This window comes from Desmodus rotundus, chromosome 13 (assembly GCF_022682495.2).
Source record: "Desmodus rotundus isolate HL8 chromosome 13, HLdesRot8A.1, whole genome shotgun sequence".
NCBI classification, from domain to species: Eukaryota; Metazoa; Chordata; class Mammalia; order Chiroptera; family Phyllostomidae; genus Desmodus; species Desmodus rotundus.
Window position 1 is genome coordinate 199,653 of NC_071399.1, and position 277,546 is coordinate 477,198.

Below are 277,546 nucleotides of genomic sequence, written 5' to 3' on the forward strand. Positions count from 1 at the left end.
TGGCCGTCAGCTCGGGAGCAGCGAGTGGTCCCACAAAGTGGCCCTCTGGCTCCAGAGCCGCACCGCGTCCTTCCCCTCCTGGGCCCAGGTTGCTGTGGTGACGGCCCAGCCTCAGGAGCACCCACGGCCACCGCCCCGCACTCCACTCCCGTCCACTTCCTTCCATCTGCCGCCGCCCTTTCATTTTCTATATTTGTTGTCCCCTCGCGGGGAAGGGAGCATCGCTGGGCTGAGTCACAGGGAGCGGCTGCCTCACGGGCTTCTCCTGCTTGGCTCCACGGAACCGCCCTCGCGGGGCCCTGCTCCCCATCCCCATCCCCAGGACTGCCAGGCTGACCAGAGGGCACCCAGGCCTCCCCCAGGGATGCCTCCCGGCCTGGGGACCAGGGCCATGGAGTGTCAGGACCGAAGCTGCCCATCACTGCCATGGAATTCTTGGGGCAGGACTGGTGAGTAGCCGCAGCGGGTTCCCTTCCCACCGGGTGTGTGGTCCCCCGCAGTTCCTCATCCTGTGGCCACCGGGGCTTGGCCACACTGTGGTCCTCGCTGGAGGGGAGGCCCAGTGGCCTTGCAGTAAATGACCCTCTGTCTGGGTTTCACCGGGTGGTCCCCAGACTCATCTTTTGTGCAGACAAGCTCTGTCTAAAATTTGGGTCGTAATTAGTTCTTGGAAGTAATCGTGGTCCATTGCTTTCCTCTGGTTTCTATGTTGTAGATTTTCCTAAATTTGGTTGGGAGCCACGGAAGGAGCGCGAGACAGGCGCGGTGCCTGCATGCCGGCCTCCGAGGGGCTTTCCCGCGGCCCAGTGGGGGATGCATGTCAAGGTGGCACAGACTCTTTGTGGCTCCCGTGGCCTCGCTGTCACTCAGAGCCCACTGAGTCACTGAGCCCCGGGGGCCGCCCTGGCCTCCCGCACTGGTCTCTGTGCCGGAGCTGAGTGAACAGCCAGGGCTGTGCTTACCAGAGACTGGGTTCCGCACCCTGCTGCCAACCTCTCTGCCCCCCTCGGATCTGAGGGTCTCCTCCCTGCACGGGGCTCAGTGGGCTCCGCTTTGCACAGACAGCAGTGAGGGCTTTGCAAAGCTCAGTTCCATCAAGCAGGGTCCCCTGGGCTCCCGTTGCGGGATTCCCGGGAGGGTGAGGTTTGGAGGTTACTTTTCCTGAAGGAGATTTGCACCTCTTCTAGAAGAGTGCATTACGTAGATTCTCTAATAAAACACTGTGCCCCTCACCCGCCTTCTGTTCAATAACAGCGCTGAATCCATGTGGAACTCCACCCTGTCCCCCTGCCCACCCCGCTGCCCCGCACCACACCTTACCTCTGAGCCTGCACTGTGGACGTTGCCTCTAGTCCTCACCCAGGAAAGGGACTGTCGTCCTGAGTATTGGTTATTTTCGATGTGTCTGCTTTTCTTTGTGGGTTTGCTGTGCTTGTCACGGAGCCGGGTGAGGGTCGCTGCACCCGTGTTCCCTGTGAGGGCCGGCACCACTCAGGGGGGGAGCTGCGTGTTCGAACCCTTCAGACTTCAACTGGGGGAGCCTTCGCTGTGCAAAGTCATGGCGCGTCTTGTGTTGATATTCTTTTACTGAGTTGTGTCTGTGGTGTGGGGGTCCGTCTGTGTGGGGCCCAAGGATGCTGGCCTCAGCGAGGTCAGGTGGAACGTGGATTTCCACCTGGAGCGTGGCACACGCGTGCCACTTGACCCCTCTCAGGTGGCGTTTCCCTGTTTGTAATTGCGGGTGATGTTGAGGGATGGTTCTGGTCAGCAAAGGGACACAGCGCATGGATGGTGAGGGGCGGCTGCCGATGCGTCCTAAGAGGTCAGTAAATATTAGTGACCAGCTGCTCTATCAGCTGGATCCCCTGGGAAAGGATATCAGTACAACGGCCTTTCAGGGCAAATGAATAATGATAAACAACAAATGCCCAGAACTCACTTGGAAGACTTTGAAAGGGAAGGCTCCAGGGGGTGTAGGCTGTGGTGCCCAGTGGGGCTGAGTCTCAGCAGCAGCGGCAGCACCCTCTGGAGCTTCCCTGTGGAGCCGCAGCAAAACTCTCACCTTTCAGCGGATCCTCTGGGTCAACTGCCTTGGAGTAGGACCCCCACGTGGGGAACTCTGGCCCGGTGACCTGGAACACAGCAGAAAGGAGACAGTTTTCTCAGAGAGTGACAGCTCACTTCTGTAAGCCTTCATCTGTTGATCTCAGCTTTGTATTATTCTAACTTACAGGGAAGCTTCCATGAAGTCGGGGAAGAAGCAGAGTAAATCTGGGCTAACAGTCATTCAAAATTTCGATGAGGGAGGGACATTCAAGGGGAAATGGAGTCTGAGTGATTTGGATGAAGCTCACACTCCAGTTCTGTGGGGGTTGTCAGACCCCCAGAGCCAGAGGCTCAACCCCACACCCTTCAAGGCCTGGGTTCTCCTGTCAGAACTAAACTGTGTGTCCACTGGCCGTGGGGGCCACCGGCAGTGTCCTCTGTGTGTTCCAGGAAACCCAGGGGACGCTGCGAAGACCCCACAGCGGCACGTGGCTGCACCGGCAGGGGTGCTGTGCCTGCCCATCCCTGAGTCATTAATGCTGCTCTGCCTGGGGACAGTTTTCTCTGTGGTCAGAATAGTAAGCCATTGAGGTAATGCATAAGAATAATGGTAGTTATAGGATCTTATATTCATGGACCATTTTTCCAGCAGGACCTCCAAGACCTTCTATGCATTATTTTAATCCATGCATTGTGTGCTCCAGTTTGCACAGCACAAGGTAGCTGCGTTCATTCCACCACAGGCTCATGTCGTGTCAGCTTGTGACTCAAGACTCCCTGACGGGTGACCGCGGGCTTCCTTCTTCGTAGAAGCTGCATGTGAGACTCCGGCGTGTGCTGCCCACGGGCCTGTCCTCCCCTGCCCTGCTGACTCCCGCAGCTCACCCGCTGTTCCCCTCTGAGCTGTGGAGGGCTTCGGAAATCTCCCGAGTGCATGCCCACTCCTGTTTCAACAGTGGAGAGTGGACACCATGCCCCTTGTCCACGCGGACGTCCTTCCCCGGGCCGGGATGTGCGGCGGGCGGACACGGGCCTAGGGAGAAGCCCCGGGACATGTGTGCTGTGTGAGCCTCTCAGCAGCTCGCGGCCCTCGCCCAGCACAGGACACGGTGTTTCACTTGTGAGCTGATTTTGCTTCAGAAATTATATGTTGCGGGAAGCACAGTGGTAAAAAGCATTGTTTAAATGCTCTCAACATTTTTCTTTTGGTTATTTCTCAGCTTTGGTTAATAAAGAAGTTTGATTTCCAAAACTACTTATAGAAATGTAAAGACCATCCAAGAAAACAATTGACATTACCTGATCTTTTCTGTGCTAAAGAGCTTACAAATGCAAACCCTGTGTGAAGATATGGAAGCATTTGAGACACCCTTCAACTGAGATTAACTATTGCAATTAATTTCACAGGGCTCAAGGCCCTCTTAACTGAAGTGTGGCCGAAGCACCGTGTTCAGGGTAAGAAGGGCGGCAGACCAGGGAAGGTGGCGGGTCGCAGAGGAGTGGGAGGACAGGGGAAGGCACTCACGTGAGGCGCCGTGTGGGCTGAGCACTTGAACAACAGGTTAGAAATCCAGTTACCTGGTGGAGCCACACAGAACGCCGCAGCATTGGTTGAAAGGCCCCTGTCGTTGTTGCTATGGGAACCACAATCTCATTTCTTGACATATGTTTGTTGGAATTTTCTGCAGTAAAAATTATTTAACCCGACTTTTGTGCTATAATTTTGTTTTCTTGTTTAAAACAAAAAGTTGAATCCATTTTGGAGATAAAGCCACTATCCTTCCAAAGATGGAAGAGCACTGGGTTCAGCTCCTCCGGATTCCACAATCAACTTCCAAAAGCTGGTGGTAGCTCCGTAGGCTTCTAGCTCGAATTATTCTTTTAAACCTCGCAAGGCTCCAGACTGTGTCTGGAATTGATGACAAATAATAACTACTCTCTGTGTCACCAGACTGTCGCTCATTTGTAAACACCTAGCATGTTGTAATATTAAGATATTTCGTGTGAACAAATATTTTCAGGTTAACCAAACTCAATTATTAGTCAGTCTCTCTGCACCATTTCATTTTAATGTTTAATAAGATATTTAAGCTCTTGACAAAATAGCCAAGAAACCAATTTGGGTCAGGTTATTGTTACATTGGTAACGGCCCCGCTGCGGGGGATCCTCACCAGGACAAGGGCAGCTGGGGGCGGGACACGCGGCAGACTGTGGCCCCTCCCCCCGCCCCGCCCCGGCACCCCCCCTGCACTGCTGCTGGGTGAGCCCCTGTCCGGGACTCGAGATCTCTGATAATGTTCCCTCATTTGTCCTGGGACAGTCTTCTGTCTTCATAATGTTAATGTGATCCTGTGATATTGTGTACGGGGGGGGGGGGGGGATACTTAATATCACTTAGGACTTTTGTGAGTTTAAAAAGCTGGGTGCCTAAGACAGGTAGTTTCTTGACATTTTGAATATGTAAGGCAGCTTGTTTTATGACTTTATCGTATTACAGCAGTTTTTAGGCTGTTAGTAGGCAGAATTTAACAGTAAATTCGAAGAAGAGCTAATTGACTTTATTAAACGACTCGTGTGGCCCGTCATCCTGCCAGCGGAGATGCTCCCAGGGAAGAGCAAGATGGAAGGCTTGTATAGGAAGGACGCGGGACAGGAAGTCTGCGCAACCGAAAGATGAACTCTCATTGCAGGAAAATAAGAGTCCGGTGACGGTGACTTCTCATTGGCTGAGCTGCAGTACGCCCATTGGCTGGGCTTGTTGCTGGGCTTGGGGAAAAGCTTCGGTCCTACTGCGGGCGGGGCATGGACTCCGCGCACTGGGGCCGAGAGCGCCGCCTGCAGGCCGCCCACGTGCGGATGCCCACGTCAGGATTGTGGGTACTTTACCGGTGTTCGCGGAGCTGAGACGCCCCCTCTGAGGTGCGTCACAGGTTTGCATGGGGAGCACGATACGAGAGAGTTTTAATGACGTTAATTTTGTGGTATTAAGTTTCTTATGTGTTTTTTTTCAAAGTAGATTGCTCTGTGAAGGTGTTTGAGTTATGCTCCTACACCTTTTTTCTCTCCCGTTCCCCCCGCCGGCTCCGTGAGCCTGGCACATTGCCCGGAGAGATCGGGGTGTCGGGGCAGGACAGCCCCGCAGGGAGAACGGGGTGTCGGGGGGGGGGGCAGGACAGCCCAGCTGCTGCCCCTGTGGGTGGCATGATGACGGCAGTGAGCGGGTAAAAATCACTTTTGGTTCCCAGTTTCCTGCTTCCAGCGCGGGTGGAAGATGATATAATGGAGCTGACATCTAATCAATACAGCGCCTTTTGATGGTCCGTCCTCAGCGATTTCTGAGGGGCTTCCAGGAACCGGGGGTCGTTGCCGTGCAGGGCGCTGCGTCCTCACCGCCTCCTTAATGGGACCCGGCTTCCCGGGGCTGCGGGCTATGAAACGAGGCGTGGAGGCTGAACGGTTTTCCTCACCGAAAAGCAGTATTTATCCAGCAGGACGTTAATGAATTGGAAAAAATCTCTATCTCATTAAGAGATACATGTCCAATTAAATTTTAATGTTTATATTTAATACTCATTCATCAAGAGGTCTAATGCATTTATAGTTGAGCCGATTGTGCACCTCCAAGAGCAATGATAGTTGAGTCAGGGGAAATATTTTCATCGTTTAGAATCTGTATGTCACAGAAAATTAAAGGGATACACTTCGGTCGTAAACACGTGCATGTGCGTGAGCGAGTGGAGGCGGAGAGAGGAGTCTGTTAAACCTGAGCCCGTTGCCAGCGGGTTATGCCTCTGTGGAGGGTAAGAGTCCAGGGACAGGAGCGAACGCTGTCCTCCTGGGCCAGCGAGGCCGGAGGAAGGAGCGGGAAGGTGGGGCCTCTTGCCTGCAGCTGAGGCCTCTGGGGAAACAGGGCTCCGCCCGCGCCCGCCAGGCCCCGCCCACCCGCCTCCTCGCCCGCTCGGACCAGGCCGGTGCGGGAGGCGCTGCGCCGGGACCGCGGCCGGCGTCTCCCTGTGGGCTCGTGGTCTCCGGGGGTGTCCTCCCAGCAGCCCAGGGGGGCAGGCAGGCGTCTCCCCACGTTGCTGCTTGTGATTTCAGGTCAGTCTCCTGCAACGAACGGGCCTGGAGTGTCGCCTCGGCAGGCTGGGCCGACACCGCGGTCCGGCCCGCGCCCTCCGAGCCCCGCCACTCGTGCGGCAAGGCCCCGCGTGCGCTGCTCGGTGTCAGTCAGTTCTCATCGCGTCTGGACGGAATGACCAGGAAGGGGAGGTAGCGTGGGATGTACAAGCTGCGGCGGTTTTTGAAGCTTTTTCTTGCACCCACGTCCACGTGAAGACGGTCAGACGGGCTGATCCCCCACGTGGGCACCGCGCAGGGAAAGAGACACACCGGACCCTTCTCGGAGTCTGGCCGGTGTGGCGCACAGGCCTGCCTCGCGCCCTGAGGCGGGTGCGCGTGGCCTCGAGCGCCAGGGCCGGAGGGTGGGGCGGGGAGCACTCCTGTCATCGGCTGACTTCGAGGGGATGGTGCACGACTTGAACTTTGAAAAAATCGAATGGTTTTGAAAGGTCATGGAACTCACGTTAGTTTTTTTTAACACGGTCTCCGCGAGGCCAGCCAGGAACGGGACTGGGTCCCACCTGCTTCCCTCCTCCTGGGCATGAAAGGCAGTCACACCAGCCAGACGGGGAAGCCTTAGCATCCCCCACATCTTGAATCGAACCCTGGGCTTTCCCCGCGACAGCTCTTGCTGTTTTTCTGCAGAGAAACGGGGTTTCGGAGGTGCTGGGGGTCAGTCTTCGAGTGGCCTGGCCACTGGCAGCGGGGCCTTCGCCGTTGCTCTGGGAGGTTCGCGCTGTCCCAGGTGCCGAAGGCAGCTCCTGCTGACGTTTCCATCATGTGCAGCAGACAGGGCTGTTCACAGACACCCACAGCTTTGATGAAGTCAGTGTCCTGTGTCGGCTGCAGTTTCTCCCGAGAAGAAGGCACGCAGTGCCGAGCGGTCAGGGCAGGGCTGGGTGCCGAGCAAAGGCACGGGGGAGGCAGCTTTCAGTCGCAGTTTCTTTAAGTGTAGCTGAACGCTGGTAAGAATGAAATGCCCTGGAAGTCCCTTCTTTGCTCCCTGTGATGGCAGGCTCTGTCCTGCCAGCTCCAAAGGTTCATTTGTCTTTGAGACTTTTTCCGCCAGGTGTTCGCTGTGTTTTCAGCGAGGCTTTTCCCCGAGAGGTGCCTCTGGGCCTCAGATGACGTGCGGGTCACTCCTGTCCCCCAGAAGGGCTGCAGACTCCAGGCTCTGAGCTGTCACGCTGGCTGGGTAGATGGACACTTCTGCCTCCATTCACCCTCTGGCGAGGTGACATCTTGCTGTGCTTCCGCCTCAGCTTGTCTGTTTTCCCCCTGCTGAGTTTGGAGAGTTCTTTATGGATTCCGGGCAAATGACGCCTTGACGGACGAGTGATTGCAAATGCGCCCCCGTCTGCGGTTTGCCCTTCGCTCCCCCCACGGTCGCCCTTGCAGAGGCCGACTTCAGTGGCAGGCAGACGCCGGCATCTGAGATCATGCTCATTCTTTTCTCGGTGACGTTCTGTTCGGGATTTTAGACGTCCCCCAAAGTGGGCTATGTCACCTTGGTTGGCGGACACTCTGTGAGTTGAGTCCAGTGTGAGTTGCAGCCTTTGGGAGGCGTGGTGCTGGGTGCAGATGTGAGTGGGACCCAGGACCGGCCTGCAGGAGTGGCCATGGAAAGGGTCCTGGGTGTCTCTCTGAATGGCTGGTGTCCCCATGAGTTTGTATCGCGATTGCAAACCTCGGGCCAGAGGCCAGTCTCCTTGTCCCACCCCAGAGATTCTGTTTTCTCGTGTGGAAAATGGGGAGGTGCCAGCTGCCTCCTGAGGACCCAGGCGAAGATCAGATAACTTCCCGAATGGGGTCAGGTCGGGCAGGGTGTCCTGGAGGCCAGGAAACTGCAGGTGTGTGACGCAGGGGGAGGGTGGAGGATTAAGTCAGAGTGATAAACCGGGGAACATGAGCCACTTGGACGTGTCCCCATTCTATGGCCCTCCTGTTCCCCACAGTGTCACCGGCAGAAGGCACTCTATACAGGAGCGGAACGCACAGGCGCCTGCGTGGACGCCCAGTAGTCCAGCTACTTCATGGCTGAATGCGGAATCTCCAGACCTCTGAGTTCTTGGCCTCCCGAGAGGTCGCTGGGACCCTGGTGCTTCTGTGCATTTACATGGATAAATCCATGTGTATAAACTGGATTTGCCTGCAAGCAGCCCTTCACAGGTTTCTGACATTAACAAGGGCAGGCGGGACATGCTGTTCTCCAACTAGTGTTTCCACGCACTTGCCAACCAGAGCTATCTTAATGTACTTTGTAAAAACCTACTTCATTCCTTTCTAACTCACCATTTTTAATTGGCAATAATTTCAGACTGAGGGCATTTTAAGAGAAGAATAGTAGCAAGAACACCCAGGTTCACCCCTCAAGGCTTTGTCCCGCTCAGGTCCCGCCCAGTCCCACCCGTGCGTCCTCTCCGTCGGCATGCGGTTTACTTTTCCTGAGCTGCGACGCTAAGTTGCACAGGTCGTCACACTTTCCCAGCATTCTTCAGTGTTTCCCTGAGAATGTGGACACTTACTTCACAGTCACCGCGCGGGCATCACCTGCAGACTGAACATCAACACAATGTGTTTACCACCCAGGTGTCAGTTCCCGTGGTTGGCCCGGAACGTCTTTCACGAATTTTTTCCCTTTCATGGGCGGCAGCAGTTTAGGGTCCGGTGTGGCCCCGAGTTACTGCATCCTGCAGTCCCCTCGAAACAAAAGCTTCGAGCTTTTGTTTCTGTAACGTATTTTGGTGTGGATACATGGTGCGGTCCAGCCCTGCCTATCTCCACGATAACACTGTTGCAACTGTGAGCCTGGCAGGCCCGTCTGTCTGAGTGGGTGCAGCTGCAGCCGCGAGGAGCGGTCAAGTCCGCGGACACGCGTGTGTGTGTCAGACAGATGCCGCGTGTTCGGACTCAGATGGCTGCAGTGTTTCATGTTTCCATGTTGCTGTTAGAATCCGAGTTGACCGCGAGGTTGAACATTCTTATGTCATTTTATCGAATACCAGTGCTTACCTGACGACGAGGTGTTATTTCTGAAATTGCCTTTTCCTGTTATTTTCCCATTTTTAAACTTGTGCTTTTCTAGTCCTTTTCGTAGCGAAGGATTGCCAAATGGCTGTCAACGGATACCCTTGGATTTTCCAAGTAGATAACTTGTCAGTCAGTGCTAATTTTGTTTCCCTTTCCTTTTTATTCCTATTTTTTGTCTTGTAGCATGACTTAGGATCACTAGCATGGTGTTAAGTACTGAAATACCGTGAACGTCCCTGTTTTATTTTATTTTTTGGCATTGTATTATACGGATATTTTATTTTATTTAAACGATTTTTTATTGTCAACACTGTTGCAGATGTCCCCCACTCCCCCGTCCCCCTCCTTGTTTTATTTTTGACTCTAATAAAAATGAGCTATCGCAGCATGGGTGTTTGCTGCAGATCCAAGGCAAATAAAATTCTATAAATGAAACAAATTTCCCTTCAATCTAAAAAAAATCAGGAATGGTGTTGACATTGATTAAATAGTTACTCAGCACCTGTAAGAATAAGTTTCTCCTCATTCCTTAAAACCTTTTGAACAAAATAATAGATATTCTGATGCGGAACTGTTTTTCAGTCCCGAGTTTCTGTTGTCTGCGTACGCTGCTCGATTCGGTCTGCTGATGCTGTGTCAAGGATGTCTGCATTTTCATCGATTCGGTGGAGTGTGCTCCACTCCCGTGGTTCACGTTTTCCCACCAGAATCACCCTCCACAACAGGACCCGGCCCCGCTGTCCTGCTGTGTGGAGACGCCCCGACTTTTAGTCCCAGACGACTATCCACTGTCATCTTGGGTCCACGAGACAGGACCCCACTTTGCTCACCAACCCCCCTTTTCTTAGCCACTGGCTCCCCTGTGGCTCCTTCATCCTTCCTCATTTTCCTCTCACGGTGCCTGTCTTCTAAGGAGTGTCTTTGTTAACAGCTGCGAGTGGGAAAGCTTTTAGACTCCTTGGGTGACTAAAAATATGAATATTCCCACATAAAATCTAATTTTACCGAGCGCTGGAACCTCAGCTCCCAATCATTTTCCCGCAGAACCACTCAGTGTAGATAATGGAGGGTCTCGTTCCCACCTGACGGTTGTTCCTTCGGGGACCGGCCTCGTCCCCCCCACGTGCCCATGTCTCAGGGTGGAGTGGGGGGCTGGCTTCTCTCATTGATGCCCCTTGGTCCTCCCTGGGCCCCCCCAAGTTCACACTGCTTTTTCCCTTTAATTTTGGGGATTCTTCTTCTGTTAGTTCTGTCTTCCTCCCTTGATTCCCTCTGGTTTTCCTTCTCAGAGTCCCGTCAGAAAGCCGCCAGACGCCTGCCTGCCCTGGATGTCCCTGTTTGCCAAATCCCTGCATTGCGTGCGGTCCTCTCACAGCGCCCTCTAGGTCTGGCGGCTCCCTGCCTCGCTCTCAGCGTGGCCCCGCTCACCCCCGGGAACCTGCGCTTGGCTCCCAAGGCTGCCGGTTAGGTCCTTCTCGTGGCCGTGAGGGCAACAGGGAGGGCACTTCCAGGACGGCCTCAGGGTGACGTGGCGGAGTCTCTCCCTTCGGTGGAGCACGACTTCCTCAAGAGCAGGAGGACTTCTGGTCACCTGTCCGTCTCTGCGAGACCCCGGCCCGATGGGGGTGTGGTTTCTACTGACCGGCATTTGTCCCTAGTAGTTGCAGTGACTTTAAATCGGCGGCATCGGTGGTGTGCTGCTGGCCTGCCACGAGGGGACGGCTGGCTGCGTCCGTCTTGAGCGCCGTTTGCTGAGGGGACCCTCCCTGTGCTGCCTCCCCATCCGGGGCCGGTGGTTTAGTTTGGGGGCAAATTCTGAGTGCATGTTCCAATTCACCATCTGATGACAGTGTTCTTGTCACTCGTGGTGATTGCTCCGTCACCCACATGGGGCCACTGTCCCCGAGGACCCCAGGGTGAGGGTCCCGGGAGCCACCGGTCGCTTCCTCTCACTCAGTGCGTGTGTGTGAAAACCCCTCATTTAACGCTTGCGATGGGTTCATCGCCGTGGAGCCCTGGCCAGCCGCAGCTGCCTCCCAGCAAAGCTGCGCTCACGTGTGTTTTCTCCGTGAGGCACGTCACTGCCCTGAGGAGCGCAGCCGGCACCAGGCCATCTGCAATGTCAAAGTCGCTGACCACAGCACGAACGTGGGCAAACTGCCGCGAACAGGACACGGAAAGTCACTGCTGCCACACCCCCAATGTCACCTCCTTCTCTCGTGCACTGGTGTTGAGAATCACTTCCCTGCAGCGAAAGGGACAGACATTAAATATTCAGTGAGTTCGGGCAGTCACACAGACACAGCAGAGGAGGTCCTGCCAGCCCTGAGTTCCCTCTGGACCCCTGCCTGGGAAGTCTCCTCGGTGACTGGTCCTCCAGTGTCACTCTGTTCCGTGTGTCGTCAGCGAGGAGGCGGGTGACAAAAGGAAGGGTGGGTGTGTTCTGTCTCCTGTGATTTCCTGGCTGTGGACCTTTGAGGAAGCAAACGTGGGTCAGGAGCCACGCTTTGCCCAGAAAGCTCTAACCTGAGGTTGTGTGAAGGTATCATGTTGCTTATTTCGTCCTTATGCCTCAAGATACTGGACACTTTCGTATCACATTTTCACTCTGAGGCAGCTCAAGCCATTGGGAAGGGCACTGCTTGTCCCGCGGGAACCCAGGTCACCCCATGTCCCCATCAGTGCTCCGGTTGCTTCCTTTCTTCACAGTGCGAGGGTTTGCCCCGCAGGAAACGCGGTGGTTGAGTCGTCTTTTCCCTTCATGATGCCTCTCCTGAGAACGTCCTGGCCGTGTCTCAGCCACGGGGACGGGAGGAAGGACAGCTGGCCTCCCTGTCTTCCTCCTGTCCCCCCACACTTGGCGGGGGGGCGGCCCCAGTTCCGGGAAGCTGTGTGGATCGGCACTTACAAAGCTGGGTCACAGTCTTTGCTGGGGACACGTCATCGCAGCTGCGATGCTCTCTCTACATCAGCTGCTGACACCACATTTTTGTGTCCTAGTAGACTCCCACCTTCTCCAGCGAGCTTCTGGCCAGAGGACGCTCTGACCCTGGCCCTTGTGAAGCTGGGAGCTGCCAGCACTGGGGCCGGCTGGGTGCTTCACCTGGGAAGGGGACTGTGGCAGCCAGTGGGTCTGGGGACAGGGTCCCTCCCTCCCCACGGAGAGCATCAGGAGCTGCCTAGGGGGCTCACCCAGCGTGGATCCGGGCGTGTCTGTGGAGGACGGGGCAGGGTCCCCCTCCCAGTGGGGCACCGGCCGTGTGCACTCGACACATGGCCAACCCTGGGTCTTGCACAGCACTGCGGTGATTTCTCTTTGAGAGAAATAACTCATTGACACAGTAACAACACCTGCACCCAACCCCGAGCTGCGCAGGGCCTTTCAAATCCAATCAGGATTTCTCCTTGTGTTTCCTGAGCAGCGCCAACCACATCGCATGGCCCACGGCCACGGGTTACTATGGAAACACCTGTAATCAAAGTGCCGGAGCGGCTTACACTCGACCGTGTGCATGTCAGGTGCTTTCTCCCCATTCAAACCTGCGCCCACTGATCTTTGGACTTGATTTTATGCCCGACTTCGGGCCTGTGGTTTTGCTGCTAAGGAAGTACCTGGCATCAGGAACTTGCCGAGAGTGAGTGTGCCCATTCTCTCTCACGGGGCCATGCAGTCTGCGTGTCTGAGTGTCTGCGTGTGAGTGTGGACGCCCCTGCACTTTGGGCCCTCAGTTCCCTTCTCCTGCAGCAGGGGCCTGTCTAGTTTAGAGCGGTTTCTTGGTGCTGTCTCGCTGGGGAAAAGGTGTAGGGCCCCAGATAAAACTCCTTCTCTTCGGTGTGCGTTAGTGCACGTCTCACCGCATGCGTCGACCTGACTGGAGTCAGTGGGACATTGCGCTGTTTTCACGTGAGTCTCTGCTCCGGGTGGAGTGACCGTGTGGCTGTCTGCCGACAGCCGGCGCCCCAGCAGAGGGCAGAAGTACCACGGTCCCCGTGTGCACATGGGCCGTGTTTTGTTCTGTGACTGACATTGCGGGGAGGGATGTTCTGTTGTCCACCCCACTCGCCAGAAGGGGTGGTGTGTCCCGCGGGTGGTGGGCTGTGGACGGGAGCTCTTGGCCTGGGGGCTGCCTGAAGCCGCCCCCCTGTGCCGGGACCCGGATGCCTGTGTTTGTGATCTGAGACTGGCCCTCTCATCCCCCCAGTTTCGGTGAGTCTTACAACACTCAGTAGTCTCACGTTCAAAATGCACGCTGTCCCCAAGGGCTGTTTATTATCTTTTTAGTCACTAATGACGATGTTGAACCAAATGCAGAGTAACGTACGAGGTGCATGCCATTGCAGGTTGCAGGCTCACGGTGACACAGAGATTGGGAACCAGTTTGGATGCGAGGCTGTAAGTGCCGAATGCGGGTAACTGGATTTCTCACGCAGCTCTCTGTGATCTTCCTTATGTCACACGCCACATCCCAATCTTCCAAACCTTTGCTCGCAGAACCTGTTTGCTCCTATTTTCAACACCACAGTCCACTCTGAAACGCTGTAATGAGTTTCCTCGTCCAGTGTGTTGCTGATGACCTCTGTCACTGAGGGCGTGACCACGGGCAGTTTCTGAGCAGCACTGGCAGCAGGCTGTCTCACCACGTGAGTGCGGCCCCCCTCAGCTCCCGCCCGAACCGTCTCCAGGGCTCGGGGACGCAGTCCTGTTACTTAGGGACACGCGTTTAGACGCAGAGCAAACCCTGACAGGGATCTTCAGTCCACAGCGGCATCTGGACATGGCTGCCAGACGGGGCCACCCTGTCCACCACGTGTGCACAGGGGGCGGGGTGGACTCGGAGCCCTGGGCTTGGACGGCGGCCGATGGGCGGTGTGGGGTCGCCACCCACACTCGCGCCTCCGCTTTGGGGATGAAGATGTTGACTCTGGTCGGAGTGGCCACATCGCCACCACCTCCCGCCCCCACACCCCAGGCAGCCTGGGGACGTCGGAGGAAGCCAGCGCCACTGTGGGCCGTGGCTTTGTGTTCCCGGACCGAACTCGAGCCTTTGAAAGTGCGGGAGGGTCTGAGAGGGTGACGCTTCCCCTCTTCTGTGGCAGCTTCTGAAGTCACACGCTCTCCCCGAAAAGGACAAAATGTCTCTGGGGGTCTGGCAGCCCTCCTGCCCTCGTGGGGTACAGTCGATTAGGGGGCACCGCAGCGACAGGGCACAGGTGGAGAGGTGGGGCTCAGCCGGGTGCCTGGCACCACCAAGCTGCGGGGTCGAGCCGGCCCGAGGCTCTGGCTCTGCATCCGCACCTGCCAGGGGTCCCCTTCACCACTCAGCGAGTCTGAGCTGGTTCATCGCTGCCACCAGACTCCACATGGCCGAGGGGTCGAGTTCTGAGAGAACATGGGCTCGCGGTGCCACCAGACCCCCACCAACCCTGCATTAGTTACGGTTCCGCAACAAAACCGTTCGAGCCATCAGAGTACGAGTCCACACCTGTGTCTGCATCGCCCGGAGCCAGGGGGCCTGGCTGTGAGGGGCTGGCCCTCGCGTGGGGATGCAAGTCTGAAACCTGCCGAGAGGCTGGAGGCCACGCTGGAGCCAAGCCGTCTCACTTCGCCGTGATAGGCCGCATGGTGACATGTACGCTTATCCCGTGAGTTGTCAAACGTGGACAACTGCCCGTGAAGGACGGTGGACGTGATCCCCCGTCTCACTCCCGCCTGGCCCACGAGCTGTGCCACCATCGCCGGCTCTGGAGAAGGTGGCTGCTTGGTCGCGGGACCGTCAGGTGGGAGAGGCAGGGCAGTGCCGTTGGGGAGGGCGGCTCGCACGTTGGTTTCTTGTCTGCGAGTGCAATGCCTGTGTCGTCTCAGTGGAGTCTGTGATGGCAGAGTCGTGTGTGACAGAGGAGGCAGTGGTCATGGAGCAGGTGTTGCCCAGGAATCGGACAAATCCACCCCGCATCCTCGTGCCTGGTGCTGCAGCGGCGCCGTGAGACTCCGGCGTTGGCAAAGACTGGGCAGCAGGTGGTCCATCGGAGGACACGCGTGAACCCACGAACTCATTCCCTGGGAAACCAGGCTGAAGGGATGACCGTTGGCCTTGGGGGCTGGGAAAACTGAACTTAAATGAACAGTGAATGAGCTTTGTGCCTGTGGTAAAGTTGCTATTCGAGACACAGTGAGGGACCCTCACTGTGCGTCGGCAGACACAGTCACGCCCGGAAGCTGCACCAGACGGTATCGCTGCCTGCATGCAGGGCTCACGGTCACACGAGCAGTGCTCACGGGAGCCGGGAAGGAAAGCATCGATTTGGACATATACCTAGTGTTAAACCCGCCTCACTTGTTCAAAGATGCTGCGGCGAAGGCGGCATGTGGCTGACAAAGAAAGAGAATGTTCAAACCCTGTGGAGCCAAGAAACAGGTCCTAGTGAGGAATTTAGAATTGGCCTCCAAAGGGGCCAGTCGAACGATGGGACAGGCAGTTGACACAGACACACTAACCAAGACTCACAGTAGAAGACCCTTGAACTCCAGGAGCACAGTGAGAGACTTTTTTCACCAGAGGCACATCCAGAAGTTTGGTAATATGTGACATGCCAATCGGCAACACGTTTGGCGGCCTTCGGGGCCGAGGATGTGCGTGCCCCGCGACCCAGTAACCCCAGTCTTGGACCCCTGTCTGCGGAGCCGCTGGGGGGCGTGCAGAACGTGCGCAGAGCTGCTGGCCGTTGAGAAAACAGAAAAGCCCAGATGCCCGACGGGGGGACTTGCAGGGCCAATGTTGGGTGTTCAAGGCGGAGTTCTGTCCGAGAGGGAGAGGTCTGTCTGTCTGTCTGGCCATGATGTCGACACCCCGTTTGGAGGGATGGCCACACAGCTGTGTGCTCGCCGGTCACTGGAAACCATGCCCGCTTTCCAGTTTGTGGATTATTTTAGAATCCACGTTGCCAACCGTGCTGGTGCGAACGGAACCAGGCGATCTCCTTACTTCCTAGGAAGCAGTTGGAAAGTACGCAGATGGCGCTTAGTGACAGAGGATCACACCGGTGCTCGGTCAGAGACTGCGGTGACAAAGCAAGATGGCAGAACGTGCAGCGCAGTGAGCCCCACTTCCGACCTCCATGAGCATCGGCGTGGCCCGGCCGCGGCTCAGGGGCACGGGAAGGGCAGCATAGTTTTCTGTGTGATGCTGCAGACAAGTCCGTGCGAAAACCTCATGTTCCCTCTCATCTCCCTCGTCCTGGGGGTCACGGCGACTTCTGGCACTCACATGCCACGAACAAAAGGGCAGCGGGTTTTAGAATTTTTCGAAGTGTCCGACGACCACCTATTTTTCTTTTAAAGCCACATTCAGTTTTCTCCAGGCTCAGCCTTGATCGATCGTTAATTCCTGGAACTGCCCTTCTGTGTCTTGGGCTCTCTGCCTGGTCCTTTGCAGAGCTGGTCTCTGCACGAAGTGTTCGTGCCAAATTACATGCGGAGTCACAGCCTTGATTGAAGGGCGGTTTCGCTGTTTTTACTGGATTGCACACTTTGAAGTTGGGGCCCCTATTTTGAGGTCTTTTCCATGGCAAGTGCAGTGTTACCTGTTAGGTCCAGACCCTGGGGCACATCGCCGCTCTCAGTGGATTTAACCGTTGCCCAGGGTCATGTTATCGATGCTCATTTATGTTTTCCCCTGAGGGAGGTTGTTGACCCTTTTTAAAAATCATCTTGTCCTTCCCTGGCTGGGGTGGCTCAGTGGATTGAGCGTGGGCCTGCAAACCAAACGGTCGCAGGTTTGATTCCCAGTCAGGGCACGTGCCTGAGTTGCACGCTGGTCCCCAGCAGGGGGCGTGTGAGAGGCAACCACATATTGGTGGTTCTCTCCCTCCTCCTTCCCTTCCCCTCTCTCTAAAAATAAATAAAGTCTTAAAAAAATAAAATCATCTTTTCCCCATTTCTGTTTGTTCCCCGTCCTAGGCCTTCCCATGGTCTGAGGCTCGGCCGTAGCTGCCCACATCCCAGTGGCCACCAGTGACCGCCCTCGGCCCGCGCCCTCTGCCAGCATGGGGACCGCTCAGGTAGGCTGTCATCTCCCTCTCCCTTCGCTGGGCGCACGGTCACTGTGCTGGGGCAGCTGGTGGCTGCAGTGGGAAGCACCGTGGCGAGCACTCGGGGTGGCTTCCGTGGGTGGAGGGGTCACCTGTTTGCAGTTGTGACTCAGGTTGTGGGGCCGGGACCCCGAGAACTGGGGGTGAGTGGCCCAGGTGGTGGCTGCTGCCCAGGCTGCGGGGACTGCAGTCCCTCTAGCGTCTCCCACGCTGTTCCTGGGGGGCCTGGGCTGTGTGCTGGTGTGCGAGGCCTGTCTCCCGGTCCTGGTGAGACGTGGCGTCTCACCCCTCCTGCTCCTGGGAGCCCCACTTTGAAACGTCTACTTGAGTCAGTCCTGGGGCATCAGCACGGGAACCAGGGACTCACGTGCGGGGTGCAGATGGCGGGTGGGGAAGCGTGGCTTCTCGGTGCTTCCCGGGTTCTCGTTCTGTCTGCAGGGGCTGTTCCCTCAGTTCGCCTTCTGTTCAACCCTCGACGAAGGCTGTGTCTTTATGGAATTATTCATCTTTCTTGTAGCATTTAGCAGTTAACCTTCTCCACGCATGTGCACGCTGTCTTCATGGCTACTCAGTGCATTATGGGTTTAACGGCCAAAAGTTTTCTAAGCGCTTAAATACTGATTTAAAAAGTGTTCGGCCATTAACAAACATTTAATTTAATTCACTGTTTTCACATAGTAGGTTTTCTTAGACTGCGTGTTCTGAAGTTATTGACAACACAGGCAAAAACACCACAGCAGTTACAACCCTGGTAAAGCCTGCTATTATAAGATGTTGTGAAACGTTACACTTTTAATTACACGTTTAAAGAATGAAGGGGGGACAGAAATCGGTTTCCAGTTGTGAGCATGTGAAACAGAGTTTGTTGCTGTGTCATTAGTCCTTAATTATTGTATCATTTTCCCTACGGACAACTGTGAACCGGCTTCCGTCCCACCCTGTAACCTCTTTCTTCCTCTAAGTTTTCCCGTTTTATAAGTTGTTAAAATTTTGGAGTTTACTCCCCTGCGACTTTCCCAGCATTCGGGTTTCAGGGACAGTGCGTGCCTCGCGGGACTCGGGGGTTGGTGCTCTGTCCGGTTCGGCCACTTCCTTTGTTCTTTTGACCGCGCGGTTCAGGTGAAGACCACTGCTGCTCAGCCGGGTCCCTTCTGGAAAGTGAGGCTCTCGGATCTGTGTCACCGGGGCCTCAGGCCCGTTCTCATGCGGTTTTAGCGTTTTGGAGAGTCGGCGTGACATCCAGGAATGCGGCCTTCCTTTGGAGAGGCTTGCACACCCTGTGTCTCTGTGGCACCGTGACCTGCTGTTGTTGACAATGTGCGTGTTCCTTTAAAACCGTCCTTGGTGAACAGGAGGGCTGTTTAGAGGTCTGTCTCCTTGGAGATGGGACCAGCTCTTCTTTTAGGAGATTTGGCCAACTTGTCATTTTGGAATAAACGTTCCTGTGACAACTGGCACCTGCTAGACTGCTGAGTGTGCGTGGCCACCGCGACCTGGCCCTCGGGGTTCAGCTTCCTTGGGCTCTGCTTGTCACACCCAAACTTCTGGTCACTTTTCTGCTTTTGAAGATAAAATAAAAAACATAATTACACTTTCTGAACACATTAGTGCTTCCCAGAAGCAACAAAATCTTCCCACACGCCTGTTGTTTCTGTGTGTAAAAACCAATAACAAGTAGTTACCTAGTTATATTTTTTCTTAGCATTTCAGTTGTATTTTTCTAAAGACACTTTGTATTAATTCTTCTCTCCTTTTAGAAAATAGTGGTTTCTTTGTCTCTCTGGGCAGCACCTGTTTGCATTGATCTTGTTCCCAATTAGGGAAATCCTCTGGGTGCCCCGCAAGCCCCTCACTCTGCCCCCCAGAGCTGGTCTCTGCCGCGCGTCGTCGGTGTCATTCTCACGGGCGTCTTCATCACACGTGGCCTGTTTGTGCGTCCGTGAACACAAGGTTGAGTTGTTTGCAGGCGTGTGCTAGGGAGGTTTACTCATCTGCACATGTTTAGCCCTGCCTGCTGACATCCGGCCTCGTGGATGGTGGCTCAGTCTACCCTTCCCCGGCAGTGGCGGGGTAGGTGGCTTCTGGAGTTTTCAGTAAGAAGGGGCGCTGGGCCGGGGGGACCAGCCTGTGTGTCTCCTTGGTTACGGACACTGTTCTTCTGTTACACATGGTTCTCTGCTGCGCTTTCCCCCGCCCGACGAGCGCTGCAGGCTTCCTTTGCAGCGAAAGCAAATTCTGAGTCCGTTTGTGCCCAGAGAGCTGGAGTGCACAGTCATCAGAGCACATGCTTCCTCTTGGTCAGTGGAAGCTGACAGCCAGTCACTGCTGATTGTTAAAACAAAGCCACAGCCCAGGCCTCGGCCTTTGAAGGAGCCAGGAGGTGTGTCCGTCCCCAGGCTGGGGCTGCGTGGAGCTGCCCTGAAGGAGCATCACGAGGGGAACAACAGCCCCCCTGTCTCTGTGATGTTTGTACAGACGTGCGCCCGCGCCCCGATGGCTCAGAGGCCCGGGGTTGCGTAGGAGAAGGTTGCCATCCAGGCCGCGCCCTCTGGACACAGGCCCCGGGAGGCCCGCAGGTGGCCTGTTGGAGGGTGGAGGGGGCACAGAGGCACCAGTGCAGAGTGCGGGCGTGGTCCCTTCCGGGCCGGAGGGAGAGGAGGAAGATGTCCAGGCTGACAGACAAGCAACACTCCCACCCTGGAAGTGGAACTCTAGGTCCTGTTTTCATTCTGTTACACACTTGACCATTTCACGTCCACGGCACTGTCGCCTCGTGAAAATTCTCTCTCCGCCTGGGCCTGGTGGGTCAGGTGGTTGGAGTGCCGTCCTGATACCCCGAAAGGTTGCTGGTTTGATCCCCAGTTGGGGTGCGTCTGGGAGGCAACGGGCTGATGTCTGTCTTTCACATCCATGTTTTTTTCTCCCCCGCCCCCCTCTCTAAAATCAACACACATATCCTCAAGCAAGGATTAAAAAGAAAAATCTCTCTCTAGCTTCTACATTACCTGAATTCCCCCTGTCTGTGGCTGCTTCTGTGTTAATTTACCCTGAATGTGGATATTTTTCTCCCAGAGACTCCAGGCTGTGCCCGCGTTTGGGACCTTGGTCACCACCCTGTTCACACAATTCCTGTAGGTCTGTCTGCCACCCGCAGGAGAGCAGGCATCTGCCCCTCCATCCACGTCCCTTCCTGATGGGCCTGGCCAGCCTTTCCCGCAGCTCAGTCCTCACGTCACACCCCCACTGCCCTGCTCTGCTTGTCTGCTGCCATTGGCCCCACCAGGCCCCCGCCAGCCCCCACCAGCCCACAGCGTCTCCTGGCTGTTTCCTTCCCCCGAGACTCTGGAGCCTGGCATGTTGCTCTCTGCTGTTCTTCCTGAAAAACTGTCACTCATGCTGCACCAAGGTGACCTCTGGGGGCTGTCCCACCCGCCAGGCATGGCACACTTCCCTGGGGGGCGTTTCCTCCCTCCCTCTCCTGGGTCTGGGCCCCTGTTTGGGGGTCTGCCGGCTCAGGGTGTCTGTATCACCGTCCAGTGCTCAGGGATGAATGGCGTGGCAGAGAGCACTGCGTCCCAGTCAGGGGCACTGTTTGGGGTGACTGAGACCTGCGTGGCATGAAAAAGTTCAGGAGAGGCTTTGTGTAAGGTCAGTGGGGGAAGAGGTGTGCACTTTCAGACGACAGAGGGAGGAAGGGTCACTGGTTTCAGGGTCATTGGAGGTCTGAAAGGCCAGGCCCCGGGGCCACCCTGTGTCCAGCTGCTGTCCTCTGGGTATCCAGCCACAGGCGACCCTCAGGGAAGGAAGCACATGAGCAGGAGTCTCCACTGTCACCCGATGCCGGCAGGTGGGGGCCGTGGGGACAGAAGCCTTATCTGAGGGGGCTGCATGTGACTCCCATGTCCGAGCAGGAGAGCCGATTGGGGGCACCTCATGGGTTGTGGGGGTTGGGAGGGAGGGTGCTCAGGTAGAGGAGCAGCATTCAGAGGGAATTCTGGCACTCACATGCTCACACGCTCACACTCACTTGCTCACACTCACACTCTGTGTCTCTGGAGAACCCTAACATTTTCTCCCTTCAGTAGAAAGGAGGGCGATCTGGAAGAATTCTTTTTGCCTTTCAGCCGTGCTTGAGATCTGCCTCAGCTGCATCTGGTCTGGGCTCTCCCATGGTCTCGCCCCGCAGAGGCATTTCATTAGATTTAATCAGCTCCCTGGAGCCGCTGCGTGCCCTGTCTGCAGTGGGGAGTGGAGTGGCCCTGGGTCCTGGGCGGGGACGTCTAGCCTCGGGGTCCCCTCGGGAGGGGACGCTGCCCTTCCACAGTCCAGTTTGTGCAGAGTGCAAGATCTGAGTGTGCGATTCATGGTTTTGCACGTGGACATCCAGTGGCCCCAGCACTGTGTGTTGAAGGGACTGCCCTTTCCCCAAGGGGGAGCCTTTGCTCCATGGCTGTGGACCCTGTTTATGTGGTACATTTCCGGGGTGCCCAATCTGCTCACTGATCTCTCCGGCTGCTCTCTCACCGGCTCCGCCCTGCCTCCAAGGCCGTGGTTGAGGTCGGCGCCTCTGCCTCATCTATAACTGCTGGTGCTGGGGCCCTCTGTGCACATTTTGTTCTCAGTGACCCGGCAGGGTTCCAGCTCTCCGCCCAGGGCAGCTGCTCCTGGGGTGGCCGGACATGCCTTTTGAGTAAAGGGGTCAGGACTGTGAGTCCGCAGACACGCCTATACTGTAACGAGAAAGCTGTAAAAACGTCTAGGAGAGACGCTTTCATTCCAAATGGCTGTCTTGCTCATTTTAAATATTCTTGGCACATTTTAGCTCTGCCTCCTCATAGTTGTAAAAACCGTCCTGCTGACGTGCCATACATTATCTTATGAGTCAATTTTAATTCCGTTTAATTTATACACGCCCTCACTAGGAAAAGGGAAGTGATTTGAAGAGGCTTCAACAAAGAGCAGAGTCAGCACTTGGCCCCTACCTGCCCTGCTGCTCAGTCCCCTCCAACGGCCCCCCACCCCGTCCCCTCACCACCACCGCCCCCCCAGCCCCCTGCATGCTCCGCTCCGCCTGTCCTGAGTTGGGATAAGTCAACAGCCAACAGTTACACCATGGGGAGTTTATAGGCTTCGGCCTCTTTCGTGTCACTTGTCGTTAATTGCTTTTTCAAAAAATAAGCCCGGTGAGTCCTCAGCATCTTTGCCACGTCGTTTCTCACTCTGCTCCGTAGGGTCGGCCCCAGGACTTCCGCTCTGGCGACACAGCTCTCCTGGCTGCCCACCCTTCGCCCATTGGCCAGCAGCCCAGGTGCGGCTGGGACCCTGCCAGCTGTCCCGAGCACCGCCGCTCCCCAGAAGGTCCCCTACTGCAGCCTCTGGGTGTCTTCTTGGTGACAGTACCTGTCTTGGTGACAGTACCAGAAAGCAGGAGGGTGGGCCCTCCTGGGAGGCTCGGGTTCTGGTCTGTGCTCGTCTGACGGACTTTTCTCTCCCTGGTGGCCCGTGCTGGGGGTCGTGGCTTTTCTCAGAACGTCCACAGCGCCGCTCCTGGGCTTTTCAGCCTCTGGTGCCCCGTCCTTCGATCTCGTCAGAAGCCCTCCTCTGAGCCTGACTTTTCACAGGAGCGCGTGGCAGGCTGGTCGTCAGGCCCGGGTGGTGCTGGCTGCTCGGTGGCCAGTGGGAGCGGAAGTCCTGCCCCTCAGACGCTGGACTCCGTGTTCCCTTCTGTTTGTGGGTCCCCCACTGGTCACCAGGAATAACCCAGGGTGGCCAAGTACTGTTAACTCTCCCCCACCTTCCCCCACCCCCTGTACCTGACTCTGTTTTTAATCTGCTTCCTGGGATATTTCCTTGAATTCACTTTCAAGTCTTTATTCTTTTAAATTTTGTTCCCCTGTTTGTCATTTCCCAAAGCTTTCTTACTTTGTGAATTTTCCTTTTATAACCAAAACTTCCTCTTCTTGAGCTGTGGATAAAACATTGGCTCTTTCCGAAATAGTGTCATCATTCCAAAAGGTTTTCCTTTCCTATCAGGTGACTGTTTTCTCTGCTTTCCTCCTCCTTTCTGTTTGGGTGTCTCTCAGTGTGGGGGTCCCTCTGACGGTGGCCATCCCAGCTGTAAATCTCCACTAAATGAGGGACATTAAAGACGTACAGGCAGTTTCTGTGGGGAGTGGATGGGGTTTCGGGATGGAGTCCATCCCACGGGGTTGAGTGGGGAGGCCCCTTCAGTGGGCGAGGTTTTCTCCCAGCCGTGTTTATTTTTCACAGACGAGGACCTGCTCCGGCTTGGGGGGTGGGGTGGGGCAGGGGGAGGCCAGCTCTCCCATTCTGGAAGGAACTGGGAGTCGGTCAGAGGCAGCACTGGTTGGCATGCAGCTGGTTGGTGTGCAGGTTTTACTGTTGCCCCATCCATCCTCCTCCCCACCCCACCACGGACCCCGACCCAGAGCTCATCTCTGGATCCGCATTGTCTAGTCTCCTCTTTGCTTCTCCGCTGCGTGGAGGTGGCTGGGCTGCCCAGGGGCAGGGGGCCCTGGTGTTGCAGCCGCCACCTCACTCCCACCACTGGGGGAGCTGGGCTTCAACGCCTGAGCCTGCTGGTGCTGAGGGGCCTCGCGTGGACGCACTCCTGAGACGGAGCCCAGTGTCCGGCCCTACTGAGAAAGCCCCGTGTCGGCAGCTTGTCCTCAAAAACAGGGTGAAGTCGCGTTCGCACGTGCTGGCGCGTGCTGTTCTCTGCATGTGCGGAGTCTTGCCGTAGCCGCTCTGCTGACTTTAATCACGGGTGACGGACAGCATGACTGAAGGACGGGTGAGTTGGGTGTGTCGCTGTGTTTCCCTGAGGTGTGACTGTACCCCGTGTTCTCGTGGTGTCTCCCAGCTAAGTGGCCTCGGCGTCATGGGGGCTTGGCGGAAATGCAGGTTCTGGGGCGGGAGGGTGTGTGGTATGAGTTTAAGGCACAAGCAGGACTTTACTGCAGCTCAACTGAGGTGCAGCTGACGCATAGGACACCGCACTTCAAGTGTGCGGCTTGGTGACTGTGGAGATGTGCCGGCACCCAGGAGGCCGTCACCACCGTCGTGGCAACAACCTCATCTGTCCCTGCCCAGGTCCCTCGGGTCCCCCCTCTGTGGTGAGGACAGTCCACCGGAGAGCCACCCTCTCACTCAGTGTGCGCCCCGTGCTGCCGGCTGCCGGCAGGGGGAGGTCAGCAGTGTCCAGAGCTCGAGTGCCAGCCAGACTCACGACCCATGTAGCGGAGCAAGCGGGAGGCGCGTCGAAGACTGAGTCAGTTGCTAGGCTGAAATTTGTGGACATGAGTTCTGGCCCCAGCAGGCGCCTGCTCTCTTAATTACCTTAATTACCCCACACGAGCGGGCAGGGGGAGGGCACCACACTAGCGTGGAACGTGTGGTGTCCAGGAACAAACCCTGTGGTCACCTGGGCGTGCATGTGGCGATGGACGTATACAGGTGAGGGGCGTGCCCGTGGTCATGTGGCCGAGCGTGCTGGCCGACTCCGAGTGTCGGTTGGGCGGACCCTGTGGTGCTCAGGCACGCCGCTGCCAGTTCCTCCAGGTTAGCTGCTCCCAGAGAACCAGCAGGCCCAGGGGACCGAGCTCGGAAGTACCCGTGGGCAGGAGGGATGAATTTGCTCTCCTCAGCTGCCTGCCGTGAACCTCCCTCTAGGGGAGGTAAGCGTGTGGGAGCCCCGCCCGGCTACCTTTCCTGTGGCCGTCACTGGGAGGGACCTCTGGAGGTCAGGTATGCGTGCAGTGCTGAGCACAAACGGACGTCTGTCTGTCCTCTGGAAGTTGGCGGTGAGTTCTGATAGACTGAGCCTGGCAGGACCCTTGCAGTATCCTGTCTGGGTCCCATGGGAGGAGTCTGGCACACTCACAGAGGACTCACAGTGGTGGCGGGGGACCGCAGGTGGGGCAGCGTCTGGGGCTGGAGTTGGGGGGTCACCAGGTCAGCGTCGGTCCCCCGGGACTAAGAGGAGCTGCACCTGGGAGCGTCGGGGCTCAGTTACCCCATAAGCTGGCGCCCATGTTAGTGGGATTCAGCTGTGTCCTCCCTGACACAGCGGAGCCACGAGGTACCCCCAGGCAGGGCTGGCCCCTCAGGGGTCAAGGGATGAGTAGAGCCCCCAGGACCTGGGGGACAGTCCTGAGGTCCCATAAAAGGTGAGTGTCCCCTGGGTGAGGATTGCTGAGTCTGAAGGAGCCCATGTTTCTACTCAGGTCTGGTCTAGGCGGTTCTGTACTTAGTCAAGAACCTCAGATTTGGAGGGTTCTGTGGCCGGGAGATTTGGTGGGAAGGAGGGCCCTGGGTTGAGCTGCCTGGGGCTCGCAGGGTGAGCTGCCTGTAGGGTGACGGGATGCAGGGTGGCAGGAGCCAGGGCTGTGACTGTCTGAGTGTGTGACGGCCCTGCTGGACGTCCAGGGCTGGGGCTGGTGACAGGCAGCCATGGCTCCACCCCTGGGTCTCTGACAGGTGGACAGAGAGGCATGAACTGTGTGCCCAGACTTGGTCTCGGTCCTGGCACTGTGCTCCTTGTCACAGCACGTGGTGGGCAGTCGGTCCCCAACTCTCCCATAGCGTTCGCCGTGCCCCCAGTGAAGGGGCTGCTCCATGCGAGAAAGGACCGTCTGTTGAGCATCTGAGTTTGCACTCTGCTCCGGGTTTCCTGGGCTTGGGTTTGAGGTCCCTTCACTTTGTCTCTTGGAGCCGTTCGGTGGTGACCAGTGACTGGTGGTGACACTGTCTTGCTTGCAGATGACAGTTGGGCGAGAATCACCCCTTCCCCACAGAGAGGTACGTGGAGGAGGGACACCTCCTTCATTAGCACCTGCTGCTCCCACAGCTGGACACAGGCGGAGCACGGCTGTTTGTGCAAAACGCCACGATCAGTAACAACAGGCACGCCCACATCTCGTGCACTCTCAGCAGTGAGCCCACGGTTGCCGCACTGTCTTCAGAAGCTGTCACAGACGCCCGTGGGCCCGTTTGTGGGGGCGTCCCGCCATGCTCGCCCACGAGGCTCCGGAGTGACCAGGGCACGGCTCACGTGCCATCAGCTGTGCGCCAGTCAACCGCACGTGGTGGGAGATGCGCGTCACCGGAGTTTTCGGTTCTGTGTCAGACCGCCAGCCCGTCCTGGGCTTGTGGACTTGGTGCCGTTAGCGATGCCTGTCTGTGCCTGGGCATAACCGCCTGTGTTTTGTGTTGGAACAGGTCCTGCCCGGCATCCTGCAGAAGCACTGCTGTATCTCCCCCGACAGGAACACAGGTAAGCGCACCCTCCCTCCCCACGTGGGGGTGCAGGGGTGGCGTCCGTGAGAAAACGGGAGCTGTGGTTGTGTGGCGCGGGCGTCTCGGGTTTTCTGGTGGTGGTTTTGTGCAGGTTATGTGCTCCCTGGAACGAGGCTTGTTCGACGGTGAGTTATGGGCTGAGCTCAGAGCCCTGAGTTCATTGGACCAAGGACGTTGATTCACATGGGACACTGATTGTCTTACAAGGTCGAACACGTTAGTTCCAAAGCTGTTTTTTTGTTGTTGTGGATTATACTAATTTATCAAGGAAAAAGCGACTTTATTGACCAGCCCGGAACGCACTCGGCATCTGTTGTCCCCCGAGGCTTCCCCTGCGGTCAGGGCAGGGACGCCAATGTCACATCACAAACCCTCAGGGTCTCGGTAAGACTCGGGGACGTCCTGAGCTGGGGGCCGTGCTGGCGGCATGTGTCACCACAGGCCACCGTGTGCGCTGGAGGCTGGCAGTGTTGCGCTGCGGTTTCTACCGCGTTCAGGGAAGCTGGGTGGAGGGGATGAAAGTAAAAAAACAACATGGACAAGCACGGAACTTTGTTTTAAAGTTAAGAAACCAGCAAAGAGAACCTGTCTGGTGCCTGCCACCTGTGGGTCAGCGTCTTCCTTCCCCTCCTGGGTAGGGCTGCTAATTTAATGCACTTTCACCCAAGAAATAGCGAGTTCCGGGGAGGAGCTGGAGCACATGTCTCCTTCTGCAAAGGGCATTCCGGGAACCGGGGGGGTCTGGTTGGGGTCAGACGGAGGGGACTGGCTCCCTACAGGTGTCCCCAGCTGTCTGGAGATGAGGCGTCACGGGCTCTCCTGCAACAATTGGAATGAATCGGTTGGGGTTTTCACCACTTTCGCCGTCAGCACCTTTGCTGCGAGACCGGCTGGCGTGGTGGTGGTTTGTGCTGTGCGGAGTGTGGAGGGCTTGCGGGAGGTAACTTATGGAGACAGGACATCAGGAACCTAGTCTTTTTTTAAAAGCTCATAGAACTGTTCCTTCACCTGGTTTTCTCTCAGCTGTGACTTTCAGCATATTCGCTGTGGGCGGGAAGTTCGTTTAGAGCGTGGTTACTGTTTCTGAACCTCCGTCTACTTTCTGAGAGTTTTGATTAGTGGTGGAAAGACACGAACAGCTCGCCTCTGTTCAGAAGGCGAGTAAACAAAGGTCTCCGCAAACCCTGCCCACCAGCACCGGCAGGCAGAGTGCGGTTTCCAGAGAGTGAGCTTCCCAGATTGGTTGGCGTCTTTCCGCGGAGTCGTTACTCCGAGCCTGCGAAGCACCAAAAATAATGACAAAGCTAATCAAACGTTACGCACTGTTCTCTGGGACTCTGAGTGGAGTTTAAGTGTTGAAATGAGTTCTTCTCTATTTTTAGACAGTTTCTTTTATAAGAAGTTTCAAGTTAATAAGGGAAATATTGACAAACCGAGATGTTTTATTTGCTTTTCATAAGAATCCAGGCACTCACCTTCTGGAACCAGGAGCGCTGCCTCCACTGAGGCTCGACTGTCGGGAACATCACCTGCTCTTTCCTGGTGGTGACTTCGGGGAAGGGCACGCAGAGCTGGGGTGGACTGTGTGGCGACGTCACAGGTCGCTGTTTCTCCTGGGAAAGCCCCGCGCTGGGCAGGTGACGCGTGTCTGCCGTGGAGGAGGAACATGGCCTGGGAGCAGTGCACGCAGACATGGCACACACGTGTGAACGCACACACGTGCACTGCCTCTCAGCTCTGACACACTTGTTCTTGGCCCCGAGCGCTCTCCCTGTTCTCGCTGGATGTGGGGCCTGCACATGCCTCTGGCTGTCCCCTCCCTGGAGGGCCGCTGAGGAGCCGCAGGTGGGTGAGCAGGGCCATGGGGACCCCGTGCGGGAGGACTTGCAGCGGGGACATGCAGACGGGCATCGAGGTCTCTGGCGAATCCAGCACCAGCCTCCTTGGGCGGCAGCTTAGACGACGTCCTGGTCCCCCCTGCCCCACACCCATCCCCTCAAGAGGCTCCTCGACAGGCCAGGGTGCCTGGTCTCCATGGAGACTGGCTCCGTGGCGTCTGAACCGGCTGCAGCCAGTCCGGGTTGGGACCTGCAGACACTGTGCGCCTGCAGCCCTGAACGGGGATTGCGCCGCGTGGTTCGGAAACCTCTAGGGCAGTGGCTGCGTCGCAAACACTGTATTATGACTGGCTCTTTTCTGCACTGCAGGTAGCCTTAAGGTTCTTTAGGTGTTGTTTTCCTCTAAGCCACAGAGATCCCTCTGATGGTTTTCCTCTGTTAAGTCGTTGGGTGGGGACCTGGAATCGTGGGTATAAAATGCCACACAGCACAAGTGACATGTCCCGAGATCCGCATGCATTTCTGCATCACCAGTGCTAGCTAGCACGTCTGAGCAACCTCCCATAGACAATGTTACTTCCTGACAATGGGAGGCTGAGCCCTGGGGAAGCGGGGAGCAGCTCAGCCTCGGTGGCCCGCCGGCCAGTCCTGATTACTGGTGGCATTGCTTCAGAAATGTCTTGTTGTGGGAGAATGAAGCTGAGGCAAGTGAGCTTAATAAACTCTCGTATGTCAGCTGCACCATGGCTGGGGTTCCGAGTCCACGCTGCTTTTCTCCCAGCGTCTGTCTCCCGTCTGTTGGGGAACAGCCGTTCCGCCGCTCAGGGTAGGTAGAAGTTCCGGGCAGGAGCTGAGTGTGCAGTGGTGCCGCGGGACACACGCACCTGTACAAACTCTGAGGACTGTGAAATAATGAGCCCGTGAGCAGGTGAAGTGTGTGGCGGCGTTGGGTTTTTTGAGGTAGGCTGTACTTCTCCTCGGCAGTGAAAGCGAAGTAATTGTGAAGTAATTTGTACGTGAAAATGAGGGTAGAAAGATTCTACGTATTTCCCCATATGTCCTGTGGGGCTCACTTCTGCACGTTTGCAGATACAAAACAAGAGTCACTGCGTTCCTGTGAACTTCCAACTATCTTGGGTTCTGACCGGTGGCAGAGGCTTTCTGAGCCCGGGGACAGAGGCCGGTGGAGGGCCCCATGGGCGGTGTTTGCCGGCCGCTGTGTGTGGCTCGGGCGCTCCCACTGGCCTCGTCTCGGCTCCCACGTACACATCAGTGGCGTTCACTTTGGGGGCCAGGGGGCCGTGGTCTGGGGTTGGTCATCTCCATGGTGGCAGGTCATTCCCAGGCCAACCCTATACACATGTCATTCAATTCTGTGTACAGGATTCGAACGGAGTGTTTGCAACAGGGTGCTCAGGCTTAAAACACCTACAGAGGTTCAGCAAATACTTTGTTGTGTGTGGCTGTCGGGAATGAGGTTTGGGATCCTGCAGGGGGCTTGAGCTACTTGTGCACCGACAGCTCAGCAGGCAGAGCTGTCGAGCATGGACCTGCTGGGGCGACTTCCACGCCGAGTTCAAAATGGCCACGGCACCAGCGTAGAGAGAGCGGGCGGCTGCACTGGGCAGTCCCAGCCCCAAGTCCCTTTCGAGCTTTTAACCTCACGAGGAGCAAGCACAGGAAAGTCAACGAAGACGGTTGCTCTTCTCACCACAGAGCTGCCTACAGGAGAAATGGCTCCCAGGAACCGGGGATAAAGTTTGGCCGTGGGGGCGCATGTGGAAGTGAAGCCACTGCACTGATTTCACACCGAACTTGCCTGTGATTCTGGAAGACACAGCGGCATTACCTAGTGTTAATTTAAATTCCGACAGTGAGCGGACTGGCCTGCGGAGTGTCCCAGTGAACTTGGGCCACTCTTGAGACACGCTGTGAGGCAGAGTGGGAGGAGGAGGAGGACCCTGAGGTGCACGGAATGTCCATGGCACGCAGCTGCTACACATTCTGCTGCGACTGAAACGCAGGTTTCCCTCCAAGTCAGCGCGAGCTGGTGAGCGACCCCACACCAGCCCCTGGCTGTGCGGTGTGCCTTCCTGTCAGACGGGAGATCCCCACGGAGCAGCCAGCAGCAGGGCGCCGAGGCTGCCCGCCAGCGTGGGCAAGGGTGCTGCGTTGCGGCGAAGGTGTTCAGTTATGTAGAAAACACGCTCACAGTGCCAGGTGTGCTGCATTTTAGCGCACCACAGTCACGGTGAGGTGTCAGTTCTCCGAGGGACCCAGGTACGCCGAGGCAGTTTCTTTTACCCAGATACTGAAATTGTAATTTTCTTTCTTTCCAAAAGAATCGAGGTTGTGCAAACAGGATGCCGTATGTCAGGACTGATAAACTAAGAATAAAAGGCAGCGCTGAGCAAAGGAGGCAGAGAGAGCGAAGCCTTGAGCCCCCACGGCGCTTTGTCCCGCGCCCAGGGTTTCAGCGGCCAGGGCTGCCAGGGCCGCAGGGAGTGAGCAGGCTGCACCGCTTGCTCCTTGCCGCCCTCTCCCCGTCTGTCAGCCGGAGAGAGAAAAGCAGCCCTCGAGTCCTGCACAGGCTTCGTTAGGAAACCAATCAAGCTGTGTAATTACTGCCAGGAAATCACTGCCCAGATGGGAGGTTCTGGGTCAATAGTTTTAAGGCTGAAACCGCATGGTCCCCTGTGGCTCATTCGTGACCCTAGGGGCCACCTCCAGCCTGGGTGGCCCCTGGGCCAAGTGACAACACATGACCCCATTGGGAAGGGACACCACTGCGGAGAGTGGCTTCTGCCGGAGGGAGGCGATGCACGCTTGCTGAGGTTCATGGCCTCCTGCCAGTTGAACAGGGCCGCTCAGCAGTTCTGTGGCTCAAGGCCGAACGTTCTAGAAGCTTCTCTATGGGGAGGCTTCCCGGCCCAACCAGCATTGATGTTCTGGATTCATTCCCATGCCGGCTCTGCTCCAGTCCAGTGCCGACGGAGACCTCAGCAAACACGCTGCCCTGTGAGCTCCGGTGTGTGAACTGCCTGGGGTCCGCAGGGGTCATTGGTTTTAGGGGGCCTTCCGGACGGGCCTGGACGGGGCTTTGAATGGAGCCCCAGGGTTCATCTAGGGTTCAGTGTTCCTGGGGAGGGAGAGGCGGGTGGCGCCAGGCGTGGGGCAGAGCTGTCCCCACCGGGTGTCCCCGCCGGGACGCTGGGCAGGGCCAGCAGACGGGCTGCCCCCCGAGCCCAGGCAGCACCACCGAGCAAGTAGGTGGAGGGTCCTTTCCCTGGAAACAGGCGTGAGCTGGCCGGCTAACCAGGCCCCTCCTCTGTGCGTCCTTGCCAGTAGTTCCCCGGGAGCCAGTGCAGCCCAGCTGGACGCGGAGATGCCAGGCCTGGCCCTCCCATGGCGGCTGCTTGGCCGGCTCAGGTGCTCATTCCTGGCACAGCCTTCTCGGACTTGGGGTCAGTGCCGGAGCACCTGCAGGACAGGCCCGCCAACGCCCCCTTCTGGCCAAACCTGTGGCTGCAGATGCTGGGTCTCCTGAAATGTTGCCTGGCTTTGCCGGAGTAAGTCAGCACGTCTGAGGAGAACACAGGGTTCTGGTGCTCACACCGTGTGCAGGACGATGGACGACTGTGCGGGAGTTCTTTCTGTTTTATTTCTTGGCTGAAAGATGGAATTTAAAAATGGCGATAGTGGGGGGAGGGGTGGCCCCTGCGTGTGCTGCGTTGCAGTGCTGGTGGCAGGCGACTCTGTGCGAACCCCCGGGCTCCACCGCCCACTCCTGCACCACAGCCTCGGTCCCAGTGAAACAGAGACACCAAGCCTTAGAGGTGCGCAGCCAGGTAAACGACCGTGGCATGCTGCGTGCGACTTCCTCGGTAGCCTGTGTGCTGTGGGGTTTACCCCACAGTAGGAGAGAGGAGGGACTGGTGGATCCGCAGCAACGTCTGTCAGGTGGGGCGGGGTCCCCTGGGCTGCTGGCCACCCTGGGCTCTGCGGGTCTCAGCCGCACCAGGCATCCTGCTCCGTCCATGTCCCAGCCCTCAGAACGTCCCCAGACTCTGTCACATGTCCCCGTGCCTAGAGGGTGCAGAGAGGGACAAGACCGAGTGGGGACAGCGGGGTGCTCAGGGACTCGCCGAGGCCACGTGGGCGGGTCAGTGTGCTTTTCTGGGCCCCTACTCATCAGTCATTCCCTTGCGTGTCGGACACCTTCCCAGGCATGGCCGGGCTTGTCCTAGTAGGGAAGTCACAGCACGTAGGGACCATGTGAGGTTCCTGGTACCAGCAGCTGCGTGTGGGCCTGAGCCCTTTTCCCAGTGGCCACAGGCGGGTCACTCAGGAGGCTCTGTCCTTGCCTAGTGTGGTGTCAGCAGAGGCGGGCCCTGCAGGAAGGGCTGAGCAGCAGTGCCACCTGGTGGGCATGGGCAGCCGAGCAGCAGGAGGCTCTGCCTGGGGGCGGGGGAGTGCCACTCCAGCCACCCTCCCTCCCCTGCACCTCCCTTCCCCAGGGAGGGTGTCACTGCTTTTAGGACAAGTCGTGGGTAGGTAGTGCCTTTCTGTTTCCGAGTGTAAGCACACGTCTGGCGCTTCGGATATTTACTGCCCTCCAGACCTTCGTCCCAGTCAGTACCAGTGGTCTCCAGTGACCCCGGGGTGGCGGGGTGCCCCCACTGTCCACAGCGGCACCTGCATTGCGTGCACGTGGCGTGCTTACGTTCTTGCAGACGTGTGCATCTTAAACCACCTGGATGTTATGAGAAAATTGAAAGAAGAAGTTCACCTCAACATCCTGGCCTTGTGATTGCAGATACTTGTTCATCCAAATGTTTTTGTTTATCCTGGTGGCGGAGAGGGCAGATTCTCCTGGGAAGGAAAGTGTCCTGGAAGCCGATGGGACTCAGTGGAGAAACTTGGGTACTCGGTCACCACGATGGGTGGTAGTGTCTGCGAGCTGCATCTTCTCCAGAACCTCTGCTCCTGCAGCACGAAGACGCGGCGGTCAGAGACTCTGTGGTCGCAATGGCGGAAACCTAAATGTGAGCGCTGACATGGTCTCTCAGGTTAACCCGGAGAAAGCAGTCCCCGAACTGCTGATGTTTCAGCCATGGCCCCACGCATGTCCCCCTGACAGCTCACTAGTTTATAATCTGCAGACAGCTTTTTCATAGGCGATTTTGTTCCTGATCCTGAGGGGTTAGTCTGAGGAGTGAAAGCATTGCATTGCGGCTGGCTACATTGTTGCTAGATGGACAGTAGATGCAGGGCAGGAGGCAGAAGCGGAGGCGGCGCTGTGACGGGTGGGGGCAGAGGCCTGCAGCAGAGGGGCGCTGAGTGCGGTTGCCTCATAAACCCGCCAAACAAAACACAACGTGAAAACGAGATTCTCAGGAGGCAGGAGAGTCACTTGGAAAAAGAACTGTTGCCGAAGTGAGCAGCGCAGGTACTTTTGTTAAAGAAGTGTTGACAAGTTTCGGTGAGAGGCTCTGGCAGCGCAGCATCTCGGGCAGGCTGCGTGGACCGGGAGTGAAAGCAGCTGAGCTGTCACCCCTGTCTTCCCTCCTCACGTCAGCTCCCTTCGCCTGTGGACATTGCGTGTGTTGCTTTTGTGTGTGTGCAGAACTCCCATGCAGGTGGGTGACAGGGCTGTAAAGCTTTTCACGTCAGGTGTCCCAGGTGACTGCCCTAACACACTGCACACAGGGGCTGCTCTTACCATTCTCATTGGAACTTTCCACAAGAAGCTGTATTCAGACGGGAACACCTGCGGTTGGAGACCCAGTACCATTCTCCCCGCCCCACCCCCGTCTTTAAATCTTGGCTGATTTCAAACTGTCCAGGTTCCCAAAGACCTCTCATTCATTCATCTGATGTTACCAAGGAAGCCTGCAGACAGAAGTCATCTTGTTTTGAGGGAGAGGAGACCAGTTACATTTATACAGGATTTTAAATAACATTTTCTAAAATGAAATTATAGTCAAGTTCGATGTATCTCTGGGAACAAAACATCCTGCAAAGGCAGAACTTGGTCAATGGCCTGGGGGTTGGCGATTTGTCTGGGAAAACTAGTTACGATGATTCCGTCTGGCCTTATTTATCATTCTTTATAGGTTTTTGGGGGGTGTGTGTGTATGTTTTGCTCTGCTTTCTCACTGGGCTTCATTGTCTGTCTGGTTTGTGGCCTGTTGGGCCTTGTGAGCCGGGCTTCGAGGGGCATGTTCAGCACTGAGCTGGTTCCCCGGACCCTCTGACAGACTCTTTCCATGTCTCAGGGTTTTGACCAGAATGTTTGAGGGCTTTCCTCTCAAACGATGCTCTTGGTGGAGTGAAAACATGCAGAGAAGATGCTGTTTGGGGCCATGCGGCTGGACGGAGGGCTGGCTGGGCCTTGGGTGTCCAGGGCACCCCGGGGTGGGCACCACAGTGTGGGACGGGTGGGGTGGGCCCGAGAACCCAGCCTTCAGGCTCATGGTCGCGTGACCTGAGTTTCATATCAGCTGCTCAGTCCCTTAGTGCTGGGGTTTCCCAGCTGCCACCTTAAATGCTGCAGCAAACGCAACTCCTCCTGTGGAGGGGAAATCACAGCTGCGACCCTCCCCCAGACACCCAGAGACAGAGGCACGTTCCGTCCCAGCAGCCTCAGAGTCCAGGGGCCTAGAGGGACAGGCGCACCGTGGCTCACTCTCAGTCACGCACCGTCACTTTACAAACAGGGGAACCTGTGCCCAGAAGGAGGAGGCGTTTAACATTGGGAGAAAATACCTGGAGAAATCAGTCAGTTTCCGATTTTGTTTCCTTGTTCCCATCGTATGTTTTTATGGCCTTTCTCGGAGCCTTCCTGTTCTTCCAGGTCCTCTCTGCCCCCCTCCCGGCGGGGCTGGAGGGGCCGTGCTGGGCACAGGGAGACGCCCGTGTTCCCGATGTGTTTTCTGAGGGGCCGGGGACGCTGGCGGTGCGTCTGCAGACCTGCAGGGCTCTCGTAGGAGGTGCGTCCCCACCACCCGCCCCACTTGTGCCTCGAGGTGTCAAATCTTGGTGCCACGCAGCAAGCAGCAGCCTGCCCGCTGGCCGCCCTGGCCGCCTCGTGGTGACCACTTCACAGACTCTTGTCCAATGGTTGGCGTGTGTGGTTGCCCTGGAAACGCAGCCTGCAGACAGCCAGGACAAAGCCCTGTCCGTGCAGGTGTTTGGCCTCTGCTCTGTCCCCATCAGGTCACCCTCAGCGTCTCTGCTCGGCCTTGGACGTTGGTCCGTGTTCCCGACAAGCCCCTGCTTCTTCTGCAGACTCTGTGCTGATTCTCTCGGTTTCACTGTGATGACTCTGGGCTGCTTCCGGCATCTGGTAAGGGAAGAGTGAGCAGGTCTTCGCCATGTCTGAGGCGCTCAAGCGCCACTCGCCCGCGGTTCTGCGTGTTCCTGCGTGTTCAATGCACCGTACACGCAGTGCATGCCGGAGGAGCGGACACCCGGCCAGGCCGCCCGGAGGGCCGTCAGAGCACCGTGGTCCCCAAAGGGAAGCTGGAACCACAGGTGTTCTCATGTGAGCGGCAGGGCCCCTGCCACTGAGGGCGAGAACCTCTGCAGGGGTTGCTCTGTCCAGAAGGGGGCGCGCTGCGCCTTGAGGGGCTCCTCGCGGACTCAGGCAGGGGCTCACTTTTGTATGGCTTTTACACAAAGTATATTTTCTGTCCCTCAGTGTTCTCACCTACGTGTGCCCTTTGGTATTCAGACTAACAAGTAGGTACCAAATCACCTTCAAATGCACCCTCAGATGCAAAATTTTATAGCTGTGCGTACTTGACAATAATACAGATTCTAGCCTCAGGGATGCTGCGAAACCTGGAAACGTCCGTACCCACACCGCGCAGCCCTGCGAGTCTGCCAGAAAAGTGCAGTTTCTCATTCTTTCCTCCGAAGCTTTGGCCGGCACTCAGCCTGAAGTTCTTTTGTTACCTGCCTAACTTAGCTTCCTCCGCTATTCATTTCACGTGAAGGATGAGAAATGTGATTTCTTCTTAATTTAAGATTTTTTTGGCAATGCAATAGATCGCCGAGAAATGCCTTTCACTGGGGCGGTGAACACACAATAGATGTACAGGTGGTGTATTATAGGATGGTGGACCTGAAACCTGGACGATTTTGTTAGCCAATGTCTCCCCAATAAGTTTAGTGAAAGAAAGAAGTTCCGTACAGATCAGTCTGTTTTCAGCCCGGACCCAGCTTGACGCTTTGCAGCTCGCCAACACCACGCCTCCAGCTGCCCTCCGGGGGCCACTCCCACCCCTCCCCACCGCACCCTCAGGCTCCGCCCCCTCATTCTCGCTGGGGTGTGCACCCCCCAGGGCCTGGCGGGTCGACCTAGCGTCAGCCCCACCCTCCTGGGTGCTAGGCTGGATTTCTGGGCTCCCAGGGACCCACGGGAGGGGCAGAGCTTTCTCAAGGCACTGATGTCACCGTCCCTCCCCTGCGTATCTCAGGCTTGTCCCCTGGAGCCGCCCCTGGAGCTGCCCCTGGAGCTTGTGTGTCTCTGAGCATGGAAACGCCCACCACCCTGTGGGTCCCACCTCTGCGTGGTCTCCCCTTGCCGCCTCTCCTCTGCTGGGCATCCTGTTACCGCCTGCAGGGCCCTCTGTTCACACCCTGACCCCAGTCATTGCGACAGTTGCTGCCAGAATAGATATTTTATTTTAATCCTCACTGGAGGGTGTGCTACTGGTTTGAGAGAGGGGGTGGGGGAGGAAGAGAGGGAGAGAAGCATTGGCTGGTTGCCTCCTGTACCTACCCCAACCGGGGATGGCGCTCCAACCCACTGGCCCGCCTGGTCAGGGCTCTCCCCTTTATTAATCACCTTCCTTGTGGAAGTTCCGGAAACCTGCTCCTCGAGTCTGTAACCAGGCCCTCGTCTGCCTCTCAGGATGTTTATACTTTCACGAAGCTGTAGCCGAGGCAGCGATTCTCTGAACGTGGGGCGTCGGATGCCAGGTCAGACAGCTGATCGGCCCTCTTCCATGTTTGCTTTGGCCAAGGGCCTCCCTGGCGCCTCAGCTGACCCGACACTCCCGTTGGCTGTGTGGGTCCCAGGGCCCGGACCCCCAGCTCTGACGCCGAGCCCATCTGGCGCCGCTCCCCTGCTGTGATGTGACGCTGGAACGGATGTGTGGTGAGTGAGGGCCGCCGTGCCTGCCTCTCACACCGATGCAGAGCGGCACCCTGGCACCAGGCATGGCGGACGGTTCGCAGGAGGCCAGCATCCTCGACTGGCACCACTACTGAGCCAGCATGTCCCCAGCCGATGTTATGGCAGATGTTTGGAAGGCAATTTTCAGCTAAGCCTCCCTGTGGTGACTTTTAATAGTGGTGATTCTCAGGAAGCTCCCTAAAAGACTGAGCTCCTTGCGGACACGGCCCTGTGACACCTCTCGGAGTCGAACCCTGTGGGTGTCTCAGCGCACAGCCCTGCACGTGGCTTTCCGTGGGTGCGCCCCTGCCTTTGAAGGCGCATCTGCACCCCTGGGAGGACTCTCACTGTTCTGTTTTAGTTTCCAAAGTAGTGCTGAAGCTCTGAAAGTTGCAGAGGCTCATGAGCTGGGTAGCAAGCAGTCTGTCTGTATTTCTCTGGGGCATGTACAAATCTCAGTCTACCCCCGGGCTCCGTGGAGGGTGTCTGTGGTTCAGAACCCGGCAGGACCAACGTGAGGCGCTGGGAGTCTTGGGCTCAGCATGATCTGGGTGTGGAAGGTGATGGTGTAAACACTTGTTTGAGGTTAAAAATAACTGTGCAGAGCAGGCGAACGGCTCCACTCTGCATGGCATCCCCTTTTCCTGGGCAGCCCACGACAATGGCACCTGCCATGGGTCTCAGACAGTGCCGTGACCTCGTGTAGGTTTCCTTGGCCCCCTTGCATCCTCCTAGCTGCCTCCCTGTCTCCCAGGTGAGCATCCAGCTGCACGGGCCGGGCCATGGTGGAGGCTGCTGAGCTAACGAAGGCAAGACCGGGACCAGTCCCTTGGCAGTCGGGCCCCAGTGCTGCTGATCTGTTGCTGCATTTGTACAAAGACAGAGCTACACAAATGTGCTGTTCAGCTGGTTTTCAAAGGACATTTTCAGTCCTCTGCGTGGCCCTGTGACCTCCCGCCGTAGTTAAGGGAAGGAAGTCTTTCTGAAATAGTCACAGTGAACATGTTTAACTGAACCCATGCTGAGAAAATTAGCTGCAAAGAACGAGGAATGTGCTGCTAATAAGAGTCAGATGTGAAACGGACAGCAGGCTTTCGTGCGGCAACCCTTCCGTGAGAGGTTGTTCCTCGTTGCTCACAGAGTCCCTGTGCCCACGGCCCCGAGGGACCCGCAGGCCGGTGGCTGGTGGTGTGTGTGCTGTGTCTCCCAGACACACGGTCAGCAGAGTGTCCAGCTGTGAACCCAGCAGTGGCCACCAAGCCCGAGTCCAGCAACTGGTGGGAGTCCCCTGATTTCTAAGGGAGTTGCCACATCTGAAGGGGACAAGGAAGACACTGAGACAAAAGTGAGATGTCGGGAATGACGCAGGGTGCCGACTGCACGTGCCAGGAGACAAGGGCGAGTCAGCCGTGTGGCAGGGTGGGCCCGTCCTTACACAGGGCATGCGTGTGCCGTGTCTGCACTGCACGTCTGCGGAGCTAGAGCGCACGCGTTGACACGCTGTCACCATGTCAGGTGCTGAGATGGGGCCTGGGTGCCAGCTTGAGACCCGCGTGCTCTGGCTCTCGGATGCGTGTCCCGGCTCGGAACATGGCCGTGGGGTGGGCAGATCCTGTGTCTGGGCTGGTCCCTCCATCCCTGCTTCATCAGACCAGCCAGTCCTTTCCCCTTTCCTGGAGCAGCCTCCTGGAGAGGGACAGCGGCCACGGGGCCATCACCAGAGCAAATGGCACCCCCATCTCAGGCCATGGTGACGTCACCGTGGCCAGGCGTCTGTGGCCGCTGGTGCTGACCGAGCTCATCGGGTGGGTGTCTTGGGGTCCCGGTGCCGCCTCTGCTGCTGGTTCCGTGATCATGGGGGGGGGAGACTTGCCTGAGGCTCCACGGGGTCACCAGGCAGGTGGCCTCAGGCGGGATGGCCCAGGGTCGTTTGCACACTTGTGAGCTGTGTGTGCTGTTGAGTGTATCATGCGTGCACCTTTGTATCGGGTGGTTCCAGAGCAGTGAGCATGGGAGCTGTGTGGCTGGGGGCCTTTGACAGATGCTGGTGGGCGGGGTTATAGACAATTATGGTGGATAAGTTTTTCCCTCTAAGTGCTCGTGGGCCCAGTTCCAGGGAGTTCTGCTCATCTTGCCCACGGGCCCCAGGGTGCCCCTGCTGGGCCAGGGAGCACCAGATGCCACCACTGGCCACTCCCTACCCTTAGGAGCTGAAACCAGGAAATGCCTGCCGCCTCTGAGATATTTTCCTGTTCACTTTCCCGGAGCCTCCGCTAGACGCCCAATTGGAAATCAAGTGGCAGAATGAGAGAATTCCTAAATACCACTTTATAGGCAATAAATGAACATTGAGACGGCAGTAATTCTGCAGCAGTAACCCTGTTAGGGGTTTGCTAATCTGGAAAAATTAAAAGCCCTCTCTGGTTAGCAGCTGAATCTTGCGGCGCCCTTCCCTGGGGTTCTGTTTCGGAAGGAGCATGTGAAGCCAGGGCCTCGGAACAGGGAGCAGAGCTGCAGCAAGATCGACATGGGTGCGTGGGGGGCGGGGACAGTGGTGTGACTCAGCCCTGCTTCTGTTCCGTGGAGCCGCAGGGGTCCTCGGCCAGAAACCCCTATGGTGTCGGGGACTCGCCTTGCTCCCACATCACATGGTGTCACATATGTGCATGTTTCTCAGGCACTGTCCCTCGGAGTGGGACGTGGTTCTCTCCTGCTTACATCAGGTTCTTACACCTCGAAGGGCCCTAGCCTGGGCGCAGTCTGGGGTTTTTCAGAAATTCTGTTTCAGTCCTGATTTTCCCATTTATGGAATGGAAACAGCAGCATCTGCGTGAGCAGATGCCCTGCAGGGCTCAGTTTGGGTGGGGCCTCTAGGACGTGATGCACTTGGGAAGGACCATCAGCTTGGTTGGGGCGCCTCGTGTGAATTTGGGGCCGTCCCCTGGGCTGTGGAACGCGACGCTGGCTGGCAGCCGAGCCAAGGTCGGCCCTGACGACATGGCATTTGCCCCTGATTCCAGGATCGGCTTTTCTTCCCAGGGCGAATTCTCCTTCCCATAATGGGCAGCATCCCCTGGGCTGACGTGCAGGGTTGCACAAGGCCACAGGGTGTTTTCATGAGTAAAACACGTCAGCCTGACCAAACGCCTGCTGCCGTTCCTCCGTGTTGGTGATGTCTCAGGGCCTGGGGACAGTGCAGGACTAGCCTCCCATCTCTCTGGGGGGTACCTGACCCAGCCCCTTGAGGTGGTTACCTTTTGGTAAAGCTGCAATGAGACACGTCACTGTAGGCGCCTTCCACCTTGGGGACGTGAAACAGGGTCCATGTTGGCCCTTTGCTTACCCGGTGTTTCTAAGGAGGGCGGGTGGGGTGTCTTCCTGTCCTCAAGCTCATCCTGTCAGAAGCCACCTTGTCATTGTCATTCTGGGCAGCAGGGTCCCGTCCGACTCAGCTTCTGGGTTCTGCCACCAGGAGCTCGGGCTGCTGGGTGGAGGGATCTCAGTGAGGACTGTGCTCACGTGTTCCTGCCCCCTCCCCACCTGCATCCCTGGGCTCGTGCTCCTGGGGTGAGGGATCTTTGCTGCAGGTGCAGCCTCGGGGAAATGAGGAAGAAGAAGCTGTTCTCTGGATGATCATCTGCTGCAGCGTCTGGGTGGCCCCTAGGTGGAGCTGTCCACCTCCTGGCTGAGCCTGTGGGCCCAGAGTGGCAAGCAGTTTCTGTGGCCATGGGCTCCTGGACTGGACACAGTGAGACGGCAGACCGGCCGCCGCGTGCCCATGCTGACTTGCTGTGGGGAGCCCCGTGTCCCCCACACAGACCAGCTGGTCCCCTCCCCTTTCCTGGAGGAGCCTCTTGCCCACTCTGGTGTGACTGCCTGGTCAGGCCACTCCTCTGGCCAGGGGCGCGGGTCTGGCCCTGCTCCCCAGCAGGGTGTCCTGGACTGCAGAGTCCCTCTGCATTGCGAAGAAGCCTGGGGCAGGGAACCTAAACTGCTTCCGATGGAGAGTCGGTGTCTGTCAGGTTCCTTAAGGATTTGGGAAGACTCCCTAGGACCCGGGATGGCTCAGGATTAACCTCTGACCTCGGGTCCCTGTCAAATTGCTCATTGTCGCGTAAAAGTGAACCTTAGAGGAATCCTGTTTTGCGGGGGAAATGGCAGAGGGGACAGCCAGGGGAATCATGGGACACTTGCCAGGAGGACCCAGGTCAGGTCGAGGGGATTCGGGATGCCCTGGGTTCCTTGGGATGCTGGGGTTGCAGGGAGCACAGGCCCCACCTGCCTCTCCTGTCCCACGTCCCTCTGGGGCCTTGAATGCCGCCTGAGGACACGCTTTGTGTCCAGATCTTAGCACTGGCACTGACACCAGTCTCTCCTTGTCACCCACCAAGCAGGAAACACGATTTCGTCCGTTGCTTCCCTGACTAGAACGTCCATTTGTGGGACAGTTCTTCTCTGTTTTGTTCCCTTTTCTGTGTCTGTGGGAAGCATTTGCTGATGGGAGGGGTGTGGGGGCCCCGTCTGTGGAGGATGGGATGGTCTCTCCCACCTGCCACCACGTCTGCATGGGGTGGGGGGGCGGCGCCTGGGCCCCCATTAGTGTCTCCAGTGAACGGGTATGAGGAAAACCCTGAGTTGGCGAGAGAATGTGAGGAATTTGGTGTTCAGTTTTACTGATGACTTTTCTATTCAAAATAACAAAAAGCAGCCAGCAACGTGAAAGCTGTCCCGTTACCAGCAGATTCGTGCAGAGGAGATGGAGCCAGGCACCTACTAGCAGAAACCTGGGCTCTGAGGCAGTGTGGGTTTAATCACCCTTGTTTCCCGACGGGTCTCCTTTGTTCTGCCTTCCACGCGGCCGCGAAGTGGGAGGATGGAATGTGAGCACCGCAGATGTCGGCTTCGCTGGTTTCCGGCAAGAGCGTCAGACGTGGTTCCTGACGCTGCCCGCCGCCTCACCCGTAGGCTGCAAGTCTTCTCTTGACCTGACCTCCCCACCCAGTTCCCAGGCCGCGGCGCCCACGTGACTCAGCAGCTGTGGTCATGCCTGCACTGCATCTCTGAGCGCCAGCGCGTGCTGGGAGGGCACCCTGGGCTTTCTCAATCCATCAGTCACGTGCCTGCTGCTCCTCGGGAGCCGGGAGCCCACAAGCCACAGCGACGGCCCGGCCCTGCGAGGGCTCAGCTCCACCCACTGCACCCCCGTGCAGCCTGCAGCAGCGTCTCAGACGCAGTGGGTGCGACCCTCTCTCCCCTCTGTGAACACCTGGGCTGTGGGTGTGGGCTGGGAGGCTTGTTCAATTTTCTGCTGAGTTTGCAGTTCCCCTGAGACCCCATTATCGTCCACCAGGCCCGGCCGGCCGCTCAGTGACTTGTCTGCAGCTTGTGCTCAGGAGGCGCAGGCAGGTCGAGAGGCCCCATGTGTCTCCACTTCTTTGCTTCATTAAAGCGACGTGTAAGTTTTTGAGAAAGCCGCACCAGGGTATCACTCACACACCAGAAGTCTTCCCTCCCCGGGGCCCCGCCTCTCGGCCGTGTTGAGCCGGCTCTCGAGTGGCACTCAGGGACACGTGGCTGCCGCTTCTCTGGACGCCAGGCTCTTTCATGCTCAGACGTGAAGTGACCGGATGCCACAGGCCTGCGCAGAGGCATCGGTGTAATTTCGAAGTGTAAGCTTTGATTTTCCTAATTTGTACCCTTCCGTGCGAGGCGGCACGGAAGACGGATTAAGACGAACAATGGCGGGCTTCGCCCCTTTCACCTGTACAGGCGGGTTTGCAGTGCGGTTTTATCCCACCACGGCGTCGGCTGGAGAGGCAAGTGGCCTGACTTTCTGCAGGGATCACAGTCATCTAGCTGGCCTCCTGCTGAGACTTAATCCTGGGCTGAGACTGGCCACCCTCCTCCTGCAGGTCCCGACCCTCCCTCGGCTCCGGGACTGACTCAGCTCCGAAGGGGGAACAGTCTCCACAGAGAGCTAGTGAAGTGTTTGTTTCCTTTGACATCTGAAGGTGGGTGAGCGGGGGCGTGGAGTGCAGACCCATGTACGGTCTCGTTGGCACACCAGTGGGGGGCCTGTTGCTCTCACTCTGCCCATCAAGGTGCCCCTGGGGGCCTGAGGGAGTACTGGGCTCCCCCGACACGCACTCTGCAAAGTCAGGGCGGTGTGCCTTGGGGGCTTGGCTCTGGGGCACCAGCATTGGGCACTGAGCTCCGGTCTCATGGTGAAGCCACCAGCACCCCCTGGGATGGCTGTGGTCCTTGTCCCCACACACTCTCAGGGCCGTGGGTCATCCAGTGTGACCCCCGGGCCCCTCTACTGCCCAGGACACTCTCTCTGCCTTCTCTTCCTTCTCTCCCCAAATACTGAGGAGTTTTTCCATTAGGTGCCTGGTCAGGTACCTAACGCTATGGGGACATTCAGTTCAGTGGCCCCAGAGACTCCCGGGGAGAGGAGACACCTGCTTACAGGTGATTTTAGTGCACAGAAGCGCTGCGTGCACACACAGCGGGCAGAGCCTGCTGTGAGGCTTCCGCGAGGGAACGGGGGAAGGAAGCAGAGTGATCCTTCCAGTGACTGCTACATCCGGGTTCGAGAAGCACACACGTGTGACACACGTGTTTCAGAGGCTGTGAGGGCCAGCACCCCAAACACTCTGCAGGGGATTGAACACAGGAACAGCTGCTGTGGTGAAGGAGGCCCTCCTCACGTGTCCTGGGATGTGACGCAGCGGTGACGGTCTCCCAGCACACGGCAGCGTTGCCAGGGCTTGGGGACTGGTGAGCTCTATTTTAGGCAAAAAGATGAGTTCATTAAGGTCTTTAGCTTCAACTCCTGGCAAGTGGATTTCTGTTTTCTGTTTTCAGCAGTCAGGACAGAGACTGAGGAGCATCCAAATTTGGGGGGGGTCTCCCCTCTCTGAGTGCGGATGTGATGCAGGACCAGGTTTCCGTGTGTGGCACACTGGGGGCCCCTCTGGTTCAGTGCTCTGCTCAGGTGGTCTGTTTTCCCTGAAATGCCGCACTTGCCCCTCGGGTCCCGTATGCTCGGGGCGACAGTCCCGTTAGCAGACGCTTCCTGTGGGAAACCTGAAGCCGGGGCCTCCCTCTCTCAACGCCGGGTTCCTCCTGCAACACCAGACACCGCCCCCCAGGCTGCTCCCCTGCAGCGGCCGCCGTCCAGCTGCACATACACCAGACCTCTGCACAGCTCCTCGCAGGGACGTCTCCAGTCTCACAGTCTTCCTACTCCAAGGACTTGGGCATAATCGTCCACCTTATGGTCTCGTAACTCAAGCAGGAGGCAACAGAGCCTGCTTGAGCACAGCGAGCAGTCAGCAGGCAGACCGACTGCGGGGTGGTCTCAGTGTTGGGGGACAGGACTGTGGGGCGGTCTCAGTGTTGGGGGGCTGGGTCGTGGGGTGGTCTCGGCATTGGGGGACAGGATCATGGGGTGGTATCGGCATTGGGGGACAGGACTGTGGGGCGGTCTCAGTGTTGGGGGACAGGACCGTGGGGTGGTCTCGGTATTGGGGGGCTGGGTTGTGGAGTGGTCTTGGCATTGGGGAACAGGACTGTGGGGCGGTCTCAGTGTTGGGGGGCTGAGTCGTGGGGTGGTCTCGGCATCGGGGGATAGGACAGTGGGGTGGTCTCGGCATTGGGGGACAGGACTTTGGGGCGGTCTCCATGTTGGGGGACAGGACCGTGGGGTGGTCTCAGTGTTGGGGGGCTGGGTTGTGAGGTGGTCTTGGCATCGGGGGACAGGACCGTGGGGTGGTCTCAGCATTGGGGGGCTGGGTCGTGGGGTGGTCTCGGTGTTGGGAGACAGGGCTGTGGGGTGGTCTTGGCGTGGGGGGCAGGGTCGAGGTGTGACTGTAGGAGCAGCAGGGCGTGGAGACGCTATGTCTCTGTCTCCCAGGTGGGACTGTTCCCCACCAAGCCTGCAGCTCTGGGCATGTGGTTCCCTGAGGCTGTTGGAACGCAACATCGGAGGGCTTTAAAATTACGTTCGTGTTTCAGGAAAACCTACCACACTATTTCTGGTCAGGGCTTTAGGTTAAACGACCTCAGCTGGATGTCCTACCTGTGGCCTGGCCACATGGGCCGGCCGCCTGGCGACCCCGTGGTGTCTGTCGAGAGTGTGCGGGACCTCTGGTCGTTCTGCGTCCCGATTCTATTCTTCCCAGTGTCCCGTGCCTGGGGGGACAGCTGGGTCCTGGGGGCCTGGTCCCTCTGTTCTGTGTGCCTCAGCGTTCTCTCTCTGGTCTCACGTCTTTTTCTAGTGTAGTTTTGGTTTTAATTGCAGGCTTTTCCAGTGTTTTGGATGTTTAATAAGGAGTTGTCTTTCCTCTCGTGTTTGCCACGGAGCCCGGGACGAGCTTGCGCTGTTCCCTCAGCCAGCGCAGTGGGACCCCGTCTCGGGGCCCTGTGTGCGGTGAGTGTGACCCCAGGTGCCAGGTCCTGGGACAGCAGCAGACTCCTGCTGAGCGTGGGGCATCAGGCGGCCTCACATCTGGAGTCCGACAGATGGGGCGTGAATTGGACCAGCCCAGCGGCAGCTCTGGAGGCGACTGCATTTCGATGGGCCTCCGTCCACTTAGTCGTGGATTGGAAACCCCCCCGACCGTGGCCTCCAACTGGCTGTGGTGCATGCTGTATTTTGCCATGTATGATGCATGCTGTATTTTGCCATATATGATGCATACTTTTTTTGCCCAAGTTTTTGAGGGAAAAGTAAGGGTGTGCCTTATACGTGGGTGTAATGATTACCCACCATGGGTGTAATAACCCTGTGTATAATGCACAAAAACATGGTGCGCGTTACACATGGCAAGACACGGTACATGCAGTTACGCCGTGAAATCCTCGTAGCGCCCGGTGCGTCGCTCAGTGAGCACGGTCCCCTGAGGCCGGTCGGGCTGTCAGGACTAACAGGGACCAGGCACCCGGGGACGCCCCTCGCGGTGCTTTCTCTGGGTGAGGCCAATTTGCGAATAGCTTGTGGCCTTCCTTCCTCAAGACCTGAGACACTGGGTCCACAGCACCGACACGGGGGTTATGACGTGCTGCCAGGAAAACAAGAGGCAAGGAAACCGTTCATTAGCAGAGAAAACAGTCCCTCTGAGACTCTGGTGGGGAAAGTGGGGAAAAAAAACCCTGCCAGGCTGCCAGCTCCCTCCCTTCCTCAGCAATTCTGCAGTCCTCCACCGGGCGAGGGCGCAGCTGCACGGAAACTTCTCATTCACGTGTGGTTCTGCCTGCATCTGTGGTGGGGGAGGACCCCTGGCTGGTGACCGGGGCGGTTTTGAGAGGACAGGTGTTGGGGTGGCGACCCCACAGGAAGGCCATGGGGGGCATTGGACTCAGGGCCAGCTCAGCCTGGGCGTCATTTTTGCTGCTTGGCTGAAATCCCCTTTAGGAACTGAGAGGTTGCTTCCAAGGCAGGTTGTGGCTCCTTTGTGCCCTGAGAATGGGTCTGTCTGGTGGCTAATTTGTGTCCGTCTGACTGGGAGGGGAGCCCAGGGAGCTGGTAAGACATTAGCCCTGGGGCTGCTGGCGGGGGCTTGCAGGGGAGGCATCTGCGCACTCACTGGGTGGAGAGGAGGCATCTCCCACCCCGAAGTGTCAGGGGCAGGAAGGGCTGTCCCATGGAGTGGCACGCCCTGCGTTTCAGCCAAGCCTGGCGGCAGGCTCCCTGCCCCGGGCAGGGCCTGTGAGCTGCACGTCTCTGTCCCCACGGCCCCGCCCGGAGTTCAGGCCCGAGGTCCCTCCTGACACCGACTCAGGCGGGGTGCGCGTCCTGCAAGGTCTCTCTTGACGGAGGGGGACTCAGAGTCTCGTGGGCTGTGCGTGGATTTCAGCTCCTGGGTGCTGCTCCGTGCTGGGTGCCCTCCCACCCCCTCCCAGGGGACCCTGTCCTGCCCTGCAGTGGGGAGGCGGGAGGGGGACATGCACTGCTGGCAGAGTGACCCCTCAGAGCGCCCAGGGTTGGACCGGGGCACGTTTTCCCCTGGTGGACTAGAAGTAGCAGCGACCAGGCACCCCCAGCCCACTCACCAATGGCGGACAGGCCTGGGCTGGCCTCCCCGGGGGAGGCGCTGAGGCATTGTGTCAGGAGAACCTGTTGGAAGCCCCTTCCCGCCCCCGGGTGGAGACCCCACTTTGGGCACACACGATGCTGAACTGAGTCTGTAAATAGACCTCGGATCCTTGGCGCTTCTGCATGTGCCCTCAGGGAAGTCCAGTTAACGGCGGTGTGCGTGCCCCAATCCAGAGGGTCACAGCCTCCCTCACACGCCAGCCACCTGTCCTGCTGGGGACTCCTTCCTCCGACTAAGGGTTTGGGGGGGTGAGGTGGGTGGGTGGAGAGGGCTGGGGTCGCAGGTCCACGAGGCCGACCTCACGTGGGCAGATAGCACGAGCCTGGGAGCCTGGTGTTCTCGGGGGAGGCAGGTACAGGGTCCCGGGGCAGGCGCGGCCTGCTGGCTCCCCGGGAGGGGCCCTGTGGGGCAGATGGGGCTCTACGTGGCGGAGAGCTTTCCTCCGTGGCTACAACTTTTCAGACGTGGGGAGCCCGGCCCGCTGGGGGCGCGGCGGTGGCCGGCCCTGCAGTCGAGCACCTCTGGCCCTCACACAGACCCGCGTCGGCGGTGTGGTGACGCTGCCCAGGAAGTTGCCCATTTATGGCGCTGGAGCAAATGATATCATCACAACGGGAGGCTGCTGCCTGAATAGGGATCGTTTGTGAAATGAGATTACAGACGTTTATCTGAAAACACTGGAGCCCGCAGCTGCTTTCTGTGATTGACGTCGGGAAGGCGCTGCAGGCCACCGAGCCGCCCTCTCCCTGGCAGGTCCCAGGAGGAGGGCAGAGCCTCCCTCCGCGGCGGCGCCTTAGGAGCGGCCCCGGGTCCACCCAGACCGGGCTCCAGATCCGCGTTTTCCCTGGTGCTGGGCTATATGGGACACGCATCGCAAGCCGATGCCGCGCGCGCTGCAGTCCCCGGGCGGCAGAGCCCCGCGCCGACCTGTCCGTGCCAGCTGACCTGCCCCCTGCATGCACAGGGCCCCGCTGCCAGCGGCCGCCGCCTCCTGCCCTGACTCCGCACGGTCCCCGCGGCGCCCGGTTCGCCGAGGAGCCGGGCTCCCCGCGGCGAGGGGCTGCTGCCAGCCGTGCGGCAGGCGCGCTGCCTGGGTAAGTGCGATGACTCATGCCCTGCTGCTCTCCGCGGGCGCGCCGGGACCCTGGCGTCCGGTAGGCAGCGGGCGGGCGGCACCCCTGGACTTCGCCCCGCGGTCTTCGCCGTCCTGCCCGCCAGCCAGAGGCGGCCTCGTCAGGGACGAGCTCAGCTCCCCTCAGACGTCCTAGCAGCAGCCGGGGGGTGGGGGGCGGGATTACCGGCCTCCGGGGAGCCTCTTGGTTGCCATGGAGGATTTGGGGGCGGGGGTCTCGCACAGCAGCCGGGGACGCTCCGCCGTGATTCCAGGAAGGCAAGTTCACTCGCCAGGGAGCCGGTTTTCCGACAAGGTCTGAAGACGGGGCATCTTGCGGGGCGAGGGCTCCGAGGCTGCTGCCGAGACGCAGGGCTGGGCGCTGGGCATTGTCCCCGGGGAGGGAGCGAGCGGGCACCGCAGCTGTGAAGCCTGCGTTTCGTCTGTGAGCCGCGGCGGCAGCCAGGCCTGTCCGGCTCCCTGTGTAGTGCCGGTGCCGAGGTCAGGGCCTCTCCCCGCGGCGCAGAGCAGGATGAAAGGAAAGGGAAAGACTGCCCCCGAGGTGCTGGGAGGTGCGGCTGTGCTTTCCTGCTGTGGAAACCAAAAGCCTCCTCGGAAGCAGGAGGCTCTGATATTCGGTGCTGCCTCCCCACCCCCAGCGGCTGCCCTCTGCTCCTCGGAGGCGGTGGAGCGTGTTTGAGATGCGGCAGGGTCGCTGAGGCGTCCAAGGTGAGCGTGCTCCGGGGCCCACGGGCTTTGATGAGGGTCCCGGGCCCTGGGGGTGCTGACCCTCCAGGGCTTCGTCCGCAGGGAACTTGTCAGCGAGGGGCTGGCGTGGACGGGAGGGGAGAGGAGGCTTGGCTGAGGCGGTTCGCGCGCCTGCGGTGCCGGCATTTCCTCTTCTCGCTGTGCTCTCCTGATGAAAGGGGGTGTCAGCAGGGGCATTTGTCAGGGGCTCGGGCGTCCAGGCGAGTGCTGGCTTCAGAAGTTCCTGTTGCAAAGGACCCGGCGCTGCCGTGCATGCAGCCGGGCCACTCTGTGTGGCACTGAGCGTGTCTGGCGGGCAGGGCCCTCGCGTGTCCATGTTTAGTGGGCACGGCCGTTTCATTCATGATTCTGTCGCCGAAGCTCGGCTGCTGGGAGGCTGCTGTCCGTGGACATTCCACGGCACTTCCGGCTGCGTGGACCTGGTTGCCACTCAGCAACAAGTGCTCGAGGTGGCCTGCCGCCTCTGACGCCCTTCAGTGAACGGACCTTCCCTGGGGGCGGGGGCGGGGTCGCAGGGGATTCCACTGAGGAGTTCACGCAGGGTCCTGGGGACCAGCGCCCTCCCCCCAGCAGCAGGCAGAGCTGTGACAGAGTTGTTCTCAACCTCAGTCCGTGCCCCTCGTCCACGTGGTGAGCACTGCGTGTCTTTAAGTTCGCTTCTGTGTACTGGTGGTTAACCAGTGAAGAACCTGAAGATAAGCGAGGGGGAGTGACCGTGTCCGTGTGGGGAAACGTGGCCACGGCAGGCACGCACAGTCTCGACGTGACAGTGACAGCCGGAGCCGAAGCAGTTGGTGGCTGCCCTCCGACCACCTCGCAGGGCGGTGCCTCCCGACAGGGCCGCGCTGTTGCTCACCGCGCTGCCTGCTCTCTGTCAAACAAGCAGGTCTCCCTGCGTTAGACGGGCTCTGAAAACACAGCTTCAGCACGGCCTGTACGGGGTGCCCCCACACTCAGCGCAGCGAGGCCGAGCTGGCCGGCTGGGTGCGGAACTGGAGGGGGGGTTTTCTGTCTTCATAGCCTGTGCTCTCTGTGATGACCCCCGCATTTGTGGGAAGGGAGTGTGACCACATACAGAGGCACACAGTGCTCCACCCAGCACACGTGTGCACACACAGGCACACGCACCCCCGCCCCATCTCGCTCCTCACTTAGAGAGCCTGCCTCTCCAGGCTTCGGGAGGCGTGGCTGTGGGGCAGCCCTGGCCCCGTCCAGAGGCAGTGGCAGCGGGAAGAAGTGCCGCAGGCCTGGGTACCTGCCCCGTGTCCTTGGCATGTGCTGCTCACCCAGAGGACACCACGTGCAGAGTGTCTGAGCAAACACACCTGCACACACTAATGGTGACTGCCTTTGTCCACTCTGTCCGTCTCCAACACGTAGCCGGTCACCGGCAGCGTCCACATGCAGAAACCCGCGGGCAGGGAGGCTGCGCTGAGACTGACTCAGGAAGTTACTGTTCAAGACAGAGCGGTCGCCAGAAAACAGATCCCTGGGTCATGATTTTATTTGTGATTACTCCGAGATAATAACTGGGAGTAAAACCAGCATTTTTCACATCAAGGGGAACGTCACGGCCGTTCTATTTCGAGAGTGGTTGCTGTGACTTCGCTTTCCTGTACACACGTAGCTGTTGATGCTGCACCGCGTCCAGAGGAGGTTGAAGGCAGGGGAGCGAGGCCGGAACCTTCCGTTCCTTGTGCTCAGCACAAGAAACGCTTTGCTGCCGAGTGTGGCTGTGGAGCCAGGCTCCCAACCTGGGGTCCCAGGTGGGAGGATGCTCCCAGTTAGTCCGGGACTGAGTAGCCAGGCGCACGTTCTCGTGGCACGTGGGCCCCTCCTCCACGGGACCCACCACTCACCCCCACTTCTGGGAGCCGCTGCGTGCCCCAGCTCTCTGCTGCTCCCGCTCTCGGACGTAGTCGTTCAGAGACAGCTCTGTGGTTATCCAAGTCCTCACATGGCTTCACAGGACCATCCACCAGAGCGCCGGGCTCCCGGGAATTCCTGGAGCGCCTTCTCAGGTTCCTGGGAACTGCAGGAGGCGGGCACCTGCGTGGCCCATGGGGGGCAGCGTGGCAGCTTCCTGAGGCCCTGGGAGGGCTGGGCCCTCGTGCGGGACTGCACGGGTTTGTGAGCAGCCCGAGCATGTCACTCAGGGACCTGGGTCTGCTTCTCACCCTGTGCCGGGGGGGTATGGAATTTAGATCTGTTCTCCTAATGTGCTGTTTGGTTTACTTCCCATATACATGTGAGTGGCGATAGTCTCTGGGGACAGAAGTAGGTTTGCACTGGTGAGTCCACGAAACACAGAGTGTGTCTGTGTGTGGATGTTACCAATTGCACCATGTTCCGCACGGGCACCTGTAAACTGCCGCTGCCCCCCGCCATGACTCCGTCTGCACACTGACCACCCTACTTGCCCACTCACGGACGCGCTGAGCTTTCCGATGCTCTCCGAGAAGCCGTGAGCTTGGCAGGTCCCCCTGCGGGGACGTGTTCTGGCTGGGCTTGTTGTGGGTGGGGGACCTGGTCTGTTGGCGCTGCTGGGACTGGGAGGCCCCTGGTGTCCCCTGGCACCATCAGTGTGGACAAGCAGCCCACACAGCTCAGTTTCAGCTACGGAAGAGGCAGGGATGTTCGGAAGGGAGGTCACCTTGGTCTCTTCTCCCTCGCTTCCCTCCCCCAGCTCTCTTCAGGACTCTGGGAGGTTCCGGCATCACCTTTGTGAGAACTCGGCTTCCCTCCCACTAATTCTTCCTCTGTCACCCCGAGCGCCAAGCACAGCTGTCTGTGTGCCCACTCGACTTACCGGAGTCTGTGTCCTCAAACGTCAGACATTCTTAGAAACTCCGTACTTCGGAGTCCTCGTTACAGTACTCGGCACGTGGTATCCCCCAGCCAAGTGCCCCCCTTTGAGGGAACACATCGGGGAAAGCCGGGGATCCCCCCAGCTTTCTTGTGGGAGCATGTCACATGGAGCCGACATCCCCCACCCCACCTGCTGCCTCGGAGGGTACGGGATTCTTGTTGAAAATACCCCAGAACGCACACCCCGTCCACACTGCCGGCTCTGCCTGGAACAGAGTTGCGGTTTCCGATGTCACACCATTCAGGGACTGGCACTAGTGTGTGCCAGACGTGAGAAAGCGTGTCTGTGTGTGGGACAGCATGCAGGTCCTTGGTGGGGAGGCGTGGGCAAAGCAGACAGCATGCTGTTGGGGTTCCCTGCTGACTGAGCTGCACCAGCGTCCCGGGAAGGAGCGACCTCGGGCCTAATTCCTTCAGGGTGGTGCTGCGTGTCGCACGAGGGTCAAGGTCGTCCCAGCCTCCCCACTTGCATCATCCAGATGCCACAGAGAGGCGCGTACTTCACCTAAAGAGAAAGACACCGTGGCCAGAGCCACTCACAGAGCCCTGTTCTGCCCGACGCGGTGGGATTTGCCCCGTCCAGACGATTGATCCCCAAACAGAAGCCCCCGGAGAATGTCTGGGGCCATTTTCTCTCTGCCTTCACGGTGAATCCGGTTATTTACCAGAAACACTGAGCTCTGACGAAACAAACAGCCGCACCGCGAGTTTATTAAAACCATGGGGCTGAGACCTCCGTGCAGGTAGCTGAGTGGAAACAGTCCCTCTCAGGACCTTTGTCTGCCGAAACGTCTGTGTTACAATGTTTGTGTTGGCGTTAAAAATGTGGATGGGGGTGTGCAACTCGGAAGACAACGCAGAGCAGCTCGTGTGGTCGGAGTGCGGCAGGGTGATTGACAGACCCAGGGTGAACCACACACACCCTCCCCCTCGTCGCCCGGAGAAGCTGCCTTTGTGCGTGGGGTCCTTGCGGGCGGTGGTTCGCTGGGCCCGATGAGGATGGGGGCCCCCGTGGGACACCGGGGTGGGGGGCTTCCTCTGACACCTGGCACTGGCCCAGGAGCTTCGTGACCCTGAGGCTCTGTCCTGTCACCGTGGGGACATTTCCCTGCCCCCGTGAATGACACAGTCCAGTGAATTCAGCTCTTGCTTCCTAACACGTTGGCCCTCTGGAGCGAGACGGGGTACCCGGGCGCCGTCTCGGGTTCTCTAGGAGGAAAGGCTCACGGTGGCTCAGGGAGCAGTGTGCTAACTGTTGGCCCTCGGCCCTCCGTCCGGTGAGCCGAGGGAGGACGGGAGATGCCCTTTTATGTGGGGCAGGCCCGGCCCTGCTCAGTCTGTCTGCTGTCCCATGTCCACCAGGCAGCCAGGCAGCGGCACCTCCTGAGAGCGCCCTCCAGAGGTGCAGCGGGTGACCTGCTGGTGAGCCCGGGGTGAGGGCTGCCCCACCCCCGTCTGTCCCACCCTTGTCTGTCGTCCATCCTGTAAACGGGTGGTGAAGACCTCGGCTTACTCTTGGGGATCATATGAAGCTGGTGCAGCTCTACCCAAGGAAAGTCAACACGTTTGGCAGAGGGACCCCGGACTTGGCCCCCTGTGGGCTGTTGCTCACCAGCAGGGCCTGGTGTGAACTCGGGGCAGGGCTCTGCTCGGTCACTGGGCACTCCAGAGTGTGATGCTGCAGCCTGGCGGCGGTGACCGCAGAGCCCAGTGCCCCCACGCGGCTGAGTCAGGTGAAAGCTGCTCCCCACTCAGCCCCAGGAAGAGGCCGAGGGGAAGAGAGCAAGGGCCGGTTTCCACAAAGGCCAGGCCCAGCAGCTGGGCAGGACAAACAGACAAGGGCCTTGAAATGCTCCAGGGATCAATGTGATGGCTCCCCCTCCCTGCCCCCTCCCTCCTCCCTCCCTCCTTCCCTTCCTCCCCCTCCTCCCTTCTCTCTCCCATTCTCCCTTTTCCCAGTTTTTTTTTTTTTTTTAAATAGCCAGAGATTGTTCCATTTGGGCAAAGTGGAAAGTTCCTGTTCCAATGAGGGGGGCCATGCGGAGCTTCAGGGGATTTTCTGCCTGCTCAGCAGTCAGGCTGCCATGCAGACTGGGGACCACCCACCCTGCTAAGTGTCTGTGGGGGCTGGGGCCCGGGTGGGAGCTTCAGCAGGAGGCCAGTGATGTGTGGGCTCCGAGCTCCTCTGGCAGGGAGGCTGCGGATCCAGCTCCAGATCTGCTTCCTCTCCAGCGAGGCGCACGTGGCCCCTCAGCCAGCCCCCTCACTTCTCCCCATCCCTGTCCCAGTGGGAATTGCCTTTTCCCCGCACCCCCCAGAAGGGCGGGCATACCTCAGCAGGTGGGTGGAGCCTGAGGGCAGCGTGGCAGTGAGAGTGGACTGGAGCCTTTGGGAGGGCTTTGCACTGACCACCTATGCTTCTCTTAACTCCCGGGTGCACATGGAGGGGGTCCAGGAGTAATGGGGATGAGGCCGGGTCCTGACCCCACGGCACCTGCGTCTCACCCTTACGCTGGGAATGGATGTTCTTGCTGAAGGAGCCAGGGATGAGGGTCCTGACTGTGGTTATGGTCAGGCGTTGCCGAAGGCAGGCCCATGGGTCCTTCTCAGATCAGCAGGGGCCGGACTGTCTGGGCCAGGACCTTGGTGTCCACACTGCCTGGCACTGCCCCCTATTGGTGAAGGATGGGAGGGGAGCATGACCCTGAGCCGACAGGCCTTGGTCGTGGCTGTGGAGGCTGTTAGATGCTCGCCGCCTCCTTCCTAGCAGTGTGTGCGTTCGGGGAAGACAGGAGCTCCCCTCAGCATGACGGCCACCAGCCCTGGAGGGCAGAAGTCCCAGAGCAGCGTAGGCGCCTTCTCAGGGCCCAGGGAGGGTGTGTCCAGGCCCCTCCCAGCTCCTGGGCTCTGGAAATCCCTAGGCAGGTGGTGGCACCACCTGTCTCTGCCTTCCTCTCCCCAAGGCCTCCTCTCTGTGTCTGTGTCCAAAGCCCCCCTTTCATAAGCCACCTTGCAGGATTCGGGCCACCCCATTCTACTGTGACCTCATCTGAACTTGGCATCTGCAGGGGCCTGCCTTCAAATAAGGTCCTGTTTCAAGGTCCTGGTGGTTAGGACTCTGGCCTATGAATTTGGGGGACACTTAGCAATCGCCGGCCCTGGGACACAGCCATGTGTCACCGGGTGGTTTTGGGGGCAGGGGGTGGTGGTGCTGTTAGGGCCTCTGCTTTTAACGTGAGTCCCGTCTCCATGCTGATGGTCCTTGGAGTCACCAGGTCAGGCCCAGGCTCTGTGCTGTGCGTACTGTGGGCTTGGACAAATGCCTGGTGTCATGTGGAATAGAACCCCTGGACTCCCCCGGGCTCCCCTGTCCATCCGTCCCCCCAACCCCATGACAACCCCTGACCTGTCCCTGTCCCCCAGTCTTGCCTTCTCCAGGATGTCACAGGGTTGGATTCACATAGCGTGTGGCCTTGTCAGACTGGCTGTTTCACTCAGTCACATGCGTGTCAGGTTCCTCCACATCTCTTCACGGCTCCAGAGCTCATTGCTCATTAGCCGAACAATATCCTGTCGTGTGGAGGGACCGTAGCTTGTTCATCCCTCACCTGCTGAAAGACACGTTGGTTGCCTCTGAGCTTTGCCCACTGTGAATGGGGCTGCTGGACACGTCAGCGGGCAGGTTTTCTGTGGACAGCAGTTTTGAGCTCATTTGGGGAAATGCTAAGGGGTGTGAGTGCCGGGTCCCGAAATCAGAATGTGTTCGGCTTTGCCAGAAGCCCTCCCGAGGGGCTGGGTGGACGATCTCAGCACCTTTTCATGGGCTTACGTGTCACTGGTACACACCCAGGCCTTTCGCAGAATTTTTAATTGGGGTGTTTGTTTCTTGATGGCGATAAGAATTTTGGGGATCCCAGATAGGTGGCTACAAATATTTTTCTCTCAGGCTGTGACTTGTCTTTTCATTTATTCTCCTAAGCACTATTTTAATGTAAATCTGTAACTATGGATAAGTAGCGCTTTCTGCTGGATGATTTTGTTGAAGCTGTATTTCAAACAAGTTTAAAATCGGGTTAGCAGTGGCTCTGGCTCGCCTGCGGAGGGACAGCAGATGGTGTGCTGAGCACCCCTTTGGCCCGTGTGTGCTGCCTGTGCCGATGCTCGTGGTGTGCCTCACAGAGTCAGGCTCCCTGCAAGGCCAGCTGTGCGTCCCGACACTCTCGAGTTAATCTCAGGAACGCCTACGGACCGCGAACGGTGCTGGAGGGGCAGTTGGGGAGAGGGGCAGGGTCCTGACAGCAGGAACCCATGGCCAGTGAGAGCAGCAGCCAGGAGCCAGGATGCGGGATGTGAAGTCAGTTAGTTTGGGTCGGAAGGACAGTGTCAGTCTCACAGAGGGAGTTGCTTTTGATCAGGCTTGGGTGTGCAGCTGGCGCTTTTATAACCAGCGTGAAAGCAGTCGTGTAAGTGAAGACAGCGGGGAATGTTCTCGGGAGCCGCTTGGTGTCCTGAAGAGCCGGGAGGTGGCTAGGTGACAAATGCTCGAATGTGCACCACCTCGGACCCCACACGTCTGTGTGCTTGTCATCGTTGATGCCGCGGTGTCCGCGTGTCTCCGGTTCTGTGCGTGGATGAGTGGGTGCCGTGGGAGGGAGTGGGGCAGGCTGGGAGTGTGTGTTTGGACTTGAGAGCATGGTGAATGGCCTGGGCGTGGGCCTGTGAGGACTTGCACCCTGCAGCTCTCTGTGGCTTTGCCTTCTACGAGGAGCTGAGCTTGCTGTCGGGTGCAGTGGGCACCAGGTCTCTCGGCTGTGCGAGGTGCACGCTCAGGCAGCCCCCCTCGGTGCCCTGGAAGCTCGTGTGAGCTAGTCCTGACTGGGAGTCTCCATCTGCACCGAGCCAGGTCAGTAGGAGGGAAGCGGACCATCCGGTGTTGCCCAGGGAAGGGCGGCAAGCAGGGTGCCGTGAGCTCTGTCCCTGGTGCTGAACGTGTGGGGGCTGGTCCTGCAGCGCAGCGCGCACATGGGATCCCCAGTTTGCTCAGTTCCGGTGCAAATCACAGAGGCTAATGTCACCAACTTTAAAAAATGACCCTCAAGTGGTGAATTTATACTGGGTCCAATTTACTGACACAGCCCTCAGAAGGGTTGTCCAGTTTATTGCACTGGAAATTTACTGTGTTAAATGTTGCTTCGAGGGAGTGATGTGCTGCCTGGAATTCTAAATTCCTGAGCTGGAAGGCTTTGGAAAATGGGGAAGCCGTGGAGATCTCGGTACTTTAACGATAGGAGGTTATATGCATGTTACTTCATTTGCATACGCAGGTGTTATGTTCGGCATATTAAATTTTAAAATAAGGCTTTGCTGAGGGGATGATCACAAAATCTAATTAAGCTTGCATTGATATGTAGGTCTGTTTTCTTACAATTGGAATAACAAGGTTTGAACTGGCCGTATTTCTCTAATGGGTGCTAGATCCTGGAATAATAATAATAATAAGAGTAACGATGCATCTGCCCTGTGAGGCCGTGGGTGCCGCGAAAACGTGAGCCCACGCGTCTTCCCCAGACGCTCCCTTGGGGAGAAGACGCTCTGTGGCCGTTCTCAGCGACTGCAATGTATCACCAATTTCCGATGAAGAACAGAGTAAACACTGAGTATTTTCAGAGGAGGTTATCCACAGGGCCGCTTCTCCCACGGGCTCCGTTCCCTTCACTCGTGGTGTGTTGTCCAGTCTTTGCTACCTTCAGGTCGCCCACGGAGCTGGGGGGTCGTGAAACTGAAAAACTGCCACAGGTTCTGAACTCGGTGTCATCCGTGGTGTCAGCGAGAAAGAACGTTGAGCAAAAGTGTTCTGCTTCCTGCAGCCCCGCGTGTGCGCCCGCGGCTGTTAGTGGTCTTCCCATGGTCCTTCAAGCCCAGACTGGGGGGGCAGGACAATGCCCACTGGCCCCCAGGTTGATTCAGATGAGGACACCCCGGAAGAAAGGGAGACACGGGAACCCCCTCCTCCTCCCGGGCAAAGGCGGGACCCGTGGCCCAGCCCCAGCCAGGGCCCTCTGGGGGGGAGGTGTGCGTGGCTCACCCAGACATCTCCCAGCCACTTTCGCTTCTGTCTTTGGGAGACAGGCCTCGAGCAGGCAGGAACCACCCTCGGCGTGTGCTGTGTACGTAATGCAGACACCCTTCCATGTACTTTTGGAAAAAATGAGGAAAAACATGTTTTCAGACTTCGTTTTCTTTTTCTCCATCGACTCTTCCTGGCCTCCCCATTCCCGCATTCTCTGTTTAAAAAACATGTGCTTCAGGGGGGCCACCGTCCCATCTGGACCCAGCGAGGGCGGGCACAGCGAGTCTGCAACCCCCGTGGAGGACAAATTAAGCCTCCGTCGAGCGACACGGTGTCCTCACAGGGGGACTGATGGCATCCTGGCGGACGATTAGCCTCGGAAGGAGACGCACCTGCCTCCGGAGTGCGCTTGCCAGAGAACCGACACTTGGCAGCCTCGGGCTGGGCACCGGGCGGCCCCACGCTGCGCCCATCTGTGGGCTGAGGGTGTCCGGGCGGCATGCCTTGTGGGGGAGCGTGCTCACCCCGTTCCTTTGTGTGACATTTTACCCGGATTAAAAAACCTGGAAGGAACAAAATGCCTCTTGGTGGAGGTAATCGGTGGTGACTAATTTGATTTGGGAAAAACAGAATTGAAGGTAGGTTATTCCTGGAACCGTTCAAAACGAGGACAGGGTAGGGGTTAGGTGTTCTTTTCCCTTCTCATTCTTTCAAAACACAAGTTTTATAAAACTTCTTTTTGTAGGAGTCTGCTGTAGACTTATTCTGAATTATTTTGGAAGATTAAAATATGTGTCAACATTGTTATTTCTGTCAACCACAATTAATTACTTAGACAAGAGATTTAACTGCAGGTTTACTATTTATTAGTAAAGGCGATGAGATGTGGCCAATTGTGTGATGATTTCTTCTCAAAAGGAGTCCCGTTGCTGGGGGAGTATGTCACCTTTTCAAAGGAATGCCCCACACGGGGTGTCACGTAAGAGGCACTGGGGGAGGAATACCTGTTCTCCAGTGGGACACTGTCCTCTCCACCCGCGCCTGCTCCTGTGCTCGGCTCCCCTCCTCGGTGACAGCCGCCATCCCTCTCTGCCTCTGAGCCTCCTCTGCTTGACTTTCTGAAACAGCAGACGTTACGGGAAATTGGAAGTCGTTTTAGCTGTCCTGTGAAGTTTCAGTTGGTATTGACTTCATGACCCAGATTTATACTCAACTGTTTTGCATTGAGATCATTCCTACAGAACACGTGCGTCAGCGTCCCAGCGACGCTTTAACTAGAAACGGCCGTTTTCCTGTCACGCTGCCTGACGTGGCGAATATTTGGGAATCTGAATTTAACGGTTAACCGACTGGGGCAATGTGTGACGTCTGTCAGTCGTTTGGGCGTTTGTGAAGCGGCTCATTAAGGAGAATTTAAAAGCATTAGTTTCGTGGGCACGCCCCAGCGCACGACTCCGCAGTCACACGGAGTCCAAGCAGTGAGAAACAAGAATTATGAGCGCACCTTAATGAAAGAGAAGAAAGCCTTATTTCTGCACCACAGTGGATTTTCCCTAAATATAGAAAGTGACTCATGGGTCTTCGTGGCGACCGGGGCCGAGCTCCGGGGACATGCCAAGTCATGACATTCCCTCCGAGCTCCCGGCGTGACTGCCGCTCACAGTGGGGGCCTCTCGCTCGGTGACGGTGACGTGCAGCCCCCTTCCCATCCACAAAGGCCTCTCTGCGTCAGAAAGGACTCCAGGGCCTACGAAAACCCTGTGGTACCCCGCACGTCACAGGTGGTCTCGCTGCTCGTGCGATTAGTGTAGGACCCTCACACACCTGGGAGGGGCTGCTGGCCCCGCCACCGAAGGCAGCTCGCAAGCCCTGCAAGTCCAGCGAATCACAATGTTGCCATCCCCCCCCCCCCCCCGCCCCCGGCCCGCACATCTGACGGTGATGTCACGCTCCAGTGTTGTGTACCAAGCTTGCTCCAGATCGTGTCTGAGACAACAACACACGTGCCTCCATTAAACACGCGTCACTGCTAAAAAATGCTGACCGTCCTCTGCACCCTCGGCGAGGTGTCCTTCGGCCAGTGGAGCATGTGGCCCGGAGGTTGGTGGCTGCGGCAGCTGTTTTAAGGAAGAGAGCAATAAAATTGGCCACATTGATCGACTCTTCATGGCCGATCGCCTGGCACCGTGCAATGCTGTCTGATAGCGTTTTATCCACAGAGCTTCCTGCGAAAGTGGGCCCGGTCCTCTCACACTCTGTCAGCTAAGTTCACATGATGTTTCAAATCCGCGGTCATTTCAACATCTTTGCGGCTTCTGCACCAGGGCTCGGGTCCCACTCAAGAAGCTACCTGCTGCTCCTCCTTCGGAAGCAAGTGCTCACCTGTTCGGGCTGGGCTGTGGGGCTGCAGCAGCTCAGCCCCGCTTCCGACTCTGGTCTCCTACCGTTCCTGCCACGTGTGCTCTCCTTTTTCCCCTTGACCCCTCGAGGTCATCCTCGAGCAGTGGGCTCAGCTTCTTCCAAACTCCCATTCACGTGGATGTTTTGACCCATTCCCACGAACCCTGAGCTTTCTTAGCGGTGACTGAAGTGCTGAGTCCATTCCAGAAGGTTTCCCATGTGCTTGGCCCAGACCCATCGCAGGAGTTGCTCTCTGCGGCAGCCACAGCCTCACAGAATGTGTTTCTTAAACGATAAGACCTGGGAGATGAAATTACTCCTTGACCCGTGGGCTGCACAGAGGCCACGGTGCTGGCGGAAGTGCAACCCTGCAGTCCTCCTCCCCCGAGCTCCAGGGTGGCCCGGGCGCTGTCCGCGCGCAGAGGCACTTTGAAGGGAGCCTTTCTGAGCCGGAGGCCCGGATAGCGGCTTCAGTGGTCAGTGAACCGAGCTGTGGGTGCCTATCTGTCCCTCCTGCTTGCAGCCCCGTGACGTGTGCTCAGGCCGCCTGGTGTGGGGGCCCCTGGAGCATCTCAGACTCGTCCCCTGGCTCTCGTCCGCCATGTGCGCGTGTGACGCCACCTCCTGTCCGTATTAGGAATGCAAGTACTCGTCCCTTCTCTGTGCATCCTCTGCGTCTCCGTCAGGCGCCATTTCTCCCCCTGTCCCGGACAAGTTCGATCCCCGGTGTCAGGGCCTCGCTCCATGGTCTCCCGAACCTTGTCACAAAGTGTGTCTTCACAGCTGGCCCCGCGACCCACCGCCAGCACCCTCTGCCCCTGCGCTGTCTCCTTGCGGCCTCTGTCCACCCATGGCCTGGCCACCTCACCTGGACAGGGCCCAGTGTACCGGCTGGACCCTCCTCTGCCCTGGCGTGGAGGGTCACTCCTTTCAGGGCCCAGGGTCCTGCTACCCATGGGACACGCGGGAGCCAGTCTGAACTGGCCGTGCTGCCCCAGGCCCACCCGCAGCCGGCAGTCACAGAGTGCTCCCCTGAACTCCATGCTTCCGCTGCTGTCCTTACGTCCGAGCGGGGCCTGCTCTGCGCCATCTGTCTGCCGCCTGTCTGCCGCCTGTCAGCCGTCCTTCTAACCCTGATCTGGAAGTGAGCTTCCTCCTCCTCAGTTATGTCCACCCCATGGCCCTCCCACCCTCCGTGGTGGACGTCCCAGTGCAGCAGGAGGCAGAGTCACTGCAGCTCTGTTCTCGGCCTGAGCAGCGGGTGCAGGGCTGACCTTGCTCACCTGGGGCACCGTTGGGACTGCAGGGTTCCATTCCGGCTTCTCCCTGGTTTCTGGGGACAATGTCACCTGTTAGGGCTACCCAGGCCCTCCTTCCCACAGGCTGAGCGGGAAACCCACGCCCCCGAAACAGTCGCCGGCTCTCTGTGCACGCAGCTCAGTGCTCCCCTGGGAGCTCATCCACCAGGGCAGTCTCGTTATGGAAACAGATGCCTCCCCTGCTCTGGCTGACATGGGCCAGCACGCGGCCCTGCCGAGCGGCTGCGAGGTCGTCAGCACTTTTCCATCAGCGCCTGGTGCTCACCCCGGCCTCCGGGGGTGCTCAGCAGCTGCCCTTCTGCTGTGCGGCCGGGGGCACCCGGGGCCTTTGCTCGCTGTCTGGGGTGGAAGCAGGTATTTTGCAGGGAAGTGAAAGATTTGTGCTGATTGCCAGGCCAAGGAGTGCTGTTCTTGTTAACACCGAAGCACTTACTCTAATGAGGGAGAGGAGAGGCCCGGGAAGGAGGGGAGCTGGGCTGGGTTTGGGGTTTCACCGCTCACTGTGGCGATGAAAGACCATCCTGCGAGTGAAGAAGGACTCGGAGAGTGGCCCTGGGTGTGCCCGTGGGCTCCCCTGCCATGTTTGGGCCGAGTGTCGGCCAGACACAGCAGGCTGTGCACAGGCAGGGGTCCCAGGGTGGAGGACGTGATGGGGTGGGAGTGGGTGCCGGCCCTGTGGAGGGCCAGCGTTTGTCCGAGCGCTGCCCTGGGCACACTCAGAGGGCTCCGGCCTCAGGGACACGGTTTTGGAGAGAAAAGGAGCGTGGGTGTGGGTGTCTCTGCGTGTACGTGTTAGCTCAGATTAGGCTCACAGTGCACGGCGGGGCCCAGAACTGAACTGGGGGCGTGTCGTGGGGGAGTGTGTGTGCACACGCATGCGCGTGGAGACAGAGGTTTGGTTGACGGAGCCGTGGGGCTGGCTGCTCCTAATCAGGCTGGCCAACCGTCAGGTGGGCCACCCGGGGAGCATGGGACGCTGCGCCCGAGTCCAGAGACGTCCGCGGTCAGAACACCCTCCTGCTCAGGGGGCCTTGGTCTCTTTCTTGCAAGTCCTTCACCTGATTGGATGAGGCCCACCCCCACTTGGCCAGTCACCTGGTTTACCTGAAGTCCCATTTTAAAGATTTTTATGTATAGACAGAGGGGAAGGGAGGGAGGGAGGGAGGGAGAGAAACATTAATGTGCGGTTGCCTCTCACTCGCCCCCTACTGGGGACCTGGCTTGCAACCCAGGTCTGTGCCCTGACTGGGAATCGAACAAGTGACCCTTTGGTTCACAGGCCAGAGCTCAGTCCATTGAGCCATACCAGCCAGGGCTGATGTCCCTTTGTAAGAGCATCATCACAGCAACCTGCAGATCAGTGTGGACCAAACATCTGGGGGCCAGGCCCAGCCCCAGCCCAACGGACACTGTGCCCGTCCACCAGCAGCACCCACTGGGTCTTGCAGGTGCACTCCTGGAGCAGGGCTTGGCCTGGGTGGCCAGGCGACTTGGGCAGGAGCTGGGGGCAGTGCGCTCGGGCCAGCCTGAGGATGGGGCATTCTCCTGGCCCAGGGACTCCCGAGGCTGGCAATCCTGACGGGCAGGGGCAGGTGGGCTGCAGCCCAGGAGCCCAGGTGGTAGGACCTCGGCCAGGAGGGCGAGCACGTCCCACGGGAGTTGAGCCCTGCACAGCTCGACTCCAAGCAATTGCAGGCACTTTAACTTCGCGTGCCAAGGACGGCTCTGTCCCGCCCGCAGCAGAGCGAGTGTTGGTGGGTGGTCCACGGGAATCCCCGCTCAGACAGTGCAGTGTTGGTGGTGAGACCGAGCGCTGCCGTGGCAGAGAAAAAATAATTTTGTTTTGTTCTGGGTAAAAAAAAAATCCTTCAAGTGAGTTTGTCTATTTTTCTGCTGAGGCTCAAATTTCTCAGTCCTTTGACAGTATCCCATCTTCCACGGTGTCTTGTTTCCATGGCGACTCCAGTGAACCGCAGCTGCAGCCTTTGGCTCCTCACCGCGGCAGGCTCCACCAGGGTTTGTCTGAATGCGCCACGTTCTGCGTGCCCCCGAGTGTGTGGTGAGCACAGGCACCTTGGCGTGGTCTGTGGCCGACCAGGCACTCTAACCCGTCGGTGAGCATGTCTCTCGGTTTCTGTTGCTGCTTCCTGTGGGTTTCCATGTTGCCGTCTGAGGGGAAGAGCTGACCCAAGAGGCACGAGGAGCAGAGTCGAGGAGCAGAGTCGAGCTGCAGATGCAACAGAGCTCCAGGCGCCCAACCACAGGGACGACACTCTGGGGAGTCTGCACACTGGACCCGGGACCCGCGCTGACATCGGCCACCATGTCGCTTCTGTGTCGGCCCGGCCTCTTGGCCTTGGCTCTGCGTGCTTCTCCCCCACCAATAAGAAGGTATCTCTTGAGGAGAGCTGGGTGCCGGCCTGGCCCTGCCTGTGGGTGTCCCTCGCTGTGGACGAGCCGGGGTCTGTCCCGCGTCTGTGCTGCGCCCCAGGCAGCCAGGCTCGCACGCCAGCGGCTCCTTCGCCTGGTACGGGCGTTTCGTGGCCAGCCCCTCTGGGGCTGATGTGCATTTTAGAAAATGCTATTGTTATGACATGTTAAAGAGACTCTTTGAAGGCAAAAGGAAGAAATAACCCAAGTTCTCAGCATTGCGGACATCCTGGCGTTGAGCTCCTAAAGCTCTTACATGCCTTGAAATTTTCAGTGGATTCGATCTTTCTTTTTAGAATTTGTAGTAACTGCTCTGGGAATTCGTGTTTTCCGTTCACAGCTTGGAAACCCTCACAGGAATGAAGGCACAAGGAGGAGTGTCCGGCTACTCTGTGGAGGTCCCCGTGGGCAGCCGGGAGGGTTTGATTGTTTTCCAAGCCCTTGTCCGCCAAGCAACGGCCGTGTGCCCAGGGCCATGCTGGAGGCGACTCGGGCAGCGAATTCCCAGCTGATGGACCCTCGGGGAACTCATGCCCCCCGCACCCCGCCCCACACTCACCGTGTCGTCACTGCAGGGGGACTGTCCCTTCAGCAGAGGGCCTGGCTGTCGAAAGGTTTCCTGGTGGCATTGGGAGGCACGCTCCAGGGCCGGCGGCATTCCCGTGCCCGGCTCACGGAACCGAGCTGCCGGCTCGTTCGACATCAGCTGGTTCACCTGCTAGAAGCAGCCCGACATCCAAGCCCTGATAATCAGTGAGAACAGCGTTTGGACACAGCCCAGGCCTCTTCTACACAGGGTGCTGCATAAGTAACACCCCTTTTTTATTACAAAATCACACGCATGTAATTCTGTAACACCAGTCTCACACTCATGCACACCATATGACGTTTTAGGTGGAATGTTCAAGTTAAAACTATCAATTCTCGCACCCGCGTTAGTACCCTGCCAGCCACACTCAAGCAGGCTTCACTTCTGCTGGACCCTGCACTCTAGACCAGTCTTTGGCATTTTGAAGGTGATTTACCCAAACTTAGAAACTCCCTTAACACGCACAGGCACACGTCTGAAACCCTCATTTCAGGGACAGTGGATTTTTGTCCTGCAATGCAGCTTCGCGTGGTGGCACTGTGTGTGACTCTCGAGCTGAACGGGTGTGGTTGGGTTTCTTGGAAACTCAGTCCCAGAGCCGACAGCCCACGTGCGGGAGGCCCGGTGGCTCCCTTGGCTGGGGTGCACTTATCAGAATGAACCACAGCGGCAGGGAAACAAGAACTTCCGGCCACGGGGCTGCTCTGCCATCAGCCTATTTGACGCCTGAGAGGGGATGCCAGACCAGGCTGCGGCCCCGGGTGGGCAGGGTCTGTCCGGCAGGAGGAACCCTCACAGACACTGGGTTTGACGCTGGAAGACAAGTTCCCACAGAATCCCCATGACTCGGCTCAAGCTGCCAATGGGGGCGTCTCCTGGGCCGAGTGGGCCTGGGGTCCCCGTGAGCTCTCAGGGCTGCGAGGTGCCCTGGTTGTCACTTGATCACGTCCTTGCCACACTCACCTTGCTCTGGTGGCCTCAGAGATGCCGGGCGGTGGCCCTAGTGAGGTCGGTGGACCCGTGACTCTGAGACCTGTGGGGTTTCTTGCACACGTGTGCCCAAGCCTGTCACCTTGGCTAATGGTGGTTCTGGGGGCGAGGGGAATGCTGGGACCGACAGTGTCCTGCGCCGACCAGCTGTGCTGAGCGGTCTTCATCCAGGGACAGTGGTCCCTCTGCCTGGGTTTCCAGCTCCTGTGCCACCCCAGGGGGTCAGCGAGGCTCCTTGGGCGTAGGGACGCAGTGCCTACTGCTGGACCAGCTGCCAGCAGGAGGTTGCATCTGTCCTGGAGGCAGACAAGGGCTCCACAGTGGCGGCAGCCCCCCTTCCCCGAGGCGCCTGCTGTCACTCCCCTCGTCCGATTTTCCCCATCCTGAGAGAGACTGTGCTTCCAGGGGCAAACCGTACCGTACTTCAGATATCATCGTTCTCCCATTGAAAAAAGCCAGTTTCTTTATTTCGGTATTTTTGGCCTATTTAACAAGGAGTAGCCAAAACTTAGCTACTTGCAATTTTGCACTCTGAGGACTATGTGTCGGAAATCTTGAATCACTAGAATTAGTAACTTTTCCCAGAATCCCAGAATACTCACTGCGCCCAAGTCTTCCTCTGGTGAGAGGATGTTACGGTCTGCTTGGTTCTGGAGCTGGAAGCCTGCTCTCTGCTAGGGCCGCTCAGTCAGCACTGGGAATAAACCCAGTGCAGGCTGTGTTCGCGCGCACACACATGCACAGAGCGTGAGAGTCAGTGGGTTGGGCTGCCCCGCGCGCGAGCAAGGCCGACGCCCCCACACGGCTGTAGGACACTTGGGCAGCTGAGTGACGCGATCAGAAGGAGCTGGGGATGGCACCTCGGGGGCCGGCTGGCTGTCCTGCACCGACAGGGAAACCAGAGTGGTGTGTCTGAGATAGCTTTGAAAAAGTAAAATTGATTAAAAATCAAAGGCAGTGTTACGCTTTTTCAGAACTGAGGAAGGTCCTGCCACTCATGCATAAAGCTGCAATTCTAGTGAAATGCCCGGAACCGCTGCCGGAGACGCCGCACTGACCCTGTGCTAGCGGGGGGGGAGGGGGGGGGGTGCGGCGGGGGGAGGCTCAGCTCCTCACCGGCCTTCTCACCTGAAGGTGTGGCTGGCGCCCCGGGCAGGAAAGCACCTGCCCCGGTGACTCCACTCTTGCTTCCTTTCCTCAGAGCAGCTGGGCGGTGGCACCTGAGACTGGGAGCACAGGAGGCTTCCATCCGGGGCACATTCTGTGTTTCCCATGTGCACGCGTGTGCACATGCTTCTACCCGGCTGCAGGGATGCTGCTGCTCCTGCAGGACTGAGGTGTTCTCATTCAGATTTATGGCTGACAGTGTGAACCTGGAGTCGCCTGGTCATGAGCTCTCTGAGCTGCTGACCCGACCCCATGTTTGTAAATGAGGTGACGGTGACTGCCTCCCAGGCGGCCAGCAGTAATCGCCACTGACCCCAGACGCACTCGGTGTGGGGGGGGGGGCGTGTCACCTGAGCTCAGCGAGTAACGGTGAGCAGGTACCCAAAGTCAGCCTTCGGCTGCTTCCCCTGGATCTCAGCGTCCCCTTGGCAGCCTTGCTGAGAGTCAGTGGGAGGGCGTGGCCACATGTGTGTGCACATGTGTGTTTCTAGGGAAGCGAGTGACTTGCACATTCCACACTGCTGCACATGAAATATATCGCTTTGCTGTGCGGTGCTGGTAAGATAGCCTGACGTTAATGACGTCTTTCTGACTTCCAGGCTGCGAAGGGTTTTCATCCACAGAACGTCATAAACTTCATGCTCCTTGGGGAGCATCCATTACAAGGACGAGGTCTTCCCCTGGGACTTATCAATTAAGCTGATGTATTGTCCACATGGAATCGTGGGTCCACTCTGGGGTGGGCCCCCTTGATCGGGATGGACGTTCACACCCCACTGGATTTGACTGACCAACCAACGTCTTATTTGGAATCTCTGCACATTTGCTTGGAAGGCAGACGGAAATGGTGCAGAGCATACCTGTCGTACCTTGAACTTGGCCGGCATCATGGAGTGCTGTCCACACTCACCTGTCAAGGTGGAGAGGGGCGGGGCCCCCGTGGGGTCGGGAGGGCAGTGCCTCAGTCCCTTAGAACCAGTGACTTTTCCACTGTGTGTTTACTGGGAAACCCACACGTCACCACTGTTGGCTGCCGTAGCGTCTAAAACAGAAAGGGCAGAAACAGCGATTTTTGACAACTGACTTTTAACTTCCGTAGTCTGTGCTGTCGGCGGTTTTCACTGCAGAGTCTCTTAGACACGCAGCTTACTTTATAGCCGGCGCTGTACACTGGCCCCTGTGGCCCTGATAGGGCCTGAGACACGCGTAGAGCCACGTGGAGCTGCTTGGCAACAGGCTTGTTTCCGGTAGAACAATGTTCTTAGGTGATTATGAAGATGATTTTCTGCAAGAGCAGGAAGCTGAACTAGGTGGTCATAATTCTCTGTGCGTCGTCGGGAGAAGTGATGGTAAGAGATGTATGTTTATATGTGACTCCTGAAATCCTGTTTTTTAACTTTTGAATGGGATGTGAGTGACACCTAATATGTACTCAGTTCCTGGAACACTGAGTCCAAGTCGGTCAGACGCTGGTTCTGGACCGAGCCTGCCCTGCCTGGCTCTCGAGCTGGCTGCTTTCAATTCCTGCCCCCGGCCATCGGACCCTGGGTCGGCGGGGCCTGTGTAACCGCTGATCAGCCCGATTCTGTTCCCGCATCAGACTCTCCTTCAGCTGGCGTCACTGGTCTGAGAAACTGACACTCACGTTAACCACACTGACGTGAGCGGGCAATTTAGGGCAAGTAATCTAAAATAGGATTTTAATCAACTGACGGGAAAGACTCTGTTTGATTAAAAACTTGGATTACGATCTTTAGGGCCAAAGAGCCTTCTGGTGAAATGACTCTATTACTCTCCACTTTAATTTGATGGAAACTCTCCATTTTCTCCAGTGCGGCCATTAAAATATTTCCTTCCCCAAGGATTTCAGTGCCTTCGCGTGTAGAGTTTTCTTGGATTCCTTTTACAGGCTTAGTCTTGCTGTCGGCCACATGAAATGAAAGTGTAGGTGTGTGAATAGACACGCAGCAGGACAGTGCTCGGCCACAAGAAGAATGAAATCTGGCCGCTTGTCCCAGCGTGGGGGGACCCGGGATTCCGCGGAGGGAGAAATGTGGACACAGAGGGAACGACTTTGCTCTCACTCGCACGGGGGGTCTGAAACAGCCGGACTCCTGGGGCAGACGGCAGCGTGTCGTGCCAGGGGCCGGGGGAGGGGGGTGCGGAGGTGTCGGTCAAGGGGACGGATTTTCAGTTAAAAGCCCGAAAATCCCAGGGGTCTGAGGCGCAGCGTGGACCAGAGCTAATGACACTGTGGTGTGTGTTGAAAACGCACAAGAGAATAGGTGTTTTGCACGAGCAACATGCCAAGTAAACGTGACTTTGTGTGTGCGCCCTTTACCAGGTTAAGCAACCTCCTTTCTAGTTCTCATCTGCCTAAATTTGTTTTATAAATTGAATTTTATCAAATGCATTTTCTACAAAAATGATCACACGATTTTTCTGTATTCCTTTTATCTGGTGTATATTAATTATCGAATATTAAACTCCACTTGCATTCATGAAATAAACACAGCATTTTGGGCAGTGTATCCTTTTGAAATATTACCTAGTGTTTGCTAAAACTTGGTTTAGTACTTTGGAGTGTACAATTACAACAGATTGCCTAATTTCTTTTTTTAATCCCTTTGGTTTTGAATTAACGTTAATCCGACCTCAAAACAAATTGAGGAATGTTCTTTTTTTCTCTACTCTAAAGAGTTCGTGTAATTAGTATTATTTAGTCTCTAAAACATTGGAAATGTTTCTGGGGAAGCCATCTGCCTCTGGTGATTCTTTTATGAAAAGATTTACAATTCCAGATTTGATTTCTTTCCTAGACGTAGGATTGTTGATCATTTTTATTTCTTCTTGTAGCAATTATACGTTGTGTTTGTCAAGGAATTTCTGCACTTCAGTGAACTTAAAAACGTGTGACAGGAAGCTGCTGTTCGCGCTCCGGTGACGCTTCGCTGCCCCTTTCCGCCCTGGCTGCTCTAAGCCTGCCTCGCTGCACTTCTTCACCGATGTGAATAGGGGCGGTGAACTTTACCAGTCTTTAAAGAAAACCCATTTTTTGGTTGTTGATTTTTCTCAACACTGTGTTTTTACTGTTTAACTACGTTCTGCTTTTATCTTGCTTATTTTCCATTTGGTTTTTACATTCTATTTTATTCTAACTTTCTGTGATGTGGGGTGAAGTCACTGGTCTCTGATCTCTAATGCGTGTGAGGCTGCAGGTCCGTTGTATGCTCAGTCTGGGCAGTGCTTTCATGAACTTCATCTTCAAAGTACCTTCTTATTTTCATTTCATTTCTCCCTCGACAAGGGATTTTTGGAAGTATGTTACTTAATTTGGAATTACTTGGCCATTTCCTAGTTATTTGTTTTGTTACCGAGTTCAGTCCATTCCGTAGCGTCAGGGAGCTTCCTCTGAACGTGCTCGGCCATTTGACCTGTGCTGGCACTTGGTGAAGTTGCGGCAGACGCCGACTTTGGCGGGTGCTCACTCTGTGTGCAGCTGGGGGGGGTGGAACTGCTTGGCTCTCGGATTCTGGGTTTTGCACAATCGGTAGCTCAAGGCTACGACTCCGCTCAATCATGCCTTTCAAATCCTTGCTGTCATTTTCTGATTAATCTGTCAAATTTATCCCGATTTCCTCATTGTCTCTTAGAGGCTTGTCAGTTTTTCCTCTTAAATGTCGAAGTACCATAGTGACGTGTGGATTTGGATCCTTCTACGTTCCTGGAAGATGCGTGCTTTTATTGCCACGAAACTCTCTTCCGGTGACCGGTGGCTCTGCAGTCTGTGCTGCCTGGCCCCGGATCTCCTGCTTCCTCTGCGCTCGTGTCGCAGAGCGGGTCTCTGCACACCGCTCACGGCCACCTTCCGCCGCTCCGCTCCCCCGGCCGCACCTGCTGTGGCATCTACCCTGGCCGGGCCGCCTGCGTTAGACGTCACTCCTGGTGCAGGCGGGGTAGCTCTGCCGTCTTTCCTCCCTTTCTGCCTTCTGCTCTGTGAGCCACGCTTACTTGGATTCTCCATCCCTTCCTCTGGGCTCCTTGCACACCCTGTGGCCGTTGCGGCAGCTTCCGTCAAGACCATCACAGTCACCGACAGAAACGGAGTATTGGGACCACTTTGTGGAACACGCTACGACCTCACACTCACCTCCTGCTTGTGCGAGTCTGTCACAGCTTTAAATCCTGCCCGTGTCTGTGACCCCGGGAAGACAGCGCTCCCGTCCTGCCGCAGCTGGCGTTAACTTGGACTCCCCCACTCACCCCCGTGTTCGCCTGTCTCAGCTCCCCGCTCGTTCGCTCATTGGCTTGCGTTCGTCTGGGAGCCTTTGCCTTCTCCCCAGAGAAGCCCTGGTTCGGGGCTCTGGCTTCTGTGTGCATCGTTGGACACTCGCTCCCTCACTTTCTGTTTGCCCAGAAACGCCGTCTCCTTCTGCCTTTTCCGAGTGTCCTGTCAGGCCAGGGGCTGGTGGGTCAGTGCTTTGCCCTGCGGCCTCCCCGCCTCCGGCGCCCCCTAGTGTCCGGTTGTCACAGGTTTGCCCGTGACCTGACGTCTCTGCGCGGCGCTGAGGCCGGGATGGAGCAGCTGGGCTCCCGCTGCCCGCCGGGTGGGCGGGGAGGGCTTTGCCCTTATCCCAGGAGGAGGCTGAGGCTCGCCTGCCTTCCTTTCTGAAAACCCCAGGTGGGCGCGTGGCCCGGGGCCACGGGCTTTGGGGAGAGGAGAGTGGAGTTATTAATGTGAAGCTTCCTCAGAAGGGGAGGGAGAGGTGGGCCAGGTGGAGAGTGAGGGGGTCGTGGGCGACTCTGACGGGTACAGTGTGTTACTGTGACTGTGCTGTTTGGCGCCACAGTTTCTGGAGTTTAAAAATAGCCCAAATGTGAAAACGTAGGTAAGGGGAACTAGAAGGTAATGTGAAAAAGACAGTAAAGACTAAAGAAAATACAGAAAAACATGGGTGATGTTACTTTCTGAGATAATCACCAATCACCCCAACATAATTCCTCCTGTTTTCCTCGGTGTTTGCACACGCATGTGTAACAAACACGCGTGCACTCGCACACACCTGCAGCAGGTGGCATGTGCTCTCTCCGACCGGTGCTCTGCTTCCTGCCTCTGACGCCATGCAGTTAACACTTGTGTATTTCTGTAATGTTTCTCAAATCATCGTAGGAACAGACTGGCTTATCTCACACTACGAATGGGTTTTACTTATTTAACTGTATCCCTATGATCAAACACTGAGGTTCTAGTTTTAATTTTTTTCATTGCTTTTTAGAGAGAGACCAAGGGGAAGGGACAGAGAGAGAGAGACATTAACTGGTTGTCTTCCACATACACCCCGACCAGAAACTGAGTCCACCACCCAGGCATGTGCCCCGATGGGGAATTGAACTCAGAACTCACAACCTTTTGGTTTGAAGGGACGATGCCCAACCCACTGAGACACCCAGCCATGGCAGGTTGTTCTAGTTTTTAAAAACTACCATTAATACTGTTGCTATAAGCCTCTTTTTACACAAACCTTTGACTTCATTTCCGGTTATTTTGTTAGAATAAACGAGTAGAGGTAAAATTATAAACCAGGTGTTACAAAATGTTCAGGGTCATGGCAAGTAAAGGCAAATCCCTTTTCCGATCGCTGGATCAGATTTCGGTCATCTTAAGAAGTTTGAGTACCTTTCTCACCCGGTCTCGGTGGCATTGCGGTTCCTTTTTAATCTTTCCCGAATTAACCCCCCCCACTGGCATCTTGAGTTAATCTGCAACCCTTTGTTCCCTAGCGAGGCGTGGTGTTCAAACGTTTACCGGCTATTTCCCTTTCTTTCGGACATTTTATTTGCAGACATGCTCACTTTGCAAAGGGAGTGTTTGTGATTTTGTTGTAAGAAGTCTTCGTGTAGTATCGACACTGCCGGTTTTGGTGTTCTCGAGGTGTGTTTCCAGGTGGGCCTGTGTCTTTATTATGTAAGCGCTGTTTCTAACCCTGTAAGTTGTGCACGGCCAGCCTGGTGGGCAGACATCCAGCCTCCTCCCCTGGCGGGTGAGGGCGGTGACCACGGCTGCCCTGCGGAGCCCTGTCTCAGGCAGGTGGGGGGCTCGGGGAGCGCTCCCTTCACAGTTTCCTGGACCAGAACGGCATGTCTTGGGGGGCTGAGTCTGAACTTCTGCTCACACACGGGGTGGCGTCTCCTGTGTCCTCCCCCCTGGACACAGTTGTTTCAGTGACATGTAAGATGCAGAGCGGTGAGTGAGGTATCAGCCGACCAAACGAAGCCTGCGGGGACCTGGAGCGGGGAGGGTAGACACCTGCCAGGCAGGACAGCGTGGTGAGGGGCCTGGACGGACGGGCGGACGGACGGACAGTCCGATCTGCAGCCCTTGGCAGGACCCACCCTACCTTTCGGGAGCTCTGCCGTCTGAAAGTGCAGACGTGGAGCAGTGTCCCTCCCGGGGGTGCACGTGTGTGGGGACACCCCGAGCCAGGCAGAGCAAGCCCACGCCACGCCAGCTCTGCTGGCCCTGGCTGTGTCCCCCGTGATGGCCACCCCCCGCTCTCCCCATGCTTTTGAAGTGACGGCTCCAGCCGGTCAGCTTGTTTCAAACTGCGGCAGCCTGCCCACTCAGACGCTCTTCTTGGCGATGCGTTCAGCTTTTACAAACACTGGAGCTATTCTAAGGGAACTTAACATGAAACTTGCCTCCTTGACTCATTCTTAAGCTGCTTTTACAGAAAGGGGGTGGTTTGCTGTGGACAGTGTTGCGTGTGGGAAACACTTTCTCCCTCTGGGTTGTCTCCAGCCGCCGCCCTGGTGTCTGCGGGGAGGGGCCTCCGCGCTCAGGCCCTGTGTGGACTGAGGCAGGGTGGCAGGTCCCTCTCCCTGGGAGCAGACAGTCATCAGTTCTAATTCAGAGCATGTGCAGATAATTGCCACCTTCTTCCGAAGGGAGAGCTAGGCTGCCGGTGTGCTCGCATCCAAGTCAGAGCTCGTCTGCCTGTGGAGTGGTGAGCACGCTGGGTCGCACTGTGGACAGGCAGGTGCCAGCATCCTCCCGATCACGATTCATCAGCCAGGGCGTCGGCCGCTGCGGTGCTCAGGGTGTGGATTGCGACCCAGACCCTCCCCCCACCTCAGGGTCCAGAACCCTGACAGCTGACCAACTTCCTTCTCACCTGGTTTTCTTTTCCTTTCCTTCCCTGCTTCAGACTGAACAGACCAAGCGACACTCAGTGAAAGCCGGGAACCAGGCATTTTGTGATGCGGTCGAACGAGAACCAGTCCGTCCCCACGAGGCTGTCTGGTGCTGCCAGGCAGGTTGGGTGGCCTTGGCGCTGGCTGCTGTGCTCGGGGTGCGGCTCTGTGGCCGCCCCTGTCAAGGAACAGTGTGACGTTGTTCAGACCCGTTTCAGTGACACAGTTTCCCCGGGAAATGTGGATCCCACGGGCATGTGTGTTCGGTGGGCGTGGGGGTCCACCCTCCATTCTCTTTGGCTCTGCGGCGTGCAGGGTGCCTGGTGCTGATCCGACCCACCCATGTCGTGCGGTGACCACTGCGGGTCTGTTCTCACTGGCATCAGCCACACGGTCGCCATTCTTCCTCGTGAGAGCGTCTGCGGTGTCCCTTGGCACAGTGACCCTGGGGCACCTTTTGTCCTGGGTTTTAGTTTTTCAAGGTACCTTTTGAAAAAAAGGAAGCAGAATTAAAGGAAGAAGAAAGAAACGAGGGAGGGAGCAGAAACGAGAAGAAAAAACGTGCGTAACGGAGTGTTTTAGTCAGCTGCTTTTTCTGGCAAATTTTCTTTGCCTTCACTTGGGATAAGAGCAGTTTTTTCATGCAAGTAACTTACGTTAAAAGGGAGTCACACCCACTGCTGTGATCGGTTAGAACAGAAGGACATGAAAGCAGACGCAGAATGCTTCGGGAGCTTCGTCGTGGGGCAGATCTCTGTGGCGGGTGGCGCTCAGCGTTGTCTGGGGGGTGTTGATGGGCTGCATCCCCGACGGAGGACGGTGACCTTGACGCTAACCCCTCCACCGTTTCCTTGGCCTCCTCTTTCACACTCTGCGTGAGTGACCGCAATTTCCAGTGCCCTGACCTTGGACTCTGGACTGCGCTGTCCCCCACGCTGGCGCAGGTCTGCGTCCTGTGGCCCCTGGACGGACGGAAGCACCTGCACGTGCTGCCTGGTGCTCAGCAGGCGGGGGGGGGGGGGGGGGGGTCCTTTCCGTCATCTTCAGAATCGGTTCCCTTTCTTTAGTTAGTGGAAATGACATGTCATGTTTCCGTCTCAGGGGACCCTGAGTTGTGGAATCGTACCCATCGTTGCTGTTATTCAGAAACACCTGGCTCAGCAGAAGCCTGACCTTCAGTCCTGGTGCTGCAACCTTAGTATCTCAGGTTTGAATACAGGCCTCGCTGTGTGAGAAAATCTGTAGCTGGGTGGCGGGTGGCTTGGGTCCGTGGGAAGGGTGGCTGCGTGGACCCAGCGGCGTCGGAGGCACCGGCCCCGATTGCTCATCCTGCCTGCCTTGGGCGTCTGTTGTGGTGGCCACGGGGAGGTCAGCGCCGTGTCCACCACCGTGTCTTGTCAGCCTCGGAGTCCCGCTGCTGGTTCTGAATTTCCACTGTGGTTTGCTGCTCATTGTGTCTGAACTCCGAGGGTCCTCAGTGCACTGGGTGGTGACATCCCCGATCTCACGCATCACAGGCTCTCCCTGGGCGTTTGCACTGAATTCCCGCCTCCCTGGCACAGTCTTCCCTTCACTTCCTATCAGTTTTCTTTCAATTTGCTTCATTTCGTGAGGCTTTTAGGGGGTAACACTCCTAAAGGGCCATGTGTTCTCCCACAGGGAAAGCCAGCCCTAGAGACACAGTGGCCCCAGAGCCCCAGGGGGATGGGAGGTGGGGCCTGGGGTGGGGGCGGGGGACACACCGCACAGCCCAGGTGTGAGCCGGAGAGCAGGGCGAGCCCAACACCTGCAACGAGGGCACCGACCTGTCCTCTCCTCCGTCTCGAGGAGTCTCCGTGAGGGAGATCTGGAGTCTTCCTCCATCTGTCCGTCACCCGGGAGCCCGCAGCGCTGCGTTGGTCGGGAAACCGGTCTCCCCCATCCCACAGGCTCGGAAGGCTGCTGCCGGGTCTCTGTCGTGCAGTAAGGCAGGGCAGGGAAGGCGTTTCCGGTAGGTTTAGGGCAAACTCGCCAACCCCCCGCAGCCACCCAACTGCCTTTTGATGTGGAGAAAGGAGGGCAGATGAGTTTCCTCGCAGACGGCGACCCCGGGGGTCCTCTGTCTTAAACTCTTCGGTGGCCTCTCCTAATCTCGGGGGAAGTTTGGGTCGTTGGCATGACCCCCAATCTCTCCACCCTCTTGTGTTCAGGACCCCGCCCCTCGGGGCCTCGGTGCCCCCAACACTGCACCTCAGCTCCAGTCCGACTCCCCGGGGGCCTTCCCGAGCCTGCCCTGCAGAGTCCCGAGTGCCAGTGAGTCCCCTGCCTGGCCGGTACCCGCTGGCCTGTCAGACGGCTCCTGGACAGCTGCCCTTGCACGTGTGTGCGTGTGTGTGCGTGTGAGTGTGAGCGTGTACACGAATCATCTCCCCTTCAGCCCCGTTTCTTCTCGGCCCCGAGCATCTCTGGGAGCCGACGCCTCTCTGGCTCTGGGAGGCACCGGGCATCTGGGTCCCAGGGGAGGCTGGGCTGGGTGAGGGGTGACCGCGTGGTGCCAGGCTCCTGCAGGGGCAGACGGCGAGGGAGGGGCTGCCTCCCAGCACCTGTGGTCACTCAGCAGCCTCAGGACATTCCTCCTGAACACGGGCAGTGGGGCTTTCCAAGAAGCTTCTGTGGCAGGAGGGCATTGAAGGCAGCGGATCGCTGGTGCAGTGTAGGCAGGTTGCTAGGCAACCATGGCCGGGGCGGCCGGTCGTAGCATCTGCGACAGATGCGGCAGCCGGAACAGACCTGACCCAAGAGCCGGGAGGCAGCTGGCTCTGTCCCCAAACCGCACGGGGCTCCGGGGCGCGACCAGCAGGAAGTCTGGCTAGAAATTAATTTTCCGGGTGGAGAGGTGGCACAGGACATGCTGTTTACCACTCAGGAGTCTCCCTGTCCCTGGGAGCTGCACAGACTCGGGGCCCATGTGACAGGCTGTGGTGGTGGCCCCTTGAGGGGATGGCCGGACTCGGCTGGTTTCCCTGTGTGCCCTCAGCCACCGAGCACATAGGCTTGGAGAGCCAGCACCTCGGCCTCTGAGCCATGTTAGTGTGGCAGGGGGCTCAGCCAGCGCCCTCCTGGGCTCAGGCAGAAGTGAATGTAAGCGTGTCAGGGGTGGTGAACTCTAGTCTGGGGCACCTTTGTTCTTAATGTGATTCCTTTGGTTGTGAGTTTATAAAATTTAGTTTTGGGGAATGGCTGTGCTCAATGCCAGCCTGAATGCTCTTGAGAACTGCAGGCAGCTCTCCGGCCCAGGTGCAGCCACAGTAGCACACCTGTGTAGCTCCCTCAGGCCATCACCTACCCGGATGGCTGGCCGGCCAGTATCGTTCCCTGAACGCTGTTCTCCATGAGCCCCGTGAGAGCTTGGAAGCTGTGTGCGTGGCCTGGTGGCTGTCACCAGAGCACACCTGGTCCAGGGCAGAGGCCCAGTGGCTGTCGGCTGTGGGGATGCATGATGGGGTGCATGTGGGAGGAGGTGACACAGGACCCCGAGTCCCAGGGTTGGAGGCAGGGAACCGTGTTGAGCGTTGGGAGGGGCACTGGCTGGCAGGAAGGAGGCCCATCACTGAGGTGAGTTCAGGGTCTGACTCCTTCTGCCTGCCTGTCCCTTTGGCCACACCTTGAAGGTTTTCCTAAATGGACGTGGCCCTGGCTTCCTGCAGCCCTGAGCCTTTTCTCCTGTCCTACCCGTGGCCGCTGTCTCTATTCCGTCCACAAGTGACGCTTGTGAAGTGGCCGCTGTCCACAGGGCGGTGCCGTGCGGGTGAGGGCGACTCCCCGGAGTGCATCGGCCCGCTGTTCCCATCTGCACACTCATCACCTGGCTGGCGCTCACTGGGCGTCTGCTCCCAGCCCCGAGCCCAGAGCTGTCTCTGCCAGGGTCAGTGTCAGTGAGCCTGGAACCAGGACCGTGGGGAGCGTCCTGCTGCCCCATTGGGTGGCGTCACCCCAGAGAGAGCTCTCTGGTCCGTGGACGGAAGACACACAGATGCTGGGAGAGATGGGGTGGCATGCTACCGACTGCCAGGGTGTGGCTGGTCAGGGGTCTGTGTGCCTGCACGGGCTCCGTGTTCTTCCTCACGAGGCACCAAGCGCGGACCACGCACCCACTTGACCTCCCATCCTGAGGGACCCCGTGCCATGGATGGTGACCCTGCCCATTTCCATCCCCGGTGACAGTGGAGTGGACTGGAGGACCAGCTCAGGGCCCCACGTGGCCCTCACACTGTGGCTCCTGTTACCGCCGACAGCACCCCTGCGTCAGCCACTCATGCACCCCCTCCCTGAGAACTGCGTGCTGCAGGGGTCCCCTCTCCAAGGGAGATGGAGACACTGAACTTGGGGTGGCCCTCATCCTGCCAAGTTCAGTTTGTCATCGTTACCCACTGGGTCCTCCTCGTTTTCACCTTGTCTCCCGGGCAGGGGTCAGTGAGTGACTGAGTGTGTGTGTGTGGTTTTCCATGGCCTTGGGGGGCTTTTTCGGTTAAGAGAAGCTTTTGTGATTTTCAAAGCTGTGAACCGCATAGGATTTAGTACCTATTTTCTCTTTGGATCTCACACCAATCAGCCTACTAAGGAAGCGACTCGGTGCTGTGGAGGCAGATCTGGAGGCGAGGCCGCCTCTCCCCCCGGGGTCACTTGTCTTCACTCCAGTGCATGTGGGGGGAGGCTCACACAGGGACCCGCAGTGGCTCACGCTGACAGGACAGAGCCATCCTGAGCCGGGACCTCTCCTGGCCACACCTACCCGCCAGCACCCTTGGGACCAGCCCCAGGTTTTGTTCTCAGCTCCGTCGATTTGTTTCGAAATGTTGGTGAGCATAGCGTTCGGTCTCCTGTGGCATTTAGAGAAATGCGACTACTTAGGTGATGTGAGTCCCTGCTTCATTCACCCGCATCAAAGGATGATGCGGCACCACCGTCATGCCCACCGTGAGTCATTTGGGGACAAAATGCAGAAGTTTAGCAGCTTCAGGGGTGCGGCTTTCTTCCACTTTGGCCAAGGATCCCGGGAAGACCCAAGGGCACCTTGCACCGCCTGAGTGTCTGACTTCTTTGTCACCCAGCACCTTCTGTTTCCTAGCTGCAAGGACACCAGAGAAGTGTCTTGTTTCCCTGAGTGGGGCGCGTCTCCCCGGGACTACTTCCGAGGCGCACGCGCACGTCGGCTTTTAAAAGAAACATCAAGTTCCGGCACCTTTGCATAACGCCCAAGAGCCTAGAGCGCTTTGCGGACTTAATTTCCTCCATCCCTTAAGTGCCTCGAGAAGGCGAGTGCTGCTGGGTGCTGTTTCTATGCCGCGGTTTGGGGGAGACCATGGCTCAGTATTGCAGAGAAGTCCTTGGAAGCAGAGCAAGGGGGGCAGTCAGCTCACCGAGGGGCTCACCCCAGGCCCCGCCCCGGAGCACACAGCGCGCTTCGTAGTTTGCGGAGAGGAGACGGGAGGGGCGCCGCTGGAATCAAGGCCGTGGTGGGTCCACAGAGAGACGCTGCTGCTGCGTGATAGGTGGGAGGCCTGGTGAACCTGCCCTAACCGCTCACTTCCTTTGCGTTCATTTGGTGTTATCAGTACTGAGAATTAACATGTTAACTTCCTTTTCGATTCAGGAGGGTGAATTAAATATGGTCCTGCAGAATTAAATCAGCCCTCCTGTGCATCAAAGTTTTAAACAAGCCCGTTTGTCTGTGCTTGCCATCACAATTTTTCAAATTCCTCACCCAAGGATGTTCACTGACTTTAGAGAGAGAGGAAGTGGTGGGGGGAGAGGAAGACAGACAGACAGACAGACACATCGATCGCATGCCTCCTGTGGGTGCCCTGGGCGGGGACCCAACCCACCACCTTCTGGTGCTCAGGACGGCGCTCCATCCTGTCGAGCCGCCGGCCAAAGGGCCGTCGTATTTGTAAAATACAGGTTCAGTTCCAATTTCTGTGTTGATACATACTTGCACAGATTTGTAATGTTTTTATAAAATTATATTTTTTTACTCAACAGTAAAAATATTTGTGTGTCTATAACACACCCTTAAATGTGTTCCCAGTGGCAGCAAGAATACAATAAAAAGCGTCCAACATACGTCACCAGTTATGCGGGAGCCGCACGCCAAGCACGCGAGCAGCAGGGCCTCCCCGCCCCCGCAGAGTCGGGCGCAGACCTGCGCAAACGCAGTGACGGGGTCCGCGGTTTGACGCCAGCCAGACGGAGTGAGAGCATCGTCCCGTTCATTTTCTTGGGGGTGCAGACGCCCCTGAGTGTGGTTTCTGAGTTTTCACGTCGCGTTTCCCTCCAGTCTGCGGCGCTGAATAAATAAATCACAATGGAAATGCTCTCTCTGTAACACAAATTTTCTTTTTTCCCAAATTAATGAGGGTGCAAATCATAATTTATTTTTTATGAAGCCAGAGAGGTTCTCCCTAATGGGTGCATGCAGAATTTAGACTCTGTGACCCGGCCGGGCACTGGGGTGCACGTGCCCACACAGCCCACGTGCTGTGTCCAGGGGATGGATGCCGTCCACCCTCCAGAAAATTCCCTCCTGGTCCTTCTAGGGCAGCCTTGGCCACCAGAGCAAACCGACTCCTCATTTGTGCCACCGTGGGTCACGCGGTGTCATTCAGTGTAAGGACGTGTCCCTGTTGCGTGGGCAGCATGTGAGGCGTCGTCCAGTCTGTGGGCGATTGTACAGAGACGAACGAGAGCGTGGTCGCGCCATTCAGTCCGTGCGTGTGGAAGGTGTGTGAACCCACCGTGCTGAGGGGAGACAGCCTGGGGCTGCGGGGATGGGACGGCGGCCTCAATGGCCACTGTGGCCGGAGCCCGGCACCACCCCCCGCGGCCCCTCCCTGCCCAGCACCGGCAGTGGACCACTTCGGATCTTCCCTGCACGCCCAGGACACAGCTCTGCTGTTCCCTGTACACGAGGCGTTGCCTGGCGCTCACGTTTTCCGTGAGTGGAAGCACCACAGGGTAATCAAGCGGACGGCGAGGAGGGTGTCTTATGTGTCATTTCCTCTCAGCCTGGGCGAGTGCAGCCTGCGGACGAGTGTCACTCCCTCACAGGCGGCTTGATCTGCAGTTCAAAAGGATTTCTGCCTCGCGCTCTCAGTGTGCGAGGCGCACTGGTGAGTGACCGCTTTGTCCACCCAGACAACCCTCTGCCAGGGCCCAGAGCGCACCGGCGGCAACCCCTGCGTGTCCCCCGCAGGGGGCGTGGCGGCGATTGTCACGTCCATCCTCCCTGTTCTGGGGACGCCTGTGAGAGGACATGTCACATTCATTGCCTGCGGTCCCCGCCTCTTTTGGCTAAACGAGACCGGGTCTCCCTCCTGCGCAGGCAGCGTGGCAGTAGGCCGCCCGTTCCTGGATTCAGAATTGGTTTCGGGACCTAAACAGGGTCGTGTCGCTAGCGAGGCAGAGCTGTGTTTGGTGGGCCCTGTTCCCATGGCTCTGTGACCATTGCCCGGCAGGTTGGCCCCCTGGTGCGGACTCTCCAGGTGGTGAAGACCTGTGAAAACGTGAGCTTTCACTGGATTCAGACGGGTGCAGAGAAAACGATCAGGCTGCGGAAGTTCCGTGATGGCCCGACTGCGACAGCTGGGTGGCAGCTGGCCGGCCCGTCTTCGTGGCGGGTGCTGGGGAGGGCCCAGGCACTCTGTCTCGTTGGCACGAGTTCACACACAACCGCTTTACCGAAACACCGTGGGGGGTCAAGGGATGGGGGCCCACGGGGGTCAGGGCCGTGGGACAGCCCCCAGCCGTCAGCGGCGGTGTGCGGACAATTGTGGCTCGGCTCTGCGCTCTGGGGCCCTCCTGGGTGACCGCCCCCTGCAGGTCTTGTTCTTCTGCCACCAGGCACCCCGGCTGCAGGCCGCCCCTTGGCGTCCTTGCTCGGTGCTTGTGGAGCGATGCTGCGCCTCCTTCCTCAAGGACGGTCCCTCACAGCTGCTCGGATGATTCATGGTGTTTCCGTCCTCACCGGACGCTTATTCATCATTAACACCCTCCGCCGGACACCCACTTCTCAGGGGACAGCGTGGCTGAGACAGTCCGATTGTCCTCTGGTCCGCCTTGCCGAGTCCTTCAGCCACCCCCTCCTGTCGCCGTGAGCGCCCGAAGCTCCCGCCTCTGGGACGCACACGTGGTCGTGCTGGGCTGGGTGAACCTCAGGGAAGCGAACAGTCCTTGACCTTCGGATCTGCGTCCTCTCTGAAGTCACGAGACCTCAGGAAGCCCAGGCAGACTCGGACTGACCGGTGCAGTGGTTATTTTTGTAACCCGTCTCGGGCTTGGCGGGACTGAGGCTTTGGGGTGACTTGGACCTGCCGCTGTTGATTTATTTTTCTGCTCACGCTGTTTATTTTTGCCCTTGAAGGGCGGATCAGCTGTGGGCTCCGAGCAGCAAATAGATGCTCCACAGTGGATCCGTTCCCAGTCTCTCCTCCTCAGAGAGCACTGACTGAGAGTGAGAGCCAGGGGCACCTCCATCTCCGGGCGTGGGGTGTCACGAGGACCAGCAGCCACGCAGGTGCTTCTCAAAGCTCACATGGCCTCCTCAGCACCCCAGAAGGCCCTCCTCCCTCCCTCCCTCCCTCCCTCTCATGGCCCTGCTCTGCCTGGCCCCCTCAGCATCCTCGGAGGGGGTGGGGTCAGAGCCCCAGCTCCACCTTGGAGGAGGGGTGGAGGAGACGGTTTCTGACGTGTCTTCTAGTCTTAGAAAGTTGGCGCATTTTTCAAGTTAAGACTTTATTTTTACAGCAGTGTTGGATGCACAGCAAAACTGAGGAGAAGGTCCAGAGATTTCCCATCTATGCCCCTCCCCCCATGCACAGCCTCCCCTGCGTCACTGTCCCCACCAGGTGGGACATTCGTTACAAGTGATGAACCCGCACTGGCACGTCAGCGTCACCGGAGTCCACAGCTGACGTCCGGGTCACTCTGGGTGCTGTGAGTTCTGTGGGTTGGACCAGTGTGCGGTGACACGTGTCCACCATTGCAGTGTCAGATCAGTAGTGTACTGTGCACGGGACGCCACGTACTACCTGCTGCAAACTGTCCATTTCCCCCCCCCCGACCCCTGCAGCCCCTGACCTGTCCTTGCCCCCAGTCTCGCCTTCTCCGAGATGTCACAGGGTCGGACTCACACAGCGTGTGGCCTTTGCAGACTGGCTCCTTCACTCAGTCGCATGCGTGTCAGGTTCCACGTGTCTTCACGGCTCCAGAGCTCCTCTGTTCTTAGTGCTGACACGTCCCACTGTCTGGAGGGAATGCAGTTTGTCCATCTGTCACCCACTGAAGGGCGTCCTGGTTGTTTCCGAGCTGTGGCCGTTCTGGGTGAAGCTGTTGTGAACTTCTCTGCAGGTTTTTGTGCTTTTCGATTCCTTGGAGTTAGTATCAGACAGTGTGATTGCCGATCGAGGCTGAGAGCAGGGTCAGTTTCCTGAGAAACCTCAAACTGTTCTTGGGGTGGCCGCCCCGCTGCGTCCCGCCAGCGGGGTGTGAGGTCCCTGCCGCTCCGTGTCCCCCCAGCCCGGGGGGTGTGTTGTGTTTCTGATTCTATGTGGTGTGTCCCTGGGAGCTGGGGTTGCCCAGCCGCTCGATTCCTGGGCACCGGGCCCCTGTGATTGGCCTGGGCTCTGGGCTCTGGGCTGGCCTTCACGGGGCCCGGTCTGTCCTGTAGTGAAGAGCAGGAGGAGAGGCACCTCCCTCTGTCACCCTCACTCCTGTGTCACCCAGTGTCACCGAAAGGGCCGTCGGTGCTCTCTGTGCCTCACACACCCTCCGAGCGTTCCCAGTGACTGACGGGGAGGCAGGGGAACCAGAACCAGTGGAGCCGATGGGACCAGAGAACTGTTAGCAGGCCTGGAGGGCAGGCCACGATCGGCCAAGTCCACGTGAAAATGCTTGGACTTGGGTCAATTGAGAGTGTCACTAAGCTTTTCAGAGGGAGAGGGGGGTGTCAGACATACAAACTTTGTTTCAGGGGACGTCTGCCACCTCTCCCACTGACTCAGTTCCCAGGCTTGCTTTGAAGGAAAGGTTTGGGAGGACAGGTCGGGTGATGCAGGGCGACTCCTCTTCCTACTGTTTGACGGGCGGCCCCCCCGCCAGGGCGCTTACTCATTCTGAGTGGGTCCAAAGCCTCGCAGAAGTCTGGGGCGCAGTTAACATGCAGGGGCCAAGTTGCAGCGACAACCCGCGGTCTCGGGGTCGACCCTGGGGGGCCTGGCTGTTTTCCCCACGAATGAGACGGGTTGGGCTGTGTGTACAACAGCTACGAGAACACACGGAAAAGTCCGGCAGCGAAACCAGCAGGAAGTGAGGTGAGCTGCAAACTCGGAAAACTTTGTTTCAGTGACGAGTCTCATAGGAGTTGGAGGCCAGTCTCCCCCGGGCGCGGTTGGTCTCTCCCCGGGCGCCCGTCACCCCGTCAGGGAAAGAAGGGACGGAACCCCAGCTGTGCCAGCTCTGAGCGGGGAGAGCGCTGGGAAGTGCCGCTCTGTCCCCGAAGCGTCCTTACTGGCTGAGACCTGGAGCGTTACAAGGTGTGTTCAGATTATACTGCAGACAGTACCTCCTTTCAGGTTTTCACATCACCCTCTCCTGTAACAAAGATTTATTTCGCGTCTGTGTAGTTTGTACCAGTTTTCTGTGCCACAGAGCTCTGGCCATGAAGAGATGAAGCATGAAATCCCTGTACCAGGTGCTTTGCAGGGTAAGTTAGAGGCTGATGTATAAACACACTATGGCCTGAGTGAGGAGGCAGAAGCATGCCATCATGGAGGGCTGCCTGGAGGTGGTGACTTAGATCTGGATTTTCAAGGATAGTTGGCTGCACCTGGCATCCCACTTGATGGCATTTACCTTAAGAAACTTTGTTACACCTTTATTTTTCCAGCATCATTTTGTCAAGACTTACCTTCATCCTGTAACGAAGAGCCCTAGACCAAGGGAAGAATGACCACGTGCATGATACCAACTCTCCCAGAGTTCTCATGTCTGTTAACTTACGGAACTCCTTATCTGAAACCAGCATGAAATCTGAGCACCCCTCATAGAGATGGTAACCATTTCCTGTTAGGTGTGCTCCTTGGTAGTGTGTTGTTACTGCTCTCAGGACAGAGATACTTTTCGTTAAACCCCTCATTCGAGTACAAGGGGAACTCAGGAAACTACGGAACAGCCTGTATCTGGCACCTGGGAACAAGTCAGCACCCTGCACAGGCGGTGCGCAGTGAGCCCATGAGACTGAGTGAATACACTTGCTGCTCTTGCTACTATCAAGACTTTCTAATTAGCCTTGGATTACAAATAATATTCTCTCGTGAATCACAAACCATCTGTCACTATTGCTGCTGCCCACTTGTTGCTCAGGCTCCTGGAAGTCATCAAAAAAAGCAAAGGGGAGTAACACCTGCAGTCGCGCAGGACGCGGCCACCGCCACCGCCCGGGGAAGGACCCAAGGCTCCAGAAACGTGCGGGCAAAGAGGAGGGACAGGAGAGGAGCCATTTGTTATCGCAGTGTAGGAAGAAGAAAGAAAATCACATCATCTAACTTGGGAATTAAGATAAAGAATTTGTGGGTAGTGGAGAAGTTCAAGTTCGAGGAACTGTCCTCTGAGGCAGAGCCCCTGACGGGACAACAGAAATGGACACTAACCTGTGAATGGCCCGTGTGCGTGTCCTTGGAAACCGTGCTTCTGGCGACAGTGCCCTGTCTGCAGCGTGGCTCCTTCCCGCAGGCCCATCTCCGTCTCATTCACGAGGCGTCCCCTTTGCTTTCTCCGTTTCTAAAGAGCGTATGCGGTTCATAGCCGTCTGGGGCAGGGGACTGGTGTGGGCACAACCATGCCGGATGGGGGTGCAGGTGTCCCGGGAAAATGTCTGTGTCCCCAGATGTTGCGCAGGGGCCACAAGCCACCACGTCTCTGCCTCCCTAGAGATGTGTCACATGAATCGGGCTTCCATCTGGATTTTTGTGGAGCCACCGATACATTAAAAAAAAAATTTCCTCCCTAAACAAAAAAACTTTCCTCCCTAAACGGCTCCATGTCACCTGATGGTCCCTGCTCACGATTGGACCAAACCATCCCCTCTTCCCCCCACCAAGCTCGCACTGCCCTGAATCGGATGTAAACAGTGCGGAGCACACAGTGGGGACATACTTGGGGCAAATTCTGTTCTGCCCTCTTTGAAGGAAATGACCCCCGAGGTGAGCAGGGCCCTGTCAGCACAGGCTCCGTGTGCCTCTCTCCGGTGAGACGGGATGAGACGCTGCCCCGCGGTTTAAGCAGCAGCTCTGCCCGCGGGGGAGGGAAGACAAGTGCTCGAGGACTTGAGTACCTAGGGAGGGCCTCGTTCCTCCTCCTTCCAGAAGACGACCAAACATCTGAACTGCTGAAGGAAAAGGCATCGCGTGGGAGGGGCTGCTTGAAGGAGAGTGGCCAGAACTGCCGGGTTTTGCTTCCTTCTGTAGGACAGTTGGGGAGGAGAAATCCAACTTAAAATGATGTTTATAGACTGTCTTCCTGACAGGCTGACAACGTTTACAAGTGTGACTTACTGAAAACCACATGGGGCTCCACACCAGGACATCGGCACAGACACGGGGCTCCCCTGGGACTTACGGGGAAGGACTCTCATCGTTCTGCAGCTCAAGCCCCAGCGAAGTCGCGGCCTGTGGTTTGTAGCTGGTTCGCCAGGCTGTTCAGATTCCCCAGGGGAGCAAGGACGGGGACCTGCTGGAAGTCCGGGAGAAACAGGGGTTGAACGGCAGGCACATCTCCTGGAGTCCCAGCTGCAGGCTCCGTGCTCCAGTGCAAAGCTCAGGCGACAGACAAACAAGCAGCCTGAGACTGTCATGGTCATCAGAAACACTCAGGCTGTCTCCTCAGCCTCGCGGCCTTGCTCCTCAGCTTTGGCTTCTCCTTGTTTCTGTCCCCTAAATACGAATCGCCAGGAAGGCAAATCTGAGCTAACCGGAAACCACAGCGGTGCTTTCAGGGCCTGCCGTGCTCGTGGAGCCGGCACAAGAGGTGGGTGTGACCCACCCCTCGTTCCTCTTCCCTCTGCATTTATCTGACACCTGTGGAGCAATTACAACAGGCCAGGAAGACAGAGCATGATTATGAGCGGGGCACCGTCCGCCCCGCGAGAGATCCCACAGCCCTGCACAAGTGTGGAAGGGCCACAGCCGCAAGCAAGTCTTCCCGGCCCTTCCCAGGGCCCAGAGCAGAGCCAGCTCGGCAGGCAGAAAAGAGCCGATAAATAGGTACTGAATTAGTTACTACTCATACACAGGTTCATTTTTAAAGGCCTTTCCCATTCAGGGTTTTATTCCACGTTTTACCCTCACAACAACTCTGTGGATGCATAGAGCAGAAATTAATGAAATAGGGAGTATAGAAACAACAATATCAATGAAATCAAAATGTGGCTTTAAAAAAAAAATCAACCAGATTGTCAAGCCTTTAGCTCACTGATAAAGGAAAGAACAGAGAGGACTTAACTTACTAAAATTCAGAAGGAAAAACTAATCTCAGAGCTATAAGGAGAATTATACTTAGTATTGAGGTTGTATGAGGAACTCTTCCAGTTGAACAACAAAAATTACAACTTATTTAAAAGTGGACAAAGGACTGTAACAGACGTTTTTCCAAAGAAGCTGCACAAATGCCCAGCGAGCACATGGTGAGAAGTTCGCTGTCGTTAGACATCAGGAACCGCAAGACCAGACCCCGAGAGCTAGCACTTCCCGCCCTCCGGGATGACTGCGTTTAAAAACAAGGAACCAGCGAGTGTTGCTAAGGACGTGGAGAAATCAAAACCCTCCTACATTGCCCCTTGCAATGGAAGACAGTCTGGCTGTGATACTTTGTCCACACACACAAAAAGTCAAACCACCACATGACTCAGGAATTCCCCTCCTGCATCTAAACCCGTAAGAATTAAAGGTACGAACAACAGCCCAGATGTTCACGGCCGGGCACACGGAAGAGGGACTATTTCCAGCCGTGATGTGGATGAAGAAGTGGCTCGTGCTGCTAAGTGGACAAGTCGGGCACAGAAGGCCGCATCTTGTGTGACGTCACTTACGTGACATTCCCAGAACTGGTAAATCTGTGGACAGAAGGGTGTTCCTGTGACGAAGGGGACAGGGAGTGGGGAGCAGCCCCCAACAGCAGGGGTTTCCTCTGGGTGTGACAGAATGTTCCGAAGCCAGATAGGGGTGGCGGTTGCACGGCTTCGTGTGTGTGCTCGAGGCCTCTGGATTTGCACTTTAAAATGGTTACCTTTATATTACTGTGCGAACTTCACCTCAGTTTTAAAGAGTTGAAGAATCATAGGGACTGTGATGGACAATTGTAAGCCAGTGCGTTAGGCAACTTGACTGACAAGGACAAATTCCTAGACGGACAAGCCTGCCAAAACTTTCCTAAGAAATAGAAACTGTGAATAAATGCGTAAGAAGGAAAGAGATGATTGTATTAACGAGAAAAAGGAACTCCCCACAGAGGACACTGTGGCCCGGTTGCTTCCGTAGTGAATTCTCCCAAACCTTAGAGGACAGTGGATGCGGGTCCTTCACACATGAATTCTCCCCAAGTCGGAGGGGGAGGGAGCTGCTTGCCCTCTGCTGACCCAGAGCTGCTCCAATCGCAGACCCGTGGCCCTGACGTCACGGGAAGATGACGTGCAGACCAGGGTCCCTTAACGTGGCCCCAAAGCCCCTCCACACAGCATGCGGGAGTCCCTCCAGGACGGCAAGGCCGGCCTGACCTCGGAAAGCCAACTCAGGCAGCGCACTCCCTTAGTGGAGCAAAAGGACGGAAATGACAGAAGCCCAGCCAGTGCAGAAAAAGGATGTGACCAAGCTCAGTGCCCTCACAGCAAGAACACTGAACATACTAGGGACACAGTGGACACAGCCCTGCTAACGGGCCTCGGGACGACCCCGCGGGGGCGGGCCCAGGCCACTGCTCACCCTTCACCTACTCCACGCTGACCAGAAGTTCCAGCCTGGCGCTTGGGCAAGGAGACAGAGCAAAACTGCGTCTATTTTCAGGCAACAAGAAGCTGTATGGAAAATCCTACGGAATCCACTAAAAGTGCTTAGAAAGAATGACTGAGTTCAGCAAGGTCACAGGATACAAAATCAACACACAAAAACGAGTTGCATTTAACTTCGCTTCCAATGACCAATCCAAAAATGAAACAAACAGAGAAATACAGAAATGCGTACTTTGAAAACTGTCAAACTCCGTGGGAGGAAATGAGAGAATATGCCTCATGTTTGCGGGTGGGACGGCGACGCCCCCAGGGTGATCGTGGCGCGGGGGGCGGGGGGGGGGGGGCGGTAGTCTTCTCGGAAGTCCACGTGCCGCTGCTAAGGTGGGTGTGGAAACCCGAGGCCCAGGACAGCTCCCACAGCCTTGAAAGGAAGGCGTTCATGTCATTTTAATTTTTCAGAACGTGAGTGCTTTTGATTTAAACTTGCAAGAAAAGAACAACATGTAAATGTTGAGACAGTAATCAATTCTGGACGCACTCTGATAGGCCGAGTTTACTTTAAAGTTTGGTGGGGCGGCTGCTGAAACCTGAGGGTCTAATTCTCACCCAGGCGCACACAGAGAGCTGTCACGCCGTTGGCAAGGCCGTTCTGGTCGGTCCTCCTGCAGCTTCAGTAGGACAACCCACGTCCAGTACGAGCATTATCTTCATTTTACACATTTCTTTGTGGTGGTGTGATCTCGGGGCCAGGGTCTGCAGCGAAAGACGTGTGGCTAAGCCTTGCTTTGATTGACATTTCAGTATAATTTGGTAAAATGGGATTTAATTTGTTTGTAGATAAGCTCACCTAAAGGGACCATCACAAGTACAGAAATCCCCTAGCTTACACAAACAACAGAAATTAATTAATGTGGAAGCACTAATTAGTTTATCCAGTTGGCTGGTGGAGCTCTGGGTCCAGAGGGACGGAGCCAGGGCCGGGTGTGTGGGTGAGTTGGGCGGGGGGTGGGGTACAGGGGGAGGGGCTGTTCCCACAAGTCCTGACAGCAGAGGTGATGGGGGCAGGGAAGGGCTGGTAAGGGGCCCGCAGAGTCACCCTGGCCACCCAGGACCTAGAGAGGAACTGGAGCAGAAGAGAAAACACTGAGACCCGGGGTCCCTAGGCAGACTGTGTCTGTAGGACAGGTGGTAGCTACGCGATAACTTCATCTGCTCCTTGTAAGATGCTCCCTCTCTCCAGAACGCCGGCCACCCTGCTTTCTCTCAAGTCGCCCAGGCTCGGTCCCTCTGAGTGGTCAGGGCCTTCCCTCTTGAGGGTCAGGGCCTCCCATGCCCGGAAATGGTCACTTTTCTAGGAAATCGAGTGAGCGGTGAAGCTCCATCAGTTGCTCAGTTTCCCCGTCCATGCTCTGCATGTCACATGAGTGAGTCTGGCGTGGAAGGCGCTACAGCCTGGCTTGTGGCAGGATGTTTGCTGCAGAGGCCCCCGCTGTTGGCCTGCCCTGGTTAAGATGCCTCGTATCTGCACCAGGGGCTTTTCACCTCTGTGAGCAGCTAGTAGGTGGGGGCCCACGTCCGGGCCACCCACGCACTGATGGACACTTAGCTTAGGAGACCTTCCATGATGCCGCAGACCGGCCTTGTGCATCTCTGTCCCCACCCCCCGCCCCCAAAGCCCTGACTTCACCCCACACATCCCAGAGGCCGGTCCCAGTCCCTCAGGCTGTTTGCCTTCTGCGTGCCATCAGCTGCTCCACGCTTAGTGACACTCCCTGCCCTGAAGGCCGCCTTCCTCTTAACGTTATTCCCTGCCCCAAGGGGTGGTGGCCTGCCGTGTCTGAAGTCCCATGGCCTCGGACTGCCCGGCAGCATGACCTGGGCTCAGAGAGAGTCCCACGCTACGATAACGCGGTGACATTTTGGAGGGTCGTAGAAATTATGCGCATGTTCCTGCCAACTGTGTGCAGGGATTCAGTAAAGGTGCGTGTCCCGCCGCGTCTGGGAACCGTCTGGGCACCAAATGGCTGCGTTTGTGTGAAACTCCCCCAGGACTCGGAGAGCCTTGTGTGTTGTGGGTGGAGACCCCACTGTGGGAAGGGCGGCCTTCTGAGTCGTGGGGACCCCGAGGCAGAGAGGGAACCTGGGGAGGCCCGAGCGTGGCGCCAGGCGCTCACTCCAGAGACAGGCTTGGAGTAGACATGTCAGGGAGTAAGGAGCGAAGGCCCTTACAGTGAGGTCAAGAGGTGCGGTTACCGTGGGTCTGGGGTCTAGGCTGAGACTTCGGTTGCATTTCCAACTGCAGAGCTGCTGACCTGTGGCGACTCCCACTGGTCTGTGTGAGGGGACGACTATGACCTGTCGACCAGGGATGCCCACCGGTCAGAACCTTCACTTCTGCACTGGAGCCTCCAGCACCCGAGTTTCCCTGCTCCCTGGAGTCGCCACTTCAGCACAGAGCCGACCTCCCCCGGGTGCACCTGCTGGGAAGGGCCGCAGACTGTCTGGCCTCTTCAGTGGTTTGTGGCTCCTGCTGGGAGGTCGGTGGCCACAGACCCTGTGGAGAAAGGCACCGTCAGGTTGTGGGGCGCAGTGACGGGTCGTGGCCTTGTGTCCTGGGCTTGTAGCCACAGGATGAGTCTCTTTCTTATGACCTTGCTGGGGCTAATTTTTTAAGAATGAACGTTAGGCCCGTTAATAGTTGAACCTGCAATGGCGTTTGCTGGAGGCTCACGTCCTGGCGGAGCAAGCACCCCTGTTTCTGAGTGACCCGCGACCTCGGGTTTAGAAGCTGCCAAGGCCGTCGGTGTCTGTGCTGTGTCACTGTACTGTCAGTGACTTCGAACTTGCTGGACGGTGTGGAACGTCTAACCTGTCACAGAGCTGGAGCCTCCTGGGAAAACTCTGTCCTTGTGGGTCCATTTGGACACAGATCCAAGTTAAGAGACCGGCGTGGGGGGAGGGGGAGGCGGGGGCTGGTGGCCGAGTTTGGGCACAGCCCTGGCTCCAGCCCCTCGGTGGTCCGACGAGGCGCCTCCCTGCGGCACCGGGAGGATTTTGGTCTCTGCTCTGCACGGTCAGCACGAAAGAGCCGAGTCAGGGGCCTCAGGCCCCCGTGTCATTGTGCCACCTCAGATAGGTAGGTCCCTGCAGGTGCGCAGTTGGGTGGCCCCGGTGAGGAGCAAGGTCTCTGCCGTGGGATTTGGAATTCCTGATCGCATGAGGCTGCGTGGGCTCCCTTGCGCTGGACCCCCGGGCGCTGACGGGAGCACACCGAGCACTCTGGCCACGCAGGCCGAGCTGGGCAGCCGGCCCTTCTCCTGTGGGATCAGTGAACCCGGCTGTGGCGCCTGGTTCCCTCAGGAGGCCTCCGGGGCTCTGCCGTCTTAGTTCAACCACCTTTGCTTTTGTGATGGTGGCTTCTCGCTGGGAACCTGGCCAGCAGCTCCTCTGGGACAAGGAAGAGCCTCCAGTTTCTGGTCGAAAAAGTCTGGTGGCCTTGGAGCGCTGTCTGCTTTGGGGTTTTAGCCTCCACCATCCACACAGGCGGCTGCTGCCCGAAGCCCCCCTGCTGTTCCCTGGGTGGGTCCCGGATTCCGCTGCCCCGGGGCAGATGTGCAGGGTCAGACCCCACACTTGCGTCTTCTGGGCTGTGGCCCCTCCCACAGAAGCAGCCCTGTGCCCCCTGCAGCCAGATGCGGAGGTGGGATGGGGCTTTACCTTCAGTGAAGGTGACAGGCATGACCCTTCGAACCCCAGAGGGGGCCCACCCTGCGGCTACAGACCTGCAGGCGGGGTGCACATTTCCAGTCCCTCAGCCCTGGCCTCCTCCCACCCCACCACAAGACCCCCTGCCAGAGGGATGACTGACACACTGCTGCTCTGCAGACACCAGTGTGGACCCCGAATTTTTATCCCCAAATCTCAGCTCCTTTCACAGCGTTCAGTTTTCTTGAGGTGTCCTCAGGTAACTTCCCGCCTTACCTGGCATGCCCTCTCAGCAACCCGTCTTCCAGCCAGATTCTCCGCTTGGCACCCTCTCTCCACCTTCGCTCCCTGCCTCGAGTGTCTTCGCCCCGTGTTTCTGTGGAAAATCCTGCTGGCCTCCGAGACTCCGCCCAGGTGACCTGTCTTCTGCGAGCCACCAGATGGAAGTGTGTGCTCGAGACTTCGGAGGGGGCGCAGAAGGAAGGCCGGCTCTGACCTGGCTTCTTGAATGCCCTCATCCCTCCATCTTCCCTCCATGCCGATGTCCTTGTCCCCACTGTGGAGCTGAGGGGGTGGGTCACTTACCAAAGTTACTCGGGAAGGAGGAGTGGCTGACCGCGTCCACCCGTCGGCAAGTCTGAGTTCGTGCCCAGGAAGAGCCTGGGGTGCAACTCTGTGTGTGAGTCCGTTGGGTGTGCGGCGCCGTTTCTGATGTGAGTGCGGTGCCGTGACCCCGGCGTGGCTTGGCCCGCTCGGCAGGGTCTGGCACGAGGTCGGCCGCTGATTGAGGCCTCGGGCAGCGCAGGCTGTTTTTTGTGTCTTTCCTGAAACGTGAAGTTATACTTTTGTTTATTATCATTTGTGCTTGAAAGAAAACATAACAAACTTTGTATTCAAAGTGAGGTTTGCACGTTGAAATTGATAAAATAGGCCACTTTGATTTCAGCAAAGAAATTTGTGTGTTGAGCCAAACTCAGGAGTGATGATATGTTTATGAGAGGGGACCCCAAATATCTGGAATTTATTTACGAAACACTGTATTTATTCTTGCATGTTTAAACTCAGGCACCTTCAAAGTGCTCTCATTTGATGCAATATACCTACAGAGACATTTTTTCCACTGATCAAAACAGTTTTTGAACTCGTAGATTTTTATACCTTTTAGTGCTTCTGCTGTTTTTTGTTTCACCTCTTCCACATCAGCAAAATGTTTCCCTCTGAGGACTTTTTTTCATCAGAGGAAACAAAAAAAGAAAGCCTCTCTGGATGAGATCAGGTGAATAGTGAGTGGGGCACGGGGGTCATGCCATTTTTGGTCAAAAACTGCTGACCACTTAGTGTGGTATGGGCAGGTGTGCGCATAAATCACCCATCATGAAACGGGCAAATGCACTGAGTCTTAAAAAAACATTCACTGAAGTAGAATGCAGCCTCTCACAACAACACCAGCTGGTGCCCTGATCCAGGTGCGCTCCTAGAACACTCACCCAGCAGGGGAGGGGAGCCTGTTCTACAAGGGGCCCGCCCTCCAGGAGATAACTCCATTTTTGGAGGGTCTCCTCCTCATGGTGTGTGCACACAATCTGATGACAGAAATCATTATTTTAAGAAAGTGCAATGTGAAACACCTTTGCCCAGGTAGTTTTTGTAAATGAGTTCGGGTGCGAGGTGGGGACTGGCTTTGTGGTTGAGACGCTGTCACCGCGGCCAAGTCGCGAGTCCCTCTGAGCTGCACGTGTGGTGGCTGAGGAGTGTGTGAGTGTCACGCTGAGCCCCTGAGTAACGCCTCTCTCTCTCTCTCTCTGCAGAGTCGCAGTGCACGCTGTGTGGGGAGCCGGAAGGTAAGTGTGGCCCCGGACCCTCTGGGGGGCGTGGGGACCGGGGTGGCGCATGGGGCAGGGCATGGCGCGTGAGGGCGTCTCTGATGGGCGGCTCGCCTCGCAACCAAGCCGCGGCTCCTCTTGTTTTGCGTCAGAAGTTTTGGTCCGTTTCGCACACATTTCCTGGCTGTGAGAACATCAGCCAGAGGGGCCCACGAGCCTCAGGTGAGGTGACCTTGCATCCAGCCCCGTTGTCCGCGCAGAGGCTGCGAGGGTCGGACTGAAGCTCTGGCGCCGGGGCTGCTGCCCCTGCTGACAGTGGGTTACGATTCCAACTCAGCGGAACCTCCATTTGTCTGGATTGAAACACTGCGAGATCGGAGCGCCTGAGTGTTAACTAGTTATTTGCGAACACGTCCCAGATAGCGAGAGCCGGTCTGGGTCTGTTTCCAAGTGACCCGATGGCAAAGAATAAAGGAAAAGGCAAATTGTCTGGAGAGCCGGTCAGCCTCAGGGAGCCAGGGGATGGCCGGCCTGCATCTGCCCGCACCGGGGACAGGGCACAGCCGTCCACCCTGTGGATGATGACGAGACGTGCAGCCGGAGCCCACTGACCGTGCGGTTATTTGGGGATTCCTCCTGACACGCTGTCTGCCTGTGGTGTAGTTCACAGGACCGGGTGGGAGTTTTCACCTTCTTTCAAGGTCGTTTCCAGAATGCAGCTCAGACGCGGCCGCAGTGAGGTCGTTACTTTGCGAGTCGAAGTCTTCGGCTTCGCTGTTGATCAAAATGCCACATGGGGAACGGGCGTGTCCTGCTCTGTTTGCCATTGAGTTCTCCTTGTCAACCCCTGCACATTTACACACTCATGCACTCACACACACTCGTACCCTCACTCACACTCACAGACACACAGACACCCTCACACACTGACATGCTCACACACACACACTCACACACACGCACAGCCTGTGCTAAGTCCCTGGCTCCATGTCACTAGCCACAGTGTGGCTGGTCCGCACCGCATGGTGGTTCCCGTCTGCTTGCTTCTGTTCACAGGGGGGTGTTCTTGGGGTGGCGCATGTACAGTCTGGGTCTCGGGGACTCATCGTCACAGCAGGTCTGGCCCGAGAGCCAGCGTGGCTCAGGCTGTGAGGGGACGGTGAGGTGGAGTCAGGGCTGGTGAGTCGCTGGGGTCAGCGCTCCCCGAGGGGTGCCGGCTGGTCTCTGAGGTTGTCACGGTAGTGGGGCGGACCCCAGTGGCCGTGGGCTGACCTCGATGGCCATGGAGCCTTCGCCACCTGGGGGTCCTCCCACCCGAGTGTCTCGGCCCAGGTCCAGAGCCTATGGGCCCCACCTGTGGGGACAGCAGGCCAGGCTGCCCACCCTGGACATTCTCGGGGCTGCTCCCCCTGCAGCCGGCTCTGGCGTGACCTCCAAGTATTTGTCCACCTGCCCCAAAGGTGTGCAGGAGCCAGGGGAGGAAGGAAGAAACGTGGCCGTGATTGTCCAGGGCAGATTCACTTGTAAACATTTAGAATGAGGTGGAATGGACTCCATCTATTCACTGGACGGAGGGTCCCTGGGGCTGGATCCTTGCCAGCCAGGGCGGGTGACCCTGGCAGGACCTCCCCGCCCTAGTCTCTGCTGTGATCTTCATCTTTGGAGGCCAGCTCCGCGGTTCAGATATGCAGGTGGCGTTGCTCCAGATCAGAGGAAGGGAGGTGGGATGGCAGGGCCTCAGCTGTGCTGTACTTGGTGAAAAGCGCGAGGCATGAATATTCATCCACTTTCAAATCATTTAAGTAATTAGTCTAAGTGAGAGCTGGCTGGGCTCAGTGAGCGGAATCTGGAACCAGCCACTGGGTTCGGTGATTCTCCAGCAGCTCCTATCAGTTCACTTGTCAGCGCCGTCCCAGGAAGGGATCAGAGCCCGGGACCTGGGTGTGGGGTGTTCTCACACCCCAGAGGTTCCTGGGTCTTCGTGGGCACACTTAAGTTCTCGCTCTTGTCAGGAGCTGTTTGAAGCCTCTCACTGCTAAACCGGGAAGAAGGAAACACCTATTTGCATTTTAATGATTAGTTCTGGACGAGAGCCGAGAGCCGGGTGCTGATGCAGATGGGATAATTAGCGTCTATAATGTCTGCCAAGCAGCGAGCCTAGGAACGCAGTTTATGGGATGCCAGAGACCTCAGATCCTGCCACCGTGGGTCCCTGTGAACGGTGCAGCCTGTTGGCCAGAGAACTTGAATTTTGAGTTGTGTATAAAATGTAGATCGCAGTTTCAAAATGCAGATTGTCTGCACTTTGCACGTGGCAAGGTTTCCACAGTTTGGACGGCTGTTTCACGAGGCGCATAGTTTAATGGGACATTGTTACATTTGTCACGTCTTTCTCCCTATTCAGAATACACAGACAGTTCGGCTCCAGATTTTGAAAGAGAGGCGCACAGAGGCGGAGAAGACTTAGCTAATCAGACTCACTCCCCAAAGGCACAGAGAGACAGTGGAGTTTCGCTGGAATAGCTCCAGAAAAGAAAAAAGTGTGAGACTTACTAAGAACAATCTCATTTGTTCAAACAACTTGCTATGGTAACATAATAGCAGGACTGTGTCGAGTTGTGTCATTTTTCCTGCTGCTTCCTGTTACTTCTAGATTCCTGGCAGTTACTGGATATTATGTGGCAAGAAGATGGCTCTGTCCTTTCATCTCAACATTGCAATTACTGCTGAAGGTCTTGTTGATGGAACCTGGTGGTTTTATGTGGGAAAATAACTTAAGAGGCTTCGATCCTTTTGGAGCTGTGCTGACAGGCCCGCAATGCACCTGCTGGTACCATGACCACCGGGAAGACTGGCGTCAGGTGGGACCACCAGCCTCAGTTCATGGGTTTGCCTCCTGTTGACCTGTCTGTGGTCTGATTTGCCCTCCTGGCCAGTTCTCTGGTGTGGGATGAAGGACAATGACCTCTGGCAGGGTGAGGAGAACTTATTTTAAATCCACGACAACATAATAAGAATGTCTCAGATCTGCCTTACTTAAGCAAATTAAAAGTAAGAAAGAAAATCACCCGTTAAGATACATATTTGGCACAAAGGGGTATGCTGCAGAATGTTAGGGTGGATTTTATCAGGAAAGACTTTTCCATGAAAGAGGCCCGAGGATTTTAGCTTCAGACACAGTGGACCATTTGTGGGGATGTGGATATGCACCGGGTTGTCTGGAAAATGTTACTTGTAGAAATCCCAGTGCAAAAGTAAAAGGCAGATTTAAAAATTCAACTTCACGATAAGAGATTTTCTTTCTAAATGTGCTTTAGTTTTCTAACTGGGGTCATCTAGAAACACCATTGGCGAGCCTGCTCCTGGACAGAGGCTCGTGTTTTACTGCACACGGCAACAGAGGCTCCCTCCCTCCGCGCGGCTCAGGAGGGAGGAAGCGGAGATGTTTCTCCTGTGTTTGGTAACATCATGTTCTTGATTTTTAAATACAAACGCTGAAGGCTTTCCCCACGGATGACTCTAAACAACGGAGAATTTCCACACTATTTGTGCAGCGTAGTGAGTGTGTATCATCCTGGGATCCGAAGGCCTGTGTCCTCGGCTCGGAGAAACAGCAAGGTTGCTTCTGGGAAACCGAGTGGCCGCCGCTCAGAAACAAGCCTCTCTCCCCACCTTCCGGCTCTGCCCCTGAGACTCGGGGAGGGGCCGCCTTTTCCGATACAGCATATTTGCCCGCGTTTTGAGACTGTACCTTTTTAATTGTACGCTTTGGATAAAAATGGTCTTTTCTGATCACGATTCGTGGATGGTTAGTGGGCTGTAACAAGCGTTTATGAAGTTCTCAGCACGTGCCCGGCACTCTGGGGAAAATGAGTATTTGCTCAGGAACTGAAGAATTGGGCCCACTTTGGAGAGGACGCAGAAATCCACTCCAGCCAGCCGTCCTCTGGGCCTTAGAGTGGTTAGCATTCTTGTGGGCGTGAGAAAACGCCTTCTGGGGTGGGAGAAGAGCACACTGGAGGGCTCGGGTCTTGAGGAGGGCTGAGCTGTGGGCAGACGCCACCCCACGCCCACAGCAAACCCCTCAGACCGCTGTGCGCCCGGGTCAGAGGGCGCTCACTCTCGGTGCTCACACGGCTTCCGCGGGAGGAGGAAGAGAGAGAAGCCCTACGTCCCCAGAGCTAAGCACGAGTTTTCACTGACAGATAAGTGTGAGTCCACCACCGCGGAGAAACCAAGCCCAGAGGGTCGGCGGGGTGGGAGGAAGCGGGGTGCGGACGCCAGAACAGAGCCCCTGAGGGACACCAGAGTCACTGTGAGTCCCACGTGAGAAAAGGGCTGGGAAACGCTGGCCCAAGAAAGGGTCTGGAAGCGTCTCCCATTTACCCGTGCTGGTGGACGCAGAGCTACGAGCGAGAGCCACACACCCAGGCAGGGAGGAGAGGACCGCAGTCCCCCCGGGGGTCGCAGACGGAACCCGTGGTGCGACCTGTAGGGCAGGCGTCATGACTGTCAGAACCGGGGGCTGTGGCAGAGCCCCGGTCACCAGTGACCCTTCGTGGCACATCACCCCAGCCCCTACCGCACACAAGCGCACCATAAAATGTTACAGCCCTGGTGAAGAAATAACCAACCACAGATATTGTTTATGTTTAAAATTACTGAACAGGTTTCCGAAAGAGAAGGGCCGGTGAAAAACAAATGGAACATCTAGAAACAAGAAACATCACTTAAGCTCACGCTGTGCCCCAGTGTTGTGACGCGGATGCCACGGAGCTGGAAAGGGAAGGAACACATGAGATAAAGGGGAAGAGGGCGTGGCCCGGAAGCGCGAGCCACGACAAGGATCTCGTGGAAACAAGGGTTCTGAGGCAGGGCTGCTGGCTGGTCGGGGATTCAGGGAGAAATGAAGGGGAATGCAGAAAACGGGAGAGGCTTTACTCAAAGAAGTAAAGGCTGAGACTTTCCCCGAACTGAATATGTTTCTTGGGCTTCTGATCTAAAGAGTCCCAATACGGAAACCACATAAATACACACGCACCTCTGAGGACGTGGAACCTCAGGATGGGAGAGACATAAATCCCTGTATCTCCAAAGAGAACGCGCAGATTCCCTACAGTGCGACCGATCCCGGGGCGCTTCTTGTCATCAAAATTGATGCTCCATCACCTCAGAATAATATCTGAAAGAGAAAAACCAATAAAGGGAGGGAAACACCGCAGGTGTAATGTTGGTGGGGGGGGGGGGGTTACACAGACAGAAGAGGCTCCGATAACAGCATGCCTGGCAGAAATGACTCACACGTTTTGAAGGTAATTAAAGTCACAACTTAACAATAAGAGGACATGGCTCTTAGAAGCCAAATCAATCATCTATTTCACAATAGATTCAAAGTATTGAGAGAGAGAGGGAAGAGGGTTACAAAAGAGAGTGAAGTGTAAGTTCTAGGAGCCTCGTGTCCACACCGCTACAAGAGCTGCCGGGCTAGAGGCTTCCCTTGGCCCCGACGTTGCCATGGGAACACTGTCTGTGGTGGACTGAGGGGTCCTGCCCAGTTTACACAGTTTAATTTCCGCCCGAACTCTGTCCTTTCGTGCTTGGGGCTTAGGTGGCATCTCAGCAAGTGCCCACCCACCTGATTGGGCTTTCAGTGGAAATGTGCGTGGGGTCCCCTCTCAGCTCCGGGGGGAGCACGGATCCACTGGACCATGTTCTCAGGGTGTTGGGGTGTGTGACGCCGTCTGTGTGGCCATGCTCAATGTCTGTGCCGATGCCCAGTGCTGGCCGGTTCTGTCTTCTCCTTCTGCAGCATTGTCGGGGGTCCTCGTCATCCCTCCCTCCAAGTTTCCTGCAGACTTGCCTTTCCCATGGCGTCGAGCCTCACACAGCACAGGCACCCTCTAAACTGGTCCCCACGTCCCCACAGAAAGTCCATGAAAGGGGCAGCTGGGACCCCACGCCCTGGTGGAGCCTCTGCCCGCTCTGTTGGACTCTTTGTCACCCATGGGTGTGGCCCCTCTCCCCGCTGGGCTTCCTGCACAGACACCTGCTGCACCGTGGCCACCCCAGGCGCCAGCTCAGGGGCCACACCTTTGTGTCTTCACCTTTTTGTCCACCAGCCCTCTGCACCACCTGGCCGTGTATTTTCGACTCAGGCACATCAAGCTGAGCACCTGGCATGTGGGCTGACCCCACAAAAGTGTGTCTGTCCGCTGCACTGGGCCTCAGAGGGGAGGCCACACCCACCAACAGGGCAAACAGGCTGCACCTGGGGACAGAGCGCACATCCCACCTGCTGAGACTCAGTCACATGTGTGCAGAGTGGTAGGGGACGCACCAATGAACCCTAATTTGCAAATTTCCTTTTTCTGAGACTGTCCAATAACTGTGCTTCAGACATTCGCCTGGCACCAGAACAATTGTACCTCATTAATTTGCTCATAGAATAAATACATATTTTTCTGGTCACCAAGGAATTTCAGTGCTAGTACCAGGTGTCAGGTCCGGCGAAGTCCCATCTGTTTTCTTGTTGCTCAGCGGAGGCCCGTCAGCTGCGTGTTGGAGTGTGTTTGGGAGACGGACATGACGGAGAAGCTACCGTCGACCATCAAATGCTGGGGAGGGCCAGCACTTCGGAGAACAGGGGCAAGGAGAGAAGTGGGAAGTGTGAGGAGAGGATGGGGCCTGATGTTCATCTTTGACGCCAGGCAGTCCCCACTGTGAAAGCAGGAGCTCTGTTTTCTTTTCCTTTTAAAGATTTCATTTATTTATTTTTAGAGAGAGGGGAAGGGAGGAAGAGAGGGAGAGAAACATCAGTGTGTGCTTGCTTCTTGCACGCCCCCTACTGGGGACCTGGCCTGCAGTCCAGGCACGTGCCCTGGCTGGGAATCTAACCAGCAACCCTTTGGTTCGCAGGTCTGAGCTCAGTCCACTGAGCCGCACCAGTCGGGGCAGAAACTCTGTTTTCAGAGTGAACATCATCAGTGCCCTCTCCTGACTGGACCACTCCCGCGGGCGTCCTGTGTGTACGCGTGGGCTGCATCGTTGGCATTACTTGCCTCTGTGAGTGATGGGCGGCGACGAGAGGTGTCCCCATCATCCTGTTGTTAATGGTGTGTGTTCATCCTCGTGCTTCTCCCCCGATGGTTCCGTCTCAGCGGCATGTCACAGATAACGAATGAGTGGGGTGTCTGCGGCGTTTTCCTCTCAGAACATCCTTGGCAGGAAGGTCTTCTTGCTCCACCGCCAGGCCCTCCCCAGCTGGTGGCCCCTGGGCCCCGAGCCCGGCTGGGAGCGGGAAGTGCCGAGACGGACACCGTGTTCCTGGACTGGGAGTCGCCTTGGCGCCGCGGGGATACCCGTGTCTGGGGACCAGGAACCAACGTGGATGTGGAGCTGCTTTCCCGATGGCAGCGGACAACACTTTTCTCTGTTTGTGGGACGTGGGTGGAAGAAAGGGCGAGTCTTTTTTTTTTTTTTAATGTATTGATTTTAGATAGAGAGGGAGAGGGAGACCTGTTGTTCCGGTGAAGAAATGGTGAATCTTAAAGTCTGCGTTTTCCTGGGCTGAGTCTTCAGGAGAGGCCCCTCCTGCAGACACACGGCGGACGACGGACGTCTCCCCCTTCCCTCCATTTCTCTTACAGGCTCCCGTGAGAAATGCCCCTGCTCTCTCACTGGGGAAGAACCGCATTTTCCACTCCAGGCTTACCGTGCAGAGCTTCCCTGGGGACTGCGGCCGGGTGGTCGACGGGCACCGTGCAGCCGGTCTGTGTCAGCACAGGGTTCTGGGTGCCAGGGCAGGACCCACGGGTGATGAATGAGTCTGGAAGCTGGTTGGGTCGTGTCGCTCTGAGACCAGACATGGGCCGTGGGCGAGGGGGAGCCCGCAACAGGGCGATGACTGGTGATCACTCTTTTGACTAATAGGACACAAAGTCTCAGGTTTTGCTTTCAAGTTAGTTTTCGAAACACGGTCCTGTGCCATTCATGACGGGGATGTGTTCTGTGCAGTGCGTCACTAGGTGAGTTTGCTCCCGAAGGTGTTTGTGTCGCTGTGACTCCACGTGTGGTTTGTGCCGGTGACGGTGAGTCTGAGGGCCACGCATGTGGTCGTTGGTGCTCGGACATCCGCTCGAAGCACCTCGTCCCCATGTCTTCGCAGCGCGTGTGCTCGGCGAAGGTGGCGGACATGTCTCGTGACGGACGTCATTGGCGTCCTTGCCGGGGGCGTTCACAACAGACGTGTGCCCGTTTGCTCCACGGGTACATCTTTCTGTTGGCAGGACGTGAGCAAGCGTCTCCGATTGCGAGGGGACGTGATCAATTCTCACGTCAGCGTGAGTAAAACGAAGTCACCACTTCACGGCTCGTCACTTTGGAGCCGAGTTTTGGGGATGCCGAGCCAGGAACAGACGTGTGTGGTTGCCGGTCACACACACAACGTCCCCCACACTCTGCCCCTCACTGGCCTGCGAGCAGGCATTAACTGGGCCTTGGGCTGTCACTGTCTGTGGTCATGAGCCGTGTTGTCCCTGCGACTTACTGGACAAACCCCCTTTAAGTGGGAAAATAAGCTGTTTTCTAATCTTCTTACTTTAATATGAACTTATACCGTGACTGCTTGTGGCTTCATCTGCGTGCTCTTCCTGGTCAGTTCCTCGGGGAACATTCCAGAAAGTCAGAAATGCAGTTGTTGAGCGGTGCAGCCACTTTGCTGATGAAGTTCTAGAGCAGAGGCGTGGCCAGGGACGCATCCTTTGTGCCCCTCCCGTGGGAGGCCCCCAGTGCTCGCCAGCCGGTTTCTGTGACTCTGAATGGAGCACTGGGGCGCGGGCAGCAGGAAGTGTGGGGAGAAACCGCCTACCGAGAACCAGGTAAAGTGAGCGGCGTGCGCAGTGACCCTCTGTGGGGTCCGAAGGAGTGGCTGGCTCACCAGGAGGCAGGTGGGTTATACAAAGGGACAATGAGAGGTGATTCCTGAACTTAGAGTAAAGGGCATCCAGGGTGGGGGCCTCCCAGGGACACAGACCAGCACTGCTACTCGGTGGGGCCCGTGACATGGGTAGCCAGAGTCAGTTTGCTGCCGACCTTGACTCGTCCATCCACCTGAGGTATCCAGCCCCCCAGAACAGTATTCGGGGAAAGGAGCGGGACATGGCTGAGAGCCACAGTGGGTCTGGAACCATTCTGGGTTGCAGGTCGCGAGGAAGGTCGGGAGGAAGATCAGGAACCCATCAAACTGCTTCCAGAACTAACAGTTTCCTTAACTTGCCATAAAGGAATTCTTCACGGGGGTCTTCCAGTCTGGCACTCGGTACACGTGGTCTGTCTGTTTTCTGTCTGTACGCCCCTCCCCCCTCCCCCCTGTCTGGTGCTCAGGCAGCAAGAAGAGCTGTCTTCCTGGTCTCCCTCTGCCACCGAGGGGTTGCGCAGCCTCGGACAAGCCACCTAAGCCTGGGCTTCTTAATTCCTTTACATGCAGAGGTAGAGAAAACTCCGTATGTTTTCCCAGACGTCTCCAGGGACAGGGGTCAGGAGCACCGAACCGTGAGCCCTGGGCCTCAATGTGGAGCAGCCTGGACTCCTCTGACTTCCCGTGCCCTTCGCAGGATCCACGGCCAAGACGCTGCTACTTTTCCCGTCTGACATCACGCGTCCACGTGGGATGCCTCTGAGGTCTCACTGTCACACGGTAGCAGCCGCAGTGGACAAATTCTCAGTCTCAGAAGCCCTTTCTTTCCGGAAACGATTTCAGAACCCTCTGACTGTTTTGCCGTGGTGCGGGGCAGCGCACGGACTCCGCACTCGGAGAGGCTCTTGGCTCGCTCGCAGCTCAGTGAGATGTTGTGACGCCTGCTGTGTGCTCCAGCGGCTGTGACCACGCAGATGCGCCCACGGGAGGCCCGCGCTGACCGCGCTCACCGAGGACGAGGGGAGCACACTCGGTCAGAGCGAAGAAACAGTGTCCCGGCCCCTGTGGAGGAACGCGCTTCAGGGGGCGGTGGGGGGAGTTCTGGGTTCGTTAGTCTTGTTATTGCCCCATCAGCGACTACCTGAACCTGAGGGGCTTAAATGACACCCTAATGCTGTCACTGTTCCTGTGTGTCAGGGTCAGGGCCAGGGTGCGTTCTCGCCGCTCTGCATTTGCTCGGCTGAGGTGGTTCTTCCTGGGACTTAGGGTGTAGGGCAGCATGCGTCTCAAAGCCAGCCAGGAACAAGCAACCTCATGCCTGGGGCCATTGTCCTCACTGGTCAGAACCAAGAGGCACAGGTCCTGGCCTCCTTGGGGGCTCCCACGGGGGCACAGATCCCAGCACAGAGGGTCCAGACCACTGCAGGGGGGCCTGCACTTGGATCGGCTGGAAAGGACCGGCATGTTCTGAGTTTTCCATGATGTGAGTCTTCTCTGTGATGTTGCCTCGCTGCTCAGGTTTCCTGTCTGCCTGCCAGTTGTTCTGGTCCAACCCCAGGGAGGTCTGTGGCCAAGGGTTAGAACCGGCTGTGGGCTCGGCTGTGGCCTTGCAGCTCTCCACCCCTTCCCGTCCACGTCCTTGATGTGGAGACTGACCCGTGAATCCCAATGAGGGATGTCGGGAGGCCGCCTGGCTCAGTGCTGGTGTGTGTCCACTTCGTTAGTGGGCGTCTGTTGCACTGGGCAGGCAACAGGAAAGGACTTACTGGCAGGAGGAGGAGCAGGTGCTATTGGGGGGCGTGGAGCGAGGAAATGAGCAGCGTCGGGGGAAGTGATGTGGACACGTGTGTGGAGGGTAAGCGGGCTCTGTTGGGCAGACCGGACAGGAACCACGTGCACCAGCCACGAGTTGTGGGCGGGGAGGGCACGGAGCGCAGCCCTGGGTGTCCCTCACCGGCACGTAGGGGCGTGAGGCGGGGGTGGGGCTGGGTGCTCTGCGCCATCTTTGTTTTCAGACGTCAGCCACCCCAGAAGTGACACTCAGACCTCTGTGTGCGTTTGCTCAGGAGCAGGCCCATGGCCTCGATGTCCATGTCCGAGGCTGTCAGGGGACTGTGGGTTTGGAGCCTGCGGGGCGTGGCTGGGATCCTAGATTCGGCGCCGCGCCCTCTCCTTGGAGCAGATGGAGGCAGAGCCCAGCTTACCCCAGGGTGCGGTCGGGCTTGCTCGAGGCACTGCAGAGCTCTCGCTGTTCCGCCGACTTGTGGGGAAGGACCAGCTAACATGCACCTGTCTCATGGGCTCACCCACCGCTCCGCGTCCCACAACCAGCTGTGCCATGCTGACCTCAGAACGCACTTCCTGCTGAGCGTCCGATCTGGGTTTTGAGCCGAGTGCCTCTGGCCCGGGTTCCGCATGAAGGCAGCTGACAGACTGGCTTTCCTGCCTTCACGGCCTTGGCGCGGCTCCTTGTCCTTCAGATGCTCCAGGCGGCTTCCGGCTCAGCACTCAGCAGGTTTTCCCAGCGGCTGCGCCTCCCTGCCCTCCAGCCTCGGCACCTGGGGCTGAGCCGGCTCAAGGAGCAGCAGCCAGGGTGGGGGTGGCCAGGCCAGCCAAGTCCTTGTCCGCCTCTGGGAGCTGCCCCAGCCCCGCGTGCCCGAGACTAAAGAACCCACAAACTTCAATGCAGGAAAACTGAAATTATGGCCCAAGGAACAAAAGGGAAATGTGACGAACACACGTGGAGAGTGTGCAGGGTCCGAGGGACGTCGGCACCAGGCAGACACACCTGGCAGCCGTCCCGGAAGCAGAAGGGACGAGGGAAGGAGCAGAACGATTGTTTGAAGGAATAATGGTGAAGTCCTCCACAAATATTAAGAAAAGCACAAATCTCCACATCTAAGATTTATGAATCTCAAGTAGGAGACACACAGAGACCCCACCCCTGCCCCACAGGCACATTATGACTAAACCCCTGAAAGAAAAACAGTCCGTCTTAAAAAGAGCGAGAGAGTCGCGACTCATTGCACGCAGAGCGGTTCCCGTCAGAAACCGCGGCGGCCAGCGGAGGAAGGGACAGTGTTTAAAACGCCAGGAGAAAAGTGTCACACGAGAACTCTGTAAGACATCTTCATGTAACCAACGAACTGAGGGAGTTTGATGCCAGACCTGCTCTAAAAAAAAAAGAAAAGCTAGAGGAAGTTGTCCAGGATGACGTGAAAGAGGGTGGGCAGTAACTGAAAGCTGTTGTGGAGAAAGTGCCCCCAGCGAATGTGAGTGCGTGGCTGCGAGAGCCAGCAGTGTTGTACTTACGGCTTGTCGCTCCACTGTTCATTTCCCGTGGCAATTAAGGGAGAAGTGTGTGAAAGATCTCCACAGATCTATGTCACCGAGCGCACAACGGGTAAGACATAACCTGTGAACATGGGGAACGGAGCTTTCTGTGCAGTTGGAGTTAGTTCTGTACCAACTTGAACGAGATTGTTTTAAGTTCAGGATGATTCGCTTGACCCTAAATCCTAAATTTATCAACAAAGAAAATATCTGACAAATATATTCACAAAAGGACATGAACGGGAGCTCAGAATAGTTCACTATAAAAAATTGATTAGGCACAGGTGGCAGAAATGGAGGCGGTGAGGGATAGCAGACATTTTTCTATCGATAAAAGTGTCAATTCACTGAGAAAATGTGACAGTTTCAAATATTTACGCACCGAACAACAGAATCTAACAGACATGAAGCCGGCATTTGCAGAATCGGCGGCAAGAGTAGACACCTTAAGCACCGAGTTTGGAGACAGGGGTGCACTTTCTGGAATGCACAGGGCGTCCACACAGACGGGCAGTGAAAATACCAACCCCAGGAGCCCGGGCGCACGCAGGGCCCCGCCCCGCGAGGGCAGCGCGCACTGTTCTCCTGCAGCCCCCGGAGCGCCCTGGCTCAGTCTCTGGTTCCTCGCAACCCAGGCAGCAGCGTGAAGAAGCCCGTCTGGGGGGCAGGGCGGCGTGGGGCTCTCCGTGCCGCTTCGCTGTCCTAGGCCTGTCGTCGCCGATTCTCTGGCGCTATGGCCACGATGAGAATCGAGGACGGTACAAGGGTCAGCGACCACAGCTGCTTCGTGGCTCTAGATGCTGGTCAGAGGAGCGGCAGCCTCAGGCCTCTGACTGCGCCCCAGGCTGTCCCTGGTTGACGTTTAAGCCTCCACTGGCCTCTGTGCGCCTGACTCCGAAGCCTGGGAGGGTGCGCGTCCCCTCTCCTGTCACCACGCAGGCCCGGAAGCCGTGAATCACATCCTGACACGCAGATTGTTAACGTGTTACTTTAAGGTGAAAATCAAGTCTCTCAGGTTAACGTTTCATGGAATGTGACTTAGGTCTCATCCCCTGGGCAAACACAGGCTGGGAGCCCAGGCACCTGGAAAGCCACTAACCTACGACCACTCGCTTTTGTGTGCTGGGAGCATTTCGGAATCGGTTCTCTAAGTGTGCCCCTCCCCAGGGAAACAAAGTCTGTGCCCAAGGGGACAGCCGCTGCATGGTGTGGGGGGAGGCGGAGCAGGTGACCCAATGGCGCGCACCTTCCGAGTGAAGGCCCGACTCTCAGAGCACACGCCCGCCCGTCGCTGGGCCCTGTGGCCCCTGGGAGCCAGCCAGGGTCAGCGCCACCAGTGTGGGGCGTGGAGAGAATGGACGGGTGGGTCCTGGTGTCCTGCCAGCCCTGCACCTGGGCTCTGTGGAGTGTGAGGGGACAGGCGAGGGCAAAGAAGTGGGAGCAGGGAAAGGCCAGTGGACGAGGGAGTGGGGAGGGACCCCACTCAGCCTGAGTGGCTCCGGGGACCATTCTGCATCCAGGTGTTTGAAGGGGTCCAGGTGTATTGTGGTCACGCAGCCAGGTGAGATAACACGGCATCTCTGAGGAGTGCAGTTGTGGTTGGATGGTTTTGCCCCACAAACTCCGAGGTTGAAGTCCTGAACCCCAGGACCCTGGAAGGGGACCGAATGTGGAGAGAGGTCGCTGCAGACGTAGTTGGGGATGCGGTCACCTGGGATCAGGGTGGCCCTGAACCCTTGTAGGATGGGGGTCCGTAGGAAGAGGGGAAACTGGGACAGGGACCCACACAGGGAGAGCAGCCCGAGTGGGTGAGGCTGGCACGGCGATGTTGCGCAGGCCAGGCCGCAGCAGCTGCCCGAGGCTGGGACGGAGCTGGGACAGCCTACCCTCCTCGGCGCCGCACGCCCCCCACACCCGAGCTGGAGCCGACCTCATGACCCCTGCTCCCAGACTCTGGGAGAGCAAAAGGCACATTTCTCTTGTTTGAGCCTCCCAGCCGGGTATTTGTCACGTGAATTCTAGCAAACTAACGCAAGGGCTTTAAGAAATCATTGTTTACAATTACTTGAAGCGTCTTAAATTCGTAGTCAGTTTCATTGTTTCAACAGATTTCTTTTTTCCTGGCCCGTGAACAACAGCGAGATTTTCCTGATCGTTTTATTCAAGGTGACTGAACCCAGGGCACTTAGCTTGACTCGTGCCTGAGTTGACAAATGAATAAATGAGTTAATCGCACAGACGACAGCGACCCACCAGCCAGGGAGGCAGCGGGACGGGCCTGATCGCCTGGTTGAACTCAGCCGTCGAGAAAGGCGATTTTTCTCAAAACCCATAATCCATACTTCAGTGATGTATGTGCGCAGGTGCAAAGAGTCTCGGAGTCTCCAGTTTTAATTAATTACAGAGGATGCCATTTTCTCAATCAGGGCTGCTCAAAATGTTCACTTTGATTAAACACCATTCATGGGGCCCCCACACCCCGTTTCTTCCAACCTCGAATGCCTGGGTTGTTACAAAGTTTATAAAATGATTAAGGAGCTGTGACAAAGTAGCTAATAAAACACGACAAAAGACTATGGTGCAACTCTGTGTGGCGGGTTTGGTATTAGGTTCAGCTCAGCAAGATCGCAGCATAAACTCGGCTCCGTCTCTAGGCTCCGTCTCATCCCCATGTGTCCATCACACGTGGTGACCTCCCATCCGTCCACACGACGGACTGCTGGAAACATGGCTCGTGTGTGTCTGGCGAGGTTCTCCTTCCTTCCGATCTAGCTCAGTCTTAACTAAATGTGCACGTGCATTTTGCACATCGGGACCAAGGTGAGCAGCTTGGGGGTCTTCCTCATTTCCTTTGTACGGTCAGTCTCCCCACTGTCCCAGCCCCCCTCCCCCGGTGTCTCCAGCGTCTCATGCTCCAGCAGCTGCTCCAGCAATCCGTCTCAGACGCAAAATTGATTGTGTACTTTTAGCACTCGTAAGGGTTCAGTGGGTCCCCGTAGATTTTAGGATGAAGCCAAAACCGAGCATTGATTTTTCTTCCCTGTAAGGTGGAAATCGATGTGGCATCTCCTCTGCGGTTTCTCGGAGATTTAGGTGGTGCGTCAACGGCTCGGGTTGGGTGGTGAACGCCTGTTTGCTAGTGTAGGCAGAGGGGATGGGGGAGGGGAGGGCAGGGCTGGCAGTGTGCCCGGTGGCTGCTGGCATTGAGGGGAGGCTCAGGCTGCCTCCCCGGCTTGCTCCGGCCCTGCAGTGACCTGGAAACCTCGTGGCCATGCCCTTGTCTTCAGCCCTGGCCAGGGGTGCTCTGCTGCTGTCATGAGCAACACAGGTGTGAGCTCACCTGCCTGGAGTCAGGACCACCCTCCCTGCCTCAGTTTGGACCAGTGGGATGGGGTCCCAGAAAATGGAAACTGACCTGTCCTGACTCCAGCTCAGGTCAGACTCGTGCAAGAGCAGGTGACGGGGTAGGGGGAGGGGGCAGGGGCCACGTTTGGATGGAGGAACCCAGGAGATGCCTCATCTCCCTGTCATCTGTCACCTGGGTGTCTGTTGTCTGTCTATCATGTATCAATCACTCACCTATCATCGATTTATTATCTACCATCTAGCTATTATTGTCCATCATCTGTCATCAGTCACTATGTGTCTGTCACAGACCATCTCTCGTGTCTGTTCCCAGCCCCTGCACCCCAGATAGGACTAGTTGGAGGCAGAGGAAGCCAGCAAGATGTTCACTCATTACAGGAACACAGCAGTAAAAAAAAGTCAAAACCAGTGATTCTGCGGGGCTCGCGCTCTGCTGGAGAGGGAGGTGCCTGTGCCGTCACAGCAGCCGCTGCTGTGGGAAGAGAGCCTAGAGCAGTGGGCAGAGGAGAGTCAGGGCAGGCAAAACACCAGTAAAGAGAAAATGTGGGTATGAGTGTGTCTGACCTTGGGTTAGGTAATGGTTTCTTAGGACACAATCAAGGCCGTGAAAAGACAACACGTAGAACGGTAGAAAATACCCTCAACACGTACCTGACAGGAGTCTCGTATCCGGAATGTATACAGACCACTGACAACTTCATGACAACAAAACTCAGCCCAGGTTAGGGACCGGCAAGGGATCTGAACACACCTTTCTCCAAAGACACACAAATGGCCAATGAGCCCGTGAAATGTGCTCAACACCATCGCTTCCTAGAGAAATGTGATCAGAACCGTGATTAGACACTTCTGCATCCGGCTCAGATGGCAAGGGTCAAAAAGATGGACAGTAACGAGTCTTGAGCATGTAGAGAAAGTGGAACCTTCGTTTGTGTGGAGGGACCACAAAAACGATGCTGCCCCTTTGGGAAACGTTTGGCCAGTCATCAAACACGGCAGTACTACATGACCAAGTGCACTTCTGGACACAGAACCGAGAAAGTAAAACAAGCCCCCCCACAGCTGGAACACAGACATTCAGAGCAGTGTCGTGTATGACAGCCCCAAGGTGCGGGCAGCCCTGGTGTCCGTCAGCGGTGCGTGGGGAGTGCGGTGCGCCAGGCTGTGGCGTGCGACGCGGCAGCAGAAGGGACGGAGTGCCCGTTCGTGCGCCAGAGTGGATGAGCCTGGAGAGCCGCAGCCGAGGGAAAGAAGCCGGACTGTAATGTCCAGGTGTGGTGGGACCCCACCTGGATGGGACAGGCAGACCCCGAGGCCGGAGGTCGACTCGTGGTCCCCGGGGCCTGGAGGCAGTTAGGACGAGGAGGAAGTGGCACGGAGGGAGTTTCTGTGCCTGGGGACACACGAGTCCTGTGTCTACAGGTTGGGGGTTGCTGGCACAGCCTCGCACCAGAAGAGTAAGTCTGTGGGTATTTTCATCATACTGACTTAAGAACTGTAAACAAAGAAACCAAAGGAGAAGCAAATGGGGTGAAATCCATGCAGTGTTGAGGGGAGAGGGGGATGCAGAAGAGGACCCGGCCCCTGCACATCACGGGGGGAAGCAGGTGGTGTCTCGACGAGGGAGGTGTTACCTCTGCTCTGGCAACATGGGGAGATGTCACCAGGGAGGGGTTACCTGCCAGAGGCTCCCGGGAACGCGTTCCCATCTCCAAGTACAGTCCCTTATATGGGGGGGTCCTGGCGGGGGCGGGGACACAGCTCGTCCCATAAAGATATCTGTTCTCAGCCGACCCATTAGAACCCCAGCACTCACTGCTCACAGCCGTTCAAGAGCCCAGCCAGTCGGTGACAAAACCGTCCCTAGTCTGCAGCAAGCACACAAACAAGGACACTGTCACGGCCTCCGCAGAGGTCACTGCTGGGCAGCCATCGCTGTGGTCGAGGAGGCAGGAGGCCGGCGGAGTCGGCGGGCCCCTCAGTCTGCGTTCTTGGCAGGAGGCGGTTTTGGAGGTGCCCTGAAGATGCGTGTCCCGCGTCTCTCGACGAGACCGTCCGTGTGCTCAGTTTCCTTCTCCAGGCAAAGCTGCTCTGCTCCCCCAGCCGCGGTTGCGACCTACAATGATAGAAACCCCGATTTTGCGCTGGCTGCTAAATCCTAAAGACATTATAAAAAGTTCTTCAAAAGTATAACAACGATTTCACCCCAGGTTGCGGATAAGAGTATCTCCCTTCCTTGAAAACAGTTTCTGACGTTATTTGCATTTTTAAACACCAGCTCTCCTGTTTTATATATTTTTATGTGATAAGCCACCTCAGTTCTTTTAAGAAAATATATACAGGTCATAAACTGTGAAGTAATTTGGTTAAAAATGCATGGTTTCCCTCAGTAATAAAGTGCAGAAAAACCACACTTCACGTACACGATTCTGTGGTCTCCGTGGTCTGGGCATTAACTCCTCGGTGCACAGGAGCCCTGGAGGTTGGAGGGGGACAGGGGTCTCCATCTCCCCATCACACCAAGAGCCCCCCAGTCCGGGGTCAGACCAGGCTTCTGAATCACAGACGCTGCAAATGCAAATTACTGGTCGGGGAGGGAGCGTCAGTATAATGAGCCTCTGAGGGACCTCGGGAGGTTGTGAATTCAGTGACCGTGTTTCCAGTGGGCTCCTGGTCGCTGCAGCTCCTGGCAGCCGTCCAGGAAGGAAGCCCCACGGGGAAGGCTGATGACTCGCTGAGACGGGCAGGAACGGGGTCGGGCCCCCAGCGCTGTGGCGCGTCTGCCTCGGGAAATGGGGCCAGCCCACGCTGTTCCCGGCTGGCCTGAGTGGTCGGGCGTGCCCAGGGCTGGCTTCCCGGTCCGGGTGCCCGGTGGTGTGTCTGGAATCATATCGGGGCTGAGGCCTGCTGCCTGGGTTAGCGGTGCTCTTCCACGTGAAACACCAGCGGGCTGTCCTCTCTCTGCAGAACTGACGGTGAGATAGTAGCCGACGGGCTGGTGCAGCACTTGGCTCCTGAGAGGTCAGCGCGGGACACACCACCCGAGGGGCCCGGGTTTGGGGGCCACCAGCCCCAACCGTGAGCAGCCCCTGCCGCTCGCTCCCATGGACGCAGCCCTGTGAGTGCAGTGCTGTGTCCTGTCCCATTAAATGTTAAACTTCAATATTGAAATGGGTGAGCAAAGCAGCCGCTGTGGGACCTGCCGCCTCCAGGCCCCGAGGGAGGCACCGTGCCCCCAGCGTGCAGATGGATGCCGGCCTGGGAAACAGAATTCTGTGCAGCTTTATCACGAATTCTATACACCAGTGAAATGGAATATTCCGCATACATCTGTCAAATATTCAAGAAAAACACATTTGCTTATGTCTCCGGGCTCATTCTTAGGAGCAGGCTGTATTGATGGGTGTTCTATTTTCCCCCAGCAACTGTAAGGAATATAACCTTCAATCTAATATAAAGAGAAGAAAAATATGGCTTTTGGACAAAACAGGTTTCTTTATGAGGGGCAATAATTTCTTTATATGTGAAGTCAGCCAGTCGTTAAAAAGCAGGAAGAAACAGCCTCAGCAGTGCTCCCGGCCCTGGTGACACAGAAATGCCGCTGAGGACCCCGACTGCAGAGGGGTGTCGGGTTGCACCTGGTGGGGGCCCTGGTCCCCAGGCCCTGGGATCCTGCATCCCCTGCCCGGCACCGGTGCCGCCCCAGTGGCTAGCGGAGGTTGTGCGGGTTGACCGTCCTCACCCCTCACCGTCCCTGCTCCCTTGGGGCCCAGCCCCCTGCCCAGGACCAGTTTGATGGACTCCGGCTCTCATCCCCAGGGCTGGTACGGCCCTGGGGCCACGGCATCCCTGCGCCACATGGTCCCCGTGAGAGGGCGCACGCCTGTGGGGCGGCCACTAGGAAAGTCCGAAGAGACCTACAGGGCACGAGCAGACCCCCTTCCCCACCTCCCAGCCTACCTGCTGGACACGGCTGGCATTGCCCACCCCAGGGACCCTGGTCCGTCAGCTTGGATGCCCACAGTCATGATTGGTTCGTTGTGACACCGTCTGTCTGTGCGAACTGGAGGTGACTGGTTCGCAGTGACGTCAGTCACCCTGGAGCATGATGGCTTCTGGGGCTCACTGCTCTCTGGTAGCCCCGCCACCAGGACCTTGAACCCAGCCCAACTGGCCTTTTCCGAGTCCCTCTTTCCTATGTGACTTCTCGGCAGAGGCTGTGGCCACTCCAGGCCCCTGCACGCCCGAACTCGGCACCGGTCCTCCTGCCCGGGCCTAGCCCTGCCCCGAGCCCTGCTGCGTGAAGAGGGGTGGTGACGCTCCGGGACAGGATCTCGGTGTCGTGGAGAACCCGTGTCCCCCCTCCAGGCCCCTCCCGTCGGGGTTTGCGATGCTGCCTGCCCAGGAGCTGTGTCCTGGGTGCATCACCAGGAGGCGTGGTGTGACTGGGCCCGATCTTCAGGGGTGAGGAAAGAAGGATGCTCCGTAGTCAGGCCTTAGCTTGTGCTCCCACGATGGTGATGATGGTGACGGAGTCAGTGTCGGGAGGGTGACCCAGGCCACCAGGTGACCCCTTGGGTCTGCGGGGGTGGGGCCGAGAGGGGCCGTCCCTCTCAGCCCTGGACCAGGTGGTTGCTGGCCTTGTCTCGTTGGTGTCGTTGGAGGTGAGCGGTGTTGGATGAGTCAGGTACTGGGTTTGACACTCCCGACTCTGCGCAGTGTGAGAGGAGCCCGGTGTAGCCCACCTGTATCCCACATTAGAGTCTCCGGTCAGTCACTGTCCGGCCCCTTCTCCGCACCAGGCGTGAGTGGGGGCCTGCTGGTGACTGAATTTGTACAACGTGTCCACTGCGAGGCGGGGGGTCCTCCAGAATTTGCTTCCTTTCACGGGACTCTAAAGTGGCAAGCGTGGATTGTATCAAGGTGTCCTTTCTTTGCGGGCACATGAGGCAGGGGCAGGTGACCGTGGCGGCCCCTCTGCAGAGGCTTCTTCCTGTCCTGGTGGACCTGGTGCTCAGCTGTGATCCTGCCTGTTCATTCTGTGCTTGAGTGGACCAGCTTCCCAGCCTTGGAGTTTGGGGACAATTAGGGAGAACTGGGGGAAGAGCTGGAGGACGGTGCCTGATGTGGGCTGTTAAAATCCACCTGCCCCACACCAGGCACTGCTGTCACCTAAGGAGGTGACAGCAGTGGCCTGGGAGAAAGCCCGGGGTACCTGCCGGTGTCCTGTGCTGAGACCTGCAGCTCTGGGGTCGAGGACAACACAGCTGAGTCTCGGGGTTGAAGGAAGTGACCTGGGTGCACCCAGGCCGTGCCATCAAAACCGTGACTGCCCCCCTGAGGCTCACATTCCTCAGAATCACAGACATGGACGGCACTTCTGACCTCATGGAATTCCCTCCTCCATGTTTGTATGGTTTTCTGTGTTTCTGTAGCTGTAGCGTCTGCAGCGTCAGAGGTCTCCGCATCCCGTCACCGCAGACTGTGGACCCCATCAGTGGCTCTTGTTGGGCAAGATGGCAGATCCCCTGCTCTCTGTGTTTACCTGGGCTTCGCAGGTCTCAGCAGAGAAAGGGCAGATGTGACAGGTTTTCCAAAGTAAATACTGGGAGAGAAGGGAGGAGGGCCCGAGTCAGGAAGCAGACTGTCAGGCAGGGGGAGCATGAAAGCTTGGTCCCCATGCCCTGAGCCCTGGGGCCACAGCTAGGCCCAGCTCCTCTGGTGCAGGTGCCGATGGGCTGGCCCAGCCAGGCACACAGAGGTGAGTGAACCGCATGCCTGCGTGGGGTCCGGGGGTATGAGACACAGCAGACGGCTCACACACAGCTCTGAGGAGCACGTGGGTCCTGTCTCTGCAGGGCTGAGTGAAGCTCAGCTCGAATCCACATGCTTCTCTGGGTGTGACCGGGAACGTGCAGGTCACGGGGCAGACGCTGCAGGGAGCCCAGGCCTGGGCCTCCTGGGAGCTGGCTCGCCCGATAGGATCGCTCTTCTGAGCTGAAAGCTGCTACCTAAACAACCTGCAGCAATGAACGGCAGCGACCTGCCTCAAAGTCAAGTGAGCAGCACGTGAGATGGGCAAAATCCACCTCGGGTCCCCGTAGACCACGGCCACTGAGCCCGTGTGACTCAGTTTCCCCAGCCCCGGGGCATATGGGGACAGGAGGCTGCAAGTGGGGCCCGGATGGAAATGGAGGGCCCACACCAATGTTCGCCTGGGAGCCCACGCCAAAGCCGCCGGAGTGCGGGCCCGGATGCTCAGCGGCGACTGCCCTTGCTGCCCACGGAGCCGGCTTCTGCCACTGTGCCGCCAGCCCCATAAATCCACACCTGCCCAGGGGTGCATCTGCCTTACGTAGTGCTGTGCCCACTGGGAATCTGTGAGGCTTTCAGGGTGGAAACGTCTCCCATTTTCTTTTCTCTTCTGCTCTCTTTCCCCTGTTTAAAAATGAATTCTAATAAGTCATTTTTTAATTGTCAATATTGCTGTGCTTATTCCTTCATAAAATCAATAACTATCACCTAACACATACCAGGTTCAGTGCAAATAAATCAGATGAATGTCCCTGTCCCTGAGGAACTCAGTGCAGCGGGGCCAGTGCCCAGTGCCTGGTCGTCAGCTCACAGGGACGTATCGCGGTGACTATGTCCTTGGCATGCTGCAGGGAGAGGAGGCGGACGTTGGGCCTGAGGAGAGACAATTAGGAAGGGCTTCCTGGAGGAGGTGGCGCCTTGCCACAGCTTCAGGGAGGAAGGGTGGGCCAGAGGAAAGGGCAGAATCATGGGGTGACAGACAGGCTCCAGGTGCAGGCAGCTGCAGAGTCAGGATGGTGTGCAGGGCTCCTGGGGAGAAACGGGGCGGGAAGGGGCTAAACACTAAATCTGTTCGATACAGTACCATGGACATGAAAAAATGTTTATCATAGAAAAATACTGTCTCAAAGCCAAGACAGCACCAGTGATTCGATGTGGGAGGTGGGAGGTGAGCAGGGCAGGGGAAAAATGGGGACAACTGTAAGTGACCACAATAAAAAAATTTTTTTTTAAAGCATCAGTGTTTGAAGGCCATTCTCTGGATGGAGGTGGTTTAGGACAGGGAGTGGGATCTGCCATCATTGCTGACCACAGATTCCCTACTCATCTTGTCAAACTCACGTGAACCGGGGGCCCCGTGAAGCCTCCGAGTCTGCAGTGGTTGTGAGCAGTGGGGACCGGATGACAGAGACCGGGTGTGTCGGGTCTCGTGAGGACATGGTGTCAGAGGGGCCTCCTCAAGGATATAACGTCCGCTGTGAACTTACTCAGCTCTGAGCTCTTGTTCATCGTTGTGTCCAGAAGAACCTTGAACTCATGAGAAGTTGATGCCAACCAATGGGATGCTGTGCTGTGAAGCGTGTAATCAGTTACATGGGATATCACAGGAAGGCCTGGTGACATGTCTGAAACCATCGCCCCATCTCCTTGCTTGGAAGGCCATGCTTCAAAGGGTCTGCTAAGTCAGAGACCCTCGAGGGACAGAACCCAGGCTGTTCGGGGCTGGAGAGAGTGGTCTGCTGAGAGACTGCTGAGAAAACGGACCTGCCCAGGAAATCCGGACTCCGAGAGACCAGGGGAAACAGGGAGAAGGGGATGGGAGCGGTGGAGGTCTGTGCGTGGTGGTGACCTAGGCTGGCGCAGGCAAGTGCCTTCTCAATGGGCACCATCGTGGGGATCAGGGGGCCCGTGTGACCAGGACAGGCACCAAGGATCCCCCTCGGGCCAGCGAGCAATTGGAGTTGAAGGTCGTGACCCCAGAGCTTCCCAGTCTGGGAGATGAGAAGCGCCTGGGATGCCAGGTGCATATCAAGGGAGGGGATGGGGTAGTCAGAGCTGGGAGTGGAAATCCAGGGGGCGTGGCTGCAGGGAGGGGTTGTGGGGGCGTGGCTGTGAGGGGCACACCCAGATCATGGGGGCGGGGCTGCGTAAACCTGCTGCAGGCTAGCTGCGTTCTCAGGGTTTTCATTGTCCAAGTCCACGTGGCTTTTGCCCTCCTGTCATGATAAAAAGGCAGGAACCAACTTGTGAAGTCAGTCTGAAGGCCCTTGGTCACCATATTCCCTGTGTCCCACCTTTGCCTGTGGATGTGTGCACACACGTGTGTGTTTCCACACAGACACACACAGCAGCTCCCTTGGGCCTCTCAGAGCCCATCTGCATCTCTCTGTGCGTTAGCTTCAGTCCAGGCAGCCACACAGCGGCTCCGCAGAACCAAAGTTCCATTTCTAAGCCTCTCCTTTTGCCTTTCTGCCATCCCTTTATCGTAGAGCTGGGTGGGTATGCGACTGAACGTGTCGCTTTTAAAGTGGATGTTGGGGAAGGGCTATGAGAGCTTGGACTGATTCCCCCCCCAAATGAAACGAAGGACAAACACAAGAAGCGCTTCGACTTGAGATGTCGCTCGATGACAGAACTGTGAAGGCCATTTCGTCAGGTGAGCGGAGAGGCTGTTACTATTTTTCAGGATACTGTACATCTACGCTCACTCTGAAGGTTGACCAGACTGGGTCCCAGCGACTCTTTGAAGGTGAGTACAGGTGGGACTCACCTGAGCCAACGTGACGTGCCCTGTGGTCTTAGTGTGACCTCCTTGGAACCGCTATCCTGTGACGAGTGGATTACGTGGAATTCTGACACAGGCGTTTGTGTTGGTTTCAGAGACTTTCAGTGCAGGATGTTTCACTGTATGTTTCACTGTTTCATGAACCTGAGGAGGAGAATCAGACTGTGTTCCCTCCCGGTGGGTGAGGAGGCGGAGTTCCAGCAACACCGGAGGGCCCACCTGGGGTCCACGTGCCTGGAGCAGAGATCTGGGGGCCCCAGCCAGGCAGCTGACTTGCGAAGAAGGACTTCGCTGCGCATCTGGGTGAGGGAGTTGTTGAATTTTTTCTGCCAACCTGGGCACCAGCTCTCTCCTCTCCTCCTGTCTCGCTACAGGCATTTGTTCCAAAGTGTGAACAGAAATCCCTCCCCTGTGTGAAGCCTGGTAGTGCAAATGCTCCCTGACAGTGTGAAGAATGGGCTTTTGTTCCAGTAATGGGTTCCCTTGGCCTGAAAGCCCCGGGTCACTGCCCTGCAGGCTGGGCTCCAGGCATGGCAGGGCCAGCGCAGGGTTGGGGAGGGGTGTGGCTAGCTCTTTCTGCAGCAGAAACAGCCCCTCCCCCAGCGCGCTCAGCAGAAGAAAAACCAGAGGAGCCACAGCCAGGAATCACCCAGCACCTGCGAAACAACGCAGAGGTGGGGTGTCCAGCCCTCACTGAGCATCTAGGAGCCGAGAGCACGCGTCACCGTCCCTGCCTCTGTGACAACAAAGAAAGCCGGGGCCCAGGTCGTTCAGCAAACGTGTTTCTCTCTGATGCCACGTCTGTTCATCTCTCAGGGTTGTGTCTCTAAAGTGGTGTCAGCCACTGGACACGGGTCCCTCCCTCAGGGTCAGCGTCACTGCGGAGACACTGCCGGATGGGCACAGGGAGGGGTCAGAGCCCGGAGAGGACGGGGGAGGGACACGCAGACCCCTCAAAGGTTCACGCCCACCATGGGGCGGGGGTTCCCCTGGGCACTGCCCTGCGGGAGGCTCAGGGACGGCTCTGATCAGACCTCCAGGGGCCAGGAGGGTTTCAGGCACTGACTCCCTGCCCAGCAGTGCAGCCCCTGAGTCTGAAGATCCAGTCACTGCGCGCACTCACAGCGGGGCACCCTCGCGGTCCTGAGACGTCTGCTTGCCTGGCAGCCCCAGGCACATGTATCCACCAGAGAGGACAAGGGACCATCTGAAATCGGGCCTGGGGGTCGGGGTGCTGAGGCTTCCCTAGCAGGAACGTCCAGCTCCCGCTCCGTGGCAAACAGAGCGCCGCTGCCCAGCTCTGCCTGGCGCTCCCATGTCCTGAGACTCCTTGTTGAAGCCGGATCTCGGCCTGCAGAGAACCCACCGCATGGGAGGGTCCCACCAGCCAACAAGGCGCGTGATCAGCATCTAGGACTAAGTCCCTTCCAGCATGTGGCCTCACTCTAAATGGTCGGCGCCTAAACACTGTCACATTTGACAACAAACCCTCGGGTCATTTTTAAAAACCTAGTGAATGGATTTATTCTGCCATATTCGAGTTCGCTCCCTCGGTTAAGCTCCAAATCCCATGAGTGAAGTCTATTTCCACTGTGTCTTAGGGGTGTGAACTTGCAAACTACACTTCTATCAACGTTTTAAATGACCTCTCCCCACCGACACTGTGTCGGGTCCCAGTTCATCTCACCATGGTGAATTTCTGAACAAAAAGGCCTGAAGTGCAGCTTGGTGCACGTCTCCACCCTACTCAGAAACGTTCAACACGCCCAGAGTGTGTCCTGAGTGCAGAACAGGGTGATGGTCCGTGTTCAGCCTGTAAGTCGGGGCCCCACACCATCTGGGCCCGCCTGTCCTTCCAACAGCATTCCTTTCCTACAACATGCCCAACCACGTCCGCCCACCTAGACTGACTTCCTGTGACCATCAGGGTTCGCTCCTCTCAGGTCATGTCCGTCCAGCCGCGGAGTTACGGCCCCAAGCATAAGCTTCCCCAGGGAGGCCTGCTCCCAGGGGCTCCAGTCTCCTGGGGAGGGTGGAAGTTGCCTGATCATCTTTTCAACCTGGAATCATTCACATGAGAAAATTTCAGCTGCAAAGAGTGACGAAGAGAAAGTAAGTTGTCAGAAGCGTGCCTTTCAGACGTTTGCGTTGCATGGTGGGTGCACAGGAGGCCTGGGCGTGGCTTCAGCATCCAGCTGCCCCCCCCCCCCCCCCCGCCCCCGACTCGCAGCGGAGCTGGGACAGCCTTACTCTTCTCTGAATTCCGTACCCAGTGCTTTTTAAACAGAAACATGCACACATGTTGTGCACGCATCACACTCTGCCGGCTGTGCTTTGCATGACGTTTTGACTGCCCGTCAATCAATACTGCGGCCCGCAGCTCCCAGAGGGCCGACATCTGAACCGCCCACAGAACATGCCTGTCCGAGCCAGAGGACAGGGGAGCAGCTCATGCCTCGTCTTCCTCAGTCTGACACCAGGACCCTCCACAGGGGAGGGAAAAGCTTCAGCTGCTTTAGTAAAGTTTGGAAGATTATGAAAACTGTATTTCCATTCATTGAAGAAACCAAAGATGCAAAGAGCCAGGACAGAGGTTGCAGCTGATCAAGAATCAAGCATGTTTGCTAGTCCGAGTAGCAAGTGGCTTGTAAACACATTAGTGGTCGTAACAGCTGATGATCCTAGAACAGCTGATACCAGCTGGACGTCCCCTATCAGGCCCGCTGCTCCAGCCCATGCAGATCGGGTGATCCATCTGCCAAGGGAGGACACAGGTGATATTTGTACGAAGAGGTGCAGGGAGCCTGCACCCTGTAAAGGGGTGAGCAGAGGCAGCTGCACGGTCACAGTTATTGAAGTTCACGTCTCAGCACTCGGGGATGAACACTTGCCATCCAGGTGCAGACAGCTACACCAAAAGGGACTTGTATGTGCTCCGGCCATTCGGGAAAAGTGCCCCTCGGGTCAGCCCGACGCACGAGCAGGGCCATTGTGCTGAAGCCTCACTCAGTCGTTCAGAGTCCTCAAAGGCTGCAATCACTGACTATAACTTTTTAGCCCTCGGCAGAGTGAGAGCTTTACGTACTTATCAGTTGGCTGCATGGGAGAGAGGTGGACATGCCCCAGGGGCTGACCAGGCAGCCTACTGGTGAACACACAGTAACTCAGCCCCAGGAAAGGGAAAGCAGGAGGAGGAGAGGCAGGCAGGCCGTGACCTCTCACTGTTTGGAGCCCTGGCCCTGAGGTTGGGGCAGCTGAGGGGCCCCGTGGTCCTGCCAGTGGGCAGATGTGGATGGGATGGAGCTGAGAACTTGGGATGTAACTCCAGCCTGGAGGCCCGAGTGAGTGTCAACTCCCAGCTTACTCTCTTGGGTTTGCAGGTACCTGGGGACTCACCGAACCTTCCTTTCTTCGCATTGCTGTTCCCACCCATGAAACGGAGTCACAGACGTGCCTATTCCTCGGTCTGTGCCGATGCGTCATGACGCCTGAGATGGGGACAGAGGCAGACGCCAAGCACCCGTGCTGGCCAGTCACCGGGACAACAGCTCTCAGTGCCTGAAATAGGCACTGTTTCTGCTACATGCTCATTAGGTGAACAGCAGTTTCTCTCACTGCTGCTCTTCCTCCGAGCCCCACTGGTGTAGACAGTGGTCGAGGCCGGCAGCCAAGACCAAGGTCACAGCTTTCAGAAATTCCTCACCGATGTGCTTTGCTTCCTCTATAAAAGCCACTGCCGAATCTAACTGGAGACACTGCGTCCACACTGAAGGCAGGCCACAGCCTGAAAGGGAGGGGAGGGGGCAACAAAGCATCGACTGAATGGGAAGGAGGGAGCATCCAGAGACCAGTCCAACCAGGGAAACCGCAGTGAGGTCCAAACGCCTGTTTTTAATCATCCCATGAAGAGTCATGGGTCACATTCTCCTGTAACTGCCACTAAGGCCGCCAACTGCAGGGAGGGAGACTCAGCTGGCATCAGCGGGAAGGGGGCACCAGGCACTGAATTCATGAAACTTTGTCTCCTTTTATTTTTGCTTCTAGGAAGCTGGGGCTGTTTTTATCAATAGTGAGAGCACAGTGGAAGTGTTTTCAGTAAAAGCCCTTCCATGAAGCTGTTCTTTCTGCGCCTGCTGTATCTGGCAGCCGTGACTTTTTGGAAATGAAAGGCCAGGCCACACTGGCCCATCCATGGCCTGGTCACCCAGAGAATGTGGTTAATTCCCAAGGAGGGGTGTCTGTGTCCAGCCAGTCGGCGGGTCCAGCTCAGCATTGGGACCCGGGCCTCTGGGTCCTGAAGTGTGAATTCCCAGGGCATAGGGGGCACGGAGGGGACACCCCATTAGAGGAGAGAGGCTTCCAGTGTGGGGCCGTGAGAGCACGTGCGGAAACTCACGGCAGGTTCCAGGGGGCATGGGCCGTGTCCCAGCCTTGCCTGGCCATGGCAATGACCCCAGAGCCGTGTCGCTTCTTGACTCAGGCAGGTCTTAGTCCACAGTTTCTCACAGTGCACCATGGGAGGCCCTGGCTTGTCCTGGGCTCCACAGTGACGCTGCAGATGGAGGCTGGCACGGAAAGAGCTAAGACGCAGGCTCGTGTCTGGGAGCTCAGCAAGGAGTTCGCCTTGAGAGTGGACCATCAAAGACACAGAATCCGCCCCCACCGAGTCCTCGCTGCGTGTCTGGATCTCCTCTTGCCCAGCCAGCCAGCTGTCCCCTCTGGAAGCAGAAGAGCAGGACACAGAGTGCGTGTGTGCCCTGTAGCGGGGTGGGGGTGGAGGGGCATCTCCAACACTGGAGCCCAGCCTGGAGCCACGTGGTGGAAGCGAGTCTTCCCCCAAAGCTCGTGGCAGGGCTGTGGGATCATCCAGGCCACGTGGCTGGGCTGCTGGGTAGATGAGTTGCACCCATTTCGTGCGCCGGGCCAAGAAACTCTTCCAGCCTGAGGACGTGTTGGCAGCTCTGCCGAAATCACTATGGCAACGGACCCAGTGATGGGGATTGTTTCTGTGTCCATGGACAGAGACCACTGAGCTCCCCAGAGGTGCTGAGAACTGAGCTGGATCCGGGAGTGAGAGTGGATGAGCACGCCCGCTTCTGAGCTGAGGCTGCACATCTCAGGGTGACGGTGAGCAGGGCGGGGTGTCAGCAGGAGCCGGATTTTACCAAACTCTGCCAGCATCTGTGCATTTGCTGTGCCTGTCCCCACTGGTATGTGTGGTCTGTGTGACATGTGTTCTCCCCGTCCTGGGGGATGCTGAGCTCTCAGAAGCCGAGGGACGAACCCCGCCTTGGAGAGCACCAGCCCAGGCTCCTCCTGTAAGTGTTGGAGACAGAGAAGGGTGTGACTGAGCCCGGCCATCTGCCCAAATCAGCAGCTTTCAGGCAGACCCAGAACCAGCACCTGCACGGGAGTCTGTCCCACAAGGACAGACGGGCTGCTCTGAGCAGGCGTCCGGCTTGTCTCTGCCGCTAGCAGATCAGCCAGACCCTTCAGCGGGTCAGCCACGTTCTCCTCGGAAGGTCCTCTCCAGGAAACGTGGGGCCTCCTCGGAGTGACCCCGAGGACATCACAGTTACCTTCCCGGCAAACTGCCGGTCTCTGGCGATAGGGTTGCTGAGTCACTGGGACAGGCTGTAGGACAAACTGGGTTAGACACGAAAGGGCCGTGTGAGAAGTGACATCACACTCAGGCCGCAGGCGCCCCGCACCCCAGGGTCGGGACGTTTTCCTCCATCGGCTGCGGGGCCGTTGAAATCACTCCTGGTGAATTAAAGGCCACCTTCCTAGCGTGCTTCCTGACCGGGCCATCGTCAGGGCCGATCTGAGTCCTCCGTGACATGAGCGGCAGAACTGCGTAGATGCCCGTGTGGGTGGCTGCTGTGAAAGTCACTGTGTGCTCTGAAGGAGAGACCCAGAAATGCAGCGGGCTGGTTTGGAACAGTCGCTTGCGAACTGAACTTGGAATTTGGTGATGTCGTGCGAAACACTTCTTGGGGTCTCTTGAAAGACGCGAGAATCACGGACCCTCTGCCGTGGGCCCGTGTCGGCCTGGGGTAACACCATTTCCAGGCCTGAGAGGGAGTGAAGTGCCCCCAGAGCCCGTGACCATGTGACCAGCCTGGCTACGAGGGTCAGTGGCCCAGCCGTGACCAGCAGCGGTCGGCCACAAGCCTCGTCTTAGCAACAGGTGCCTGGAATAAAGACTGCTCGAGGCAATTCACCGTACCCCCAAACTGGGAAGTGTCGGGCGGCAATTATGGGGGAAAAAACTCTCTCATTAGACAGTTCCCTTTGATTCCAGTCTCCATGGAAACTGGATACTCAGATGGTGAGATATTCTCGTCTTTGGAGTTTTGCGTGTCTTGGGATTTGGACGTGTGCACAGACACAGAGCCAGACGCAGCGCCCGCCTGTGGGGCGGCAGTAACGCACGTCCAAACACAGCGCCCAAGTGGCCGCTGCGGAAGGGCGGGTTCAAAGGTGAAACTGAGGCCCAACAAAACCATGGAAACTTCATAAAGAGAGACAATTCTAACATGTCTTGGCCGGGAGGGGGTAGGGTCAGAGTGTGTGTGTGTGAGTGTATGTGAGTGTGCAACCCCCCCTCCAGAGCCCCTGGTCCAGAGCCCACAGAGGTGCGGCCTGGACACGTCTGTCCGCGCCTGGCCCTGAGGGCCCCCCCGCCCCCATCCCCGTGCCCCAGGCTCTGCCCGGCGCCCAGCCTGTCCAAGCAGATGGCTGTTTTGGGTCCTGCTGGGACTGATTTCAGTGACCTGGCTGCTGCTGGGCCCAGACCGCAGATGGCTGGTTTCAGCAGCTTATGCCGGGTCCAGCCACGCAGGTGACAGAGGTGCCGCAGACAAAGGCCCAGTGGTCTTCACAGGGCCACAACCTGTCCTTGTCTGCGAGACCAGGCTCCAGGGGTGGGGCTCAACACCGGGGAAGAGCAAGTGTGTGGGCAGAATGAACCCAAGGCCCTGGTGCTGGTCTCCCCTGCGCTGGGGGACAGGGGCTGGGGCTCCACCTCTCAGGTCCTCTGAGACAGGTGCTTGCTGTACCTCCACCCTCTTTCCAGGGCCACTGCTGGGCAGTGGCCTCCTTTGGCCCCACGCCTGGAGGCCCTCCTGTGGACCACCTGATCCCCTCGGGGCACAGAGACCGGTCCTTCTGGATTAAATGTCACCTCAGGAAAGCACATCTTGACCCTGAGCCTAAGCTAACCGCTGGCTGAGTCAGTGTGCAAACCACACTGCTGTCCTTTGGGGACATCCCCTGCTGGTTGGCTCTGTTCCACACAGACCCCTGCAGGCGGTTGCGGCTGTGTCTCGTCCCCCTTCCTGCCCCACCCTGCATGGCCAGAGGTCGGTGCAGGCGCTGAGAAGTCCCATTGGGACTTGGTGCCCCATTTGCCCCATCGCTGGCAGGCACGTGGGGGGGATTCGCTGGGCAGACCGTCATCCCGGGTTCACTCGTGATCTCCCCCAGAGGAGCCTGCTGTTGGCCGACGTGCCGTTTTCGGGGGACACAGTTCCCTCTGCCGCCTACCTGCATTTCGTTCGGCAGCGAGCTGGATGGCCTCAGGAAGCACTGCATTCCTGATGGAGCTGTCGATGGCCGGCCTCTGCACGTGGGAAGCGTCCCCATCCAGTGATGGAAATGGCGTGTGCAAGGCAAGGTGCCACCCGGCCCGGAGGACATGTCTTCTCATCGTAGACAGCGATGCGGCTTCATCCAGCTGCTGGTGCCGCTCCTGTTGACTTTGCCTTTTAAATAAGACACAGGCCCATCAGTCTTGCCAGACCATCAGTGGTGTGGCGGCCCAGCACGGTGTTCACGGGCAGCCACACGGTGGTTCCGAAGGGGCTCTGCCGTCTGTCCAGTTGTTTGCAACTAAGGGGCTCTTGGGGTGCTTACGATGTAGCTCCGAAATGGCCAGCTTACAAATAAAAGCTGGTTTGTAAAAATTACTACCAGAAGCATCACCTGTTCACAGCAGGCTATGCTTTTTAATTAAAAAAAAAAAAGAAGTACCATCAAAGAAACACAAGCTGCATCCATTAAAGAAGAAGAACGAGAGATTGTCAGTGACTGGAATGCTTCTGCGTTTAATAATTGCCAGATCGTGTCTCTGTAATGGAACTGCGCGGTCTGCACATTAGAGAATCGTTTTCAAAAGGATCTCTGCGGAGAGCCGATGGGCCCGGCGTCTACAGTCAGACCGAGGGGCCAGCTGACAGGCAGCAGGTGCCTAGCAAGTGGCGGCGCCTGGCCTCCCACCTCTGAGGGCCCCGAGTTCGGTCCCACTCCGAGGCCACTGATCAGACTTCATATCGATGGCAGTCTTTGCTCTCTCAGCCTCAGGCGCGACGTTTTTCTGCATGTTTGAGCAGATTAAATATGTTAGACGGGGCACTTCTGTGTGTTTGCCATCACTCTTCATCCTTTTGCTTCGTTACATTTTTTAACGTCGCCGAAGTTGTAGTCTCACTGCATAAAAATGGCCCTCGGTGGGCAAACACAGGAATAGTCTTGGGGAGATGCCAGGGTTGGATGTCGTCTCCGCTGTTCTTGTTCCAAAGAGGAGCTGGGACTCCTCGAGGGCGGGGGGTGGGGGAGTGCGAAGACCACCGAAAAGCGGAAATGTGAGGGGAAAGCATGCCAGCCCGTCTGTCTGTAGTCTGCCACTAGAAACATAGGCTTGTTCCCTTAATTAGTGGCTTAAAGATCCATTTGGAACACTGCGGGGACAGGCCCATGGCGCCAGACCCAAGCTCCAACTCTGGTGGGACAGAAGGTTTCTTGCAAACGTGGTTTCAGCTGGCTTCCTCTTGAAATACACCGTATCTGATCCTTGCTGGAAACGGCATCTTTCTTGCAGCTGCTTGCTCTTCCTTCTCAGTCGCATGCCGTGTTTCTCTTCCCTGTGGCACACAGTGCAGCTTCCCGAGGGAAGAGCCCCGGCTGTAGCCCCCCACCCCCAGTTCATCCTGAGTGGTCCTCCCTTTTCCCACATCCGTCTTGGCGATGGCAACGAGGCGCTGGCGTCGCAGGGGAGGCAGCCTCCACTCCAGTATTTTGATCAGCGTCCTACTTTGGGGGCGCACAACTCTGCAGTCTGTAGAATGGCCGTCACCGGCGGTGCAGGGCGGTGATAACTGACCACTGCCGGGAGGGAACCTGCACTCTTGTCCTCCCAAGTCCCGCGTCTGCTCCTGCCGTGTTTGGAGACACACAGCATTTCTGAGTTTTCAGTAACTCGGTCATTTAGCGTAGGTTAGTGTTTTGACTGGCTGAGCATTTCCCTGCAGTCAGGATAAAAACTTCCTGTGTGATTAAGATTTATGGAGTTACTCTAACACAGCTTCCCTTTTGTTACGTTGAGTCTGATGAGCCGACTGGTATTTCAGTGTTTTTGACCTTCAGAAATGTCAGTTTCCTGCAACTCCCTCTAATGTATTGAGATGAGGGTGTTAGCTGGCCGTGTGGATAGTGGCTAATGAACCCCTAGAAATTTCTGCCAGATGGAGTGAGTGGGTCTGTGACTTTTTACCAGCCTGTTAGCGACCTCTGACTCTCCAACCACATGCACCTGAGCGAGTGGTCAGGTGGCACGGGGCTCAGGTCACAGCTGTTGCCCTGGGAATGCGGAGTCTTTGCTGAGGCCAGGAGGCGGCGATGGTGTGGACCAAGGGGACACAAGGTGTGTCCAGCTTCCAGAGGTGCACAGAGGACCAATGGGGAGGGTGCTGGGGGCAACTCGGGTCCAAGTGGGGCGGGGCCTGCCCCGTCTGCTAGTGCTCTCGACCCTGTGCGGTGCCTTCAGGTTCCCCGGGATCCCAGCGCCTGTGCTAGGCTGGAGAAGCCGCCCACCGTGCAGACAACCAGTGCACGAGGGCACGATGTTCTTCCCAGTGTCTGACATTCTAAGTGCCGCGGGGAGGGGTTGTCGCTTGTCACATACATCCTGTTCCTGTCTGAAGTCACGATCTGCATTATCCACGTTAATACTGCAGCGGAGGGATCCTAGGAAGCTGTTCCACTAAGTACGCTTGTTTATCTCCGCCAGGAAAACTTCAGACGAGCCGGGACTCGTTTCTTCCTCCAATTAGCCGCAGCGCCAAGCACGTGCTATTTGTAAATTTGGTTAATGGTGGCAGCACAGGAAATACGACGCCTGTCATGTCCACTTAGTGCCTCTCCGGGCATTTCAGGGTCTGTGGTTTCTTCGTGGGGGCAGAGGGCGCTGAGACCCGTGTGCTTTGGACAGAGGGACAATAAGCACTTTCACTTCCTGGTATCGGTGGGGTGACTCTGACAGCAGCTGCCCCAGGGGCAAGAACATGCACCGTTGTGACACGTCACCTAGAGTACTACCTAAGTTCGGGGCGTCTGTTCCCCCATCCTTTTTCCTTTGAAGCAGGGACTAGCGTGGCTGAAGAATTCAGTGTCCGTTCTAAGTTATTTTATATTTAAGACCACTTAAACACACCATGCTAATCACCCCCCATCCAAGTTTTTAATAAGAAGTAATGTCTCATTTCTATTCAGCTGTGAAGTAACCAAACCCTTAGCTCTGCTCTTTTAAACACCTATTAATAGTTTTATTTTAATTAAATTGCTTAAACAAATAGTTACCAAACATTTGCTAGGACTTTTTCATCTTTTCTCACAAGTCAACGCATGGTTGTTAGCACCAGCAGGAGTCCCCAGTGGGGGGTGCAGTACAGGGAGAAACTTCATTCAGCACAAACAGCTCAGTGGTGACACAGCTCCCCTGTGAGACACCCCAGGGCCAGACCCTGTCCAGCTGGGCAGCTCCAGCCAAGGAAACTCAGTGTTTGGTGCTAACCGAACTTAGCTCCCAGAGCCCCAGCAGAGCTGGCTTAGACAGAAGTCCCCTCCCCTAGTCACTGATTGGTCCATTGTCATGCAAATGAGGACACTGCAGTTTGGTTGTCCAAAAGGCACTGTTCTAATTGGCCAGAATAGAGCCACTCTGATTGGCCAGAGCTGTGCAGCTCTGATTGGATGGGGAAAGCCTCAGTCCTATTGGTTGAAGTAGGATTCCAGGAACTCCTATATAAGGGCTGCTCAGCAGAGCGACACAGTGCAGGTGGGCAGTTCAGGGCAGGCTCCTCCCAGAGGTGCGATTTGTGTGTGTGAGAGGCATCTGGGCAGAGGTGGCTGCTAGGCTCTGTTTCCGTTTTGTTCTGTTTCAATTTGGGCCCAGTTAGCCACCAGGACCAAGCCATTTTGGCTGCAGCCCATTGTAAGAAATGCTTTTTACCTGCAACCCAAACACAAGTACACACAACACACACAGGCATAGGCATACCTGTGCATTTAAACGGGGAGAGCATTACAGCAGCAAGCGACACGGAGACACGTCCTGATCTTCACTGTCGTGACCTGTCCTGGCTGCCCCGTCGCGTCCCCTCCTGACCTACTCTGTGCTGTTCTTTCAGAAGTAACTCTGGGCACAGACCACAGGATTGAACAGTCAGTAACAGGTCACTGGGCACAGTTGTGAGGCGCCTGCTGGACAGTGCTTTGGGGGCCAAGCCTGTGTCCGAGGCCATTGGGGGGAGTCTTCACGCAGCATCTGCACCCCTGTTATGCAGCCTGTATCTGCACAAAGTCCCAATAACCTCGTTAATTCTGTGAGTTTGTCAAAACTTGTGTCAGTGGGTGGAGCCAGTCGGCCTTGTTCCCTTGGGGACCTGCCCCTGTCATGCCATCTTTTCCTTCTTGGTAGCATTTCCATCCTCACAGCTGTGACTTAGCCCTTCGGTTAGGTTTGGTCTCTGACCTTGAAGCACAAGTCTGGCGAGGTTCCCTACCAGCCCTCCTTCCTCATCCTCACCTGGTTTCTGTAAACGATGCTTCGAGGTGGGTGGGATCTTTGACGGAGGAAGCAGGTTCCAGCTGTCGTTCCTGTGCCTCTGGGGAGAGGTTGTCTGTCTCCATTCGTGTCCCGAGTTTACGCCACAGTGCTGACCGTGGTGGCCATGGGCCCATAGGAGGGGAGCGTGGTCCCTGCAGTGTGGTCTGGAGGAGCCCTTTCATTCGTTGCTGAGTCTTTGGGAAGAGGGGTGACCGTCAGGATTAATCACCTCCACGCTACCCTGGGTCACCGCCCACCCTAGCCCTTTGCAGCACTGACCGTCCCCAGTGCCCCATGCTCCGTGGGGTCACTGGGCCAGAACCGGAAGTCAAAGAGATGGTCATCAACAGGATCCTCTTTCACCAACTATTTGGCGATGTTTCTAGAGTTTGGTCTATAGGTCTTTTTGTCTTGCTAACCATATGGAAAAATGCAATTTTCAGGTTCCTTTATTTTTCTCTAGAAAATCTCAGCATTACCTTTTCTTCAATAAAAAGAAAAATGTTTTCTGTGGTTCCTCTGGCAGAGTTGGGCCAAGCAGAAGGCGGAGCTGGCTGATGTTCCTTCAAAACAAGGAAATCCTAGGGCCCAAAGCCACCTCCACATGGGGCTGTCCCCACCCTGTTGGGGTCATAAAGGGGATACAAACACCCAACAGCAAGACACCCCACAGTGTGGAACCAAGGCACAGAGCGATTCTCACTATTGGCTGGGTTGAAGATGCTCCCAGGAAAGCCCCGCCTACCTGCGTGTGGTTGAACACAAAACACAGCCGCCTGGTGTCAGTGCATCTGCTAGGAGGCACCCAGACGGTCTCCTGAGCCCTCCTGCAGCCTTAGCTCTGGGTGCGCCTGTGCGGGGAAGACAGCGCGGGCCAAGTGCCGTCCCTCCAGCACGTTCAGGGCCGTATTGCAGACAGAATCTGTTCCTCCGATGCTCCTGCCGTCCCTTCCTGGCTCGGGGCTCTGGGGACCTCCGCGGCCCCGCCCACGTGCCCTCCAATTTTCCGTGGCCTTGCTGAGCACAGCGGGCCGGTTTCCAGCTGAGTCAGGCTGATTCCTCCTGAGACACACTGGGGCTCTTGCTCACACTCACTCGCGCTCCTCCCCAGGGACACAGCGGTGGTCTCACCACAGGGACATCCCTAGACGTCCGTCTTCCCCTCGGGGACTTCCCCTGAGTCAGGCCCGAGCTGTGACATGCACATCCTCGCCCAGCATGTAGCCTGTGTTGGTGAGAGCAGCTATGTGTTGTCACCTTCCAGCAAAGGGAAGCTGTGTGGGGGCCTGGGTCACACGGAGGACTAGTCCCCCCAGGGCTGCTCTCTGGTCTCTGGGGACCCGAGAGGACATGGGGTGAAGGGAGGCATCATCCCAAGTGGTTCGGAGAGTGGTTCACATGGTGATGGAAGGCCCCTCTCTGGGAGGCATCTGCTCAGCACCCTCTGCCCCATACTAGGAAGGGACAGCGGGGTCTGCAGAGGTGCAGTGGCCTTGGAGTCCGGGTGCCTCTCCCTGCTCTTCCTCTGCAAGTGACACCTCAGAGCCCCAGGCTGGACAGGGTAAGGTGGCCGGGGCTTCGCTTTAGAGGGCTGTCATCTGTAGGCCCTGCCTGTCAGAATCCCACATTTATGCCACCAGCGTTTTGTTCAACTGGCGTTTGTGTGGCTGCTGGCCCATGACCCATGTATGACGGGAAAACTGGGACCTCCCAGCTCAAGCATCGGGCTCCGTGCCCCAGGGTCGCGGGGTGACCCAGACCAGTCATTTGGGTGGATTGAGACAATATCGGAGCCACTGTGCTGGCTCAGTTCGACACAGTCATTTCCCGGCCCGGCGTCAGGTCCAGGACCGAGGAACTCCTCACAGCACATGGACCGGGATCCCTGGGCCTGGAAAACGGTCCGTGACTGGGTGCTGCTGGAACGCGTCCCTGTGAGCAGGCTCGGCGAGTGCTGTGTTCCTTGCCGGTGAACAATAGCGAGCCGGGCTCGCCAGTCGTTTTTGACAAATGGTTAAATAGCACGTCTACCGATATCCAGTGTAGTGAACAGGAGTCATAGGGAGGCCCGGGGACGCAGCTCGAAATTCAGTGTCATGGCCACACAGGACTGGCTGTGGGGGTGTGCAGAGGTCCGGGGTCCTGAGCAACCAACCACACGTCACGTGGGAGGGAGCCGTCCTGTGGGGGTGAGGGGGCGGGCCAGGTGCCAGAAACCCATCAAGTGTAGGAAATGAAGACCACAGGTCGAATAAAGGATTTAAGAGTTTTTACAGTTGGCACTGAGTGTGCATGTGTGTCTGGTGTGAACACACCTGGAACACGCCTGTCTGGGAAGCAGGTGGAATAAGGGGCGGGGGACAGGCAGGGCACCTGCTGCTCTGCACAGGAAGTCGGGGATCCTGAGGGTGCCCTGGCCCACCCTGCCCTCCCACTGTCCCTGGGTGGTGGGCGGTCATGTCCCCTGTTTTTAGTGAGAGGACAGAGGGGACTGAGGGCTTTAGTCATGGCTTTTGTTCACTCCGCTGGGGGCGGGGTTGGGGGATCTCAGCCCTGGAGACACAGAGGGTCCCCCAGGGAGCCAGGCTTCCTGTGCGTGGGAACCGTCCTTCTAAGAGTCTCAGATAAACTACGGAAATCACGTGGTACACACCAAAAGTCATCCTTTGTGTACCTGAGTGTCAGGTCTGATAGTGTGCGGCATGTTACCGGCAGCCTTACGGGACTTTGAGGGTGGCCAGTGTGAGAGCCACCGGTCAGAGACAGGACTGGACTGGTTTCCATGCTGGGCGCTCTGAGCACTGAGGTGTGGCTGCAGCACAGGTGTGGCAGCAGCACCACCAAGCACGAAGCCCAGGTGTGTCTGAGCTTTGCAAAGAGTCCTTCCCTCCGCCTTAAAAATAGCACTTCCGGTTGAAACACGATGGATGCGTCTTCCGAGGACTCGGTGCAAAAACCTTATTAAATGCAGGTGGCATGGCGACAGATTGAATGCTGCCCTCATTTGGAATTTAGATTCAAAACATCTTATGTAAAATATAATTAATGTCACTTCTGAAGTGAAGCCTGTTCAAGTTTAACAGCAGACAGACACAGTTTCATCGCGAAGCTTTCAGATGTTTAAATAAGAAACAGTCTGCTTTTTGCTTCAGCGTTTTTGTCTTTTTTGAGTCCAGAGAAATCTGAAATTAAGTGTACATTACTCTTAGTTGGAACTGAAGTCCTTTGGAAGATGATTTTGTGATTTATTTGAATGCACATTTGTTGATGGTTGATGAGACGGGGTCCCTGAAGCCTGACACAGGAGATGTGGGGTGACTGACCGGCCGCAGCCCACGTGAGCGAATGCCACACGCCGTCTGCGGCGTAGCTGCCACCTGTCCCGAGAGCCATTTGTCTTTCCCGTTGGAGTGGAGCCACCTCATCAGTGACTTTGAGTTTTCCTCTTTGACTGACTTTAGTGACATTTAAGTGTCAGTGAAAATTCTGCAGATTTAGGGGCAGCTTCTGCTGAGACTGGGTTGCTGTTCCAAAATGAAATTATGTGCGTTTCTGTAGCTGTCAAAGGAGAGCCATTAACAGCCGTCACCAGGGTGGCGGGAGGCACAGCTGCGGCTGGGGCAGGGCGGAAGCAAGGCGCGGGCAATCAGAGCCTTTGTCCCCGCGGAGCCAAACGAGCCCTTAATTGAAGCCGCTTCAGATGCTGTCATCAGGGAGGCGGCCGCCATGCGGGCTCGTGCGTGCCTTCCGTGGAAGTAAACTTTGAGAGGAGAAGAATCTGGGAGCTGGGCAAACAGAACGCCTGGCTTTCAGAACCCGGCTTCACTGAGCATCCCGGAGGGGCTGCCGTCCGCCCTGCCTGGGCCCGGCCCTACCCCTGCCCCCTGGAGCCCTACTGGCTCCTTGGCCTGTGCCCTTGGCATCCACAAGGAGCAGTTTCCTGCCACAGTGACACGGTGGGGACACATTTTCACAGGTAAAAGGTGCCACCTGACGTCACCCTCCACTGCTGCCTCCATCCTTCAAGCAGGTCATTGATGGAAACAGAGGGTCCTCACCCAGACAGGAGACAGTGCCAGGTGGAGCCGGAGAAGGCTGTCGCTGAGCAGAGAGAAGGCGGGAAGCACCGGCCCGACGGGCCCCTGTGTGGCAGCCGCAGTGTGGTGCTCTCGGGAGAGGCGGGTGGGTCTGCCTGGGGCTCTGGCAGAAGACGCAGCTCTGCGCAGGGGTGTTGGGACCAACATGAGGGCGTCTCTCAGGTTCGGGTGTCTGGGGCAAAGCGTGGTGAAGAGGTGCTGCGTGACTCCGGCCACCGCGGACACACACTGACCAGTGACTTTGTTTCTCTCTTTGCAGAGGAAGAGGGCGGGGACCTGGTCCAGCCGGGCATCAGCTTCCCGGGGCCGGCGGAGGAGGATCTAGGTAGGGCTCCAGGACCAGCCCCGGCGCACACAGCGGTCGTCACAGGCTCTTGGGCGTGGCCTCTGCCCAGCTGTAACTGTGACCCCTTCTGCCGACACGTCTGAGCGTGTGTCTGACGGCAGAGTGTCCCAGTGAGACTGAGTGAAGTGTGATGTTCTAAAACACGGTAGTTTATCGACATCATGGAATTCTAGGTGGGAACACGGTTCCTCCCGGTCACCATGGATTCGTTATCAAGGCAGGTGATTATTACTAGCTGTGAAGGCAGATCACTGACCTCTCTGATGCAGGTCTGCAAATGTAAACAGCACCTCTCCCCTAGTCCCCTTCGAGAGTAAACCTCACTCGGACACGTGAAAGCCCTCTCCGCATTTTTGCAAGCAGCGCTGTGACTTGACGTCAAAGAGCTGGTTTCTCGGGGCAAACCCCAAACCCAGTGGGCGCTGTGGGGTGGAGGCCGACCCAGCGGGACCCTGTCTCCCAGGAAGCCCCGGGCCCTGCCGTGTTGTATGTTCCCAGTGCCGGAGAAGGCTACGTGGACATTATGGTTTTTCGCCACACGGACACGGGAAAGCTGGGGCCATAGCGAGCCCTTGTCCTCTGACCACCTGGAGTTGTGTTTGCATGAGAAGGCGAAAATCTGTTAGAAATGTCAGGTGTTGTGTAAACTCAACCTCAGACAGAAAGTGAGAAAAGTCACCGTGTGGTGGCCCTGGGCTCAGTGTCCCCACCTGGCGCACACACCAACAGTGGCCTCAGCCATTGAACACTCGGGCTGCATCATGCAAGTCTGTTTATGTTCAAATTTGAATCTTCCTTAATTTATTTCACATTTTTAGTCAATCAGTCTGTTGCCCATTGGATTGACTTAGAGTAATATTGAAAATTGAAGGAGTCCATTTGTATAAAGCTGTGATTTCTTTTAGAGAAAATGAGAAACCAAAACAGTTCACTTTTCTGTTTAAAATGAGGACAACAGGAACAGTTTTAGAGGAAGGGCAGTGTATTACACGGTGAGATCGAGTTAGGAATTTACGAGTATTTCCTTGAGGTAAATTTCTAGAAGTTTCTGGAAATAGTGTCCCCGGCGCTAGAGAGTAACAGCGTGTGCATTCACGGCGTCCCCAGCGGAGCTGACCCTCCGTCCCCCACCTCCTCCCCCTTCCCCTCAAAGCCCTGCCCCCGACTCGGCAGGCGGACTTACCGTCCTGCTGCGGGGAAGGGGGAGGAAGGTTAGATGCCAGTTGTTCGAGGGACCGTTCAGAAAGGTGGACTTCATTTCGACGTCAGGTTAAGACTTTATCTCCATGCAGACAAATTAAAACCCGCTTTCAAGGTACTAAGTGCAGGTATTGGGATTTTTCGTTTGAATTACTGGGACACACCCTTTCCTTTCCTTCTAACTGTCGGTCTCTAACTGGTGTGCTGTCACCGAGCTCGCTGGCTGCCAGAGGAGCTCCAGGGTCTGCCCCCTGGCGGGGCTGCCTCCTCGAACCGTGAGGAGTCACTGGTTCCTTCGAGCCTCCACAAACGCAGGCTTCGCCCTCACCTGTGCGGGCTGTGATGGCGGAACGCCCGGGCCTGGGTGGCCTTTGAACAGTCGATTCCTTGCAGTCTGGAGGCTACAAACAAAGCCAAGGCCAGGGTCAGTTTCAGCAAGGCCCCCTCCTGGCTCCTGGAGGCGGCTTCTGGCTGTGTCCCCACAGGGTGGGCACGGGGCTCGGCGGGAAGGAAGCAAGGTATTTCCAGGTATGTGTAGACACACGCACACACATGCGGACTCGAACAGCCGCCTGTGAAGTTTTTCTCCTTTCAAAGCCGTCCCCTTGAAATGACACTGTAACTGCAACGGTGAGGGAGGCTGATGACATCTCAGATGAGTAAGTGGCAGTTGTCACACTGAAGTGGTCTCAGGCGGAAACAGGCACGGGGGCGGGGCGGGGGGGAGTTTAATAATAGATGGCGCAGTTCACTTAACCCACCTCCTCATCCAGGAAGTGGCTTTGTTTTGTCTCATTGTTGAGAGTTTCCATACATTTTCATATTGTGAACTTTTCCCACGTGTAAACCATTTTTATTTTTCCATGACAGGTGACACGCATTATTGTATTCGCGTCAGGGGTACACACCAGTGACGAGACATCACATGACTTACTCAGCGGCCATCCTGATAGGTCTGACCTGCATTTGACACCACACGTCGTGATTTCCAACCTTTTTCAGCTCATGGCTCACACATACCAGTGACTAAAATTCTGCACACACCAAAAAGTATATTTCTTGCCGATCTGACACAAAAAACAGACAAATAGTTTATGTTTACATGACATAGATTTTGAAACTGCAGGTTGCAACTCAATGGGCTGTGAATTCATGTTACTGAGTCACTATCAGAAATTTTTTTAATAAAAAAAAAGATGGGACAGGAGTGTATAAAATTTACAGAATAGAAAATATCAAAGTACATCCCACATAAGAATGAGTGTTGTGTGTGCCTGTGTCCACACGTGCGTGTGTGTGTGTTAGGTTCCCGTGTAGAATGCATGCTGTGCTGTGTAACCCACAGACCCGGGAAACCACAGGCACGGAGGCAGGATAAGGGCACATGGCTCCTGTGTGGCCCGGACACTGGGGATGAGGCTGTGTGTGCCTGGGCCCTGCTTGCCTGGGCACCGGGCAGTTTGCTTCATTCCCACGAGCCTTTTATGCCTTGTTCATTAAAAGAAAGCGGGTGGGTGACAAGGCTGATTCCTGCCACCCTGGCCAGGGAGCTCGGTTGGTTGGAACATCACCTTGTGCACCAGAAGGTGGTGGGTTCGATTCCTGGTCAGGTATGTATGTACAGGAGGCAGCCAATCAATGTTTCTCACACCGATGTTTCCCTCTTCGGGAAACTTCCCTTGCATCCTCTCTAAAATCAATAAATGCATTTATTGATGTGTGTGTGAAATTAACTGTATGCGTGATACAGCATGAGGCAAATCGTAAGCGTTCATAAATCCCTAAATACTGGCTGAGCTTGTGGCTTGAAAGGATGGAATCTTCCTTTCAGCTGTCAAGGTAGAAGCGTCCAAGCCCGCACGGAATTTCTACAAGCCCACTGGAGCCAAACGGTCAACCATTGCCGGGAAGCAAAGTCCCCACGGATGAGAAGGGCAGTTTCACAGCTTATTTTATACATCGGATGAGAGAAGACGTAGGGGTACGTGGAACCTGTGGGTGGCAGAGCAGGGAGGCAGGAGGAAGCCGAGTTGGAAAACCTCTGGGACTGGCTAGGAGTGAAATGGGTGGCCCACCCTCCTCTCACATCGGGGGGACGGGGTAGTCAGCGGTCAACACTGGCAGCACGGAGAGGAGGCATCAGGGACACAACAGTGTGAGGGGCCCTCTGGTCTCCGCTGTGGGGGAGCCTGAGCCCCAGGGGGCCTGGAACCGGGTCATTGTCACATTCCAAAGTGATGCAGGTGAGGGCCTTGGGGCCAGGACCCTGCCAGCCCCTGCCAGCTGCTGCTGACAGGCCAGAGTCCCTGCCGAATGGAGTGGTGGCCTCTGGATGATGGGCAGCCGGGGACCTGCGGCTGCAGCCACTGCTCCCCCGGACCTGGGCATCCCGTGTGGCTGCCGAGCTGTCCCCACCTCTCTGCTGCAGAACAGTCTTCCTCTGAATGCCTGGGGGTCAAAACCTGGAGAAAGAGGATGTGATTTATTCTGCTACCAAAGGCCCTACTGCTGTGTGCGCGTTCTCCATGAGGCAGGTCCCCCTTTGCTGGTCATGTCACAGTGGCTGAGGCTCCAGTTTGGCAGTAGGAACCCCTCCCCCAGACCTCTGGGAGAACCGCAGCCCACACCTGCTTCCCATCTGCCTATTGCCACCACACTTGTGCAGTCACGGTCTCACACCTGGCTGCAGCGTGAGCTGAGTGCATCCTGACTGAACGGCTGAACTCGCAGTTAGTGGGGAGAGGAGGGACCCGTGAGCCACTGTCTGGACACCCGCCAGGGGCTGTCACCGCCGCCCATGCATGGTTCTGAGTCCATGGCCCCTCCAGGCTGCGGCCTGCAGTCAGAGGAGCAGCCGATGGCTCTGTTGCCTCCTGGGTGGTCAGCGGGGTGGACAGGCAGTGCCAACAGCCACAGGGACGGGCCCCTCGGCTGCCCTCGAGGGGTTCAGGGATGTCAGAACCTGCTGTGGACGCACAGCGGTGCCTCTGTCAGTGGCTTGAACCCATGAGGACTCCGAGGCCATGACTTTGTGACAGAACTTAACAAGCCACTGAAGGGAAAAAGCAGAGAGAAGCGACTAAAAGCACAGCAGGGCCCTGTGAGCTGAACTCAACTCCACGCTCAGCACTCAGAAGCGGCGAGGGGTCTCTAACAGAAGCTGTACTTCAAAGAGTTCGGGAAGCTCGGCAATAGGAACTGTTCTCCACTCTGAGCAACTCCAGCCTTGCGGCCTGGTCAGGGGTGTACATGCAGCCAAATAACCCTGTGAGATCTCCCGGCAGAGGGCCCCCTCCCCCACCCGCCAGCACCCGGTGCTCCCATCCTTTGTGCTGAGTCAGACCCACGTGGAGTTGTTCGGTCACCAGACATGGACACTTGGGATCTGCTTCAAGGACGTCTGCTAAGTGCTCATGTGACCCTCAGAGATTAGAGAGCTGGTGGGGAGACATGGTGCCACACTTGAGTCGGCCGAGGACAGCATGCAGGACATGAGCCCGAGGGAGCTGCTGGCATTTACAAAGGGATGGCCCGTCTACTGCATCTGGGGAATGCCAGGGGTCGTCCTGAAAGTGTGTACAGCCTGGGTCCGAAGGCCTTTGAACTGTTCGAGACGTAAAGGCAAAAGAGGAGACACGAGACACCAGTGAGCGGCCACGGGGCCAGGTCCTGGTGAGAGGCCCCGCCCGACCCTGGCACTTGGGGTCCCACCCCCGTGCCCAGGAGTGGCCTGAATGCCCTGCTCAGTGGTCATCCAGGCAGGTCACCCATCAGCTCTCAGCCCTTCGCTACAGAACTGCAGTCAAATCATCTGATTGGCTGGTGAAAGTTAATTCATTTGCTAATTTATACTTTTCCTTGTTTTATAAGAATGTAAAACAGCAACTGACAGAGACAAGTAAAACCTGCTGATGGCAGGTTAGTCTGAATCACGATCCGGAAAACGTGAATAGGAGCGGGGACACTGGTGATGTCATGAGGACCCTGAAGGGGAGCCCAGGCCTGCCTGGGCCTCGTGGCCGCCTGCGTGGTGCATGGAGACAGAGGACCCCAGAGGCAGGCGTGCTGCCCCCTGAACTGCACTGCGCAGGCCTCTCGCTGAGCCCTGCAGCGCTCGGGGACAGGCGTTTCATAGTTTGCGTCTTCCTGTCCTCGTCCCTCGGGTGTATCTGTTCATTTCTCAGCGCGTTCTGGGGATCTAGTTTACAGGCGTGTGGTCCGTGGTCCCAGCACACTGACGAGTGTGTGGTCTCGAACGTTTCCATCCCCCGCCCCCTTGGCAGTCACCCCGCCCCCGCCCTGGCCCCTCACCAGCAACAGTCTGCTCTGTGTCTGTGGACTTGCCTGTTCCACCCTCTCCACGTACACATGGCAGCTTCTTTCACTTGGCTAGTGACTCGGAGGTTCATCCACGCCGAAGCATGTTTCCCTACTCCACAGGTTTCTATTGCCCAGTGAGAGTCCACTGAGTGGTGACCCCTTTCGCCAGTCCGTTCACCAGCCTCGGGGCATGTGGGTCGTGCGCTCTCCGGCGCTGGACCAAACAGTGCTGCCTGAACACTCACGTACAGGCTGCCGCTTGGGGTGGGCTTCCTTCTCTCCTGGGTGCACGCCAAGGAGCGGGGTTCCTGGGGCGTGTGCTCACCGTTTCGCCTTTGAGGAGCTGCCAGCGTTTCTCGGTTTTCCAAGCGAGATCCCCACCGTACACCTCCAGCAGCGTGGGGGTCCCGCTTCCTCCGCGTCCTCACCAGCTTGAGCTGCCATCTGTCTCTTCCCACCGCCATCCGGGGCGGGGTGGGAACTGCTGCCTCACGCCCTGGGGGCTGCTGATCGAGCATCTTCTCTCGGGCTTATTGGCTTTTTTTAAAAAATGTTTTTGGAGAAACGTCTGCTCAGCTCCTTTGTCCATTTTTGTTTGGCTTGTTTGCTTTTCTATAATTGACTTGTATCAGTTGTTTTATACGTTGCAGATGCGAGGTCCTTATCAGATCCATGATTTACAAGAAATGTTCCCCATCCTATGGGCTATCTTTTCACTTTCTTGGGGAAATGCTTTAAAGCACAAAAGTTCCTAATTTCAGGGAGTCCATTTTTCTTGTTTTTCTTTCCTGTGCAGTTGGTGACATAATCTAAGAAAACATCGCCCAGTCCGCATTCACGGAGGAAGATGCTTGTTTTCTTGAAAGGGTTTTGTTCTTTCATTTCTTACTGCGGTTCTGTAGCCCACCTCGAGGGCCTGTTTGCAGGCAGTGTCCGGTAGGGGTGCAACTTCACTCTCTTGCACGTGGACATCGGCTGTCCCAGCGCCGTTTGCGAGAGAGATCGTTGCTGCCCATTGAATGGGCTCACCACCCTTCACAGAGCCAGATGGGCCATAAGCGTACGCTTTCATCTCTGAACTCTCAGCTCTGTCCCCTTTGTCTGCGGGTGCTCCCCGTGCCAGCACCAGCCTCTTTGGATGACTGTAGTTCGCAGTAAGTTTCGGAATCAGGATGCGAGCCTCCCAACTCTGTCCTCCTTTTGCAAATAATCTTGGCTCTTTGGGGCCCATTTCATTTCCATATGCATTTGAGGGTTGTCTTGTCCACTTCTGCAAAAAGCCAGCTGGATTTTGATAGGGATGTGTTGACTCTCAAGGCTATTTTGGGGAGTATAGAAATCTTAAAAGGATTAAAGTTTCCCAGCCCATGAACACAAGACATCTTCCCATTTACTTAGAGCTTTAATTTCCTGTATCCCTCTTTCTGGTTTTCTGGGCAGCGCTCTCACCTGCTTCGTGATGTGGTCCGGGTGTGCTGTTCTCTCCGAGGTTACCATGAATGCAGTGGCTTCCTAGTTTCACTTTTGGATGGTTCCCTGTTGACGTGTAAAAACACAACTGATTTCTGTGTTTTGCTCTGCAACCCGAAGCTTTGCTGAACTTGAGGTCGGCTTGAATATCTTCCTTGTGGGTTCGGAGGACTTTTCTCTGTAGAGGAGCACACGTCTCCAAATTGAGACAGGCACACCTGCCTCTCTTCCTGGAAGCCTTTTATTCCTCTTCTTGCCCAACTGCTCTGGCTGGACCGCTGGTCCCTGTGGATCAGCCCACACAAAGGCAGGCTTCTGCAGAGAACGTTCTAAGGCGGTGACAGGGCCAAACAGCACAAGTGGAGGGTCTGTCATCCGCTCCCCCCGGGGTCCCGATAAATCAGATGAAACGCAGGCAGGTTGGTAACGGGGATTACGTGGGCTTCAGGCAGAAGGAAACAAGACTGGACTCCTCGGGGGACGGGGGCGGGACCCCAGGGGCCTGCAGTGGGGGGTCAGCTCGGTGCACCCCTGGGTGGGTGGGGGCACCGCTCCATGGCGTCCAGGGTTCACCCAGCCTGGTGGGCTCAGGCTAGTGCTGGTGTGGAACCCCCAGCTGCTTTAGCTGGAAAGGGTGCCCGGGGCCCCCACATTCGTCAGCAGCCGGGGACAGGCTGCAGCCATCTGGAGCTGAGTGCCTGGGTTCTGGCGCAGCCACCATGCCCCGTGTGCACGTGCGCCCCTGTGTGCCTGTGTGTGCAGGACCGCGGCACCCTCACCACCCCACGCCATCTAGCGTCGGTTTTCTGAGCCAACAGAGGGGACCCCAGGGCTGCGAGGGGCGCAGCAGGCCACACATGCCAGCTGGTTTTAAGTTTTCGCTCTCGCACCCAAAACACACCTCTGGGACTGGGTCGGCCAGCAGCCTCGGGAAACCCATCGGGAAACGGGACAGGAGACGTGCCTTCCCCAGGCAGCTTAAATCCGAGGTGGCACAACAGTGGATGAACAACGACGGTAACTGCTGTTTTCTGTTGCTTAATAACAACAACGGTGTTGTGACTAGCTGGGAATTACGGGAATTACGGGAATTATGGGACTAGCTGGGAATTAGGAAGCAAGACGCCTTCACGTGGACGTCTGTCATCCGTCTCCCAGGGAGATGTTGCCAGCCCCTGCGTCGTCCTGGTTTGTCCCTGGCCCCAGCTTCTCCGCCCCCCGAGCCGCCTCCGGGAGTCGGTCCTGCGCTGCCTCAAGGGTTCTGTGTCGCCGGCAGGTGGCACGATCAGAGTGCATTCACTGCAGTGCAAATTCGCACTTTTGCTGGCCACACCCACAACATAGCCCCTGGGCCAAACACCGGCAGCCACAGCGAACTACAGTGACAGGCTCCCGCACAGGGAGGACGACTGGGATCGGGTTAAATCACTTGTGAATGGAGAAAGAAAGCAGAAGCCGATCGACGACCATGCCACGTGGCTGTGACGTCCAGGTTACAGCGCGTGGTCTTGCCGTGTGTTGGTGGGATGCCTCATTCCCTTGGAAACTTGCTTTAGTTACATTGAACTATAATGTTATCTGCAGTGTCTATTCCTCCTGTATTGAACGGCTCTGGTTATAATCTGGCTGCTGGAAAGGAGGGCAGTGGGAATGGGCCACACGGTTCACATGCTCACTCAGTGGCGTCTACCACGCCCACTGCCCAGCACAGCGAGGTTGTCGTCGTTCACACAGGCGCATTCCAGTCCTCTCTCCTTGGCTGCCAGCTCACGTCCATGTCGTGCAAACTGTCCTCACTATAGTGGCAGTGGCTGGGCTTTTTCTAGACAGACCTCGCTCGTACACTCAGACCGTCGATGCACGTCCTCTGCACGTGTTGTGTAGGGCAGTCTTAGGGTTTCCTGCACATTCCTGTTACCCACCGTGTGTGCACGTAATACTCCAGTCTCCTCGAGTGCAGCTCACTTCCCCCTCAGATTGTGTATTTGCATAACACCACAGACTCCCGCTGTCGAGGGGCCTGATAAAAGCAGGGGCACCCGCTGCTTGTCCTTGAACTATAGCATTCAGGGTCATGGCGCTTTATTCTCCCCGAGACCCTTGTGCTCGGCGGCATCGGTCATGGCATAAAAAAGCACTGCCCACCAAATGCCCAGACCGAGTGACCCCTGGCCCCCGGAGAGAACTGTTCCCCGGCCGGGTGTCCGCCGGGTCCTTTCTCCAGCACACGGGGCTCACCCGGCACGTCTGTGTTCTCTCCACAGATCAGCAGTACTCGTGGTCGCCCACCCAGCACTTCAATGAGGACAGGTACTCCCCGGCCCCCAGGAACATGAAAGGGCTGTCTGGGAGCCGGAACCCACCCCCACTGTGCCCGGGCCACACCTGCGGGCTCGCGCCCCCCGAGGACCTGCTGCTGGGGCCGGACGTGCGGCAGCCCTACCTGCTCAGCCCCGGGGACGGCTGCCCACTGGACCACCGCCGCTGCTCGCCCCGCAGCTCCGTGCACTCTGAGTGCGTGATGCTGCCCCTGGTGCTGGCCGACCACGTGTCCAGCAGCACCTTCCCCAGGATGCACTACAGCTCCCACTACGACGCCAGGGACGACTGCGCCATGCCCCACGCCAGCGCCAAGGTCAACCGGATCCCGGCCAACCTCTTGGACCAGTTTGAGAAGCAGCTCCCGCTGCACAGGGACGGCTTCCACACGCTGCAGTACCAGAGGACTTCCTCCGCCAACGAGCCGCGTGGCGAGAGCCCGGGGCGCATCCGGCACCTGGTGCACTCGGTGCAGAAGCTCTTCACCAAGTCCCACTCCCTGGAGGGCTCCTCCAAGGGCAACGTCAACGGGGCCAAGGGCGACAGCCGGGGCGAGGACCACCACGGCCACCACCCCAAGCACAGCAAGCGGAGCAAAAGCAAGGACCGGAAACCCGAGAGCAAGCACAGGTCAGGCCTGAGCAGCTGGTGGAGCTCCGACGACAACCTGGACAGCGACAGCACCTGCCGGGCCTCTAGCGTGGTCCACAGGCACCTGGCGGACCACGCATCCCACTGCTACCCGGAGCCGCTGCCCGGCCCCTTCGGGGACCTCTCCCTGAAGACTTCCAGAAGCAACAACGACGTCAAGTGCTCTGCCTGCGAGGGCCTGGCCATGACGCCCGACACCAAGTACATGAAGCGCAGCTCCTGGTCCACACTGACCGTGAGCCAGGCGAAGGAGGCCTACCGCAAGAGCTCCCTGAACTTGGACAAGCCCCTGGTGCACCAGGAGATCAAGCCGCCCTTGAGGCCGTGCCATTACCTCCAGGTAAGGGGGCCCAAGGGCGGCGCCCACATGCCTTGAGGTCTTCGTGGTGCCTCTCGAGAGGCCTTGGCTGGCCTGCTCTGGGAGAGCCGCCCCTTGAACACACACGGGGGGGCCCTTCCCTTCACACCTCTCAGGCTGCCGCATTCAGCGGTGGCAGTGGGATGGTCAGCCTCCAGCCGTGTTTTCTGTTCCAAAGGTGACCGGTTTGGCCTGGTGGAAGCCGGCCTGCAGCTTGAGTGAGTTCACTGACCCCTCGGTGATAACACTGTGGGTGGGATTTTGGGAAAGCCCCCCTGCATTGCTCTGGGCGCACAGTGAATACACTCACCTGTGGACCGCGCCTTCAAGTCAGCGCCTCCGATAACGGAGATGCACCCTGTCATACCTGACTTGAGCCAGCACCCCTGCCCCCCACTTCTCTCCTGACCCCCCCCACCTCCTGTTCCTACGCTTTCTCGCTCCTGCCTTTCTCGGTGTCCTGTGGTCCAGAGGTGCAGGTGACTTTTGCGGCTTTGCCCACTGGTGGGTCCCATCCGTGCTGCAGTTTGTGTGGGAAGTGCTTCCCCTTGAACATTTGGGAACTTTGGAGGAAATGGCAGAGGAGGGGTGACAGGTGGTCAGAACAATGAGAACGTCACCCACTGAAGCTCTGTGGGACCAGAGTGGAGCACTAGTCACAGCCGGGTGACAGCCGCTCACTGACCAGGACTCTGGGCTGGACTTGGGGAGGTGGGGCAGCCTCGATCCCAGAGCTCAGTGTCCCCTGCCTGCAGACATGTACCTTGGCCCCCTAGGCTCCCAGACATGGCAGCTCCACAGGCCGTGTTAGGGGTTCAGCAAACCACCCCTCTTTTACCAGGGGGCCAGCTTCCTATTCTGTTCCCACGAGAAACATCCAGAGGAGCCCTTGGGAGCTGCGGGCCCTGGCCAGGAGGTTCCCTGGTTCAGGCACAAGAGCGGGACTTCAGCCCACAGCTGAGGGGCCTGAGGGCCCTGGACTCCCGACCTCCTGTGCTGTCCTGACTTTCCGTCCCCGGGACCTCCCCAGGGAGCCCCCCCAACCTCCACTGCAAGCTCTAGACCAGGGGCGTCAAACCCATCTTTCCCAGGGGCCACATCAGCCTCACGGTTGCCTTCAAAAGGCCAAATACAATTTTAGGGCTGTGTAAATGTAACTACTCCTTAACTAGGGGCACGGAGCACTGCCGCTGAGTAGAAACAAGGTGCCGGGCCAGACAGAACAAGGTGGAGGGCCGGGTTCGGCCTTCAGGCCTTGCGTTTGCCACCTGTGCTCCAGTCTGTCCAGTTGTCCGGGGTCTGCGTCCCCAACGAGATTCAGGCCTGAAGGCACCCTTGTTGCCGTGTGACCCGGGGGTTCGTCTGCTGGGCTGATGGCTGACAAGCAACCGGATGAAAGAGTGACCCCCGGCCGGTGCAGCTCAGTGGGCTGGGCGTTGCCCGCAGAGTGAAGTGTCTCCAGTTGGATTCCAGGTCAGGGCACCTCCTGGGTTGCTGGTTTGTACCTCCCCCTTGGTGCCACCACCCGCACATCGTCATTTACTGTAAAATCAGGCGACTCAGAAGCCAGCGCCTGTCTCTGGCGGCCTGCCAGCTGTGCCCAGGAAACAGCATGTTGAATGAAAGAGGAGGACCCTTCCCCCGGGGGACCACAGCCTCTGATGGTGTTTTTGTCCCTTGGTTTGAACCCCCGAGAGAGAGGATATTGTTACAAAACCTGGCCCTCCCCGGCCACACTGCTGCTTGAAAGCAAGACGTTTCATGGGCGGACCTGAGGTGTCCTTGGAACCAGCAGCAGGAGACACCAGCTGTGCAGTTCGTCAACCTCAGGAGGACGGTGGCTCAGAAGTGGCGGCTGTCCCCCCCCATCACTCTGCCCGGGGTGATGGGGGTCGTTCCTCACTATAGGACGCAGCAGGTTCGCCATGGCTGGGCACTGCTGGGGTTCACCCACTCACCGCCAGCCCGCCGCACAGCATCACCGGGGCACCTTGGAGTCACTCCTTGTTCCTGTGACAGTCCCCATGGGCGCTGTGGAATCACATTCATAGCCTGTGCCTGGCTCTGGCTGACATTCAGACACAGGAAAATCCAGCCTGGCTTCGCTCACAGACTATTCGCTCGCCGGTCACCAGTCTTCGCTCGTCTCACGGAAACGTGTGTTGCATTCATAGAAATCCTGCAAGCGGCCAGCAGGGTGTCCACTGCCTTCTGTCCCCCACCCCGCCCTTCCCTGGGACTCCCCACGTGCAGAGCTGGACTGCCTCCGCCCCAGGGCGGGGGCCTGGTGTGGTGACCACCAAGTGTTGGGTTTTTAAACCTCCCCCCCCACCCCCCCATCGGGTACCCTCACAACACAGAGCACTTCCTTCGCCTCGTGTTTGTTCCTCCTCTTCCTTGTCCTCCACCCGGGGTGACCTTCTATCCTCCAGTTCTCTCCCGGTCTCAGCGGTTCTTCCCAGGTGCTGCGATGACAGGGGTTTCCTCCCTTCACTGTCCTGACAGGTTCTCGCTCCTCCCTATGCTGATGTCCTTTTAGGGTTTCCGTGGCAGAGCGCCCCGGGAACCGATCTGCGCGTCTGCGTTTACACGAGGATCGGCCGTGACGTGCTGCGTCTCCAAAGACCGTGGAGAACTTGTTCCCTTGGGGACCAGCAGACTGACGTGGCGTGTCTCTTCTCCCCCAGGTGCCGCAGGACGAGTGGGCCGGGTACCCGGCGGGGGGCAAGGACGAGATCCCCTGCCGGAGAATGAGGAGCGGCAGCTACATCAAGGCCATGGGCGACGAGGAGAGTGGGGAGTCCGACTCCAGCCCCAAAACATCCCCGACGGCGGCCCTGCGGCCGGAGCCCCTGCTCACCTCGCTGGCAGGGCTGCACACGTAAGGCCCCCGCCGGTCCACACGCGCCTCCTGCCTCAGACCCCTTCGCAGCGCGGCCGGCCGTAGGCCCACCAAAGACGGTTTCTGAGCTGAGAACACTGGGCTAAGCGGCCATCAGTGAGCTCGTCCTTTTAGAAAAAGTCAGGCTTGGATGACGGACTGGCCACACAGTCACAAAGGGGCTGGACAGGGCGACCGCTATGTCAAAGGGTCGCTCGAGAGCAGTTACCATGGCCAGGGCGGTCCCGCAGTGTCTTCTCAGGTCATCCCAGGCGTGATCATTGGAGCACATCTGAGAGTGCGTGAGTGTGTGAGACAGACTGAGCGTGTGAGACTCATCATCACAGGGTGTTTTTGTTGTAACTTCGCAAGTGCATTTGGAGACCACCCTTTTTTGCCGAGTGAGGGAGGGAAACGGACCGCTTTGCAAATATAATGGCGCCTGCTATTATATTATTGCTAAGACTCCAAAATGGAGACAACCACTCGTTACATCGGATGCTCTTGCTCTCGGCGGCACACTGTGGGCACACCGGGTGCCGGCAGCTCGGTTTGGGGGTCCGTGGGGAGCCCTGCGCGGGTCCCCAGGCGGAGTGGTCAGCTGTCCTGCGTGCAGGCCAGCGGCAGGGTGAGCTGGCCTGTCGGTGCTTTGCCGCCGCGGCCCCAGAACTTGGGTTGTCACTTATGGGGGACAGTGATGCTCCCGGCCAGGCCTTGTTTTGGGGACATCCCCTCCCGTGCCTGGTGCGCAGAGGGACAAGCGAAACGTTGGTGCGACTTCCACAGTCATTCTGTCACGTCCACTCCCCGGAGGAAAACTAAAAATGTTGAATTGCAGCCAAAATCAAAGTCGTGAATTTAACAGGCACGAACCACGTCCTCGTTACCGACTTCCATTAAGTCTCACAGTGACACCCCACGACACTCCACTGTGTCTGCGGGGCAGGGGGCCCGCAGGGAGGGCGGGGCGCAGAGCCGAGGCCCCGCCCCGCAGATTCGCATGCACAGAGGAAACCGGGGACGGGGCGTTTGAGGGTAGAGACCACTGGGGGCAGTGGCCGTGGGCTGTGGCTGGTCTGTAGGATGCGACAGAGAGAAAGCAAGCGGTGGTCAGCCGTGAGCCGGGGGCGGGCGTTGGTGAGATCCTTGTCCTCCTGCCGCACCTGCCGATGCCCAGGCTCGCTGGTGCACCCGGTGCCCACCCTGCGCTCCTCGCCTGCAGTGTTGAACTCACCTCCTTCCTCAGAGTGGGAGACTGGCCTGCGTCTTGTCTAGGGGACGCCCAGGCTCTCACCCCCGGCGCCAACATGGACCACGTTCAGAAGACGGGGTTCAGGTTTACTGAAATCTGCCCAGAGTGTGAGACGCCCTCAAACCTGCAGACTGACGACCAGGCGGGGGCTGCAGGGTCTGGACACTGGTGCAGCCCTTTGCAGCCGCCGCCGGGCATGGAGATCAGGCCGGGCGCGTCCCTGACGGTTCCTGACCGCAGGGCGCTGCGCACACACACACTGGGCCGCGTGGGGAGGAACCAAGTCTGCAGCATCCAAGGCCCCTGATCTTGGCGCCGCAGCTCTGCCTCTGGCCTCTCCCCACTCGCGCATGCCCCCTACCCAACCCCACTCCCCACTGTGCCTGCACAGCGTCCAGCAGTCGGGTCCGTTTTTCCATCTATTCCATAAGTTATCGCGCCAGCCAGCCAGCCAGCAGGTGGGGGGCAGGTGCTGATTCCCACCCACAGAAACCTCTGCTGATGGCCGAGTCCGTCCCTGAGACTAGTGCGCCAAGATTTCTGTTACAAAGGCAGTTACGCTATTGGGAAGTTAAGTTGTGGTCACAGCCTCTTAGCACCTGCTTTTGCCGAGAGTGTCAGAGGGTTTGGTGCAGTTCCACTCACTTTCACTTTAAACGCCGTCACGGAAGCTCAGCTCGTTTCTCTGGGAGCTGTGGCCGCGCCCGTTCTGCAGAGCGGAGTTCTGACGGAGAGGTGCGGAAGGGCTCGTGGTGGCGGGCGTGGGCAGAGAACGGTGGAAGTAGTTCACTGCAGACCCGAGGGGGCGTCCTGGGGCCGCACGGCCATGTCCCACCCTCCAGCCCTGTGCCCCTCCCTCTCTTGCCCTTCAGCTCGGTCACCTCCCCGTGGCCTGTTCGCACTGAAGCCAGGAGGCACCTCTGTCATCGCCTGGCGTCTTCCCAGTGAAGTGTGTCACCCGCGCCGCGGACACACCTAACAAGTAGAACTCACTTCCCGTGAACCGCGTGTCGGGGGTAACAGCTGACCACCCTAATGGATGAACGGCTGTGAAGGTGCCCGAGACATAATCACATTGAAAGATTCTGAAAATAAGACCATCCATTTAAAAGATGTCATGAGGCTGATTCAGTCTCCCAACCCCTTAGCGTCTCTCGTGTTAGTGAGAAGGGACCAGTACCTGCCTCCCCGAAAAGGCCACAGCCCACCCGGGCCGCAGCAGTGTTCTGTGTCACGGTCCCCACTGCCCCCATCTCCCACAGCAGCAGGGAGGACCAGGGGCCGTTTGCCGCATTCGCCTAGCGACTCGCCCGTGCTGGTTTGCCTCAACATGCCTCTGCAGGGTAAGGCTAGTTCCGCGAGCAATTCAAGACTTCCCTGCCCTGCTCACTCCAGTGGCTCGCTCCCTGCTGGCTCGACCCCGGCCGACTCAACTCCATGGTGTCTCTGTCCTGGGGAGGGCGGGAGCCTGAGGTCCTCTGGTGATGCAGCCAAATGCAGGGTCTGCAGGGAGACACCTGGCGCGTGCGTTTAGGCTGCGCCCGAGCCCGGAACCTCGGCTTTCTGCAATCTCGTCATTTGTTCCAGGGCAGTGCAGCTGGGCTGCGCTCAGCCACCTGCCCTGTCGGGCTCTGGCCCCGGCCCCGCTGGCTGCAGGTCCCCGCTCCACCGTTCACACACTCTGGGGCCGAGCAGTCACCGCCAGCAGGTTCCCTGAGGATGTGGTGGCTGCAGGCCTCACAGGGAGGTTGACACGGTGGCAACGTGGCTCTGAGAGCCTCTGTCGTGGCCTCAGGGACGGGCTGAGAAGGGACGCGGGGCACCGGCAGGCAGTGTCGCCGCTGCAGAGGTTGACCTTGTTCCATGGGAGCCCGTGGCGGGGACGAGCAGGGCTGCGTCTCCCGAGCTCACAGCTGGGAGGACACTTGTGGTCGAAAACACTGTCTGGAACCGGGCAGTGAGTGCGAGTCGATGTGCAGTGTGTGCAGGAGACAATAGTGTGATCCCCGTGTGGGCGGAGGAACATGGCCCACACGTGCCCACACGCGTGCACCCCACACTGGGTAGCATATTCCACCTCCAGGAACGCAGCGGCGCTCAGCCTGCCATTCGCGTCGGGTCTCCTTGACGAAAATGGAGAGACACCCCTGGGTGTGGATTTACACACTTAGTGTGTGGACTCACACACTTGTGTAAGAGTGGTGTGTCTCCTGCTTCTCTGTCCTCTGACCTGCATGAGATCTCTGCTGGTCTTCTGAGGTGACGGGGTCGGGGGTTGGGTTTGTCTGCTGTTCCAAGTTATGTCCTTGCGTGGAGCACTGCGCCCGCAGCCCAGCGCAGCCCCTGCTTTGCTCCGTACATCGGATTTTCTGGGGAAACACCCTTGTGCTTCCCCAGTCGAATCCCAGGAAGGGAAGCCAGAGAAAACATTGATTGTGAAGGGAGTGTGGGAGGGGCAATGATGCTGACATTCAAGTGGATTTAATTTCCCAGGGTGCCCCTCGTCCACCCAAACTGCCTAACTGGGGCAACTCCGCCCGGGTTAAGACTGGAGGCCTTGTATTTGTTCTGTTATTTTTCTGAGTCGGTAGAGTTGCCGAAACTCTCCTGGTTTTTACGAGACGTCCATAGGGTTCTGGCTTTGGCTCAGGAGCCTGGTTCTTCTTCAGCACTTTCCTAAAAATGTGGAGGTGATCCTAATGTCCTGCCTGTCCATGAAATACCAGGATCCAAAGCAGTTCCACAAACGGCCTCCCCGTTACTGTCAATGAGATTCACATTTGTAAATGTGAACTCTGGGACCAGTTACAGGAGGCCAAGTATTTGCCAACAGACAAACCGGGGCTGGAAATCTCGAAGCAGCCCCTCGGCGGCGGCTCTCACAGTCATGTGCCCCCTGCCCCTCGGGTGCTGCTCACAGAACGTCTCTCCCTCGTTTCTGTCCTTGCAGCCAGAGCTACCTGCAGGCGGCCAGCGACGGGCCTGGTGGCCACAGCCTGGACCCCACCGCCAACTACAGCTCCCCAAAGTTTCGCTCCCGGAACCAGAGCTACATGAGAGCGGTCAGCACGCTGAGCCAGGCCAGCTGTGTGAGCCAGGTGGGGGCTCCTTTCCTCCCGTGTCCCCCGGGTTGAGTCTGTAGAGCCATGTCCCTCCAGAAGTTGTCCTGGGCTGGGGGGTGCAGTCAGAGGCTTCAGGTCCAGGGAGGGGCCAGGGCAGACACGTGGTTGCCTCTCACTGATGACAAGCCTGGGAGCATTGGCATTCCATGGTCCCCACGTCCGTGACCGTGGCTGTCACCTTGCTGTCCTCTGACCCGCTCCCCCGCTGGCTGATTGGCTGGCATTGCCTTCCCTGTGAAGAGTCCCACACACGCCAAGGCTCCCAGAGCACCAGGGCCCCACGGGAACGACCGTGTGCTAGGCAGGCCCTCGGGCAGGGCGGACCGAGGGGAGGAGCCAGCTGGGAAGAATCAGGACCTCGCCCCTGGCCGTAGGACGCATAAAACTGGATTTCCAAGGTTTTAATTAAACACAGTGCTTAGTGACTTTAACTGTCTTTAAAAAGTAGCGCTTGAGCTCATGGGTTTTTCAGGCTTACACAGAACGCTTTCTCCCCGTCACTGGGGAGGAGCCGCTGAGCAGGCCCTGGTCAGAGACCTGCTGAGGTCCCTGCGCCCCAGCCCGTCGGCCTGTGACATTGCCATCTCGGCCCATGCGCCGTCTCACGGGGACAGGGCGACCCCTGTGGAGCAGTGTCGTGAGAAACCCCCCGTAAAGCCATCCCTGTTCTGGACCCACCGGCACACAAGCCAGAGGCTGCTGCCCGGCCTGGACGCGGCTGGTCCTTTGTCCAGAGCACTCAGCCCTTCTCTGTCGGGGCCTTTCTCAGGGCACTGGCTCGGTGGGGCAGCACCCAGCGTCATCGCTGTTCTCAGGATGATGAGCCCTAGTGTGCTCCAGCACACAGTGGGGTTTCCTCGAACACCTGACTCACGGCTCAGTGTCTGTGTGGCTGCAGAGGTGGCCGAGTCTCGTTAGCTGGGGCAGTGCCCACATTCTCCACGTCCCCGAAGTGTGTTTTACAGCAGTAGGCCCGCTGACCCTCTGATCTTTGCCTGGTCTGGTCAACAGCCGAGTGACAACAGCCGGTTCCCAGAGGCTGAGGTCAGTCACCATCCCCAGCGCCTTCCCTCCCGGGCTACGCTGGGACTGAGCGTGGCAATGAGGCTCAGAGCCCTCGCCTGTCCCATGGCAGATGGGGTTGGAGCCCTGGGCACCTTGTCCTCAGGCCTGTAAGTGGCTGCGTGTCACGGCCCAGGGTCCACTTTTCATCCTTCAACCCTTGTCCTTTCTCCCACCTCACACTCATCCCATAGTTCCCTGCACTGGATTCCCACTTCAAACTTCCTGATGGGGCGCACGGGAGACACACAAGTACTGCTAGCTGGAGTTCTCGGGAGAAGTGTCCTCCCACCCAGGGGCATCCATCCCCACCCGCCCACACCCAAGCAGACGGGCCAGCCCGTCCGTGCGCGGGATCCCTCTGCAGTCCCAGCTGGGATCCCTGCTTAAAATACTGTGGGAACTTTTAGGTTCCCAGGCAACTCCATACCTGGAAATTAAACCATAGACTCGAACGTAATTCCTTTACCTGGAAAACTATCAAATAAGGTAAGTATGCTGAAATCCCAGGCTGCAGATGAGAAAGAAAAGAAAAAAAAAAGAATTAGGTGAGGCCAATGGTCGGGTGCAGACAGACACCTGCCCGGCTATCATGGGGACGAGCTTATTGACAAATGGGAGGTTAGTCTCCGTGGCGACGGGGAGAGGCAGCTGAAGTCCTTCACACGTTGAACAGGCCCTTTGCACCAGGTGCAGGGCCAGACTTTCAAACGCAGAGCGTGGTTGCAGGGGGCTGCCTCCCTTTGAGCTTTGCCTGAGGGCCCTCGGAATGTCAGGGACACCTTGGAACTGTCCGTTGCTGTCCTGTCAGAAACACCTCACAAGCTGTGTCCCAGGCTCAGCAGGTCCCCACGCTGATGTCAAACTGGCTGCGGAGCGCATGTGGCCACGTGAATCAGGGGTGGGTCCGGCTTGTGGGCACATGGTCATGCCGTGGTGGGAGAGCCCGGCTGACCTCTCACCACCGGCACGGCTGCCTGTTGCAGATGAGCGAGGCTGAGGTCAATGGGCAGTTTGAGTCGGTGTGTGAGTCCGTCTTCGGGGAAGTCGAATCTCAGGCCATGGATGCCCTGGACCTGCCCGGGTGCTTCCGGACGCGGAGCCACAGCTACCTCCGGGCCATCCAGGCCGGCTACTCCCAGGACGACGAGTGCCTCCCCGTGCTGACGCCCTGCCCCGTCACCTCCACCATCAGGCCCACGGCAGGTGAGAGTGCGGCCCCCCCTCGCCCCCCCTTCCCCGCCCCAGGCTGCTGGTGGAACTATGCAGGTGCATGTGGCCCCCCCCCACCCCGGAAGGAGCCACACGCCTTCACCGCAGGCAAACTGCGCTCCAGGGGTTTGGTGACCTTCCCCATCACACTTGGCACGTTGGCAGTGGTGTTTAGAAACGTTCTTTCGCGGGCGACCTTTATTTCTCTTAGAGCAAAGCCCGTGATGGCCAGGTTTTTAAAAACAATCCCGTCTGACTTCTGTCAGGTTTTGTATGGGGAAAGCGGCAGTTGGAAGGTGATTGCTTTTTAAGTGTTGAAGCGGAATAGGCTGCGGCAAAGCAGCCGATGTGCAGAGACGCCCTGGTACCTCCCGGGCAGCGTCCGGCCGAATCCACGTGCGCGGGGAGCAGACCCATAAACGTGATTCACTGCTGCTGGCAGGCTGATGGTGGGTGTAAATCCTTGGCATGTCTTTGGGCGGCAGATTCAATGTCACCATTTCCCTCAGCATTTGTGGAAACCGCCCCCTGAAAATTTACCACCTCTGCTGAATGGCACTGCCTGGCGTCTCTCTGCTCTGCACTTATTTATGCGGCATGACGGATGCCCCTGGCCCGGGGACGCGGATAGGGCAGAGCACAGAGCGGGCGGTAACACATGGCCAAGCCGCTCAGGGGCCGGCCACACCGGGGAGCGAGGTGGCCTGGGTAGGAGACCGGGGCGCTGTGGCGAAGGGTCAGAGAATTGAGGGCCGTCCTGAGAAGCACAGGGAAGGCTGTGTTTGCGGTTTCTGGCATCGGGAACCAGAGTGGGGAAAGGGACACAGCAGGGTCCCAGGACAGTGTGGCCCCGTAGCAGGATTGGGGTGTGTTGATTGCCCACTGAAGGCGTTAGCAAGAACTGGAGGAGGTCGCCCGGAATTACAAACTGCAGAACTCGCGCCCCTGGGAAAGCCCACACTGGCCGGCGCTTCGAGAGGAAGAATCAAGGGCAGCCCAGAGGTGGTGGAGCAGCCGGGACCGTGCCTCCTTCCAGGTCCTGGCCTGTTCCCATTTCCGGGGTGTCCCACAGAACGAGGGGCTGAGCCTGCCTCCTTAGGCAGGACTAACAGCTGGTTTCCAAAGAGGCCGAGGTCCTGGGTGTGCCTTCTCTGTTCTTGTCACTGACGGAGGTTTCCTGGTCCCTATGCGGTGCTGCAGGGCCTTGGTGGCAGGGAGCCCTGCTCTGCAGCACCGTGGGGGGGGGCGGGGGTTGCGGACGGCCATCCCGGTGGTGTCTGCAGGGCTGCGCTTGCTGTCCCCGTGCCATCGGGGGCCCTGGGTGTGGGGCCCAGCTTCTGCTGGCCTCTGAGCTGCCCCATTTCTTCTGCTCCTTCCCCCTTGGCAAAGGCCTGGACCCCCTCTTGTGCCCTTTGTGGGGAGGAAGGCGCAAAGTGAGCAAATTAGAAACTCGGGAGTGATGGTCTTTTCAACCACTGGGTGAGAAGCCCTCGCGAGACCCTTACTGATGCGCTCGCCAGCGCTGGTTGGGGGTCTGTGAAGAGCGAGGGGCGACTGAGCGTTGGCACGGTCTCCAGAAATGCGCCGGGGCAACATTACCTCGTCGGACATGGCCGGATCCTTCCAGAGCTGCCACCGTAGGGGAATCAAAATGAAACAGACCTCATGGAGACGCTGCAAGAAGCAATCGAAAAGGAGAATGAGACTGATTCACGGCCACCCTGCTTTGCCAAGGGTGCTTCTGTCGTCCCTGGACGTGTGCGCCCAACACTTTACAAAAGATGCCTCTCTCCGAAGTTCCTAGCGGGTCTTGGGCCAGTTATTGAGTCCAGATTTCCTCCAGACGCCTGGGGGGTGGGCTGAGAGTCGGGGAAGAGAAGGAATGGAAGCCGCTGAGGAGGGAAGCAGCGCAGCAGCAGGTGAGTCACCAACCCCCGTCCCGTCCCCGCGAAGTAAGTATTTACGACACGTCCTCCCGAGTGGGGTGGAGATGACAGGCAGCAACCCCAGTCTGGTCCACAAGAGCATGAGAAACTCCACAGAGATGACAGCCCCATCTGGAAGAGCGGGCAGACACCAGGACGGAGAAGACCATCGCATCCCAGGTGATGTCACCGCCTGTCTGTCAGTGGGGCTGAGCTTCTGATTGGAGCCAGAGCCTCCTGTGGCGGGGGCTGGGTGGGAGTTCAGTCATTTTGTGTCAAAATACTCAGGAGATAGGATACTAAAACGGACATTTACTAGCCATCCTTTGTCGGTCTGGAGGCCTGGGGAGAGAAAGGTTAATTTGACAGATCAATTTCCTTCACGGTTCTAAAACTACCTCTTGAAAATAATTCCAATGAAGTTGTTTTCAAAAAACACATCCCCAGTGATTATTTTGAAAAATGGGATTTCTTTCAGTGTTTCTGTGTGCCTGAGAACTAAGTCAGTGTTGCTAGGTCACCTCGCCTTGTATGAAATGCAAATATGTAATTTCAATATTCGTCTAGCAAGCGTTAGATATAAAAACACATGCGTGGGCGGTGTGTCAAGAAGCTAGAAGTGTGCGTTCAGTGCGTATTTCGAACGCCCACAGGCCGACGCTGCCACCCAGGCCCTGAAGCTCCCAGGGACCCGGCTACCTCAGCCTCTTTCCCTGAGTCTGCTGGGACTTGGCCGGGCCTGGAATCACTGCTCAGCTGCGTGACCGGCACCCCACTGTCCCTTTCATCAGGAAAAACGCTACGTATTGACCAGTGTGCCGTCTTTAAATGAAGTGGCTTTGAAAACATCTCCCTCTCATTTCACACATGGGCTCTTTCTCGTCCGGAGAATGATTTACCCATCAGAGTCCCTTGTCTGAGTATGCGTGCCACCCGATTTTTCAAGGGGGGGAGCGTCAGTGATACCACAGAGGAAACCGCTAGAAAATTAGATTATAATGATTTTTCTCTGGGTCAGAAACTTTCTGAGCAGAAGTCACGACCGATTGCAGAAGTCATTAAAACCAAGGAAAACCCCCGCAGGGCCCTGGGTGGGGTGGGGGGGACAGCCGTGAAGTTATGTCCATCTTGTTGTTTCCTGTCTGAGTGACTTGTCTGTCGAGGGAACGTCATCATTTCTGGTTTCCAGGGTAAGCCGAGGCTGCCGGTGCAGGACCCACACCTGGTCCCGAGTCCTAGGTGCTGACTCCGAGCCCCCAGCCCTGTTTGCTCAGGTCCCTGGTGACAGCGTAGGGCCCCCCACATGGCTCCGAGCGACTTTCCCACATGAAGGCCCTGACCTTCGCTCACATGTGCGAACGGCCTTTTGCCACAAAGGTGGCAGAGTCCCAGGTACCAGGGATTCGGGCATCCCTGAGTCTACTGTAGCAGGATTTCAGGGAGTACACGTGAGTGCAGGAACGGATGGATGAAGGACGCCGTCAAGTGCTGATACAGCCTCAGACAGACAGAGGCTGGGGACCCATCGCTGTCCTGGGCATGCTAAGCCAAGCCTTGTAATAAAGTCAGGTTCGTGCAATGACACGAGACCAGATTCGGGTGTCTCCTGAGAAGCCCCTACCTGTGGGGCCAGAGCTTTTTGTCCCCTGACGACTGGTCCCCTTCCGATTCTGACGCCTCATCAGAATGGGGCTGCCAGAGTCCTGGGCCTGGTCTGCAGGGCAGCCTCAGTCTGCGCTGTGGTTCCAGGAACCAGAAAATGGCGACCCCGTGCCTCAGTCGGTCCCAAACATCTGGAGAACATCCGGGCACTTAAGATGTCCCTGCTCTTCTCAGAAGACACTGAGGACCCCTGAGCAGCCCTCTGTCCTGAAAGGAGCTGGACCACGGTGTCCAAGGCCTCCAGCCCCCAAGTCTGAGGTTCCGAGGAAAATTTTCCAGACGACCTCTGCCTCCTCAGGTCTGAAGGCAGAAAAAGGCCTCCGTACTGGTCTGACCCGGTGGTTCTCCTGCGCATGCAGACTTGCATTTTAGACCAAGTCAGACACACAGCCTTGGTATCTAGAATGTGAAACGTAGCCTGTGTCATTTTAATTGCCTGTTATTTCCTTCAACTACAATCAAAGAATCAGCCACTGCTGTGTCTGCTCCCCCGGACCCTCGGTCTCGGCCATCAGGACCCCCGAGAGAAACCACACAGGAAGCTGCCCAAGCGAGAAGAGGGACGCTGGAGGCGGGGGCCCCAAGAGCTGCTGGGGGACAGCGTGGGGACCGGGACAGGAGACACCAGACCACGTTGTAAAGAAGGGAGAGGAGTTGCCAGCTTCCGGTGGCGATTTCCAAGGTTAAAACGTAGGACGAAGAACACACCTGCTGGGGCTTTCAGACTGAGAGGGCTGCGTTCACGTGAGAACTCCCCGTTCAGCTGGAGCTGCTCGGGCCAGAACAGATGCGCTCAGAAAGATTCCCCCGAGTGGACAGCCTGCTTTCTCCTCCAAAAGCACCTGTTTCTGAGTGCTTCGTGCCCCTCCCTCAGCAGGACCCACCCGCCCACGTACCCCAGCCCTGGGGTTTCGAGTGTCTCTGTCGTTGTGTGGTGGACCTTGTCCAGGTAGACCATCACATGGACTGGAAAGTGGAACCTCAGATCCCTGACACATAGGCCGGGGTTCCCGCCCCTCACAGCTGGTCCTGCAGAAGTTTCTCATCCGAAATGGGAGTTCGAGGGGAGGGGACAGGGACCTCATAGGAGACCCAGGCAGGAGAATCTACAGTGTCACCATTGTACATGGCAGCTGGGATCAGTTACGCCAGGAAATAACTGTCTAACTTACAATAAGCAAACCATCAAATTGGCCACTTACCTCCTACAACCTGAGTAGCCGATGGTTAAGGAAGCAAGCGAAGGCGTGCAGGCTCCGTGGGCGGGTGAGTGTGTGAGTGTTTTCCGCAGAGGTCCGGCGCCATGGACCCCACCTCCCGTGCCTGCCATCAGCCCAGCCCTTCACCTGCCCTGCCAGGCCTCGGCCTCGCCCTCAGAGAGATGGGCTGCAGGGTGGCCTCGGGGCCCCAGTGCTTGGTAGGCGGGATGTCCATTCCTCTTGAAAGTGGCTCCCCAGCTGGTCCCACTGCTGCCCAGGAGCCTGGGCTGCACATGGCTCAGTCCTCACCCACCGCTCAGTGTACAGACCTGAAACCAGGAGGTGCTGCCGACGACCGCAACCCACGTGGGGCCATCCAGGAACATGCTCGTCAAGATCGAGTTAGGAAGAAGAGGAAGGGACACCCTTGGCGAGGTGCCCTGACCCCTCTAGGCAGATGTGTTGGCCTCTACACTTTGCATCAGAAGCATCTCCAGAACAGCCACTACTGGGAGGCCAGCAGCCCCTAAGCTGCCAGCTTCACTTGCCTGGTCATGCCGTCTCCTTCCTCCTGAGAGCTGGCTTTTCCCCAGGTTCTCCACTCATCAACAGGTGGGTCTAGAGATGTGTGTGTGGTTTTTTAAGTGGGGCTAACTGCCTGTCACGCTGGACCCGAGGTTCGGGCAGAGGAGCGGGCTGCACAGTGGTTTTCAAAGCACTTGAGCAGAGCTGCACTTGGAGTTTGTCTGGAGCCCAGTGCGTCTGTCCTCTTCGAGCCTGGTGGGCACTTAGTGCTGATGTGGTTCCTGCTCCCCTACCCCCGCTCCCCCAGAGCGGAAGCTCCAGGACCTGCCTGGAATAGGGCCTGGCAGGGAGTGGACGCTCAGGAAGGACTTGCTGACTTTTTAGTGAAGACAGTGAATGAATGGAAACGAGACTCCCTCGAACGGCTAGCGGCTTGCAGACGGCTGCCCTGCTGGGAGGGTTTCTCCCCATCAGAGGAGTCGAGGACGGAGCATTTCCTGTTGCATCGGCAGCGCCCTGCCCCCACCCTATGTCCCAGGGGGCAGAGAACCCCCAGGGGTGCGGGAACTCCTGAACTGGTCCCCTGGGGTGGCTTGTAGGGTTTCTGCTTCCTCTTGAAGTTGGCAGCAGGCGCTCTCCAGCCATTGGGCTCAGAGTATTTTTAACACTGAGTGGGTGTCGGCTGGCACCCCTGTGCGTGAGCCATTTCTGAAGAGGACAGTAATTGCCACTTTGGGCTCAAGCCATCTTTCCCCCTCCCAGGTCTCAGCCCAGGGCTGTGCTGCAGCGTGAGTCATGGAGATTTGCCAGCCTCCCTTGGCCTCGGGACAAGGCAGCCTGGAGGTGCTGAGGGCTGCCGGCATTCCCTGCAGGGATCTGGAGCAGACACTGGTCACTGACGAGGGCACAACCGGGGTCCAGGGGCTTCTCGTTTGCAGACCCTGTGTTCCTTGCGCTGGGTCGGAGTTTTGTTGGGAAGTGGTGATCAGGCCCCTTTTGCAGAAGGTTGCTGGGCTCCTGAGGCCCCGTGCCTCCTCAGGGTACAGCCACAATGGTCTCCCCACGTCCAGGCGGGGCTGTCCCAGCCGGCCTCACTGCCCGCATGGCCGCCAGCTCCCTGGCCACATGAGGCGAGGCAATGCCGGTGCTCAGCCAGCCCGGGCCGATGGGGCACGTGGATGCAGCATGCAGCAGGCTCTGGGCATCCGGGCTCAGCTGACGTTAGTCCTGAGCGCTCGCTGGCTGGACTCACGCACAGGAGGCAGGTCTGTGTGCCTGGTCCTTGTTTTGGGGGACCGAGGACTGCGTTTTCCTTCCTGTTACGGTCACCTGAGAGCACGCCTGTGCCATCCATATCACAGGCTGGGGGGCTGTCCCCCTTTCTTGTCGGACTCTGTGGGAGACACAGCCAAGATGTAGGCAGGGCTCACTAGGCATCCGTGACAGGGAGTAAGTCAGAAGTTATGTGGGGTTCGCGCCCTTTGCCAGCAGCCACTGCTGGGTTATTTTACTAACTTCTTTCTTCCTTGAATGAAGAGACGGTGGCACCTCTCCATGTATTAACTCAGTCGACAGCTACCCCCCCCCCGCCCCCACCTGCTGTGCGCAGGTGTGGAAATCGATGACTTCATCACACAACGACACACTGCCCCTCCCCAAACTGTGGCCGTAAAAACGTGGTTCCGATCCGACTGTAACAGACTTGGTGCATCGTCAGGTGGTTCATAGGAAACCGAACGCTTGCTTCACTGGCAAAGTCGCGTGACAAGTGCCCCTCCGGTGCGGTTCGCAGCTTCTCCAAGAGCAGAGTAATCGAAGTCCCCCGATGGCCACCCAGGTGTGTCACTGCCACTGGGCTGTCCACGTTTCCACCGGAAAAAAAGTTTTCAAAGATGTTCTTGGTCTAAGTTTAAAGCTTCCCATGTGCCGAGACCGGGAATGAAACTGTCCCGGGGCTTGGGAGGGAGCCACACCGCCTCGCGTGCCATCCCCCAGTGGCAGTTACCTCATCATCGTGGCCCCCAGGCAGCGTCACCCCTCGTTACCGCCTGGGCCTCAGAACGGCCCACTCAGGGACTCTCGTGAGTCTTCACGTCACTGAGAGTTGGTCCGCTCAGCTTCCTGCAGAATGCCCAGGCTCTGCCGTGATTTCCTTAGTGTGTAAAATGAAGACAGGAGCTGTCTCAGGCTGGGAAGCAGCGGCCATCACCTCGCTCTGTCTACAAGATGTTAAGTGCCGGCTGCGCTACAATTCCTTGCTAATTAACATACTTGAAATTGATGTCTTTGCTGCTAATCCATCAACGCAGCCCCAGAGCGTGGGCGGCCCACGTAATTTCTTGTGACTTCAGGGAAATCACCATGTGCTTGCCCATGGGGGGCGATTTCTGTGTCCTGTTTCACTCACGCTTGTGTTCTGAGACTGACATTAATTAAAGTGTCAAAATAGCTTTCATCTTTCACGCTGCATCTTTTGCCTTCAAAGTTGGGTTTCTCCCATAGCCAGGCTCTCGTTTAGACATTCGTGCACTTGATTACTGTAATTCCTTTTATGCAGTTATCTTTGAAGTCCTAATTAAGAGAGTGCAATGGATTTAAGTGTCGCTGTTACATTCAAATAGAACTCGATGCCTGCGTTGGAAATATATTTTGTCTTGATTACATATTTGTGCTTTATACAGTGGAAGGCTAATTTTTAAATTTCCTTTCTGGCTTGCAAATGACTTCCAAGGACCGAATTCAGAAACGCTGTCCAGCCTCCCAGGTGTAGGTGGGTAATCAAGCGTGTGTTTAAAGTAACGATGTATCATTCACAGTTGAGATCACTGCGCATCCCGAACTAGTGGGGGCGGGGCAGCGGTTTATGCACCTCAATCATATTAGCTGGTCGCAGTTGAGGAAAGTGTGTTTCTCCAAATTCTGCCTCAGGAGATTCGCTAACCCAGCCCCCTGCAGCCCCAGAGGCAAGTCTGCTGGTCGGCTCGTTGGTCTTCCTGTCACGACGGGGTCAGACGGGGGGAGAGGACCTATACAGAGGTCAAATTAGGTCTAGAATGCTGACGAGCTGCCCATCCCTATCGTCACGTCGGCTGCAGCAACTGTCAAGCAGAGAAACTGGTTTTTAATTGCAGTGTAGCTACATGGCTATTTTGGAAGTGTGGGTCATTGAAACGTGACTGGTGGCTATGCTGTTGGATGGTGCAGTCTCGGGCTTCTGCTTGTGATGGGGACAGATCCATGAGTTTGGGCACAGTGTCCCCTCTACACACTGAGCCGCAGCTCCAGCCTCTTCCCACTTGCCTGCCCATCAATGCTTTTGACTCAGGGTAGTGAGCTATTCCCTCCAGAGGGGTGCCAGTGATTTCAATTTGATCCCAGATACCCGGGGAAGGTCCCAGATACATGGGAAAGTCCCAGACCCACAGGGAAGGTCCCAGCTATCCCAGGAAGGTCCCACCTCAGCCAGGCCCCTCTGCTCAGCTCTCACAGGGAAGAACTAACTCATCTGAGCAAATGTGCTTTCAGCACCTTGATGTCCAGTTCAATGCGGTTTTCACAGCAATCTGCCTGAAACGTGCTGTGCGCGCAGCCCCATCCACGTTAGACGGCGGAAGGAACCAGGCCACTCAAAAGTTTAAGCTGGTGCTGGTTTGCCCGAGGGAGGAGGCACTCTCTGAGCGGCTCTTGCCCGTCGGCCCCGTCCTGGGGCAGCTCCATCTGGCTGTATGGTCAGAGAGGAAAGCCAACCCCTAGCTCGCTCAGCAACTGCATTTGCAAACACAGGTGGGTTTCTCCCTCACTCCCAGGAAGTGGGGCGCTGCCGGGGAGCCACCGGGGGTCTTCATCGCGTTACAGAGAAGAAACCAGTGGCAGGTGGTGTTCATGCCTGGACTCAGAAATAAAAATAAAAATAGAGTAGTCAGGACCTCAGCTACCTGAAGATACTAAGTAATCATTTAATGGGATGTTTAGAAATCTCTCTTCCTATTGACTCGTCTGCTTTTGGAAGATGTACACACGCCAGTAGAACTCCATTGCTGAATTAAATTTAGATTTTCCCTTCGCACTTCATGCGTGCCTGTCACCGTGTAGAAAACGACGTGTCACAGCCTGTAACTGATGAGTGTAGTTCGGATGAGTTTATTTCCGAGCTGTGTGCTCACAGACACAGAAGAAAGGCAATTATTTTTGCCCAAATTGTTCAACTGGATGATTGAATGTTTTTCTTGAATGGGTAAAATGATTCTTAAAAATTGTTTATTTTAATCCACGGCAGCAAATTAACATGATCAAATGTTCATTTTAAATCCCTCTTTTACTCCATTTCCCAGCTCCTAGCCCTCCCTGAGACAAGCCGGGCAGGGGCACCTGGCTCTCTCCTGCGGCACCGCGGGCGCCCGCAGACATCTCAGCACGCAGATGAGTGAGGAGGCATTGATGCGCTTCAGTTTTTAGAGGACCCTGTCTCCACGCTGCGGTCTCTAAGACACTGTAGGTGCTGCATTGCGACACCTGAGACTTAATTTTTAAATTACAACATCGAAAACACTCACTTAACCAGGAAAATAAAAGCCACGTGTCGTGGTGCCACAGCAGGCCCGCTCAGGAGCTCGTGTGGGACCGTGTCCCACACACATCAGGCCCTGAGCCAGCGTCACGGGAGCCGGCAAACTGTGTGTAACACGCCCACCTTGCACCTTCCGAGACGAGCCCCCTCTCGGGTCCTACGTCACATGCAAGGGCAGGGCCGGCATCTGGGTGCCCGGAAGTGCTGTGCATCTCTAGATCCGTTTCTTCAACTTGTATAAAACGTACCGCGCGCAGGTGTGGGCCATCGGCTATTTGTTTGTATTAAATCTACGTGCTCAATTGTCCCTGGGCCATTATGGAGAGAATCACAGGGACAAGTGATGGATATTCTCAGGGATTTGAAAAGGTCCCTCCAGGGCACTTATTTTCCTGTCCCAAGAGGTTGGTGACACGGGTGCTGTGGTGGGAGAGGGTCCCCAGGGCTCTCTGCTAAACATCCCAAATGTCTTCGGGAGAACTAGGGCTGGGAGAGGTGTCCCCTGCACCGCCCGTGCACAGAGAAACACAGTGCTCATCACGGTCACGGGACAGGGAGCGGCCTCTGGGGCAGTGGGGAGTCGACCATGTCAAAAATAACACCGTGGTGGGTGCGGAGGGCGCTGGTCCAAGTGAGCGGTTTCCAAGAAGATCCTGTAGGAATAGGGATACTCCTCGCGTTCATTCAAGAATTGTCGCCCTTCACACCAAGCTCACAGGTCTGCCTCCGGCTAGGCCCCTTCTGCAGTGTCCCAGCTCTGCAGCCACCTCCTCGCCCCTTCTGTCCAGGTGGCCAGATGGCCTGCTGAACAGGATGGAGATGACCACCACCACTGCTCGGCCGAGACGGAGGAAAGCCACCCCTGCTTCTCTGACTCTCTGGAATAAGGCCACGAATCCAGGCCGCGCCCAGCCATTTCCCTGTTGAGGCTGAATCATATCAGGGGAGAAAGTGTTTTTAACAGCAGACGGCTCCAGCTGCTCTCTGGGGCGGAGTTAGTGGCCCGTGCGTCCTCCTCCCTGTTTCTACCGTCCAGGCCTCTGCATCTGTTTCAAAGTGTAGCCACTGTGCCCGTCTCGTCTTCCAGTGTCGTTTTCACACCATGAGCTCAGGTCGTCCCGACTGACAGACTCACTCTGTCTGTTTGCCAAAGCTCGTCTGAATGTTCCTTAGGAACATGCACTCGCGGGTTAGGGAAAGATCGGAGGCCTGGGAGCAGGGCCAGTCCCCCCGGACTGAAGGCGGCATGATGGACGATCCCGGGGCGGTGGCAGGACGCAGACTGTCAGCCCCCAAGAGTCCACGGGGGATGCCTGCTCCGCCCGTCCATTCGTCTGTCAGTCCGTCAGTCTCAGGACAGGCTGGCGGGTGCGCACATGGGTCCAACCACGCGCGTCTGCTCTGCGCTGAGCCCAGGGCCCAGGGATCCCCCAGGAGCACTTTCTCCCTTTCCAGAAGCAGGAAATAACCAGCCGTGCTGGGACACCGATTCCTGCCAACCCAGAGTTCTGGGGTGGAGCCTCCTCGCGGTAAAAGCAGGAAACAACCTGAGCCGGGCAAGCAGTTCAAGTGAATCTGGGGAGCTTCTAAGAGATTTTTAATATCTCATCTCCGAATGTATCTGTTCCTCTGGCGGATTCACTGCACAGCCAGTGTGTGCTGATGTTCGTGGGCCGGGGTTAGGGGAAAGCGTGGCTGCTGGTGGGCGGGGTTAGGGGAGTGTGGCTGCCGGTGGGCGTGAAGGCACAGACAAGCTGGCAGGATGGGTTGGGGGCCCTCGTGCCCCTCCTCGGTGGACTCCACCTTCGTACCCAGTGGGAACAAGCAGTCTCTTAAGGCACATATTTTCTCCATCATAAAAACGCCTACTTATGAAGCATTTCTGGGCCACACAGAGGAGTGGAGAGAAAACAGCCAGTCACATCGTCCCACGGTGATGACCGTGGTGACCGGTTTGGGCACCTCTAATCTTCTTCACCAACAGATTCTGTCCTGGTACGGGAATAGTCTAGTATATCCTGCTTTTCAATGATGTTATAAAATGATTGTTTCCCTGTGAGGCTGTGAGCTGCGTGAAAATGACAGTGTGGTCACCTTCTTCTGACTCAGAAGCCACTTAATGCTGTGGCCGCTGCTGGCTTTCTCGGCGTATTTACAAGTTTTCGCTGTCTCTGAGCACACAGCGAGCCCCCTCTGGCCATACTGTCCTCAGGCCCCACACTGGGCCACAGGCGCCGCCCACTGACCTCCACGCGGGGGCAGGGGGAGCGGGGGAGCGTGTTTTTTTTGACGTGACACTGGCGTGTCTCTTGCAGCTGTCTCGTACACGAACTACAAGAAGACGCCGCCACCCGTGCCCCCTCGGACCACCTCCAAACCCCTGATCTCGGTCACGGCGCAGAGCAGCACGGAGTCCACGCAGGACGCCTACCAGGACAGCCGCGCCCAGAGGGTGTCCCCGTGGCCCCAGGACGGTCGGGGCCTCTACAACTCCACGGACAGTCTGGACAGCAACAAGGCCATGAACTTGGCCCTGGAGACGGCCGCTGCCCAGCGCCACGCTGCTGATGGCCTGGGGCGGGCCAGCGACAAGGCTGAGGACTTCCTCCGGAGCCGGCACACCTCCATTGGGATCCAGGTAGCCTCCCTCTGCCGCGGGAACGTGAGTAGCATCCATGCAGACATGGCTGGGCCGGCGCCTGGTTTGTGGCGGAGATGCGGGAGGGCATCCCCTTCCCTGTCCCTGTCCCGAGGGCGTCCTGCCAGTGCAGGGCGACTCCCTTGCCTGCCCTGATGTCCAGAGGCCTCCTCCCCTGGCTCCCCTCCCCCACCCAGGGCATTGTCTAGGGACCATGGGCTGCTTAGAGCTCAAGGAATTAGGTTATTCTGATGCTCAAGGAGAAATTTTTTGTTGAAGTGATTTTTCAAAACCTTTCCGTTTTTCCGGCCCCATAGCTCCATGGGTGGAGGGAGCTCTGAGGACACACAGGCAGAGAGGACATGCCGTCACTGGCTCCCGCCCAGGCCGGTGCTCACAGCCACTCACGCACAGGTCACCCAGGATGCCTCTGTGTGGACCCAGGATGCTCTGGGGCTTCCATCATGGTCACAAGCGCCGCATCCCTGGTTTCAGACCACCAAGGGCCCAATACCTGCCCTGGACACCAGACCTGGCAGCTCCCTCCACCCTGCTGTGCATCCTACGGGGTGTGTGGGAGGCTCATCTCGATGAAACCACCCTGACCTCTCTCAGGGACTGTCCCCTACCACAGCTGAGCCATGGGGAGCGGCGATGGCATCGAGCCTTTTGCAGGCAGACAGGGTCCCCCTCACTCCCCAATCAGCCTGTGTCCAGCAGAGATTTTTACAGTAGGGGCCTCACTGCCACTGGGGAGGAGGAGGGCGCAGAGCTGTGGCCCCAGGGAGCCAGGGACGCACTGGCATCTGGGGACGGGGAGCGAGCTGCCCGGTGCTGCGAGCCGGGCCCCACACTGTGGTTCATTGTTTTGTTTAGGACTCTGAGTTCCCAGAGCGCCCGCCCTACCCAAGGTCAGATGTAAGTACCAGCGCTCACGCCTGCCCGCGTGACTTTTATCTCTCTGCCCCTTCTCTGGGCCCCACACAGCCGCTCCTGTCCCCTCTGTCCAGACGCTAGATGCCAGGCACTGTGCTGGGAGCCTAGTTCATGCAGGGGACCCTGCCCCCCCAACATGTGTCATCAGCCCCATTCATGAGGATGGACGGGCTCACCCAGTCCAGTCACTTCCCGCAGCCACGGCACAGCCGGTGGGGCAGCCAGGGGCCCTGCCCATTCCAAGTCACGTCTCGAGAGAAGACTCATGAGGTCCCCAAATTAACCAGGTGGTGTCCCATCCCTGGGCACGCCTGCACCCTGGCTCTTCCCACTGGCCACCCTCCCGACTGTCTCCCACTGTCCACTGCCCACCAAGAAGGGCGGTGTTAGATTCCGAACATGGAGCTCCTGTTTTATCTGAACATCGCAGGCACAGGTTTCAGAAACCCATGGCGTCAGATCACCCAGCCACTGCCCCGCCCCCACGTCACCCAGAACCCGATGCCTCTCCTCGCCAGGAGCCCACCGCCCTGCTCCTCCGCTCACACACAGTTCACACGTCCGCTCTCCCCCAAAGCCGACGTGGACACTGTGCCCCCAGACTGCGTGTCCCTGGACGGCCAGCCCCAGCGCAGTGCCTGGCATGCAGCAGGTGCTCGGTCGATGTTGGGTGTGCAAGTGGACGCTGAGGGATCGGTGAAGGCAGTAGTGTGCTGACGAGAGTGCACAGGTGTAGCGGACTGGAATGGCCTTCGCAGTCCCCTATGAGCGTGTGACCAGCAGTGGTGGATTCAAGCGAGTCACACGGCCAAGAGCAAACACTGTCACGTCAGGACAAGCAGAGAGCCCAGGGTGAGGAGCACGGGGTGTAGGAGCCACTCAGAGAGCAAAGGGCAGAGAGCCGGAGAGAGAGGCAGCATAGGCACCGAAAGGCTGCCGTGGGGCCGAGAAGGGGGGTAGGTCAGCACCATCAGCCCCAAGTAGACGTCCCAATGGCAGCAGTGAGCAGCCAGCAGGCAGTGACACGCAGCTGTGCCCGGCCCCCACATGCCCACTCCTCACCATAACCCCACATACCAGGCGTTGTGATGGAGAAACTGAGGCTCAGGGGTAAGTAACTCACCTCCAGGCACATGGCCACAGGCGTCCAGGCCGCGATGGGAGCCAGGTGGGTGGAATCCCGCAGCCCGAGGACCAGAAGTGGAAGGAGGGCAGTGCAGGGTCCTGTGTGCCTGTCCCTGGGGTGGCATGCTGTCCTGCAGCTGGTAGAGAAGGTCAGCTGGCATTGGACGTGCTCTGCCCAGTTGGGTGGGCGAGCTCCTCTCCTCCCGTTGCCACAGACCCCTCCCCCCGCAAGGCACAGCTGAGCAGGGGCTGGGGCAGCGGCATCAGCATGCATCATGTCAGTCAGCTCCCGTCGCACCGCTGCAGCTCTCACCGCTGCTCGTAGCCCCTTCGGGGTGCGGGGCCTGACGCCCTGGGTGCCCGTGCACCAAGGGGCCCTCCTCCCGCTCCGGGTCCACGGGTGGTGGCTGCTGGGCCCTTTCTAACAAGTAGCGGCCAGAGCCAGTAGTCCTCCCAACCCCCTGCCCGTCATGACGTGAACTGCTTTCCTTCTGCTGGGTTTTGTCATGTGTGGTTTGTTTCTGCAGAGCTGTTACTTTGTGTGCACACGTGTGTGTGTGTGGGGGGAATGTTGGGTCTGACGTCCAGGAGCCCTTCAAGGCCATGTGTCTCAGTCCCTGTCGTCACAACAGGAGTGGCCACACTCTGTGCTCTCCGCAGGGGGTGGGGATGGGTGGTGGCGGCCTAGGAAAGCTGTGTCATTGCTCACTTCCAGAATGTTGGTTTACCTGAGAATCCAGCCGCAGCCGAAACTCCCCCACGGGCGTCAGAGCATGTGGGCGGAGCTGTGAGCCTCTCACTGCCACAGGGCTGGGACACAGATCAGGTCCCTGAGGGGCAGACAGTGCCTCCGTCTCACACCTGCCTGGCTGAGACCCAGCTTGTGAAGGTGGAGCGTGAGCTGCATTGGGCTCGGAGCACCTGTGCTGCAGCCACAGGGCCCCTCTTGGGTCACGTGGAAACCTGGGGCTCAGATGGCGGCTCGTCAGGCCTGACTTCCCACAGACCCCAGCTACGCACTCGACGGGGCCAGGGCACACAGGGCCTACCCCGTGGCTTCCCACAGGGGGCTTCACTCACTCCAGCGTGGAGGTCGAGGTCCCCTCGTTTTTGAGATCAGGAAGAACGGTCTTGACCATACGTAACCACTTCCCCGATTTCCACGGGCAGTAGTTGCTGAATTTAACTGGCTCCAAAGGCTGCATGTTCCTCATCCACTGTGAAGACAATGGCACTATTGGAGAGAAACCGGGAAGACAGCGAAAGGAGGAAAACCCATTTGTTGCGTTTTGGTTGTGTTTGCTCGGCATGTGTGAGCATCCGTGGACACGTCTGTCCTGTGTGATGTCGGGGCTCGGCCCGCATCGCACCACGAGCCCAGGCTGGTGCCCGGACCACTGCTCACCCCATGCTCCTCTGCGTCACTCTGCACCCTGGCCCACCCCCCGGCTGCCCCTCCTGAATAACCCTACGGTAGAAGCCTCTCCCATTGGTCCAAATTCTTGGCCATCTCTGGAGATGAGGACCCTAACTGCGGAATAAGCGAGGCAGGTGTTCTGAGCCCTCAAGAGAAAAATCAGTGCCATCCCCACCACTGCCACCTCTCTAAAGGCTGGCACGCGGGCTGACCCCGCCCGTGTCATGAGTCCATCCAACAGGATGACACGCACCCAAACCGCAGAGCGGCAGGCCTGTGAGCAGCGGCCCAGGGCGAGGACGTGCTCGGGAAGCTGCGCACACGCGAAGGCGTGTTCCTGCCGCGGCAGCGTGGTGGCAGGAAGCCAGCAGTGGCCCGGCCACCCCTCCGCGGCAGCTGGGGACTCAGTTGGGCGCTTTGCATAAGCGGGAGCCACGTGCAGTGCAGCCGCAGCAGCTCCGCTCACGCCGACCTGGGCGCCACCCTGAACCACTGGGACTTCACCACGGTCCCCTGTGTGAAGTGATGTGGACAGCAATCATCACACCCCGCACGGGGAAGAAATAAAATTCTGTAAAGCCACGGTCCACCCAGAACTAAAAAGAGGAACAGGGACTAACAGCCAGACGAGGGTTTTCCCTCCGGGGCGTCCTTCTCTCCTGGCTGTCAGGAAGCGCTGCACACAAGGCATGACTTCCGTGCCTGTTTTCAGAGTTATGCCAGCAGAAGTGGGGTGCACCAGGCCCTCCTCCACAGCTCTGGTCTCCGTGGCCAGAGAGGTCCAGGTGGGAGTCCTGGCCCCACCCCAGACAAGCTGTGCTCCCCAGGCCAGTTCCTTGCTGTCTCTGATCCCTCCTCTGGTCACTGTGGGAGGAACCACAGCGGGGCATCGAGTGGACTTCATGCTTGCTGTGCTGTTTGCACAGCGCCCAGTGCATGGTTGGCACAATATGAACACCAGCCCTTGGTGTCCCCACTTGTATGGGCCACGAGGGCGTCTGCCCCCGAGGGCTGCGGCATGGCCTTGGGCCATCATGGATTTCGACCTCAGCCGACAACCGCACCTTTTCCCTCGACACTCACGGAAGACAGTGTCCCAACGGGGAGCCGCTCGGGCGAGTGCGGCCGCAGGGAGGGTTCTGTGCGGATGCACAGTCTCTGCCCGGGTCTGCGTCCCCCAGCCGGGCACCACCCTCCAGCAACGGGACACAGCCACGTGCCGGACATACGGACGCCTGCCTCCATGCTCCCTGCGCCCGCCTGACATCCCCCCTGTGTGTCTGTGTGTGGGTGCAGAGGAGGACCATGTAATCCTATTAAATCGCGTCCTTGTCGCCCGTGCCATCTGGTCCGCGCTGTACTTACTTTCTCCGCTGTAGGGCGTGATGGGAGCTTGTAAGTCCCGCAGTCCTGCGCCGACAAAGCCTTTTTGTGCCCAAGCTGCACCGAGCAGTTTTACCTGCACGCCTGTGATCAAACCCCGAAGTGCGAGCGGCCGTGTGAAATGCAGAGGAACAGCGCAGCACGGTCGCCAAGAGAGCTGCCTCCCTCTCTGTGTGATGTCCCGGGGCCAGGGCGTCTCTGCGCTAGCCGAATAGGCACGCAGTTAATCACAGCAAATGAACACGCACACGAAGACAGTCCCGTGTCCGGGCTCCGTGTCTCAGCCCTAAAATGAGATGTTCTGTGTTGAACCAGGTGGAAACCGCTACCGATTCCGACACGGAGAGCCGAGGCCTGCGGGAGTACCACTCCGTCGGCGTGCAGGTGGAGGACGAGAAGCGGTAACTCCCCCCCCACCCCATGCCCCTGTGCCCCATGCCCTGCGCGGTGTTTCCCGGCAGGAGCAGTTGGTTGCAGCCTGGCCACCAGGTCCAGCTCAGGCTGACCCTCAGTGATTGTTTTTGGAAACAGTCATGTACAGGGTCCGACACAAATAACGCCCCTCTCTTATTACAAAACCTTTTACCAGAAAATCACAAGCGTGTGATTCTGTAACAACAGTCTCACACTTGAGCACAGGGTGTGACACTTTAGGTGAAATGTTCAAAGTAAAGCTGTAAGTTACTGCACCCGTATTGTTGCCCTGCCGGCCACACTCAAGCAGGCCTTACTTCTGCCGGACCCTGTGTTTATGCCCCCCCAGTCCTGCACTGGGGGGCGAGTTAACACCCGCCCGGGGCCTGTTCTGGCCGAGGAGGGGAGTGACGCTTTGTGAAGCAATGCAGCCTCAGGAAACAGAGAGGCTGGCAGCCAGGGTCTCGCCCCTCACCTGAAGGGGAAAATAGGCTGAGGGGCAGCAGACACCTGCTTTCTCCCCGAGCGAGGGCAAAGGAAAAAGAAAACACAGCAACACGGGCTGAGGGGTGGGCGACCTGGCCGTGCTGTGCTCGCTCCCGTAAACGCACAGCCTCCGGCCGCCGCACACGGGGACGCCCTCGGCCGGGTGTTGCTTCTCTGACAAGAGCAGGGGCGCTGCTCCGCGTTACATTCACAGTGGTGTGCCTGGTAAGTTTTGTGAAGACCTGTTTTAGTCTTCCTCGCCTCTGGACCTCCGGTCCCTTCTGGTCGCTCAGGTCCAGGGAGCGTGGCTCACAGTGCAGGGTTTCAGGGTCCAACCTATGAAGGCTCTGACGGCAGAGAATTCAGACCACAGCTAATGGCGCGGGTCCCCAGCAGAGCTCTTAGAGCCAAGGTCCTCTGCTCCCCAGGGACCACCAACCTGAGCTTCCTGCTCCCGCCAGCTGCATGTGCCCAGGCCCTTTGCCCCCAGCTCGCGTATCCCTTCTCTGGTGGTGGGCGGCCGGGGCTGGGAGCCGGGGCGCACGGATGGGCCCGCTGGATGTGCAGATGCACCCAGCCCTCGCCCGCCTGCGTCTGGGCTCCGTGCCGGCCACCCCGCTCGTTAAGGGGCTCTGAGCCAGTGACTCCCCAGTGAAGTCCAAGTCCACTCTTCTGGTTGTGCAGAACGGACTTGGTGGGAAGATGCTTAGTGGTTTAGGTGGGAGAGGAGAAGACCCTCGCACCCTGAAATGGGATGTGAAGTGGCCGAGGCTCAGCAGGCTGCAGGCACCATCATGCGAGAGCAGCCCTTCAGGGCGTGCGGTGCAGCCTCCTGCCCAGAGGGCCCCAGCGCCGCCGGGAAAAGCGCATCCTCGGGGACTGGGCTCAACACCAAGACTTGGGCAGACGTGCGTGGTTAAGCATTTGCAAAGCCCGTGGCTCTCCCGCAGAGGAAACACCAGACGCTAGTGACCGGGCAGCGTACTGAGCTTGCTCTCGAGTGGGCGGACTCGGGGCGTGGGTGCGTGGTCGGCGAGGCACGGTTTGGGGGTGCACCTCTCAGCAAGGCTTCCCTGTCTCCTTCCCTCCTGCGCAGGCGCGGGCGGTTCAAGCGCTCCAACAGCGTGACGGCGGGTGTGCAGGCAGACCTGGAACTGGAGGGCTTCCCAGGACACGTCCCCACAGAGGACAAGGGCCTGCAGTTCGGCTCGTCCTTCCAGCGGCACTCGGAGCCCAGCACCCCGACGCAGTACGGCGCCGTGCGGACGGTGCGTACGCAGGGCCTCTTCAGCTACCGGGAGGACTACCGGACGCCGGCGGACACGGCGACTCTGCCGGCGCCTGAGCCCTGGCTGGAGCCGACTGTGGACACGGGGGACGGCGGGCGGGTGTCGCCCTGCCGCAGGGACGGCTCCTGGTTCCTGAAGCTGCTGCACACGGAGACGCAGAGAATGGAAGGCTGGTGCAAGGAGATGGAGCGGGAGGCGGAGGACAACGACTTGGCGGAGGAAAGTAAGAGCGGGGCGGGGCTCACACAGCCGCAGGTGTCTCCGCGGTGCCAGTGCGCGCGGGGTTCCTGGTGCGGGTGCAGACCCAGCAGGTGCGGCCCGCTAGTCTCAGCAGCACTGCAGGTAGACGGGCAGAGAGCGGCGGCTGGCACGCGCAGGACCCGTGGTCCCATCGGGTCGGGTAGGCAGCGTTCCTGGTCCCGTCCTTGGTCTCGGAGGCCATGTGCCAGCTCTTGAGTCCAGCAGCAGCTTGGTTGGGAGCAATTCCTCCGTTTTCTAGCATCTCTGCTGTCTCGTGTTTGGCTTTATGCCAAACAACAGTGGGCGGTGAGGAGACAAGCCGACAGTCAGTGGTCAGCCATTCGTTGTCCAGCCTCGGGATGAGGGGACTTCCGTGTGACTCCCGCCCAGGGGTGGACAGTGCCCACCGGTGTACCAGGCCTCTGTGCAGACAGCGCCCCTGCTCCGCCAGCCCCGGTCTCCCCACAGTGCCCCAAGCGGCCCCTTTGTGAACTGCGGGTGCAGTCTGTGCGCACCTGCTGTCTGCTTACAGCCAGGGTCCTTAAGGAAATGCGCCTTCCCGGAGGCATTTCTGAAGGTCTTCCCCTGGCCGGTCGTGCTGTCTGTGTGGCCTTGTCCTTTCCCATGAATTCCTTCATCCACGCTCGTCTCTGGAGATGGCTGCAGCTCAAAAGCATAGCTGGCGTCTTTGGGGACCCAGCCTGGCCTCGCGCCTCTCGGTGGCTGCCGCAGCGGAGCGCGTCGGAACCCCAGACAGGGAAGCGATGACCCCCACGAGGCGATGACCAGTGATGCCCCGGGGAGCACAGGGTGGGCTCTGAGGCCCCAGGAGCCGTCACCGCTGTGCTGGTGTTCACTTGTGTGCCCCCTGGAGTCGGCCCGAGCAGAGAGCCTGGGGCGGCCCTTGTGGGCTCCGCTCCCAGTGACCGGCCCCACACTTGTAGGCCTGAGCTGACCCTTGACATGACCCTGGGGGAAGCGCTGTCCCCCCAGGTGGCCGCGCCACGTGAGCACGTGGGCCAGGATGAGGGAGCTCTGCTCCACTGGCCCACGCGCATCATCTGTTAGGGGCTCACGTCCTGATGTTTCGAAATCACTCATCTCCCTGCCGTGTTTTCTCACGTGTTGGTGTGTGCTTCAACTTGGCGGGATTATTTAATTGTAACGGGATTGATGATCTTTGTCACAAAGATAAAATACAAGAAATAATCACCTGCGTTCACAGGAAACTGAAATAAAACGGTCCTCTGTAGGCGCGCATCCGTGAGTGCTCCCACGCGAGGCCACCTGCGGGTCTGCCCGTGGGGCACACCTGCCGTCCTGCGGCTCCTCCGGGCACTGCCTGTGAGGAGGCAGAGGTGAAAGACACTCCACGGAGGTGCCGTTGGCAGGTCCCACCCCGGGACCCGCCTGTGAAATGTGGCCTCACCACCATTTCACCCTGAAAGCTCCAGGCGCCCCGGGTGTGGAGGAAGAGGGCGCGTCGCCCCTCACCCTGTCTGTCTGGCAACACAAGGGCCACACGTACCTTCACGAGCTTCCGGGGCAGAGCTGTTCGCGGGGAGTGGGGGAAGCTGAGTGTAACAAGATGGCTGCAGAAAGTGCCGGAACATGGCAGACGTGCGAGAGGGGCTGGCCACATGAAGGTTCCGACAAGACCCCGTGGTGGAGACGGCTCAGTGCTGGACCCCGAAGGGAGCCCCAGGGGAGAACAGATGGGGGCGGGGCCCGGGTCCCCTGCTCTCTGAGAGGACGTCACGGAGATGTGGGCCTTCCCCTGCCTGTGGGAAGGAGGCCAGGCACTGGCCGATGGGACCAACCCTGGGGACACGCGGTTCCCAAAGGACAGGGTGGCCTGTGTGTCCCTGAAGCTCTGCCCTCTGCTGTCATTCGAGGGCCTAGGATGCTTGAATGAAGCCATCCCACTTCTTGATGGATTTATTGTCCACCAACAGTGCCTGGACGGTGTGGCACAGGTCCCCGCTGGCCACGGGGAGTTAGGAGGGGCGGGGCAGGTGCGTGAAAGCGGAGCCTCGGTGGGGGCCGGGCGCGCTGAGCGCTGGGGCATGTGGACACCTGCGGAGCTTTCTGTCTCCTCTGGGCGTCGTCCCCACTGCCATCTGACAGCTACGTGAGACCGGGTCCGGTGGGAAGGGCGGGGAGACCGCCACTCGACGCCTGTGGGGAGCTTCTCTGTGTCTGCAGTTGCCCGGCTGTCTCTGTCTTCTCATGAACAAATATGACAGCACGTGTGTCACGTGTCCCTCCTGCAGGCTTTGCACGTAAAGCTAGCACCACGCCATCACGCTTAGGTATTTCCCTAGCAGTGTTTAAAAGACAAGATAACCTTTGATCTTGTCCTAATTTTAAGAGCAGATACAGGGTTATGGGTGAAGGCGCTTCTGGAAAGGACAGGTTAAATTAAGCGGCTCGTTAAACCAAAACTCTCAGCTCTGAATGTTGAAATTCGCATCACAGGGGATAATATTTCCCAAACTGTAATTTTATAAACACAGTTCACTGAACCACTTGAACTGGTCTAGAGGCGGTCAGTCCTCTGTGGCAGTGAAACCGTTTGGGGTCCGAATGGATGCCGGTCGAGGTGAAGCAGAGGCCCCGCGGGCCCCGGAGGGGCTGTGAGCCCTCCCTGCACCGCCGTGCTGGCATTTCTGGCATTTCCGTGTTAATTATGTTGAACCAAACAGGCAAACGGCACGAAGTGGAGCCGCCCGAAACAGGATGTTTTCTGAACTAGGAGAAATTGTTCCACAGCGTCAGCGACCGTATTTTTAGTCCATGGAGACACACTCACGCGAGGAGCTCCGTGACGGGGACTTTCCAGAGGTCTGGGACGTTCTCTTGCCCCGAAACACCTCTGCCCCGAATAGTGACAGTCTAAAGATCACCCGGTCAGGTGCGTGAGCCACAGACGGGGACAGTTGGGGGCTTTTGTGGCAGCTTCCTTGAGGGGAGAGAGCGAGGGGCCCCAGTCTCACTGGCCCTGTTCACACAGAGTCAGGCCGCCTCCCTCCCAGCCATGAGCTGGGGTGGGCCAGGGCCAGCTCACAGGCTGTGCCATTGCCCCAGAGGAGAATGAGGACATGTGGCTCTAAGTGACACATGGCCCGTTCCCAGTGTGGGGCAGGGCAGGGCCAGCGGGACATGGCCCGTGTCTGCGTTTGCCCAGTGTCCCAGAGCGGTGGAGCTAACAGAAGAGTCGGGGGCTCTGGCAATGGCTGTGAGCAGGCCCAACGCCGTGGGCACCCCGGCGGCTGCCTGCCCCGGGACCAAGCTCTGCCTGGAGGGGACACGTGTCGCACCACCCATGCGTGAGAGACATGAAGGGAGATCTGGTCACCAGGGTTCAGACGCCCATTTCAAACCATCCACAAACACGACAGAAATCCGCTTCACAATCTGAAAGGAAGGAGCAGTGCGAGCGCTGTCCTGAAACGTCACGGCACACTCGGGGGGGACTGGGGCTTGTGGGAGCTGGAGAAAGGGCCAGAAGAGCAAGAAAGCTCATCCAGATTGCATCTGCACTTCCAGTCCCTGGCAAGTACGGGAAGCATCTGCATGGCGGGTATCGGGAACCGTCCCCCTCGCCGAGCGGCAGAGCCATCCGCCCTCAGCAGCCCTCACCCTCTTCGAGGTCATCCTCTCCCCAGCGATGATTGCCGCACCCTGTGTGAGCGGCTGCACCCCAGCAAATCCGCGCCGAGATGCGGCCTGTCTGCCCTGTTGTGCTGAAGATGATGAACGGAAGCGCTTTATGTCGATACTTGTGTTGAATCCCAGTTTAGGAGGCATGTGAGTTGGAGGGACGGAAACTTTCAGAGACAGCAAACCGGGTGTTCAGTTACCACTGGAGGCAGGAAGAAGTGCAGTGGTTTGTTGCTTCTACGTGTCCCTGGAGTGGCACCTTGACTGAGCGCCGTCTCTCTGAATGTCTGCGCCAGCCACGCAAGTTGCAGGGGCTCCCGGGGGAGATCCGGGGTTTCAGACCAACGCTAATCGCTGCGCTCGGCAGTGGGGAGACGGATGCTGCAGAACCTGTCCAGCTGGGGGTTAAGATGGGGACCAAGGACAGCGCAGCGCCACCCCTGACCAGCGCTGCGGCCCACCTTCCTGTCTGTGCACCCGACCCCCACCCAAGCAGCCCCCTCCCTGCACCCCATCCCGCCTTGGGGCTCTGCACCCCTTCCCTGTCGACTGCCCAGCAGGGAGGTGGCGGATGGCTTGGGGGAGTGAGCCCCCTGGGAGTAAGTGGACTGGAGAGGACACAAGGGCCCAGGGAGCAAGGTGTGTGACAGCCCCGCTGTGGGTTCCTTTTCTACGCCGGAACGCCTGCCAAAGCATCACACAGTTCACTTGCTTTTATTGAAAGTTACATTTTTTTTTCAATCCTCACCCAAGGATACGTTTATTGGTGTTAGAGAGGAGAGGGAGAAACATGAATCGGTTGTCTCCTGTACACACCCCATCCAGGAATCAAAGCCACAACCACGGTATGTGCCCTGACCAGGAATCAAACCGGAAACCCTTTTGGTGCATGGGACGACGCTCCAACCAACTGAGCCACCCAGCCAGGGCTCAAAGTTTATTTTTAAACTTAGTATCTTGGAAGCGATCTAGCTTCACATGATGTCAGGGGATGAATTTACTGTCAGGGATGGCGATGACATCCTGGCTGTGCCCACGGGGACAGGGGATGGGCTGGGACAGGCTGAGAGGGACTCACGTGGTGGATTCTGAGTGCTAGGCATCGAGGCGCCTCTCACATGTACCTTTTGAATTTTCTACATGTGTGTGATTTTCATATACAGCCCTGGAGAGCAGCGGTCTAGACTCAAGACAGACATGTAAGAGAAGACAGATAAACCGCCCGTAGTTCCCCTCAAGGGGGGAAAGCCGCTTTTAACAGCAGGGGACGTGGCCGGCCAGACCCTCGCTCGCCTGACGGTGGTGGGCACCCGCTGCTCTGCCCGAGGTCCTCTCACAGCCGTCCAGGGGTCTGGGCGCCTCCCAGCAGCAGGCTCACATCTGGGCCACCAGAACCTCTCCCTGCATACGTGTCAAGGCCCCTGCGCCCCATCTGACCCCCTCTCCCCAGCGCGGGACCAGGACAAGGGACAGAGCCAAGTGCTTGGCTGTGGGGTGTCAGCCTCCAGTGCACGTCGAACGAGCCCCACAAATAAGTGGTTTGCAGACGCCCTGTTCGGATCTCTAGTGTTTGGGGAAATGGAGGGAAGGGAGCAGGACTGAGTTTTATTCTCAGGACCCCCATTTCCGCCCTGGTGGACAGTCTCTTGGACTTCGAGGGTCGGTGGCCCCGCGGGCCAGTGGGCAGCCTGGGAGCCAGTGGACAGGCCCAGTCTTAGGACCCACTGAGTCACAGTCTGCCTCCTGACTAGGCCCCGCCCACTCAGGCTCTGCTTCAGGTGTCTGAGATCTAATCGCCGTCCTCTCCGGATGAAACCTCAAGTCCATCAATGTTCCGTCTTGAAGCACGTAAATCCGTAAGTACGTGAACAGCACGTCGGCGGTGATGGGCTCTCTGCTCTTACGACGGGCACCCCCAGCCCTTCCCATCTCCATCCGGCCACCGCCTGAGAGACCCGCTGAGCCTTAGAGGGTCTGGAGTGGTCAGCAGTGCCCGTGTTCTGAGAGCACTGGAGAAGGCGAAGTCGGGCAGGCGGGATGATCCCCTGGTGGCTCCCAAGGAGACGGATGCCTGCAGACACTGTGGAATAGTTTCGAATGGTGGCTGGGACAAATGAGACCTTCCACGGAGGAGGGGCCAGGGCACGGTGGCAGGAGACCTGTCTACCAGGCTCCGGAGTGTTTTTGAGGATCCCGCGGATTGGGATCAACCAAAGCTGCAGTTCCTAAGATGCTGAGGGTGCTCACAGCTGGCCAGGGGTCTGATGTGTGAGCAGCAGGGGACGCATGGGGACGGCGGGGCGCTGGGAGGTGGCAGTGGGGGCTGTCCCCTACCTGTCATGCACCAAGCATTGTATTTGCCAGTTAAAACCCAAGTGGCCTCACCTACCCTCCTTTAAGCTGTTCTGGTTGGTCCATCATTGTTCACTTTCCCCAAAAGTCCCATCTGATTACTTGGAATCATGGGACTCTTATGCCGCCCGTGGGTTTGCTGAGCCACAGTGCACCTGTGTCTGCTGAGCGCCCCGGGAGCCCCGGTGGTGTGGACACACTGTGGTAGCGGGCGACATGGCGGACCCCAGGAGGTTGTGGGCGGTGGGTGGGCGGCGTGGGGAAACACGAGAGCCAGCGTGGCCCCTGCGTCAGGGCCTCACGTGCGACCTGCCTCACGTCCGAGTCCCCGCCTACAAGACCTCACACCGCTTCCCTGGGACGTCCTTGCCCGTAGCAGCCGAACGTCATCCAGTCGTATCAGCGGAAATAACAGATACGAGGATGGTTTTCTAGATCTCACGGAGCTGACTCACGGGTGGTGGGGACACACGGTGAGAGATGCCCCGTGTCTCCTCCGCGCCCGCCCCTGCCTTCCAGCCCCTCCCACCACCAACACAAAAGCCGTCTGCCCCAAAGGAGGACCCCCTGCTATAGAGACCGTCTTCCTAGCAAAGGTTCCCCCACACTGAGGGACTGTGTCCTGACGGGGGCTGTGGACTCGTCTCCGAAATCCTTCCTGAACTGGGGACTGGAAAGCACTTGTTTTGTGGGCAGTAAATTCGGGGTGTCCATCTCTGTGTCGTACCCCCCAACCCCATGCAGTGCTCTTGCTTTTCTTTTTCCTTGACAGCCTCCCCACCTACTTCTTTGTTTCTTCCGAACAGTTCTCGGTAAAATCCGGAGCGCAGTGGGCAGTGCCCAGCTTCTGATGTCGCAGAAGTTCCAGCAGTTTTACTGGCTGTGCCAACAGAACATGGTAAGTGAGCCCTGGCTGCCCTGGCCTGTACCAGGCTCTGCACTCACTCCTGACACACTCTCTGCTGCCTTGTTCCTTAAAGATGCCTGCCAGGCCCTGGCTGCTGTGGCTCAGTGCGTTGAGCACCTGCCCGCGAATCCAAGGGTCGCCGGTTCGATTCCCAGTCAGGGCACATGCCTGGGTTGCAAGCCAGGTCCCCAGTAGGGAGCGCAGGAGAGGCAACCACACACTGATGTTTCCCTCTCTCTCTTTCTCCCTCCCTTCTCCTCTCTAAAAATAAATAAAATAAAAAGCTTCAAAAAAAAGATGCCTGTTTGCAGATAGTCACATGAGGACAGGATACGCCCAGCTTTGGATGGGTCAGAGCAACTGAGGCCCCGGCGGCGGGACAGGGTGTTGGTGGAGGAGGGGGCGGGGCCTGGAGGGGTGGGGCCTGGAGGGGTGGGGCCTGGGGGTGGGGCCTGCAGGAGATAGGCGCCTGAGTGCCTCCGCTGGAGCGCTTGCACCCGGACTGGCTGCCCGGAACTGACTAAAGTAAACGGTCACAGCGAACGTCACACGTGAAGACAACGATGTGACGTGGCTTGAATGAAAATGTACAAAGAACACATGTGCAGAGATTTTAGGAGTAATCGGGGCTTCCTAGTTGACAGTCAGCAGTGCAATGTGTATTCTGTGGGAGGAGCTCCGCCCGCAGAATTCTGTACGCCGTGGATGAGAGTAAGTCGTCCAGGACACAGTCTTGCTGCACTGGCAGGAAAGGGGTGGTGATTCCCTCCAGTGGGGAGCACCCCAAGCCCTTCTCCCAAATTGCTTTCATTGGGAATGGTGTGTGTAGGTGCACACAGCATACATGCATAGCTCATCAATCAATGTCTAAAAGGTCATAGTCATACAAAAACAGGCATTGTCTATAGGTAGCAATCAAAGAAACAGATCTGTCATAGGTCAGCATCTAGTAGTCATGCTGAGGCCAGAGGGTCTTTAAGACGTGTTTCATGAGATAACAAGTTTACTCCTTATGCTTTGAACTTGAACATCTGGTTAATATCACCAGGGCAGAGCAAGCTTCAAAGGATACAATGTATTTATTAGGCCTGATTCCCACAGGAACCTTTGGTGTTGGTGTCGGGTCGTGCCTGCCACCTGCATTTTTACTTGGTTCTCTGGGGAGACTTACTAGCCCCCTTCAGGGCTTGCTCCCTGGGGCTGCAGTCTCCAAAACCACACAGACTGGTCCCGACAGTATACCATTGGACTAGATCAGTTAATACAGTTGGCCTTGAACTTGGCTCTGATTTCCCTGGAGATCAGCAGGAAGGAAAAACGGTATATCTATATACACATATACATATTTACGTTTACCTGTGCTTGCTTACGGGCACGTATCTGGGTGAGTACATGTGTCTCTGTACATTTCCTTATCTGACTGGAGAGAGTGAGCACTGACTGGTATTTGGGGAAACAACTAGACGGCACTTACGTAGGACCCACACGTCAACCTCCTCTAGCCCGAACATTGCCACTAAAATGCGAACGGCTCCCTGCGGGGCCTTGGAGGCAGCCTGCTCTGTGATTCGATCGGGGTTGGCTCTGGGCCTTTCATTTGCAAAGAGGCAGCAAATTTACCAGGTGTTCTTACACATCTGGGGAAGCCCAGCACCTCGGAGTCGGCAGCTCGTCCCTTCCCACCAGGACCCTGCGAAAGTGTGCCTTCTGGACACTTCCCAACGTGCCCCGCGCGAGTGCAGCTGAAATCTGACCCGTTACCAGCTCCCGGCTCCGGACGTGAAGTCACCATCAGTGTTTCAAAGGGGGAAGCGGAGCTTGGAATTCCCGGACAGGAAAGGGCCACTGGAGGAAGGTGACACCCTCACGTCCCCCGGGCGTGTCCCCGAGGTTGTCATCTCTGAAGGGGTCGACCTGTGCCCCGTCTCCCTGGAGCGGAGGGACGTTGTTAGGCATTGTCCCTGTTCTCTCAGAGCGGCTGATGTCGCACTTAACCATTACCCCTCCTGGAGCTTTCGGTGCCTGGGACACAGGTCAGATTACACCTCACGTCGACCTTTAAAAACCCTTCTGGTTTCAGAACATCTGCTGTGGCAGCTTCCCTTCCTGTTGGTGTTTGTCGAGGATTAGACCCCCCAAAACACCCAGAAACAACTGTTGGGGATCTTGGGTGAGGGGGGTATGCTCAAACTGCCGGCAGCAGCCGGCTCTTCCAGCCACACAGCCACGGCCTCTGTGGCCACCTTGCTGGCGGCCTGGCGCTGTAGGTGGGTAACCAGTGTTAAGTCAGATCAATGACCCTACAAAAACGCCCCCACCCGCCTGAGAGTTAGGGCGCCCTGAACGGAGCACACGCTCTTCACCGGAAGGCGCGGGTGCTCATCACAGCTGAGCAGCAACCCTGGGAAGCGTCTGCCCAGGAGCATGGGGGCCACATGTGTGCCTCTGGGGCCGTGGCGCAGCACCCCCACGGGTCGTGGCAGGAGCTTGAACCGCATGCAGACCTGCTGGGCCTCACTCTGAGTGGGCAGCTGGACCGTGGTAGCCGGGCAGGCCTCCCAGCCCTCAGCACGCGGCAGGCACAAGGACAGACCTGGGTCCCTCCTGCAGGGCCTCTGCCAGGGTCCCGAGGGCTGAACGAGGACGCTTGCGCTGCCTGGCTGTGCCCGGGGCAGGGCCGCGGCCAGCACCCACAACGCCCAGGGAACCCAGACGCCCCGTTGGGCAGATGTGCCACCTCCCCGGTCCTGGCAGTGCCTGGCTACATGACACAGCGCCGCCTCTGCTCCAGGGAGCCCTGGGGACAACGGTCTTGTCTTCCCCGCGGAGTGACAGACGTCTGCCTGCGGGGGACATGCGCTTGGACGCAGCTACCACCCGCGCCCAGCCGTCCACCTCTGGGATTTGCCAGCTGCCAACGGTGAGGTCACACCGAAACTGACAAAAAACAAAAAACAAAACGGACCTTCCTTGCGCCTGGGGCGTCTTCCAGAGGAGCACACTGCCAGCTGCCCCAAGGCTCAGGCTGGGATGCAGCCTGCCCACGTCTGTGACCTTCCGGGACCGCAGTGACGGGAAGGGCGCAGATATGACTAACGGGCGGGGGAAGCCGGCTTTGGAGCCGGCTGTGATGGGCCGCGAGCGCCCTCTGGTGGCTTGGCTCGGGAACAGCCTCAGACACAGGAACGCCGGTCACCTGTGCTTGGCTGCCCTGCGCAGAAGGGGATGGCGCCCACCAGCTATCCTTTCCGCGTGGATGTGAAGCCAGGCTGCTGGAGACTGAACGTCTGTGTCTCCAGATTCACGTGCTGGAATCCGGACATGGAGTCAGGAGGGGGCCCTTGGGGCGTCACCAGGTCATGTGGGTGGAGCCCAGAGATGGGGTAAGGCACCCCACAGAGCTCCCTCCCCCTCCTGCCGCAGGGGATGGACAGTGGGGAACGCAGTCTGTGCACCAGGAAGAGACCCCCAGACCCAGAACCCACCGGCCCCAGGCCGGGAGGGGCCCCGCCTGGGCTTGCACTGCGTCTGCACTGTGCCTGTCCCCGCCGCCCCGGCCGACCAAGCACAGGTTAGGGGAAGCTGAAGCCAAACCCACGGAGCCCCTGTTGTGCCCAGTGTGAGCGACTTATGAGTAAGTCGAAAGTCGCACATTGCGAGCCAATTCAGATAAATATTTGCCTATGAGAAATTCCTGTTCAGTGAGAGGGGCCCTCACCACACCACGGAGCCTCTCGCCCGAGCCCTTCAGCCCAGGCTGCAAACCCACGCGCCTGCGGGTAGGCCAGGCACTGCAGCGAAGCAGCTGTGGCCTTGGGGCCCTCGAGGTGACCGGGAGCCGTGGCACTCAGCCAGCAGTGTGCATGGGGGGGCCAGGCGGCCAATGAGACAGCCGACTGGAACGGCATCCCTCAGGCCGTGCGTAGAGGACGAGACAGGACCACGGGCCACACTTAGCCCACGGGCTGCTGGCCTGTGGCTCTGCAGCATCACCTGTCCCCTCTGAGCACCGGGCAGCAGCCCGAGAGATCATCTTGTGCCTTCAGGAGCCACCGGTCCTCTCCCCACACGGGTGTCGTGGCCGTCAGCGTCGAGCTGAGGGGCAGAGCTGGCCTACCGCCTGCACTGCACCTGTCTGACCAAACCACGGGCCGGGGCTGCTAGAAAGTGCCGAGCGTGGGAAAGCTTTCCTATGTGCCCCCGTGCCCAGGCCCTAAGGGAGCGCTTTCAGAATGAAACCACGAACACGCACGGGGCAAGTCTGTTTCTAACGGACTTTGTTTTCTAGGGCGGTTTTAGGCTCACAGCTAAACTGAGGGGAGGTGCAGAGATTTCTCACACCCCCTGCCCCCACCACGCGCAGGCTCCCCACCATCAGCACCCTTACCAGACGGGATGAACCTGCACTGACACGTCAGCATCCCCCAGAGCCCACAGGGGACGGCAGGGTCCCTCTGGGTGCTGTGCATCCTGTGGGTTTGGACAAATGCACAGTGACGTGTGTCCATCATGATAGCATCTCACACAGCAGATTGACGGCCCTCAAATCCTCTGGGCTCCCCTGTCCATCCCTCCCCCCAACCCCATGACAACCCCTGATCTGTCACCGCCCCACAGTCTCGCCTTTTCCTGGATGTCACACAGTTGGAATCTCAGAGCATGTGGCCTTTTCCTGTTTTAAACTGTCAGCAGATACTTGTGTAAACTGCTATGAACCCTGCGGGCTCTCGGGAATATTTATAGGAATCGGACCTCGGCTCCTGCCCGACCCGATCCTGGAAAGGCGCCCCGCCCCGCCCCCACCGTGGCCAGTCTCTTACCTCCCATCCCGCTGTGTGCCGGCAGGACCCCAGCGCCATGCCCAGACCCACCTCCCAGGACCTGGCTGGCTACTGGGACATGCTGCAGCTCTCGGTCGAGGACGTCAGCATGAAGTTCGACGAGCTGCACCAGCTGAAGCTCGACGACTGGAAGATGGTGGAGTCTCCCGACAGGAAGGTAACCGTGCCCCGCGGGCTGCCCCCCCTCACAGGGCTCTGCAGGCTGCCCCCTCCCAGGCAGCGTAGCGTGAGCACATGTTCATGTGTGTGTGTGTGCATGCACACATGTGAACATGTGTTTGTACACGTGTGCGCGTATAGACTGGGGCGCAATTCAAGTCGTGGGTAACAGTCTTTCCTGCCATGTCTCTGGGACGCAAGCGATTTGAGGAAGGCGCTACCCAAAGGCCACACGCAGTCTCGTTGCTCGGCAGGATCCGTCCTCCGAGTCATTCTCCGCAGACTCCCTGGGTCATTCTGAGGTTCCCACAGTCCCTGGGCCGCCTCCTGGCTCCTGCTCAGACAGACTTTCTGGCTGGGTGTCTGCCGTGGAAGGCAAGACCCTTTGACTTTACCCGCAGTCTGACTACGGAAACCTCCTGTCATCCATCAGCGCTGGCCCTTAAAATGGGCTGAAATTTCCCATGAGATTTGAACCCTGTGCTTTTCTTGCTCCCCTCAGGGTATCACCTTTAGCAGGGCTCCCAGAGAGCTGTGCGTTAGCAACAGAGACAATGGCTTCCTAACACCTTTTAGAGAAGTCGTGAGTAACCTTCGCCTGGGTTTCCGACAGACATTGTCAGAATAGAAGGAGGAAGAAAACCAACCGGGCAGACTTGGGGGCAGTGGAGCATAGCCCTCAGCTGAGGACGCACACCCAGCCCATTACCGCAGAGCCCACTAGGGTCCCCACCTCCTGTCCCCAGAAGGGGGCCCTGCCGGCCTGGGCGGGGCGGGGCTGGGTGCCCAGGGGCAGAGGCGCAGACTGGCCAGCCCTCCCCAGGGGGCAGCGCAGGGTGTGGGTTGGCCATAAGCCAGGAACGCACATTGGAGCCCCCAGGTGACCCGTGGCCACCCCCAGTGAGGGGGCGTGAGTGTGAACGAAAGCTCGGTGGTTCCTGGGACCCCCACGAAGGATGGTTGTCACGAACCCCTTAGAACCAGTGTCTGGTCCACAGGTGGTGGCCCATGGCAGGGTGTCCGGTGGCACCTTCTGGAACACCGGGCACTGGAGAACTGGGAAGGGTGGGTGTGCGCCCACGCGAGTGGGCCTCAGAGGGCAACGTCCAAGTAGATATAAGACCGAGGAGACGGAACTCTGAATGTGCAGAACTCACTTCATCTGCGAATGCTGTGCCAAATGCCGCCCCCCCCCCCACCTGAGGCTACCCAGTTCCTGGCCTGGGCGACCTTGCCAGACACCCCCAAACCATGTGCTACTTGTGATGCCTTTCAGGAGGAACGGAAGGCGCCCCCGCCAATACCAAAGAAGCCCCCCAAAGGGAGACTTCCGGTCACGAGAGAGAAGTCCCTGGACCTGCCCGACAGGCAGCGGCAGGAGGCCCGCAGACGCCTGCTGGCCGCCAAGCGGGCAGCCTCCTTCCGCCAGAACTCGGCCGGGGAGCATGCGGACAGCATCGAGATCTACATCCCCGAGGCACAGACCCGGCTCTAGGGCCATGGCGCTGTCCCCCGCCCTCCTCTCGGCCCTCCCCACCCACGCTTGTGCAGGTGGCTCTCCCCTCCCCCACTCTCTCACATCTGCCCGCCCCGCCATCTGTTCTGGGTGCTGCTGGTCTCCAGAGCCTGCCACGCCTGCCGCCGAAGGACGTCTTTTTTACTCACCGGTTGTCTGACTCACAGCCAGCCGGGGGCAGGCTGGCCACTCCGCTCTCAGGAGAGCGGGACACGCCTCTGGAGGTGGGACCCAGCTCACCTTTTGTGATTTCTATTTTTTATAAACTGAGATAATTCGAGGCGAGAGTAACAGAGTAACAAACGACTACAACGGGTGCATCTCCCACTCCCTAGAGCATTAGACCCCCCCACGCGGCAGGCACTGAGCTCGAAGGGCAGGGGTGACCCCCCCTCCACCCCAGCCTGGGGCTGTTCCCCCCGAACCCAGCTGACCCATCACTAGGTTCCGTCGGCCAAGTTCATGGGTAAGGAGAAGTCATCGTCCAGCCACCAAGCTCCCCACCACCTGCTTCTCTGTAACTCAGGGGCCCAGGCCTGACCCCTGGGGAACGTCCAGCACCATCAAAACGTAAGTGAATCGTCCCTCCCCACGAGTGAGGGACGACGGAGCGAGGCGGGGTCGTGGGGAAAGCCCGCACTTCGGTGGCCGGCGTGCGGACCGCCAACGCCGTCCTGACTCCGGGGAGGGGTCGCTGTGGGTCCCGTGACTTCAGACCCTGCCCACGGTCCGTCCTTCAGTTCCACCATTCATCGGCTGCGTGTGGTTTTTTAGAGATGTGTGTATATAGTCTCAAACGGCTCCACCAGTTGACTTTTCAGGGTACCCTTCCAAACGCAAAACAACAGAAAGCCTGCCTGTCTCGGATGACAGCTGCGATGTCGTAGAAAGTTTAAGAAGCGTGAGTGTGAGTGGTGTGTCTGTCTGAGTCTGAACGGGGAGGAGATGCAGCCCACCTGTGTTTCTCCGGGACCCCCTTGCACCAGGCAGCACCCCCACGTCCGGAGTCTGTTTCCTGCCTGTTTCGGACGGGGACAGGGAAGAGGTCGCCCTGCCCAGCTGTGGCTCCGACAGATGGTGGCTCTGGTCGGACAGGGAACTACAGGAAGGACGGAACAAAAGGCTTCCGTTTGCGGAATCAAATCACGGCTTCCCAGGCAGAGCCTCTAAACGTATCCACTTGGCCCCGAACTCCGAGTCCTCCCTGTCACTCAAGGTAAAAGCAGGCCCTGGTCTTCCACCTGCTGCTCCGGGCAGGGCTCGGCCACGCAGAGCCGCTTCCCGGTCCCCCCACTGTAGCACTTTGTCCTCCCCGCCCGTGACTTGCACTTTAAGCCGTGCCCACCTCTCTCTGCACCCGGCCACCCAGCTGAGCGCAGCGAGGCGGGCGGCTGGCCCTCGGCAAGCCCGCAGGCCCTTCCTCACCCCTCCCTCCCCCCACGCATGGGGCTCGTCCGGGGCACAGTGGACGCTAAAGCATGACTAGCTTCAAAGTTTTACTTTTTTAAAGCTGAGTAGTTACGAATTCCCCATAAGAACAACACCCTGTACACGGAACCTCATATCCAGTATATATTTTACCAAACAGCCTTAAAATATATTTGGAAGCAAAAATCAGTACGAATGTATGTCCTTGAAAAATGCAAAAAAAAAAGTTTCCCTGAAATATTCTTCTATAATGAACCCTATTTCCCCAGAGTGTTCAAAGCATTTTTTTCTATCTAAATAAATACCTAAATCCTGGGTAGTGTCCCATACGATGCTTCTTCCTGTACTCACTATAGTATGTTACAAACACGTGTATTTGCAAGTGCTGGCGTATTAGACTTTAAAGATGGACTCTTTGTGATGACCTGCCCTCTGGGAAAGACCCGCAGAGAGCGCGGCGACGTGGACTCCCCGCAGAGGGGTGAAAACTCCGCCGCATCTGCCGGCTCCCGCACGGGTCCCCCAGCAGCCGATGGGTCTTCTCTCCCGTCCTTCCACCTGTACAAAAACACAACCACAAATTATAAAATTAGACAATAATTATTTATTTTGGATCCCAGACTCTCTCATCCTGACTTGAATGAAAGTATTTGCTGGATTGGGATTCATTTTTTTTAATGTTTTGCATAGTCATTTTTATCCTAAAATCCCCCAAAGTCTGGGCCTCACCCACCCTCACAGCTCGATGTGACGGCAGCCACTGACTGGAAGCGGGGAAGGTGTAGGGACCCGCTCGGCCCACCGAGTCCCAAAGAAGGTTGCGGCCGGCGGAGAAGACGCCGGACCCGAAAGAAGTGTTACCTGCTCGCGCGACAGGACCCCGTGCAATAGATCCCGTTCCCGCGCGGCGACTTCCGTCCCCGATGCAGAGATAAGCCATGTTTACATATTTCTATGTAAAGACAAATAAAACTGTTTAGAATACTCGTGGTAGTCAGCCCAGAGAATTCATTTCTAGCAGACGCACGATTCTGAGCTAGAGGGCGTTCCCTCCAGCTCAGTACGAGTCTGACTCTCGTAAGAGATCGCGCGCAAGTTTGAGAAGGTGTCGGCGATGACGTGGCGTGTTCTGTGAACACAGTGCGGTGTCCTCAGGGCTCCCGAGCCCGCGGTCCCCGAAGGTACGGCCGGTAAAGGCTGAGACACAAGTGTTGCTTGGAAACCCTTCCCCTGGCAGCCACCAGGCCTTCCTTAACCCCTGATGTCCAAACAGGAGCACAGTGAACAGGGTCCCGAAGTTTAACAAACCCCGTGCGAGGCGACTGGCGCCGGGTCGGGTGTAGTTCGTCTCCGCCTGCTGGCTCGTTGCCCCGGGTTTCACGGGAGGGAGTTTCTGTTGCTGACACGTTTCCGCCTTGTTTTCCTCAGCAGGTTCATGTGCCAATCCCAGAATGGCAATCGGAAATCAACGTCTTACATAATGCCAAAAAAAATCACATTTTTGTTTGAAAGGAAGTGCGATTAACCTTTTCACCTCAGGATCGACGCTGAAGACGTCCAGCGTTAAACAGAACCATCTATTCTTAGGAAAAAGTAAACAGATCACCTTGAACTTCCCCCTTTTAGAAAAAAATAGCCCGAGTATAGGGACCCGAGAAGTAGAGGGCACCTCCGTGCAGGTTCCAGTGGATGCGGCCAACCAAGTTCGTGGGGCGCGGACAGCGAGCGTGACTGCGGCCCTGATGCTTGTCTTTCCCGGCCGTACGGAGCCGCCACTGTCCCCGTCACCCTCGTCATTGGTGTCCACTCCGTGGCCTGTGTTTTCTGGCCCTGGGGGCCCTGCCGCCCGCCCCCTCCGGGGTGGACTTCTGCTGGGACTTCCGGTCAGAGCGACCGCGGAGCGGCACTAGAGCACGGGTTGGGGCAAACCCGTGGGGGGCGAGTAGGGAGGGGACAGAGGGAGAATGTCCATTCCCACTGCTGTGACTCAGTCAGTCAGTCCAGTCCCGTGGCCAGGGACACGGAGGACCAGAGACACTCAGGGAGACGCCGCCCGCATCCGAGCTGGCCTCTGCCGGAAGGGCCAGCAGCCTCGTTCAGAGCTCTGGCAGGTTCCCAGGTCCTCCGAGTGCCACGTCTGGGGTCCCTCGGGCACCTGTGGGTCCCCAGGCCCTGGGGGGAGCTCACAGAGGGGCAGCATGACCTGTCCCCACGAATGGGAGCGCATCTCCGGGACATCCCAGCCGAGGCGCGCAGCGTCAGGTCCCCAGGAACAGCCTGAGCCGGTCCGTTCATTTTCCACACAGTTCATTCCCGCCTCCTCTCTCCTCAAGGCATGAACCCCCTTTTTATTTCCCTCGTTACTGAAATTCAACCCACTAATCAGGGAGGGTCCGTGCCACACGCACCCCTTGGAACTGGCTGGGGGCTTTTCTGTTGTTTTTATCTGCACGTTTGTTTACACTGGATTGAAAGTTTGGGTGGAAAACAGCTCCAAAATGTGAAGATGAGGTAGAAGGCCACAGGCATGTGGTCAGCTGCTGGCCAGTGAGCGGCTCAGCCTCAGGGGTGGGGCAGAGGACAAGCACTTAGCGCCCCGTCCTCCATCCCTGGATCCCTCGATCTCCGCGCCGGGGCTTGCGTCTGCCTGCGCCTTCACGGCAGGAGGGCGTTGGCAGCTGCAATACTTTGCAGCCGTGGAAACTACAGGCCCGGACACGGCGGCCTTCCCCACTGCGGGTGAGTGCCCAGCAGCACGGCGGCTGTGGAACGACTTGGAAGTACACGGGGGGCCCAGAAACCTCCAGCCCCGCCGGCCGTGAGACCACCTGGTGTCCAGTCGCACATCAGGCAGCCCTGGAGCTCCACGTCGCCGGGCTCCTGTCCCTGGTTCCGGTCACCGAGCATGCAGATCAGTAACTCCTGGCTCTCAAGTCCTTTGTGCGCCTGGGGAGCAGGTGGCTCTTCAAGGTGACCTCGTCCTTCTCAAAGGCTGTCCTCCCACGGGTGTGGGGTGCAAGGTCAAGTCAGGTCCTAACCCCTCAGGATTAGGGCCAGCAGGCTCAGGGCCCCTCTGTGGAGCTGGGTCTCGGCCCCAGCCGGCAGCAGATGAGGGGCTCGAAGGCGTGGGGTGGAGAGGCACCCTCGGGCCGCCCCTCCGTTCCTTCTGGCTGAGATGTCACGTGTTTCTAGCTGCTTCCGGGAGCAAGAAGCAGGTGCCGATGGAACTGGGCGATGCTTCCACTGTCACTTGAGCTCAGCGGCGTTGGAGCTGAAGTGAAGGGTACTGAGCGGAACGCTGACGTGATGAAGGAAAGGTAATTTGAAGCAGAAAGCTTGGCCGGAAGGCATCAGGCTGAATTGGGGACCATACCAGCAAACACCACCAACGGTGGGAACTGCTGTCCGGACCCCGGCGTGTTTGCCCCGTGCGGAAGGAGAGTATTTCAAGTCTCAATCCCAACACCTGACAGACGACTTCTCTGCGGAGGGAACGTCTGTCACCTACCCTCCCCAGGCCGGCGTGGCCCTAACCCTCCCCGAGCCCTCCTTTTTAAAAGGTTTTGTATGTGCTCACCCTGAGGCAACAGGGGGTCGCCGCCCTACTCTCTTGGGTTTTTCCTGACTCTTCTTCACGGTGCTTATTCCAAACCCAGCGTCTGGGAGCCCGGCTCCCACGTCTGCGCTGGAGGGCGGTGCGGTGGAGGAAAAGGTCGAGCCAGGCTCCTGTGCAGACTCCAGCGCCCGGGGCCCCTGCAGTGACTGCCATCCCCGTGGACCGGAAGCCACCCCGGAAGGGAGCAGCAAGGCCACCGCCGCCGTGTGCCTGACGACACCACCAGCCAGTCTCTCCCCATCCCATTGCCGCGACCCAGCCCCGATCAATTCAATATTAGGGTCGTTTCACTTTCAAAGGGCTCAGCGTGTGGGTCGGCTGGGCAGCTGGTTTGCTGCATTTGGAAAGCCTGCGCCCCCCGGGCCTCAGGTCCTGGGCTGCCCTTGACCTCGGACTTCCCGGACTTCCCGAGGCTGAGCCACTGTCCTCCGCCCAGCCTTCCCGCTGGGACCAGCTCAGACCCATCCCCATCACGTGCCAAAACACCCCGGTGTGGCCTGACGACCCACAGGGGGTGCCTCCTCCAGACTTCAAGGAATGTTAGAACCAGGAAACTAGCTGTTAACGTTTTAAAAACTATATTAAATACTTACATGAATATACATACACACGAAATCACATCAACAAAGAGGAAGAACCGAGTGCCAAATCCTCCCCATCTGTCGGGCATCCTTCTCTCTCACGCCTTCGCGGTTCTCTGGATGATTCCCTCGCGCAGCAGGCGGGGTGCCCGCGGTGGGGGAGCCCCGTGCCGGTCGCCAGGCTCCTGCTCCGTGTCACTCGGAGCGGTTTCCGGGCAGCCTCGCTAGCGCTGCGTGTCCCCCGTGAGTCCGTCCCCCCCCAGCGGAGGACGTAAACTCCGCTGCGATAAGGCCTCCTGGTGGGTTTCTGTACGGCTCGCGCTCACGCCTGTACGCGGTCCCGCAATTAAATTTTTGAGAAAGTTAATGTTTACTTTTTACGGGAGTGAATTCTTGTGTTATTTTAAACTCAGAAACACTGTACAGACCAAAGAGTTTTATCCAGAAAACCATGGCACCCTCCCTCCACTGTACATTTCATTGTTGAAATACCCTGAATTTCTCTAAGAGGAAATGGACATTTTTTAAGGCTACAATTTCCTATGTATGCAAAAATGGCAGAGATTAAAAATGAGTGTAATAAACACTCCGGTACTTAGTTCATGGCTGTTCCAGGCTCTCTTGAGTGAGAAGAGACACCTGTCCGGTGGCTGGTCCTGGGGGTGGGCCGCGCTGCTGCTCACTGCCCTGGCTGGGCCCGTGTCCCCTCCCTGTGAGCAAGGTCATCCCCACCTGCGCACCTGTTCTTGCCTCGAGCCTCGCCACCTCTGCAGGGAGCGTGGGCGTTCTCGGGCTCACCAGGCCTTCTTCCTGCCTGTCCTGTAGCTGTCACCGCGGGTGGCTCCCTTTCCAACCCCTCCCTCCAGCCCCTAAGAAGCGTGGACAGAGGTCTTCGGGAAGCACACTGTGAAGTCCCCGCCCGTGGTCACCAGGGCGCGTGGACCCCAGGGCCCGTGGCCAGCAGGGCGAGCTCCCTGCACTTTCTACCACATGCCCTGGCCTGTGAGGTCCTGAGGGGCATGGAGAAAGTGCAAGGTGAAGAAGAAGTCTCGAGCCAGGGTTTGTTTTCTAATTTCCCCCCATGAGTGGCACACCACCGGCCGAGAGTTCCCGCTGAGTTCATGGGCCCCGTGTAAGGGCTGCTCGGGGGGCCGGGTCCTTTCCTTCTAACCCCCTGTCACCGCAGAGATCTGTAGGGTGCTCGTTAGGGGAACCCACGGCTGAGTTGGCTTTGTATATTTTTCTTTCTTTGGTCCTATAATCCTTCAGTGAGCGTTTTAAATTACTTGGCATTTCCTTGAAAACTGCGTACTTTTACCCAGAGGTCGGCTCAAGTCCACAGACAGACCGATGGCGTTCGTCTCCAATGGGGTGACAAACCCGTGACATGAGAACTGCGCCCTAGCCTCTCCGTCTGTCTGGAAGCCAAAACACCCCCAGGTAGGCGTGGGAAACGGTGGCCACATCGAACAGGAAGCTCAGAAACAGTCAGAAGCAGCGCCTTGGGCGTCAGCAGCTTGACCTCCACGATTCGACGTGGTAAGTGACCCACCCCCCTTCTGCAAGTTCGGACGTCGGAAAGTTCCGCTCCTGTTTCTGTGGGTGAGCATGGGTCAGTGTCACTTCCGACCCGCAGAGAACTGTCACCTGTCCTTCGTGAAGGAGAAGAGCAAGTCACAGTGTGGTCTCAGACGCAGAGCAGAGAGACCAGCCCGGCGACCCGGTGGGTTTCCCTGAGCGAGCAGAGGCGGAGCCAATGGGAACCGACTTCCGGACGACCCCCACGCCCCGCTCTGGTCATCCTCAGTTCAGAGTGTGAAACGTCTCATTTCCTACCAATGAGCCTTTGCGAAAGGAGAGATTCAGACCACGCACACCCCTCTGCGTGTGTCCCCGGCCCAGCAGCCTCCCCTCAACCTCCGTGAGGGGCACCCCTGTGCCGAGAAGCCCTCAGAGACGTGACTGCCAGAGCCTTCTCTCTCGAGGTCTCCCAGTCCTTACTGCCCTTTCTGTGGGCTCCCGGGCACCCTCGCCCTGCCTGCCTCCCCACCGCAGAACCCTGCCCGCCGCACTGGCCCCCAGGGGCTCCCTGCTTCCGAGCTGGCACCTCCTGGCACCACTGGCTTCAGGGGCAGCATGTCTCTCTCCAAAGACCTCGTCACAAGCGCACAAGCAGGATCCTCTGCCCTCCTGCTCCCCCAGCATCGACTTCCCGCCAACCCCGGCTGCTCCTGCTGTGGCCAGCCAGTGTGCCACCTCCAAAGTCAGGCCCCGCCCGGCTGCTCACAGCGCTCACGAGACTCCTTGCCACCCGAGCCCACAGCCACCTCCAGCTGAGTGTCTTCCCGCCACCGCCAACTGCGCAGGCGCCGTCCCCCAGCCCGAGGCGGTGGCCCTAGGTGCCCACACTCATGCACCAGTCAGTCCACTCGGCCCGGAACGCGCACTCTGACAAATGCGTCACGTGGCCTGGCCCACCGTGGACGTCCCCAAGTCACCGTCACCCCGGAGGGTCCCCTGGTCCTTCCCCGGTGCACTGGGCACGGTCTCCTTTCTGCTCCCACAGGGATGCCCCACCTCGTACCTATCGCCATGCGTCACACTGGGCACAAGGTCCCGTCCCCTGGTTTGGGGTCAGGCTCTGAGCCTTTGGAGCACAAGAAATGTGCTGCGTTCCCGGTTCTGCCCTGGCTCCCGATAAGGCCGGGGATGCGGAGACACCTTCACACACCCTCACAGACACGCTGGCTGAGGAGAGCGGCGGGCCCAGCGTGTCTGCTGGTCACTCGCTGACTCAGTGAGTGCAATTGCTCAGTATCTGCTTACTGGACCCGGTGCTGGGACCCTCTGGGAGGGGCACGGGGAGGGCAGGTCATGCCCTTCCTGTTTGTTTTTTACTTCCTGTGCACTCGAAAACTAGGCGCTGGTCAGAGATGGGACCATCACTCACAGGAAACCCCTGACTCCAGGGGACCGAGCGAGACCACAGGCGCGTGTGGGGGCCCCAGCACCCAACACAGTGAGGAGCCCCGAGCCTGGGGCCACCCTTGGTCCCCGGGGAGACGCTTCCCGCCCCTCCAGGTCTCCGACAGGAGCGCGGCCCGGAGGACCGGCGGCAGCTGCGCCCTGCGCTCTGGCTGCAGCCACAGTGACAGGGAGGAGGGACCGCCGAGCACCGAGGACAACGTCCCCGCAGCAGGCAAGTTTCTGTCCTGAAGCTGTAGAGACGCCAGCTGCCCCTGCTGTGTGGGAACCGTGTGACTGTGGCTCTTCTGCCCCCAACCCCCTGCCCCGGCGGTCACAGCTGCGCCCAGTCTGCGGGCCACTGCGACCTGGGCCCCGTGGGGGTGCCCGGACCCTCGAGGGTCCACCAGGGGTGCTGGCCCAGGGCTGCCAACCCCCACAGGACATGCGGGGCTCCCTGCACAGGGCTGCTGCCGTGGGCAGGAGACTTTCCCATGAGCATGGGGGTCGAAGGCCTGGACCCCCCTACCCCCCCCCCAGCCCCCGAGCTCCCCACCTTCTCCAAGCCCAGCCTTGGAGGGGGATCTGCCCTCACGCAGGGAATCCGACCTGCAGTTTTGTCAGAATGTACGCAGGCTTTCAAATGCTTAGTTGGTCTGCATTCAGAGAAGGCGGTTTTGTACAATAGTCCGGACGAGCCAGGGTCCTGGAGGCTGACGCAGCCCCGACCCCGCGGTGCAGTGCCCGGGAAGCGCCCGCAGGGCTGAGAGCCAGGGAGATCGGCAGTGCCCGCACCCCCAACCCCTCGGGACGGCCCCCTGCTGTCACCAGAAGCAGCATGCGGGCGGACAGGGAGCCCTCACACAATGAAGGAAGCAGCAGGCACCCAGCCGATCTGTGGATTTTTGCGTTAACAAGGGGCCGAGGGACTTCAGAAACCACTTGTTTCTAAAGGAAGCACATCTCCTAGTTGCCTGGGGAGATGGTTGACTTCAGGCAGATGAAATCAGATCCCTCCTCCCACCCCCCAGGGAGGCCAGAGAAGGGTGTCGCAGCACCCAGACCTCCCACCAGGGGGCAGCCCGCCAGCACCCACATCCACAAAGTCTGTGGGTCCTCAGGCGTTTTTGTTCAGGAATGTTGATTAAACAGGGACTGGAAAAACCACACAACATTTCAAAATACTAACAAGCAGGTCGATGCAAGCTGTCACAAGGTTACAGTTGCCCTTCTAAACGTGAAACAGTTATGTTGCGTAATGAGAGACCCTTCTCTGAACGGGCAGGAAATGACTCAGAAAGTAACGTCTATGCAGCATTAATAACAGATAGGATACCTAGCTTAGGAAGTGACAAATCTGTTCTTTTTAAATCTTAGGGGAGAAAACCCCATAAACATGCCTCTAACCAGCTATTTCTTGTGTGCCCAATAATTGCTGGCCAGCCCTGGACGGTGGACAGAGGAGCGTCTGCACCCACGGACCCTCTCCACGAGCACCTGCTCACTCCTGTTCCGACACAGCAAGGGGTGACCAGCAGGCCTGGGGACGAGGCCGAGTGTCAGGAGGCGCAGACCACGCGGGTAAGTCAGGAGCAGCTGTGTGCCGGCCTTGCAGGGTTTTCCGAAACAGCTTACACACAGGCTCTGTGGTTTACAGATTTCAGCCTCGTGGTGCCACCTGCCGCAGACCCACTCCTCTCTGCCTTGGTTTCTCGGTTTCTCTCTGGGCCTGAACCTCAGCAGCAAGGGGCCCCGGGGGCTAGCCCTCGGAGGGGGCGTGGCTTCTGGTCTCTCGTAAGTGTTCTAATAACAGAGTCTATCCAAAACGGCGTCTGTCTGGCTTCTGCTTCCACATTTTATGCCAATTGCCCACCCCTCCCAGGGAACCGGGAGCCATCAGGGAGGGGACTCGGAGAGATGCAGGCCCAGCCCCGCTGAGCAGACCCATGCAGTCACCACTGGGCGAAAGCAGTGGAGTTGTTTTTGTGAGGAGTGACAAGTGCTGTGGTCAGGGTGGGGACGGTGACCTGAAAGGGCAGGGAGGACCCCAAGGGAGCCATGCCAGGTGGGACAGGGACAGAGAGCCGCTCCTCCCAGGTGACACAGGACAAACGCAGCCCTGTGGCTGGGTCTCAGTGACCAGCAGGGACCCCAGGGGAGATAGCAGCATGAGCAGAGGCCCACGGGTGAAGGTCACACACAAGTGTGCAGGTCAGCCGTGAGGGGGGGCAGAGGCCCCCTGGCATGTCCAGAGGGAGACCCCTGGAGGAGGCGCAGGAGGTGGAGCAGGTCCGTGGGCAGTGGCCGGCGTGGGAGCACCTTCAGCATCCAGTCGCGGCCACGTGGTGATGTGTCATCGTCCCCACCTCTACCAAGGGCCTGGCACACGTGGGAAAGTGCCAAAGGGACCTCAGGAACAGCCAGCAGGGTCCCGCGGCATCGAGCCCACCCCACCAAGGCCCTGGCCCACCTCGGAGGGAGACCTCCGTGACTGAGAGACAGGAGCCCGCCGGCTCCCCTGCTCCAGGGTGGAAAGCGTCTCCAGCGGAGGCGCCAGCGGGAGGCGAGGGAAACAGGTTCAGCCCTGACGCCAAGCCCCAAACCTGAGACCGCTGGGGCAGTCAGCTGCTGATCGCCCGTTTTGAAATGAATAGGGTGGGGAGGCCCGCCTCTCCCGAGCCTTCTCTCACCGAGGAGACACAGTCGACTCGGGTCCACGACGCGATGGTCTGTGTGCACTGTCCAGCGACCGCCTCCACAAGCCTGGCTGACCTCGGCCACCACGCGTAGCTACAGAGTTCTCCTCAGGCGACTTTTGAGATCTGCTCTCTCCGCGCCTTTCAAGCTCGCAGACGGTGTTGTCAGCGGCGTGTGCCCTGCTCAGAATGGAGCCTTCTCGCTTCTGCTGTCTGAGCGGGGCCCCGAATTTGTCACCGAAGATCGCGACAAGGCACCGCCGCCGACCGCATGCTTCCGCAGAACAGAGACAAAGCCAGCGTGCCTGACCTCCGGAGGGCCGCGACCTGGGGCCCAGAACCCTCGGCCCTGAGCCTGAGCCGAGGCAAACCCCGGGTCCGGGGGCTGCGTTCCTGAAAACACTCCTCAACGCGTGGGCTTTCTCTTCTCCTTCTCACTTCCTCCCCACGGAGCTGGCCCCCCCAGATCGGGTGAAACTGCCTGAGAACAAGGTGGCGGAGGCGGATGTGGGCGAAAGGACCGCGCAGACCCGACAGTGTCCGAAGTGACTGGGTGTTGTAGGAAGGCCCACATCCCCTTTGCTGTGACTTCCTGTGAGGTGCTTTCTGCCCGAACCTGGGGGAGCCCCCGCCCCAGCAATAAAGTGCAAGGTGCATTCCTGAGGTTGGGCCCACACGGGGCTCTGGGCCTGCAGCTTCTGCTGGGACAAACTTAGTGGCGTGGGGGCCACTGCCCCCGTCAGAGCCCTCCCGTCACACGGGCACTCCGTGGAGTGACGCGGTGGGCAAGTCAGATCCCTGTCCTACATCTGTGGCACAGGGGCCTCCTCTGGGCCGCTCCCCTCTCAGACGTCCAGGGCAGAAGCTGCCAAGACGTCACCGAGCCACCCCCTGGTGAAGACAGCAGCATGGGCCGGGGCCAGGACGAGGTCGCCCACCCAGCCTCACTCTCTGGAGCCCCTCCGCCTCCCGGGGGCAGGGCCAAGGCCTGGCAGGGGGTGGGGGCGCAGGGCCACCAGGTGAGAGGCCAGGCCTTCCCATGTCTTCCTGCCACACAGCAGGGGACTGTGGGCAGGAGGCTTGTGCCTCTCAGGAGGTGGCTGTCCTGCTGCTTCTTAGTAAACCCCTGGGGCACAGGTCTGACTATACGATTGTCCACGTCAGAAACTGAGTTCTGAAAGCATCACGCCTTCAGCGCTGGGCACCTTTCTGAGACAGTGGCAAACATCTCTCCGTGTCCTCTGATGCGCTTAGGAGACGCACCATGTAGGCCTGGCTGGTGTGGCTCAGTGGATTGAGCGCCGGCCTGGGTCCATTCTGGGTCAGGGCACAGGCCTGGGTTGTGGGCCAGGTCCCCAGCGGGGGGCACTTGAGAGGCAACCACACATTGATGTTTCTCTCTCTCCTTCCCTTCCCCTCCCCTCTCTCTAAAAATAGATAAATAAAATCTTAAAAACACCACAGTATGTAAAATGAAAGCTTTACATACACAGGAATGTTTTCTACTATACATAGTAACCACCCCAAGATTCCTCTCGGTCTCTTTTCTTGCTATTTGTAAACACAAGCGCTGATTATTTTGTCTTCTATCAGCAAATGGTGTGGAGGCAAGAACTGGGCCCCTCACTGCCTGGAGGTCAGAAGCTACCTTATTGTCCTGTTCAATATTTGTCGGTCAAACGAGCACAGAGCGGCGATGCCAGCGCGCAGAGGGACCCGAAACGGGGCTCTTAACCTACAAGCAGCAGCACGAGGGCGAGTCCCACACGGCGCTGGCCTTTCCCTCCGTGAGGACCCTCTGGTGTCCTCTCACCTGGTGGTCTCAGTCATCTGTACAGTGACAGGTTGCCCCTGGGCGTTAACAGGGCCCCATTCCAAGGCCTCCATCAGGTGTGATGGGGACATCAGAGCCCGTGGGCGTCCTGTGGGACGGGGTCACGCCCTCCTCGTGGTGAGTGACTCAGACCTCGTTTGCCAGCCAGGGGATTGTTAGAGTCAGCTCTGTCCCGGCCTCCTGGGTTCGTCCCTTGGGAGCAGACGGGGAAGCCTAGTTGCTGGCCGGGACTGGGGACTGCGCCCGCGGAGCGACTGTAAGGGGAGAGGCAGGGAGCTTCCTAAACACGAGGAGGTTCCTCATCAGCTGATCTGGGGTTTCACATCCTCGTCTCTGAATCGAAGCTCCTGCCGCTGCCCAAGGGGAAAACTGGAAAGAAAATTCTCCGGCAGGTAAGTTTTCACTGGCAATTTCCCAAACCGACACTTCTGCTGTTGCTTTTGGACTTGCCCTCCTTGACTCTTTGCTACACTTTTGTTTCGGGTCACACGCCTGTGTGTTTGATTTAGAAACCCCTTTCTGCTTTGTGCTGGGGGAAGGGCAGGTTGGGAGCCTGTGACGTGGCCCCTGGAATAGCTCCGGGGCTGAGGGACCCACCACGGGGCGCCGCGGCTGTGGAAATGAATCCGGCATTGCTCCGAGTTGCGCTTCAGGTCACCCAAATGCCATTTCCTGCATTGCGGGGGTGGGGGTGGAACTGGACAGGCCTGTCTGGGCGTGAGTTGTGGGCTGTGATTGGGGAGGCTTCTCAGCCCTCCCAGGACGCCTGTCTCTTTGTTGTGGGTGGCACAACCTGGGCATCTGAGACCTGGGGTGGCATCTCCCGCCCCCACCAGCTGTGGAAAGGCCTTGGCCAAACACCCCCCAACCCTCCACTGCCCTAACCCCAGGGGGGCTGGTCTAGGCCTTGCTGGGTCTGGTAGCCCTGCAGCTGACCTAATCTAATCAAGGCTTTTTTTTTTTTCAAGAAACCAGTTTGTTGAGCTGATGTTGATCTGCATTCTGAGAGCGTTGTAGCCATCGGGTCTGGGGCCTCTGTTTGAGCCCAGAGAACCCGCCCTCCTGGGCTGAGCTGACAGTCACTTGGCCGCCCAGCCTTGGGGCTCAGAGAGGTTGATGCTGGGAGAGGCTTTGGAGACCAATGGCATCTGTTTCCATTGTGGCTCAGAGAGGGTCGTGGACCCTCCAATGGTCCCGGCCGGTAGCCAGGCCCCCACCCGCGGGAGAAAGACCCCAGTTCCGAGCCTTCACCACATTCCGAGGACCTTAGATCCAACCCTCAGGCACCGCGTTTTGTGGTTCAAAGTGGGCTTTTCGAAAAGAGAAATGGACACAATGAATGCTCATACAAGCAAGAATCGTTCTGAGAAGACACATTCTTCTGATGAATTGTTTTCTGCCGCCATCGTTACAGGGAACATTGTTCCTGACACTTGCTGAAGAACTGTAAGGCAGATTTTATCCGGGGCCAGAGGCGGGGCCAGGGGTGTGCTGCAGGCACGGCGAGGACCAGTGGGGACTCGGTGCAGGGGCGGGTGCGTTGGAGGGGGTGGGTGGCTAATGACTGGGCACAGGCATCAGGGCCTGGGGCCAGCCTGCCAGACCAACTCCGCGGCATTCTAGCGCGGGGTGCGGATTTGGTCGGACATCAGGCGTGGGGAGTAGACCTGTGACGACAGGGCCTAGAGCTGGGTCACTGCAGGTTGCAGGGAGCTTCCTGTTTCTGGGCCTCTGTGGGCTGAGCATGAACTTGGCCCCTGCTGTGGCTGCTTCTGGACACGCAGCCTGAGGAACACCCCTCCCAGGGAGCCCTGCTCTCCGCCCGTGGCCCCCTCCCCACCACCGTTTGCCTTGTTTTTAGAAAGAACCGGGCAGAGGAGAATTCTCACGCCCCTCTGCCAATGTCTTTTAAATACTGGTCTTTTTTCTCAATTCAACAAACAATGACCAGGCATTGCTGATGTGGTCAGGAAAAATAGGGTGCTCGAACTGTCCCTTGCCATCTCCTATGAAAAGGCTGCTTCCGGTGTCTTGGAGGCCCTCCCAGGGTCTGGTTGCAAATTCAGCTTCTCCTTCCGTGGGGCAGGGAGCTGGTTTCTTACCTACGGAAGATGGGGCCCAGTGCCTCAGTGCCTGGAGGTGCCCGGGCGACAAGAAGGTGCCTGTCCCCTCTGGAGGAGGGGGGAGGGAGGGGCCAGGTGGACCCCTGGCTGGGAGGAGCGCAGGTGGGCAGGAGTCAGGCGTCTCGGGCCAGCCGGGTGTTCATCACCCCGGACACCAGTGCCTTTTTGTGGGGTTGTTTTATTACTGTCCTTTCAAGGTGGCAGAGGGCAAAGACACAGTCCCGACTATCTGAATCCAGGCTGCAGAAGCCACTGGCTCTCTGAGCAAAGCAGCGCTTAGCTCGGCCCAGCTCAGCTCCTTGTTCGTGAGGCAGATCACAGCACCCGGCAGAGAGGGCGAGGTGAAGGGACCCGGGGCGGCTGCCAGCACCGGGCCTACGAACGGCGGCATTCTGATGTGCTTGGCGCCAGAAAGGAGGCCTGGCCTGGCCCGCAGCCTGTGGGCTCGTGACTTCACGCAGGAAGGATGTCACGCCGCGGGTCCAGGTGACTGTGAGGGTCTGTTTATTAGAGCTGGGGACAGTGAAACGAGGAAGGGCTTGGGAAAGAAGAACCGACAGGAGAGAGACAGGGTGGGGGGCTGCTTTGGCTCCCCAGAAACTTAGAGAAAGAAGTAAGCCACGCTGGGCCCCTGTCAGCTGCCTGGTGAGTCAGAGAAAAGAGGGCTTTGGGGACAGCTCTCTTGGTGGCAAGTCTCATGGGGCCCTTAGAGTTTAGGAGATGCGGGCCTGTGGGGGAAGAAGAGGGCAAGGGGAAGGGCCCGGGCGTGCTCCCTGGAGGGGGAGTGCTGGCTGAGGCCTTCCGGGGAGGTCCCAGAGGACATCTCAACAGGCTATGCATCAGCTCTCCAGCTGTGTCCTTTCAGGGTCCTGGGCTCCTCTGATTGGTCAGCACCAGGGCAGAAGGTCACTGGTCATTGCAGCTGGCCCTGGGGGCGCCTGCCTGGTTCTGCTGCTTTTCGAGGACTGGAACTGAAGCCACCTCTAGGGGGCAGAGGTCAGGGGAGGATCCGAACTGCATGATTAGCCATGCGAAAGGTCAGGGGCCCCTGCCAGGGGAGGAAAGGCTGCCCTGGGGGCGAGTTCTGGCCCCAGTTTTGCCTGTTGCTAGGCACTTGGGACTTTCACCCTGGTGGCCTGTATGTGGCTGTAAATTCCTCAGCCAGTTCGTTCAGCTGTCTCAGCTTTCCCACTGCACTTGCCAAGGAATTTTCCAAATTTCTGCCTCAAGTTCATGCAATACTTAGGGTCAGGGCATGACCTCCACCAGAGAAACAGCTGGTCTGCAACGTGAATGGAAGCCTCTCCCAGTGTGCTGTCCCGACAGAATAATTTTAGGACTCCTTATTTTCAAAGGGCATTCATCATGGAAACCTCTCATCCTACCGCCTGAGACACAGGTAAGGCTGTGGCTATCTGCCACCACATCCCAGCAAAGACGAGCTGGGTGTCTCAGGTCTGTCATATTTTTAACTCAATTCATGGACCGTTAGAGGCCTCAGGGTGGCCCGGGGGTGGGTGCAGGCAGGGTGGGACAAGGTCGCTTCAGTGTAAACAATGCTCATCCGGGATCTCCCATGCACTGGCCACCAGCTGTGTGCCAGGTGCTTTTCTAAGTGCTGGGAGTGGACAACTGGACAAAGCCAAGTCCCACGCTCTCGCAGCTGACATTTAGTTAGAAGCAAACAAAGGCAGACAACTCCACAGCGCCCTGGGTGCTGGCTGCTGCCACAAGGAGAGAGGAGGCTTGGGGTGAAGCTCCTGAAGCTCCGTGAGTCAGAGGCAGTCCCCAGTCCCAGGCCAGCTGCACATCTGCATCCCAACCAGCAAGGCCCAAAGGTCCGGACACCCCTCCAGGTGTGGCTGCCAAGGGTCTGTCTCCAGGGAGGTCCTGGCTGGGAGGTAGGGCGAGGTCTGACTCCAAAACCAGGCTTCTTCTGTAAGGGGATGAGGCTCCTGGCTCTCCAAGGCCTGGCCACTTTGCGAATCAAAGCCCGGGGCCAGGCTGCTGGGCCATCATCCCCACCCTCTGTGGGCCGGCTGGACAGGAGGGCTGACCCGGGTTGGGGGGTGCACCACCTACTCCCACTCCAGAGCTTTCCTCATGGGGTGGCGGGCTGGACTCCTGACTTTGTAAGCAGTCCAGGCCGCCACAGTTTATAAAGCTGGTTCACAACCTTATGTCGCAATTATTATTTTCTATTAAGTAATGTGCACTGAATGCGAACTGCCGTCCACGTCACACCATGGAATTCTCTGGGCAGTGCGCGGAGTGCGCATCGTGTCCTCCACCTCAGTGCACGTGGGCTCCCCCGACTCTGAGAAGTCAGGTACCCCCCCCCCCCCCCCCCCCCCCCCCCCGCCTGGCGGTGGCTGCAGCATATCGGGGACACACTGCCCCCCGGTGGCTGCAGCATGTCTGGGCGCCAGCTGCTGGGCGCCCGCTGATGCAGCGCATCCGCGCGGGAGGAGGCGAGGGACCTGCCCGCCCGAGCCTCTCAGGCAGGCACTGCCCCTGTAACCCCGTATCCCGGGGTCCTGCTGGAGAGGGGAGGCGCCCCCTAGGTGCCCCGCTCAGTGCTTTTTCAGGGAGTTTCGCGTACTAGGCCTCGGGGTCCGGCAGGCTTTACTCCGGCCGCGGAGCAGAAACTGGGTGCATAGCTCTTGGGTCATCTGCCTGAGCCCTCGGGGTCACCCGGGAAGTGAAACTCGCGCTTGAATGCTCAGGCGCCTCCAGGGTCTACCCGGGCTGCAGGCCAGTCGCCGAGGTCCCCGCGGGGCCAGGGCAGCCCTGTGTGCAGCTGGGCCTCGGGCTTCACCGGGTCTCAGCGCGGGCTCCGGGGGGCTCAGCGAGATGTCACTGGGGGTGTCGGCGGGGTCGGCTGCGGCGCTGCTGGGGACCAGGAGCAGAGGTTTGGGGGAGAGGCGGAGTGCTCTCCCGCGGAGCCGCCGCTCCCCCGCCCGCCGCGCGCAGGCCCCGCCCACCGGCAGTGCGCACGCGCGTCCGCGTCTGCGGCGGGGTCGCGCTGGCCGCGGCCGGCAGGGGCCGGGCGAAGGCGGGGCCGGGGGCGGGTGAGCGACGCCAGTCCCGGACGGCGGTCGTGCGTCGGGGTTCGTCGGGCGAGGCGCGCGCAGGTGAGGGCGCAGGGCGGGTTCGCGACGGGCCGGCGGGGGCGCGCGGGCTGGGCAGGGCTGTGAGCGGTCGCGCCCGGGCCCTGTTCCCGCCCGGCGGGGCCGCGGCGTCTGGGGGCGCGGGGGGTTCGGGGCCGCGGCTCCGCGCTGGGCGATCGGGGCCGGCGTGGGGGCGAGGGCTCCCGGGATGCCGGCGTGGGTGGGCCGGTGGGTCCAGGGGCGGCGGGCCCGGGGAGGCCGCGGCGCCGGACGGAGGGAGTGTGGGCCCCTGCTCCGCGGCGGGGCCGGCCCGCCGGGTGCCTTCGGTGGGGAAGCAGGGCTCCCCGGGGGCTTCGCTGGAGCCGTCGCAGCTGAAACAGCAGGGCGTCGGCGGGCGGGCCGCTGGGGACGCGCCTGGGGCGCGAGGTGAGGAAGGGCCGGCGCCGCCTCCCGGGTCACCGCCCCGGGGTCACCGGAGCGGAGGCCTCCCGGGGCGGCCTCGTTGCGGGTGCCGTCCGGCCGGCCTGTGTCCGCGGACGCTGCCCCTGGAACAAGTTACAGTTTCCATCCCGGGGCCCCGCAAGGTCCGGTGAGAGTGTGCAGAGCTGGGCGGGACCGCGGGCCTCTGTGCTTCTGTTTCTAGGCTTGCTTTTGTTTCCTGAATGTTCGCTGAGCATGTTCCTTCGGTTTGGGACAGAAATACTGTGACCACCCGAGTTGACGCTCCGAGTGCCGGAAACAGGGCTCCGGGGCCAGCGGCGAGCTCCCGTCGCGTGCGCAGCTCCTGGGGAGGGAAGCGCAGCAGGAGGACAGCGCAGGCGGTCAGAGGGGGCCGGAGGGATGCTGACCGGAGGCTGCCCGGGGCCGCGGGTGCCGAGGGACCCCTGCGGGCGTCTCCTCCCGGGCGGAAGGCAAACCGTCGCACCTTGTCCGGGCGGCGCCGGTGAACGTCTGACCGCGCAGGCACAGACCCGGACGGCTGGGCCCCGTCCCTGGTCAGCGGTGCGGGTGCGTGACTTTCCCCAGCAAGTCAGGTGGTCCCGCGCGTGTTGCGCAGACTTCTAGGGGAGCTTGGAGCCCGCAGCCCTTCTCTGGGTTTCTCTTCATTCCCAGGTTTGGGGGCAGTTACGCTAACTGTACCTAAGACCCCGGCATCCACAGCGGTTGGGGCGCGGGCGAGCTCACAGGCGGCGTCAGGGGGAGCCGAGAGGGCCCGGGTCGAGCCCCACCCTGGAGGCGAGTGGCCTGCGTCGCACCGCAGCTCCAGAACTAACCTCGCACTGGTTGTAGCTCTGCCGCTGCGCGTGGGGCAGCCAGCGGCTTAAACCACCAAACCTGACCCAAGGCTGCGGCGCGATTGGAGCAGAGTTTTCCAGAAGAAATGAAGGCCCGCAGGGAGCCGGAGTCGGGACATCCGGCCGCCTTCACCTCTGCGGGTGCCCGGGGAGGGGACAGTGACAGCTGCACATCACCCTTTAGGTTTCAGGGTGAGGAGCCTCACAGGAAGACGCCCTGAACTCTGGGTCTCAGGCAAGGCCCGCGTGGCTGTGACCCTTGTCCCTGCGACCTGTCTGCCTGAGAGGGATGTGGTCGGGTGAACGCCCAGCGCGGGAGGAGGAACTGGAGCTCTGCCTCTCCAGGATGGCCGGCTGCGCTGCCCTGGTTGCGTGCCTGAGAGGTGGGCCCCGCAGTTCAGGGCCACTCGCGGCAGGGTTCCAGAGGGGCTGCCCCTGCGGCCCTGGCTGCTGGCTCCAGTGCTCCAGCCGCGTGTGCCTCCCCGGTGAGGGGGCCAGCCGACCCCGAGAGACCCGCAGTGACAGCACCAGCTCACCCAGAAGAGCGTGCTTTGAGGCTGTGTGCCGGGGCCACACGGGGTGGGGGGGGGGCGTTGAGCAAGGATTGGAGCGGGGGAGCAGTTATGGGGTTCGAAGGGGTAACAAGTGTTGGGTTTTTGGAGAGAGTCTTTTCCACTTGCCTGCTTGGCACCCTGTGCCTGCCCAGAGGGTGGGCCCTTCTTGGCGGCCACTCGCCGGTATCTTTGCTTCAGCCTCTGACCCACCCAGCCTGCCGTGGTTGCGATAGGACACTATCTTCAACAAGCAGCTCCCCTGGGAGGCCGGGGGACCTGGAAGCCCGCCTCGGCTTTTCCACAGCCGTGTGCCTTTGGAAGGACGGGTTTTTCCCGGATTTCTGAGGCTTGGGAGCCCGTTCTGTGAGCCACCAGGAGCTCTGGCACCATCTGCCACCTGCCCTTCCTGGGCCTCATTGCTCTTCCCCATCCCTCCCACCCTCGTCTCGGGGCGTCTGGCCATCCGGCAGTGAGGCTCATGTAGTTCAGAAGCAAGCAGACCCAGACTCAGGGTCCACGTTCTCGCTCCTTCCCGCGTCCTCAGGAGTCTGGGCGGTCAGTCAGTGTTCCTCATCTTGTGGGCTCCGCTCTTCCACCCCCTCACCTGGGCGGTCCACTCAGCCGCCCCGCCCAGCCCTCTGCTCCCGCCCCCAGCACCCCACTGACCTCGCGCTGCTGGGTGCAGAGAAGGGGCCCACGGGGGCCCGCTCTCACGGTCCCTCCGGGGTGACCAGGTGCCTGGTTGGCAGTGGCATCCGGCTGACATTTGGGTCCACCTGAAGCCCTGGGGAAGACCCTGGGTGCCGTGGGTCAGCCAGGCTGGCCTGTGGGGGCGGGGCTGGACTGCCTCCTCCAAGTCACAGGGTTTAAGATCCAGGGGCGACTGGAGGCCATGCCAGTTCAGCAGTTTCGTACCCACCTCAGCCCCCGGGCACTCAGAAGCACCCAAGCCCGGCTGCCCCACTCTGGGGCAGTGGAGGCCCAGACTCTGGAGGTGCCCCTCATGAGCACCTTCCACAGGTGTGGGAAGTGCTGGAGAGACAGCAGCAGCTCCGCAGGGAGGCCGGTGCACTGGGACCGAGCTCCTTGCCATGCCACCCTGCAGGCCCCCAGAAGCGGCTTTGTGATTTGGGGCAAATAAACAAGCCTCAGCTCTCCAGGTAAATGAGAAACAGAGCGTTGCGTGTTTATGGAGATAGAATGGCCTGGGCACGCGCGCTGGGGCAGACTGGGGGCCAGCGCACACAGAAACCTGGTTTCTTAGCTCCTAAGTAGCAGAACCAAGATCTGGAATTCACGGGGCCGCACTGCCCTCGATTCTTGGCCCCGGTGCCCTGCAGCCCCTCCCGCCGTGACCCGGCCTTCCCGACACAGCCCAGAGCGGGCCCCTGGGCCTGTGTCCTGACCAGGATCGCACTCGCAGCCTTTGGAGTGCGGACTGACGCGCCAACCCATCGAGCCCCCGTGCAGAGCAGGGCTCTCCCGTGGCAGGCAGAGGCTCCACGGACGCTCGGTGGGTTGGCCAAGAGCCTGTTGATGCAATTGTGGCAAAATGGGAACTGCCCGATCTCTTGACCGACTGTGGAAGAGCACGGGAGGAGGTGTCGGGAGGAGTGCGCTTCTCAGCTTAGTCTCCAGTTCTGTGCAGGGCATTCCTTTTGGGGTCACTGTCCAGCTCTCGGGGGTGAGGCGTCCTTTGCACGCAGCGCTGGAAGGCTGTCTCCCTTCCGGCTCAGGCGGCACCTTCTCGGAAGTCCCTCCGAACCCTGGGCCTGGGCGGCGACTTGTGGCACAAGCAGGGAATTGTGCGTTCTCCTGTGAGAGGGTCCTCGGGGCAGCCACAGGTGGCCACCGCGTACGGCACTCTGGAACCACAGCTGACCACGTGGGGGAGCGCAGGGATCGGGGGACGGAGTGAAGGGAGACAGGCCAGGGCCGTTCCTGGGGGCCCCCGGGAAGGCCGGCGGGGCTGGTGGGGCAGCCTCACCTGGAGGCCCCCAACGTCCTCGGTGTTTTGGAAGCGAGACGTGACGCCTGCGTCCCACGTGCCCACCTTTCTCAGACCTCAGTCAGAGGGGAAGTAGGAGGGCTGTGCTGGCAGAAATACCAGAAGGGCAGTGAAAGAGCGAGCTTCTGTTTTTACATTGTTGCTAAGGAAGGTTACTGACTCACTTAGTTGAGCCCATCTCTCCTGAATAGGCAAACACGCCCCCAGGATGTTCCCCGCTGCGGACAACCGCTGGGAGTGGGAGAACCGAGTTTCTGAGACTGGTCCCGGCACACTGTCCCCGTGGCCCCCGGCCAGGTCCTCATTTGTGTGCTTAGTTTAGGGGCAGGTTTCGAGATTAGCACGAGAGGCAGAGACGGCCATCGAGTTACCTGGTCCGGGGAGGGGCAGGGTCCCTGGCGAGGACGTGGCCGGGGGTGGCAGGAGCTGCTTGGGGATGAGGTTGGGGGCTCGCAGACGCAGCCCTGCAGTCCCGTGTGGCCTCTGCCCCTCTGTGAACAGTGCGCAGCCGGTGGCCTTGTCCTTTGAGGTCCTGCCGTGTGCTTCCTGTGGGTGGGCACTGAGCACGGCCTGTGCCGGGTGCTGGTTCACAGACGACCTGCCATTCACCGGACCCTGGGGGCAGCATTGAAGCTCAGGGACACCTACTGCGTGCCAGGCCTGGTTTCAGCCCCGGGCACCCGTGAGGCTGGGGTGTGGCCGCAGGATACGGCCCCCAAGGCTGGCTGCCCTCGTCTGTCCGTGGCCTGAGGGGAACCTGGTCCTGTTCCTCAGCAGCTTTGCCATGCACTGCAGTGCCGGCCTGCAGGGCTCTCGTCCCGGGTTCTGGCTGCGAAGGCTTATGTTCCAGCGTGACAGTTGGGCGGGCTCAGGTGCCCCTGGGTTGGAACCGTGTGCCTGCCCTGCTCACGGCCACACCGCACACCTTTGCTTTTCTTTCTCGTATGTGACCAGGGAACATCCCCTGCTGGGTTTGAGCGTCTGTGACCACGTGTGGGAACAGCCTGAGCAGCCAGGACCGGAGTGGGCCGGGGCCGCGACATGCCAGCATCTGCTCAGCCGCCGTGTAGTGAGCTGTCCTTCTGCTCCCTCTTCAGGTCGAAGGCAGGTGTGTGAGGGCCCAGGAGACCACTGCGTGGGTGCTGTTCCCTTGGAGGAGACGCAGCAGGGGCCCCCCAGCCCCGTGTCTGCTGCAGGACGCCTCTGATAGAGAAACTGGGACAATGGACCCTGTGAGTGACAGAGGGGCATCCGAGAGCGTTTTCGACCTGGACTACGCTTCGTGGAAGGTCCGCTCGACGCTGGCGGTCGCCGGCTTTGCCTTCTACCTGGGCGTCTTCGTCGTGTGCCACCAGCTGTCCTCCTCCCTGAACGCCACCTACCGCTCTCTGGTGGCCAAGGAGAAGGTCTTCTGGAACCTGGCAGCCACCCGGGCCGTCTTCGGGGCTCAGGGCACAGCGGCGGGCCTGTGGGCGCTGCTGGGGGACCCTGTCCTGCACGCCGATAAAGCGCGTGCCCAGCAGGGCTGGTCCTGGTTCCACATCGCCACGGCCACCGGCTTCTTCTTCTTTGAAAACGCGGCCCTCCACCTGTCCAACGTGCGCTTCCGCACCTTCGACCCCTTCCTGGCTCTCCACCATCTCTTTGCCTTCCTGGGCTTCCTGGGCCTGCTCGTCAACCTCCAAGCTGGCCACTACCTAGCCATGGCCACTCTGCTGCTGGAGATGAGCACCCCCTTCACCTGCGTGTCCTGGATGCTCCTGAAGGTGAGTGTGCGCCACACCCTGGGCACGTCCGATCCCCAGTCAGGGCGTGTATGGCAGGCGACCAGTCAGTGTCTCCCCCCGTCCTCTGTCTCTAAAATCAACAAGCACCCGTGGGTGAGGATTGGAAAAATAAAAGAAGGCAGCGTCAGCAGACCAAACGGTCGCACCAGCGTCAGTAACAGCCCCTTGTGGGGACTCCACTCAACTCATTTCAGATGGGCTGTTCTGGCCTCAGAGCCAAAGGACACTCGGTGACCCTGTGACCCCGTGGCCCCATGGACAGTGTTTGTGGGCCCTAGAAAGCTCGATTTTTCCTTTCTTTGAAATGCTTTTTTAAAAGTCGAAGTGGCATCTATGTCTACACACACGTCTGTGAAAAGTGCCGTGTTCCGCGCTGTGTACTGAACCCGCGGCCTGGCCTGGCGGCCACTCGGCAATACACTGGGCAGCACAGGGGACGACAGCCGCGTCAGACCTCAGGCCCCTGCTCTGCGTGGGGCCCTGTGCCTCGCGGCTGGCGGCTCCCCACCGCCTGCCCCTACCCCGGCCCTGGCCCGGCTGGGATCCTGGGGCCTTGGCTACTGCAGGTGCCCAGTGAGCACTCTGCCCAGAGCCCTGTGTCCTGGGGGTCACCTGCACGGTCCGCGTTGCAGCGTCTCCTTCCTCCTCCAGCCGGCAGTTGGGCAGTTCTCCGTGAGGCACACACGACGTTCCCTCTGCCCCTGCCCCGTCAGTGCGCCCTGAGGCCGTGGGCTGGTGGGACATGAATACCTGGGGGTCCTGGTAACTCTTCAAGATCCTGGCTCCAATTGCTTCTATAATTTGTAACCCACACTAATCATAAATTGCAGTTACTTCTGGAATTGAAACACTGGCCACACAGAAGGTTAGACTGTCACTGACTCGGGGACAGAGTCGCAGCAGAAGTGAGGTGTTCACACCATGTGTCAGGAGACAGGAGACTTGCCTTTGTCCCCAGAGGTGCTGATGGGGCGCTCAGCATGCCGGGCAGCGCCTGGTAGAAGCCTAGCGCCCACCACACAGCCACGGCCTGAGCGGGCAGTGCCGCATGGACGGCCTGCATCCTGGCTCCCTCGTGTCCACGCCAGGGACATGCACAGTCAGCTGAATTCCATCTGGGTGTTTTGTTGTTTGGGAAACAATGGCCTTTTCAAGGAACTAGGTTTCCAACAATTTCTGTATTCAGATGTAAAAATCTGCTATAAAAAACCGGTTAGCCCTAGTGGGGCGGCTCAGCTGCCACCCTGTGCACCAGGAAGCCGCAGGTTTGACCCTGGGTCAGGGCACACGCCTGGGCTGCGTGTTCAGCCCCTGCCCGGGCGCACGCGGAGACAGCCAGTCGATGCTTCTCTGCCACACCGTTTCTCCCTACACTGTCCTCTCTCTAAAGGCAGTGAAAAAGGATGTCCTCAGGTCAGGAGTAAGAAAAATCAGTAGTAAAAAATACCCTCAGGTGAGAGTAAAACAAAAGAAAGTGTGACTTAGTAATAAACTCGACTGAAACGTTCCATGCAGTCAACACAAATTTGCTAAATGCCCTAACCTCCTCACCAAAAAGGTTAGACCTGGAGCTGCATAAAGTCTGTGACCAAAGACGGACTTTCCCTCCCCGTTCATTTTACGGTGGAAACAGCGACTTGTTTCATCCATCATTCGAATGTGGGCAACCTTGGGAAGTGTCTGCTCGCGCTCACCCCGGGGGCGGGGGGCTGGTGGGGGGCGAGGTGAAGATGACCGACGTTCCTTTCTCGGCACTGAAAACACGACCCGGGTCACTCTGGCCCTTCCGGTCCCCAGGAGGCTCATTTTTAGTCTGGGTCCCGCTGGTGTTTCGGTCGGGAGGGACAGGCTCCTGTGTGACGCAGGCACCGTGTCCAGCAGAGACCCAGCCCGAGACCCAGCCTGCCCACGTCCAGGCACTTTAGTGCCACACCTGAAGGACGGAAGTCCAGGCCCCATGGTGGTGGCTGGAATTAGTTCACAGAAATTTGGGGACAGCGGGGAACATTTAGGCAAGGGCAGGAAGTGATGTCAGGCTGTCTCTGAGCTCGCCCTGAGCTCCGTGGCCTGTTTCAGGGGAGCAGTGGGGGGTGCGGACCCTGGCGTTCAAGTCCACCAAAAGCGTGGTGGCCATGTGTGGTGGTGGGTGTTCCCTGGACGTGTGTGGGGATCGTTTTGTGACAGACGGTCCATGGCTCAGGCATTCACGACAGCAGGACAGCACCTCGTCCCGGTGGAGACCTGACCTCAGGTTCTGGCCGGTGGTGGTTCCCTGGCGAGTGCTGTGGTCCCACGTGCACATGGCACCAGGCAGCCCCCATCACCGCGGGGCAGACACCCCGACCACATGGCACACCGTGCGGCCACTGGGCGGGCCGCTGGGCCCCACACTGGGTCCCACGCTGGGCCCCGGGCACGTTTAAGGAGGGCGAGGCGAGGCTGTGGTGTTTGGTAGGTGAGGCGTGTTACCTGCGTTCTCAGCTCACGCCAGGTGACAGGGTGTGGCCCCACACACCTCTGGCACTCACAATGGCGCGTCCAGTGACCTCTGTCCGCAAGCTGTCACAGACGCAGCACAGAGACAGCAGCAGGGAGCCGCACTCCATTTAGAAAAGGTTCTGCCAAAGTCCCCGTGTCCTTGGCCCCTGTGCCGTCTGCACCTGCCGCCGGCTCCCACGGCACCCAGGGTCGCCCCCCGGAGCCCGCTCGCTGCTTTGGCTGTTCACGGGACGCTGCTGTGGGCGGGAGGCACCTGCACCACGCAGCAGAGCCCCAGCACAGCAGGGACACAGTGGTGCAGAGTCACCGAGTCTGGGCCTCGATGGCCACTGCCAGCTTGGGGGCCAGAACCCAGCACCCTCCTCCCCACCGCTCTGGGACCTGGTGAGGGGCCTGTTGGCAGAGTGGGCTGCTGTCTTTTCTGCAGGCTGGCACCTCTGGGGGAGAGGGGTGCCAGGTGTGGGGTGCACACAGGATGCAGCCGGGCCTTTGTTCTCGGGGACAAAGCCAGTGACAGCAGCAGTGGCACATGTTGGGTGTGTCCCCGCCGTCACAGCCTGAGCTTGTCCTCCTCCCACATCTGACCCCTTGAAGCCGGTGCCGTGTAGGTGTGTGAGGCATGTTTCAGCACTGCAGGGCCCACGGGAGGCCTGCGGTCCCAGTCCCCCCCGGCTGGGGCCCAGGTCAGGCCTGTTGTGTTGTTTTTCCTTTTCAGTGTGTGGTTGCCTCTCTCACGCCCCCTGCTGGGGACCTGGCCCGAAACCCAGGCACATGCCCTGACTGGGAATCAAACCGGCTACTCTTTGGTTTGCAGGCCAGTGCTCAACCCACTGAGCCACAGCAGCCAGGGCAGGCCTATCATGTTTTAGTTTGACCTGTGCCAGCCAAACTCAGCCCTGGCGTCAGAGGAAAGCGCCTGGTGGTCGGGAGGCGGCGTGTACCGTCTTAATGTAAATGTGGATTGATTGTAAGGCAGGTTCATTGTGTCAAGAGCCGCTGGGGTGTCAGCACCAAAAAGCACAGGAACAGGAGATGCCTGTCACCCTGCATGCCTGTCCTCTGAGCCTCGTCTCTGGCTGCAGTCTGGGAGCTGGGGCTGCAAGCTCAGCCGCCTCCCCCAGGCGCGCCCAGTGCCCGGAGATGGAGTGGGCTGCTGCGCGGCAGGCCGGGCGGGGAGCCGGGCTGGGAGCCTGGCAGAGGCTGCTGGTACCCGCAGCTGCCATGCTGACGCTGTGCTGTGTCCCCGCAGGCCGGCTGGTCCGACTCACTGCTCTGGAAGGCGAACCAGTGGCTGATGATCCACATGTTCCACTGCCGCATGGTGCTCTCCTACCACATGTGGTGGGTGTGCCTGCGGCACTGGGACGGCCTGCGCAGCAGCCTGCACCCGCCGCACCTGGCGCTCTTCCTGTGTGGCATGGGCCTGCTGACGCTCATCCTCAACCCGTACTGGACCCACAAGAAGACGCAGCAGCTCCTCCACCCAGTGGACTGGAACTTCACGCCGCCGCAGTCCGGGGGCAGCACGCTCCTCAGAACCAACGGCCACGGGCCCCAGAAGAAGGGGCAGTAGCCGCTCGGGCAGGGTGCTTATGGCCCCCCTTGTCCCGCAGGCGCCGTTGTGGTGAGGGCGCCGTGGGTCTGAGAGACTGCAGACTAACTCGCTGTGTCATTGGGGTGGGTTTCCCAGGCGCCACCAAATGCCTTCGGGGCGGTGTCCCGCCCTGCCGATGCTGCTGTCTGTTCTGGGCACTCACCCGGCAGCGTGCTGCTCATCAGGGAGGGCACGGGCCGCGCAACGAGCTGTCCTGCCACCCCTGCCTGCTGCTGTGGTCTGGGACCCAGCCTGCGGGGCCTGCGAGGTCACCTAGACGGGTGGCAGCACCCTAGAAATGCCACCTGCGGTTGCGGTCCAGCCGGCTGGATTCTTCCCAGTCCCACCTTCAACTGTTGTGTCTTCCATTGGGAAGAATTGCCCTGAGGTAGAAACTGCTGTGATCTGCAGCCTGGCCAGCTCTCCTGGGTGGCTCCTCCTCTGGTGGGTGGGGCTCCTGTGGGAGCAGCCAGGGGGTGGAGACGGGAAATCCTGCCCTAGGAGATTACTGTGAAACAAGACTTTTTATTCGTACCGTATTGCTCAGTTGACGAAGTAAGGACGATATTTACTAATCAGACCTGTCTGCTTTCCAGAGCCACTTCCGTTGACGTAAGCTGCCAGCAGGCACCCAATCAGGCCCCGGTTCCGTGGCTGGTTTTCGCTGTAGATTTTAGGAAAGGGGACGAACCCCGTCCCTCTGAGCCCCCTGCACCTTCAGCGCCCTCCCCCCAACTTTCCTCAGCTGTCTGGTGACCAGCCCAGGTGGACTTTACACACCCAGCCAGCCACCTTTCTGACAGGTGTGCAAACACTATTCTTGCCACGAGTGTGCAGTTAAAATTGAGAGTTTAGTTTTATCGAAAGCGCCTTCAAAGTGTTTTTGGAGACACGCGTCGGTGGTGGAATCAGCGGGGTCAGTGAGCTCCGAGCTCCGAGAACACCGCCTCCTCGTCATCGCTTTGCTGGACTGGACTGATTACGTGACCCCTATTTATCACACCCGAGGAAGTGACTCAGATCTTACCCAGCAGAGTCTGCCCCTGCGGATACCACTGACCAATGCCACGGCCCTGTGGCCTGTGCTTCCTGATCCAGGGGGGGGCGAGGGGGCAGCTGTCCAGCGGATAGATGGGTAAAGAAGTAAAATAAAGTGACGGATATTTACGGCACCCAAGATGATGTCTGCTCCTGCATCTCAGGGCCGCTCCCGCCTCTCAGGGCCGCTCCCTCCACTGTGAGCGTCCTCTGTCTGGACACGCAGCCGTGGCGGCGGGTCCTCGTGCGCAGTTCAGGGTCAGGTTTGAATATGGAGCTAGGTCTTCATGTGGCCGCCCCGCCCACGTCTCAGTGAGGGTGGGGCAGGAGGATGGCAGTCCTGGAGCAGGTGAGCCGACCACACCGCTGGGCTCTGTCCTGACCACACTGCTGGCCCGGGGCCCCTGCGTACGGCGCTGCATGCTCCCACCTGGCCCAGGTGACCGGGCCCAACGCGCACATGGAGGGGGCCACAGAGGACAGGAGACACCAGCACATCTGTGCATCTGAGACCCTGTGACAGAGGTGGGCGCGCGGCCCTGGCTGGTCCCCCTGTGGCCTGCGCTGCGCTGCTTGCTGACCTGACGTGTGCTCTCCAAGGGACACACCCACAAAGGGAGTGGAGCTGGGCTGGGCGGGTCCCCTGACTTCATGCAGTGGGAATGTCAGGCCTGCGTGGTCCTCTGACTCAGCCCCGGTCAGGTGTGCCGCTGGCCTGAGGCCACGACTCTTTCCTTACTCTGGTCCCACATGGTTCCAGTCCAGTTGCAACCTCCTACTCGGGCCGGTGTGGGTTAGAGCCTCCAGCTGCAGTGTGCCCCAGGACGGTGCGCAGAGGTGGGGCCGGAGTCAACACCTGGGCGTTAGGAGTCAAGATGACTTTCCAGGGGACACAGACCATAGCAGGACCCCTGCTAAACTGACCTCAGGGGTCCTTGCACAGGGCAGACGGGGCAGCAGACCTCGCCTGGGCTGCAGGGGTACAGTTAGATTGTGGGTGGCTGGTGGGGACCCTGGCTGAGCTGGCAGGAACCTCACTCAGGTTGGACAAAGGACAGGCAGCCCTGACCCTGCAAGTCGGGACCCAGTTGGCAGCACGTTCGAGGAGACTGGTCCGAATTCCATGTGGGAGAGACTGACCCTTCTCCTGACCGAAGGGTGGTGTGTCCCCGGCTCCCAGTCCTACTCCCCAGATCCCACGGCCGACTCCCAGGGGGCCGGTCTCGCCCCCAGAGAGCCGCGTCCTGCACGGGCGGCAGCTCCCTCTGAAGCACATGAGTTTGCTCAGCCGGCCCAGCGTGGACACCGACAGCCACAGCCCACCCGGCCCCCCGCATGCACCGCCCTGTCTGCCAGGCGGGGCTCACCTGCGGCTCACCTGCGGGGCAGCAAGGAGACAGCTGCACCCTCTGCCCCACAGGCCTGGGGTCTCTGTGTTCCGCCAGGACCCTGGGGGCCCCGTCCCTCCAGACATCGAGCCCGGGGCCCTTCTCCCTTGGGGGGTCTGGAGGGATGTCCAGGGACCCGGTGCTGGTGGGCGCTGCTTCTCTTCCCACACGAACGGCAGGAGTTCCGCAGAGGCGGCCCGGTGAGGTTGTGACCTCCCTGCCACGTCTCCTGCCCCGTGAAGCAGGGCCCTGCGGTTAGCCCCTGGGGAGAGTGGCCCCGTCTGAGACTTGTCCTTCCGCTTGGTCAGCTGGAGGTGGGCCGGGCTCCCCTCGCACACCACTTTAGCCATGTCTCGATGTGAGCGTCCCCCATTTTCTCCACACTGGGGGCACATGCATCTTAGCGTGACTCCAGCAGCTCTGAGACCGCACTGGCAGGGAGAGGAGAGTGCGTCACCAGCAGAAAAGCCCCATGGCCGTACCGCAGGAAACCTGGGACAAAGATGGCACTCGGTTCCCTGAGTCACAGTCAGCATTGGCTGGGCACGTGGCCCTGGCAGCTACCCTGGACCTCTGCCCTTCCCTCACTGGCCAGGCCGGTGCTGCAGCGACCCCACTGGAGCTGTGTCCTGTAGGGGCCCTGCAGCCTCTGAGCCTCCGCAAGCACAGACAGACAGACAGCAGGAATAGCAGATACAGCTCCGCTTGTGTCACCCATGCAGGACCTACTGACAAGAGAGCTGAAAAGTCCCAGGTAGGTCCGACCTCAGGTGAGCCACCCCACAGCAGGTAATCGCATTTCCTGGGTGCGGCTCCTTCCATCTGCGGGGCCGCCTGCTGCAGAGGTAGCAGCCTCACTCCCCTGGGTGAGCCAGTGGTCAGGTCTGGTGCCTGGTTCCGTCTCTGCCACTAGCTGCGGCTTCCGTTTGGCTTGGGTGCCTCCTTACTGCAGGTCGCTGTCCCTGCCTGCGGAAGGGGAGGCCTGGCCATTCACCAGCTCCCCTGTGTACGCCCAGCGTGGGCGCCAGCACCCCAGGGAGACGGCTGCCGTGGCCAGATTCCAGGCAAGTAGGATTGGTATCCAGTGGTCCTGGCCTCCCACCCCTCCTCCTCTCAGACTGGAAAGAAAACCAAACAACAGGGGAACGCAAACTATTTCCGGTAAGTTGTTGCCTGTGTCCCATGCCAGGGCCGACGGGGATGCCCAGCGTGTGCGGCCCCAGTGGCTTTGTCACGGTGGAGCGTCTGGTGCCCATCCCAGTGGGGTGTCACGTCTCACAGAGACTCAGGAGGAGTGTGCTGGCCCTGAGGGGCCCTGAGGGGCTTCTAAAGAGTGATGAGTGGGCCCCGACCAGCCACCAGAGCTCCAGCTGCTGTCCCCACTGGGCACCGGTTCTACCACCAAACGGCCAGCCTGTGAGGCCCGTGCAGGGCCCATGTCCATGTCCCCAAACCCAGCCCTGTGCCACCCACAGAAACAGCATGACCCCACGTGCGGGGGCGATGCTTCTGCCTGACCGGACACTTCCAAACAACAGCGACACCACAGAGAATCGGCATCTCGGCAGCAGAGGTGGCCTCACGAGTCCAGCGCGTTTCCAAACTGGGCCGCGGGCGGCTGCAGCAGGTGATGCTTCTGAGTCTGCAGCGCCACCCCTGGGCCTCTGTCATCTGCCCGGATGCGCGTGCGGAGTGCGAGGAGCAGAAGCCTTCTCTCGCCACACCTGTTGTAAACGCCCTGGGCGGCTTGTAGCAGGTGGAGCCCCAAGAGATCTGCGCCCCTCGGGCGCACCCTGGCACACGGTGACTTCTGGACACTGTTGGCTGCTTTAGTGTTGGGCCTGTCTGTTGCTTCCTGTTTACTTCACTTCACATTTCTTTCCAAGGAACCTGCACCTGACCTCTAGAACACCTGACTGTAGAAGTCGAACCTTCTGCGGGCTCCACGGGAAAATTGGGACCTGCTGCCCCCTGGGGGCCGTTCCCCTGGACCACCTTCAACTCCCCTGCCATTCCTCCTGACAGGCGCCCCCTGCTGCTCCTGAAGGACAGGTTCTGTGAGTTCCCCTGCCCCAGGGTCCCCAGGAGGAGTGGCCTGCTGTCCTGCGTGTGGAGGGACCTGCTCAGGGCCCCTCCTGGCTGCTGTCCCCTGTTGTTTGTCCATCACCCTCCTCCGGTCAGCTCCCCAGCTGGCCACCACGCATGCCCAGCGCCCAGGCCTGGCTGCGGCCTCCTGCCCGCGTCTCGCTGTTCAGCAGGTGTGCCCTCCCCGCACAGTGTGAACGCGGCGGCGTGTTAGCCAGGAGTGACCCGGCGTCCAGTCTCCATGCTTAACCGCAGCTCCCGGGCCCTTCCGGTCGCGCTCCTGCCTTCGCTCAGGTCGTTGACAGAGCCGACTTCTCCACTCCAACATCGGACCCAACATCGGACGTTAGAGACATCCCCAGTCTTCCAGTAACACGTGATCTCTGCCACGGCTGCTGGGGCTCCGTGGGCTGAGCGCCAGCCTGTGAACCAAAGGGTCGCTGGTTCGATTCCTGGTCAGGGCTTGTGCCTGGGTTGTGGACCAGGCCCCCAGTAGGGGGCTCACGAGAACCCTCTCTTTCTCCTTCTCTTCCTCTCTCTCTCCCTAAAAATAAATAAAATCATTTTAAAAAGTATGATTTCTTAGGAGCTGGAAGGACAGGCTCATAGGGAACTTCTGGTCATTTGAAGTCCAGACAAGAACTGGAAACAGGCATCTCAGAAATGAAAAGCCTTTCTGGCTGGAGCTATAAAGAATTTCCTATAAAAATAGCGGATCAGACCCATTGCGCTCTGGGATGTTCTCAGAATATGAGGTAAGTCTGTGGGTTTGCTTGCAAATAAAACCAAACTCAATCCCAGTGATCCCAGTGGGGGAGAAGGGGTTTGGGGTCAGAGGGGGTCCCTCGTGGGTCCTGACCTTGACTCTGGTCGCACAGCCGTCTGAGTCAGGGTGTAGGGCTTTTCCTGTCCGCACGTGGTGCTTCACAATAAAACGCCACAGCGAAGAGAGCCACGGTGCGGTTTCCTTGGGCAGCTTTTTCAGGAGAGCCTCATGTCGGCCCACAGCAGGGCGTTGCTGGTTGTTGCTGTTTCCGAATATCGCGCAAACGCCGCGCGCCGGGCCATTCAGTACCGGGCCTGTGAGGCGATGGCCCGTAAGGCCGTTCCCCTCTGGAAGCACCCCGGCGACTAGCGTTTCCATAAACTAACGACTATTTACACGTGGAAAACAGGCGAGTTCGAAACCACGGAAGTAACAGCTTGAAAAATCGCTGACCTCAGGCCCTAAAGACCAGGCAGTGCGGAGCCTCTGCTTTGCGCGGCCGTTCTGCGCGCAGGCCCTCAGGGCTCGGGGCAGGGTTGGGGACGCCCTGGGCCCCCGGCGCGTGTCCGACACCGGACCGCGTGCGCCGTGCTGAGCGCGCTGTTGTAGCTGCGAGACGGGGTGGCCTAGGAAGCCGGCTGCGCTCGAAAGTCTCTGCGACGGCGCTGGGCCCCGAGGCTGCGGCCCTGGGCGCGGGCGGGGAGACTCGGCTTGCAGGGCAGAGCGGTCGCTCCAGCCGCTGGGGCCGCAGAGTCCCCGGCGAGGTGGGCGGGCTTTTGGAGGCTCTGCACCCGGTGCCGCTCCCCCCGGCCCTGGGGGACAGAAGCGCCCCTGAGTCGGCCCCCTGACTTACAGGGTTTGGAGAAAGAAGCAGCCCTGGGCGGAGGGGCGGCTGCAGAGCGGGGTGAGAGCCGGGTGACTCCCGTGGATGGGCCGCGAGGGGCGCGGGTGCAGGTTGCCAGCTGCGCAGGCGACTTGGCTGACGTCCAAGCGGCCTGCCCCCCCGCCCGCGCGCCGCACGCGGACTGCAGCGCCCGCAGGAGGAGGGGCGGCGGTGAGCCTCCTAAACCACCAGCGGGGAGTCGGGAAGGGCCGAAGCGCCCCAGGAACCGACACTTGGGGGTTCAGCCCCTGGCGGCTTTGGAACCTGCCCGGCTCCCCTGGGGCGCAGGACAGACACGGCCTCTCGGCCCCCCCAGGTTGGTAGTGACGCCCCCCCCAATGGTGAGAGCTGTGCCACCACTGCGGGGGCGGGGGGGGGGGGCGCGCCGGGCCCTTGGCGGCTTCGTTACCAGTTTCTCTGCGATGCAGGTACGGCGTTGCGTTGGTTGCAGGTGAGCGGCGTGACGATTCGATGTGTACACGAACTGCGCGTCGCTCACGCACGGGGTTGGTTGACGTCGGTCACCACGCGTAGATGCACATTTTTTCTTGTGATGAGGACTTTTAAGATCTGCTGTCTGACCGACTTTCAAGTACGTGACAAAGTGTCGTTAACTTTAGTCACCCCGCCGTGCACGACACCCCCTGCGCCCGGCCCGGTGCGACGGAAACAGCACGTGAGGCGGACGGGGTGGGGGGCGTCCCCGTGCGCAGCCTGGACGGAGAGGGCGACAGGACCCGAGGAGCTCCGACTGCGCCCGGAGGGGCCGAGGCGCGCTCCGCGGCCGAGCTTTGACGAGGAGAGCCGGCTGGTGGCGGAAAGGGCCGAGGGTGGACCGGCAGAACGAGGGGCCTGCGGAGCGGAGGCTGAGCCCGCCGAGGGCTAGGCGGGCGGGGGAGGTGCGGAGGGACTTGTCTGGTTCGAGGGGGCCGCGCAGCTGCCGGCCCCGCCCTGGCAACCCCCTGGCGTCCTTAGGGATCGGGGACCGTGGCGGGGACCCGGGTGAGGCTTGGCCCTGCCCGCCGGAGCTCAGCGCAGAGACACGGCTCAGTGCCCCACGCGGCCCCGAGCTGCCCCCGAGCGGCCCGCGGTCCGTCCCGGCACTATTTCAGCCGACTCCGGCCCGGGGGAAGGCCCGCCGTGAGCAGCCCGTGTTGCCCCGGCGCTGTCGGAATGGCGAGTTGGGGAGCAGCCGGAAGCCCAGCATGAGGCCCGATGATGTGCTTTGGTGGCTGCCCGGTGGTAGGCAGGGGACCCTGCAAGTCCCTGTCGCTGGGGACCGACAAGGCCAGCGCCCGAGGGCCCGGCCCAGGAGGTTTTCCGGTACAAAGGGAATTCCAGGCCCCGCACCGCGCAGGCTCCGCTCCGCAGGCCGCAGCGGAGTGTTGGCCATGAACTCGGGTGCGTGGAGAGACCTGGACGGACACGCGGCTTCGACCCTGAAGAGCTGACCTCCCCTGGCCCGAAGCACCAGCTCCTGATCGCCGGCAGCTCTGCAGGGAGGACGGGAGTGACCGCAGCGCCAGGGACTCCAAGGCAGCCGGACCTTGCGGCGTCCGAGGCCTGGCCGGACTGCGCTTTGGCAGCTCGCACTGAACTGCGGGCGGAGAACCCGGTTGGCTTCAGCACTTTCAAAACGCTGTTGGTTCGTGGCCGGACGTCGAAATCTCTGCTGTTTGCCTAAACTTGTCCAAACACACGTGTCACATCATGAAGACTTAAGTCGTAATCGTTCCCATTTCCCTAATGAAGATGAAGTGACCGTTTCCGGGAAAGTGGGAGCGTGTGATGTTTGTGTTTAATTAAATTTAATTTAAATTTTTTTTTTTTTGCCATGCAGAACACTAAACTTTATTCATTTTACTTATATATTTAACAGTTGTAAAGTATTTACTTCCTGCTTTTTCCTGGGGTTTGGCTGATTTTCTGCAGGGCTCTGAACTCTGGGAAACGCCTGTGTTTACCGGTGTATGAAAGGGCACAGGTGACCCGCCTTGGGTGAGGAGGTGCACAGGGCGTGGCCAGGAGTGGCCCACCGGGAGCTTCTGCCCCCTGGATGGAGGTGGGCTTTGTCACCTCCCACATGGAGGCGCCCACCCACCCAAACACCTGCTACTGGGATTTCTTGGGGCTTCCTCACGATATGCGGTCACCTCCATCTCCAGCCCCTTCTGGTGGCCACGCCCTACTCTGCACCCACCCAGAGTCCCCTCATTAGGACAAACATGCCCCTGTCACCCAGGAAGCCCCACAGGTTCCACAGCTGGGTGTCGGGGCCAAGCTCCGCACGAGGTCCCACATAACACAAAGGGCTGGAAGGGAGGCGGGCCTGGAACCCGGCCCCTCTGCCTGGGTGTGCAGACACCCGCGGGCAGTCAGATTCCCGTGCGGGCCCAGGGGCGGACTGCACGCTGGGAGCTGGCCTTCACCGCGGGCCCTGCTGTGCGGCACTGGCCGCGCGGGTTTATGGAATCGCGGACAGGCTGCAGAGGGGAAGTCCTGCACCCCGCCTTGAGCAGGAGCCAGGGGCCGAACTCCCGAGTGCCCGAGATGAGTGAGAGCATCCAAGAGCCTAGGATGCGTGTTGTCCTGGGTGTAGAGAGGGTGGGTGTCGGGGGCCACCCTGGGGCTCAGCGCTGACAGATAACACTGGAGGGAGGCAGCGTCAGGCTGGGAGGAGAGGGAAGTTCATGGTCAGCCCAATGGGCTGGGTCAAGGTTGCAGCAATTACTGAGGGGACAAAAGTGAACCAAAGAAAACACACTTCCATTGGTGGCTTAGCAGGTCATGGTGAGCTCACCGCAGCCACCTTGGCCTCAGCCTCTGTCCCCACCTGCTCAGCGCCCTCTCTCTGTGCCCACTCCATCTGTCCATCCGTCCATCCTCTCCCTTCCCCACCTCCCAGGCTTCCCTGAGCTTCCTCAGAGGATGACATGGCCGCGGTCCACTGCTGGGCCTTAGGAACACTGGCCTCTTCACAGCCCAGGCCCCCGCTGTCCTGCTCTCTGATGGGGACCCGCAGACGCACGCACCCACCCACAGGTCCGTGTCCCGGGCACCACAGCGCCATCCTGTCTGTCGTGCTCAGAGGCGCTGAGAGTTAGAGCTGGTTGTGGCAGGAGCAGGAATGAACCTTGTGGACCACCTGTGGGTAATGGCCCTCCCCAGACTCGGTGCTTGCAGAGGCTGGGTTCCGGGGAGGCGGGTGGGGACAGACAAGGCCCTTCTGGTCACCCTCTGTCCGCCCCACTCGGCCTGCGGGGCCCCAGCGGAGCCCACACGCCCCTCATTTCTGTTTAGGCCTTTCATTCACCCTGCTCCTGCCTGCACTGTGCTGGTCCCTCACTGGGGGAGTCGCCTTCCTTTCTGAGAGCCCCCCCACTCCGCCCACTGGAGAAGGAGCAAAGCAAGAAGACAGGTCCATTGTTGGGAGCTCAGGGGAACAAAAGGGCCCCTGTGTGGGGCCGGAACAATGCCTCCTCCCCCAGCGCCTGCAGCCGGTCAGCCCCACAGCGTGGGCTCCCTGCCGGCCCAGGCCCTGCACCCTCCCCGTCCCTCTTATCTCTTTGGCTTCCCCTCCTCTGTCCCTGAACTTGTCTCTTTGGCCTGCTCTGTATCGTCCACCCAAGGGGCATGGACAGGCGAAGAAAGCAGAAATCTTCAGGGCAAGCAGGGGAGGGGGCTGAGAAAGCAGCCGCTGGGCTCGGGACTTGGCCTGAGCGCCTGTCCCCATCCGCTGTCCATGGCTCCCCGGTGACCCTCTTCTAGTTCGGCTGTCCCTGGGCTGGTCAGTGCCCCCACAAGTCGTTCCTGTAGAGACGGACTCACAGGTGTCTGGGCCAGTAAGGAGCAGACACTGCGGCCACCAGCAGCACCGTGGCAGAGGGGTGGGGGCCGGGAGTCTGCCAGAAGCCCTGGCGGGGCCTGGACTACCATGCGCTGGCAAGGGGGGTCGAGCTGGCCCAGGGGGTGGTGGTGTGTTTTACCTGCCTCGCTGCTTCCCCATCTTCTGCACCCCTTTTCCTGGAGATACCTCCCCATTGTTTATTCTAGCTGGAAGTTTTGCAAATGTGTCTGAAGGCAACGGACTGCGTGTCAGCTTGTGAAGCCAGAAAGCTGCAGGCCCCGCCCACTGGGTGGCTACCCTGAGCAAAGCAGGAAAAAGGTCCCCGCCAGGACGTAGGTGCCTGTCTGGGGGAACTGGGGGCTCCGGGGGACATCTGGTGTTGGTGTGGGCGTTTAGACAGCAGTTCACAGTTCGTGGCGGTATTCAGACGGCCAGCGTCTGTCCCCACCTGCACTGCTGACCAGTGTCCCCGCACCGTCACACTTGTGGGAAGCTCTTTGGAGCTATTGGGTCCTAACGCGAGCTCCGTCTTACCTGTGAGCACACAGGCCGGAGTCCCCGTGAACGGAGCCGTGAAAACCGAAGGAACCCGGCCTGGCATTGTGTGGGAGACAGGGTGGCTCTGGTGGGCTCGGGCAGGCACATGCCACAGGCCGGCTGCTGGGTGGTCCTCAGTGATTTAGCGGGAACGTCATGCTGCGGTACAGCTGTCACCGGATCACCTGCACGGATGGAGGGACACAGCCTGGACGTCCTCGGTCTGCACTGTGACTATCCCCGGAGGGACGCGGCCAGCACATCCCTGCCCCACTCAGGACCACCCACCCAGCCTTCAAGGAGCCAGTCCTGCCTGACTCTCGAAGGGCATTCACGCTAATGGAGTTGCTTGTTTTTGTTTTATTTTAGACCTCTGTAAAGATACACGCAGATCAGCTGAGTGGAAAGGAACCCACCACCCAGTGAACTGTGAGCATCGCCTCAGGGTGTGCCTGGAATTCTGTCCTCAGGCGGCAGGTGTACTTTGCAGGGTGGCTGTCCCCAGTCTGTCTGCAGCTTCCTCTAGTCGCCAAGCCTGTCCCCTGGTGAGTGGGTGAGTGTGGGTGGCAGGCACACAGCCCAGCGGGCAGGGCCTGGGTTCGGGAGGAGAGCTGAGTGGGGCCCGGATGGGGAGGGCGTGTTACTTTGCGTTTACCCCCAGGTGCCCTCTGCGCAGCCCTGTATTGGTGTCAGGATGTCCAGCCGAGGCTCTCTGGGAGTGCCTGGGGAGGGGCCCGTGGACATGGGAGGGCCTTGGGGGTGGGAGGGCCTCGGGGGGTGGCCCCGTGGTCTCGGAAGCCTTGTAAGTGCAGCCGGGGCATCAGAGCACAGGTCCAACTTCCTCAACAGCACGCCTGTCCCCTGCCTGTCCCAGGGACTCCTCGGAGTGGTGGCTGCCATCCCCTGGCTTCACTTGGGACTGTGACTGAGTGGCATGGGGTGAGGGGCACACTGTTGACCGGTCTGCCATCGCCCGTGTGCATGGTCAGTCGGCCACGGCCACAACTGTCTGTAGACATTTCGCCTGCTGCTCTGGGCGCAGGCCTGGGCAGGACTCTGCCCTCAGCACGGTCCCACCTTGCGCCCGGTGCCTGCACTAGGACAGTCGAAATCCCCGTCCACACGGGAGAACTCAGGCTGAGAGTGGCCTGGCTAGGAGGTCAGCAGATAAACCCAGAGGTCAAGTTCCCAAGCCTGTTGTGTTGGCCAGCGGACAATGTGGTCTATTGAGCCGGCACATCTATGAGCCTCTCTCTCTGCTGGTGTTGCCTCAACTCTGAGGTCTGTGGTGTGGCCGCCAGCCAGGGGCCGGGAGACGGGCAATCACCAGGAGGTGCCGAGATTTATGGCAAGGGGCTGGCCTGCGGGGTGTGCGGGCTGACTCGGGGCTCTGAAATGCAGGAGGCGTGTCCAGGGCAAAGCTGCCATCAGAGTAAAAAGAAAACCAGAAAGTCCCTGAATGTTGGGAGGTTGAACCTAACTTTCCAAGCTGTCTCATGGGTCAGAGAGTGAAGACGAGTGGAAATTCACGCTTTCCCACAGCCAGGCAGACCGAAAATGGCAACATGTCTCTGTCAGAGACTCAAAGGACCCTGTGGGTCTGAGTCTCCCACCTGCGGTGTGGCCTCGGGGCCCCCATGGTCCTTCCTGGTGGCCCTGAGCTCGTGGGCCGCACAGCCACTGGGAAATGTTCTGTGCTCCTCTGTGTGACGGGGCTTCTGTCTTGTCCCCACAGGTCCCAAGACAACTCGATTTCTTGGTAAAAAGCGATGACACAACAGCAGATTCTTGACCTTAAGGTTTTGAAAACAAACTTGCAAACCATCTCTGAGAAACTTCGGCTCAAAATGTTCTCTTTCTTCTGAAAAGAAAAAAAAGACGGATCCAAATTATTCTTTGGCTTACTGAGCACACGCTCTTCCCAGGTGCCGCGGGGGGGTATTTGCATCGTTCTCCCTTTAAACTCACCATGGTCTAGTGGGGCTGTCCAGCCTTTCGGCGTCTCTGGGCCACACTGGAAGAAGCAGAGTCGTCTTGGGCCACACATTAAACACACTAACAGTAACGGAAACCAATGAGCAAAAAACGGTCTGTGCATAATTTCATGAGATCCACCACCATGGATAAGCAAAAAAAGCCCTCACGTAGTAACCTTAATTATGCAGCGGCCCTTTCAATAATTGCTTAAACTCGTCAAGGAGGTCCCAAGTTAGTGATCACTAACATAGAAAATGGACATGTCTAAGTAATAAAACTGAGTAGTGTCAGTGAATTTACGATTTTGTGTCGGGCCACATTCATAGCCATCCTGGGCTGCACGGGGCCCGCAGGTTGGATACCCCTGATTGCTAGTCACATTTTCTAGATGGGGAGGTGGAAGCTCGGGGGCTTGTATAAGTCACACAGGTTTTGTACGTCTCAGAAGCCCAAACAGGATCCCCAACCTGAGTCCCAGTCCCTTACTGGGTCTATACATGGTTCTGCGTGTACTTCCTTCTCATTTCTGCTTCTGGAGCAGAAAACATAACGATTATCAGGCTGTTCTTGCGTGGCACACTACCGCAGATGCCACTCACCTCTTTAGCTGTCCGCCGGGACCATTACGATAACTGTCTGGGTAGAAGACCTTAGAATAAAACAGTCTAAGACCCCTCAGCATAGAGACCAGAATAATTTTTCTGATATGCAAGTCACTGAGAGGGAAGATCTTTTCTAACTGATTCACACTCCAGTATCTCTGTGGTGGGCTATAAGATGGGCCTGAAATAATATTTAGAAGTAGCTCAGCCAGTTTCCATACAACAAGCAAATGCTGATAATAAACACTGCTGAAATGTTGCCTCACTTATGGACTCAATGTTATTTACTTGTTAACCTTTGTAGCCTTTATGCGTGAGCTATGATTTATATTAGTCAACATTTGAAGGAAAGAACTTCTGAGCATAGTTAAGGGGGCGTAATGTTGAAGTAAGTCTTGTGACATTTAGCTACTTTGTATTTATGCAGTTCTGACTTCATGTTACTTGCAGACTGAGATCGAGAGATGGGTGTAGCCTCTTTGGCACATCTGCTTGGCTGACCAGAGAACAGGTAACTTCCTGAGTTGTCCTTTCGCTTTCTGTGTATTCTTGTTGAAGATGCTTTGTCTGACTTCTCCCCCTTTAGCAGTAACTATAGCAATATTTTGTTTCCTTTATAATTATAAACTAAATAAAGGGTTCTGGGCACGGAAGGGCGGCTTCTCGCGCATCCTGGCTCTGGCCCTCGGCTTCTGTTCGGATCCACGCACACGTCACCCTGTCGCCCACCTGGGCTGGGCTGGGCGCTGTGCAATTCGGGGGATGGGGGGCGCGCGGCGGGGGAGGGGGATGGGGAGCTGGAAGGTGAGGCTGTGCCTCCCGGGATATCACCTTCTGGCCCTGCCAAGCCAGGGAAGGCTACAACGGATGTTCCCTAAGGAGGTACCCGGGAAAAATGAGCTTCCGGCTACAGCAAGCTTTAAAAATCGCCTCGGAAATGTGGGGAATCAGTGCTTTTCCTAAGGCCCAGGACGGCGGGACGAGCGCAGCTGGCCTTCCCAGAGGCCAAGCCGGCCCGGTCGGCAAGGCGGGTCGCGGAGGGAAGGGGCGGAGCCCTGGGGTGGTCGGTCCCGCGCCCCCTGCCCACGCGTGCGCGGCCGGGCGGGGCATTGGGCCGCGGGTTAGGGGGGGCGAGGGCGGCCACGTGGCTTCTCAGGAATGCGCGGGGGCGGGGCGAGGCGGAGGAACGGGCAGGTACTTCAGCCAATGGGCTCCTGGTATCGTCCGGGCAGGCCAATCAGGACGTGGAGGTGGAGCTGCCTCCCTGTGGGCGGGGCCGGAGCGCATCCCGGGGCGGTGGACGCGGGGCGGGGAGAGGGGCGCTCGGAGGTACGGCGGCGGGGGTGCGGGCGGGGTGAGTGCGGGCCAGGAGGGAGGAGGAGCGGGGGTCTCTGCCGGTTGATCGCGGGCTCGGGCCTCCCCCAACTTTAGCGGGGTGCCCCCTGTTCCACCAATGACAGTGCAGGTAACGGGGCCGCGAGCAGTCCCCCAACTTAAGCTGGTGGCCCCTGTCTCCCGGGCACAGTGCAGGTAATGGGTCAGGCCCTGGGAGTAGCCCCCCTTTTTCAGCGGGGTGTCCTCGTTCCCCGGGGACCACGGTAACGGGCCCGAGACTCCAAGGACAGTCGGGAACGTGCAGTCGGGATCCGGGCGCTGGAGGCGGGAGAAAGCGCGACCCCACTGACGGGGCGTGGGGATGAGATGAGGCGTTTGGGTGGGGAGCAGTCACTGGTAGTCCCCTGTGAAGTCACAGTCCTCGGCCTACTTGAGGACGGAGGCAGTTACTGAAATTCCTGTGTGCCGAGCGTTCCCTCCCGGGAACCTGCCACGGAAGCCAAAGGGGTGCCGCCACTGGCCGGCAGGTGCCCTGGTGCCGCTGCCCGGGCCATGCGCCCTTTGGGGACCCCAAGTGTTGCATCTAGAAATCCGAGTGGACGCCTCGGCTTTTCATAGGATGTCAGTGCCCCGAGAAAGCAGCAGATGTGTTCTGTGCAGTGGCTTGTGCTGGAGGTGAAAAACGCTGGTTAAACACCGCCCCCCTACCCTTCTGGCAGTGGGCTTCCCTCTGGTTGAGCCACAGAGCAAGTAAAGGCGCTGCCATTCCTCCGGAATTCTTGAGTGTCCCTCCAGCTGGGGCACTGCAGGAGATAACGTTTTCGTGGTTCACGTGCGGCTTAAACTATATTTCAAACATCTCTTTTGTAGGAAGTGACTCTTACTGGAAAAGAAAGCTGCGGTTAACTGTTTGTGTATTTTAAAATGTAATTTGCCCCCTGAGCCCCGACGGCACTTACTTGCTTGGCCCAGGGTCATGACTGAGTGGCCATTATCTGCAGATCTGGATCCCGCGGCCTTGAGGTCAGACATAGACCTCCGGTTTCATAATTGACGAGTACCTCCATCAGAGTTTAGACAGTCAGGGAAGAGGTACAATTCACTTATCCCAAAGAGCTTTTTATCTTAAAAAAGTTCAGCCTGACTTTGTAGTTTTACCAAATTCGTCTTGATATTTGGGCATGCACATTTTCTCTGCGTTTTTTGGGGTGGGGTGGGGGGAAATTAAGGGAAAGTTCTTTGGGAATTCTGCGGGAGGGGGGCGGCGGCCTGGGCGGAGTTCCTGTCACTTCAGGTCACTCACAGGGTGGCCGGAAGGCCAGTGCACGAAAAGGCTCTTCCAAATGAAAATGCTTGGCCTAAGTCAGAGCGAGAGAGCAGTGATTTTGGCTGCATCACCCCGTGGGTAATCGTTCTGAAAAACGTAAAAATTTAGAAACCCTGTTGAACGGCACGTCACTCCCTGACTGCACGAGGGTCATAGACTTGCCGCAGTGAAAGATTCAGGTCGCGAGGCTCCAAGCACGTGAAAGTGTAATTCTCGCGTTACAGTTTGCACAGGTGGAAAGCCGAGTGCAGCAGAATAGGACAGACAGGGGCTGCGGGTGTTAAACATTTATGAGGCAGGATTACAGCTCTCAGTGAGCCTCCTGGAAGTGTGATTTTGGAAGAATGAGGGGACGATGTTCCGGGAGCTTTGCAGGCGAGGGGAATTCCAGGTCTAGGGAAACTGGGCAGGGTCCCAGAGATGAGGCCCCGGTTTCTCTCGGCAGGGGGTATGGCTCAGGGCCAGGCCCAGAGGGTGGCCGTACCTGTCCTGTGTCCCAGGTGCAGACTCAGGTGTCCTGTGTCGTGAGCGGGCCCTGCCTGAGAAAAGGTAAGGCACAGGTGCAGAGCTGGCAAAGGACCTTCTCTTGGCGCCCCCTCCTTGCCTGTTCTTCCTAACCCCAGGTCAGCCTTTCCAAAGTCCCCCGGCCTAAAAGTTTGTGTTTGCTTCTTTGATTTTGTGTGTGAGTTTTCAAGATGACCAGTCGTTTTATGGAAAGGACCAGTCCCAGGTGGGCTGGCAGGTTTTCTGCTTCCCGCCTGTCTTTGGATCGTGGCAGGTGTGCGCACCTGCTAGCAGAGAGGGCTCTCTGTGGGGTGTCGATGTTTTCTGTTTTCATTAAACAATGTTTACAAGACTTTAAAATAGTAAAAGGAATTTTTTTTTTAAGGTTTAAAGCTTTTCTCTTCTGTGAACCTCCTTCTGATGCTAGAAGTGTCTTTTCAAAGTGGAATGCGCGGTCCCAGCTGTCATGGCCGAGCGATGCCGTGGTGCAAGGGGGCGCGGAGAAGGCTACATGTTTGGGGTCCAGAGCTGCTCTGCGTGGCGCGCTGTGTTTCTGGGTGGGGGGGGGCAGCCGGGCTCCGGCTTCCCACGGGGCTGCCTGTCCAGGGCGCGGTCCCAGCCCCAGAATCTCGACTCTGTGAGTCACCAGGGAAGCTATGAAGGAATCAAAGGAACAAGTCCTCTCTACCCTGACAGCTGGGCAGTGAGGCCTCGGGGTCTCCCGGGCCCAGGACGGGCTTCCGACCCGGGCCGGGGGCCTGGCGTCTGCGGTGGGGACCAGACCCTCACACTTGGTCGTCATTGTTACTTTTAAAGAAAGCAGTGCGCACATTCACACTGCAGAGCCCTATACATGCATGCATGTTGAACCTCTGTGCCCCTCACTGGGATGGACCAAGAGCTGAGCGGACCTGTGCTGTGCACAGCTGCTGCTTGCGTTATTTGTCTTGTTTCTCTGACGGGGAAGGAGCTGGGGCTTCAGCCAGGGCTCTGACTGTGGGGCCTGTGGGAGTGATTCAGGGAGGGCATTGATGCTAGAGCAGGCCTCACGCTCTGTGAGGCCAGGGCCCTGCGGACCTGGGTCTCCGGAAGGTGCGGTCGGGGTCGAGCACCTGGGGTTGCTTGGCTGGGGTCCGATGGGCTTCAGCCTGAGAGTGTTGAGCAGAGCAGCCAAGCAGAGCAGCCAGGACAGGGTTCCCATGGGGTCTGTGTGTCGACTCAGCCCAGTGCCTCAAGACTAGCACAGTTCAGAGGCCAGAGCACCTTTGCTTCCAGGTGCTGCGCTCTGGCGGAAGGCTCGCGGTGCACCTTCTCACTCACCCTGCGTGTAGGTCTGAGCCGGGCCCCCAGCCAGCCCAGGCGGCTGCCAGGTGACGGGCCAGGTGAGGGGCGTGCAGCAGGCAGAGTTCAGCCTCCTGTTCATCAGGTGGCAGCAGCTCGCGGGCTGGTGGGCACCCAGACCCTGGCGGGCTGCCCGGGACTCCAGAGGCTGCCCTGCTGGTGGGTGGGGCAGTGTGCAGACGTGGGCTGAGGACACACGCAGGCCCGTGGCAGGTGGGGGGGTCAGTGCCCACCCACCTGGCCCTCTGTGCTCTTCCCCCTGCTGCTGCATGTTGGGAACCCTGGAGGTCCGGAAGGCAGCCTCTGCGGGCGAGGCTTCTGGAGCAGACTGTGCTGGTCACACTGGGAGCTGGGCAGGTGTGATGGTGCAGCCCCAGAAGCAGGGAGCTGCCTGTCTCCATGATGGCAGCCGCGAGGGGCCCGCCTCCTCCTGATGCAGCTGGCCTCGCACTTACGCTCAGACCCAGTTTCCTGCAGGAACACGACATGCAGAAAAGAGAGAATGGAGCAGATGCGCAGAGAGTGGTTTAAGAAAGGGGTCAGCTTCGGTCTAACCGGTCCTTCATTCAAAACCCAAAATTTTGGTCGGAGGAGGAGGACACAGGTGTAACTTGTGTGCTTCTCTCTCCTCTCAGCCTGTGGCTGGGAGTGGGGCACAGGAGACTTGGGGTGTGGGCTGGGAGGGGCCCGGCCGTGACCCCAGGGGCAGAAGTCAGGCCCTGGCTCCCACGCTCGGTGAAGGCCAGTTTGGTGAAGGCCGCCGGCTGGCGGGACTCTGTTGGGTTTCGCCCCCAGGTTATTTACAGGAGGTTCCCAGTCCTTGTGACCCGTAGGTGGAGCCCTGACCCGGAACCAGCGTCCGCCACCCTGGGGCTGTCTCTGGGGCGCCCTGCGGGCCTGGGGCAGCTCCCCCATCTGCTCTGACCGCCTATCTCCTCCCGCAGGGCTGCCCTGGGCCCAGGCTTCAGAGCTGCGGCATGGACCCACCGGAGCCACCCGCCCCCATGCCCGAAGGTAAGGACTGCACCGCACTGGAGGCAGGAGACAGTGACAGTGATGGTGAGGTGACAATGGCTGTGACATGAGATGACATGATGGTGGCATCTGTCTGGGGACTCCCTGCCCTCGGGTCAGCAGACTGTGGGGCTGGGCTGGCCGCTCCTCATCTGAGGGGCCGGCTCTGTCCTGTCGGCCCGTGCGTCCACGCCTGTGCCAGGACCACACTGCTGGGGGTGCTGGCACCATACCAGTGAGCCTCAGAGACACAGGTGACGGCAACAGAGGAGGGTGAGCCGAGCCCAGGGAGTGGCCTTGGAGGGGATGGCATTGTTCTGGGGGATGTCGCTGTTCAGCACAGGCCACGGCCACCCCGGTGACATCCAGAGCCAGGGGACATCCAGAGCCAGGGGGAGGCCGAGAGCGACTTGTGAGCAGCCTCTTGTTGGAGGAGCCGCGGCAGCTGCTGCCTCTGAAACACTGTTTCTTCTCGTCGTCTTTGCTTTTAAACGGTGAGAGATGAACAACAAATAGCCTGCACGGGAAAGGAGAGAAACACGCTATCTCTCTCTCTCTCTTGGATGAAACGTTCACATTATAACCACTGCTTTCTAGGGCCTGGGAACAAAATGCGTAGCTTTTATCTCTGACCTCACAGTGGATATTCTTGCACTGTCTTCTCACGGAGTTGTCGGTGGCATGTCTTTCGAGGCTGTTCCCGGTTGGGGCAGTGCTGGGGCGGTGTGTGCCGGAGAGCCCTGCGGCCGCTCTCCCACGTGGGGGCAGGCCCGGCTCACTTGGATGGACTGGGAGCTGCAGGTCCTGCGGCCTGAGGCGCTGCGGGCGGTCAGGACGGGCTCCGGGCACAGGATGGAGGCTCACCCCCCCCACCCCATGCCGCTCCCTCTGCTCGGACAGCCTGGAATCCGAACAGACTTGTGTCAGACAGAGTGGGAAATGTCACCTCATAACTTGTGTGGCTTACGATGGGAAGGGAAAACCTTTGTCACTAAATAGGCCACCTGAATTTCCTTACCTTGGGCAGCAGTGTGGTTCCTCGTGGGACTCTGGCTGCACCGTCTCCAGTGTTTAAGGGTGGGAGGGAGGGCAGCGCCCGCGCCCCTGGAACCTCACTGGGTGAACGAGGTCAAGGTGCAGCTGGCGTGTCTGGAGGGGAGCCGCAGGGACCGCAGTGTGAGGTGGGGAGAGAACGGGACCTGCAGGTGTGGGGCCAGGAAGGGGGCCCCTGGTCCCAGCTCTGAGGGCCCGTGGAAGAACCAAGGACATTGGTGTCTGGAGCCCGGACCGACCCTTGGAGCCAGGCCGGGGCCCTGCAACCTGGGAACCGTGGGAGCCACGCCAGGAGTCGGGGACAGAGCTGGGTGGTCGCTATGACGTCACAAGCTGCCAGGCACCTGAGGTGAGGGACTCCCTGGCATCAGAAACAGAAGGACTGGTGATAGGCTGATTCCTGGTGCTGGGGCCGCCGAGTCCAGCGGGTGGTCAGGGGAGCAAAGTTTCTGGCCGCCAGAGGAAGGTCATTCCCGGGAGGGACAGAGGGGAACAGGCCGTCCTGCTGCAGGGCCTGTGGGCCCATCAGGGGTGGCTGTTGGGTTCCCGGACAGTATGTCACTGCCTCTTCCCCACGCAGCCCTGGGGTCAGTGAGAGCTTTGCCTGTCCCGTGCCAGCCCACACACGGCAGCGCCTCTCCCACGCGTGACTTGGAAGCTAACCTCGCAGAAAACCCACTTGCTAAGTGACCGCGGAACTGCAGACCCACCAGAAGCTTTTGCACCAAGATGAAGATCGTCAGTCACTCCCACGAGGGCGACGCCCCGAGAGCCTGCATGCCCTGCCTCATGGGACCTGCTCTGGTGGTGGCCGTCAACCCTTGGTGTCCCTTGGCCTTTAAAACAAAAACAAGATAAAAAAAAATTCATCAGAATCACTTGGAGGGGTACTGATGTCATCGCTAAAGATCAGCGGCCAAGCGTGACTCCCAAAGGCGAGCGCCAGCAAGGGGAGGGCTCGCGATTCTGAGTCGGGGCTCCAGGCCCGGCGGAACCTGCGCTGGCTGGCGTCTGGGTCAGCGAGCAGTTTTTTCCATCGGTTCGCTGGGCGTGTTTCCCGGTCACCGCTACCCGGCCGTGTGGACTGAGGGAGAAATGTCCTGGACACTTTCCTTCCGCTGAAGAGAGTGAGCGCCCCAACATTGTCCACCAGTTTCTTCAGTGAATAACTCAACTGCTTAGCGACAGGACCCAGAGCATCAGCTGCCGAGAGCACTGCTCTCCGCCGTTTGGGGCCCAAGCAGGTGGGCGACGAGGGGGAATTAGTGGTTCCCTCGTGCAGGTTCGTTTCTTACTTGCTCGGGCTGGAGTTCAAGCTCACGGGATGGACTTTCTCTTCTAACTTCTAGGGAACGGGAGGTTTTTATACTTCGATTAAATACGAACATCAGAGGGTGAACAGGCTCCGCAAAGATGAGACTGGTTCTTAAACCAAAAGCAGCAACGGAACAGAAGAAGTGTGTTTGTTGTAGAAAACTTGCAAAAGATGGGAACGCTTTTTGCAAGGAAGAAAATGCTCGTATTTTGCAGCAGTTCAGGCGTAGCTGCTGCTAAACGGACGTTTCTCTCTGCGGGTGAGGGGAAAGGGTCAAACGGTCAAAACCAAGGCCGTTTCTCTGTCGTGGGGAAGTGGACACACGCGACCTGACAGACGGACGGCAGAAAAGGGCCGGCTCCGTCCCCTTCCGCCTGCGGGTCCTGACCTCACTCCGTACTCACGGGAGATAGAAAGAATGTCTCCTTCAGAAGACCCCTTCAGGAGGCTCTGCTAACTCCGCAGGTTCAGGGGAAGGGAAGCGCCTCCCACGGAGGACAGTTTCCCCTTTGGGACCGAGCACCCAAGGTTGTCTGGACCAACGCGGCCCCCCGGGAAGGCAGTTCCCAGACGACCCAGGGGGGCAGTCTGTGGTGTCCCTGCCTGGAGATGACAGGCCTCCGAACCCGGACGTCGGTGATTGGCCCAGGAACCGCCCTGCGGAAGGTGTCTCCCGCTCAGGGGGACGTGTGGCCCCCGGGCCGTGGCGCTTGTTTCTGCTGATCCGGGACCGAGCAGACAGTCTCAGCTCGCACGGCTCTGCTTCCCACCACCAACCCTCAGCTCTGCCTTCGCCCGGCCCTCTGGCCACCCAGACCCCGGGCGCCGAAAGGGCCTCTTTCTCCTGGTCGTCGGTGGGAGGGCAGGCCTGGGCGACGGTTTGTGGGGAACCCCCCCGTCACAGCATCACAGGGCAGGTGCGTCTCGGGGGACAGACACACCTGCCACAGCCCCCATTTTGCACTAGTGTAAAGTCACCACAAAAACAGTCGGGGGAAGTGGTGGTTTTTCCAACCAGCTCTGTGTGCCGGGCCTGCCTCCCCCAGGCCTGTTCGTCTGAGAACTGATGGCCCCTCCACCCTGCTCTTCCTAAAGAAAATACTGATAACTTTTTAGTATTTTTATATGTAATACACAAAAATGCAGGTCAGCATAGAGGATTTTAATACCGTTTTACAACATTTTAATTCCAACCATGTATTTTTTTTCCTAATAAAAACTTGAGGGAGCCACATCGCTCTGTTGTTCCACTTACCGATGCAGCACTGGTTGAGTCCTGTTTGTGTCCCGACCGGGAATCGAACCCGCAACCTTGGTGCATGGGGACGATGCTCTAACCCACTGAGCCACCCAGCCAGGCCTAAAGCATTTGTGAAAGACAGTCCCCCCCCACCCCCACTGCCAGCGGTTTGGGATCACAGCCCCGGGGGAACCACACTCTGTGGGACGTAAGAGCCCTCACACCCGCCAGTCCTGGTGCCTCCCGCCCACCCCAGGAGAGCATTCTGGGACACAGTTGTCCTGGGCGGTGGCAGGAAGCCTGAGGCCCCAGGGCCCCCATCGGTCAGAGCCTTGTGTTGGGACCCGAAGCTCGGCCTTAGCCGCCTGCTCCCTGGTGGTGCGGCACCCCGCTAGGACTTGAGTGATCTTGGTGTCAGCGTCTCCGTTGTGGAAAGAGCTTTCCCGTCCTCCTTCCGCTTCCTTCCCAGACTAGGAGTCGCAGGTCTTACGAGAGGAAAGTGAGCCGCCGATCCCCAGCCAGACCCGGTGGGAAGTGCTCCGGCGGGCCCCGTGGGGCGGCTCCGTCACCTCACGCGGGTCTTTGTTCAGGAGTGTGGAGATGGTTTTGCTGGCAACGAGTGTGAACACTGTCATTTCTTTATCTCACACTGTAGAAGACGAAGCAAAATTCGACGCTAACAATAATGAGGAGGAGGAGGAGGAGGGAGAGCAGTTCGATTTTGACAGTGGAGATGAGGTTCCAGAGGCAGACAGGCGAGTGCCGGGTGCCTGCGCGGCCAGTCCTTTGGGGACCACCGCCACTGGCAGCTCAGGTGAGTACCGGGGACCAGGCCGCCCACCCCTCACCTCCCTGCGGGTGGAACCCCACCGGGTGTCCCCAGGGCGGGCTGTGCTGCTTCTGTGACGTAGTTGGAGTGGAAGTGACTTCGTGTAAAACTGGCCCAGTCTCTTGGACTAGTACTGTCTCCAGGATTTTCTCGTCCATTTACCTTCTCTTCTATGTGGAGGGAGCAGGTGTTCCTGGTCTCTGGCAAAGATGGCCTCGGCAGCGTGCCCCTGTGGCAGGGGAGATAGTTTCAGACTGATGCAGCTGGAGTTTAGTGCCAGAGTTTAGTTTCTGTTTTGGCATTAGGTGGGGGGGGGGGGGGCCGGCTGCCCAACTGCCCCGGCGTGTGCCCTCCCCGAAGTCAAGTGCTCCGCACACACCTGTCCAGGCCCAGAGGCCTGGGACCTGCCAGGGTCCAGGGTCAGTGCTGCGGGAGCCTGTGGGCCTGACACCGTGGTTGCCTGCAGGAGGGGAAGCCGGGACAGGAACAGACAGGGGCCTGCCGGCGGAGCCAACCAAACTTGGGGTCCCTGCCAGAGTCAACCCCTACTCCGTCATCGACATCACGCCCTTCCAGGAGGAGCAGCCCCCGTCCCCCTCCCCCGAGGCCCAGGAGGAGAGCACCAGTGCGCCGGTGCCCAGCGGGTACTCCGTGCCTGTGCCCTGCGGCTATGCGGTGCCCTCCAGCCTGCCTGCGCTCCTGCCCGCCTACTCCAGCCCTGTCGTGGTGTGCGCCGCGTCCCTGGACGAGGAAGGTAGGGCCGCCCCCCGCGCCCCCATCCCCTTGTCCTGCACCTGTCCTGTCCTTACGAATGTGGATGCTGGGCCCCAGGCCTTTTCTTCTGGGCCAGGAACACGGTGGAGGGAGGTCTCGGAGCCACTGGTTTGGGAAACTCTGAGGCAGAGCCTGACCTGGGACTCACCCCGCCTGGCCTCCTGCCCTGCACTGTCCCCAAGCCTGTGCACGCGCATTTATCTCCTTTTATTGTAAAGGGTCCTTACGTGTGCGCGCTCCTGCGCTGTCCCCTGACCGGGCACTGGGCTGGGGCCTTTGTTCATGGGACCAAGGAGCCCAGAAGATTCTGTGTCTCTCCCAAGGCCTTTCTTCTGAGCCGCGACCTGTGCTCCCTGGGAAGACGCTTGACCACTCAGGGGCCTCGAGAACTGCGGAGTTTATGCCCTAAGCTTCCCGGTGGGCCGCCCTGCAGATCCTCCTCCCTGGGCGCGGGGGCATCTCGGCGGTGCACCCTCCAAGCTCTCCTGGACCCGGGTCACCTGGGGAGCAGGCCCAGAGCGGCCATGAATGGTTCTTAGCATAGGATAGGTTCCTTCTGGGAGGCCTTGGGGACGGCGTTGCCAGTGTGGCAGCCAGTCGGCGAGCACCACAGCCTTTGTGTTGAGTTGTCCCTGCCGCCCGATGTGAGACTTAGCGTGTGTAGGGTGTGTGCATGTGTGGGAATGTGCATGCATGTGCGGGAATGTGCGTGCATGCTTGGGAATGTGTGTGCATGCGTGGGAATGTGTGTGCATGCACGGGAATGCACGTGCATGTGCAGGAACACATGTGCATGTGCAGGAACGTGTGTGCATGTGCGGGAATGTGTGCATGTGCGGGAATGTGTGTGCATGCGTGGGAATGTGTGTGCATGCACGGGAATGCGCGTGCATGTGCAGGAACACATGTGCACGCGCAGGAACACATGTGCATGTGCAGGAACATGTGTTCATGTGCGGGAATGTGTGCATGCGTGGGAATGTGTGTGCATGTGTGGGAATGTGTGTGCATGCGTGTGCCCATGGGAGAGCAGGGAAAAGTCTGGTTGTCAAACATCACACGCTTAAGTATTCTCCCTTGAAAATCTGAGGTTGCTGAGCAGACACACTTTCAAATTAATCACTGTTGCACTTTCCCGGGGAAAACTTCGGAAACGGGGCGGGGGCAGTGCGGTGTTTCCAGCTCCGTCTCAGTTCACCTGGGTGTTTCCCTTCTGGCTGTTTCATGAGACCTTTGGATTTTGGCCGTTACTGTAATCGCATTTGGAAAACATTTTACCTAGAAGCTAAAACACCTTGACTCTAGCATCATCGTTTTGCTAGGATAAGCTTATCGTCGATAAAAAACTAAACAAAACGTGAATCATTTTAAGGAGAAAATCACTTGCTGAGCATTTTCATCAGGCAGCGATGGAGTGATATAAGTTCTTCTGTTCTTTCTTAGCAGAAGCCCCCGAAGTGGCAGAAGACAGCCAGTTTAACTCTTTAAGTTCTGAGGACCCAGCAAACAGGTATCTGTGATTTTTAAGGGACACTGAGCACAAGACGGTTCCTCTAGAGTGCTGGGCACGGCGCTGCCCAGGCGTGCGGAGGTGCTGGCCACTCAGGCCCGTGGTGGCCCTCTCCTCTCTGTGCGCCCGGCCCGCGCCCTCTCACCCAGCCCCCAGGGGCTTCTCCTGGGCGCCAGGACTGAAAGGTGCTGGTGTTACTCTGCGTGGAGACGAGCGACGGGTCCATGGCCAAACAGAACTGAAGGTGTGCTCCCTGGGCTCCCTCGTGGAGATGCTCAGGGCCCTTCGATGGGAAACACATTTTCAACTCTGTCTGAGCCAGGACTCACCTGGAATGCTGCAGCTGAGGTGACTGTGGGCCTTCCCTCAGGTCGGTTGCCTTTGCTGCTTCATCTGCTGGGTGTGCCCAGGAAGGTCCCAGCCCCAGGCGGACTCCAGCTCCCCCCTCAAAACCCCGCTTCAGTGGTTCCTAAAATGCTGTCCCTTCTGCTTCCAGAGCTGCGAGCACAGTGGTGCTGTGTCCGACTTCTGAGTGCTCTTGCTGTGGTTTCCTGTGTCCCTTTCTGCCACTAGACCATGGGTTCTCTTCCTAGTGTGGCAGGTGTGCTTGGCACACCGTGGGTGTGCCTGGAGCGAGGCGGGTGTGTGGCCCATGAAGGAGCTGCCACAAGGCCCGGGGAAGACCAGGGAGGGCCGGGGACGGTTCAGGCCTTTGGAGTGGGGGTGCATTTCTTCCTGCTCCTGTGGGACAGACACTGCCGGGCACTCAGAAGGGGGCAGACTGCTCACTCGTGAATAGTTGTGCGTGAAAACTTGAATGTGTGACGTCCCTAACCCTATCTGGGAAAATATGCAGCCGGCACATGTGGGAGCATCTGTGTCCTTTGGGGACACTCAGCAGCCCAGTGACTGGACGGGTTGCCGTGTGGTGACTCACAGTTTGCTTTCCCGCAGTGAGGATCGGGCCCACACCGAAGACAGCGCCCTCGCCCGCTGGGTGGCGGATCCGGCCAACACTGCGTGGATGGAGAGTAAGCAGCCCACCTCGGAGTGGGGGCGCGGGGGTGGGTGCCACATCCCGGTCCGCACCACGCCCGGTGGGGGCACCAGGCTCCCCGATGAGCCTCGCGCCCAGTATTGGGGCTCAGAGCTCTGGCTTGCGTGCGTTCACCGGCCGCGCTGCGGACAGCTCCGCAGCCCCGGCTTCACCCCGCACGTCCCCGCCTGGCGCGCTCTAGCAGCTGCTGCGTGGGCGCGCAGCCCCAGGTTTTGCCGAACAGCCTCAGATTCAGGACCCGGAGCTTTGACCCCCGCGCTCCCGCAGCAGCGCAGCCTCTGCCCTGTGAGCCCGGCGCCTCCCCACGGGGCTGCGGCCGCTCACTGACCTGGTGGCGCGACAGTGTCCCGCGCCACGTGCGGCCTAGAGAGCACGGCTGTTTTCAGCTAGAGTTACTTGTTTTTGTAATTTTTAAAGGAAAAGTGACGATTGCGTTGCTAATTATCTGTTTCATTAAGCGCCTGCTCACCAATTTCTGTGTATGGTTTTATATGGTCGACGCGCAATCACCTGAGCCGTCTCCTAACTAGGAGACGACCCCCGGAACACCTCCTGCTGGTTCTACCGGGGGCGTCCCAAACGGGGAGCTCCGCGCAGTTAGTGGGTTCTGCGGGGTGGGGTCGACTCGGGATCATCTCAGGATCCAATTATTGTCTAGCATATCCTCTAGCGATTGCATTTCCCAGTAAAGTCGCTGAGTTTCCCACCCCCTGCGTTGTTAGCCCCTGATGACAGTACCCCGTGGCGACTGTGTTTGGAGGGAAGCCCTGTGTGCCCCGCACTCCCCTCACCTCCCCACTCCCTGCCCTGCACGTGGAGACTTCCCATGGCTGTGGCTGCAGTCAGCACACTTGGGGAGGGCGACGGCAGCTCGAGGCCAGATGAGGGGCTCCCTGTTTTTGCCGTGGTTTTGTTCCTGCATTGCTGTGTGGCCCGGGAGGATGCGCAGAAGCCCAGGGCCCCTCTGGACTCGCGGCTGTGGCTGATGCTCAGACTGCGCTGCGGCCGTCCTCCGCAGCCAGCTGGTGCAGGGCACACCCAGTGCTTCGCCTGCACAGGGCGCTCCCATGGGTTTTAAAGAAAACCCGCGTTCCACGTAACACTGTGGGAGAAATTTTGTCCCGAGAGTTCAATATTTTTATGCTTTCCTGTGGCTGCCTTTTGTACCCGGGGCACAAAGCCTCGCAGTCATGGGTCTGTGGGACGTTTCCCCTCCACAGTGCCGCGTGGGGGCTGCCCCTTGCTTTCTGACGCTGTATTTTCTATGTCAGGACACGTTAATGGCATAAACTTAGGGCTTTTGAAAGAACCGCACAGAGAGGTGCAGTCGAACATCACGTAATGGGATCAATTGCCCTGGACACCGTACAGCTCCCTGTTGGAGCCATTTCACGGCGGGCCATTTAGAGCGGTTTCCTTCATCCCAGGAGAACGCCAGCTTTGGGGAAGCCCCCGCTGCCGCCCTGCGGGCTGACTGTTGGGTGACTGTGACGTGGTGGGGGCGGCGGCCCTGTGACGGGTGACTTGTACTCGGCTGGTTCTGCTTGGTTTTGAAAGTGTTCCCTCCTCTCGTTCCAGACCCAGAGGAGGCCATTTACGATGACGTGCCGCGAGAGAATTCCGATTCGGAACCAGGTTTGCCTTTGTCTGGGGTGAATGGGGGGAGCCGCAGTCTTGCAGCTGTTCCCTCTGGGCACACGGGCACGCCTGTGTGTTACATTCATGTTCTGCGTGCTTTACCATGTCTCACTGCTACCGTGTGCTGTGTGCACACACATGCATGTTTATGTCACAACCCTCAATCGAGGGTCTTTGCCTTAATCGCCCCAAAGAGGCAGAAGGAGGTGAAAATATGGGAAGTGTGACAGAGAAGGTGAGAAACGTGGATTCTGAGAAGTACTGGCGTGCGTCCAGTCAGTGAGAAAATAGAAGAAAGGATTACTGAGCTTTTCTGGAATTAAAGGCCGGCGGGCCCAGGTTGTAGGAATGTTAGGTACAGATCTGAAGCAGGCTGAGCAACGATCTGTCTGTCCCTGGGCCCGTGCAGTGGGTGCTCCCGGCCCCATCCCCACAGGGAGCCCCCGAAAAGCCACAAGAGAGGAAGCAGGTTGCCGTCAGAGGAACCAGAATTTGGAAAGAAGATCAGACATCTGACGTGCCGGGAGACAGCGGGATAATATTTACCAAGCGCGGACGAAAACTTGCATTTCAACCCAGATTTCCATATCCAGCCCCAGTATAATTTGTGAAGAAGAGAAGGGGAGTGGGGAGGTTTTCCACTCACAGACGCTAGAGAAACGTTTACTGTTGAATTCCAAGGAAAAGGTGCTGAACGTGAAGGGAGGTGAAGAAGAACAGCGAGCGAGCGAACTGGTGGGTCTGCGGGTAAACGGGAACCAGTGCTGGCCGAGCGTGCAGTGGCGGGGGGGGGGGGGGGGGGGGCGGGGGGGGGCAGGCTCGGGCGGGTCCCGCGTCTTTCAGGAGGAGGGTGTAGGGGTTGACTTGGTACACGACCGTCCAGGTGCGCACGTTACGGGTATCACTAGGAGAACAGGAATAGACTAACTTCTGGGCTGGTAGAGCCAAGCCCAGTGGTAGACGGAAAGAAAACTAAAATAAGAGAGCGTGGCATAGTGCATGAAGAAAAGAGGGCAGAAGTAGTCCAAATGTACCGGTCCTTCTAGTAGCTATAATTGACTCCAGTTGCCAGTGAACGGAATTCTCAGGTTGGAAAATGTGCAAAGCTGGACGTGTTTCGAAGGCTGCGTTTCTACACAGAACATCAGTCAGCCCACGAGCCGGTGGAAGAGGGAAAACGGGCCAGTCTCAGCCAAAGCAGAGCCAGTGTGGCGATGCCGTGTGAGCTGTAAAGCAGCGTTAGGGCCCTTCACAAGGGGCGTCACAGTCTGAACTTGCCTGATGACACGGCCTAAAATACGTACAGCGAAACACGACGGTTGGAATCAGAGGTCGGTAAGTCTGCAGTTGAAAGCTGTCTCCGGTGTTAGAGGTCTGGCACAAAGCCGGTAGACTTCAGATGAACACACGGCACATGGCTGACGCACAAGGCGCACACAGAACCCTGAAGCTGGCAGTTTGGGGCACACGTTTTTTCCAAGTGCGTGGGACCCTTCTAACCCTTACCTGCACCATCGCCTGCCCCGACGCAAACGCTGACAAATGCCAGACTCGGTCCTCAGGCCTCATTCCTTGGGGGAAATCTGACCCATAAAACGAAGCCCAAATGTTAGGAAATGAAAAGTCAAGCCACGACCCCACTCATGGCCAAGGGTGACGTCAGAGTGGAAGCTGGAAAGCGTTTCAACTTGAATGATAACAAAAACGTCACATAAGAATTCACGGGGTGGGTTTCAACTGGTAAGTAACCAGGGAGGTCGCAGCATCTGCTTGAAAGAGAAGGTGGAAAAATGACAAGCTCAGCCTCCGACTTGGCCTGGGGAAGAGGAGCCAAGTTGAGAGCGGAGGGAGGAAATTGGGGGACCAGGGTGTCAGGGAGGGGGGTTGACCAGGACAGGATTCTATAAACTTTCTGTTGATAAATTAAAACACTTAGCAAATTAGATGCTTCCTAATGACTCGAGGTATGGAATCCATCACTCGGCCCATCAGCCAACAGACGGCCCTTCCGGACCTGCGTGGCCACCCCGAGACCACAGCCTGCAGGGTGCGGGCGACCCCTCTGAGACACTGGCCCCTGAGACAGGAAGGGGACACCCATCCCCCACGTCAGGATGTCAGCATAAACTTACAACCCCGTCGCCGGAAGCCTGATGCCGAATTTCCCAAACAATGCCAGGAAGTCTGGTCCAGCAGTCCCCACGCCAGCCCAGAGAACCTCTGAACACTCATGTTCTTCCCGCCCACACCGGCAGGCACTGTCCCTGCTGCCTCCCCCCCCCCCCAGGAGCTGGCCAGCGGCTGGGACCCATGACCTCATCAGTGTCCCCTACAACTCAGGGCCACTCCGAGTCAGGGGCCTGAGAGGAAGCAGCCCAGTAGAGGTCACGGCCCTAAAACCTGCTGCAGACTTTCCGACGGAAGCTCGTATTCATGTGTTCGCTCCATAAGGGCTTGTGGGTGCTGCTGCGTGCCCACCCCAGGGAAGACACTTGCCTTCGGGCCTCTTCACAGGCAGACCGCCCAGGTGCTTGTGAGTTGGTGCGCTCCCGGGTGGTTGCCCAGCTCCGAGCTGCAAAGACGGTGCCACCAAAGGCCAGCAACCTGCCAGGGAGGCCTCCGTCAGCAGAGGGGCCACTGGGGGCGTCCGAGGCCAGAACACCGAGGAGGGTCTGCAGCTGTGGGCCAGCCAGAGCCGACGGGTCCCCTTTGTGGGGAGGCCTTTGTCACCGGGTTTGGCGTGTTTGTCACCAGTTCTGATGTGACCGGTGTGATGAAGCCCTTTCAATACAGTAATAGATTACCCACAAGTCTTCGTAGGCCTTTTTTTTTTTGCACAAAAGCAAAATTTACAGTTGGTCTGCAGTGAGCTTCTCTGTTCATATTTGAATCCATCTGTCTATCCATCTACCTGTCCTTCCATCCAATGTGTTTATACTCCTTCCATTTATTTAAATACAAATTGTCCTTTGTGGAAAGTTCTCTGTGGCCAACAGATTGTTTGGCACAGTCGTGGCTTCTGGGGAGCACCTGGGGCTCGGGGTGCAGACGGGGTGGGGCGGTCAGAGCTTTGTGAAGCTGTAGCCAAGCCCAGCAGGCCCACCTAACACCCTTCCTTCTGGAGGGGCAGCCCCGAGGCCGCACGGCCGCTCTCCTCGCTTTTCTGACCACTTGCACGCCCCACCTGCGTGGTGAAGTGGCAAGCGGGCACAGACAGTAGCGAGCGGCTGTAGCTGCTCATCTCACGGTGGCCTTCACGCACCAGGTGAGATGATTTACGATGATGTGGAGAACGGGGACGAAGGCGGGAACAGCTCTCTGGAGTACGGGTGGAGTTCGAGCGAGTTTGAAAGCTACGAGGAGCAGAGCGACTCCGAGTGCAAGAACGGGGTCCCCAGGTCCTTCCTGCGCAGCAGCCACCGGAAGCAGGTGAGTGTGCGCCGTGGGCTGCGGGCACAAGACGGGGGCCGTCCGATGGGCATTGCTTCCTGTGGTGTTTAAATAAGTACTTGTTACGGTGTGGCGTGTGGTCTGAGGAAAGCACAAGATGTCGGCTAGAGGGAAGGTGCCGCTGTTTCGCAGGGTGAGTGTGGCCGCCGCGGGGCAGGGAGGGTCAGTTGCTGTGGGCTGAGTCGCTCGGAGGCCCTAGGAAAGCGTGCCGTCCTCAGCGCTTTAAGAAAGTAAATAGCTCTTCTCCGAGTGTGTGCTATGTACACGGACCCCACTTTGCACGCTGATGGACCCGTTCTGGTCTGCCCAGGACCCGGTGTGATGCCGCGGTCCTCCAGGGGGCGCTTTGGACTCGGGGTTTCCAGCCCGAACGACACGACGTGACACAGAACAGGCTGCAAGGGACGTGAAGGGCAGAAGCTCCGAGCTGCCCTGCAAGGGGGCGGGAGGGGGGCACCCCTGAGCTGAAGGTCTGGCGAGGACCACAGAGGCTGAGTGTGAGCTCTGGATGGGCCGGTGTTCGCCTCCGAGGCCGGGCATCGAGTGAGCCCCCGGGCCCCCAGCGGGGATGGCTGTGCCCCACACGCTGTTGCTGTGGGTTTCGGCAGTTTTCAGGGGGCTGCAGGGGTGTCAGCGTGCTCGGCCCTCCCGTGCAGGGTGGGGCGGGCGGGCAGGCCTGGTCGTGCTAGATGCAGCCTGCGACCTAACGCCTCGTCGTCACGGCAGGCTCGGCGCGTGGACTTTGCCCGGCGCACACCCAGACACCGGACCCGTGTACTGGTGGAAGCGGCCTCCCGCTGTCTGCCCTGGGCTCTTACTGCACCTGCCCCTGCAGGTGTCTGTGCGTCCTGGGCACGGCCCCGTCCCATGAGCTGGTCTCACGAACCGGCAGCACGGCCGAGCACGAGTGGTCCGCCCCACCGCTCACTGTCCCACACGCCTCTCCCAGGACCTGGGGGGGTCTGCCGTCCCCAGAGTTGTCGAAGGCGAGCCTAGCCAGGGAGAGGGTCAGTGCATCCATACTCGACTCCGTACAGCCGGGTCCGGCACTCTGGGTTCGTATCGAGACTTGAAGGTAACGCTTTGGGGTCCGGCAGGATGGAGTGGTCAGTGGGTGCCTTAGCAGAGTGGGCAAAACACCCTCAAATTCCGTATTCAGTCGGCTTGGTTGTCTGTAGTCTGGACCAAGCTGGGTCAGCATTGGTCCCCAAGGGGCCCGTGGACGGTTATTGAACAGACTGTGCCCTCCTTGCCATCCGGCTGGACCCTGTGCCCGGACACCCCACCCGTAATGGCCAGTGAGCTGCCGGCAGGTGGGGCACCCTCCCTGAGGGAAAGCGGTGCGAGGCCAGCACAGAGCTGACCGAGGACCAGGGGCAGGCGTTGCCGGGCACCATCCAGGCAGGGGTGGGGAAACCAGGTGTCCAGGCGGCGGTGCCGTGAGGAGTACCGGGTATCCTCACTGAAGAAGTCAGGCCGCAAAAACTGCCCAGTAACAAACACCGTACATCCCCGGAGCATCGTCTGAGAAAGTCTCACCTTTTTATCAAAAAGTACTTCCCATGGCCTTGTCCCAGGTGATGTGGGCAGCATTTCCTCGTGGGGCAGAGGGGCCCGTTGCGCATCTGGGACATTTGTGGTCCCACAGCTGTGACCTACGAGGTCACACTCGGTCCCACGAGCTGCAGAGGACGCCACGTAAGCCTGGGGACTGTGGGAGGCCCGCGCAGGCTGTCCCCAGGGGTGCCACCCTCAGCACAGCCCCGAGTTCAGACTGCGTGCTGTGGTATAGGGGTAATTTTATACGTATTTCATGTAGTCGGTCCTCTCGATTTCATCACAGTGGAAAGGAACGAGGGGCACAGACTGGGGGGTGTGTTTGCGTGCGTTTGGTGCAGGAAAGTCTCCTGTCGGCTCCCCTGAGATTGCGTCTGTCTTTCGATGCTGTTTTTCTCACTCAGGCTTGTTTCCCGGAGTTGGTGGGTTTGAAAGGGGGCTCTGTGTGTGGGTCCCCCGGAGACCGCAGCCACTCGCTGGAGGCCGCTGAAGCCCTCTCAGGGAAGCCCTCTCGGTATGGCTGTCGGAAGTGCCAAAAGGGGCGTGTGGGTGAGCAGACCGTGTCTCCCTGTGCTGTGGCTGTCCCGTGACCTTGCCCGGGTAAAGGAGCTCTATGAGAGAAAGATGAGAGAGCTGGTGGCCAGTGCCACGGGCGCGAGAGAGATTCAGCAGCTAAAGCAGAAGCAGGAATTGAAGGTAGAGTAGGCCCTCCCCTGCTCTTCGCTGACGGTGCCCATTCATGGCTGATGGTGCCCATTCACAGCAGACGCCCAGGAACCGTGTGGCCACCTCCCCTGGAATGGTGGTTCCCCGAGCTGGTCCAGGGGCTCCCGGCGTCACTAGACGCCGTCCGCAGGTTCCTGCTGGTTCCAGGAGGTGATCGCCTGTCCCTCTGTTCTCTCGCACGTGAGCGGAGGAACTTTCCAGAGGCTCCACCATGTGGGGCCTCGGAGTCGTTGAAGGCGGAATCCAGCTGTCTGCGCCCGGCCGTGGGAGAGACTGCCAAAATACAGAGAAATCGCCCGTTATTTTTGTTTTGGGAAATACTCTAATTTTTCATAAATGTGCTAGCTAAGGCAACATTAATAGGTTTATTATTGTTTTTCAACGAGTATTAATAAAAATACTCCAAGTTTTTCTCAGCTTTCACTCGCCAGGCAGCAAATACAGATAAACAAGATCGACTTCATGAGCGAAAGGGGTTCCAGGCCCAGCGTGAGAGCTGCCGGGTGTGGGTGTGGTGGCGGCCAGTCCCCGGCGTGTGTCCCACAAGGGCCGCTGTCGAGTGACGCCCCCTCTGACCAGCCTTTGGTCCGCGTGGCGCTCTGTGACCTGTGCGTGTGTGCAGTGTTGCTGGCCTGGGAGCACGCCGCGTGGAAATGCCTCCCGCTGCCTTATTCCAGAGGGTTTCTGAGCTCCCGCTCTCAGAGCAGAGTGAAGCGCGAGCATCAGCGTGTCCGTCCCTTCCGCGGGTGGGGGGCGGGGAGGGGGGAGCCCCGGACTGTCCTCGGTCCTGACTCTCCTTGGAGGGAGCTGGAACAGGGTCAGGATGAACACGAGGCACAGCCGCCAGGTCTGGGGTAGAGGGTGAGGCGCAGGCCTGGGATGGGGCGGCAACGGGGGGCCTCAGTCCGTCTGCGTCCGTCGTCTGCAGGGTGCTGTGGTTTGGGCTGAAGGGCTGCTGGATTGGAGGGGCCCAGGCGGCTTTGCCGCGTGAGGAGGTAGCAGGGAGCGGCTCTGGGGCTGACGGGTGCAGGGGGTCCCGCTGGGAGATTGGGCTCAGTGGGTAGAGCACACCCTTGGGGGACATTTTGGGGAAGCGCCAGAGGCATGGGAAGTAAAGGGCTTGCCCAGACGGTCAGGCTGGGGGTACGATGTGTGACATTACCTGAAGCCGCTCCCCAGGGGGCGACGGGTAGCAAACCGCACCCCTGAACCCACACCTGACCCTGCAGACTCAGGCCGGGGACAGGGCACCGTGCACCGCACGCCCGCCGGTCGCCCTGACGGTGCTGGCTCCTCCCGGGCACGAGGCCACCTGGGCTTCCTCTGGTGCCCCGGACGTTAGGCGTTCTCAGGACCAGAAGTGACCTGGGGTCCCGGCAGCCAGTCTGGGACTCAGGCTCATGGGAAGCACAGCCAGCAAACTCCACGACAGTGGGGTGTGGGCTCCGTGACACAAAGGGCCCCCGGGAGCGGCGGCCTGCCTGGCCCTGCCCCCTCTGCTGTCCCCGTCTGCCTCCAGCCCAGCTCTGTCTGTACTGCAATGGGTGCCGGCACTCCAGGACTCAAACCCCTGGGGTGGGGGGAAGGGGCGGGCGGAGCAGGTGTCTGCAGGGTCCTCCCTTTCCCGGGATGTGCTGTTGGCCACTGGGAGGCTTCTGTCTCTCCCTGCAGGTCTGCAAAGCTGTTTGTGTTTGTCAGAGCACTGATAAAAATGAGGACTGAATCCTGGTGGAGCAGGAGCTTCTATAATCCTGTCAAAGAAGGGCCTTGCAGTTAAAGTTTGGTCCCCCCTCCCCTGCTCTAGAAACAGCCAACCAACCGAAACCACACCTGTGCAGCCAGGGAGACTCCCGACCAAACAGCCAGTGTCGGGGGTTTTCAGACCGCACCCCTCGACCGTGCTCTGTCCACGTGGAGTGGGAGAGCGCGCAGGCTGGTGCAGAACCGCACGGCTCCTCACGCTCTCGCTCCCCCCAGATGCAGAAGCTCGTGAAGGCGGCGAAGGATGGCACCAGGGACGGGCTGGAGAAGACCAAGGCTGCGGTGAAGAGGGGCCGCTCCTTCATCAGGACCAAGTCCTTCATCTCTCAGGGTCTGTGGCTGTCCGGTCCCCACGCAGGGGGGTCTGCTGGGGGGCAGCTGCCGCACTTTCGCCCTCAGGAGCCTGCTCACCGCTGGGCCAGGGTGCAGGGGCTGGGATGTGGGACCCCACGTCCTGCCATTTTGTGGAATCGAAAGTTGATTTGGTTAGTCTTCGTCTAAACTTTATGATTTCGGGAGCCTGTGCTTTTTCAGACTTGTAGTGGGACAGGTCAGGAGATGTAGGACGTCCCCGAGGGTCCCTGACCCAGAGGGTTGGTCGGCTCCCCGCCTTCCTTCGCAGCCTTTCTTGGTTCCTGGCTGTGGGTGTGAGATTGCGTACCTGGGAAGCGGTCATCCCCACTTTACCATCCAGACGTTCAAATGGCACCTCTGCCCTTTGAAGTCAGACTGGGAAAATTTCAGGCGCTGGCCAGCACCCCTCGGGTGGGGAGGGTGTTTTCTCGGGTTCCTGGAAGTTGCGCGTCAGCTGCTGCTGGCAGGAGGAAGCACGGAAACCTGTGGCTCCTTTGAGGGCCCTGGGGCGACGTGGGGGTCTCGCTTCCATGTCAGACCAGCGTCCCTGCCTGTCACTCAGACCGCAGCCCTGGCTGGGAAGAGGAGCAGAGCCTGTTCATCGATGTGGACTGCCGGCACCCGGAGGCCGTCCTGACCCCAATGCCCGACGGCCTGTCTCAACAGCAGGTGGGACCTGCGGCGGACCCTCGGGCCGAGTGTGGTGTCTGAGTGTCTGCATGCTGGCTGGTGACCCCTGCTGTCCCAACTCCTGCCCCTCCACCCCTTCCCCCGGGCTCCTCCACCTGCCGCTCCTGCCCGGCAGGAAAGGGGTTAACCCAGCAGGGGCCTCTGGTGCCCTGGTCAGCACAGGACCCTGGGTCCACCCGATCCGGCCCTTCAGTGTTTTGAGGCCCGCTCCTCACGTGTAACTCTGTGAGAGAGTGTGCGGGACTTAGGTTCTGGGGGAGGTTCGTTACACGGTCGTGGGCGCTTTGCAAGGAGAGCGTGCGTGCCAGATTTCTTTGGTTTTGTTTTTGTGTCTTTGTTAAATGGTCTTATGCCAGTGTCAGGTCCTTTGACCCAATGTGTTAGCATTGTCTCAGAACCTTAAAAAACATGTAATTCCTAGATCAGACCCCATATAGTCTCACCCCAGACTTGAGGCAGTTGGTCTGGGACCTGAATTTGGGGGGAGGGCTGGCCTAAATTTGACCCTCTGCCAGTGTGGGGACTGACTCGGGCCGGCCTGGGGACTGACTCTCGTTCCAGGGGGATGTGTCTGCTCGCGACCCAGCAGGGTGATGTGGGGGAGGCCTGTGGGGCTTGTGTGCGTGGCTTTCAACCCCAGACGCAGCCGCCCTGTCTAAAGAACATCACTTTTTTCCCTAAGTGTTCAGAGGGTTGCTTTTTCCTTAACTTTGTGACTTAAGGAAAACCCCTCTGCTTTGGCAATAATGGTTTGTGGGAGGTGCTGCCCCTGCCACTAGGTGGCGCTGGGCCGCTGCGAGGGCCGAGCACTCCCTGGGGCTGCTGCTCCGGGGAGTGAGTGTGCCACGTGCATGCTTGCTCGCTTATGCCTGTGCGTGTGGTTGTGACTTTACCCTTTTTCCATTTATTGGCACAATTAACTGGCCACACTGCTTAGCATTGAAGACAGTGCCACGTGTCATCATTGGCTCTACCCACACCATTCTGCCAGAAACGTGCCCACTGCGGGCAGGGAAATCGGAGCCCACAGTGGGGTCAGCATTTTAAAGGCCCGTATCTCTCCGGCCGCTGCACCTGGAAATGCCGTCACCAATCCACTCGCCCAGTTCCCTGCCTCGGAGTCGGGCGGGGGGGGGGGGGGGGGGAGGGCGTGTTTGTGAGGTCAGAGGTTGTTGCAAAAGAGTGCGTCCCCCAGGTCCTGCAAGGTTCCGTTTTCCTGCGGTTTTGGCACAGTGGTTTTATTGGGCGAGCGTTTCCAATAGCATTGCTGGAGTCGAGACGAGCAGTTTTTAATGCTTTACTTACACATGAACTGTGTAATTCAGTGCCGGGCACCTACTTGACAATTAGAGAATTCCGCTTGTTATTGTTGCACTAGTGAATGAATCTGTTACAGGTGGTCGTAGGTGTCCTGCTGTTGTTACAGTTTATGATTTGAGGTTGCAAATTACAGCACTGTAGCAGCAGGAGACGTATGGTGGTGCCTGTAATGCTAGTTATGTAAGCCTTTGGAGATTTCACTTACCTACTATTTTGAAAACAAAACCTGAGAAACTTGTGTCAACAAGCCTCGAATAGGAGTAAAATCAGTCTGGGTGAAGTAGTTCCCGCCCGCTGTCGTTTCCAATCCCGACAGGTGGTGAGAAGGTGCATCCTGGGCTCCATCGTCGACAGCGAGAAGAGTTATGTGGACGCCCTCACGAGGATCCTGGAGGTACCTGGATGTCACGCGTGGGCCCTGTGCATGTCCGGCCAACCTTTCCTTCACCTACATGTCTGTCATACACATGTAATTATGTGTATGAATCATGAAATACTCGAATTTGTAGGATTCTCAAAAGAATTTAAATACTGTGCCTGTATATCAGGGGTGTCAAACTCATTTTCACCCGGGGCCACATCAGCCTCGCGGTTGCCTTCAAAGGGCCGAATGTAACTTTAGGGCTGTATAAATGTAACTACTCCTTAACTAGGGGCACGGAGCTCGGTGCTGCCGCCGGGTAGAAACAAGGTGCCGGGCCAGACAGAACAAGGTGGAGGGCTGGGTTCGGCCTGCGGGCCTCGTGTTTGCCACCTGTGCTGTGTACTGATGTCAAAAGTCAAGTGATATCAACACAAAGTTCACAGGGGTTGTTCAGGCACAAGGAACCTGAGGTCGTGAGCATGTTAAACGTGTTTCTGGGAAGGGGCTGCAGTGGCCGGGGGCACTTCTAGAAAGACTTGTCTGTAGAGCGTCTGCTCCCCAGTCTGGTGTCCTCGCCAGTCCAAACTGGGGGCGCCCAACTGTCCCTTACAGGCAACCCTTGATTCCCAGTGGCTCCTATTTTTGCCTTTAGATCTGACACGTTCACTAAAAAAAGTTCTGAAAAATGGAACACTTAAGGCTGTTGACACGGTTCCCCTCACAGGCCCGCTCTGATCAGCGTGTTTGATCTGAAATGGAAGCCAGGTGACAGAGTGAGAAACTGCACCGCGCAGGTCGGTCCTCCACCTCCTGTCTCTGTCCTCTGTCCCCGCCAGCAGTACGAGCGGCCGCTGGCCGAAATGGAGCCTCGGGTCCTAAGTGACCGGAAGCTGAAGGTGGTGTTCCACCGCCTCAGGGAGGTGCTGCAGTGCCACCGCCTGTTCCAGATGGCGCTGGCCAGCCGCGTGGCCGAGTGGGACGCCGTGGAGACCATCGGTGATGTCTTCGTGGCTTCGGTGAGGGCGCTGCACCCCCAGCCCGGGCCTCTCCGGGGAGCCGGTGCCCCTCTGTGCGGCCCTGTGGGGAGGTGTGCCCGGGGAGTGAGGGTCAGTGGGGATTTGAGGAGGGGGGTTGTAGTTGCCATCTCTGTGTGCAGCCTGCCACGGTTGAGAACCAGGATGCCCAAGGGGCGCCGGGGTCGGCAGAATGAGGTCCCCGGCCATTTAATGCCTAACAGGCTTGCTTAGGAAGTCCCATGCAGCCGTGATGAAGTCTGTCTTGGGACCGTCATGGTGATGGAGGCCACGCTGGATGGGGAAGGGCCCGTGTGGACTCCACGTTACCGACCCGTCTCGGCTCCTCCTGCGTTTCAGTTTTCCAAGTCCATGGTGCTGGACGCCTACAGCGAGTACGTGAACAACTTCAGCACCGCCGTGGCCGTCCTCAAGAAAACGTGCACCGCGAAGCCCGCTTTCCTGGAATTTTTAAAGGTAAGCAGCCCCCCCCCATTTGGGGGTTTAATAGTGTCTGGTAACAGGACCCACGTCACAGTGCTTGATAACGAGGTTTTACACAACCTGACGTCTAAGGTGGAGCCTCGTTCATTGTGAACATCTGAGTTCCAGCAGTGCCCTAGGCATTGGGTCAGTGTTGGAAATATCGATGAGTTTTTAGCGGTAGCACAGCCTGTAAGAATAACCGTTATTGTCACATCCTTAAAGTGGGTGGCCGCCTGGCTGGACAGTCACAGAGTGAAGGTTGGATCTCGAAGCAAAAGGCTGGGACAACAGAAGTAGCCCTGGGGGTCCCGGTGCGTGGCTGCCTTCCAGGCCCTGCAGCTCCGGCTTGGGGTCCGGTGCATTGTTTTCCCTCCCCTCCCCTCCCCTCCCTTCCCTTCCCTTCTCTTCTCTTTGTCGCTGCACTTTTCCTGTGGGTGTTGAATCTCAGAAAGGAACTCAGTCCTGAGAGGACTGGGACTAACAGAAGGACAAACCCTGCCAGCAGTCAGAGGCACTGTTCACACTGCAGCCAGGGCCCCATGGCCCAGGCGGAGTGAGGTGTGCCTGAGGGCACAGGAGGCGGAGACCTGTATACCTGCAGCCAGTGAGGCGAGGTCCTCGAGCAGCACTAACTCCCCCCCGAAGGGCGCGGCTGGGACGTCCCGTTCCGCTGCCTGGGGGTGAGAATGGCCATCTCTCCCCGCAGCAGGCCCAGGAGTCCAGCCCGGACCGCGTCACGCTCTACAGCCTGATGACAAGGCCCATCCAGAGGTTCCCACAGTTCATCCTGCTGCTCCAGGTACTGTGACCCCACAGCGGTCCGGCCCCGCCCCTGCCTGTGTCCACCCTGTGGGTCAGCTCTGACACGGACCCCCTGGGCAACAGGCGACCTACGGATTCAGGGCCCTGTCCCACTTCAGATGCCAAAAGCAGTGGCGGGTCCCAGGTCAGCCGGTTCTGTCCAATGTGCTGGCCATGCCGGGGCCCCCGCGCACCTTCTCGGGCTGGAAGGCATTGCCTCCAGAACTGACTGGGAAGGCTGAGTGCCTCCCAGAACTCAGGAAGGCATTGACCTTCGCTGGTTTGTTACAAAGGCTGCCACTCGGGGCCACCGGCTGTGTGGGCAGGGCCTATGGCTGCCAGTACCTGCGTGGCCTCCCAACCCCAACCCCTCCAGACCCTTCCTATAGGGTTGCTGTGGGGGCTCCACTGTGGAGGCGTGTGACTGAGACGTACATCACTGGCCGTTGCCGGTTACCTCAGTTTCCCCTCCAACCGCCCCCGCCGGCTCCCCTCCCCGGGCTCGGGGGTGGGGTTGACAGTTCAGACCCCTGATCCCCTGGCTGCCAGTCCCACCCTGAAGCCACCCAGGGCCCTTCAAGAGTTGCCGCGTCGGCACGAACTCGGTTGTGGTTGGAAGGGGCCCTTCTTCCTCTTTGCTGAGAAGCCCCATGGGGTCAGGAGCTCTGCCTCGAGCTGCCCTGGGGAGAAGCCAAGGGTGGTTTCTACAGGACAGCAGCTCGGGGCACCGGGGAGCTGTCTGCACAGGGCGACCAGGCACATGGCTGTCCCCTCCCTTCGTCCTGGTGCAGAGTCAGGTGGGAGGCTCTGCCCCGGGCCTGACTTACCCACTGTGCCGGCCGGGGCTCAGTCCCGCACTGTCTAAGGACTTCGTTAGCCGTGCCGTGTGTAAGTTAGCTTTGTTTTTGCAGGAGGAGCTGTTGGAGCGTTCAGCCAAGTCGTGTTTCATTTAGTTTGTGTCCTTCCCGAGTGTTTTTTTTCTTTCCCAGAAATGGCTGAGTCATTACCTCCCTCCTTGGCCGTGCTGAGGTGGCTGGTGGGGCTGGGGGTTGGCAGGGGAAGACGGCCCCTCCCCCACAGGCGGTCACCTCTCCATTCTGCCCTGTTTCTCCCGAAGGACATGCTGAAGAACACGTCCCCAGGACACCCGGACAGGCTGCCTCTGCAGATGGCGCTGACGGAGCTTGAGACGTTAGCGGAGAAATTGAACGAGAGGAAAAGAGACGCGGATCAACGCTGTGAAATCAAGCAAATCGCCAAAGCCGTCAACGAGAGATACCTGAACAAGGTGTCCGTCTCTGGGCTGAAGTTGCTTCTGCTTCTGCTCACAGGCCACTGATGGCTAGCCTCTGGGGCTGTGGGGGCAGCTCCCTCCGCCCAGGGCCCCCAGGGCCGATGGAGCCACAGGCAGGTCTGGGCACCAGACACGGCTGCAGCTGCAGAGTCTGAGCGCTCCCCAGAAGAGGGGTTCATGGGCTCATCAGTTCCTCAGATGGACCCAGGGCCCCCGAAAGGGTTAAGAGCAACTCTTTCAGCCAAATTGTGCTTTCAGATGCGGGGCTTCCTTTTAGATACTCACGAGTGACACACACACATACTTCACACTTTTTATCGGTCCCGTCCATGCGCGAGCTAAGCGGACTGACCGCGCAAAGCCGGGCGGAGCACAGGGCGGACGGACGCGGGTCCTTTGTGGAGCTGGGTGCCAGCTCCGTGTTTGCAGTCACTTTTCTGCGACACTAGTCTGACTCGGTGCCGCTCCACCAGACTGTTCCCTGGGCCACAGGAAGAGGTTGGTTTACACGAGCCGGGCTAAATCATTGCCTAGAATGTTCATTATTGCCAAGTCCCTGTTTTTTTTTGCCAGTCGGGCCCATTTCCTACCACACGGTGGCGTTCGGTAGTTTAACTGTAAGAACTTTAACGCATTCGAAGCAACGGGTGGTTTCTGCAGGACTCTGGATAACGTGCTCACATCCAGCGGTGGTGTCTGTTTAGCCCCGTGCCTCCCTGCGGTCCTGGGGTGTCTCCGCGCGGCACAGAGAGCTGGGGGGGCCGTGCAGGGTGGGGCGCACACCTCAGGGAGGGGCCCGGGTGGCTGTGCAGGGGGAGAGCAGAAGGTTCTGCGCTGAGGGTTCTGAACTTTCTAGGGGGCTTGTGCCAATAGTCTGCCATCTCCATGGCGTGTCATGGACCAGCAGTGAACACGGAGCACCTCTCCAGAGAGCCGGGGGTGTTTCCGGGGCTCAGGGAAGTGAAAGGGCACTGGACGGGGCCGAGGTGTTTGCCTCGCTGTGCCGTCTGCGGGGAAAGGAGCGCTTTGGCTCCGAAACGTTTTTACAGAGCGGGTGGGCTTCAGCCACAGGCCAGGCAGGAGGAAGGGCGCGTTTCCTCGGAGCGCCGCCCCCGTTCCGGGGACGGCCTGCAGGGGGAGCCCTCATCTAGGCTGCTCGGCCTCCCGCGTGTTTGCAGGGAGTCGGATTCCGCCAGTTTGGAGTCCTTGAGGCCCTGTCTGTAATACACTTGCAGTTAAAAAAAGCCGCCTTCCGCGCGCTCTGGCGCTCGCGTGGTGCGCGCTGCAGGCGTAGATTAAGCGGGACTGCGCTCGTCCTCTCGCTCCGCTGATGAACTCGTGGTGGTAACAGTGTCCACTCTCCAGCTCCTCAGCGGTGGGAACCGATACCTCATCCGATCCGACGACGTGATCGAAACTGTTTACAACGACCGAGGGGAAATCACGAAAACCAAAGAGCGCCGGCTGCTCATGCTGAACGACGTGCTGATGTGCGTCACGGTCGGCACCCGGTAAGGACGCGGTTCTGCCCTCGCGTGGGCCGAGCCCCCGTGTGCGGACGCAGGGACTGGGCTGCAGTGGAGGGCGAATGCCTGAACCAACCTGGCTCATCTCTGGGGGCCCAGCCTGTGCCACCTGTCAGTGCCCACAAAAACTAGGGGCGTTCCGGGTGGTTTCTCTGTAAACGTGAGGCTGAGGCTGGAACTGGAAACCGAGCCGAGCTTCCCGGTACCCTGCTCGGCCCTGGTCCCCTTCCTGTTGTCCTCACTGTCCGGGTCTCTCTCCTCGGCTGCCTCTCTGTGACTGCACTTGGTGAGTGTGGTTCCCACGGCCCCAAACCGGGCACGTTCACACCCGTGTAAACCAGGGATTGAGCTCGTGCCCTTCGGCAGTGCTGGAACGGGCCTCGGCGTCACTGCTGAACTGCTCTCCGGCACCTGGGACGCTGTCGTCGGTGGGGAGAGCTGAGAAGTGCAAAGTCTCCAGACGTAGGGAGGTGACGGGATTGCAGAAGGGAAAGCTCGCTGGTGGTGCTGCCCCGGGGACCCAGCCGAAGGCTGTCAGGGCCCCGTGGGACAGCGGCGAGGGCCAGCTCAGCGTCCGGGAGCTTTGGGAGCCAGTTGCTGAACCCGGGGGAGTGCGAAACTGCCTCCAGTGGGAGCATTTATGCCGGTCGGAGCCCCGGGCTCCAGTGAGAGCTGGTGGGCAGGCATTCACCACTGAAAACACCCTCCCTCCCCTGCTGCCACGCAGACCTGGCCCTGCCGCCCACCCCGGGGCATCTAGCTGATGGCGGCCGGTCACCCTGAGCAGCCGGGCTTCTCAGAGTTCGATCCCTGTGCCCCCTTCCCATGACTTTGTAAAAACAGTCGTCCAGCCTGGGAGGAGTGGAGACCCCAGAGCCCCTCAGGCATGAGGCCCCTTGTTCATGCAGGAGGAAAGCCATGTCCGTGGGCAGCTCCATGTCTGAATAAACACGCACGTTCACACAGCCCACGTTGCTGGGGCTCCATGTCTGAGTGGCGGTGCCTCCTCTCCGCTTCCCGTGTGGATTGGAAGTGGCACGGGGAGCTGAGCCCTGTGCTCTGAGGGGGGTGGTGGCCGGTGCCAGCGGCTCCCAGTAAGTCAGGTGCTCCGGTGTGAGGGAAAGCACCCAGCGCGCTGGCTCGCTCTCTACGTGTTGATTAACACACACACACCTTGAAGAAAAGCGAGGCGTCATTGTCACACAAAGCAGAAATGGAGGTGGCTCTCGCCCGCCCTGGCAGGCCCCACCGGACCGTCCAGCGAGTTTCGTGTGTCTCTGCTTGCAGGCTCCGTGTGCGACGGGAGGAGAAAGTGATCTGTATGGGCTGTGGGGTTTTTTCCACTTAATTTCTGCACACTTGATACGTATTTTAGTCACAGTAGGCTTTGGTTTTATTACAAGGGCTACACTGTGCCCGGGAGTGAAGAAGGGACTTCAGAGTTAGCCCACATGAAGCAACTGAGTAACTGTAGCCACGCTGGGGATCTCCTGTTAGCGGATTTGCTGGGACGCTCAGCGTCTGCTCTGATGGGCACCAGGCAGCAGCCGGCATGTACCCCTTGCGCTCTGGGGGGGGTGTCCTGCCAGTGCGTCTCCCGTGCTCTCTGGCACAGACAGTGGACAGAGCTCCCCCCAGCTCCTCCGTTTGGGGGCCTCCCCGCGGGCAGGTGGTGTGCGTCTGTCCTGAGGAAAGTGAGAGCTGCGATGACTGGACAGCTCCTGGGGTCCCACGGGAGGTCTGAGGCGGGGAGCCCCGTGTCTTCACGCCGTTCCCCGTGGCTGTCTGTTGCAGCGCCTCGCATGATGGCCACACACTCCTCTCGGCCGGCCAAAGGCACCTGCTGAAGTGGAGCGTGCCCCTGGGACACGCGGCGGTCATGGAGTACGGCGGCACCGACGGCCCGGCTGAGCACCCGCCCGAGAGCCTGGCTGTGGTGGCCACCGCGAAGCCACGTAAGTGATGCCACGTGTGCCCCTGCCCCCGTGGTGACCTGGGACGGGACGAGCCTCTAACACTGTACACAGACCCCGTGAAAGGGGTGAGCTGTGGGTGGCACGGTCGTCAGAGTCAGCTGGCCGTCGGCGGTGGGCCTGCCAGCCTTGTCCCCAGGTGGGGGGGCAGCGGGCACCCTTGGGTACAGCACCCCTGCACCTGGGCCGGTTCTGACTCCCTGGTTCTGGTTCTGCTCTGCATTCCCGTGAGTACGTAGGAGCCAGGTTCGCATCCTGACAGTGCACAGTGAGGCCCGGGTCGCAGGGCAGCTCAGCCATGTGCCGCCCGATGCCTTCTCTCCCTGGGCCCACGGCGGTGGCCGTGGCCGTAGCTGTGAACCTGACATGGTGACATGAGAGACAGGTGTCAGGGCACTGGGAGATGCCCCCACAGTCACACGGTGCTCACGGCTGTAACTGGTCTGCAGACTGTGGACTGCATCTAGTGTAGCGCGCTCCTCCTCTTCCTCCTCCTCCTCCTCTTCCTCCGCCTCCACTTCAATCCGAATAAAACCAGGCTGAGTGTCATTCACCGTGGGCCGTCTGCCCCCACACCCTGCCGCAGCGGAACACCGTGGACGGGAGCTCCCAGCGAAACGTTAACCACTGACAACAGCGTGTTCAGCGGCCTTCCAGGGGCTTTGTTTCTGCGTGGTCAGACAGCACCGCTTAAACCTTCACCTTGTCTCCCTCGGTCGCACACTCACAGGGACTCGCAGGGGCCTGGGGCCGAATCCCGGTCCCACTGGCATGGGAAGCAGAGACTCCAGGGCCTGGCTGGGGGGCAGGCGGTGGGAGGAGTGAGGGCACTTCAGAGCCGAGGTCCCTCCAGATTGTTCGTGGGATCCAGTCCTGTCTGCAGGAACAGAAACCACACCACGAGGCTTCTCTTCCCCGGGGTCGTGTGGGGCAGTGGGGCACGGCCCTGCTCTGGCCGGCGGCCTCGCTCCTCAAGGAGGGACGTGCGCATTTGAGTGTCAGCGTTGGATTTCGAGTCCTGAGACCTCGTTCCGCCTCTGTGACCCCTGTGGTCCACGCCAGGGGACGAGAGCGGGACTGGAGGGAGAAAACACGTGAACTGCGAGGGACCCGGTGACCTGTCCGTGCGGGAGGTAGAGGGGCAGGGGCTGGGGGTGACGCTGGCCTCTCCATGGGAAGCAGTGCTCCTCATCTCCCACGGGCTGTGACCGGCCGCGTGGGGCCCCTGGCACTGCCCTTCGGGGGTCCCACTTCTGGGTGGACGCGTCGCTGCGAAGCGTGTGTGTTCCGGGGCTCCCATGCCACACGTGCGCTGTGGTCCGGGTGTGGGAGCCCTGGTGTGGCGCGTGGACCGCAGTGCCTCCATTTCCCTGTCTGCACGGGGTCCGCGTTTTACTTCTGAGCTGTGAAAGCAGGCACATGAGGTAAAATGGTCCTGAAAATGCCTTCGAGGTTAAAAATATATGTTTTTAGCAAATTCAAGTTCTGTGTGGCTTGGAAGACGGCGCTCCAGTCGCCCCTGGTATCTGCGTGTTTTGAGTTTGGGCCGCGCTCGCGCTCGTGGGCGCAGGGCCAGGGCTTGCGGTTCACGCAGAGAAAGCCGAGTCCCGGTGTGAGCGGCCGCCCCTCACGTGAGTCACCGTGAGACGCTGCTGCGTGAGGACGCCCATCCTCATGCTCAGCAGACGCCCGGTGACTGTCCTGCTGTCAGGACGCCTGTACTCTGAACTCAGTGTCGGGAAGCCGGGTGTGTCCCTGGGTGCTGAGGACTGAGCGGGCACTACCGTCTGGCCGCTGTCCATTGGCCCGGCCGGCCCTGTGCTGAGGGAGCTCCACGTCCCTGAAGAGTGCCGCGTGGGGCGTGTGTGCATGATCATAGCGACGCCCGTCCGCCTGGGTCATGCCGTCCACCTGCGTTGAACTTAAGTATCCGCGGCAGGCCTGGTGGCCGGGATCCGTGGTGGTCCGCAGGTCCCCTGGCGTTGCAGGAGCTTAATTAAGCTTCCAGACCCCTGGGGTTATTTTGCAAAATGTCGTGCGTCTTCTCTGGCAATTCGAAAGGTTCCACCGACCTCCTGAGCTGGGGCTGGGCGGAGAAAGCCCTCCAGCTGCCCGCCGCCCCCGCCCCCGCCCCCCGCCCCCCGCCCGGGCTCGTTAGGTGCCCTGGGCGGGGGGGGTTGCCTGTCTCTTCCTAGTGAAGTGCTCCCGCCCGGTGCGGCGTGGGGGATGACGAGACGTCTATTCCCCATGCCCACACACGAGGGCCCTGCCCTGCTGCCCCTGGCAGGACTCTCCCAACCTCAGCCCATCTCCACACAGGACTCCAGCGCCCTCCGGGTGCCAGGATCCCTGCTTGCAGGCGCTGGGGAGGGTGTGTGCAGGTTGGGTTGCCCAGAGCCCGCTCTGCAGGGGCCCTTGGTGCAGGAGGTGGGAGCCGGAGTCCGAGGGTAGGGCCTGGGAACCATCCTCCTCATCTCAGCTCGAGGGAGGGGCAGTCGTCACTGGGCCCAGGAGAGGGCCGAGCTGAACCTGTGTGCTCGGCCCCGTGCAGGTGCCAACGTGTGTGACTCAGCGAGACACGGCGCAGGAAGCAGCAAGGTCGTCCAGCTGGAGGGACCCCTCCCCTGCTGGATCTGAAACTTGGTGGCCTCCGGCAGCGCTTGTGTATGCAAAGTGGACGAGGCCTGCAGTCTCTGCCTGCAGGGGGGGCTCTGAGCTCAGGCCCCGCCCGCGCCGGCTGGTCCCAGGGGATGAGGAGGGCAGTGCCTTGGCCCGGAGCCAGTGCTGGGCTGTCCCCACGGGGCACTTGGCAGCCACCAAGTCACCGCAGACCTGCCGTCACCCTTTTTACTTCACTTGAGAGAAGGACCCCTGGGAACTCGTTTTGCTGTTGGGTGACCCTCGTCACCGGAAGTTTGGTTCAGATTAAATGTCATTTGTAGAGATTTCTTGCTGACAATGTCTAAAAAGTACTAGAAGTGATTGAAGTACATCAGGCAATAACTCACCAGTGAAACATAACTCACCAGCGTCCTTCACACACACCAAGGTCACAGAAGACAAAGAACACCCGAGGAACCCACCGGAGGGGGCCTTTCAGGGGGGAAAACCACAGCTCAGGGGCTGAGGGGCCCCGACTGAATGGCGGCCAGGAAACTGGCGCAGTGGGCGCCTGCTCTGGTCAGGTGACTCCCGGTGGTGACGGAGCTGCTGTGGTTCTGCAAGTTCGAACTCCGGGGGCGGCGGAGGGGCATTTGGGAGGGACTCTGCTGTTTCTGTGACTCTTCTGTACATCTACAATTACTTCAGAATAAAAAGTTACAAAAAACTCTAAATACTTAAAAATACTTTTTAAAAACTCAGGATTCCCTGGGGTTTATTCTCGTGCCTTCGTCCCCCACCCACCGCCCCGGGCACTGGCCTGAGCGCGGCGCCTGGTTTGCTTGCTTGCAGACAAGGTCTACGTGGGCCCCGGGCAGCTGTACCAGGACCTCCAGAACCTGCTGCACGACCTCAACGTGGTCGGCCAGATCGCGCAGCTCGTTGGGGACCTGAAAGGGCACTACCAGGTAGCCGCCGCTGGGCCCCACGGCCTCTTCTTGCCTGTAACTCGTTGTCACACGTGACCCCACGTGCACGCTAACATCAGATCCCGTTGTGTTTCCTGCGCTGAACGGGGTGGGACTACCTCTCGGTGGAACCTTCCGCCCTTGCGGCGGCCGGAGGGTCCGTGCCGTCACAGAAACGGCTGGGCGCGCATCGTGCGACCCTTCCCCCAGGACTTCTTTTTCGGCCTCAGACACGGGTTTTGCACGTGACAGTGCTGCCCTCCCCCCATGCGCATGCGCATCCTGTTTCCTTCGCAGAACTTGAACCAGGCCGTGGCCCATGACTGGACAGCGGGGCTACAGCGGCTCGTCCTGCAGAAGGAGGAGGAGATCCGCGCGGCTGACTGCTGCCGGCTGCAGCTGCAGCTGCCAGGCAAGCAGGACAAGTGAGTGCCCGGCGCAGAGCTGCCCGAGCTGCCCGCGCTGCCCGCGCTTCCCGCAGGAGGCGCCTGTTCACGTGGGCTCGGCTGCCAGCTGCTAAGGGCAGGTGGAGCTCGCGGAGCTCGCGGAGGGGAGTGTCCCCGTGTGACGCGTGCTCTGTCCCTCCTGGCAGGTCTGGGCGGCCCACCTTCTTCACAGCCGTGTTCAGCACCTTCACGCCGGCAGTCAAGGAGTCGTGGCTAAGCAGCCTGCAGCTGGCCAAGCTTGCCCTCGGTAAGAGCAGCTGCGCGTCCCTAAGGGCGGCCGTTTGTGCAGGGACCGGGCATGTCGCGGTCCCTTGGAGGGCTCTGTGTGGGGACGGATTGTGTGCCAGAGAGAAGGAGGTAGTGCTGGGGAGGTAAAACGACAAGTCGGCCCCTTGGCCAAAAGAATGCTTCCAAACAGGAAGAGTAATCCCAGTGCCACGGGCCGCCCGTGGTTTGTGTCAGGGGTGTCAAACCCATTTTCACCCGGGGCCACATCAGCCTCGCATTTGCCTTCAAAGGGCCGAATGTAACTGTAGGACTGTACAAATGTGACTACTCCTTAACTAGGGGCACGGAGCTCAGCACTGCCCTGGGTAGAAACAAGGCGCGGGGCTCGATAAAACAAGGTGGAGGGCTGGACTCCACCTGTGGCCCTTGTGTGTGCCACCTGTGTGTTACGTGATAGTCTGTGGGGTGCAGGGAACAGCCCCGCCTGGTGTTGTAACAAAGCACCTGCGTCAGCTGAGGCTGCTCACAGCCCGGAGCCCCAGGCCCAGTGAGTCAGGTCCTCACGTGGGAGAGCCAGGGCTTGTCTCAGCCTCTGCTGTGCCCTCACCTGTGAGCCGAGGCGCCGGTGGGACCCACCGGTCCTGCAGCGGTGGGGGTGGCTTCATCATTACGTTCCTGCTCCCACGTCCTTCAGCTTTGCCCTTTTGCGGTGTGTGTAACAAGCTGGTGTGTATTGATGTGTGTGTTACGTAATCTGTACTCACAGATCTGAGTACTCGGGACACTGGGTGTGCCTGCGTGTGCGTAGTTCTTCCAGATGCACGTGGTCACACGCGCTGATAATAAACTGCTAACGGAAAATGCAGTCCAGAGGAGCAGGGGCCGCGGGAGCCGTGGCTGGTGGGAGGGACGGCCACATGCCCCTCCTCTCCTCTGCACCGGCCAGGCTCAGGTGGCTCAGCAGGCGGAGGGGCGGCCGCTCTCCGAGGGGAGTCAGCTGAGCCTGAAAATAAACCCCTTTTCCCTACACGGATTTTGGGCCCGCAGCTGAGAAGGACAACTCACTTTTGGGGGTGAACTCTCATTCTGCGTTAGAAAGCTTCTCTCTGCACCTCTGGATGTAAACGTGTCCGTCATTTTACAAACATGAAAAAGATAAACAGTAGCCCTGGGTGTTCACGCAGCAAGGTCAGGGCCCTGTGCATTGGCGAGTCCGTCACTCCCGGCTGCCACCGCACTGTCCCAAGTAGGGCAGTGGGGCACGGCCCGCCCTGGAAAGAGGGGCTGTCGCTGCTCCAGGGGACAGAGCAGCGAGGCCTCCCGCCACATGGGGCCGAGTCCTCGTGCCACCTTCCATTCACTGCTGTCCCTGCCCCCTTCTCCGCACGCGGCCAGAGGAGGACAACCACATGGGCTGGTTCTGCGTGGAAGACGACGGGAACCAGATTAGGAAGGAGAGACACCCCCTCCTCGTGGGACACATGCCAGTGACGGTGGCCAAGCAGCAGGAGTTCAAGGTGATGGGCGGGAGGTCCTTGTCCATCTGGGACAGTGAGTGACCAGCGCAGGGCGGGGCCCCTGCCGCTCCTGGGTCATTAGTGGGAACCACCCGGGCTCTGGGGCTTGTAGCCAGCCTCCGCCGTGTGGTGGAGCCGGTCCTGGGAGTGTGCATGACGTGGGGCGTGTGCATGAAGTGGGGTGCATGTCACACCGTCAGCGCCATCATGTGAGTGACGAGCAGCATCCAGTCAGTGTCCACGGGGGCCCCACGTGACTTTGTTCACGTCCCCCAGCGTGGGCTCGGCGTGCGGTGTGTCTGTAGGAAACGAGAGGCGTTACTGTCACTCCTGGCTCTGCTCTGTGGCGACACCACACCCCGGGGGGCACAGGGGTCCCCACACCGAGGGAGGGGCAGGTGGGCTGGTGGTAAGGGGTGGGGGCTCGCCACCTCCCCCAGGAACCGAGCCCACCCGGGACACGCGGGACCCCACCCCCGCGGGCTGTGCGGTCGGAGGTAAAATACTGAAGGTGGAAGCGGCGCACTCGGGTGTTTGGGTCTAAACAGCTGATTTCTGAGACCCGGGCCTTCAGGTTTGCATTCCGGTGTTGGATGTGTCGTGGCCCTAACGTGGGAGCGTCGTCGTTTGCTTACACGTTGCGTCTCAGACGCCGCCTCGTCCTGCTTCGACACAGCTGGTTCCTTCTCGTCCCGCAGATCGAATGTGCCACTTACAACCCAGAGCCCCTCCTGGGTCGTGGGGGCCGGCCGGACCCGACCGCTGCCGCCCAGGGCTTCCTGTGGGTAAGACACACTCGCTGGCCTCCCCGCAGCCTCAGCCTCACGGGCCAGCGTCCGTCCAGACGTGGGGAACATGGGCCTGGTGCTCACACGTGTCGCCCTGGCAGATGCGTCCCCGGTCACGTGTCTAAACACGAAAGTCACAGGCCCTGACGGGCGGGGAGCTGTCACTGTTGGAGAAGAGGTGGGATTCTCAGGAACTATTGGCCTGCTGTTCTCTTTCTTTCTCCACCTAAAACTTCGCCAGGTTGAATTCAGTCCGGAGACAGCCAGTTCAACTCTGTGAGAGCGACTTCAGTGTTTTCTCAGTTTGGGCAGCTCCGCTGCATGGGTTCCCCCCCCTCCCAAGGCCCTGCTGGCTTTTCCTGCTGGCAACTTAGCCATAAAGTGGATTTGTTGCAGATAAAATGCTGCACTTGAATTGTGCCACATTGCCAGTGGGCATTTCTGGTTGGTGCCAGCCAAAGGGATTCCTCCCGTGGTGCATGTTGAGGTGTCCCTTGTCCCCACCAGGGATCCCCTGGAGGACCCCCTCCCCGAGGACCCCTGGTGTCCTGCCCCTTGGCAGAGCTCCTGCTGGGTCAGGGCTGCCAGGTGAGGGGGCAGAAAGAAGTAACCTGCCACCCGAGGGTGCTGCCCTCCCTCGAGAACGAAGGGTTAGGCACGCTGCCCTCAGGGTTCAGAACTTTTAAGAGAGACACTGTCCTCGTTCATGGCACCTGTAGCTGGGGCCCCTTCCCTCCCCTGCTCACGCTCCCTGTCCCCAGAGTGAGTGGGCAGTTTGCTGTTCTTCCCCGGAACGGCTGCAAAGCAGGAAGCTTACATAACGGGGAGAAAACTCAGCAAGAGTAAGGATGGTGTCACATGCTTCCAGAACTGACCGGCATGCGGGACAGACTGCTCCGAACAACCACACCCTGGCCCCGGAGCTCCCCCGTGCCCCAGCCGGGCGCTCTCTTTCCGGCCAGTTCCTTCTCTTAACCAGATCTGACTGCTTCCCCCTTAGAAAGAGTTAAATCTAAGTTTAATGCCCTCAGTGACTCAGCGAATAGGAGGCTCAGGGTCGTGGGCACTGGGCAGCAAGGCCCACGGGAGGGAAGGGCAGCAGCATGCGGTTGGGGGGGTGCCGCAGCCCCGCGGGGAGCGTTCGTACCGCCAAGGCCGGGTACGCACTGGTGGGAGATTACCCAACGCTGACACCAATCCACCGTGTGAGACTTTACCTCGTGTGTGAGTGCCGTCGTGCCAGGCGAGGAATGTCATTTTTAAAGCGTGTAATATGTGATTAAAAAAAACCCCAAACTCTGTCTTTATCAAAATTAAAAGAAAAAAGTGACCTGATTAATGTGCGGAGAAGGGGGCTCTGGTAGCAGACCCTTTGGACCTCGCTTATGTTCAAGCGTGGTGGGTGGCGGCTCTGTCCGGGCCCTGGCCAGGCCTGGCATCCCGTGAACCTTTCTCCCTGCACCCCCATGGCCAGGTGGGGAGCTGCACCAGTCAGATGGGCCAGGTCGCCATCGTCTCGCTGCACGGTTCCAGCCCCAAAGTCATCGAGTGCTTCAACGTGGAGTCCCGCATCCTGTGCATGGTCCACGTCCCCGCGCAGCGCAGCCCGGAGCCCAGCCCTGCCGCGGAGCCGGGCGTCCCCACCGTCTGCCTGGGGACTGAGGAGGGAAGGTGGGTCACAGTCCCCGGCGCTGGTCCAGTGCGGGGCAGCAGTTCCTTCCGTCTGAGGGGCGAGCACGGGGAACGGATGTGGCGAGGGTCCCCCACGTGCTGGTGAAGTCTGTGGCTCCTGCGACTGGGGACGGTCAGTCGCAGCCTGGGTGTAACCGAGCCTCACAGACACGGCCTAAAGGAGCTGACGGGGTTTTCCTGACGCGAATTTCCCAGTCCGAAGGAAGGACTGGTTTCTTTATAACCTAGAATTCTTCCTTCAACATGCGAGGGAGAGGTCAAAGGGTTAGAGCGTTCACGGCACAGCTCGTGTTTGTACGAGGACTGGGCGTGGGACGCAGGGGGTGGGGTGCATCCCGACAGGGAGGGCCACGGTTCTGGCAGCAGGCGCCCGGTGCTCCCCGCATGGCAGCTGTGTTCACGCTCACCCTTCTCTTCCAGCATCTCCGTCTACAAAAGCAGCCCCTGTGCCAAGAAAGTGCGGCTACAGCACTTCTTCACCCCCGACAAGGCCACGGTCATGAGCCTGGCCTGCACACCGAGCCGCCTGTACGCAGGCCTGGTCGACGGGGCCGTGACCATCTACGCAAAGGCACAAGGTGAGGGGTCGCACAGGCAGGGAGCTGCCACACCAGTACCAGACGCTGTCTGTCACAGCTCTGGATCTGGGAGTCGTTGGTGCGGGTGCCACAGCTGTGGTGTCTGGCCAGGCCTCTTCCTGCCTGCAGATGGGCCTTCTCCCTGCATCAAGTGGCAGTGAGGGCTTGGTCTCCTCCTGTGCACACGAGGGCCCCCATCCCATGGTGGGCCCCGCCCTCATGACCTCACCCAGCCCACATCACCTCCCATGGCTCCCCGTCATGCCACACAGGAATCAGGGCTTCAGCAGGTACATGCGGCGTACCTGTGGCCTCTGTGACCCCCTCCCAGAGTGGCCACGGCCGGGCCTGCTGCCCCACCCCTCATCTAGCCGTCTGTCTGGGGCTTCCACCTGACCCTTAGTGGGACCGCAGTGCTGCTGTTTCCAAGCTGGACGTGCGGTGCTCCCACTGCCCGCTGTATGCAGCCGTCACCCTCACCGCAGCAGCGGCCTTCGCACCCAGGAGGCCTCTTCGCTCATGCCTGTGTGTCCCTCCTGTCCCTGCCACCCTCCAGGGCAGGTCCCACCCCCTCCCTCCTCCCATCAGGAACGCCCACCCCCACCCCACGTGCGCAGATGAAACCCCATTACTGTGCCCCCGGGAGCTGCTGTGTGGTGCCCGGGCACCTGCCAGGTCACTGGCCCCTCCTTCCAGTCCCTCTGCCCCGGTCACGTGGCTTCTGTCTGTTGTTCAGACACACCAGTCCATTCCCACTTGAGGAGTGAGCACCGGCCAGCTGATCCCTTTGCCTGGAAGGCTCTCCTGGCCTTGACCTTTGACCTTCAGCCTCCCTTCCTTGGAGAGGCTGCACTCAGAGGTTCGGTGGGTCGGGTCCAGGCCACCACGGCAGATCGCATGGTGACCTGTCTGCAGGTGGAGAGTCTCACCCTCAGTGGTAGAAAAAGCAGCACCCGTCAGGTACAGTGTGAACAGGCGTCTTATTAAAGCTGAATCTCAACATACAAGTGTGTCCTGGGCCTCACGGCCCGCCTCATGGTCTTCGGTGTCTGCTCGCCTGAGTCTGACCGGTGGTCCCCAAAGCGGGTCGGACGCAAGGCTGTGAGCAGAGAAGGGACACCTGAGCTGGGGGCCCGGCCCGTCCTCCTGGACAAGGGGTCGGAGGCGCCGGTGGATGAGCAGTCAGTTTGTGGGCGTGGTTGCCTAATTAAGGGTTAGTTTGGAAAGTGAAGAACCGATTTTCATTATTCGCAGGGTAGTTCCGTCAGCCACAGTTACGGTGTGTGCTGAATCTCGGCGTAACCAGTTTTGTGCCTCTCTCTGAGTTGTGTGTCGGCTCACACCATGTGGAAACTGTGATTACCTCATCGGTGGATCTCTGCAAATACTTCTAACCAGAACACTTGCCATTTGCTGGGTTTTAGGAACAGGGCAAGTTCATCATTTTCAGTGAAGCCATGTTTTCTCTTCACAGTACAGATGAAGGGTTATTTTAAAGTACAAGCAGAGATGGGGGTATTTAAAGATTTGCCCGATTATTTTGGGTACAATTCCTTTAACGATGACTCCATCGTTTTGTACATCATTACCCTGAACAGTAGCGTTCATCCGCCGTCTGCCTGCCCGGTGCTCTGCTGAGCTTTTAGTCACATCTTCACGTTGTAAGTTCTCACAGCCACCTTTGAGGCACGTGGCACCTCGTCCCCATCTCGCTGAGAAGGAAGCTGAGGCTTGGGGCGAATAATCTGTACCGGACACACTGAGCTCGGGGCTGGGGTCGGCGGGGCTGCTACTCAAGGGTCCGCGTGCCCTGTCGCTGGGTTACCGGGGAAACGTGCCCACTGGGGAACTCTGGACACCAGAGCCGATTGGAGCATCGAAGTCACAGGTGATGCTCCGGTCATCTGTGATGACGATCAATCACCTGCGGTCCTTCCCCCCAGTCCCCAAGTTCAGGTGACTTCACGTGAACGAAACTTCAAGAAATGCTTCCTTTTCAGACGGGTCCTGGGATTCTGAGCCTCAGAAAGTGGTGAGACTGGGCGTGCTGCCGGTCAGGAGTCTGCTGGTCACGGAAGACACTCTGTGGGCCGCGTCTGGGGGCCAGGTTTTCATCATCGGCGTGGAGACGCACGCCGTGGAGGTGAGTGGTGGAGGGGCGTGCCGCGTGGGGACGGAGCCCCGGGCCTGGCCCCATTGCCGTCCACGGCTGGCGTCCCACCTCCACACACAGGCCCCTCGGTGGCCCCTGCCTGAGGCTCAGACAAAGTTCCTTCCAGGTTTGCCTTAGGAAGAGGATTACCTAGAAAATTCCACTTAGCGTGGTAATAGTTGTTCCCTGTTTATGTGAAAGACTGTACTCAGCGTGAACATAATAGAGTCTTCGAGGACACACGGAAAGCTAGCATCCGGTGGAAGTGGCGTTTCAGGCCAGGGGGATACATGGATTGTTCAGCAAAGGTGGTGAGACAGTTGCCATTCGGAAGAAGGGAGCTTGTCTCAGGCCCCGACTCTGCTCTTCTAAACGTCCCAGGTGAACGCGCTGTTACGATACAAACTTACAAAGAGCGGAGGAGGGTTTTACGACCTTGCGTCGGGGGAGACTTGGCGGTGGAGGGATAGCTCCTGCCGAGGGGCCAGTGCCGGGGGCGTCGCCGCGATAGAGCGAGCACCGAGTTGCGCAGCTTTAGAACCTGTGTCCCGGGTAACGTGTGTGAATGAAGTTTACATAAACTGAAGATCGGCGAGGTGCATGCCGTGTGCTGCATCTGTGAGTGGCAGTGGGTGTTCGCAACGTAAAGAGAATTCTCTTTAAAGAGGGAAGCCAAGCTCACAAATTATTCAGTGGATGTGAGTATGGAAAGGAAGCTCGCGAAGAGATACAAATAGGCCCACACTCACAGACGTGCACCCGGGTGACTGACTCAGAAATGCAGACTGTGTGTGTGTGTGCACGTATACATTTGTACACGCTCTCACACACACCCCTTAGCCTCACCAACAACTAACCGTTGCTCATTGACACAAGGAACCAATTTTCACATGGGCACCTTGAAGGTGCTGGCACGTGCTGGGCAGGGGCTCCAGGACCGGCCGGTCGGGGGGAGGGGCTGGGGCAGGTGTCCTGTGTCGCCTGTTGGCTCTGAAGCCTCCCCCACCCCCCACTCCCCCGCCAGGGGTTTTCTTGACAGGTCAGCTCACACAAGCGCACGGGGAGGGGTGCTGCGATGTCATCTGGTTGCATGAATAACTGGAAACACTCCAGCGAGCCCAGTGGGGGTACCAGTTAACGAGGGGCGTGCCCCTGGGGCGGCCCCCCGGGCGGCTGTGATAGAGAGGGGAGGGCTCCATTGGGGGAGGGAGGCGGATGCAGTTGCCACGTGACCACACGGACGAGGGTGCTGATTCCGACCAGCACCGCGTGTGTTAGCGGTTGTCCGTGGTCGTGGAGCATGTCCCTGCGGTTCCCACGGTGCAGGCACTTCTGAATAGATGGCCAAAAGCTGTCACTTCTAAGCAGGGGAGCGGGGGCGGCAGACAGCAATGTCGGTTTTCATTGTCCTTTGGAAACTTTCAGTTACATCATATACTTTATTATTGAAAGAAAATTTTAAAAAGTGCCTAGCGGAAACGTAGCCTTTCGTGACTGTCATTCATTCGCGCAGCAAATTATCATTTGAATAGATGTAATAGGCAGGAGCCAGAAATAACGCGGTAGCCTGTAGTTGGGTTTCTCTCCACAGAGAAGAAAGTATAATACAATGGTCTCTCTTTGAAACATTTCTGCAAAAACAGCGCCTTGGTTTTCCCACAATTCCCACCAAACAGCTGAAGGGCGGTGTCCGTCACTCCCGCTGGGCGCTGCCCGGCGGGTGGAGCGTTTGGTTGTGACCTTACTCTAACCCAAGCGGCACTTCCCCTGCTCCGGAGACTTCATACGCTGTAAATCTGGAAGACTCAGGAGTAATCGGTTTGGATCTAAATAAAAGTCTCCTTTCTGTGCACTGTTAGTACCAAAACGAGTGAATGCATTTACAGAGAGAGACGCAGAAATCTGCTCCTTAAAAAAGTAGAATTTGCGCTGAGTCCCTGTTGTGCAGGAAGACCGCCGTGCAGAGGCTGGAGCAGCGTTCCGGGTCTCACACCCCAGCCCGTCCCCGCGGGGTGGGGGTGCCGAGAGGGATGCCCCAAATGTGCCGCCTGGGGCAGGAGCAGAGCGGGCCTGGGTGGAGCAGGAGGCCGGGCGCCAGCACTGTTGGAAGAAGCAGTTCAGAGCTTGATGGTGTCAGTGTGACTTCAGTGCAGCAGGTGGCACGTTGCAGTGGGGACACGGGGTGCGGCTGGGCAGCCCTGGGCCTGTCACCCGGAGGTGCTGGGCCCGGTGGGCTATTGGAGCCAAAGGGCAGGAGTAAAACTCCCTGTACCTGCTCCTCCTCCCCACACCCCTGTCAGGTCTGCAGGAGCAGACAGAAGACATGGAAATGCTGAATTGCCTCTCGCTCGACAGCTTCAAGCCCCTGGGCTTTTGGGGTGGAGACGGGGCTTCTTTTTTTCTCTCCCAGTATGGCTTCCTGCCCTGGGCTTATTTAATGCCTTTCTTTAAAAACAAAATGCCTAAACTTAAGACGTGGGTGTAGTTCTGCAAGGAAGCCAACATTTAGGGAGAGCATTTCCTCCGGATTTCCAGCAGGTGCTGGAAACAGCATCCCTCCCCCAGCAGAAAGGTGCTAGACGTTTCCTAAGTCCTGGGCTCCAGGAAACTCGCAGACATGCTGGGCTGTCAGAGGAGGTGTGGGTGTCGTGGCAGGGACTCTGAGCTGAGGCTCCACGAGTGTCAGCAAGGCCCCTCAGAGCTGCCCTCCTGGGGAGGGGCCCGGCGGGGCTGCACCTGGCCCCAGGGACACTGGCGCGCCTCCCCGGGCCGTAGCGACTATGTTCCAAGCACCCCTGTGCGCGCCACCGCGTCCCTCCTCTCCATCATTTGAAGTGCAGGTTCTTCAGCTGCTGACGTTCCAGAAGGCTCTTTATCTTCTGGGGCGGGGAGGGGAAGGCAATAAAAATGAGGCGGGCATTGTTTCCGCCTCCACCGTGTGTCGGGCTGGGAAGGTGCGCCCTGTGGAGACCCCTGAGGGTGCGTGGACAGTGTGGGCGCCCGCTGGACTCGCGCAGGCGGGACAGTTGCACAGAGGACCCGGGCTCCACGCGGGTCGGAGGGTGGGTCTCAGCCGGCTGCCACAGTCCGGCACCCCGGGTGCCCACGCCTCGCCTCTGCCTGCCTCCCCAGGGTCAGCTGGAGGCTCACCAGGAGGAGGGCATGGTGGTCTCGCACATGGCCATCGCTGGCGTGGGGATCTGGATCGCCTTCACCTCGGGGTCCACACTGCGTCTGTTTCACACAGAGACTCTCAAACACCTGCAGGACATCAACATAGCCACCCCTGTTCACCACATGTTGCCAGGTAACCAGCAGACGGGAGGGTCCTGCAGGCGTGGGCGGGGCTGGGCAGGCTGGAGGTGGGGGCAGGGTTGAAGATGGGCAGGGTGTGGAGGTGGGAGTGGGGCACGGAGGCGGACTCAGGCTGTCTTGCAGTTTTGGGTGGGCTGGGCTGCTCTGCCCCATCAGGGCCAGGACGCAGCACTTGCCAGGTGACTCGGGACTGTGCAGACCCACACTAAAGCGCCATCTTATAGTCTGGTGCAGCGGGTTCCTCTGCGTCAAACCTGGCAGGCTGGGCCCTGGGCAAAGGCCCTGAAGCCGCGGACAGGCCAGGAGGCTCCCTGGGGCAGGCGCTCGGGTCCCTGTGTGTCCGGAGGGTGCCCGTGTGGGCGGTTGCGTGTGTGGCGACAACACAGAAGCTGACCTGTGAGCTCTCGCTGGAAGGCCAACTTCCAGGAGCTCCCCAGAGGGCGCCTTCCCAGCTGGAAACTTGACCCGAGCTGGCGCCGCCCTGGGAGCGAGCCCTGGGGACCTGTGGCTCTGCCCTGTGCACGGGCCAGGCCTCCCTGTGGGATTTTGCTCTCGAAGATTCTGCCCTTCAGCCCAAACTGCCTCAGACGGCGCAGGCTCAGCTCGTGCACGTCCGCTCCCAAGTGTCCCAAAGAGTTGGGGCCACAGTGCAGGGGCAGGTGCCGGTCCCGCCGCAAACAGCCCCGGAAACTCGGGCCAGGCCCCAGCTGTGTCGGGATGTTCTGCGCTCCGGGATGTTCCCAGCAGGGTCTTTAAGGGGACCGTGTGAGAGATCGGGTTAAAGGAGCCCCTCTGCGTCCGCTCTGAACAAACTCGTCCTCTTCCAGGGGAGGCGGAGCCGGATAAAACAGCCAGCATCTCTGTCTTTAAAAGATCAGTGTAACTTTTCTCAGTGGTGAACTACACCGCACTCAAGGTTGTTCATGACTTAGGGAATGATCCCCGGACTCGGGGTCACGACCCCTGGCCTCCCAG

The 277,546-nt window shown here is 58.6% G+C and overlaps 4 protein-coding genes and 1 long non-coding RNA gene across 19 annotated transcripts in view; all 5 read left to right on the forward strand.

Moving 5' to 3' along the window:
* The first annotated feature begins 17,239 nt into the window (after positions 1-17,239).
* DLGAP2 (DLG associated protein 2) lies at positions 17,240-188,862 on the forward strand. The gene is made up of 15 exons (XM_024578712.3): positions 17,240-17,254; positions 26,525-26,579; positions 95,175-95,207; positions 135,645-135,710; positions 144,986-146,031; positions 148,737-148,930; positions 153,133-153,280; positions 155,353-155,572; positions 167,772-168,094; positions 168,971-169,012; positions 173,271-173,356; positions 174,952-175,367; positions 182,206-182,297; positions 187,152-187,304; positions 188,583-188,862. The coding sequence occupies exons 1-15, from the start codon at positions 17,240-17,242 to the stop codon at positions 188,799-188,801; spliced, it is 3,108 nt and encodes a 1,035-aa protein (XP_024434480.2). The 3' UTR covers positions 188,802-188,862.
* Positions 188,863-202,154: 13,292 nt separating this feature from the next.
* On the forward strand, positions 202,155-218,088 carry CLN8 (CLN8 transmembrane ER and ERGIC protein). 14 transcript variants are annotated; one of them, XM_045186511.2, is made up of 4 exons: positions 208,041-208,852; positions 210,044-210,183; positions 212,129-212,797; positions 216,567-218,088. In XM_045186511.2, exons 3-4 carry the CDS (start codon positions 212,255-212,257, stop codon positions 216,888-216,890), a joined length of 867 nt encoding a protein of 288 aa, XP_045042446.1. In that variant the 5' UTR covers positions 208,041-208,852; positions 210,044-210,183; positions 212,129-212,254; the 3' UTR covers positions 216,891-218,088. The 14 variants fall into 14 exon arrangements, 13 of the variants coding, with proteins under 13 accessions (XP_045042453.1, XP_024434481.1, XP_045042445.2 ...); XM_045186512.2 differs by having other exon boundaries at positions 208,041-208,661; XM_045186513.2 differs by having other exon boundaries at positions 208,046-208,182; positions 208,288-210,183.
* A 1,721-nt stretch (positions 218,089-219,809) lies between these two features.
* LOC123478525 (uncharacterized) lies at positions 219,810-221,170 on the forward strand. The gene is made up of 3 exons (XM_045186519.3): positions 219,810-220,091; positions 220,290-220,401; positions 220,527-221,170. Exons 1-3 carry the CDS (start codon positions 219,810-219,812, stop codon positions 221,168-221,170), a joined length of 1,038 nt encoding a protein of 345 aa, XP_045042454.2.
* A 2,152-nt stretch (positions 221,171-223,322) lies between these two features.
* On the forward strand, positions 223,323-230,228 carry LOC123478530 (uncharacterized). Of its 2 annotated transcripts, none has more exons than XR_011650734.1 (3): positions 223,323-223,387; positions 227,825-228,000; positions 229,191-230,228. It is a non-coding gene; the product is annotated as an uncharacterized lncRNA (long non-coding RNA). The 2 variants fall into 2 exon arrangements; XR_008425909.1 differs by lacking the exon at positions 223,323-223,387 and adding an exon at positions 226,730-226,858.
* Positions 230,229-231,395: 1,167 nt separating this feature from the next.
* Positions 231,396-277,546, forward strand: part of ARHGEF10 (Rho guanine nucleotide exchange factor 10) — a 49,007-nt gene continuing 2,856 nt past the window's right edge. The window contains exons 1-27 of the mRNA XM_045186549.2: positions 231,396-231,499; positions 235,486-235,555; positions 239,819-239,977; positions 240,459-240,746; positions 242,213-242,276; positions 243,231-243,307; positions 244,912-244,968; positions 248,237-248,399; positions 250,557-250,674; positions 252,682-252,796; positions 253,382-253,488; positions 255,146-255,223; positions 256,030-256,209; positions 256,567-256,683; positions 257,399-257,491; positions 258,611-258,781; positions 260,153-260,298; positions 262,108-262,268; positions 265,740-265,855; positions 266,153-266,280; positions 266,448-266,548; positions 267,925-268,046; positions 268,745-268,831; positions 270,309-270,505; positions 270,947-271,104; positions 273,105-273,247; positions 276,389-276,563. Of these exons, the coding sequence (XP_045042484.2) occupies positions 231,488-231,499; positions 235,486-235,555; positions 239,819-239,977; positions 240,459-240,746; positions 242,213-242,276; positions 243,231-243,307; positions 244,912-244,968; positions 248,237-248,399; positions 250,557-250,674; positions 252,682-252,796; positions 253,382-253,488; positions 255,146-255,223; positions 256,030-256,209; positions 256,567-256,683; positions 257,399-257,491; positions 258,611-258,781; positions 260,153-260,298; positions 262,108-262,268; positions 265,740-265,855; positions 266,153-266,280; positions 266,448-266,548; positions 267,925-268,046; positions 268,745-268,831; positions 270,309-270,505; positions 270,947-271,104; positions 273,105-273,247; positions 276,389-276,563 (3,403 nt within the window). The 5' untranslated portion in view covers positions 231,396-231,487. The remainder of the gene's footprint in view (positions 231,500-235,485; positions 235,556-239,818; positions 239,978-240,458; positions 240,747-242,212; positions 242,277-243,230; positions 243,308-244,911; positions 244,969-248,236; positions 248,400-250,556; positions 250,675-252,681; positions 252,797-253,381; positions 253,489-255,145; positions 255,224-256,029; positions 256,210-256,566; positions 256,684-257,398; positions 257,492-258,610; positions 258,782-260,152; positions 260,299-262,107; positions 262,269-265,739; positions 265,856-266,152; positions 266,281-266,447; positions 266,549-267,924; positions 268,047-268,744; positions 268,832-270,308; positions 270,506-270,946; positions 271,105-273,104; positions 273,248-276,388; positions 276,564-277,546) is intronic.

Excerpts from the sequence above, each read along its gene's own strand:
- DLGAP2 (XM_024578712.3), top strand. Across the intron at positions 95,208-135,644 it reads GCTGTGTGGGGAGCCGGAAG|AGGAAGAGGGCGGGGACCTG; the intron begins GTAAGTGTGGCC and ends CTCTCTTTGCAG. Across the intron at positions 155,573-167,771 it reads CACCATCAGGCCCACGGCAG|CTGTCTCGTACACGAACTAC; the intron begins GTGAGAGTGCGG and ends TGTCTCTTGCAG.
- CLN8 (XM_045186509.3), top strand. The coding sequence starts at position 208,015 with ATGCTGACCGGAGGCTGCCCGGGGCCGCGGGTGCCGAGGGACCCCTGC. Across the intron at positions 208,183-212,128 it reads GTCCCTGGTCAGCGGTGCGG|GTCGAAGGCAGGTGTGTGAG; the intron begins GTGCGTGACTTT and ends CTCCCTCTTCAG. Across the intron at positions 212,798-216,566 it reads TGTCCTGGATGCTCCTGAAG|GCCGGCTGGTCCGACTCACT; the intron begins GTGAGTGTGCGC and ends GTGTCCCCGCAG.
- LOC123478525 (XM_045186519.3), top strand. The coding sequence starts at position 219,810 with ATGGCCGTACCGCAGGAAACCTGGGACAAAGATGGCACTCGGTTCCCT. Across the intron at positions 220,092-220,289 it reads AGAGAGCTGAAAAGTCCCAG|GTCGCTGTCCCTGCCTGCGG; the intron begins GTAGGTCCGACC and ends TCCTTACTGCAG. Across the intron at positions 220,402-220,526 it reads CTGCCGTGGCCAGATTCCAG|GGCCGACGGGGATGCCCAGC; the intron begins GCAAGTAGGATT and ends GTCCCATGCCAG.